General features: G+C 39.3%; 13 protein-coding genes and 3 long non-coding RNA genes across 27 annotated transcripts; 6 read left to right on the top strand and 10 right to left on the bottom strand.

Moving 5' to 3' along the window:
• Positions 1-5,710: 5,710 nt before the first annotated feature.
• LOC121902298 lies at positions 5,711-6,372 on the bottom strand. The gene is made up of 3 exons (XR_006097511.1): positions 6,242-6,372; positions 6,006-6,069; positions 5,711-5,914 (listed from the first exon to the last, which is right to left on the bottom strand). It is a non-coding gene; the product is annotated as an uncharacterized LOC121902298 (long non-coding RNA).
• A 32,733-nt stretch (positions 6,373-39,105) lies between these two features.
• LOC121900269 lies at positions 39,106-40,861 on the bottom strand. Its single transcript, XR_006096946.1, has 3 exons — positions 40,628-40,861; positions 40,082-40,132; positions 39,106-39,178 (listed from the first exon to the last, which is right to left on the bottom strand). It is a non-coding gene; the product is annotated as an uncharacterized LOC121900269 (long non-coding RNA).
• A 51,670-nt stretch (positions 40,862-92,531) lies between these two features.
• LOC121898655 (macrophage mannose receptor 1-like) lies at positions 92,532-109,017 on the bottom strand. Of its 5 annotated transcripts, none has more exons than XM_042413966.1 (5): positions 108,980-109,017; positions 108,238-108,374; positions 97,336-97,442; positions 96,383-96,505; positions 92,532-93,735 (listed from the first exon to the last, which is right to left on the bottom strand). In XM_042413966.1, the coding sequence occupies exon 5, from the start codon at positions 93,680-93,682 to the stop codon at positions 92,876-92,878; it is 807 nt and encodes a 268-aa protein (XP_042269900.1). In that variant the 5' UTR covers positions 93,683-93,735; positions 96,383-96,505; positions 97,336-97,442; positions 108,238-108,374; positions 108,980-109,017; the 3' UTR covers positions 92,532-92,875. The 5 variants fall into 5 exon arrangements, with proteins under 5 accessions (XP_042269900.1, XP_042269881.1, XP_042269890.1 ...); XM_042413947.1 differs by having other exon boundaries at positions 96,383-96,500; XM_042413956.1 differs by lacking the exon at positions 108,980-109,017 and adding an exon at positions 108,584-108,615 and having other exon boundaries at positions 96,383-96,500.
• A 6,658-nt stretch (positions 109,018-115,675) lies between these two features.
• On the bottom strand, positions 115,676-118,960 carry phospho2 (phosphatase, orphan 2). 2 transcript variants are annotated; one of them, XM_042413388.1, is made up of 4 exons: positions 118,865-118,960; positions 118,360-118,431; positions 118,089-118,183; positions 115,676-116,437 (listed from the first exon to the last, which is right to left on the bottom strand). In XM_042413388.1, exons 2-4 carry the CDS (start codon positions 118,428-118,430, stop codon positions 115,845-115,847), a joined length of 759 nt encoding a protein of 252 aa, XP_042269322.1. In that variant the 5' UTR covers position 118,431; positions 118,865-118,960; the 3' UTR covers positions 115,676-115,844. The 2 variants fall into 2 exon arrangements, with proteins under 2 accessions (XP_042269322.1, XP_042269314.1); XM_042413380.1 differs by having other exon boundaries at positions 118,667-118,917.
• Positions 118,961-119,856: 896 nt separating this feature from the next.
• Positions 119,857-126,781, top strand: LOC121896471 (synapse-associated protein 1-like). Its single transcript, XM_042410400.1, has 9 exons — positions 119,857-120,198; positions 121,170-121,288; positions 121,446-121,512; positions 123,640-123,713; positions 123,841-123,980; positions 124,146-124,297; positions 125,512-125,561; positions 125,698-125,854; positions 125,968-126,781. Exons 1-9 carry the CDS (start codon positions 119,997-119,999, stop codon positions 126,096-126,098), a joined length of 1,092 nt encoding a protein of 363 aa, XP_042266334.1. The 5' UTR covers positions 119,857-119,996; the 3' UTR covers positions 126,099-126,781.
• An 8,679-nt stretch (positions 126,782-135,460) lies between these two features.
• Positions 135,461-155,876, top strand: adgrg1 (adhesion G protein-coupled receptor G1). Of its 2 annotated transcripts, none has more exons than XM_042417174.1 (15): positions 135,461-135,888; positions 144,487-144,559; positions 148,440-148,699; positions 149,118-149,304; positions 149,563-149,599; positions 149,896-149,974; positions 151,480-151,602; positions 151,722-151,838; positions 152,573-152,615; positions 152,731-152,837; positions 152,989-153,104; positions 153,230-153,489; positions 153,581-153,680; positions 153,903-154,177; positions 155,203-155,876. In XM_042417174.1, exons 2-15 carry the CDS (start codon positions 144,496-144,498, stop codon positions 155,322-155,324), a joined length of 1,890 nt encoding a protein of 629 aa, XP_042273108.1. In that variant the 5' UTR covers positions 135,461-135,888; positions 144,487-144,495; the 3' UTR covers positions 155,325-155,876. The 2 variants fall into 2 exon arrangements, with proteins under 2 accessions (XP_042273108.1, XP_042273100.1); XM_042417166.1 differs by having other exon boundaries at positions 153,227-153,489.
• Positions 155,877-158,184: 2,308 nt separating this feature from the next.
• On the top strand, positions 158,185-167,311 carry slc7a6 (solute carrier family 7 member 6). Of its 3 annotated transcripts, none has more exons than XM_042409842.1 (10): positions 158,185-158,310; positions 161,214-161,796; positions 161,904-162,029; positions 162,672-162,816; positions 162,899-163,022; positions 163,128-163,231; positions 163,399-163,495; positions 163,773-163,922; positions 165,264-165,447; positions 165,539-167,311. In XM_042409842.1, exons 2-10 carry the CDS (start codon positions 161,307-161,309, stop codon positions 165,604-165,606), a joined length of 1,488 nt encoding a protein of 495 aa, XP_042265776.1. In that variant the 5' UTR covers positions 158,185-158,310; positions 161,214-161,306; the 3' UTR covers positions 165,607-167,311. The 3 variants fall into 3 exon arrangements, with proteins under 3 accessions (XP_042265776.1, XP_042265793.1, XP_042265784.1); XM_042409859.1 differs by lacking the exon at positions 158,185-158,310 and adding an exon at positions 160,018-160,311; XM_042409850.1 differs by lacking the exon at positions 158,185-158,310 and adding an exon at positions 160,339-160,663.
• slc7a6os (solute carrier family 7 member 6 opposite strand) lies at positions 167,308-174,877 on the bottom strand. The gene is made up of 5 exons (XM_042409869.1): positions 174,625-174,877; positions 173,479-173,808; positions 169,551-169,757; positions 169,037-169,169; positions 167,308-168,197 (listed from the first exon to the last, which is right to left on the bottom strand). Exons 1-5 carry the CDS (start codon positions 174,811-174,813, stop codon positions 168,067-168,069), a joined length of 990 nt encoding a protein of 329 aa, XP_042265803.1. The 5' UTR covers positions 174,814-174,877; the 3' UTR covers positions 167,308-168,066.
• Positions 174,878-175,099: 222 nt separating this feature from the next.
• LOC121898849 (nuclear factor 7, ovary-like) lies at positions 175,100-178,979 on the top strand. Its single transcript, XM_042414314.1, has 2 exons — positions 175,100-176,726; positions 176,937-178,979. The coding sequence occupies exon 2, from the start codon at positions 176,947-176,949 to the stop codon at positions 178,576-178,578; it is 1,632 nt and encodes a 543-aa protein (XP_042270248.1). The 5' UTR covers positions 175,100-176,726; positions 176,937-176,946; the 3' UTR covers positions 178,579-178,979.
• Positions 178,980-181,465: 2,486 nt separating this feature from the next.
• LOC121896399 (adhesion G protein-coupled receptor G3-like) lies at positions 181,466-187,495 on the bottom strand (the record flags this gene model as incomplete). The annotated part of the gene is made up of 4 exons (XM_042410266.1): positions 181,466-181,742; positions 181,828-182,135; positions 182,303-182,405; positions 187,375-187,495. Coding segments are annotated over 4 exons (642 nt in total), but the record flags the coding sequence as incomplete, so codon positions are not given.
• A 954-nt stretch (positions 187,496-188,449) lies between these two features.
• LOC121901813 (adhesion G-protein coupled receptor G1-like) lies at positions 188,450-197,993 on the bottom strand. The gene is given in 12 exon segments (XM_042418818.1): positions 188,450-188,886; positions 188,972-189,279; positions 189,447-189,549; positions 190,951-191,225; positions 193,162-193,280; positions 195,108-195,196; positions 195,296-195,350; positions 195,435-195,602; positions 195,988-196,116; positions 197,010-197,097; positions 197,531-197,579; positions 197,834-197,993. Coding segments are annotated over 12 exon segments (1,563 nt in total). The 5' UTR covers positions 197,892-197,993; the 3' UTR covers positions 188,450-188,764.
• Positions 197,994-202,095: 4,102 nt separating this feature from the next.
• On the bottom strand, positions 202,096-210,691 carry LOC121901822 (adhesion G-protein coupled receptor G1-like). Its single transcript, XM_042418831.1, has 12 exons — positions 210,531-210,691; positions 209,807-209,861; positions 209,286-209,373; positions 208,810-208,938; positions 207,458-207,625; positions 207,319-207,373; positions 207,128-207,219; positions 206,495-206,613; positions 203,961-204,235; positions 203,727-203,826; positions 203,256-203,557; positions 202,096-203,167 (listed from the first exon to the last, which is right to left on the bottom strand). Exons 1-12 carry the CDS (start codon positions 210,601-210,603, stop codon positions 203,115-203,117), a joined length of 1,509 nt encoding a protein of 502 aa, XP_042274765.1. The 5' UTR covers positions 210,604-210,691; the 3' UTR covers positions 202,096-203,114.
• Positions 210,692-212,754: 2,063 nt separating this feature from the next.
• LOC121899286 (adhesion G-protein coupled receptor G1-like) lies at positions 212,755-221,526 on the bottom strand. Its single transcript, XM_042415003.1, has 12 exons — positions 221,352-221,526; positions 220,343-220,397; positions 219,822-219,909; positions 219,345-219,473; positions 217,993-218,160; positions 217,854-217,908; positions 217,663-217,754; positions 217,030-217,148; positions 214,491-214,765; positions 214,257-214,356; positions 213,786-214,087; positions 212,755-213,697 (listed from the first exon to the last, which is right to left on the bottom strand). The coding sequence occupies exons 1-12, from the start codon at positions 221,410-221,412 to the stop codon at positions 213,645-213,647; spliced, it is 1,497 nt and encodes a 498-aa protein (XP_042270937.1). The 5' UTR covers positions 221,413-221,526; the 3' UTR covers positions 212,755-213,644.
• A 14,113-nt stretch (positions 221,527-235,639) lies between these two features.
• LOC121897390 (adhesion G-protein coupled receptor G5-like) lies at positions 235,640-248,921 on the bottom strand. 4 transcript variants are annotated; one of them, XM_042411821.1, is made up of 16 exons: positions 248,834-248,921; positions 248,266-248,412; positions 245,599-247,537; positions 243,219-243,331; positions 243,058-243,133; positions 242,749-242,890; positions 241,863-241,982; positions 240,603-240,719; positions 240,387-240,432; positions 240,146-240,240; positions 239,067-239,182; positions 238,459-238,727; positions 237,971-238,067; positions 237,685-237,814; positions 237,165-237,321; positions 235,640-236,379 (listed from the first exon to the last, which is right to left on the bottom strand). In XM_042411821.1, the coding sequence occupies exons 4-16, from the start codon at positions 243,328-243,330 to the stop codon at positions 236,285-236,287; spliced, it is 1,572 nt and encodes a 523-aa protein (XP_042267755.1). In that variant the 5' UTR covers position 243,331; positions 245,599-247,537; positions 248,266-248,412; positions 248,834-248,921; the 3' UTR covers positions 235,640-236,284. The 4 variants fall into 4 exon arrangements, with proteins under 4 accessions (XP_042267755.1, XP_042267766.1, XP_042267782.1 ...); XM_042411832.1 differs by having other exon boundaries at positions 242,749-242,810; positions 243,065-243,133; XM_042411848.1 differs by lacking the exons at positions 245,599-247,537; positions 248,266-248,412; positions 248,834-248,921 and having other exon boundaries at positions 242,749-242,810; positions 243,219-243,309.
• An 835-nt stretch (positions 248,922-249,756) lies between these two features.
• Positions 249,757-279,578, top strand: mmp15b (matrix metallopeptidase 15b). Its single transcript, XM_042411807.1, has 10 exons — positions 249,757-249,882; positions 259,771-259,919; positions 260,217-260,339; positions 260,612-260,919; positions 264,787-264,948; positions 265,220-265,416; positions 268,724-268,862; positions 273,268-273,418; positions 274,662-274,780; positions 277,033-279,578. Exons 1-10 carry the CDS (start codon positions 249,760-249,762, stop codon positions 277,539-277,541), a joined length of 1,980 nt encoding a protein of 659 aa, XP_042267741.1. The 5' UTR covers positions 249,757-249,759; the 3' UTR covers positions 277,542-279,578.
• A 2,613-nt stretch (positions 279,579-282,191) lies between these two features.
• Positions 282,192-283,631, top strand: LOC121899234. The gene is made up of 2 exons (XR_006096657.1): positions 282,192-282,451; positions 282,648-283,631. It is a non-coding gene; the product is annotated as an uncharacterized LOC121899234 (long non-coding RNA).
• The last annotated feature ends 4,727 nt before the right edge of the window (positions 283,632-288,358 follow it).

Here is a 288,358-nt window from a genome sequence, read left to right as displayed (position 1 = left end):
ACACTGAGAATGGACTTTTCATTGGTGTAGGAGAAATCTCTGAATTTCTGAAATATAAATGTATTTAAATATTCATATATTATGGAATTTTTAATGAGGGAGAAGGAGTAGATGCCATTTTAAGGATTTTTATGTGGTAATTATACTTTTTAGTTAAAAACTATATCAGACACACATTATTCCAAGCAGAGTATTTTTATATGTCTTAATACGTGTCTGGAGGGGATCTTTAAGCTTAAGTTTTGTACTTTTACACCACAAGCTTTTACATTGATTTGTCTGAATTTTCGTACTTTAGACACTGTGTAGTCTCACCTTCTTCACTGTATATAACACATTAAGGTCAACATTTTATTATTAATCCCAGCTTTTCTTTATTTTCAGTATGTTGAATTTTTCAAAATGACAAAACGAATGCTGTCAATTTGAATGTAAATAAAATGAAATATATTTTCAATTTTAACCTCCTCTTGGTTGTCAGAGAAGCCCTGTTTGAGAGGTCTTCGTAAGAAATAAGGCTCGTAAAACAAAATTATGTAGGATTATAATTGAATTTCCTTAAATGTGCTGTATTTTTACTGTATCTCTCTTTTCAGATTTAGAAATCGTATTGCTTTCTGTCTTAAGAGAGAGACTTAAGACCAGTTGACGGCCTGTGCAATTGGGGACAAAAGCTGTGTCCCCAATTGGTAAAAAGTTGACTTTTGGGTCAGTGGTTAAGGTTAGGGTAAGTCTCCAGGAAATGAATGTAAGTCTATGTAAATACCCCAAAAGTAACCGTGTGTGTGTGTGTGTGTGTGTGCGTGAATACATGCATGCTTTCAAAAGTGTGACTCCTGCAGAAGACCATGCATTTGTTGTAACTGTTGTCTTTATTCACAAGCTCATTACATTAATCTGAGCTGTTGACCCACAATTCCACGTTGCCTCGGTGCCGCCGCTGCTGCTGCCTCCTTGTCCTTGTTATGCCAGATGCCTCATGCACTACAGATGTTTACCGAGCACGTGCGTCAGCCTCCCCACGGCGATTGAGTCGGTATGAGGATAGATGGAAGATGGGAAAAGAAAGCCTGCCTCCCCCTCCTGCGCAAGGTTAATCTCGTCCTCAGCCGCAACTAGCATGTCAGCCTAATGAAGCCCCAACAGACGAACACTTAATAAGAGTTAAGAGTAAATTAACCTTGAAGACTTTGCACACATCTAGCCTCTTTTCATACACTTTATGCATCCATTTCCCACGATCAAGGACAAGCGTTCATTTAGCTAGAGGAGGTCAGAACAAAAACATTCCCTTGACGGTTGCAAATTTCTCTCTGACATCTATGTTCCAGACAGAGCAGTGGGGAGAGGATGAGCTTCTGTTTCCCTCTTTAATGTTGTCTGAGGCAGATAAAAAGCTACAAGCTGCTCCCCCACCCACTCACTGTTTTTTCTCCTCGCTGCTGATCAATGCTCTTAATGATGGTAATCAATCAAGAAAATGAAAGATTTACTCTCCAATATTAATTTTGCTCAGCATCGATTGAGGAGCAAAGAGTATTACTGCCATTAATGCCTTTCGAGGTGCTGTATTGAGTTGCTTGCCTCTAAAAACAAGTCGTTCATCTTTCATTTCAACAGTTTTATTACACCTTTAAACATAATTAGAAACAGATAGCAGTCACCTGAGGTGATATTTAGTAAACTCTTTGATAATCCTGTGTTTGTGTCTTAAGATAATTGCGTTAAAATCAGATGTCAGATCCCAAGAGTAAATGTTCTGCTACATTGAATTTCTTCATCTAGCTAAAATCTCTTTCTATTGCACTGTGCACAAATAGACTTCACTGCTGTCATGTAAAAACCTTTTATCTGCAACATGTCAGCTTTTCACAAACTAGGAAAAAGTGCATTTTTTTTTAACTTGATGGCCATGCATGTGTTAATCGTTATTGAAGAGGTTAATCAGGCCAAATATCGTGGAATTTAGTCATTCTGCTAAGTTACAAGGTTTTCACCTGACAGTGATAATTTTCTGTCTTCACCATGCCATAATGCACATGTAGAAACATAACAATCTCAGGCTGCTGTGCTGACTCGGGGTATAGTGATGACAGCCGGCGCTAATGATACGCCACTCAATGAACTACCAGGGGCAGACAACATGCCAAACCGACAAAGGGATTTATGCCACGGGCCGATTCTGCCTGCGATATGGTGTCATGTTATCGTATCAGCTGATCAAAGGCTGATAGGAAACTTGAAAGCTCTGTGCTGCTTTTACTGGCACTTGCAAAAATCTTTTTTAACCTGTCTTGCAGTTTGAGCGCTGTGAAGTGACAACGCCACTTTGTTGCAGTCGTCTTATGTGCGGCCACGTGGCACGAAAAACCTGCATCAAGCAGGGGAAAAGCTTTGTTATGGTATTATATATGTGGTAAGTAGTTTACTTTAGATCACCTTTGACATTTAAAAGAATATTTTTGTTGTTGTTGTTGTTTTTGTTGTGGTTGTGCATGTCAATAATGTTAGATAATGATGCTGGTTATGGTCACTGACTTGTTATCTTGACATGGATATAGTGCCTTTTTGCTCTGTTATTCGCTGGTATAACACAGCATAATACTTTTAAGCCAGGTTGCCTGAGCGTCGTCTTTATCCCCGTCTTTCCTTTCTTTTGTCAGTAGTATACATGCTCCTCAGCCAGAGTGAGAAAAGTGGAGCAGGTTTTGTTGATGACTTAAGGGATGGAAAGCACACCGGGGCTTCTAATGCACCTAGTATTTAAATAATCCCCGGGTCTCCTCCATCCTTTTGATGCCTTTGTTCACTTTGAAAAGTTATCACCATACAGCCTGTACTGTTGGCTTGGGGATGAAGAGAGAGAGAGGGAGAGGGAGATGTCGAATCGCACTGCCATACCTTTTCTTCTGCATCCAGTTCCCAAAGCGTGAAAGAACATCTGAATACACATTCGAAATCTTATCTCGCTCCAGCTGTACTGCCGAATTCTTCCTTTTCCAGGCACTCTAGAAAGCAAGGCAAAAGGGAACCCAGGAATAATCAGCCATGCTTATCTTTCTGCAGTACTGAGGGGAGCTATAATGAGACTCACTCATCCATAGTGGAGAGCTTAATAATTCATTGTGGTAGCTTTGCAGGTGAACCCTATCACATTACAATTTAAAAGCTCTAAAGCTAGTATTGCTGAAGGGAGAGCTGAATGCTAGGCTGAAAAGTCCTCATGCATACAGGTACACAGACGCCAATGCACACACACACACACACACATACATACATACACGCTTAATGAGTTCCAATTTTCTCTAAATAGACATGTATTGCGGTGTGCAGGCTCCCATACAAGACTATCAACACCATGAGCAACAACCAAGTGCTACTTTTAAGTGGTAAACACAAACAGCCTTTTTTGTGAGGTGGCCCTCCTTTTCTTAATTTGAAAAGCACTCATCATATTAGCAAGCATAAATCACTCCTCCCCCGGGAACAAAAGTTTACATTTTGAAGCTACAGGAGCTCAGAGACTGAAAAAGTAATAAAACAAAGCTTTTTACTTGTTTTTGTCTCAAGGGCAAAAGAGTTACTGTCCGGTCTTTTTATAATGCCGCCCTCCACACCCCCCAGCTGGCGAGGTGCCATAAAAACTCTTGCAAGGAGGGGGAACATTAGTATTTCTGCGCTTCGACACCCTTGTTTTCACGTGGACCTTTGCTCTGATTAAGGATCTAGAACAGTCTGGTGGCATTTTTTATTCCCTCCTAAAACTCATTTTCTCGCAGGGAACCTTCAGACATTCTACAAAGATGGGGTCGGCTTTGTCAGTGACCTCTGGCACCGGCTGTCTGTGGAGCGCATCCCAGATGGGTTGGACTGTGGCCCACACTTCTTCTAGCTCTCTTTGTCTGTGTCTCTCTCTATCTGTTGCTCTCTCTTTCTATCCCCCCTCCTTCCCTTCTCCCTCCTCATAGGACAGACCAAAGAGCCTGGGTCGCTTGGCACAAGGACTGCATACTGGAGTGACCTTGCAGGGCTCCCTAATGGAGAACTTGGCATTGTTCCACAGTTTCTCAGCCAGTCTCCCCTCGCAGACATGCACACCCTCCTCTTCCACCACCGCCAATGCCATCTCTTGGTCTATAGATCCAGGCTATATTCACCTCTAACCCACCCCGCCCCCCCACTTCCCCACCCGAGAGCTGGGACACATCACATCACTGACATTAATTGTCACCGGCAACGGCGGTTGATAAAAGCTCCCTGCCCCGTTTCACTGCAGGGATACTGTTGAGTCACGCGGGAATTCAGTTTGCTCCATGGAAGCTATACAATAGGATGACAGAATAAGCTCTTTGCATGTGTGTGTGCTCAATATGACAGTGTGTTTGCACATGCAATGATGAGAAATGTCAAAACACGTTGGAATCACGTTAGCCCACTGTAACCCTCAGGAAATAAGTGTGATGGGATTAACCGATAAGTAGATAATTCGCATCTAAGAGTATTATCTTGGGATAAAACAGTGCTTAAGTCATCTTAGATGATATGCCGCTACAACGCACCCCTTACAGTGAAGCAACAATAATATTATGATGTCATTTTTGTGCAGATGAATGTTCAAAGCCAGTATTCAATGTGGCTGATGAATTTCAAGCAAGTGTGGGGAATTAATATGAATATTTAATGACCTAATTAACAGAAATGTACCTCATTTCACAGTCATACTATAACATGCTATATTGGTTAAACACGAGCATATAAAGCCCCATCAGAATCTAACTGAGGAATTCCAGGAATTAAAATCTTAACTGAGCTAATCACAGTAAATATATCTATATTCAAATGGTTTTATTTACATTCACATATCATTTCAAAAACCCAAATTGCCATATTAGATCCACCCCATGCTCTAGAGGACTGGCCACCATTAAAACACACACTCACAAGCACAAAAAATAGAGGTATTATATCATTGTCTTGACATTCAAGTATGAATAAAGTACAAGAAAAGAGAGGAGTTTATAATGGTCTTCAAATATGTGGTAAATTACAGGTGTTAAGCTAGATTTCTGGTGTTATAGATAATTTCATAGTAGTCCAGGAACGATTTCCATACTTTTTTTATTCAATGAGCCCTGAGTAGTGTATCTAAGCTTTTCCAATTTAAGATTAGCCATCACCTCATTCCACCCAGCAGTTAAGTAATGTGTAGAATGAGATGTCTTTGCTAAAAGCGAGGAGAGGGCTACAACATCAGCCTGGACTCAAAAGAGATTCTAGGGTGTAATATCAAAAACTGCCAAACTGGGTTCTGAGTCTGTGACCTTGTTACACATGTGGAAAAAAGGTTTCAAAAACCTTAGCCCAGGATTGAATCAAACTGGGACCAAAGACCAAACTGAGTAAGCAGAGGTTGCTAGGGCTTGGTTACACCAATGACAGGTTGGAACAAAGTCTTGATGAAGTTGGGCAGCCCTATTTTGAGAAAGATATATAGCCTGTGAAATATTTCTAATTGGATTAAAATGTGGCTGGAACATACAGAGGTTGTATGGATCATTTCAGTGAATGATTCCCAGATCTCATCTAAGGTCCTCTCACCAAAGCCATCCTCCCAATTTGCTTTAAGATGGTTGTAGCAAGTCTAGCTGCTACCGTGAGTTCCCTCGGCATATAACACCAACACGACAGATGAGTTCCAGAGACCTCCTTTTATTCTCTGCTGCATGCACACACTTCAATATAAACATTAAACATAAAGCCAAGAATGCGCCTGCTGTTGCCCGGCTTCTTCTAGCTTATGTGGTTGTGTCTCTGGAGTCCCTCCGTCTCACCAAATAATAGTTTCAGCCCTTGCCAAACAGCCAGCCTGTCTGTCTTTGTGGTGTGCAGCAGTCATCTGAGGCCCAGCATGCTACTGCATTTGAAAGGGAGAGTACAATTAGTTAACAAGCACCAGTTGTGCAAATCAACTCACCTGGCACTGCTCTCCTGAGCCATCTCCACACCTTTCTCTTCTGCAGCTGAACACCGACCACGCCCACCTCCACAATGGTCCAAGGTGGTAACAGGCTGGAAAACAACACAAATATGATATATTTAGTTGTGCTCAGTAGGATCTAAATGAATTTGTTCCTGCAACAAATGTGTAAGAGTTTAAGCAGGGAATGCAGGAAAGTGTTTTTTTAACAAGCTTTCTCAAGGACCTGAAAAAATAAAATTGCAGAATGTCAACTTCCTTAACTGTGAAGAAGTGCTTTGCTTTGTTCAGATGTTTTCTGGACCATAGCCGAAATGCTGTTTGTAACACTGAAGGTGTTACACACAACCAGGGAGGCTATGGCTCTGGAGGTAGAGTAGAAGATCGGCAGTTCAGTTCCCATCTCCTCCAGTCCACATGTCATGCCTTGCCTTGGACAAGATACTGAACCCCAAACGGCTCCAATGGCTGTGTCATCAGTGTGTGAATGTGTGTGTGAATGTGCATCAGATTAGATCCTCCTGATGAGCAGGTTGGCACCTTGTATGGCAGCCCCTGCCATCAGCATATGAATGTGGGAGTCAATGGGTGAATGTGGCATGTAGTATAAAAACGCTTTGAGTGGTCGGAAGACTAGAAATGTGCTACATAAGTGCAGTCCATTTACAAAAATAATGGATTATTTTTGAATAGCATACTCTAGAAGTTTGTTCTAGTCCAAAAAAGTGCTCATATTTTGTAAGAAGGAGCCTTCAATAACAATATTCCTGAAGCCTGCAAGTCAATAAATAGAGGAGTACAGACTAAGGATCCTGAGTTTGCAGGGTCATTCAGACTTTAGAGGTAAATATTAAATATTTCTGTTTGCAAATATAATGCTGCCTAACTGGTTCCCATACTGGTTCCAATGGATCAGTGCACAAAGCCAAACACTAACACCAGACAACCTTTTTTTTTACACTTCTCACATATGTAGTTTATAGAAAATCAAAATTTATTCTTTTCAATCAAGACCTTGGAACAACCAAAATGGCCCCGCCTGAGGATCTCAAACTGCGCTCCGGCTTGCACAGGACTTCAAGGATTGTGATATAGCCACGGGACATAGCCAGCTGAGCCATGAAAGTAGAATCTTAAAAAATCAATTCTGAAACTCACAGGTAGCTGCAGCAGAGATCATTTCTCCTTCAAGCATTGCTGCAGTATTTTGGAGGAGTTGTAAGAAACACTTTTCAGTAACTGCAGAGAGGAACAGAGTGAGTTACAGTAATCCAAATGAGAAAAAAAAAAAATATGGAGGACTTTCTCCAGGTGTCGCTGGGATAAAAAGGCCTCAGTTTAGATACATTTCTACTGTCGGCAGGTGGTTTGCTTGGATGTGCAATCGGTCAGCCAGGTAGATAAGATACAGCTTTAGCCTACTGTCACCGTGGACTGGTTGGGAAATCACTAAGGTTATATAAGAAAGAAAAGGTAAATGAGCCAAATATGTGGCCCTCACACTTTTGATGTAGCAGCACTTTTCTTGTGATTTCAAGGTGGCTTGTTGGCTTGATGCAGTTTCCACTTTCCTTAGAGAATCTGTACAATCTTAGACCTGTTTTACAGTTATGAAAAAAAAGCAAAAGGCAATGAGAAATGGTGTATCCTCCAAGAGAGGAGCTCACATATTATCGTTACTCTTTTTGCTGAAAGCAAAAGAAAAATGTGATAATGTCCAGTGTCCCCACATCAACTGCCAGTTGAATGTTGTTCAGTGACAAGCTAAAGTTGAAATGGCATGAGCTGTTCTCAGTTATTTTTCAGAACACTTAGAATGCCTCACATAGCTGAGACCTTTCAAATGTACCTCAGACTCTGCACCCAGTCATGGCAGGTTAATGATAATGGTTAATCTCAATGATAATGAAGACACTTACATGAAGCTGCACTTAGTGGTTAAAATCTGCACTAAAATTTTGAGAAACACCCAAAAATATAACATTTTTACAACCTTACAACCTTAACTGTGAACAGTTACATTTAAAAAACACATGGTAACATTAGTTTTGGTCAAACGGCACAGCATTGGTTTGATATTTTAGGAATTCCCTTACTGTATGCTGTGCATTCTATTGAAAGCACATGATGAATGGGAGCTGTGTGACTAAAATACATGATATTGTTGGTGTTTAAGCTACAGTTGCCTCAGTGATAAAAGGTTCATGTGTCTACACATATACAGCGGATGCTAAATTGCAGATGTACAGTGGGTGGCAGAGGTTACACAGTGACGTGGCTGATATAACCTCTTCTTAAGTATGTGCACTAAGTGGCATTAATGGCCCTGCCAGTAATTACTAATTTGAGTAATTCCAGAGACATGTTTTTGAACTGCAGACATTTTTCAAACAGAACTTTTAAGGACATAACAACATAGAGATAAAAGTGAAAAGGATGTTGCATTAACTAAATCTTGTAGGTTGTAAAGATAAATAACATTAAGTACAGAGTATCAGCAGCTGTGTGTGTGACCATCATTATCACTATCAGATAATTGGCTAGAATGTCTAAGCATCTCAGGACAGGTCTCTTAGTCACTATATAGCCAAGGACCAACTCAAATAACACTATCTTAAATGAGACTTACATGTAAAAGAGTAATGAATTAGGTCATCCTGTCTCTCACTCCAGATCTAGATCACTGAATCATGATCAATCTTATTTGTTTGTTTGTTGGTTTTGTAGATGACATTTTTTACAACTGTAAGGCAGTAAATCATAAATTCGCTATAGATTTGGTTTAGAGTTTATTGTGGCAGCCTACACAGTAGATGCTGTTTGACAGTTGGTGGTAAAACATGGCAAAAACTCTTTTTTTTTCAGTCTTAGTCACCTGAGTCAGCAGGATGTTATACTTCATAGCTTAACCAGAAGAAAATTGGAGAAAATTTTTATTGTGAATTCTAATAAAGATCTTAGGGAAAAAAAGAATAGAAAAAAAGAAAGACATGTTGTTGGAAAGACATGACTGACCTAACTTAGACACATGGGATTTTGTACTCCAGAAACTTGTTTTGTATACTTTCCAAAAAAGCTCTGAGCTCAGCTTTGCTCAAACAGAACCACAGACATCATGAAACATGTCCAGCAACATGTATTTATCTGTGAACTTGATCATTGCATCAGATGTCACTTATAAAGAAGCTTGATGTAATTGCACAATTACCATTGTTCTGCACAGCTGTTTATGATGTAATTTCAATAGAAATCAAAATTCACACTTGTATTTCTGATCAGGTAATCTAGCCACATCTAGCCAGGTGGCACCAACATTCTGATGCTAGCTGGGGCAAAACAACAGTCAAATTTAAACACAGTGTCTGCTGATAAAGTAAAATTAAATGGATAGTCAAAAAAAAACTCCATTTGACTACAGCTATGGAGCTCTTAAAAAAGCTCACTAAGATTCTTTAAAGCTGCATTAATGACTATTTTTATTTTAACAATTGATCAAATGACTATGTGTAAATGGGTGAGAGAATTATCACCATCTCTGCAGTTCCCCTCAGCTCTACACAGTGTTTTAACATCTTTCAGCTCATTGTTTTGGTTTTACAGCTCGCAGCTTTAATGTCACTGCTCTCAATCAAACCCATTTCCAGCTCCATGTGGCAGCTGTTTTCAACAAAAAAGCTCAAATAAACCAAACTGTATGCTACCTGCCCAGAACCAAACAGCAGACAGACAAAGTAAGAGACTAACTAGTCAATATAGTGGAGCACTTAGTGGAGGAGAGTGAATATTGGTGGCCAGACACATGATAAAGTAAAGGTTAATACTGTTAGCTGTTTGCTAATAACAAGGGTTGGCAGCTTGGTTCTGTCCATTGCCGGCTGCTCCATCCGCCATTTGATTCTACCCTTTCATTTGAACCACACTTAAAATCCATCACCAAGTCTGCCTTCTTCCATCTGAGAAACATCTCCAGGCTCTGGCCATCACATCCTGACTCCGTTGCAGAGACCGTCATCCACACATTTGTTACATATTGTCTGGATTAATGTAATGGAATCTTAATAAGACTGCCAAATAAAACCCTGGAAAGACTCCAGTATGTCCAGAATTGGGTTACATGAAAAACGCTTAAAATTGCATTAATTATTATTATTGTTGTTGTTATTATTATTATTATTATTATTATTATTATTATTATTATTATTATTATTATTATTATTATTATGATGTTCACCACATCAACTTAAAACATGATAATATGTCAATTTTGCATTTACAGTTTGTTGTGCTGCCCCCAAGTGGCCAAAAAACATCAAGTAATGCAGGAGAAAATGTGTAGTTAGAATATGGGCTATGATCAGTTGATTGACAGACTCTGGGATGTAGTCTACCAGAATCATTACTGTGACTGATTCCTTTCCCTGTCGCACACAGCCAACCATGACAAGCCATTTGCCTGCAGGACTGCCAATTCCAATCAGTGCTGGTCAATGAGAACCAAATGCAACACAGACAACTATGTCCACAAAAATAAAAACACGTATCCCAAAAATACAAACATATAGATGTGTCCGTTGTGTATTCCTCATGGAGATGACTTTGCCATGAGGGGGATTTGTGGTTGAAAGTGAAACTTTATAAGATCAATAATGTCAGGGACTGTCAATAATGCCTTGCTTACATGTATCGATATGCTGACAACCCAAAGAATGGCTTGTTTGTCCAAAGGCTTACTACAAATCGATAAACTTGTCTAAGTTCAGTGACATTATGTTCACTGGACTTAATGATGTGTTGCTGCATAGCTGTATATCCAAATGTATTCCCCCTCTGGTATTAACTGTTAGGGATGTGACTATGGATAGAGCTTCATTCATATTTGCAGCACCTGTATATCCAAGACAGATTCATTCACAGCCGGCAAATTAAATCAATCAATCCGCTGACTAATCTGACATAAATCTGCTCTGGGATCTTGGGATAATCTTTGATGGAAGCACAAAACCCCTAACCTAGAAGTGGTTACAGAATCTATGTGTACCTGATGTCCCTGATGTTGTCTGAAATCGCTGGGTTAATTTCACTATGCAGCAATGTTGTTTCACATTTTCCTGACAAACAATTTAAATCAGGAATCAGGAAATACTGATCAGGGCCCTCTGAAGACAATTGATCTAAGTAAACTCACAAGCACCCCATTTTATTCTATTTATTGTTTATTTAACAGGGACATTCCAGACATTGTTATGTAGGTTGAAGCAATACAACAGATGTACTGTACAGTGGTTGTGTATAGATGGACGTAATTTGCAGGCTTCGTCCTTGGTCAGGCTCTTAAATTCAGGTTACAACAACCTAATAATCAGACTACTACCACAGATTCAGGATCAAAATAAAAGAACTGCTCAAACAGATGGTATGTGTGTGTATATGTGTCTATAGGGGTATGTATTGTACATGAAGACGTGCTTTGCAGCCATCACTGTGGTCATTGCTGCCTTACATGTCGGCCTTACATGAAGAGAGGACGACAGAAATTGGCTGAAAGTTTAGTTTTATTTTCTCAATTTTGACTCTCATTTTACATCAAATGTCACTTAACAGAGAGCATCAGTGGTCATGATAAAAATATAGACTTAAAGCTGCTATAATCAATCATTTTTATACTAACAATGGAGTATGTGCATATGAAAGAGGTCACTCATAGCAACAAACCTACAGAGAAATATCATTGTACTCTTTACTGTTTTGGTTTACTCTTAAGTGCTCTCAGTAGCATCAGCTGTGGCAGGCAGCTGTTTTCACTCTACATTACCTGCTCAGCACCAAACGACTAGCAAAGGTAACAAGGAGCAATCGTAGTGGAGTATTTTCCTGCTAAAGAGCAGATATTTTCTCTGAGGATAGTGGAGTCAAAAAAAAGGACTACAAGGAGAGTGGATGCTGAACTTGTGTTCGTCAGGTGGCCAGAAACAAGACACCAAATGAATGCTAATGTTGCACCGTGACTGCTGGATGTGTAAATAAGCAACATGCCAACTTTATAAGGTTATACTGTATGTCAGTGTTGTGTTTACAACTTGTTTTTGCTACCCTGAAGCAGCCAATAAATCAGTTAATGCAGGTTTAAGTACGCAATAAAATTCACAAAAACAATAAAAACTTAAACTTGGTTGGCACTTTTACCCTTCTGTTAGGAGTTGGAGCAACTTATATCTAAACACATCTTAAGTTACAATGCTTATCAATAGATGATCAGTGATTAACCATATGAATAGATGAGAAGAGCCCTCTGAACCTACTTGCAGGTGTAGCAGGCCCTTTCTAACCCACATCTATGAGGCCGATGTCTACTGATAATGTTCATTCAATCGAGTGATAACATTTGACACTGGTGATAGTATAGGGGATCAAAAATTTCAGTCAGTCCATCCTGGGGGGAATAATGTAGATTATAGAAAATAAATACTGCTCACCTATTGGACAAGAGACGCAGGTATGTGTTCCCTGTGAATTTATTCTGACAGAACTATTAATAAAACTCTCCAAGTAACTGATGTGTAAGACAGCATCTTCCTTTGTGTTGAAATATGAAAAATACTGCATGTAATGTGATTTCCCTTTCCCGACACTTGACTTGTTTAAAATGATGTAAACATTGCAAGAGGAAGTTATGTGGCCAGCAATCTCATTTCTGCGAGAGAAAAATCAATGCAATTTCAGCATGGACAGCAGAGATGCATTTAAATGTCAGGTGTGAATGAAATCAGACTAAATCATATCTGGAAAAGAGTCTGGTGAGTGTAACTGTCCACTGTAAAAGATAACATTGATTTTGATTTCATAATAATATTCAGCGGGTTGTAATATCAGTGCAAGCTTTATTTAATGTGTGACCAAATTCCATCAGTCACTATACTAATGCATCTCATTCTTTTCAGATATCCCAGGTAGTTTTTTTATCTTGATCTAAACACATGCTACGATTATCTGCAAGTGTCATGGACAGATATTATTCCCTGATTGTTCCCCGGAGTTCGTAGTGAGCTTTGCCAGACTTAATTATAAAACTGTGAACTTCCATGGGAGAATGCCCGACACTGTGTCACTTTAAAACTCATTTATCATGATGGTAAAAAAGAAGGCTTGAAAAGGAGCAGAGTAAAATGAAGGAAAGGAAACAGAGAGGATGAAAGGAAAGAAGAAAAGAAGGAGAGAATGAAAAGGAAGTGGCTCTCCACGGATGGCTTGTCATCTGAGGTGAGACTGAACAGAACAGAGGTAAACAATGGATGTTTGGTAAAAGGCAGAAGCAGTCAGTCAGGCAGTAATAAAAAAAAAAGAAAGAAGGGAAAAAAATAAAAAACAGCCGCAAGTCTTTCTGAGGGGAAGCTGCCAGACTCCATTTGTCTGAGCGTGCAGCACACTCTGTCACCTGCCATAACTACCCATCAACCCCCTGGATTTTTCAGCCTCAACAATCCTTTGTACTTGTGTGGTGAGTTTTGTGTGTACGTGTGTTTGTGTGTGTGTGTGTGTGTATGTGTGTGTGTGTGTGTGTGTGTGTGTGAATGACTTGTCACATGGTCCAGACTGGTGTGAGGGCTTGTTTTGAAGTGCAAGAGAGAGATGCAGGTACTGATATAACATATGACAGTCTTGACTGTTGTAGCGCCTTGAGTGTTGACCTGCTAAGATGGCTGTGCCAACGCAAGGCTTCTGTCTGGGCTTATCTAGACCTTCACTTCCTCTTGCTCAGAGACAGGCAGTGTTTGCATTTCCCTCCTGTGAAGATCAAGGTATAACATGAATGACTGAGGCAATACAAAAATAAAGTAAAGTCATTGTTTGAATAAGCAGCACAGTATGCTGATCCACTGATTGTGTGTTATGGAAAATAATATAATGATTGAGTTTGGTTCAGGGTTTGGTCTGCTAAAAATAATTTGTAGAAAACATGTCAGTCAGATTATCTTTTTTTTAAATCCATTTACAGAGAAAATTATTATGTTTAACATATTTTTAAACTGTTGACCGTCTAATGAAATGAAAAATGTACACACTGAACGTTATTTGCAAAACATTTACTGTTAACATATTTAATTTGTTTTCCCTCCAAAATGTGCTCCTGGCAACTAAGGCCTGATTAACATGTTCATGATTATGCTGATGCATTTCAGAGTATCTGGTTAAAGTCAGGGGAAGCTTGTGGTCTTGATTAAATATTGAAAAAGTCAACACTGACTTGACGCACAACCTGGAACTTTTTAATATTTAGATCTGCTTTCATTTTTTTTTTTTTTTTTTTTTTTTTTGGCTACTTGGGGGCAGCAGAACATGCTGTAAACACCCCTTACATATTATCACCTTAGACCTTAAAGTCTGTCTTAAAACAATATTAAGGTTCCTAAATGAACATTGAAATTTCTTGCCATAATCATCCCTCCTGTTCATATTGGCCATTAGAAGTTGCCTTCATCATGCACTTACAACGTAAGTGAAGGGGGACAAAATCCACAAGCCTCCTTCTGTGCAAAAATGTATTTAAAGGCTGAAGCTTCATATTAGCATCAGATAAACAAAGCAAATAAATGAAGCAAATCAAGTAGATATCTTTTAACGTTACAGTCTTTTTAGTACCAAAGTCCCTCTTTTTGTTACTATACTTGCAGCTCAACAGGGAAACACTGTCTGAGGAAATGCAAAGAGGGAATGTGATGCTAAAAAGACTGTAAATGTGTCAGATATCCATTTGATATGACTAACTCAGACTGATGAAGCCTTATATAAGCTTCACATCAACTTTTAAATGCATTTTTCAACAAAATGACTGTATGGACACTGGATTTTGGCCTCCATCACTTCCATTAAAAGCACATTTGAAGGGGATCTTTTAATAGCCAGTATGAACAGCAGAAATGATTACAGTGATGAAAACCTATTTCAGTGTTCATATGAGCACCAGACTGTTGTCTTAAGACACACTTGAAAAATTCATCAAAACATCCCATAAATATGGCTTTTATTTAGAGTTGTGTTCAGGCAACCTGATAAATATTCACTCTCCTTTTACCTCTGGTTTGGTCTCTACCAAACTCCTGAGGAAAAAGTCTGGCTCTTAAATGCTGCTAAATGCTTCAACACAGTATGTTCATCAGCTAGTTGCTCACTGTGTCTTGTTGTTTGGTTCTTGGCACGTAGTATTTTTTGGAGCTGTTTTTGTTGAAGACAAGTGCTGCTGAAACCAACTCTAATGAGAGCAGTAAGAATGAAAAATAGTGAAGTTGCAGGCCGTATAAATCCAACACAGTGAGCTGACAGATGCTGAAACACTTCAGAGTGTTGTGGGAATCTGCAGAGTCGGGTGATAATTCACTGTGAATAAGTCACTATGAATGACTCCTTTCTTATATATGTCTTCATGTGATCAATTGTTATCATAAAATATTGATGAGAGCAGCTTTAAAGCCAGAACGTGGTGGTGAAAATACTGTGACTTAAGTATACACAGATTTGATGCATATGATGGAACATTGTTATTTTTTTCAATATTTAACCAAAACCCCAATCTTACATTAACCTAGTGTTTTAGTAGACTAAACCTAACATTATATAGGACACGGGATGCACACTCTGGTCTCGAGTCTATCCATTCATCCCAACCTCAAAAGAACTTACTGGATTAGAAATAATGTTGCCAATGACTGTAATCCAAGCAGCAGTAATGTTCCCTCTGAAAAAAAATCTTGTCAGCAGTTTGAAATTGAAGTTAGATTGGAAGGTAAATTAATCTGTCCATTCATATGACTTGCACTCACTATATTTCAGCATCAGACTGCTGCCTGTGTCTAGACGTTCCTCCTCCACTTGATTCTTCAAGGATAAAGAGGAGATTTCTGAAGACCAGATTTCAACATGTCTTTTAGTGTTTTCTTTCTTGTGTATTAGCTTATTATTCTTGCCACCAGGTAGTGTTCACCCACCTGATTTGTTCCTGTGAAGGACAGCAATTCCAGGTGCAGTGAGGACCAATGCAAATCAATCATTTTATTCTGAGAGAGATAATTTATGATGTGCTCAGATGGTTACGGATTCAATCTCCACCATGTTCCCACTGTCATGTCCCATGTTTAGGGCTGTCATCAGTCTTCATCAGGCGCCCCGCTCCAGTCCTGCCACCCCTATCTCCAGAGTCACGATTTATCCCACAAATAATTGATTATGACAGGTTGCATGCAAACAGAGAGGGAGCTAAATGTGATTAATCACTTTGTTCGATTAATTACAGCTGATTATGCATTTTAAGCGCCAATCCCACAGCAGATGATCACTGGAGAGGCACCCATATATTTATCAGACCATCCTATATGTGGAAAAATCACAGTGTGGGTCATGTGGCAAAGGGGGAAAAAAAATCCCCATTTTGGTATATTGAGTTTGAAAAAAAGGTAACATATTAACGTCCTTTTGTGAAAAGAACAATTTAACTCATCTTTTTTGAAAATTATAATCCTTGAATCCTTTAAACTGTGTTTTATGCCATTAGAAATCATAGAGCAAATTGTGGAAAGCTTGTTGCCCTGTCTGACTTTCCTGGATATTTAAAGTAATACAATACCATTCCCACTGAAAATTGCAAATCAGATCACATAAGCAGGTTCACAAAAAAGCAATTAAGATTCAGTGAAACATGTAATTTAATCAGACAAAAAATGAAATATATTAAGGTTAAGAGTGGGGTATTCAGACCTTTTTCTTCTTGCCTATTATTCAAATGAAGTCACCATGCAAATGGTACGTTTGACAAGCACACACCTGTCTAGAGTGACAGACAGTGCCAACTGATTGAGAAGACAAGAAAATAACTGAGGCCAAGCACGAGTTGTGCCTCTGTAGTCGGTATGTCTCCACTAACATAATTGTGAAGAAGAGGAGCAGTTCTACCGAGGTAGGTTGTCCAGCATTCACTTGTTTCATTGCATTTTCATTGAGAATTCTGCTGCAACATTCAGCATCAATTAAGCTTGCCTTACAACAATCCATATCAGTAAAATGTGTTCTTGTCGGACAAGGCATTAAGTCGATTCCCTCCAAATTACAACGAATTAAAGGAAAATAGACAACAGCTGCCGATATGTAAGGAATAGCTTCACTAACTTCTAATTGTAACAACTACAGACTACTGAGGAGGGTTAATGTGATGAGCGCCAATTCTTCAGGGGGAATCTATATGTTGTCCGCCTCTTCACAAAGCTGTTTCTGATTTCTCTTAAGAGAAAAAACAACATGGATGCTGCATACAGTATTACATTGGATTTACACTCCATGAGTGCTTTGGGTTATATGTTGTGTACATTGTTTATACACTCACACAGAAGTCTCCTGCTGTCAATTTGGATTTGTATATTGAGACATACTGTTCTGTAACTTCTCTCTGCCAGAGAAATTTTAGTGCTGCTGTATAGATCCGTACAGTTTCCGGTAATTCTTAAACACTTCCTCATTATGTCATCAGTATCAAGCCAGAGAGGGCATTGGGAGTTCATGGCATGGCTGGACAGCAAGAAAACGGCAGCAAGAAAACTCTGAGAAAAGGAAGCCCTGGACTATAAATTAAGAGGTTGTTGAGAGGATAAGGAAAAAGCTGAGCGCCTGTCGTCTCTTGTGAATGCTCCAGACTGCTGATCTAGTGAGTCTGTGAAGTCTGTCTTGAAGTCGAGTCTTATTCCTCAGAGTCTGTCACAAGGAGCCAATACTTAGTCCCATCACAATGATAGATGGAGGTATAATCACACGCTGACACTCTTGACTGAGAATCGCACTCGTAAAAACACTTGAGTCAGCTCGATTGATCATGCGTTTTTGGAGGCTGGATACTTGAGAGAACTTAGTTTGTGACAGTTTTCCTTTGTAAGGTCAGACCGCACGAGCTAATGGCCGCTTCATCACGGCTGTGACCCACCTCGTAGGCGGCTGGCTGTATGATAAGACCAAGTTAAGGTTAAAAGGATTTTGTTAGATTGACCTTCTGTCCTGCAGTTGCATACATCTGCCAGTTCTAGACAGAGTTATAGATTCAGCAGAGATTGAAAGACCGAATGGTGTAATGACAACTTGACTGGAGCCTTCCAGTATGAAATATTACAGCTTCTAAAGCAATGATTAAAAGGAACTGAACTATTCAAAAGATTATAGTGAGCGAGATGGCTGTGGTGAATCATTCTAGTTTGACATCACTGTATCGATCCATCAGTCAGGCTTTAGCTATGAAGCACCTTTTGTGCAGCAATGGTGCTTAAAAAATCACAATAAACACAATCTATAAGAGATCCCTATCTATGTAAGCCAGTTCCTGCCAGGAAAAGAAAAGATGAAAGGTTAGCTGTGAAACATTTGAAATAATCACAATAGGTTAAAATTATTAGATAGTAGATCAAAAACAGAGATACCAAACAAAGATATGGACTCCTAAATTAAAATGGAGAGATTTTTTTTCTTACATTTCTTACAGGAAATCAAAATTGACTTTTTACTCATTTTGAACTTAATATATTTTTCTTACTTGAAGCTGCTATAGTCAATATTTTTATGCTAAAAATGGATGACATGACTATGTCTATTTGAAAGAGATCGCTCAAAGTAAGGAACCTTCAAATAATAATCACCAGACCTGTTTTCAATTAAAAGCTCTGATAAATCCACTGTACGCCACCTGCCCAGCATCAAACAGCAGATTGCTAAAGTAGCAAATAAATAGTGAACATAGTGGAGCATTTAGTAGCTAAAGAATTAGATATTTCCCTCAGGAGTTGGTGGAGACCAAAACAGAGCTATTTGGGCTCATGTTTGCCAGGTGTCTACAGAAATTACTCCAAATGAATGCTAATCTTGCTCTATGTCTGCTGGATGTATAAAGAAGCTGTTTGCTAACATATTTGCCATATATTAACTCAAAAGGTGAATATGTCAGTGTTGTGTTTACAGGTTGTTTCCACCTTTGTTGCCCCCAGGTGGCCAAAAAATCAGTTCTAGCTAAATTTGTGGAATACTCACAAGTACATTTTTACAACAGAAATGGGTTTCAATAAATGTTATAAACACAATACATGAAATGCAATGATTACGATGTTTTCACCTGCAAAAGCTCTGTTAATGTGGGAAGATTATGTTTGCACATTGTAAAACCCTCCGGACCTTAGGAAATGCAAAGGAATCTCTCTTTTTGCAAGGACCATTAAATCACACTGATCTAAAACTCGCCAGACTGGAAATCTTGTAATCTACTGTCTGTGGTTTCCGGGTGAATCTCCAGTCGCTCACTGTAAATAAAAGGCTTGTATACATGATGTGAGATCTTATCTCAGCACTGTAATGGGTGTTGTTCAGTTGTAAACAGCCTTGTGTGGATTTGCATGTTTATTCAGTGTCCTACACATGTGCTTTGTTCAATCCAGTCTCACACCAAAATGGCTATGTTGGTCTACAGTGCAAAACGTATTAGTTTTACAACATTGGCTCTAAAATTGTGAGATGCCTGCGTTTTTTTGGCCTTTTCGTTTCTATCGGCCCACATCCACATCATGTGACTGTCAAGTTTTTTTGTCAGTGTAAAATGCAAAATTTTTAGATAATTTCGGCATTAAAATGTGTTTTGATAACATTTCTAGCAAGAAATGTGCATTTTATTTTCATAATCTTCGTTCAGTGAATGTATATGATGTTAAGTTTGTTACTTATTACAAAGATTTTTTCAGGCTTTCTATTGTTGCTATGGTGGTTACTACGGACACTGCTATTGCGGAATGCCATGTAGTAGCATGTTGTTTGAATCATTGTCTTTGCATTCTGTAGTTATCTGAGCTGTTATGTTATTTGTGTTATTTTATGTAACTGTTTGATGATGTTCTTTCAATAAAATAAAATGATTTTAGAGTGTTGCCCTAGGGATGAATTGAATTTGAAATCCAGAATTTGAAGCTTTGTGATTGGCTGACCGGAGGACCCACCTGAAAGTATTTTCCTCACTGTCACCGTGTTAAGGTTTTCTTTTAATGATATCTTTAACATTTCTCAACACAAAAACACAAACGTGTCCTTGATAACTAAACAATACGATAGATTAATGTTAAGGCCATCAGTCTTAATTATTTCTCCTTCCATTCTGAGAAATTTTAGAGCCGTTATTGTGAAACTAATGTTTTGTGCTGTGGACACAACACATTTTGATGTGAGACTGGGTTGGCTTTGTTGCAGACTACAGCAAGTGACAACTATTTCTTTACTTTAAATAATTATGATATGGATTATAGTAAAAAAATACCTGTATGTAAAACACTAAGAAGTCCACACTTTTTACTCTGTTATTCTGTTCCTCTCATAGGCATCTACATGCAGCTATAAAATGTCAGTGTGGTGACCCTTTACTTCTGATTTAAGGCGTCTCATAATGGTGGTGGCTGCTAATGATGAAGGAAAAAGTCTTGCAGTTGCAGAGGACCATTTTTATCCTCAATTAGAAATCAGAGTGCATTTGCAAAATGAAAGCGGGCATTTATTCAAGAGCATAAGAAGTCGGATCAAAGGCAAGTAAGAAAGCAGCACAACATGATAAACACAACAACTAGTCAACCTCATGATCCCTGAGGGATCTTTGAAAATACAATTAAACACCAGGAACAAACCAACATGTCAATCAAACTGTGTGTCTTTGAAATCCAGAGGAAAATAAGAATCCTTGCTGTGGTGAAAGTGTGCTTTGTAATAACAGGCAGAACAGAACCAGCTTATTTATAAATCTACTTTGGTTTTACTGGATAACCCCTGTCCTTTTTTTAGCAAGTGCTACCATTTCAATGTTTTCTTTGTAACACAGCTTCTTTTCATTTCTGTACCAAGCTTGGAGCATCATTTATTATTTTGCTGTTTGTTCACTATTTCTAATATCTACCCAATCCTAGTCAAGGGCGAAATAAGTTGGTGAAAACAGCCACTTAAGACAAATGACATATCACCAGGACTCACGACACAAGCATTTGACTCATCGGATTAATAAAATCATTAAACTGCATAAAAGCCCTTGCCATTCAACTCGGGTCCCCACGGTGTTTCACCTTGTCTGCTTGGCAGCGAGGGCCCTCTGTCTTGTTGAGAAATGAGAGGAGGTTGGTCTCGGCTCTTGCAGCTCTCGTCGAGCCTCTCCGCCGGCCGGCACGTCTGCCTCGCTCAACGCCATTGATTACCTGATGCAAGCAAAAGCCAAGTTTGCCGCTTTGATCATTAATCCTGCCACAGCCTCCCTCTTAAACAACACTTCCCCCCCCCCACCCCCCCACCACCACCACCACCACCATTTCGTTCCCCTTCTCCCCCATATCTGGCATTTATTGAAGTCATGAGAGCATTGGCTAAATGAAGGCTGAGTGATGGAGGCTTTGTTGAGCCGAATTTTTCGACATGCAGTGGGTGGAGCTTACCATCAACTGACAGGAGCTTGAAATCTACACGATATTTTATGGCAGGGAAAGAAATTTCCACTAGAGTCAGTATTTTATGGCAGGGGGAGAAGCCCTACTCCAACAGCTTTGTAAAGTGTTTTGAACAGATGTCGGAAAAATGTTTAAAGCTTCATTTTACAAAATTATGGAGATACTGAAACAGACAAGACCAGAATTACACTTAAGGATGCTGTAAAGAGCCAATTGAGGACTAAAAAACTAAGAAACTTAGGACTAAGAGTGACATATTTATCAAGCTACTTACTCCAACTTACAGCTAAGTGTTTGTGTAACCTTTAAGAGCAACTGTCACATCAATTATCTCATGTATCACCTATAAAAAGCTTTGGCAACAGGTCAATATGGAAGATCTCTTCCCTCGCCTTTATTTCACTACTGAATGTCTGTTTCCTCCTGTTCTACTTCACTCCATCACATCCACTTGCCCACGCTGTCGAAAACCCCTTCTTCACAATTCCAACATCACCGTACTTGATCAATGACATTTCTGCCCATGTTCCTCAAGCCAATCAGTCTCTAGATGTCGTTCTTTAAATGTCGTTGTAATTCTGCTTTCTGTCTTTTAGACCTACTATTGTGCCTCCTCCTCATCGCTACCATGACCTCTATGTTATCCAGGGATACTTGTCCAAAGGTTTCCATCAACCACCTGCTGACTCTGCTCCACCACCACCAGCATCTAGTATCCAGGGGAATCCTGTCCTATCTCCTGTTTTCATATGGGCCTATGCTTTATGAAGATGTTTCATATCATTGAAGTATAAAGTACAAAAACCTTTCTGACATCAATAAGTGATTCTAACATCAATAAAAATTGTTATACTCTTCCAATTGATCTCTTTTCTCTCTTTTGAAATAAATAGTGATAGAAAATCTGGAAATTAGGCTGACAAACAAAAAAAAAAAGGAAATAAAACTGCTGGTAGATGATGTAAATCATGTAAAACAGAGAATTTAGTACACCATTGACAAGAGCAGACAATGAAGATAAATGAAAAGTAATAGCAAACAAAATCAGCGCTTTTGTGTAGTTTTCACAAAAAAAAGAAAAAACATTGTAACATCCTTCCAAATCTAAATCAAATGTAAACAGCATGCTAAAACTAACCCATTTAGAATTATAGATATTGCTTCAGCTAACATTTTTTGTCGTAATTAATGATATTTTGTATAATTACTTTAAAACATGTCTCAGGAGCTGTGTGCTCAGTTCTGTTTCTGTGCTGCAGTCATCGATGATCTACTCTTAAGCAACTTAGGAGGCTTCTGCTTCTCTTAAATTTAAGAGCATTTTTAAGTTGTAAGAATTTTGGTTAACTGATTTCATCCTTAAATTTGTGAGTAGGAGTAAAAGTGGAGGAATTCTACTTTTATCTTCTATTTTATTGACTTAAGTCCAAAATTTCACAGCTGTAACAGTTTGATATATATGGGCCCTGACAGCATCACAACTTTCACTTCTGATGCTGGGGATTTTCAAAAGTGAAGGTTTCAACATCTATTCAAAGTCAAAGCATTTTCTGAGCTCTTACTTGTTATCTTTTTAAGGAAAGTGGAAAAAAGAAAGCCATTATTTTTAGAATTGTTCCTTTACTCCAGGGAGAGCACCTCCAACACAAGCATCAACACAAAAGCCTTGTTGCATGTCCTCAAAACCAGTCAAATATGAGTTCTGTGACACCCACACTTCATGTGGCAGAGACACTGACTGCGAGGAAATTTCACACCAGGTAATTATCTACTGTTTTTCTTTACCTTTGGGGGTAAGGTGGGCGAGGCTGGCTTGAGGGGGTTGGTGGTGGTTGAGGGGGGGGGTCTCCCTTACACCCTCAGATGTGAGGGTGAAAATTACACAGCTTCCTCGGTGGGCTTGGAGAGCCACCAGACCTCATCAAGCAGCGGGTGAGTGCTTTTTTGCATCTCTCCCTCAATGTCGTCCCATCCAGTATAAATAGAACAGTATGGCGGCACAAGTCACATCTCATTTGATGTGTTGTGTTTCAGAGCACCTCCGCTGAGACGTCGGGCACTGAGGGCAGCCGGGAGAAAGCAGAGCTTCGCTAATGGACAGGAGCCGACCCTGAAATTTACAGTCCCCGCTGAGAAACCATTCTTTGGGCCCCTCAGTCGTACCCTGGTGTGTACAAACACACACTGAGCGATATTCAGTGTGCTTCTTTTTCTCTTTGTGTTGGTGGAGTGTAGGCAGTATCTCTGTCAATGATTTTTTTCAGTGTGTTCTTGCAGATGTATACTGCATGTTCTTGTTAGGTTAATATATAAAGCCAACATTTGCCTTTTGTTGAAAATCTGACACCAGCAACTGAAGTGGTTTTCACTCCGCAAAGTCAAACTTCATACTCTTAGATTGGCCTCTGTGGTGTAGAGAAATCAACCAAGTTTGATCCCATGTGAATCTTAATCATCAAATGAAGTACAATGTGATCAAAATGTTAATGATCTCTCATTAATGCACACAATGTAGGGGCAAATCTAACAGTGTGCTGGCTCCCTATACTTTGATTTTTTCCATCTCTACCAGAGGGGATGTGTGTGCTCTGCTTTTTGAAGGTATTTCTGCAGAACCTTGCTCTGCTTTAACCTAAGTGTGATCAGCTAGTGTCAGATCTGTTGCCTGTAAATCCCTGACTTTGTTTCTAGCCTCTGCATTAATTTAGGCCATAGGTGATCATATGACTTTCGGGGTCATTCTGTGACCTCAGCTAATGTCAGCTGATTCAAGAAATCAAAATCAAAATCAAGTCCTGCTCCAGTTAAAAATGGTCTTTTTCATCTTGTTCCTACAGTTGGATGTTTGAGCTTCACTGTGCAGGATGATGTATGTGCACAGTTTGACACTAGAAGGCTGTTTTCACATTCATTAGCTGAAGAGAGTCTGAGGAGGTGTTAAATTAAAATCTGATTTTAAAGCGTGTACCTATGAGCATGATTTGTGACATCACAACTAGTTTGGAGCAAGTGTGATGTGGAAACGCACACACACTGAGAAGGGACTTTCCAATGAAGTAAGAGACATCTTGTGTCTTGTGTTGTGAAATAGTTTCATATTCATAGATTATGGATTTTTCAATGAGGAGAGGGAGTAATTTGTAATTTTAGGAGTTTTTATAAGGTAATTGACTTTTTTTGTGGAAAAACAATATCAGACACATTTTTTTTTTATATGTCTTAAACATGTCTGGATCTTTAATATCAATCTGTGGGACTAAGATTATTATTATGTCTGGAGGAAAAGCTGCTTGAATTCTACTAAAAATATGCTGAGAACTTCCTTTTCATTTTTTCATATTTGACCCTGACTGGTTATTTGATTGACTGGACATCAACTTAGACTGTATCATTCTTCTTTTTTTACTGTATTGAACAGCACATGATGAATGATAAATATACAGTAGGGTTCAAAAGTCTGAGATCACTTTCCCATTCAATGTGTGTCCAATATTCGCTCCTCCTCTCAACTGTTTTGGTCTCCTCCAACTCCTTAAGGAAATATCTGGCTCTTTACCTGCTAAATGATCTACTATGTTTACAAATTGTCACTTGTTTGGTGTTGGTCAGTTAGCATACAGCGAGTTTGTAGAGCTTTTTTTGCTAAAAACAGCTGCCTGCTGCTACGTGAAAATAATGCTGGTGCCAAAGGTTAAGTAAAGGTGCATGCCGTAAAACCAAAACGTGTAAGAGTTAAAAGCTCTACAAAGCTAAAATGCTTTGTAAAGCTTCCCTGCAGAGTTGAATGATGATTATCTATGGGTTTATCACTATAAATGGTACCTTTACATTACACATAGTTCCACATTAATGGATCCCACAGATTTTGATATAATTATTATACAAAACTATTGAAATAGCAGCTTTAAAGACATAAAATAAAATAAAATCTGAATCTGAAATTAGAGTATTCAGAACATCTGCAATCACAGTAGATGTACTGTTTTTGGCGCTTCACCAATCTTCACCAAATTTGTTATATTATAACAACATACAGTATAGATGCTAGCTCTGAGCTGCTGCTAACCCACTAAAAAGAGAATTTTTTACATTTCAGAGGATAAAATCTTTGGAATAAATATACTATATTCAGCAAAATATTGTCTTATTATGATTCTAGTTTCTTTTCAACCTCTTGGTATATCCTCATGTTGGTTTTGTTTTGATGAACCAGTTGGTCCACTTTTCACTTGCTGTTTCATCTCTGTGCTTGGTATTTGGTTGCAACAAAGCTCAAGAGATGATGCAAAATGCAAAACCTTTACTCTCCACTAAACACACAAAGCACACACACACACACAAAGTAAAAGCAAGAACAACTTCTACAGATCTTTTGATCAAACCGCAGTGAGTCAATCAAGAGCTCTATTTACCCAAAAGCTATTGCATTCCTTCAGTCTTCATCAAATAAACTGCACTGTACCTGCATTTTTGTATGTGTATCTGTAAGCCAATGAGGGGTTAAAAACATTCAGTCTCTTTCATTAGATATACAGTAGGTGCAAGAGAGAACAGGAGAACAATAGAAGACTCACCAGCATCTCAAGAGGCTCCCAGCAAAACATGGATTAGGTGGAGATTATTAAATGTCAGCTCTTAAGACGAATACTTTTTACAGCCTCAAAGTAAATCAATACTACTTATCTTTGATAAAAGTGGCAGAGTAGATGTGCCAGCATAGCAGTCTGACAGCTCTTTCTTTCTCTCTTTCTCTCCCCTCAAAACAAAACCTTTACTAATCGAATTGAAAAATCCCACAGGAATGATTTCAAAACGCATTATGGTACATTTGTATATTTTACATATGGGTGTGTTTGTTTCTTTGTTATATTAGTGCAAAACCTCTCTTTTCATTTCTGTCTTCCTCTGCTGCCTGGCTGTCTCACTCTTTGTTTTTCTTTTTTTTTTTTTAAAAAAAAGGCTTCACAAATCAAATTTGAAAATCCTACTGGCATGCTTCCAACGTGCAACACAAAGCACTCAGACTCTGTCATTTTCAGGAGAACCAACTCTTTCAGGATATTATTGGGCAGTTCATGATCTCTCCCTGTCTCTCTGACTTTCTTGCCTGTCTGTCTGCCTGTCTGTAGATATCAGTGATATTTTCAGGTGCATATCTGCACCTCCTGGTGTCCCACATCTGTCTCTCTCTCTCTCTCTCTCTCTCTCTCTATACATCTCTGTCTCCTCTTGCTCTCTGGCATCGCTAATACCAATGATTTCTCTGAACATTCTGCTTCATGCTGAAAAATCCATTTTCTCAAAGGCGCCCAGATTGACATCTGCAAATATTGATGGCAAACAAACCAATCAGAACAGCTCTGTCGATATCTGTATGAAGCCTGCTCGTGTACCTCATCTCCCTGCTTTCAAAACAAGCGCAAGATGCACCACGCTGCGCCTGATCCCACATTACACCTGCGATGAGGCGGGCATGGGCAGTTTGAAGTTTCAAGTGCCTCCACCCAAGGAGTGTATGCCATTACCACACCTTTTCTGTGTGTGTGTGTGTGTGTGTGTGTGTGTGAGTGCATACATTTTTGTGCATTTGTAGTGTGCCCTCAGTGCTTTCTCAGTGCCTGCATCCAAATCATAATTACAATGTAATATCACGCGTAAGGCAGTGCCCCCGCTGTTGTTTCACTTTCTCCTCCTCTTCCCTTCTATGAATATCAAATGCTCTCATGCTGAGCTCTGAAAGCTACACAGCTCTTTCCCAGACACACAGACGGTGTGTGTGTGTGTGTTTGGAGGGAGGGGTGGGTTGGGGAGAGTGTTTAGTTGGATAGTACTTTCCTCCTCCGGCTTTGACAGAAAAAGCCAGCGGCGGGACCTCGTTTTTTAAAATACGCCTAGTATCCCTCTGGTCTGTTGTTACCCCTGTCCAAGCAAGACAACCCGACATCCTATTCAGCTGTCCTCTCTGTAGGGTGTACATGATATTTCTTATTCATGTCACATAAAGTGCAGAAATCACAAAGGCTATCTCAGATGCAGTGTGAGACTTGGCATGGCTGTGGTATGGAATAGATGAAGCCTGCGAGGCTGTAGCTATGCCACTGGCTTAGAAAAGAGGACATCTGTCAAATGCTCACTCAAAAGCGCCATTCTTTGTGGGGAAAACAGCTGAAATAATAGTAGTTTTGTTTATGTGATGCTTGTTGTTTGCTACTCAGTTGTCTGCCATGTACTGTACTGTGCATTTCATTATTTTTTCCAGTGTTTTTTCTGCACTAGATGCAAGGGATCATTTGACAGATGTTGTCTTTTCAACCTACTAACACACTCAAGAAGAAAGTCACACTCTTTCCCTCTCTGCAGTGTTTATTGAGTAAAACACTAATTCAAAAGAAACTGCCTCAAGCTGTAATATAAACAGATTATCCATTCAACTCAGGACTGGGGGTCTCTTTTATCTATGAATCAGAATCGACAAACACGTAGTACACATTCTGATGTTTGCTCTGCAGACAACAGATGCAAACACAAATTCAATAACGTTTGAGGGCTAAACAATATCAATTTGCGGAGCGGTGGATGACTGACAGCAAAGACCATTTTTATAAGAGAAGCTCAATAAACGTGCTTAAAATAATCAGTGTTCATTTGAATCCGGGTTGTGGTAAAACCGGGAAGAAAACATTTTATTTGAGGTTATGATGAGATGGGAAGAGTAGCAGAGGGAAGTTGAGTAAACCCTGTTTCTTCATTATTATAATGAACCTATGTTGAGTATACACATGATCTACATGCCACAACAAGATTCTACTTTTAATAATCTTGACTTTAGCGGCTGTTTGCTGTATTCTGTGACTGCAGGACATTAACTCAACCTTACAGGATTCAGCCATATGACCGAGATGCTGTGGTGCGAGTTAAAATCCATTTGGCTATGATTCAGTGAAAAATGCCAGCATATCGAATCAGATTAATCTAATGAGGAACATTATGAGGGAAAACATTCACACTGTACTTGGCTGCAAACATATAAACATTTCGGCCATAATTCGTCACTCAACCTCCTTTATTATGTGCTTGATCAGAGTCAACAAGTTCATAATTATGTGTGAGCCCCCACCTCCCCCCCCGAAAGCTCACTAAAAATATTACAGCAGCACAGATTTCACACAGGTACATGCTTATTCTACTGTCACGGCTCACATTAGCATTCTTCATTAGATATGGAAGATATGGAGAAATAAATCAATTCAGCAGCGTTCTCCACATTAGTTAGGTGCTTCTGCTGCCTGTTGTCTCATGGGAACAAGTGAGATGATGGCTGCAAATTAATTTGTGACACTCGGAATTGATTTTCTAATCCCGCATGGTATTTGATAAATAACCCTTCAGAAAATGAACACCTCAGACGATAAATACAGTTATTATCTCTTAGAGGGATAATTAGTGCTTCCTGCAAAGACAGAGCACCCTTGGTCCTCTGCTGCACTGCTGCAACCTCAAAAGTAACACAACTCACAAAAGTTACATTATTCGATGATCCACATACAAAAGGAACATTATATCATTTTGGCTTTGGGTGATGCCAGGCTGCTGGTCACAGGTGGTGCGAGAGAGACAAACATATAAACAGCAGCAGCTTACCCAGAAGGTAGAGAAGTATCTGCAGTAATATTTAGCCAATTATGCACTGCAGTCTAAGTGAGGTTATTAATCTCACCTGAGGGCAATACTGACAATTAAATAAGTTTTGGATGCTGTTGTCAGAGCAGCTTTCTATGCCTCTGAACTCATTAATGGACTAATTTATGATGGGATATCCTCCCTGTTTTCATTGAGACATTGTTCATTTGTTGGCACTGAAGGTATGAAGTCAAATGATATTTAATGGTGCCATTAATGTTTTTGGTTTTGTGAGTCCTGTGAAGCAGGGTCTAGGGACCACCGAGGGGTATTTTATGAGGCTTAGAGGGGCATCAGCAGGAACAAGAGTCTATAGCCATGCTAGCAGCTCTGTGAGTAAGTACATGTACTTTGGCACAGTGTTGCTTTAAAGTTAAATGCTAACATCAGCATGCTAACATGCACACAGTGACAATGTTAACGTGCTGGTGTTATGCAGACAACGTCCATAGAGAGCTGAAGTCAAACCAGAACTTCTGGATTCCACTTCAGAAGTAGTAAAAACTCATTAAAAATCCTGTTTACATTTGTAACTATGCTAATAACAAAAAATCTCCAGCCTTGGAACCAAACCACTGTTGAGAACCACACCTCAACAGTATGTTGTGTGGCTCATTTCATGTGTTTCGATAATGATGGGAGTTTTCTGAAAAAAATGAGCTAATATCACTGTTTATTCAATACTTAGGTTTTTTTAGTGACCTTTAAACTAACGTTTCCCATAAATCCTAGATGTTTGTGGGCAAAACGTCACAGATTAACAGAGGAGACGAGTCCATGAGCAAGTGGAGGGGTCTCTGTAATAAAAGTAGGACAGAAAGGAGTGAATGCTGTACAAGTCTTTACACAGCACATATTACAACTAGGAAGTTAAAAAATGAGAGAAGAACCTACAGTCCCAGTGAAATGAAATATACATTTTTCGGTTTTAATTTTGTGTTCCTGTATTAATTGTTCACTCATCTCGTTATATGTCAAATGTATGTCAGAAAATCAGTATCAGAGTATTTTTACATCAAAATCCCTGTCTTTTCTCTTCCTGTTAAATGGTTTCAAATATTTGATGACTCATGCACTCAGGGACGTTCATCCAAAAGTTCATCCAATCAAATCTCACTTTGGGTAAATAGCTGGCCACACTGCACTTCGCCGTTTGTAGGTTGTAGTAGCTAACAGAGCAATATGGAGAGAGATGTGTGTTTGAATATCACAGTGGGCTAAAACTTTGTTTTCATTTCCAGAACAATGTGGCTGAGGTCTATTTCATTCATCTCTCCCTTCTCTTCCTCCTGATCTAACAGCAAGTGAGGGAGGTGTTGTGCTTAACTCGAAGCCCCACCCACTTTTTAGTGGTCCAATTAAATGCAAAGGATTTGATTTTAAATCCCTCTTGTAACTGTACACTGCTCAAATATTCCGTTTCATTAGGAAATACATCACTGTGGAAGCCCATTTCCGCCACTGTGATGAAAAAAAAAGATCCTGTAAGTCATTATAATGAGGAACTATCTCAAAATAATGACTTAATATCTCATAATAATAAAAAATAAAATGCTACAGTTAAAATAATCAAAATTTAGGATTGTAAATCAATTAAAGACCATTTCATTCCATGATTCATTCTCATTTCATCTTCCCCTATTTATGTTTTTCAGTTCATGAATTAGCTTGAAAATGACTGAACAACACCATCTACAGGCATTATGCCACTAATTCATTATTATGAGATAGTAAGTCATTATTATGAGATAGTAAGTCATTATTATGAGATAATAAGTCATTATTATGAGATAGTAAGTCATTATTATGAGATAGTAAGTCATTATTATGAGATAATAAGTCATTATTATGAGATACTAAGTCATTACTATGAGATACCAAGTCATTATTATGAGATACTAAGTCATTATTACGAGATACTACGTCATTATTATGAGATACCAAGTCATTATTATGAGATACTAAGTCATTATTACGAGATACTACGTCATTATTATGAGATACCAAGTCATTATTATGAGATACCAAGTCATTATTATGAGATACTAAGTCATTATTATGAGATACCAAGTCATTATTATGAGATACCAAGTCATTATTATGAGATACTAAGTCATTATTATGAGATAGTAAGTCATTATTACGAGATACTACGTCATTATTATGAGATACTACGTCATTATTATGAGATACTAAGTCATTATTATGAGATACTAAGTCATTATTATGAGATACTACGTCATTATTATGAGATACCAAGTCATTATTATGAGATACCAAGTCATTATTATGAGATACTACGTCATTATTATGAGATACCAAGTCATTATTATGAGATACTAAGTCATTATTATGAGATACCAAGTCATTATTATGAGATACTAAGTCATTATTATGAGATACCAAGTCATTATTATGAGATACCAAGTCATTATTATGAGATACTAAGTCATTATTATGAGATAGTAAGTCATTATTACGAGATACTACGTCATTATTATGAGATACTACGTCATTATTATGAAATACTAAGTCATTATTATGAGATACTAAGTCATTATTATGAGATAGTAAGTCATTATTACGAGATACTATGTCATAATTATGAGATACCAAGTCATTATTATGAGATACCAAGTCATTATTATGAGATACTACGTCATTATTATGAGATAGTAAGTCATTATTACGAGATACTACGTCATTATTATGAGATACTACGTCATTATTATGAGATACTAAGTCATTATTATGAGATACTAAGTCATTATTATGAGATAGTAAGTCATTATTACGAGATACTACGTCATTATTATGAGATACCAAGTCATTATTATGAGATACCAAGTCATTATTATGAGATACTACGTCATTATTATGAGATACCAAGTCATTATTATGAGATACTAAGTCATTATTATGAGATAGTAAGTCATTATTACGAGATACTAAGTCATTATTATGAGATAGTAAGTCATTATTATGAGATAATAAGTCATTATTATGAGATAGTAAGTCATTATTATGAGATACCAAGTCATTATTATGAGATACCAAGACATTATTATGAGATACTAAGTCATTATTACGAGATACTACGTCATAATTATGAGATACCAAGTCATTATTATGAGATACTAAGTCATTATTACGAGATACTACGTCATTATTATGAGATACCAAGTCATTATTATGAGATACTAAGTCATTACTATGAGATATTAAGTCCTTATTATGAGATAGTAAGTCATTATTTTTGAGATACTAAGTCATTATTATGAGATACCAAGTCATTATTATGAGATACTAAGTCATTACGAGATACTACATCATTATTATGAGATACTAAGTCATTATTATGAGATAGTAAGTCATTATTATGAGATAGTAAGTCATTATTTTTGAGATACTAAGTCATTATTATGAGATACTTAGTCATTATTATGAGATACTAAGTCATTATTATGAGATACTTAGTCATTATTATGAGATACTAAGTCATTATTATGAGATACTTAGTCATTATTATGAGATACTAAGTCATTATTATGAGATACTGAGTCATTATTATGAGATACTAAGTCATTATTATGAGATACTAAGTCATTATTATGAGATACTAAGTCATTATTATGAGATACTAAGTCATTATTTTTGAGATACTAAGTCATAATAATGACTTACAGGATTTTTATTTTTTCATCACAGTGGCGGAAATGGGCTGCCATACATCACAGTACAGAAGCTAAAGACGTTTTAACTTCTGTTTCACTGTGACTTAAGTAACTGCGCTGCTGCACTTGTAGTTCTTTTAATAGGGGCTGTTTTTTCTGTGCACACAATGAATGCCTTTAATTTTGTGAAAATAACAAAGGTTTAAATTTCTAATAGCAGCTGCTGTAGTGTAAACTCCAGAAACACACTTCATTTTCTCAAAAAGACAGATATGAAACACTAAATGAGAGATTGCATTGAGTTACAGAAGCTAGTAGAACGTAGGCTAACAGGACGTGATGTCATGACTCCAGCTCTCTATAGGTTAGCATCTTAGATTAGCATGCTAACAGTGCTAACTAATTAGCACTGAACACAAAGTACAGCCGAGGCTGATGGGGATGTCATTATTTTTGGAGGTACTTGGTCATAAACTAGGTATTTGTTAAGTTCATGATTACAATTCATCCTAAAGGGAACATGACTGTGTTTGTGACCGTCCATCCATTTTTGAGATATTTCAGTATGGACCGAAGTGGCTGATTGACTGAAGGGCAGACAGAGAGAGCTATCCCTTGAGTCGCAGTTTAATTTGACTCATCTTAACTACAAGATTGAAACTGTATGAGTGATTTTTCTTCTTATTATCTCCCTCCAGTGTTATCTCTCCACCTGCAGTAGAAGCAGTGACCAGGCTCATCAAACTCTGCACAGCAAAATGTCCTCAAATAGCCTGTGTGGTCTAATGTGGCTTTATTTGGGGGTTCTTGATATGAAAAGGTTTGAGTACCCCTAGAGTATATGGACTCTTCTAGCTCCTTCTTAAAATTCATAGAAAGATTTTGCCAGTTTCGACACGCTGAGATTTAGTCTTCTCGATCGACCCTGCAAAATAATACTTATCATTCTGGTAAGGACTTTTGCCATGACGCCAAATTAGTGTGTCTGATGCCTCCCCATCACGACCGACTATTGTTTTACTCTCTGTGCACTGCCAAGTAGGAGGCAGAGAGGCTGTGAGGGGCTTTGTCCGAGTGGAATGGAGCCTCACTGACAGTATGGCATTCACTCTAAATGTAAATGAGAGGGTTTTAGAGTGTGGTGGTCAGGTAACATACGCCTACAGTAGAACGTGCTCCTTTAGTCTGGCCTCAAAGATGACAAATGCTAGTTGCAAGCAGGAGGCCTGCCGATTGCCATCAAACTGCAATGTCATACATAAAACATATGTTTTGTGGAAGGGAGGCAAACTAGACTGCAAGGGAGTGGAGACCGATAGGCAAAGATGCACATGCACAAAACCATATTGACACTTGAGTACACAGAGGTAAACAATAAGGTATTCATCAGCACACCTAAACACACCCACACATTCACACACTTGGAAATACACATAGCACATACACAGATGCAGCCATCTCACACTGTCTTCAGATTAGAACACAGCCAAACTCTTAGTATCTTCAGATAAAAGCAGGCAGGTAGAAGAAAACAGATTAAAACCACAAACGCTATCTATACATATGCACATCACAACACCCTTTTATGGGTTATATATTTCATTTTGCCTGCTTGGTCAGTTGGTCAGCTTTTAGAGTATTTTATTGTCCAGTTTGCATTCTTAATTATTCACAAAACCAAATTTGAATGACCCAGTGAATCCATTAGAAAACTACTCCCCCATAAAATAAATCCACTTCAGCCGGGATGCTCCTTATATTCTGTGCACTCAAAACACTCTTAAGAAGAAACCTTGCATGACATGGACTTTAATTAAAGGAATCTTGAATCATATTACATTTAAAATAACTTAGAAAAATGATAAAGCATGGTGTACATTACATTTGTATTCATCTATTATATATGGAGAAAGATTTTCTAAAGAATACGTAAGATATTCAACTATCCTCTCTATTTCCCAGAACATAATGTGGTTTTCTGTAAAGCAGTGCATCTGTTCTTCAAGACGCTTTTTGCTATTGATTTGTGGAAAATGAAGCTTACATAACATTGCAGTAGACTTTCTTCCACTTCCGTATGCACTGTTTCACTTGCGACCAGGGTTCATGTGCTGCTGCATTTTAATCGTTTTATTTGGGTGTTTTAATAGTTGTTTGTTCAATTTTGTGAAAGCAACATTAGGTTAAAGACATTATGGCGACTTTTGCACAAGTTCTCCTCCTGATGCTGATTGTTTGAGAATTCCTTAAAACATGCCAAACAATTACGGTGTGCATGGTGACTCAGCTACCTATCTCCTACACCAGAGAGACACTGCTGTCACTCTGCTCTGCTGGATTTACTCCCATCACTGACCAGCCTGAAGCTGTGAAAGTGCAGCCTGGGTGCAACGTGAGGTCACTCAGAAACAAAATGGAGGAACTCCATATCAATGCCAGGGCATGTTTTGAGTATTGTGAATGAAGTGTCATGGTGCTCAACTTCAACCAGCTCCCTTGATGAAGTTGAGGGTTTCTCTCTCATCAGTGTGAACATAAATGAATCGCTGGGGAAGAACAGGGGTGGAAACATCCGTGTTTGTGAGTAACAACTGGTGCAAACAATACACAGTTACAGAAACTGTCTGAAACTCTGATGATGAACTTCTTTGTCTAAGTCGAGGGAGTGTGGGAACATTATCATCTGTGCAGTCTATATCCCATCCAGCAGGTTTGCGGCGAGAGCTGCGGCCCACATAGAAGACTGTGTTCACCATCAGCTGCAGCGTAAACCCGGGGCCTCTACTTTCATTCAGGATGACCTTAACCACTACAAACTTGAGCTATCAAGTCTTGGTTTTGATCAGTATGTTACATGAAAAACACAAGACAAAAAGATTTTAGACAAACATTATAGTAATGTTAAAAACGCTTACACAGCTAAACCCAAAGTCTGACCACAACACATTACATCTAATATCAACATACAAGCTTTCGTTTAAACACAGCAAACCACAGGTTAAAACAGTGACTGTGTGGTCAGAAGATAGCATAGAGTCACTGAAAGGATGCTTCATGTGCACTAACTGGAATATTTTTCACAACACACATGTAGATGAGGTTGTTGCCTCTTTATTAAAGTGGCATTGAGCTGTCGCTCTCTTTATTTTCTTATATTTTTTCATCCAGACATTCTGAACAAAGCTGTTGGATGTCTTTAGCCCACACATATGCTGTGATAACAGAACTGTAATACAGAAATTTCTGAAGTATCTTAAGAGATCCTATATTATGTTTTTCAAAATCTGATTAACAAGTTATATGATATTTCATGAAGGGTATAATGTACCCTTCACCATCCCTGGTCGGCTTTATTTAGATTGTTTCTCTCATAATCTTTCAACTATAAAATTTTGACACTCAAATCACAGGGATAAGGTACTGTTTTGTCAAAACTAATTAGAGATGAAAGAACAAAGAAACTCAGCAGGTTAATTAAGCTTTACAGTGTTTTTCCCTTTGCTGTAGACATTCATTTTTCAAGGACATATGCCCTCCTTCACTGATTGCCTCCCAGCAGTAACAGTAGACCAGTCCTTTTCTCTTTGCTAGCTATATAGCTGCTTTATTCAATGTTAAAATATACCACAAATTAGGTTGTATGTCAAATTGCTCATGATAAGATTGATTACTTGAGTTTGAAAGTCAAGAAATCAAGTGTTAAAGGGGGTTCATGTGCTTTGGCAGTGCTCACTCTGTAACATGACACAGCCTGCAACACCTACATTCACTGTGGGGAACAAGATGATTGTGGTTGCACCAATGGTACCCTGCCCGTGACTTAAGCCTGAAATTTGAAAGGTGAGAAACATATGTAAGTGAGGGCTGAGACAAAAGTATCAGGGGGACGGTTGCAACATGGACCTTTTCTCTTGTAACACAGAAGTCAGGAAGATGCCGTGAAGGCCACATGAGGTACACCCCGCCACTGAGTCCGCAGCCAAAAATCAGCCCAATCCGATCAGTTTTGCCTTGGTAAGTAAAAATACAAAACAGAAGTCTTTTCTGTTTTAAGGTAATGTTTATTTATTGAAGATTGTAAATGTAGTAAAATTGCGTTATTTTTGCCCTGCTATTATTAAAGATGTATTTCTTTGCTCTTTATGTTTGCAGGAGATGCCCAGGGTAAGGTTGTGGAAGACCAAACGAGGTCTCACCAGTCCAGTTGTGTATGCCAGAGCATGGCAGGTTGTTTTATCTGAGAGACAGTCTGTAAGAGGTGCTGCTAAGGCTCATGGAGTATGGACTACCACCTTATACAGATACGTAAAGAGGAAAAATGAGGACAGCACAGCACATGCTCCAGGTTACAGGACTCACAATAGGGTGTTCTCTGAGGAGCAAGAAGGTAGGCTCAGAGATTATCTGCTAAAGGCTGCAGATATTTACTACAGGCTGTGTCCTTGTGAAGTAAGCTTAGATAATTATGACAGTTCATGTTAGAGCATTTCAGATTTTATTGCTAAGGCTCATGGTGTGTGAGAAAAAAAAAACAGGGTCAGCATTGCACATGTTACAAAATGTTACCAAATATGAAATCAATGTCATGTCTTCAGAATCAATGACAAAGTTCCTAATCATTCATAAATTAGTTCATGCAAATTCATAAATAATTGATAAGTTACAAGTTAATTAAGTTCAAAACAATAAATAGATATTACAGTTCAGAGGTAAAAAAAAATGTTGACAAATGCATGAATAATTAATAAGTTAAGATAATTACGTTAAAAATACATAGATACTACAATTCATGGGTTAAAAATGTTGGCAAATTCATATATGATAAATTAAAAGCATAATTAAGTAAAATTTTGGTTAAATATGTTCAGAATTCATTGAGGCCCTTTAATGTCCTCAGGTTCGTATGCTTGCCAACAGCGGGCCAATAAGCATGAATGTGTCAGTTATCTGAAGACCTGGGATGCCCGCCAGATGACCGAGAAGGACAGGTTTACTGGCTTCCTAGAAGGGAATCCACATCTTTCCCTTCATCGTCCTCAGGCCGCCAGCCTTGAAAGGTATGACAAGCTTCAATCCCACTAATGTGGCAAACTTCTTCTCAAACCTGTCCAAAGTCCTGGACCACCACTGCTTTCAAGCGAAAGATGTATGGAATGATGACGAGACAAGTACAGTCACTGTCCAAGTGCCTGACAAAATAATTGCCAGCCGACAATGGAAGCAGGTTGGAGCAATGACATCTGCAGTAAGAGGGAAATTAGTCACCATGGCATTAGAAGTCAACGCTCAGGTTAACAGCATACCACCTCACTTTGTGTTTCCCCGCAAGATTTACCACAACCACTTTGTCCGTGATGGGCTCACAGGCTGTATCAGTTCATGCAGTGGGTCAGGGTGGATGCAGGAGAATGACTTCCTGACATTCCTGAAGCACTTTGTGAATTATACCAGAGCATCCCCTGAGTCGAAAGTGCTTTTGCTTCTTGACAACCATATCTCTCACCTCTCACTGGAAGTTATCAAGTATTGCAGAGCCAACGGTGTGGTGCTTCCCCCACCCCATTAACGTAGCTATGGATCGCTGGATGATGGGAAATCCCGGAAAAAACATGACCATTTATGACTTACTAGGTATCCATCTCCCATCTGCTGCAGCACCATCCAACATCACGGCCGGCTTCATGTGCACGGGAATTTGGCCCTTTAAACCCAACACCTTCAGTGAGAGGGATTTCTCACCTGCTTATGTGATGGATAGACCTCAGTGTTTCCCCTATAATAGTACAGGCCAACAAGAACCCGCCAGGCCAAAAATATATTTATTAAATGTCAAAAATAACGCCAAATATTAATTCATTCAGAAATCAATAGCATTTGGGAGCCTCTGTGCAGCGCTGTTTTGAAACGTGAGTCAACGTCTGTGTGGTTGCCTGGGAAACTCGGGTAGCGTAACTCCTTTTAAGGAATAGGGCAGTGCTAAGCGGGTGAGTGGTCAAGCAAGAGAGTGAGTGTCAGAAAAGTGACAGTGAATGTGAGCAGAGCAGAGGACCACCACGCCTGTTGTTTCCCCAACTGCGGTAAAAGTGAAGGGGGTTAGCTCCAAAGTTAGCAACAATGGGTTAGCCTAACCTGATGATGCTAAACAGAGAAATAGAGAAAGGGAGAAATGTGTGGCTGCTAATCCCCCACCCCCCCATCCCACCAGGCTAAACCACTCGACCTAGGGGAGACACTGGACCTGCTCCATCAACCACTGTGGAGCCAGCACCACCTGCCCCAGACAGGCCAGTCCTTTCACTCCACTGCTGAGGCTCAAGATGAGGACTTCAGCCCAGAGATGCTCCAGCATTTCCCCAAGGCTGGACCTAGAAAGGAGCAGAGAAGGGGGAGAAAAAAGATCAATCCTCACTCACCCATCCTCACTGGCACCCCTGTGAAGCAAGCCTTGGAGGAGGAAAAGGCCAAGCGGATGCCGAAAGCAAAAAGAATCAGAATGTCTTGTCTGAGGTGAGGATTTCATCTCCTCCAGGCCAATTGAAGTTTGGTTGCAGTGCGTGTTCTGTGAAGAGTGGGCACATGAAGCATGCACAGAGGGAGAGATCATCTTTATCTGCCACAACTGTGAGAGTTAATAAAAACATTCCTTAGAATTTTCCTGTTAAGAAACCAAAAAAACCTATATAAGCTGTTTATTTAGTTATATTTCATACTGAAGTTATATTTCATATTATATATATTTCATACTGGTCATTGCAATGACCAGTTTATGCTTACACCTTTTATTTAAAAATCTATTTACTTAACTGGCTAGTTGGCACCAAAGCCTTTGCTTGAATTTTTTGTGGTTGAGTGTTAACAGAATGTTGGCACTGGAGCCTTTAAGCAACTTGAACTTTTTTTGATGTTGGATACAAAATGTTTTCAGAATCAAAATCAGATACTTAACTAGTTAGTTGGCACTGAAGCCTTTACTGTAAATATTGTTGGATACAAAATGTTTTCAGAATCAAAATCAGATACTTAACTAGTTAGTTGGCACTGAAGCCTTTACTTGATTTTTTTGTGGTTGAGTGTTAACAGAATGTTGGCACTGGAGCCTTTAAGCAACTTGAACTTTTTTTGATGTTGGATGTTTACAAAATGTTTTCAGAATCAAAATCAGATACTTAACTGGTTAGTTGGCACTGAAGCATTTACTGTGATTTTTTGTGGTTGAATGTATTACAAAATGTTCTCTGGGTAGCCTATGGAACAGAGGAGAAGTTTACCTTCTGCTTGCACTGCTTTTTGAATGTCTGAATCTTATTTTCCATGGTGACCTGAAAACAAACAAACAGACATACAAAAAACAACAAATAAGTGTTTGTGCACCATCCATTGTTCAAGACTACTTTGTATTATTTTTAATGTAGGCTGATGTTCTAAACAAGTGACTGAATGAAAATGCCCTTGATCAGTTTTACTTGAGTGATTACCTTTGTGTCTATACAACTGACATTAATTGATCGATGTTGAAAAAAAGTTATATGGAATAACTTGCCTTGAGTGAAGCTTTACTGGTCCATTTATTTAATTGATTATCTTTGTGTCTGAGCCTATATCCAAGGCTATAACTGACATTGATAGGATAATGGGCCCTTATCGCTACAGACATTTTCACTCATCATAAATGGGTAAACACAGGTGTAACTATTGAAGAATACTTAACTATTCATTATTCTATATGGTTATATCTGTTTACCTCTATGACAAATCAAAATGTCTCATGGAAAGGGCCCATGCTGAAAGAAAAAATGTTATCAAGAACGACTTACCTTGAGTGAAGCTGCTGTTCAGTTTGTTTCGACTGTCCTTGCTGTTAATAAAAAAGAGAGGGACATGCATGATTTGGAGATGGAGTTAGGGATGCCACCCATCCCGTAAAATATGAAATCCTCTTGTCATTGGAAACTAAAGGACATGAGCTGATGCGGGACACGATTTGTTCCATATTTTTGAGAACCAATTCAGTGCAAGTCTATGGGAGAGAAATATTACAGGTTAGACTATTAACAGGGTGATTTATATATATGAGATAGAAGGAAACTCTCCTGCTATGTTATCCTTCAGCCTGTCTGTCATGTTATGTTCCACTACCCAAACAGAGAATGTGCTTCACAATCGGTCATGAGTGACAGCGTTGCTACGGTACGACGCTCACCCAATTGGTGCCGTTTGTGTCAAACCAAAATGGTGTTCGGTTTCTGTGACAACAGCAAGCAACAGCAATTGAACTGCTCTGCAAAGTTGAGTATGCTATGTTAAACTTAAAATCTAAACCACCAGAAAACCAACAAAGTGGTGAAAATGACATTAAACATGCTGATGTTAGGGTTGCACTTCAAGTAGAGTAACCAGTTGCAGGTTAATTGCTGGAGTGCCTAAGACAGAACCGCCACAGACTAACGGACTAAAACGCGAAAAAGGGAGGATAAAAATTATCTGAATATTTTTGCATAGTTGATTGCAAAACAGAAATTATTTGGAGTACGGACCTATGAGTCCCATAGTTAAATATGTGGGCAACTGGGCGTGTTGTGTTGAGTATCAAAAAATTGTTTGATGTGCAGGGCTGTAAACCTCACAGCCATATGAGCACTTAAAAACCAGTGCGGTCCAGCTGAGTGTGCACATTTAGGCCAAAATCGAGCTGCATGGCTGGGACACACTTTATTGCTGCCATTTCATTTGCTTATTACTCGTTGACGTGACCACTCATTGTAGAGCCAGAATTGGTCTGGTAAATGGTTGAAGCCATTGCAGTTTCCTTGATGTGGTTATGCATGGTATGGATAGGACTCCTCACAACCAAGGATGTGGGCATTTTAATGTTATATCTTTAGATAAGTCTACCAATGAAGGGTAATGCAGGTGTAGGACCCGTCATTTTGGACAAAATGAGCATTATGCAATATTTACATATTTGTTATAGGTCCACAGTAGTCGGAGCTCCCCAGTTTAAGGTCATTTATAGTCCCCACCCCAATGTTATTCATAAAAGTAGCAATGTGCAACATCATTTTCCAGTCTGATTGTGTCTGACTTATTTATCCAAAATTTTAAAAAACAGTTGGTATCGGTAGAGGACGTGTATGTTGTTCACAATAAAAATATGGTTTCTCAAATAAGTGCATCTCTGTGTAAAGAGGAAAATACAAAAAAGTTATACTTTCATCCCGGCCCTCCCCTACCTTTTGCAGGCAGTCGCTGTTGGTGGATCAGAGCAATGCAATGTCCCCTGAGGGCAGGATGGATGATACACTCAAAGCAAGAGAATCTGTACATTCTATGAAAATGCATTTTGTGATGCAAAAAAAAATGATCAAAAAAAAGAGCAGAGTGTTGGTATCCCAGCAACAGAGTGAAGCTTTAATGCAACAGAGGAGGCTGGCTGCCAGGGCCACAACCTTAACTGCAGGTGTTTTCCTGCTGAGGGGAGGGCGGAACTCGGGGTGGGCAGTAATGGAGGGGCTGAGCCAGGTAGGAGGCAGGCATATGCCAGCAGATTGACATACTTGTGTTTACTGTGTGTATTTGTGTGTCTGTGTGTGTGTGTCTGTGTGTGTGTTTGTTCTGAAAGGGAAGAATGGGCACCAAAACATACATGGACCCTCCCCGGAGGAGACCAGATAGTAGGGGGTTGAGTGGCAGTAAACCACCTTCCAGTTTGCCATCAGAGCACCTGCAGGAGAGAAACTTTGACAACACACACATACACAAAGTATCCATGGGCACACACACCCTCAACTACGTACACACACATACTAAGGCCTCCTTCGGGCACCTTTCTTCAGACTGTCAATCTATGGCCCCCTCCCTTCTCCGGCCCTTTGGACTGTACAAGAATTTTAACTTGCAAGAGGCACCTGGCGAGAACATACATAGCATTACATAGAAGTATGAAGAAAACACATTTCCCAACATAAACAGCCTGTGGCTAATCTTTGAAGGCTCGTATCAAACTCCTTTGAGTATCCAATTCAAACACAAGCCTGTTGTGCCATGCTGTCAAATGAATAATCTGTATTAAGGTTGTGCTCAGAGACAAAAATGCAAGGGAGAGAGGAAATTAAGCTTGAATATAAAGTACAGGTTAAATTCTGAATAGATTTAATAATCTCAGAGCTTCATAGATCTATAACTCTATTATATATTTGATGTTGGCAGGAAATTGACAGGTTTTATTACAGAAGGGAACAAAAGATTTCATATTTTCTCAAGGAGGATAAATTTAAGGAAGAAAAAAAGCATGACTTGCATTACCTTATACTCCCGATTAGAACTGAGCTGTTTGTGTCCGTGTGCATGTGCAGGGTTATTGTTGTGATGGAAAACAAAAGAGTCGAGTCCTCTGGGTACCTTTGATGGGGAGGACGTTTAATCCAAATTTATGCAGCTCAGGTAGAGCTTCAGGTCAAGGACAGTGTGGGCTTGGATCCGACGGCCATGTTGTAAACAGAGCAGCCACTTACCTGCCAATCACCAGCCCATCGCTGGAGGACCGGACACGGATCTGCAATATCCACAGTCAGCAGGCAAACAAGGTGTGTATGTGTGTGTGTAAGTGCGTGTGTGTGTGTGCTCAGGGAGCTTTGCATCCAGAGTGCTTTTGACCTCCAGGGTGAGACAATTTGGAGTTCCTTCAAGCAGTATGAGAGGAGACGGCATGGCAGACCTCGCTGGCCCCGTCCTCCTCTATCACACCGCCGGTTAGTCCTAATCAGAACCGACATATTGTCTGTCTGTCAGTTCATTCAGCGGCCATGTTGGCCTCAAAGTTTGTGCTATTGCCAGAAATTGTTTTCTGAGCTATGGGATGAAGGACAAAATAAGAGTTACAGAATGTGAAAGTACAGCTGTAAAGTGCCTTCCTGTGTGTGAATGCTTTGTGAAGAGTCATAACAATCAGAATGCTAAAAGTACAGATGCAAAGAACACGCTGCACACCACCACACTGTCATTAAATTCAGCAGAGCTCCCATGTTCAATTAAAATCAGATGGAACTCTCTTTCTGTCCTTCACCTCGCTACCCATCTCTCTTTTCTGGCCATGATTGGTTGATGGGATCCATTAAAATGTCCAAATGAGATTTGTTTTGCATTACTTTTCAGAGAGACAAGTGAAAATGACTGAGAGTACAAGAAAAGCAACCCAAATGTACATGCAATAAAGCCTTGAGCTAAGCAGGAGCTTTTAAATTATTAGGTGAGTGCTGGGCACCACGCTTGATGAAATTTGCATTTTTATTTTTGATTTAAATCCTCCCAAACCTAATCATTTCATTTCTGCAAATGTGGGCCATTTGTAAGACTCCTACATGATGAAGCTTTCCAGTCTCCCATAGGCAGAGAATGGCAGACTAATGAGACAAGGTACTCCGCATGGTACATAGCGCCTACTCTTTCCTTTTTTTTATGCAGATGCTTGCTGCAGTGCAGAGAATGGCAAAATCTGGATGTGCAAAATGTTATTTTATCCAGTTGTCTCCACAGTACCAATGAGCAAAGCACTGGAGTTGTTGGAGTACAAAAATGCATGCACATGCATACACATGCATACACAGATGAATGACAAATACTTTAAGTTCACTGCCAGCTACTAAATAAAAACTTTTAAACAAGTTCATTAAAATGTAGACACATTCTTTGGCAATTCCGTTGAGGGGATTAGTTGAAAAATTGTAATGGAATTTATTATGACTAGAAATAAAATGTTCCTCACAATGAAGATATTGCAGCAAAGTTCTAAAGTTTTGAACGCCCTTCTTCATCAGAACTAAAACAATATGCAGTCATTTCTGTGATTTACTGGGTCTAAAAATCAAATTGAGATTTCATATCCATATAATAGATCTAGTCATTATTACCATGGAGAGATATAAGGACGAGTTCCATTCCCCTACAGCTGCAGTACAGCTTTCATCTCAATGTGATTGCTCAATTGCATGTTTATCATCCATGACATTGGCGAAATGTTTCTTTCTCAGAGTCACCTCATAAAACCCTCATTTACAAAAGTTTAGCTGAGATTAGTCCATTAGCCAAATTACCTAGCCAAGCAGTTGATTTCCAAACGCAGTGTCTTCAATCTGCGGCACAGCATGGGACCTCGCTCCAAGATGAAATGAAAGGGAGAGTGAGAGACAAGGAGGAGAAAGAAGCTCGGAGTACGCAGGGAAGCACTCGGGCCGGGGGGAACAATCTCTGAGCTCTGCAGCAGCGCATGAGTCACCCAACCTTTACCTTTTTCTTGAGTTCAGCCTTAAGGAGTAAAACACGCGTTGCTTATAATGTCAGCTACCTTCATAACAGCCAGACCAACCCTACACTGACATCGTGTCCTGCTCACACTTAATTGAAGGATCAGTGATGAGGTAAAAGTTCATTCTGAGTGTCCTTCACAGCCAGGAGTAAATATCAGATTGACGCTGGCCATGCGCAGTGTGGAATCACAACATTTTTCTGATTAGGAGTCTGATTCCTAACTGCTCAGCCAAAGTGGGAAGGAACACTTGAAGAGGGTTTCTTAAGGGCTCTCTTAAGGAACATGCCTCAGTGTCATTGCCCGCATATTAGGTCAGTAAGTCAGTCTTTTTGCAAAGGCACATTCACTGCCTTGCAAACTCTCAACACTGTCTGCCCTTTTCTCACTTTTTCATTATCACTCAATGGCTGAGGGAGATTAAAAGGCATTAATTCAGAAGTACAATTACTCAATTTTCTTTCCCCAACTCTTTCTGACTCTATTACCTCTTCCTGCTCTGCCTTTGGGACAGGTCTGGTGTCTAAACTAAGGCTTGACCCCCTATTTGAATAAGTTAATGCAGTGGCCTGTTTGTGGGGAGAGAAATGTGGGGGGAAGCCTGTATCAGTTCCATACAGTTGGCTCCGGGGAGAATTTGATTCCTTTTCATCTGTCACTCTCAAGGTGTCATTCTCCACCCCAGGTTGTTATCGCTGCGCAGGCCCTGACAGCTTCAAGCCGCTTCCTCAAGGAAAAAAAAAGAAAAGAAAAAAAAACATTGCAAAGCTCAACGATGAATGCATTTCGAAGGAGATGAAAATGACATATCGTTTGTGCCCAGACGTGGATTGATGCTGCATTACATGCCGTTTTAATAAACAGAGAGAACCAAAACACAATGTTCATTTTGTGTTATTCAAGGGTAATTCTTGGATTAGTTTGTAAAGTCTTGTTAATACCCATTGTAATACCTTTAGTAGCATTTTGTTATGCATTGGAAGTCCAATGTAAACAAAGCCATGCATAGTGCGAGTTTTCCAGTATGCTGTTACAAGATACAGTATTTAGCCGCCAAATGCACAGGAAGCTGCGGTATGGCAACACTGAACTAAGCAGACTTTTCAAGCCAAGGGTGGACCACTGTTTGATGAAATCATAACAATTTATAACGTAACATATAAAAAGTGCATGCTTATTTTATAACCCCACAATAGAAATCTGAAAATCCCTAAACCTAAAATAATGCCAAAAGGAAATGGAAATGGAAATGGAAAATGGAAACAAGCTCCAAACACAACACTGACATATTACCTTTTAAGTTCATATGGATACTTTGTTAGCAAACAGTTCCTTGTTTACACATCAAGCAAATACAAAGCAAACTCTTTTTAAACTCTTTTTAATGCCATTGAAGGAACTGGCAGGATTCCATTTCATTGTGATTGTACCTTATATGATTACATTTGACAAATAAAAAACTGGATTGATTGAACATCAGCATTAATTTGGAGTCATGTTTCTGCCTGGTAAATGTAACATTTACTGTCATTTTAGCTATTTTGGTATCAAATCAACTCTTCACTGCTCTTTAGCTGCTAAATACTCCACTATGTTCACCAGCCAGTCGCTAACTTTGCCTTTCTGCAATTTGGTGCTGAGTAGATAGAATACAGTCGTTTTTTGGAGCTTTTTTGCTGAAAACAGCAACCTGCTGTGGCCAAAAATAACACTATGAGAGCTGTGAGGCTGAACCAAAATTTGTGGGCCAGAAAACCCAAACAAGACAATGAAAATCTCCAAAAAGGCTGGGGGTAACTACACAGTTGGGTAATTATCTGGGGGTTCATCTCAACCCCTTTTATTATTATTATAAAAAATAGTGAGTATAGCTATTTTATATGCCACTGTGCAAGTTGGGGAATGAATATGTAAAGTCATCCTATAGGTAAAGAATAACTGTAGGAGGCCACGTCTAAACTCTAAATATATAGGCTTATTAAATTTCCAGAATTAAGACACACTGGAGACACTTTTCATTGATACAATGATGTGTCATCTCATTGAGAATGTGGAAACATTTTTTATTCACAAAGTCCACCTCATCTGCCGTGAGGGATGTGCTGATCAGAGTGAAATATATTGCATCAATCACTCTCGGGATTTCCTGTGAATTAATTCCAGCACACTAAATATGCAACACATTGCATTCATTATTGATAACTACAGTCAACTAATGTAAGCTACCTGCAATGTACCAGAAGTCTGCTTTTATCGGCAGACTGTGCAAGTGGTCTCTACTACAAACATACATTATACGTGTGATCATCTGGGAAAGCAAGTGTTATGACACCCATGTGCTGCTGAGTCCCTCATGCTATCTGATAATAATTAAAGAGTATGCTCCTGAACAGTTCTGTTAATTAATCATTCATTTGCTGGCAATGTTTTTTGTTATAAAAAAGCATTTTATGCATCTGGATTTCACAGCCTCATCATAACCCTCTGCAGAGCCATATAGCCTCAGATACCATAGAAATGTATCAGGTGTAAAAGTGAGTCACTGTGAGAGATAAAACCAGGGTTAAGCCCACAATTTGTTAATCTACTAATGTTAGACAGGGCCCAGGTAGCATCAATTGTCTTTATTTTAGGGCAGTCAAATGGCTCAGCATGGAGATTACAATGTCTTTGCAGTTTCACAGCTTTGAATTCAAGCAGTGGTGTTGCATTTCATCTTCCTTTCAGGATATAAAGAAAAATTCCTCTCCTCTTAATGTGATTCTGTCACATATCATCAGTGTGTGCTGGTCAGCATACTGCACATTATTCTAGGACTTCATGATGACACATTTTGATTAATTTAACCTCCCACATCTCCTTGTAATTTCCCAAAATGCCCTTTGACAAAAAACAAGATATTTTTGTGAACAAGTCGCTCCCTTCTAGGTGAAAAGGAAAATACATTTTGCTAGATAACTATGGTGGTTTGCCAATGTTGTGGTGTGTCTGTGATTAAGACAAATGTCACAAATTGTGAAAAGTTTTTTGGCTACAAGGCACTACTGAAGTCATGTCGGAGTAGAAATTGCTGTTTCACTCTCCTAAAAATGTTAGCAGCATGGCTCATGGGATGGCAGTTTCGGTCAGTCAATTGTTCAATCCACCACTTTGGTCCAAACTGACTAAATCTAAACTATTGGATGGATTACCATTAAATTTTGTACAAACACTGATGGTTCCTTGAGAAGCTTACTGACTTTGGTGATCCCCTGACTTTTCCTCAGCACCATGAAAGGTTAATATTTATATTTTTTAGTGAAATGTCTTGACATCGATTGAATCAATTGCCATTTAATCTGGTTAATATAAACATGGTGCCTAGAGGATGAATTCTAATGGGGTTTTTTTTAAATTGGTTACCCTCTTATCGTAAATCTAGCCAACAGGTTAACACTTATGGTTCATATTGAAATGGCTTGACAACTTACAATGCAATTTGATGCAGACATTCATGGTGTTTGCAAACTTTGGTGATCTCCTGACATTTCATGTAGCACCATCATCAGGTCAAAAATTCAATTTTTCTAATACTTTGGTTTACCTGTTAATAGTTTGGTTTTCTATTTAATAAGCACCCTTGTATTGGTGCAAAATGGCACATCTAGAAAAATCTGAAAAAAAGAAAAAATCTAACTTTTGACGATATGACCTCAGTGTAATCGCACTTGAAGTATTTGAATCTGTGGGAATATTTGCCACCAGCAAATGAATCCAAAACTACTGGATTCAATCCCAAGAACTACTTTGTAGTGTTTTAGAATTTAATTTAAAATGTACTGAACCTGATTAGAAATGATATTAAGACACTATTGGATCGGTTAGTCAGCACCAGATCATGAGATTAAATTTCTCTTGATTTGGCACATCTTTGGCTGATCTCACATTTTACACCATTCAGATGAGAGAGTGCCATCTTCAGCAGAGAATCCCTCCTCTGCCCTCCCTGACACTTCCATTCCTTCCTCACATCTCTCTAGGAGAAGAAAAATAGAAACGCACAGTGACGCGAGAAATCCCCTGACACCCAGAGATTGTAATAATCTCTTCTCTTCTTTACATTCTTCAATTCCTAATACATTCCTACAAAAACAAATTTATGGTAATCCCCCCGTTGCACATCCATTGCTGTTGTCAAATCCACATGAGGGCAGCCAAACATGCTTTTTCTCCCTGTTCTGTATCCGTAAGTACGGAAGCACAACAGCATTGTGTTCTGTAATAATTACTTCAAGCACACCACTTTCATTCATGTACTTTTGCAGCCCTATTAAGATTTTGGATTACCATATCACTGCAGTGATTTTGAAGTTCACATAATTCAGAACTCCCTGGATCGAATGCCTGTACTCTTTATAGTCAAAGATGAACACATGCTAATCTGCTTTGATGTTCTGGGGATGTATGCATATATGTATAGTTCTTACACAGTGGACTATGGTCTTAGTCACAGTCAGAAGCTAGCAGACTGAGGAAATCAACATCTGTGAGGAAGCTTGTCTGTTATTAATGGAGCGACGCTGCTGTTGGTTTGGCAGATTATGATTACAAGCTCAATGTGTTATTCTCAGCAAACCACTGGCAGTGCTTGTACTGTCTGTGTATGTATGACTATGTCAGTGAATGTGCATAAATATCAAACCTGCTGTCTGTGACTGTTCTTGATTGTGTGTATTTATAGTTGAAGACATATTCATATGCATGATGTACATATTCATGTGTATTTTTCATGTGTGTACATCTAAGTATATGTGTTTACTGGTCAGTGAGTGCATAAACAACAAAAGTGTAAAGATTAAAAGACTTGCCTCAATGCACGATTGTCTGATTGTCTGAGCACAATCTGGTTAATGTGTGTGTTCTTGTGCATGCATGTCATCCTCCCCCACAGTACAGTAAGTGCACGCCGCAAATAATGGCACGATGGTGGCTTTCATATGCGGCTGAGCTGTGTGCGGTTTGGCTGCAGACGCCTCTGCTAATAGGTTTCATGTGAGTGGCGCTGCTGCTGCTCTCTAAAGGTAATATGTCACAGTCCAAGTCCCCCCGGCCGTGTGGTCTGTCTCCCCACCGTCCTGCCCCACTCCATCAAGTCGTCCCTCTGCACAGACTAGCCTCTGGGGAGATGCCTGCCCAGGAGTGTCTAAAAGTCTTTAGGTAATGCTGGATAGAGATACAGGACTGCAGTGCTCTGTGTGTGTGTGAGAGGCTGTGAGGCTTTGATAATGTGTGTACAGCAAGCGTGTGTGTGGTTAAAGAAACCACTTCCCGCAAACTGCTCTCTCTTGAAGAAAAGCATATTGCCTTGACTGTCAAGTAAAAGAAGGAGACAAGAGACAAATCAAATGGGTGATTGATGAAAGGTCTCGGACTGAGACCATATGCTGCTTCTGGATTTGTTTTGTTTTTCCTCTTGTTTTTCAGTAGCCTCTGCATATCTGAATGTCATAATTAATCAGGCTGAATCAGGATCACTGACATTTGAAATATTACCACTAAGCCTATATGTTCCGATGTGGATTCAGTGTCAATTTCTGATGCCTAAATGCATGTGTCTTGTCTGCATTATATGATAATATGATCTGTGAAATGAACATATAATTGTAGCTAAGTCTAGTATTGATACATGTCGTAGCATGATACTGGCTACTGAAGAGAAATTCTGATACTTCTCAACCAGGGTTTTACTCTCATATCTTAGTCCATGATGACTATTGGTCATTCTCGTTGTAGAGATTTTGAAAATGTGACTCCAGCAAGAATAATGATGATCTTAAAGCTGTGAGTTGTTAACCTTTGTTTTTGTTTTTTTTTCATAGCTCCGGTCATTGGTACAATAGGTTATTATAACATACTCATTGTACTGCCCTATTGGACCTATTTTTAACAATTATCTCCATGTTTCAAGATCTCAGCATTTACTTTGGTGAGTACAACGTTGTCATAATTGATAGGAAAGATGACGAGCTACAAAATAAAACCCAAGTTGTAACAAGTGTTCCTATGAAAGAAACACAGACGGTAATCCCCTGGAAATCCCTGTTGCTTATTGTAAATTACATAGCATTTGTAGAGCAGTTAGCCACAACTTGAGTCTCCCTTTATCATTTAGTGACAGTCAATGAAACCTGTCTGGTGTATACTTTGTTGGAAAGTTTCAGAGACAAAAAACCATCTTGTGTTTGCTACTACTTCTCTAATATGTGCACAAGTTAAAGAGAAAGCGAGCCACAACCACAAGCTAATGTTATTAAACCAGTGTGCATGCATGAATGCAACAAACAGTTGATCATATTGTTGACTAGAGAATTTATCCATTAGGTTGTGCAGATTGTTATGATTGCTACAGGAATTTCCAGGTGTTTTGGACATGATTTTTGCAAAGCTTTAGCAGGCTTACCCTCCTTGGCCCAATTAGTGTTGGTCTTGCTGGAGTCTGTGTTACCCAAACCTCCCAAACGGGTGTAGCAAGTAAATTGCTATCATGACAAATAGTCACAATAGACAAAATTTGAGAATAAGACTCAATACCTTTAAAATGTCTGAGGCCTACTGCCTCCTCTCTTTAAACAAACACTCCACTTATTTCTTTTTTCTCTCCATTATCAGTCTTTTTGAATGCCAAAGTAGGAAAATTTCAACATCAGTTGCAATTTGTGACAACAAACATTTTCAGCAGCAAAATGCTCAATGATTTTCGCTGTAACATTATGTACTCTTTAAACTCTGCCTGTGCTTTGTGAGCCCTGGCTGGCATTTATCATTCCAGAAATCAGTATGTCATGGCTGATGCGCTGGTAACAAAAGCAGATGCAGGGAGGTGGTGTTGTACCCAACACCTTCATCTGTCAGCAATAGTATTAGCCAACACACCCTCACACTCACTCTCTCTTTTCTTTCAGTAGAAGCCTTGGATTGGATTGATTCTCTCTCTCTTTCTTTCTGTTTCAGTTGAGGTATTGGAGGGCGTTGATTCCATTGCAGTTCAGGCGAGACCAGCCGCTGTGTTGCTCAGCGAGAGGCAGAGACGTAGTCGAGCAAGAGAGAGGTCACCGATATGATTATCCCCGAGTGTCAATACAAAAGGGAGACGCAAGAAATGTCCCCGCTGAGCTGGAAAATGAATGGCTTTGACCTCATCAAACCTGCGGAAGCATCTCCACTTGCTAATTAAGATTGAGTGGAAGAAAGTCATCAGTGTACAGGGCCGGCCATCTTAGCTGAAGCTAATCAAGCGCACTTCACTTCACTGCTCTTTGTATTCATCAAATGAGTATACCCAGGACAGGAAAGGAAAAGGGTGATGCAGTTGGCAGCACTTTATAATCACGATAACAGTGTTTTCTCAATAACACCAGTCCCATCCCATCCTCTAGTCCTCAGCATGAGACCTGCTGTATCCCGGCTTGTAGCCTGTGCTCATTTCATCCACATGTTAAGGGAATGATGTCCCAATAACAGGCTCGTTATTCCCAATTAAACTTTCCAACATCCATCATAAACTGCCACTGTAGACCAAGCATAGGGCCATTATTGGCTCCCATTAACACTGTATATACAGGCAGATGGCGATGGAGTGGGGACTGTGCATGTGTTTCTGTGTATGAGAAAAGGAGAGTGGGGGGGGTAAAACAGCATAATCCACCGCCATATCTGTTTAAATATTCCACTGTTTGCAAAGCCAAGAATCTTGATTTATGACACAGATGCACATAAAGCACATGCAAACACAAGCACACAGACATGCACAGGCACATTATAATATGCACCAAGCAATTAGTTCAACAAATAGCCTGTCATCATGCCTCTGCCAGCAGCCACAGAGCGTGAGGTCTCTCCCCTTGGTTAGGAAGGTAAAAATCCCCGGCTGAAACCTCATACAACACCGTCACCCTGCCTCTGACACCTTTTAGAAGCTCTCAGCGGGTGTCTTGCTTTCACCTCTGCAGATGTGTAGTAATCACACTTCCAGCGTCACAGAGTGCACCGTGGCAGACAAGAGCCACTGCCCAGCCTTATCAGAGGGAGAAACATGGATGACCCCGATCACATGAGGAACCCAGTGATCCTCGAGGAAGGTGTCCTCCCTACAAAGTGCTCCGTATGAGTAATGGGGATATTGGAGGTTGGATCTGATTATCCTACCCATCCACAACCTCCCCCCCAACAGGAAAAAAAAGTAAAATAACAGCTCTGGTGTCAAAGCTGCAGTCAGATGACAGCTAGCACAGCGAGGTGCCCAAGGCAGCCACCCGTCTGTTTCTTTCGTTTGCTTTTCTGAAGGTCAATCTTCAGCTGCCCTCCACGTGGCTGCAGTCCTGTTTACCTCTCTCCGAAAGCCAATTACATCGCTGCGGTGCTGTGCCAGTCAAAGCTGTTATATTTCACACACAGACACACGTAAGCATGTACTTACACAGACGTGCCGTGCGCACCCACACACACACACAGACAAACACCTGCAGCTGCAAGTCTTCTTGGCTGCAGTAGAAGGCAGGGATAATGCCTTTTGACCTGTCTGTGGTGAAATATATCGACGTGCGTACACGGAACAATTATTTACAGCTCCGGAGCATCATGAGGCAAGTTAGTGAGTGCATGAAAAACGATGGTTTATTTACCATGGGGTTTTATATTGGGTTGAATGTGAGATGATTATAAACCTGTCTTCATTATCTGAGAAATGGAGAGGCCTTGCTAATGTTTGCTGATTTATTCTATAACCTCAAGGGGTTAGTTCGTGATTTATGCTATTCAATGACAGCTTGTGTAATCATACAAGTGTGGGTAAAATAGTGATGGATGGCAGGTTGTTGTCCTCTGCAGTTCTTTGGCTTTTACCTATTACACTGAATGATGGCAGCCTTAAATATGATCACGTAAGAGTGGAAAATCTTCTCAGGGTCTATCTTTCTAAGATAGCACCTGTTTAGATTGAAGGGGTTTTTTTTGTCATGTTATAATAATTCCAGGCATTTTAAATGAGATTGAATCAGCCGTGTTCTGCTATCACCTATATGTGGTAATGGCCAAAAGTCAGATATGTGAGAAAAATGTGCAGAGTCCCCCTGTGCAGTCCTCGTTCTTCTCTGCCATCTACAGACAGTAGAGGGGAGTGCCAGACTGCCAGATGAGCACCTGCAAAGACTCAGATTTCTCAGTGCATGCCTCTTTTTCTGTAAGTCTCTGCAGTGCACTACCTTCCTCTGTGTCCTGCCTTCCTGCTTGCTCATGTCTTATGATATCCAGGTAAATGAATATTTATTTTTTGCTAAATTCTATGACATCTTAGTGTTTAATACAAAACCAGTGTGTGAAGAAATGTGTACATCCACTGGTATCCTGTACTAGCATCAGTGGAGCCAGCAGAAGTAGGGCAGCAGATGAGTATTACTATCCACACCAGATGACCGCCATCTGCTATTTGTGGTGTTGCTGTTGCTGTGTGGACCAGCTATGTTGCGGGCGTACAAAGCAAATGCACAGGTTTTTGTCAAAGTGAATGAACAAAAAGCCTTGTTTTGTCTGTCTGTTTTTCTGTCATCAAGCCTCAGGTAACCTTGGATAGAAGTTTCTGAGGCAGAATGATGAACACGAACAATAGAGAGTAGTTTGCATGCAAACTGAGTCTGATAACATCACTGTAGTGAGAATGTGGCTTTTTATTATTAAGCAGCTATGCTAATTTAACCATGATTTCAGGACATTTAGGACAGTTCAAGTGAGTGTGTGAATGTGATAAAAAGAGAGAGTCCTTGTGTGTTTGTGTGTGTGTTCGTGTATGTGTGATAAAAACGGGTATGTGTGCGCGTGTGTGTGTGTGTTTGTTGGCTGCGGCGGTGTAAACAGGTCTTGCTCTACCTACTCAAAAGTGAGAGAAAGAGCCCCGGGGTGGAGCAGAGACGACGGGCTCCATCTGGCGCCTGGGCAGCCAATGAAAAGAATAGAGAACTGTGGGAGCCAGGAAGAAGGGGAACATCATGAAAAGCTCCAATTGGATTTGTCGTCCAGTTCATTGGCACCGGCTGCAAGGTGGCTAACGAGGCAGGTGGCGAAACAGGAAGGAAAGGTATCATCAACGGCTTCAATTCTGCACGCAAATGTTGCTTTTTTGATGCTGAAAAAAAATTGCAAGGCAACTGGGTATCTGGTAAACAATTAGAGCTCCTGTGCAGTGCTTGGGCTTGTTCGCTCTTTCAAAATGAGTACCCTGTAGCTACTTCTTCCCATGGGGAGACAGAGTGTAGTATGTGCTCCGTGCACTACGCTCCTGAAGCATTATGGGAGAGGAAATGATGGTGAGCAGAGAGCCATCTGCTTTGCCACTTGCCACGTCTGCCTGTGCCAATATCACCTCCTTCCCTCTATTTCTCAGGTGGGGAGTGGAGTGGATCCACACACACACACACAAATACACACACACACACACAAACTGCTCAACACACCAAAAGATCCTCGAACTTGCCAGATGTGTAGACCCAGCATGTAACTGTAGCAGAATTGCACATTTTTCTACACCTTAAACTTCCCTCATGGTTCACACGTCTGGCGCATTCTCTCATGCATTATTCCTGCCCATGATAATCGACAACTGGAGGTGATGTGGGTGCTTGGTGAAGTCGGCCACAGATGGATAGCTTCTCATTGATAAGGGAGCAAACAGACAGAAAGGAGTGACAGCTTTTTTTTCTTTTTTTTTTTGTGTGACTACCAGCCTGTTTTCATTTTATCAGAGCAGGAGTGCAGCAGAGATAGGCCCCAGTGTCCTTGACAGTGGTGACACTGAAGAGATGGATGTACAGCCGGTCAAAGGAAAGTCATTTATTTCCGTTGACCCACTCGGTCAAGTGGATTGAAGCTGAGCCTTTTGATTTGGCTTTTACTTTGCCTTTTTCCCCCCCGCAGAGTCCTCACTGCTCCTGCAATTACTGCAAACAGAGAAGGTGATGGGTCTAAGATTTTGTCCAGATAAAGGAGTCAGGACCCTATCTCTCCTGTTGACACCATTAAGCCATCACTGAGACTGAGAAGGTGTGTGGGGGGGGGGCTCTGAGGGGCTGTCAGTCAAAGCTTACCACCCAGCTCTTGTTTAAAACCATCTGCCACTGAACTCCCACTGGCCTCTTTGTATCTGATCCTAAAACTAGCAGCAGAGAGGAGATGGACTTAGTCGTTGGGAGGCATATTCACCACTTACTGTCTTATCAAATGCAAGCAAGGAACTGCAGAAGCACACGTATTCTTGGATCAGGGTAGTAGGTGGAAAGCGCTTAAGGGTTATTTGTCAAGCCAGGCGGCACTGACTGCCAGCACCGGAATAAAAAGCCATTCCAAATAGCGATCATTTGACTGAGAGAGCTGAAACAACTGCAATCCAGCTGTCTAACTCTGAAAATACAATGCTCCTACGGATGGAGGCATGTCATGTAAAAGGGTGCGGTTAATTTCGAGGCTACAGCTGAGGAGCATGAAAGAGTTTCTTTTTTTTTCCCCCAACTGTTGCAGGCTAGAAAGTGTTGTGCAATTTAGTCACTTTGGAGCCAGTTCAACTCTAATCCAGCATCAGTGTCAGACAGCACACCTAAATCTCTTCATGGTAGGAATTATCAAACAATAACAGACGTTTTGCAGATCCATTTTTAGCTGTAAGAGATGAATATTGTGTTGTGACTTCAGGGAGGTTGCGGCACACGTGTCAACTTGTTGTAATACCCTAATATTTGATCTATTGCATAAATGTATGAGGAGTTGTCACTAGCATTTTATTTTCACATTTTGTTCAAATGGTTGTGAGGAGATTATGTTGGAAATTGAATCACCGATTACGCTTGAATTCATCTAATTCCACCTCAGGTGACAATTTAGGTCTGAAAAACAGAACTAAAACAATCTCGCACAATGTTCTAGGACAGCTGTCTCAAATCAAAGCAAAACGCCCACCTCTGCTTTTCGCATGGAATCATCTCATAAAATAGTGCTTTTCTGTTTGAAGTTGTATAACAAGTATGTTCTGTATACAGAGTTGTCAGATTTATACAAATGGGAGGGAAACAGAACACTCAGGCCTTGTTTACACCTGGTATTAACATGCATTTTGGGTGATCTGATCACAAGTGGACAGGTTTAAGTATGTCACTTCATACCTGGCATTGGAATGCATCTCCACATGCGTCTTGAGTGACCACTTGTGATCGGATCTCACTTCCCCGCTCTATATGCAGATAAACACAGACATCATTTCCGTTTGCAGCGCAGTAGAGACTGAGCACACACTGAGATGAAATGAAACAAGTGCACATAAATTAGGTAAATAACATATTAAACATAATCTCTACTGCGTTTTGCTGTCATTTCGATGGTCGTGCAAGGTTTCTCTCCTCTCCTCTGCTCTCTGTGTTTGGGCGGCTTTTAAATCACGATGTTACGATGGTAGTGGGTTCCGTAATTGATTACTGTTAGCCATCGGCAATGCAAACCTATTTTGCACTTTAATATGACTCCGTTGGCACCGTTGGAATATTCAATTAATGAAATTAATAGGAAAGATGAAGTGAACTACTGAAACAAAAGTTTGCTTTCAGAATTACAAACGACCTTGCGATGCTACATCGGTGCTGTTAGCCAGCAGCTTAGCTGACGATAGCCCAGAGCCCACGCCCACTCTGTTCCCTACCGCAGTTGGAGAGGATGCCAACAGTGCCAACGATGCTGCCTCTTTGACTACAACTTCGAATGAAGACGTCAACCATGGTGAGCACATTTTAGTAGCAGGGACTTGAAATTATATTAATAACATATGTTAGGGCTTGACATTACCATTTGCTTGTTACTGTATGTCATGGGAGAAACACTCAGTCACACATTGACCAATTTGGCAGCAGGGTGTTTGGGGTGCGGTGTCTGGCTCTGAAATAGGCTACGGACAGTCCAGGCAGACAGCCATGGATATAGAGCCACATCGTGTGTAACCGGCTGGTTGGGGAGTAAAACTGAAAATCAAATGAAACAAATTATTGGGGTGACAAATTTCCTCTTTTGAATGTTAGGGGGAGGACATGTCCCCCCCTGGGAATTAGACAAAGGCCACTGCTGTATGTAAATTGTATTGTCACTTGTTCCCTGTGTGTGGAAGGGGGCATTTTCATTAAGAGAGAGAGATGAAGTTGAACATTTAGAGTGTTTTTTTTTTTTTTTTTTTTATGTGTACTTGGCCCAAGAAAATCCATCCCACACCACAAGAGAGCCTGCTTTCAATATAATATGCATCCCATAATTACTTGAATGCTTCCATTATTTTGGCAGCTACCTGTAGGTTCCACTTAAATTCTTGAACTAAATTCAGTAATGTTCAGGTTATGGTAATTGTTTCCATCATTACATTTATAATTATATTTATTGTTACATTTATCCTATAATTCAATCACTCATGTTGTTTGCCAAACAAAAAGAAGATTTTAAATCCAAGAACCCCTGGTTAGGATACAAAAACAAACAACTGGGTAAGTTTAGGTAGATTGTTAGTTTTGGCAGCTTCTAAAACAGTGGACACAGAAAATACAGTATGTGTGTCTGTATGCTTGTGTGTATGTGGGAGAAATGGACACTACATACATACAGATGTGAATACAGTAGTTACATTGTTTGTTTATGCTTCACAGGGTGTCTGGTCTGTAGCTGTGTGAACACTAGGACAACAAGGAGCACAGTGTATCTCGAGAGAGAGAGAGAGAGAGAGAGAATGGATGAACTTTGAAATTCAAGCGTCTGGCCAGGAAAGTAAAGAGACAAGTCAGTCAGCCTTGAGAAATAAGGTGAGGAGACATGCTTTGTCCGAGGCGTATGCTTAAACTGTGAAGATGGCAGAGCAACAGAAAGAAGCAGTCATTGAGAATAAGATTGGAGGCTATGACTGAGTCCTACATGAAGGAAACCAAAGCCGTGTTTCAAACAGCCGAACATTTGGCCAAAAAGAACAAACTCTTTTCTGACCATGAGAGCCTCATTGAGCTGCAGGAATTGAATGATATAAAGATGGGCTTAATACTTCATTCAACACAAACATGTTGCCAATGAGAGGGCTGCATTGTTGTCTAAAAACTATTTTAAACACATCAATGAATCACGCTGTTGCACTGGGTGATGTGTTTCTTACCTTACCAAGAACACAGACTGAGTATTTATTTTGAGTCAATCTCACAGTCAGCGTCCTGCTGCTGTAAATACTCTCTAGTACATCCAATATGTATAAATCCATGGCTGAAAATAGTCCCTAACAAATTAACTATTTACAAGTGTAATTTTTGCTAAAAACAACAGTGCCCAGCTGGTTTAGAAAATTACTGAACCCTTTTAAAAATAAAATTATCAACTGTATTTGTTACCTGTTTGGGTGCCACAGGCAGGTAAGGTCAATCAAAGAGTATTGTGATATGGACTAAAACATGGTTGATTTGGGGGAAATTCATGGGGTTTTATGACAGTGAGAGAAATATAGAATAACAATGGCCTTGTACTTTAAATAAACATGTTGCCATGGTTAATCCCTGTGCAACCACACACACAGAGTAGCAACATTCAGGTTCCTGTCCTTTGTTTTTCTTTTGATTAATACCAAAAGAAAATAAAAAGTGCTTAGAGGAGTGCTCTAAACTGAAACACCTCTTCATGATGAATGCCAGAGAGAAAAAGAGAGATCAGACCATCCGGTGCTGGTAAAGGAGTCAGAGCAATATGGGATAGGAAGAGCCTCTCCATCTCTTGTGTAATGAAGAATGACTGAGAGGGATTGCATGGGCTAACAGCATCTGAAGACAGGGCCATTGCTATGCAACGAGGGTTGCATTTCAGACTGAGCAAGTTGAGACCTACAGCGTGTGAGGTTAGATTGCAAAAAGACGAGAGGAGCGCGAGGTTAAATGTCTCTCCTCTCGTTCTTTATCCCTTAAATGACATGCAGCTCGTATTCAATGACACTAGCAGGTCTAGTGAAAGAATAAAAACAGACTTGGATGGCAGTCTTTTGAAGACACCGGAAAGAATAAATAAAAAGAGAAAAAAAAAGCTGGCAGTGGGAAAATGACATTTAATTAAAGACTAAATCTTCATCGCTGTCCAAAAAAAAACAGAACAAGGCAGCAGTAGGAAACCATTTTTTTCCTTATATATTAAATGATAGGGGTTAAAAGAAGACCGTTCTTGCTGAGATTTCCCTCATGTATAGAGCAAGGGGGATTTGGAAAGCAATAAATATAAGTCTTTTTAGTTCTCACTCTGTAATTCTTCAAAGCAGTTGGCAAACACATAAGACTTAGTTTGCGCATGTGGCAGATTAGGAATTTCTCCTTTCTCCTGGCCCTCTAAATTGTCACCGGGCTGGATTCAATGAATCAGCTGTGCACTGATTATGAGGCCATTCAGTGCTATATCTAGGCAGGTGACCGCTCCTCCAATGGACGTTTTTGCCTCTTCCTGGAGCTTGGTTTCTGTGCTGTCTGGCGTGTGCACAGTTTGGCGTACTGGCATGTCTGCCGCATTTCTTCGCAACATAATCTCCCAGCAATTGTAAGGCGTGAATTTTTACAGACTTCCTGTGCTGCACGTACATAGCGTGCGTCATTGGCATTATATTTGCCTCTGCTCTCTTGCTTTGTAGTGTTAGTCTGCTTGTCTCCTGACGGCAGACCCAGAGTAATATTGCCTCGCTTCGAGCCCTTGTTCAATGCAGCATCATTTGTGTGTCAAGGTAGGCTGGCTTCATTTTATTTTGCTAACTTACGGCTGCTTTTATCCAGCCCCCAGCTAAATGTTACTTTTTCTTTTTGGTCTCTGATCTGCTGTGATAGTGACTGAGTTGCAGCTTTGCGGCTGTCATCCTCCCATTGCTGGGAAGCTGTACCTTCGCTCTTTTTGGTATGCATACGTGAGTTTGCATTACTTTTAATTCAGGTGTAGTTCTCAGTTGGTAATTTTGGTAATTCGCGCACTTTACAGGTATTTTTGAAGCCAGGTGCGGGCCACCACAGTGGGTGGCCCTTTCCAAATCCTGGGCCCCCCACTGCCTGAACAACTGCTTCTCTGTTTCTACATCAACTGTTTTATCCCTACTGCATATGGACTGATTTTACTTCTGTTGTTTGGTTGTTGTTTTTTTGTTTGTTTGTTTTGTTCTGGTTCAGCTCTGTAGATTTGCCCACTCAGTTCAGTCAGGAATGAACTGAAGCAGCCCATATGAGACACTAAGCAGTGCATGTTTTTCAGTTTTTTGTTATTTTTTTTTACATTTATTTGAAGTTGGTGGACCAGTTCATTTGGTCCTGTTTATTGTTTAGATATATTAGGTTTTCTTTCAGTTTATGATAGTTTAGTTGAGGTTTATCTATTTTTGTACTTTTTGTGTTTCATTGTGTTTGTATAATTATTATCATCATTGTTTTTTTCTTTCTTTTCTTTGTGTTTGAAGTTGTAGATGTTTCCTTTTTTTGCCTTCCATTTCGTCAGCTGGGTGTGTGTGTGGTTTGCGATGTTTTTAGCACAGTTGACCGATGGGGGCATTTTTGCATGTAGTGTAGGTTTCAGTGTTTTGTATTTTAAAGTTGGTGGATTGCCTGTCATTTTAAATAGATATATTATTAATAACATTAATATATTTGGGGAATCACGTCTCAATCAAGTGTTTTTGGGCATGTGTGACCTCTCTTCTTCTTTTTTTTTTAGTCCCAAGGTGGTTGTATTCAAGAATTTCCTTGGGATGAAACTCCCCGAGGTGGTGTAGTCAACACTATTAAAAACACCCCTGCTCTTGCCACACACAGTTGGTAACATAACACTGAGCTGTTTGGGTCCTTTTGCTTTTCACTCTAAATAAGTGCTGATAAGCTAAACAAGACCATAGAAAAATGGAATACAAAAGAAGAACACAGTGAGTGTGGATAAGAGAAAATGTGCATAATCTATGGATCAGGCTTATGGCTTTATGTACACCTGTGTGACTACGCATACCTGTGTGTATATTTGATACGGTGCAGTCCCTGAGGAGCAACAGTAAGTCACTGGCTTGTTACAGAGAAGGATAACTAAATGAATGCTTGCTGCAGGCCTTTCTCTTCTCCAGATTTCAATCCTGGGAACCAGAATCATTTATTCACATCAAGAGGCTGCTTTGTAAACTACCCAAAGGGATTGCATTTGACAGTGAGTTTATTTATTCATAATACATTCCCACAGATGCATGCACAACAAGTGGATTTGTTTTTTGTTTTTTGTTTTTTTTTACAGCTACCTATAGCAAGGTGCATTTACTGTAAGCACATCTGTACTTGGAAACTCTTCAACAGCCAAGAATAGCTATAATATAACTTTTTTTTTCCTTGATTAGAAGTCCTTTACGGTAAAATGATTCCATTCATTGTGAGAGGTAGAGAAATAATTAAGGCGAAACTCACTAAGGATTTCTCTTCTAATTGGCCATATGGACTGGAAAGAAAAGTTTTATTGTTTTCTTTTGTCTTTCAAAGCAGATGTGCGGGGTCTTAGACTTTTGGCTTTAGGGACACTGTCATTTCTCCCTTGGTGATTCCAACCATAATTACTATACCTTGTCTAATGCTATTTTAGTCCATGCTAAGGTTATAAAGTTAAATACAGTCACAGTTTTTCTTCCATGGCTTCCTCTAGGTGTATTCAGTTGTCAACAGGCTGCTCTGAAAAGGCATGTTTACACTCTAATATCCTTGATGCCCTCTCAGAAGGCAATACTCCTCAGCTGTATTCTAACCCATCAAAAGTTAACAATAAATGTACTATTATACATGCTGTTGTTTGTTATTTTTACAATGGAAAATGTTTTTATATCTGCAGATTGAACAGTAGCATTGTCAAATGTTACAACATGGACTCCAAAGCAGACACATTGGATTACAACCTCCCCATTGTCACATTTTGCCCTTGGGATCCATATGGCTCTTTTTGTTATTTCTTCTGTTCATGATTGACTATTGAATTGTTAGGGTTGTGTAACTTCAGTATGTGACAATTCAATATGTATCACAGTCTACAATCTTAAAATAAAACAATTGTTATGGTACTCAAATACAAATTAAAAGCTTATTTTTACTTTTTTAATAATAAAGTGGGGCTAAAATTATGAAATGATCAATTATTTCCTCAATTTTTATTTCAAATACTAAATCAGAAAACTACGCCTTCTGCCACAAAAAATGCACCAAGCAACTTTGTGGCCAGCCCTAAACGAGGATGAATTTTTCACTAAATTGCTCTTGACAAGATGTTTTTACCTGGGTCAGTGTTATCCTTCTGAATTTAGTATTTTCAGTAACACTGTAAGGACATAAATAAAACAGGACATTGCCTTAGTAACCGGGAAGAGTTAGCTTTAGGGGGAAAGGGAAGTTGGTGCCAATTTACAGATTGTGTACACATGGTGAAATACCTTCTGAGTTTTCACTTATTAATTCTCAAATTACCACCACTGAAGTGTGCACTCTGTGTATTCTATAATCCTATGTTTAGTAATATTATAAAGTGGGTTTTATTTTCCATCTTATGTGCATTTACATGTTTTTATGTCCACTTTATGTCTTTGATGTGAAGCACTTGGTGCATGTAATTTATTTTGTTTAAAGCACTTTGAGCTGCATTTTATGAAAGGTGCTATACAAATAAGGTCATTATTATTGTTATTATTATTATTATTATTATTATTATTATTATTATTATTAAAAATAGAATTGATCGATCATTTGATTGATTTCTGATTATGATTAAATTCGACTGTTAGATGTGATGAAGTACAACTGTTCCCAGTTTGCTCTCTGTGGCTCATTGAAGAACTTTGCCACAAACTCTTGAGGCACCCTGGATCCCAGAAGAACACAAGCACTCCTTTATAGGATTTGTACTTATCAAGGTGTGTGGGATTTATATAGCAAGACACTCCAACACAGTCCCATGTTAAATGAATCACATTTATTGTTTTTTTTTTTTCAAGTATTTGAATGTGTTAAGCTACAATTTTGGCTTGCGATACAGAATGAGGGAGTGTTCCAGGGCCCACGTGATCCCTCTGTAATTTCACAGAGAACGCCACAAGCAAGACCTGAATAGAGATTAGTCCCATTTCTTCATCTTTGATGTAGGGATCCAGAGCCAAGCAAACACTTTTAAATGACTGTCACCTGCTGTGCTGCTGTATATACCCCAGGGATGCTGTGATCATTGGCAGGTTGCTGCAAATCAGACAGACACTTGACTACCTCTCAATGACAGAACCATAGCACACTTTTTATTTATCTGTCTTTTTGTATGGATATGAATGAGACCAGTGACCAAACATGAATACATGAATATATAAAGGTGGCTTTATTATGAGCTGATGTCATGGCACTGGCCAAAGTGTTTGGCCTGCAGAGTATTCAGACATCAGCATCGATCCCTTTCAGTGCTATAAACAGATATTCACAAGGACAATTTGTGCATGTATTGGCACCTCAGTTGCAGCATTTTTGCGGATTTCCCTAACAGAATTATGTAAATCAAGTTGTGGTGAAAACAAGCCTCTGAAAAGTGCAAGCAAATAGCTCCTTCATTACCAATTACAAGTGCAAATTGCCTCAGCTTTAAAATTAATCCACCAAGGCTGGCACCTTTGCACCCTAAAGCCTCTGTATAAACGAAGCATTCTCTGATCTTATCTGAGTTTCCAGGATGGAAAAACCTCTTTCTTGCTTACCTGACTTGCTGGTGACAATACAGTGTCTCAGCAGCATAGCTAGGCCTCATTCTGAATGAGGAAAAAAAAACATGGTGTCATTATACAGCCTTTTCTAAGAATCTTCTAGAGAAGGTGGGTGGTGATTGTTAGTGGATTAGACACAATCTCAAGTCGCCTAACCTCAACTACACTTCACTATTAAGCAGGCAAAAAGGGAGATTTACATGTACTTTACATATTTATGGCTATAACAGACACAACCAGACTTTATTTGTTTGATCAGTAATATTAGGCAACTCACTGCTTGCTCTGCACAGTTTTACTTTTGGTCATTCAGGTGAGAGTGTGCATGCTCTCCCTGCATCACTCACTGGTAACTCAGGGCCTGTAGTGGAGGAAGTATTCAGATCCTTTGTTTAAGTTATAATTCAATAAAATCCAACCAACCAATTGATACTATTACTAATTGAGTCCACCATTCCTGTGCTGCATTCAAATTGCCTTCACATGCATGAGGAATTCACAGGAAATAATGCATGTACTGTGTTAGTCTTTCAATTTGATCTCATTCATACCAGGCTCACTGTTTACTTCTCTCTCTCCTAACACTATATCAAAGCTGTCGTAAGTCACTGCTAAAAAAAAAAAAACATTTCCTATGGCTGCTGCTTCACATTAAAGTATTCAACCTCCAAAACAGGGGGTGGCTTTATTGTGAAGCAGTCACAAGAAATGCAATGTATTTGTCACAGACGTTAGTGCTTACCGCAAAAATGTGTCCACAATTCAAGACATGGTCGTTTACTTGAAGTTAAAATCCTTAACATTTCCTGTGTTAAGGATTTTAACTTCAAGTTGTCACCAATTCAACCTTGTCCTGGTTGAATTGGTGACATCTGTGGTTTCTAGTGGTTAAAAGTTGCAATGCTGCCGTATAAAAATACTAAATTACAAGTAAAAGTCTTGCTTTGAAAATGTAATTTAGCCAAATGTACTTAAATGATCAAAAGTAGTAGTAGTAAAAAAGTACTATACTGCAGAGAAATGGCCCATATGAGTGTAATACTATTGTATATCATATTTTTGGATTAATATAACTGATGTTTCAATATGTAAGTAGCATTTAGCTGGTCAATGAGGAGCAAATCTTATTATAATGTTGGTTAGTTTAATGTACACAAGTGCATCATATTTTATAAACTCAGCATATGTTTTGTCTGAAACAATCTTAATTTGTAAAATAACTATAGTGGTAATTACAGTTGACTAAATGTTGTGCAGTAAGAAGAATCATATTTCCATCTGAAATGTAGGGGAGTAGAAGTATAAAGTAGCATGAAGTGGAAATCCTCAAGTAAAGTACAAGTACCTCAAATTTAAGTGCAAGCACAGGACTTAAGTACACTACTTTAGTAAATGTACACTACTTTAGTTATATTCATCAGAGTGGTTTGTATTGTGGAAAAGGACAACATGACACCAGCTCTGCCTCTATTATGCACCTAGTCATTGATCAGAATGTAGTTTTTATCATCTCACTGAGCCAGGATGTAAAGATAAGGAAAGTGTTTTACAGTATGTCTTTAGCCATTATTCACAGAGTGTACAAAGACAAGTATATTGTTTTACATCCTCACCGAGTGCGAAGAAGTCCAGCAACAGCCGATCCAGTTTGCAGTGACTGTGGGTTTTCCACTCCTGACTGTGCATTTGCATAATGGAATTATGGGCTCAGCCATGCTATGTCTTTAGTGGACCATTAGGCAGGCCTTTACTGGATTGTAATTAGTGGCTTCTGCCCTTCACCTTCATTAGCATGCAAATGAAAATTCTGAACACCAAGAAATATTTGGCACATTGGGAGAAAAATGCCAAAGTGATTAACAGGCAATCCGTAGTGGAATTGTCTATTTCTATCTATCACAGTTTAGAGCACTTGAAATGAGACTCTGCAAAGTGGTGGAGTCCTAACAGGTTGATCTCAACAAGCATTTGTTGAAATGCATTTTGATGACATGACTGGAGACTGAGAGTTCTTTTTGACCAAAGGGTCTTTGGCTTTAATCTGTGAAAATTCACCCTGATGTTCTGGCTAGATACAATTTAGCCTTTAAGCTTCAGGTTTATTCTGTTTTTAAAAAAAGGCCATTTCTGATATGCTATACCCCTTAAAATACACTTTTTTAAAGATTACTCCCAATCTTTCCTTCCTTCACATTTACACACATACAGTCTTACCTTGATATTTTTTAACCCTACCTAATTAGACATTGTACTTGAACTTCTAAACCATCTAGTCGCATTTGCAATTCTAATTCGCTCATTTGAATTAAATGTAGCTTACCATGAATACAATTGAACTTTCAAGACATGTCAGACAAGACCCTGCCAAAAGTAGCCCTCAACACGTACACATTAATCACAGGAGGTAGCCACTGGGCTGGCGAGTGAAAACATCCTTCCAGCGACGGCACATGTCAGAGAGGGGTGAAGCTTAAAGGGTTGCTCTCCTTTTGTTAACCCTGTCTAATTAAGAGTCTAAAGTCAGTGCAAGGTGACAGCTTGAAGGCAGCACCGGTTGCATTACTCTAACAAATTATCGACTATATATACATGTAATTGATTTAAATATGTACAGGCCATCTGTGAGGACAGATAAGTAATGGCAACTTTTGCAGCTCAGCATTCACTTTATAACATAACAACACTTATATTCATTCATAACTCTTACATCACTGAAGTGCAAGCACTTTGTTTTGGTGTTTTCACCATACAGAAAAACAACATACACAATAATTCACATGATTCATAATTAAACAAATTAAACAATGGAGCACTAAAAGCTATGCTGTCAGTAACTCAAAGCCAGAAGACAAATAATAAACAAACAGGAACCTTTTAAAAAAAGAATAAATTATGAGGATTTGACAGCTCCGTGTATTAAAAATGTTTGCGTTCAGCAGCCAATTGTTGCTCATTGTTAGTTCATTATTATAATAGGTGCTTGTAGAAAAATGACTTTAATGCATTACTATGACTCAATGACTAAATAAATAAATGAATGATAAATAAACTAATGAAAATAAGGATGAAATTTAAATACAAAAAATGATGTTGTTGCATTTGGCAAAATAAACTCAAACTCTTCAAACAACCCAGCCCAATATCTGGATTACTTTCATATCGGATGATTCTGCAGGTCACAAGCTTTGTCCAGTGCCCACACTCAGTACCAGTGCCGAAGATAGTGCGTCCTTTGTGTCCCAGGGTCAAAGGTAAAGCTTTTGAGGTCAGCGTGGATGCGTGTGTGACATTTAAGTGTGATGCCAGTGACCTTCTTCACCAACAATTATGCTACCTTTTGTAAAAAAAAAAAAACAAAAAAAAAAACCTTTACTTAGCCTCAAAGCAATCAATATTTTTATGTTAACAATGCATTAAAAAAACTACCGTAGGCTGTGTGTCATGTGACGAGTTGCTTGCAGTGACAATGACCTCAAACTCTGCTCGCAGTTTCCCTCAGCTGTATGAAGCTTTTAGCATGTTTAAACTAATTGTTTTGATTTTATGGCATGCAACTTTAGTGTTTTGGTTCACTCTCACTGCTCTCAGGCAGCTATTTTCAGCCATACAGCTCTAAAAACCCAATGCCCAGCACTAAACTGCAAACACAGTTAGCAACTAGCTCATGAACATAGTAGTGCGTGTAACTGCTAAAGATATTTCCCACAGGAGTTAGTAAAGACCAAAAACAGAGTTAAAAAGAGCTCAAGTACTGGACTTATATTTATTAGGTGGACAGAAATATCAAAATGAATGCTATGTTACTAACATTTTCATCATATCAACTTAGAAGGTCTGTGTCAGTATTAGCTATTAGCTGTGAGTTAGCTTGTTTCCACTGCCCCAGAGTGGCTAAATCAGTTATTGCGTTACTGTACCTTAACCATACTGTAGTTTCCATGATCAGACATTTTATTATTATATATATATTATTATTACATATTAATTATTATTTAGGCAGCAAATATTCAAAAATGTTACCACTGAAAGTAATTTTGCTAACTCTGACTCTCCGAGGAAGGATATAATCAGCTAATGCATTTGAAATTTTACAGACAAGGCTCCAATAAAAAACACCACTGGTTAGCTCTTATAATATAGAATAGAATTATTAGTATTGATGACTGTAAGATTTTATTCTTTGTCTCTCCCAGCTATTATACAGTGTCTATACTGCAAGTTCAAAAATCAAACCAAAACAAGCTGTACACAAACTCAGAGTAGAAGCTGCTTGGCGGTTTATCGGATGTTTCTAAGAATTGAGGCTGCTGATGGTATCACATAAGATATAGATCAGCGTTGGTTTTGCTCCAGGAATACAGTCATCCAATTGTTTAAGTATTCATTTATTCCACTCCTATCCAGGTTCATGCAGAGGTGCTAACTCAACATGCATAAAGAGACAGTCAGAGAACATCAGTAGTCCATCACAAGGCAGAGGGCAGGGCTCTGATGCCTGACCCCCTTTAAAACTCTGCAATTATCCAAATATATTATTGAATAAAAGTACAAAATCTGATCATTTATGTTTTATTTTATTTTTTTCCTGCTGGAATTATGATAAACAAAGATCTGCTGTATAACCAAGCAGAGCAGATGTCAAGTGAGTGATTCAAGTGTGGAAAAGTGGTTAACGGCCTATATGTTAGAGAAAGAACTGTAAATCGTTGCTCTGACCCTGCTGCCCTTGCTCGCATGTGTTGTATTCAAACTCCTCTTAAGAATATTGAGAGCTATGCATGTCTTATTTTTCACCTTGCACACTGCAGCTTTCCATCTGAGTAGCAGCAGCAGCACATTACTGACATTCAAGTTGTGTGTTTCACACATTTTTTGCAGATTGGTTTTCACAGTCAGCCACTAAGTAGGAAATAGATTGCAGTACATAAATTGGATTAAAACAACTTAAGTATTTAAGCTTTATAAAAAGGCTTTATGACTCCCCATCACACAGGAAATAGTCCAAAGTTGTCAGTAACAGATTTCTGTCAACTCACAATCATCAGTCATGAATAAGGGATTAATTTTCATAGATTTTCACAGATGAGTAATCAGCCTTAATTATATGTCTTTTTGATTATAAATATGAAACCATTAATTGGATTGGTATGTATGACAAATAATCTATATTAAATTGCAACAGCAGTAAACACTCCTGATTTTCCTCTCTCTGCCTAGATGAATGGGCATCTGCGGCTCTCATTTTGTTGCTCCTGTATCGCCTCATACATCTGTCTCATCTTTATGCTTGTTTATTGTTTGTGTTTATGGACTTTATACTACAGTGTTCAACAGTCCAGAGACATACAAAAAAAAACCCAAATGAACATAATGATTTCACAGAGTGATTCAAGTAAGATCTTGACATCAATCAGTCCTTCTTTTAATTTAAAGATCTTTATTGGATTTCACAATTTAAAAAAATTACAAGATTAGGAAATATATTTGGAATACACAGAAATAAGCAATAAAGTGCAAAACAGTGATAAAGTAAAACGTTGATAAAGTGCATAGAGTTCAGTGATCATGTATAAAGTGCGGTCAGATCATGAGTCCAGTATGTTCCAGGAAAGGCTTGTCCAGACGTCTCCTCCTCTGGATGGCCTCTCATTATGGCATTAAGCAGTCATTAAGAGATCTTCATTCACCCACCACAGTTCTCATACAGTTAATCAAGTTAAAGAAAATTTAAGGTCCAGTGGGTACATTGCATTTACTTTTTTATTTTTCCTCCAAAAACCCAATTGCATCATTGCTCAGAATGGACAGCTTGCTCAATAATTCATACAATTAGTTTTTCTCCTTAAGCAAGCTCTCTTGTTTCAGTAACCTGCCTCAACCTTCGCACTGGCCCCTGTCTTATTAATCAGCCCCTATCGATTTAGTGTTGAAACTAATTAAAGCCCTGACAAGTGCAGTTGATTCCAGACATTTGTATGTGTCACAAATGCAAAAGCACGCCCCCCTGCCACTCTCTAACTCACTGTCACTGACACCCGCAGAGTAACTTGTTCCAGCAAAGCCAAAGAGAAGCGATGCTCTGTGTTTTTCAACAGATTCATTGCCACCGTTAGACTGTGTACGAATACTAACAAGCATCTCGAAACTTGAGTTTCTTTTGTGTTGGTGTAAAACTGGGTTTCACATTGTTCTCACTAATAATCATTTGTTGCTAATAATTATTGCAAGAAAACCATGAGTGCACACAACTAAGGTAAGTACAGGGGGTCAAAGTTGAACCAGTAAGCAATAATTTTACCGTTTGTCTTCGATTTTCCTCTAAACAAGTTTGGCTAACCTGGGGGTGTATTTAAAACCTGTCGAAGGCCAGAGATACCATTGACATCTCTGATGTCCTCATGGAATTTGTGGGTTTTAGCAACGTGGGGGAGTTACGTTCTACAGTTTAATTTTTTATCAGATGATTTGAGTATTTTCTGACTAAATGTACCTAACTTAGACAAGTTTTAGACTGAAAAATAATAATTATTATAAAGGATATTGTATTTCCCCACCAGAATTTTCTTCAGTGGCATTTAGACATTCATGTTGGGAAATTAAAATATCGCAAAATGTAATTGAACAGTTCACTGAAATAATGAAATTTATAGCATAAAAATAAATAAATAATTCAGGTCAAAATGTTCTGGTGGTGATGGGACTTTTAAAAAGTATTGTCATGTAATTCCATGCACCAATCAGCATTTAGCAAGAATTGAATCAGAATCTGATGATGGTTGTTTGGTTACTTTCTGTCAAATCTGAGTAAGACATTCCCAAACAACCCTGTAAATGAATCAGATTAGCTGAGTATTGGAGAGTTAACCTCTGAAAGGGGACATATTATGCTTTTTGTGATTTTCTGTTATTTATATACTGTTATGATATCAGATATTTATGTTAAACTTTGTCAAAGTTCCAAAACTTGAGGTTAATGTTTGTCAACTCCCTGCAAGTCAAAATCCAGGGCTTCTGCCTGCCCTCAATGCTGCATTTGCAACATTTTTTTCCTATCATGCCAACAAGCTGACATCAGCTTGTTGCACATGTCCATAAATTGCCATCCTTTCCATAGCCTTGGTTGCTAAGCATGTTGCTATGGTTTTTCCATGTATTGTTCACTTTGTCCACTCAGTTAGTTGACGTAGCCTCTGTAGCAAGCGGATATCTGCCAAAAGGCAGCTTCCAAGAGCTGGTGATTCAGAAAAGTGGGCAGAACAGGGGGGCCTTAAATATATATATACATATACATACATACATATACACACACACACACACACACACACACACACACACACACACACACACATATACATATATATATATACACACACACACACACACATATATATATAGTTGAACCCCAGATTAAAACATAGACCTGGAAATGTAAATTATATGTCCACTTTAATAGATAACACCTAAAGATGTTTTTTTACTTTGAATGTTGCTTCTTAAGTCACAAATATTTAATATTAGAGAATATTAGAATATTAGACAGAATTACTTAAGATTTTATGTTTTCAGGGGCTTTACATCGAGCTACAGAAGATAATCTCATTCTTATAAATATGCTTTTATATCATCAAAAAATACATTAATGTGCTGACAACTGTGTGGTGCTACAGGATCTGAAATAGCATTCACCAAAACAGACCTATTTTATGATTGACTTCAACTCAAATTGCATTCCATCTAGAAGTCGTTAAATCCCACACTGTTTAAATTCAATTAATTGATTAAATTCAAAACACTCAAATAATATTTCTATAGCTTTCAACTTCAGATGCATTTAAATATTGTGCTGGTTGTGAAACTGCTGACTCACCTCAACTGTGAAAGGCCACAGACAGCAATAAGCAGTAATGCAATGCACTAATTATCTCACATGCAGCACAGAAGAAATGAAGTCAAGGCTAAATAGTTGAGCCTTTGCTCCTGGCTGTTTTACAGTGGCTCTGTGTCTTTTAAAACGTATAGTTAGTGTAGTAAATGTTCCTTGCCATGAGAAACACTCAACACCATTCATTTAATAGTATAAACACTCATAACTAGACTTCATGCCCCTAAAATGAATATGTGCTACTTAAAGTAGCAGTGGTGGGTAAACAATTAGCGTGTTCAGCCCTTCAATGATGTAGCTTCCCACTACCCCTATTAAGACATGGCATCTTTATACAGTTTATCCCTGCTGTTTTATGAATTCACAATTACACCTCATTAATGTGTCATTTGCATAATTACAAGGAATGGGGACACCATTCACAGTGGGAATACACACTACCTTGAAGAATAAAAAAACGCAACACAACGTTGTGAGCTGTAGCAGCAGAGATATTTTGTTATTGTGCATGTTTTTAGGTGGACTGATTATTCATTAATTTGCAGCTTTAAAAATTGGGGCAAAATTCACTTAAAGTGTGTCCTTTAAGGATTTTTATTTCTGTGATGCTTAATTGATAGCTGGAATTCACAAACCTGAAGACACCTTTGTTCATATTTTATTTTCCCTAATATTCTCAGCTGCATTAATTTCCAGAATTTAATTCTGTCCCATCATGGGCATGAAATAGGGTGTGAAAAAGCGATATCTGCAATAAAGGCTATGTGAGAAATTCAGTGTAGGAGCTTATTTGGACTGCACAGGTACTTTAACCCACCCTCTTTAGGTTATTTGTAAGATAAATGAAACCACAGAAACAGATGACAGGTCTTTAGCTCAACTATAAAATGCAATTAACCAGCAAATGAGGCCAGGCAAGCCACTCTGACCATTCGGCATGAGCAACAGCTAGAGGGGAAGGAGGAGAATGGTAATTCATACCCAATCTGGAAACTGCTCCACTACCTTTACTGGATTGATAAATAGCATTTGACATTTTAACTGCTACTGATGTGGGTATTCAAAGGTATTTAATTGAGATTTCTATGAATTTTTGTCATTGCTTGCTAGCAGGAATGATCAGAGATTACCTCTTTTGTCATGGTCTGCCTTCTTATTTATTTGCTTGTAATATATCCAATTGAAAATGCTCTGAAATGCTTCACTTCACCTTAACTTTTGCACCACAGAAGTGGACTCTTTAAAGAGTTCAAACCAAGAATTGCCAATACTGTGCACTGAGTCGTAAGAAATCCGAAGTCATTCCTTTGTTCACTCCTTTACTAATTCCTGTATAATACACATTCACTCTCTGGTGAGCTCTATATTGAGACTTCTGACACTCATCAATCATCATTTAGCATCATCACTGACAGGTGTAGAATCACACAAGTGTAAGATGAAGTGTTGCAATGTGGCATTGTTAGCAAAAAGTACATGCCATGAACACTACTTTTTTGTTCTATTGTTGGAATTCTTGAGTGCATATATTATAAAATGTATATATCTCACATTCAGAATTTGGACAGTCAGATAAAAAGGACAGTAAGTATAGTGCACAATTAATATAGTGCACTTTTTATAGTAAATAGGGAGCGAAGAGTCTACAGCCTTGCTAGCAACTTTGCGAGGCTGTACTTACAGGCAATGTGGTATTGTGAGCTAAATGCTAAAGTCAGCATGCTACTATGCTCAGTTTAAAAGATGTTATGTTTACTGTCATCTTAGTTTAGTATATTAGCGTGCTAACATTTGCCAATAGCACAAAGTGCCCAAGGTTGATAACAATGCCATTAGGTTCACAGGTATTTGGTCATGAACCAAAGTATATTAAACAAATTCAAATTTCGACCAAATCACCAGAGTCATCAGCATTCATCCTCTAGGCACCATGAACATCTGTTCAAAATTTCATGGCAGTCTATCAAAATATTGAAATATTTGACTAAAACCCAAAAATTTCAATCTCATGGTGACAACCTCAAGTCAGAGGATCACTTAAGTCAGCAGGCCTCATCCTCTGGGATACATGCCTTTATACATGTCTGTGTAAAAGCTTTCAGTCAGGACCAAACTGGTGGACCAACAGACATTGCCATCCATTGAGCCGTGTTGCTAGCATGGCTAAAAAGATCACTGTTGATTTAGAGGAACTCAGGGCATTACTAATGAATTGCCTTTCCATCACTCAGTGTATTCAGGATTCAGGATATAATCTGCAATATCAGTGCAGAGCATGCTACATTTCATCAGGGGAAAATGTAAAGCTCAGTGTGTACCACCCACCTTACATATCCACAAGCAGCCCACAAGCCCCAGTGGTCGGATACCTTGCCAAGGCCTTTTGTTCTCAGCCATAATACATCTTTATTAGTATAATCCCGTTGCTCCTGTACGTTACTCACACTCCATTAGTCTTTATCCAAATCATGTAGTTACAAACAGACTGTCATTGTAGGCACTAGAAATACTCTCCGGACAGCAAGGATGGATAATTGCTTTAACTTTTCCACTAACTGTTTAGTGCATCAAGTCTGAAAAGCCCTTGGCAAAGAGACAACAAGCAGCCCACATTTGGAGCTAAGCGCTGAAATGAAAAGCCTCATTCTGACAGTTACACTGTCTCCATGCGGAAGAAACCTGGCTCTGCTTAGTCCCTGCTTCTCTCCCCCAGTCTGGATACAACAGCGTGCACAGGGGTCCTGAGATTTATGGCAGCAGCTCACCGTAGCTGGTGGGGGAAAGTCTTTGGGGGTTTTCACATCCCTCCATTTGTTTTGCACATTACTGATGTTTCCCTTAATATGCTCCGAGCATCCCCTTGAGAAGCTTAGATGGGGCTGTTCTCAAGTTCAGGCTTCATTTAGTTTTCCCCCTGTTCTTGTCTGGAGATAAAACCTGACATACAGACCTCTCTGGCTCTCCTGAGGAGCTATTAATACGGGAAAAGGAACAGAGGAGAGGAGGTGGTGAGCCCCAGATCCACCTGGCAGACCAAGCACTGCCATGTTTATTTGGATTGTACATGGGAAATGGATGAATAGGCAAGCAACAGCTTTTAGTAATGGTGGCAAACTGATGCTTTCAAGGTCCCTGATGAGCAGTGGATCTTTTTGCCAGCCAGAATTCTCCTTCACTAATCATCGTACCTCTAAACATCATTAATATAACAGAACTGTTTAAATCGCATATCACCCTGAAAGGTTTTCTAAAATTGTTCATCATCTTTGATGAATGATCCCGAGTATTGAAGAAATTGTACAATTCAGTAACAATGTGTCAGTGCATGAAATATTTTTTAGCATTCATGGAATACCAAAAAAAGTAAAAGAAACACAAGAAGTATTATGTCTGCATAAGCATATACAGTATCTTTTGTAGTAAATGTGCCTGGCCTCATTCTCTAATTTCTTCTCCTAACACTTAAATATATACCATGAATATTCTGTTTACATTTAAAGCTGCATTGGTTACTCCAGTCTTGGGATTCCCATGTGGTAGCAGGGATATCTTTACATTTTTTAAGCTTTGAAGTACTTCATTATGCAGAAATCATGTAATGTGAGAGGGTTGTTGGTGGACACGGTTAAAGGTTTCTGCCATCACATGAGTGCAACTTTTGCTGAAAGTAGCGCACTAGTCTCTTGCGGTAGTATTTTTTACTAGTACAACAGTCAAAAAGTGTTTAACTCTGTATGTTGTTTTGTTTTGCTGTTGTTGTTGCAAGGTTCAAATTTCCTATCTATCCATTTCCCGCCGCTCATTCGGGTCTGGGTGGCGGAGGTAGTAGACTGAATAAGGAAACCCATACATCCTTCTCCCCAGCAACATCCTTCAGCTCCTACTGGGGGACCCCGAGGTGTTCCCAAGCCAGAAGAGATATGATGTCCCTCCAGCGTGTTCTGGGTGTGCCGCGGGGTCTTCTACCAGTTGGATGTGTTCAGAACTCCTCCAAAGGGAGGTGTCCAGGTAGCATCATAACCAGATGCCCAAACCATCTCATCTGGGTCCTTTCAGGTTATAATTTTCTCGCAAATTAATTGGAAACACCAAAAAGTGAGCCAGATCAATTCATGAAATTCAAGGTAATTAGCTAGTTAGTTGTTATTTAATCCAGCAAAATTGTAGGTCACTGGCTAAAAACAAAAAGCCTGGTTTTGTCTACTTCTATCAGAAATCAAAGAGCCATTACTACAAACAAATTTCAAATCAGCCAACATTACCATTAGGGCTGGGATGATATGTTTATCTCCTTATTCAATACTGTCATGACACCTGGATGCCGATTCGATATGTATTGCGATTCTTAAGTATTGCAATATGATATTACAATTTATTGTGATTTTTGTCTGCTTTTTTAACACTAGTCCATGGGAAAAAGTTGAATCATATACTTCTAGAGTCTGTTTATTATGAGTCATATTTCCAAAAGCAATGCACATCACATGTTAGTCAGTCTTTCTGAGATTTATTTCAGCAGTATCATTGCTATACTGCATATAAAAGTGGTACATAAAATGTACAATAAAATGAGAAAAAATATACATGATTTTTAACTGCGATAACATTTAGCTGCTCCTGTTCATCAAGCCAGTGCCATAAGAAAATAATAAATAAAATAAGATGTTGTAGATGCTAAAATGAATAGAACCCCTGAAGTGAAGACTGCACACAGCAGAAATGTCAGCCTTTAAATTAACATCCTTCACATATGAAATTGCAATTAATCTGTCCTTCAAAACCATGGACTGCATATAAAAGTGGTAAATAAAATGCACAATATATTTGTCCCTGTACAAATTAATATACATAACCAAAAAGCCTTCAATGAATAAAGGTTATGAAATATATACATGAGATAATGAGACCAGCAGATGGAGCTGCAGGACCTGAAGCTGTCACCATCTGGTTTCATTTACATCTGGGAGAGGAACTTGAGTTTCTGCATCTCACAGTTAAACAGCAAAGGATCTGAAACTTTTCTAAGATAATAGAATCAATAAAAATATATATACGTTTTGAAGTAAACTGCTACATTTAGCTGTTCCTGCTCATCAAGCTAGTGCATGTGTGTCAAGATTCTTGTGCAAAAACAAGAGCTGGTCAACATGCTCTGTGGTCAGGCTGCTCCTCTGAGCTGTCACAATGTCCCCAGCTGTAGAGAACAAACATTCAGCAGAGACACTTGTCCTTGGTACACACAAGTACCGCTTGGCTAGCTTGGCCAGGAGAGGGTACTCACAATGATGTTCTTTCCACCAGTCTAACAGGCTTTCAGACAGTGGCAAAGGAGCAGCTGTGTTGTAATTTTTCACCTTCTCCTCTGCACAGTCAAAGGCTGACTTCTCTGGTGGGGCTGGTGCCTGCCTGGCATCCCCAAAACTGTTCCCAAGTAATTCAGCCAGTGCACAGGAGGACACTCTTCTTTTAGTAGATGGGGGGACCTAAGGTTCTCTGTCTTCTTCTTTATTCTGCTCCGCTTCAACAAATAAATCACAGTGGTACAACAAATAAGCACACTACTTATATTTATTTATGTTCTATCTTTAACACAATTCTACTTATTTGATAGTTTACATTGCAACACATCATGACATAATATTACTGTAACAAATCAAAGTGTTCTGGACTGCTACAATCAGCAAGACCAAAGTTATATAAACATTTAATTTCAGCTAGGCACATGACTGGCAGTGCCAATGCATGCGCACGCACACACACACACACACCTTTTAGCATCTCTCTAATGCATATATTTGTTTACCTGAGGATGCTCCATTGTGGCTGCAGCTCCAGCAACCATTCTTGCAAATGTTTCTCATCATTGGGCAGGAACGGCATTGATTTAAATCTTGGATCAAGCACTGAAGCTAGGTTAAGTGTGGCCTTCTCCAGCTCGAACGTATACCTTCTTATTAGGTCTTGGTGAACGGCTACTCTCAGTTCTCTGACAAATGGAGGATCTCCACAGGTTTCCTGAGGCTTGCAGGAGTTGTGTGTGTAGTGGGGCTATGACAGAGAGTGTCGAATTACTCTCATCTGACATAACACATGTAGCCTTGACTGACTTCCTGGCCTGGATGAACAACCCCCCCATTGGATATATCCGACTCAGTCAAGGTGCTGAACTTTCTCTCTCTTTCTCACCTTGGAAGAAAGCAGTGCAGCTGTGACTGCTGGCTGTCGCTCGAGGAAATGTTTGACCATGTCATACGCACTGTTCCACTTTGTTGATATGTCTGTTGCCATTCTGTGCTCCAGGAGCTCCAGCAACTTTTGTTTTTGCTCCAAAGCATGGAGTCCTGTGGCACTTCTGTGGAAAAACCCAGTCACGCATCGCACTCACATGAGTATTCTTGCAACAGCAGGCAGCTTTAGTGCACACTGTGAGGCCAGGTTGACTTAACATGACCAGATAGCACTTGACATGGAGAAAGCCTGCTAACTGGGTGGCAACAACCATATTAGATGCATTGTCTGTGACTCAAGCAGGGTCTTTCTCAGCGATGTTCCATTCAATCGCAACATTATGAAGTAGAACTGAAACATCTGCCCCTGTGTGATTCTTGAGCATGGCTCTGGTCTAGGGGACGTGAGAGGACAAAGACCAGTCTTCTGCAATGTGATGAGATGTTAGGTTGATGTAAGACTTGGTGGCTGGTGAGGTCCATGCGTTGGAGGTAAGAGCGACTCGTTCAGCTCTGCTCCACGATTCTTTTACTTCTGACTTAACCTCATTGTAGATTTTAGTCACAACTGTGTCTGAGAAAAATCTCCCTGATGGTATAACGTACCATGGCTCCAAGGTGTAAACCATGTTTTTAAAACTTGTATTTTCCACCTATATGGACGAAGGTCTTTGCAGATAAAATGAGCAACTGACTTTGTGATTCGATTTGTTTTCTCTGAACCACTGCATAGTTTATTCAGTGTTCCATCCAGGGTCCATTGGCTTGCCGCCGAAGGTCGTTTGACTAGCACCACGTTTAGTTCTGGATGGTGTTGAGCAAGATGGGCACTCATGTTGGTCATATTACCACAATACAATACCTATTCATGATAGAGTTTGCTTACAGCTTTAGTCATGTCTAGCTATACTTTTCCTGCTAATGTGTGAAATCCAAAGTGTATCCGTACTTTGGATTTCAAATCTGAGGGTGTAGGTCGTATCACCGCGGATCTCGGGCAGTCTGCCATTTTCTGCTTGCGTGCTTTGGCTGTTTTTCTTGAAGCGGATATGACGTCACGTTACTTATAGATTACAACAAATACATTTTGCCATCTGCCAGATAAAAGTGGTATCCTCTTTCCACCTTGTCTAATAAGCACAGACTAAAATGAAGCAATTGAATTTGAAGTACATCAACTCAGGAATAAAAAAAAAATTGTTAAAAAAAAACATTAAAAAATTGCAATACTGAAAAGAATCAATTTCTTGGTCTATGTTAATGGATTATATGATCTCGTACATCCATCTATATATACACAAACATTTCCCAGTGTAATGTTTACTGGTCCATGCCCATAATATGCAGTCGTGTTAGTCTTCGTTCATTTTCAGAGCAAGTCTGCATTTGCTGGATTGTCACTTAGTCTTTTATATAACTCCCATCAGTAAATATTACAAAAACGAGTGTCCTTGAGACTGACCTTTCTGCTCATTTGCCTTTTTCTTTTTGATTTCCCTAACCAACCCCAGGCAAGACACACAATAATTCCATGCAATCTACTTTTGACATATAGGCATGGATAGTGCATGTGTACACAGCCAGAGCTGACTACACTATATTCAGCAGCGTACCCTGTCCTCACCGCTCTGCCAGATAACTTTGCCAGTCTCCTCTGGCTAGCCTCGCAGTGCCTTAACATAAGGACAATGAATAGAAGGCGATAAATCTTTATTGAAGCAATTATAGAGCAAATGTTATTTACACCACCTAATTGGGCCTGGGTATCTCTCTGCTCATAGAAATTAAGGCTCGAGGGGAGTTAAAATGGACACCAATTAATTTTTGCTGACAGAATCAGCAAAACAGCAAATGGCAACAAAGGGAGTTTCCCCAGGAGGTAGTGACTTTAGAGGGAGGTGAGAATAACTCAACTAATGTAGTCACAACATCACACCATTTCCATATAAATAACTTCCAAAGAAATAAGAAACTCATTTACACAACTGAAAAGAAATCAATTATGGCAACAAACAGGCTAGCTCCGTTCCCCTAGACCTTGTAAAGTACGAATGACATGGTTATAGTCCATTCTAATGCTTCGCTCAGGTTCTAGTAGAATATGCATAATGTGCACTGACGGACAGGGAGGGGTAACGTCAGCTAGTAAATGTCAAGTACACATACAGGACCACACACAGCTTATTAAAAAGCTGTCACTAGGAGAGAAGAAGCTAACAGGATGTACCAGACTTGATGAGGATTTATTACCCACTGCCATCTTTACTAAATGGCATTCTTAGACTCTCGGAGTCTTAAAATAAATCACCCTGCCCATGTAAGTGTGTTTCTGTGTGTGTGTGTGTGTGTGTGTGTGTGTGTGTGTGTGTGTGTGTCAGTGTGTGTGTGTGTGTGTGTGTGTGTGTGTGTGTGTGTGTGTGTGTGTGTGTGTGTGTGTATGGGTATGTGTGTTATTGGGTCACTTTTGAAAAGTTGTTTTGTTTAGTATAGTTTTTGATAAGGTAAGGAATTACAGGGGGCACAAAGAGTAGACTCAGTGTGTCATTGAACAGTAAATCAAATAATCAAAAGTAAATATGGACCCTGCAGGTTATCTTACCTAATTCAGCTCCATTTAATAGATGATATAAATCAAATAGCATATTGTCACCACTTTAATATACAATGCACACAGTCAACAATCAGGGAGCGGGAGGTACCGTGAATAATTTAGGGACCCAGAGCTGAGCAGGGACCCCGTGGTTTAGATATTTATTGTTTGAGAGTTGTTGTCAGGGGCCCCACATTTCTAGCACCCTGCAGGCAATTAAAACAAGCTCTTTCTTTGACACACACATCAGTCCAGTCTTAAAATAGGCATGTCTCAAAATGTGAATAACATGAAAACAATGGGGTCTCACCATATTTCTCACTATGAAAGGGTTGAATGAAGCCGACTACTAGAAGGAGTTAAACACTTAAGTATGGTGCAAAGCAAAGGTGGAAATTAGCCCACTTGTGTAAAAGTGCTGCTACATTGCTTGAATTTCACTTAACAGTCCCTGATTTGTGTTTCCTCTCTACTGCCACAACACATTTCCCACCTGTCTGCTCCAAGATTTGGTTCAGGTTGTTGATGACTTGTCCCTCTGGGTTTGCCGTATATTCTCACCTATATGGCAAGTCACTTGGGACAATGTTAGCAAACGCAGCATAACAAGGACCTGACAGAGCTATCACAGTTAAGATAACTGCAACTGTTACATCAGGACTTCAACTGCTACACTAGAACCATTCCCAACTCCTCTCTTGACAAATGTGCGCTTTTCCTTCACACTCACTCACTCACACCTAACATACTGGTGCTTCTCAACTGAGTCTCTCACTGCATGATTTGTCCAGTGCCAATCATTTTCAAGCTGTATGATAAATTTTGCAGTCCAAATAAAGTACGTTGTGTAGTAGAAGTATCTTTTCCTTACTGAAGGTTGTCTTTTTTATCATTATTTGCATGTTTATTTTTTTAATCACTTGTTACAGAAAATATATTTTCCTCTTCCAACTGTTACTGAAAGCCAAACCTAAAAAATTCTAATAATGAAGAAAGAAGAACAAGCTTCCATCAAAGTACATTCAAGTTATTTCAGTTGATTCCATCATTTTATCACCACCCCTCTGCCAATCTCAGTTTTCCATAACAGCATGTCCTATACTTGTTAATATTTCCCACTATCCAATGATGTTTTATGTAAAATCGATACAATCATTCCATTTGTCAGTTGTCTATTGAAAATAACTGTTTTTCCAAGGAGGAGTATCATGTTCACCACCATTGGGTTTAGACATTATAAATCACCCATAAGCACAGTCTGCATGTCCAGTTTGGCCTTTATATTACATTCATTTAGCCATAGTTGAACTTTGGTCCAGAACACCGCCTGGAGGCTAGTACCAAAATAAGTGTGCCAAAGATGATGATGTTTCACATATTTTTGTTTCTACAAAACACTGTAGTATGTGATCAGTTAAATAAGATATTAAATACTGATCAAATAAAATGTCGTAGTCCATTCAAATTGTGGATAATATTTATATTCGTCATGTGACTGCATGAAGTGACATGTCTAAAGTCAACTATGCATGCTGGTTGGTGTCTTGGTTAGCTTCTTGTGGAACATTATCATAAGAAAAGGGGGTAAAGGAATAATGAGCTTGTGTTAATTAGTCTGATTTGTGTGCTTTTACATTCTGTACACTGAATAAATGTAGCCTATAGAAGCTGTCACTCACTTTACTCGCTATTAAACATAGTTATCAAAGAAGTCAGACAGTTTATTACTGAACTTTTTGCTATTAAGAAAGTGGCAACATTAAGAAAAGAAGATTTCAGTGGTTTCATAAAGTTGACAAGTGTAAATCATCATTCCTCTGTGGCAGAGGTGATGGAGCCGGACAGCTCATGCAGTTGGACAGCATTTTAATGCACTGTGTAACATCACGGTTTCTGTATTTGGCTGTACTGTTGTCTCTATTAAGGCTACAGTTAGGATTTTATGAGTTTTGATAAAACTGTTTAAGAGTTCTTTTTACAGTCGCTACACACTATTTAGAGTGGATGCTGAGTCAGTCAGCAATGCACACCATCAATCTATGAACATAAGTTGGTTTGTACTTTATCTTCTGTCTAACACATACAGCTAAATTAAAGATATCATTCACACAAATACAAACACATTTTCTGTAGTAATTGTTAAAATGACAACTTTTTCATCTGTTTTTATTGGATGCTGGAAAGGATTTTGCACATTCAATAACTTTAAATTGAAGTAGCCTCTGTGTCAGTTGTTTAAAGGATGAAGTGATGGAATTCAATCTGCTGAACAAACTGGGAGCACTCTTCATTTGGAGTAGAAATGAGTGGGCCACCAGTGGGAAAAAGCAATATTGTCTGCTCTTCCCTCACTGGACAAGGTCAATTAGAGAAGGACATGGATTGGCAATCAAACCTGACACCAAAGATTGACTATGGTGATTATAACCATGCAGATGGGGGGCTTTAAAGGTTATTAATAATGATTTATGGAATTAATTAAAGAAGTAAGATAGGATTCCGTGCTTTAAATACATTATATAAGTCCAGCTGAGGGAACATTTACCACTTGCGGGAACTCCAGTTATAAATGCAATATGTTCTATGACTGGATGGTTTGTCATTTGGGCTGTGGTGGAGTTATGATTATGATTACAGAGAGTGAAGATGGATACGCTGAAGCAACACAACATAAATATCAAATGTGAGATTTCATGGATTGATTCTGAACATATTTGTCGCAGCATTATGCATGTATTTCATGTGACACATGCTCTGTCTATTAATAAAGACATGATTTATTATTGATCTGCTGTAGACGTTAAAATGTATTTTGTCTCCATTTTTGAACAAGGTGCTTCTGCTCTTCACCTCATGGAGATTGTTTGTCACAGTACAACAGTATTTTCATTTGATGATGAGTTTCTGTGGGTGATATTGTTTGCTTGTCTGTTTAACTATGGTTGCTTTCATGTGAACTACCTTCAACTACCTTTTCAAACAAAACACTAAATCCATAGGCTACATTAGAGGTACCCAAAGCAGGTGGTGTGGCACCATGAGTTGCCTTAAGGGCGGGCCAAGGGTGCCATAAAATGTGTTCATTTCCATTGTGTAATGTATTTTTTTTTTTTTTACAACTGATGCCACTTGGGGGCAAATGATCTTTTCAGTTGATATGGCTGGTGTGTTAGACAACATTTGCCGATTGACACATGCAGCAGACACGGAGCATCATTGGAATTTCTTTAGACTTAAAGTAAATGCAAGGCCAATGTTCTCTCTTAGCTTTTAGTTCTTTTTGCTCTCCACCAACTCCTGAAGGAAATATTTGGTTCTTTAGGCACCAGATGTTCCACTGTGGTCATTTGCTATTTGCTATCTCTTCATGCTAGAAGGTTTATCAGAGCCTTTTTTGCTGAAAATAGCTGCCAGCTGCCATTACAATACAATAAAGTTTCAGGCCAGACAACCAAAACAATCAGCTGAAATATGCTAAAATGCTCCATAGAGCTGAATGCACCTGCAGTGTCATCTGTTGCTAATATAAAAATATTGATTACAGCTGCTTTAAACTACATTTTTGATATATTAAGAAATAAGCAGTAAACATCAGAATCACAATATCAACCACCTTGTTAAATATCCAGTTGTATTGCCATGATATGGACAGCTCAGAGTTTCTGCCTTGTGAGTTTTCCAGGTACACAGAAATCAGACATTTTTGTCACTGTAAATAGAGCTCAAAGACATGCTGTACTTCTCAGCCCTCAACATGTCTGAGATAACCAAACCTGAAGAAAGGGGGCTGCCATGAATAAAAAATCACTGCAGAGTCATTGTGGCTTAAAAATGTTTGAGAACACTGGAGGTTTTGAGCAAACACTACATTTTTTTCATCCGACCCTGTCCGTGGTTCATTGCATCATCAGGAACCTTCTACAGCCCACAGAGTGGAACATTTTCTAAGGAAATGAGTCGTTATCTATGCTGTCTATGTTACAAATGCTGTCGGCTGTCCCTGGACAACAGCCTGGGAACTACAGGCACTATATCTGTGTGCATGTCTCAGCATTAAAATGCCAAATGAGGTGGTGAACCCTCTAACCCTGTGGCTGGTCATTTCCTCAGTGGACATCATCTGTTAGCATTGTTTTTATTTTAGTTTGAAAAACTTGGACCTTTAGATGTAGCCCTAAAGGTGACAAATATATAAACATTGCATAAGGGAAAGGTTTTCGATACACAGGTTGGATATATTTTACAACAAAAAAAGCTGTGTACCATATATATATATATATATATATATATATATATATATATATATATATATATATTTTTTTATTTTTTTATTTTCAGCTAATGAAGAAAGATATACTTTCGGTGTATTGAGAAATTGTTGCACCTTTCTCTCTGGTAACAAACAGCAACAGCAACACATACATTTATTTACTCGGAAATGTTGTATGTTTTTACCTTAAAGCAAAGTACAACCCTGAAACGTGAAGTCCTTTTTTTGCCCAGTGGCCATTTCAGACTGCGAGACAGCTCTTCTAGCTTGTTAATCATTCCCCGCGCACAGTCAAAACTGACATGATCATTTGATGCATTGCTGTGTAATGCTCCAGTAATTATTCTTTCCTTTAACAAGGCTGGCAAGCAAAGCCAGGCTGCCCTCCTTCCCGCCCATGTCTCAGTCATTTATTTCTTCATTTTCTCTCGACTTAGGAACAATCTCAGTCGTACTGGAGCATGGAGGAAATGTGACTGAGGGAGTGGTGCTCTTTAGCTAATCTAGGATGGCTAATCGTTGTTATAACCCACTGAGAAACACCTCTGTAATACATGATTGTTGTTTTTAACATATATGTAGCTCGACGAGCACAAATATTCTTCTGTGCTGAACTGTTCTATATTCAATCATACACCCACATGTGCAAGCTGCATAGTCAAAAAATATTGTTGAGCCACTGGCAAAGTTGGGGGTTAAAGGCCCTTGCTCAAAGGCACCTGACTGGCAGTGACTCATTCACTTCCTACGCAGAGTTTTTTTTTCCCTGCCAATCTGGGCATGTGAACCAGACAACCTTCAGGTTTCTTGCTTGCTTTCACCTCTGTGCTAAATTGTGTTTCTTACTGCTGCTCTCAGGTGATTGTTAGAGGTGTCAAAGATACACCAGGTGTAATTACAGGTCAAAGCATTATATTTACAGGAGACATTTAAGTGTAATATGTTCTGAACTTGATTGCTACATTTCAGTGAGATCTTACTGCCTTCCTATACCTACATTCACATGCAAACTTGCAGAGTTGCAGTGTGGGAGGATTTGTTTTGGCTTTCCAAGGTTCTGGAGGAAAAATCCACTTCATTTTCTGCAAAGACATGTTACATGACTGGCAGAGTGCTTCCAAGGCCTGGATGGACATAAAACTCTCCTGGTTGAATCGTCAGTATAAATGGTGAGCAACTGCTTCAGAAAAAATCTAAAAGTCACAGGTATAAGCCTGTGTACCTTAAAATCTAAGGTGAGCCTTAATTATATGTGTTAATTATATATAAACATTTACCATATTTATTTATTTTTTGTTTGTTTGTTAGATTTAGATCCAACATGGTCAAATCTCGAATCCTTTATTTATTTATGAAGTGGTTGTCCAATAGTCAGAATCAAAAATATTGCGTCTAAAATACTGGAGTCAGCCTATTGCCACCATGTGTTAGTTTTCCCCTAGATTAATATAAATAAAACTAATTCCCACAAAACATACCAAGGACATGACCTCAGTGTCCTGAGTGGTAGCTGATTCTGGCAATTTGCCCATGAATTTGGCAACTGTGATGCTGTGTTTTATTCCCGAGACACATTCTCATGACGAAGTGTTCTGAATTCTGCTTCGTACCACTGGCTGTCTTCTTCTCCATAGCAACAGCGGATGAGGCCAAGGGCCAAGTACTCGAAGGCATCCACCATACCAAACTAACCTGATTTCTCAGAAACTACGTTGAAATTATTAAAACTGATGCCCATAGCATAGTATCCATCAGTTACCCAGGAGGCTCTGGTGTGTCTCTGTTGAGGCACATTGAGGATATCATTACACATCATCTAAAGAAACCTTCAGAACCCACTTTGCAGCTCTACTGTTAAGTTCCAAATCACATGCAGGGAGGAAACCATCCAGAGGAAACCCACACAAATACTGCACTTAAGAAGTTGCTCAAAAAGGGAGTATATGGCTTTCTATCTATTACTATTTTCATTATCATATGAAAGTCAACAGCAACAAAGGCAATGAAACCAGCACTGAACATCCAGGAGGTTATGTTTCGATTTTGTCAATGACATGTGTTGTACATGTGTGTATGTATGTATGTGTATGTGTGTGTGTGTGTGTGTGTGTGTGGTCTTGAGAGAGTAAAAGAAGGGGAGAGAGAAAGAGAGAGAGGGAGAGAGAGAGGAACAGGTATAAATGAAAGTAGAGGAGGTGAGCCATCTAGAAACACATCCTACATGGTTCAGGAGACTAATTATACAAGAAGGCCAAGCTAAGTCGACCACTTCAGAGAGTCTGCAGGCTACACAGGGACCAAGCGACATGGATACCCCATTCAGAGGAGGGAAACAGCTTCTCATGCATGCCTTATTACCCCAAAGACCTACGTCTGTGGCAGATAAGTCACCTACTCCTTCTAGCCTTGCTCCTCTGCGGACATAGATCCTGTAATGATACATTTCACTTCTGGCGATTTCCAGTTTGATGGGTAGAAAATGTGAAAACAAAAAAAGGAAAAAGTCTGCAATATGGGACATCATCTCTGACCCCCATCAAAGAGTTCTCTCTTCACATCGTGTGGTAAGGCGACACAGTGCCAACCCCTCATTTTCCTCCGGTCCATCTCTAATGGGATTTGGGTTTTATATTAAGTCCACCTTCCTCTCCCCACCCTCCCCTTGTCCTGACACTGTGGTGTGAGTGATTTGAATTTAAAAAGTGGCTAAATCCACAGAGCAGGCTTCAAATGGGATTGTGTGCGCCTTTCACTGTTAAACAGGGCCTTCCAGGTAAGCCTGTCCTGTAAAATGACAGAAAAGGTGACGGGTGGGGTTATGTAGGGCATCACTTACAGACTCGCTCACTCACAAGAGAAAGCTCTCTTAGATCGTCTTGTTCAACTCAGTAGGGCAGATTTTCTGTTTGAGAGTTACTGTTTGCCAGTCTTCGTGCGAAGGCGCCAGCTGAATGTCACCGGAGGTATTCCATGAACATGAGCAGTCAACGCATTGTTTTTGCACTTTGCTTTCATTAAGTGCAATAATGTAGGGGGATGAGATTCTGTTAAATAAATGATTCAAGGTCAGGTAACATCAGTTTCATGAAGCATTAAACTGCTTTCAGCTCAGCCTGTCCTCACAAGGAAAATGACAGTTCTAACATTCAGGCTGGCAAAAGCGACCTATAGTTACGTTTACGCCATCTAGCAGCCATAGTAATTATGACCCGGGGAAGTGACACAGTTCAGATAACGTCAATATAAGGTGACTTGATAGGATGATTTTGCCTTATTAGGAAGAGGAAATAGAGCTATTCTGTTGTTTCGGTATGAGGACGTGTTGTTCAGCTTTACAAATATCAACCTCATAGTTTCACTACAGGAAAAGTTAGGGGATCACCAAAGTCATTAGGCTTCATGCTCTGGAGAACATGAATGTTTGTACAGACTTTCATGGAAATCAATCTCATAGTTATTGATATATTTCAGTCTGGACCAAAGTGGTGGAGACACCACTGTTTGCTAAGCTGTTTTGGTATTTTTCTAACCAAGTGTAATATCACATTCAATTCTTACTAAGATAAATTGTCTGTCCCTAATTTATTGGCATGCATCTGTCAGTGTGTGGTCTTTGTCATGCATTCAATCTTAATCTGGCTGACATGTTCAGTGTCATTGCTAATTACAGAAGTAATACATTGGTCCATTAGTAAGTGCCTCGACAGCCCTAGACTCATTTCTACCATAACTAGTTGGGACATTTGGATTGGTCTGGTAGCATGCACAAAGCTGTGCTTTAAGCCAAGAATGTGTTCCAGTTTTCCAAATAAATTGCACTTTGTAATACATGATATGTTATATCATGTATTAACTTTTCCATCTGTCTACAGAGGTTCCTATGCTTCCCTCTTCCCATCGACCACAGAAGCGGGGGGGCCACGGGGCCCGCGGCCTGGGTAACTTTTGCAGTCTGATATAATATTTTTATTATTTATTTTTAATAAAAGCCTGACTTGTAAATGTGTTGTTTTTTTCAAAACTTGTATTTTAAACAAGCCAAACGATATTGGTCACTGTCCCACTCCTGACTGCTGCAATGTGATTTGACATTTACCTATCACATGCATTGTTTATCAACAATGTCATGACATGTGTGCATTGTGCATTTGTTCAAGTGAACGGCAGCACTCCTGATCAAGAAATCCCCTAAATGAAACCATGCATTCCAGTCACTAAAGAACAAAATGAAACCTGAAACACAAAACCTTCTGTCCAACACAATGGACAGTGAGAACTGGCGCTTTAAAGTCAGTCAATGACAACTACTCTGTGCTTGCCACTGTGATGGAAGAGTTTTTGGAAGAATCCCATGATGCACACAGTTGGAAAGCTGGGGGCATTCTAGCCATGCTTGAAAAATTCAACACCTATTTTATTCTGCGCCTCATCTATCTGATTTTCTCTCCAACTGAACAGTTTTTCAAGACATTACAAACCACTGACACAATGCTACAAGACCCCCAGAGTGCAGTCGCTGTAATGCAAGCTTTTATTCAGCAGCAGAGGTCAGATGATGCAATTGACAACTTTTTCAAGTCAGTGATTGAGGCCTCCAAGGATTTGACAGAGAGCCCCCAGTTGCCCTGGCAACAGAGACTCCCCAAAAGGCTTGTGGGCAGGGAAACCGAGCACACATTTCAGAGTCCATCAGAGTATTACAGAAAACTTGCTGAATAGTGAACTGAGTCATCGTTTTGATCAGCGTGACTTCAGGGTAGTGGTGGACATGGAAAGCTGCTGGTCACAGCTACCTCTGGGAAAGAGGTGACTCTCCCGTCTTCTATAACGTCCTTATACTCAAAGGATTTTGACTTTGACAATCTGTGTGCACAGTTGAGCATGTTGCCAGACACCATTAAGACATCAGCAATTCAAGCCAAGCCTGAAAAACCATCGGTAAGGTTCATAACTGAAGCAATGAATGCTGTCCCTGTGGACAAAGAACTACAGTCAGAAGTGCACAAACTGTTGAAACTGTTTTTTCACATTCCCAGTCACTACAGCATAAGCTGAAAGATCTTTCTCAACACTTGGCTGTATTAAAACATACCTATCTACAACTATGACACAGAGAAGGCTTACTGACCTGATGTGCAGCCATATACACCTGGCAAAGAATTTGTCCAGCAAAATGAGCAAAGCAGACTGGTCTTCAGGAAGTTCAAGGAACACTTAAGTAAATAGTTTTTTTGTTGTTGTTTTTTTTTAACATAACCTACATATTACTGTCATAGTCATTTTCTATGGTATGGCTGGACTATTGCGTTGGTTACTTTTAATTTCACTGCACTTGTCTCAAGTGTGTGGGTGTGTGCACGGCTCTGCACGCTCCACCTGTTTCTGTGTTTAGATAGATATCTATCTCCTGAGATATTTATCTCCTGAGTGCTGACTTGTGATAATAATGAATATGATGTTGATTTAGACTTGCAGCAGGATGTGTTTTGGTTGTGGACTGGATGTTTGTTGTTCACTATTGTTTCATCTGTACGTTTATGTGTAAATAGACTTGGCCTGTATTTTTGTGTTGAATCAGAGGGGTTAATCTGAGCATGTGTATTTCATGTGCATGTTCATCATGCATGTAGATGTGGCGCCGTGTGGTGTCGGACTAAAAAAGTGTTCTGCAATGTTACTCAATACTCATTCATCAGTAATATAGATCTTTGTGTGTTTCAATGCATATGCCCCCACCCTCTAAAAAGTGGTGCTCTTTTCTGCATTTTGATTTATACCCTTGTCACTCCAAACCACAAATGTCAGGAAAAGTACAACACGTCATCATAATTTCTAATTTGCAGCAGTGTTGTAAAACAGTGACATCACACTCTCTCCTTGGAGTGGTCACGCTCCTTGCTGAAAGTCAGTGTAGGACACGTCATAAATAACTTAAGTCCTACTAAGAAGTGTTTTTAGTCTTAGCTCAAATCTAAGTCTGATTCCAAAGAGCAATTCTGAGATGCCTGATCAATATGGGCCCTGAGCAAACTCCATCTGTTGACCAAGACCTGGAAAAAACAAGTTAAAAGTTGGGTTTTTTAATCAAATACCATAACTTATGTTTTTCTTGCCTGTTAATAAAATATTATAAGATATGGCATTTGCAGAAAGGCTAAGTTTCTAAACATACTGAGTTTAAACAGGAGTGTGAGCACACAAAGCTAAAAAAAAAGAGAGACACAAGGAGCGAGGAGCTCCAGTAAGAACCAAAACTTTCTCTAATAGAGTATCCAGAGAGTACTGCCTGAGAAGTTATTTCAACCATCTATCAGCTGCATTTGTGTCAGGCTGCACTACTGCTTTATTATTGTGATCATTATTTATTATTTTTATTAGCAGCTTGAAATGTCAGCCAACTTTTAACTGTAGAATTTTTTGCACAAATTACAAAAGAATCACTCTTTCAGGAAAGAGCTTTCAAAGTTTGAAGTTTTCAATTAAGACTTTTGACATTATTATCAGTATTAACGATACCTGCTTTGATTTTACTGTGTGTAAGATTTAAATACCACCTCTCAGGAGTTTGTTAAACAAGTAATTCATCACAAGACACAAATGCTTACTCAAAAAAAAAAAAAAATCAAAAACAAGGTTTATTTAAATTAGACCAAAGATATAATGAAAAGAATTTTTGTTTGGATGGAGAGGGTCAGCATCATAATGAACAAATTTGCATTCAGTTTAGTGTGAAAATTATAACCCATGTTCTGTAATTTCAAATATTCAATAATTCTACAACTGTAAATATGTATTTCAGTTTTATATGTCTATATCTATATAGCACTATAGAAATTACCACCAAAATATTATTGTCTGATTTGACATGACTATCTTTGACATTCTTGGATCCAGAAAAGTCACATTTCTCTAATTCATAAATGCTCTATCTACACTTCTTCCAAAACAATCAGAAATACAGAGTAAAAGTAAAAATGTTAAGTGTAGTGATAAAACACATCTACATATGCAGGCCTTCAAGTACATACAGTCTAGTTTGTGGGTGAGCAAAAAAAATTCCTTCTCTCCAAACATCCAAAAGATCCCCCATCTTTGACATTGTCCCACAGTACATCCCTGTTGCAGGGCAGGCAGGCCATTGTCCCCGTAGAGGTTTCCTGTTCACCCACAGCCAGCATCCTGCCAGGTAACGGAGACCAATCCACACCTCTTCTGTTTGAGCATCTTGAATAATTTTTCCGGCATCCCAGTTTGAGCCACTGAAGTGCATATGTGGGAGGTCATAGTTCATGTTGTTTGAACTGGGATCAGTGTCAAGAGTCCTGCAGTGTTCCAGAGCCTCCTCCCATGTCTTGTTCTCTTTTACTAAGACCAGATCATCTTTATAACACAGAAATGCATGTGGACGATCACATTGCCAATTATACAAAAATCCATCTGCTGTAACAACACAATTCTCATTTCGGTTATAGTTAAGTAGATTGAAGTTGTCACTCCAAGATGTAAATCTGGTTTTCTCTCCGTTAGACCAATTCCAGACATCATTTTTGGCTCTATGGAGACCAATCCAACATTTTGATGTGAAATTGCAAGTCCCAGATGTTATGTTTAATTCCACCTGGTTTCTAAAGGTGGCCAGGTCAATATGGTTCTCCCGACAGTACCTTTGGGCTTCAGACCAGGTCTTTTTTTGTGTCTGATGAACATACATTCTTCGTTGATGACTGCCCCGTACAAACAGAAGGAGGATGAAGATGAAGCTGAGAATGGTGATGAAGAAACTGTTGAGCCTGCTCTTCAACAACATGATTCTCCGGAGGTGACTTGACTTTCAACATCAAGACATCCCTGGTTAAATACCTAGGAAAAAAAAACTCAGTATTTGCAATCACCACCACCAGTTTACCAATAAAATTGACTTGGACAGGCCTACCATCACTCCCCAGACTGCCCCTAAAGCAAACTGACCAACTGCAGTATGTCACCCACATTATTATGGGATGGCATAAGCACACACACAACACACAGGCTCCATGCAAGCAGAATGGCCTTTTTCATATAGGCAACATTTCATATATTAGATTATTATTACTGATGCATAAACAAGTAAGCAGCATTTTAATGTTGTAGCTGGTCAAGAAGCTAATTTAAAAATGTATATAAGTATATATTTTATATATGAATAACTATACAATTTGCCTCTGTGATGCAGTAGAAGTGGCATAAGATGCAATGTACACGTACTTACTTGCTATTACTTGTTATATGTTCCACAGTGTTCACACCTTTCTTTGTTCTATTTGTTCTATTTGTTAGGTAAATCAGAAAAACCACACAAATCAGTGCTTCCTCATAATCAAATATGTCTTATGCTGGTCAAGGTCAAACAGCGCAGTGAATAGAACAATGTGGTGTCAGCAAACCTACTCTTGCTTGGATTGCTCACCATGTTTGCAGCAAAGGTCCTAAACTTGTTTTTTAAATCAAAATCTGCCAGTAAGTCTAATCACATTCCTCTAACCTCACGACCTTCACAGTTTACAGCCTGAAACGCCAGCACTCAAAAGTATACTCAATGGTGAGAGGGATATATCATTAACTTTGAACATAGAGTTGACAGTTATCAAAGAGCAAGAACAAACAATTCAATATTCCCGAAAAGGTCAATTTTAATAGATAGTCTGTTAACACTGGACACTTGTTTTCAGAATAAAGGCTGTGTGTAAAAGCATAAACATGGTATAAAAAGCGTGTAATTAAGAACAAAATAATGAATCAAAATAGACAGTGTCCCCTGAAGAAGGACACTTCTTTTACCACAGGCATCTGTTTGGATAGAGAGTGGCAGATGAAAGTTGCTCAGAATCAGAGATTCATTGCAAGGGGCCTCTTGGAGAGTGCCCTGCTCTTCACCCCGGGCCAGCTTGGTTTTATTGGTAGAGGTGAGACTAAAGGGCAGAAAATTAAAAAAAAAAAAAAAAAAAAAGTAATACCAGCTCAGCAGGGCCAAAAACATCCTTAACTGTCAACTGGTTTTATGTCCCTCCTGCTGGTTGCCTCCATTTTATCTTGTTGTGGTCTAAGAGCTCCCCCCTCACGCCCCCCCACAACTCTCCCCAGGATTCAGATGCAACTTTCAACTCCCAGAGAGAAGTTTCCTGACAATTTGATCTTTTGTAAGATGTCCTCCATGTGAATGAGTGCTCTTGCAATGAGTTTCTGAAAATGACAGTGTCACCCAGGTAAGCTGCTGAGATTGACTCTGTGCAAGAGAGAACTTTGTCCATCAAGGCTGGAGAAACCTGGTTTCTCCTGGGACAGGTGTGGTGATATGACAGCCTGCAAAGTAACTGTGGGGTTTCAGAAGAGTGTTCTGCAGAGATAAACTCTCATCCACACCCTGAACAAAACAACAAGCCTAATCACAGGGTTTCTTCTCTTCAGTTTGAATGTGGAGGTTTGAAGAAGAACTTCCTGACTTGTCTTTATAAGACCAGGATCTGGTTGCACAAGCTCTTCATAAATTCAAACTTAAAGGTGCCCTGTGGAGTTTTCTTGTAAACAAAAAGTTATGTTTACATTCACTGTTATTCACCAAAACTCACTGTGTGTATGCTTGTGATCTACAAATGTGCTACAAATCCATTTCTTTCATTTCCAAATTAGTTCTTACTTGTTGAGTTGTAACTAAATATTTACACAAAAACCAACAAAACCAACATTTGCCAACTAACATATGCTACGCAAACAGCTTTTTAATTCCCATTCATTATAAACTGCATGAATACTACTAACCCTGAAACACATATAGACTACCTCCATGTATGCAGACATAAATAAAGTCAGTAATTTAAAAAAGATTAACAGTTAAGTTAGATATGTCATTGTCATGTCATTTTTGTAAGTTATGCTACAGCTTGCGATGCAAAATTGACTGTTTAGATAGTTGATTGCTTTTGCATGTAAGGCACTACAGTTTCCTGGCAATTGATGTACACATTTATGAAGTCTTTACCAGCTATAAAATGTCTTTATTAATGTCTTTATTTTAATTGTGCCACTAGTTTTAATAAATCACTAGTATGAAACAGTTGTTATGCTGAACCAGATGCAAGTACTTAGATCTGCCTTTTGCTGGTCCACCTAACACTACCTCCTGGTTTATCAAAATGCACAGATAGGCAGCCTTAGCTTCTCTACTGGGACTTCACGCATTTTGGCTCAAGGTACAGTACAGAAACAAAATATTGACATGAATGACATTTAACTACTGGCAGCATTCTCTCCCTTAATTCTCTCTCTTAATTATAGCTGAAAAAGCTTCTGACGTAGGACACCACAGACTCGCTGGCTCCAGTGGGGTTCAGCTGGGCCTCACAGAAAAAGTCTTGTCCTACTTCCTGTTTGTAACTTTGTGAGCCATTTCCTGATCATGTTCCTTGACCCATACTCTGACCTCTGGTGACAGCAACCAACAGAACTGCTCAAAGATAAGAATCTCACCAACCTGTTCCTTGGTTCCGCTTGGTCACTTCCACTTGTGAAAGAGTTCCCTTGGTAGTGGAGCTCCCAGGGGGTCTCGTCCTGCATGATGTCAAGTTCTGTGGACTTCTGTCTGAAGACATCTACACTGATTTCATATTTGGTTAATAAGGCTTTGCAATATATAGCATATATTATGTTAGAATAAAGAATATGTCTCTTTTTTAAATGATAGTATTTGTCTGTTTCAGTTACAATTTCTGATGTGATGGCCTTTTAAAGTCTTTCCTTGGAATAAAACTAAAGACATATGAGAAAAATTACCATCAGTACAACTCATGTTACAGTCAGAACTGTCAGTTAAGATGGCTTAACAACAACCAAAAGTGTCTTCTAAAGCCATACAACACAACAGTGAATGGGTTTCAGGCTTTTTTAAATCACTGGGGAGGAAATTGAAAATGGGGACTATCTAGGGTTTTTGCATTTCAAATATGGTAAGTGTATCATAAGACTCAAATGTGTCAGTATGTTTGCTCGTGTCTGTGTGAGGGTGTCTTGAGTGACAATGATTATGAGTTCACAGAGGCACCGGTGAGCAGAGAGTAAATGACAGCATGCTGAGAAGGAAATGAACAGAAAATGAAGATTGTACAGTACCTTAATGATAGGGGGCATGAGATGAACATTGCTTAATTCTAATCACAAAATAACTTGGTTGGTGTTTCCTTTCAGAACTGCCCTATATAGCTCCAGTTGCTGCTCAGCCAAACAAAAGAAGGCAAATATCTATTTTGCATCAGTAATCTAATGGTACATTTCAGTTCCCACATATCCACGAACACACCCTGTAGACACAAATCTTTTTCCCCATTGACAACCTTAACACAGACTAAATGTGTTCCTGTGAACATCTAGTACAGATGTTGTGAAGATATATGACACTCATGATAATGCTGGGTAGAAAAAGTCCCTCACCTCACCGCCATTCTCTTGCTCCTCAAATGAGACTGTGTGGACCAATTGTGATTTGTGATCTTTCAGGACAGCAACAGCACGTAAAAATCACCTTTGACTGAGGAGACCTGTTTCACAAAGGAATTCTGTTGACATATGATCTGGCTTCGCTTTACATTTCAGAACTCTTAACCCTTTATTCTGCACAGATCAGATAACAAAATGTTGCTAAAGTTCCAAGGTCCAGGCTTAAATCAAAGGGGGATCATGTCTTTACTGTTTTAGCTCCAACGCCGTGGAACAAACTCCCCCTCAGCATCAGATCAGCTGAGTCAGTGCCTCAGTTTAAAAAGCTTTTTAAAGCCTAACTGTACAGACGGGCATTTGCATAACATTTTTATAATGTCTACTGAAATGTTTTTATGTCCTTTGTATATTTTGTTTTATCTCTCTATGTTTGACCACTTCTTGAAATCCCTGTTTTTATTGCCTTCTCTGTGTATGTTGTTCTTTTGAATTTTTTTTTTTATTTCTCTGTTTGCTATCTTTGCATTTATATTTTATAGTATTGTATTTTTTGAAGCACCTTGTAACTCTGGTTTTGAAAGGCGCTATAGAAATAAAGTTTATTATTATTACTACTATTACTATTATTATTATTATTATTATTATTATCATTATTATTACATCTGTGATAGGTCATAATGCATGTTGTCTCTGTACAACACAAGATTTCCTATTACAAAGACCTGAGAGTCCTGCAATATTTTAATAGTACAATATAGACATTTGAAGAGGCTCATGAACACTTGTCATGTCACTTCACACACATGCTTCAACCTTCTGTTACTGGCTGTCCTCATTTGCTTTCAACTTTTAAAAAAATAATAATAATAATAATCTCATAATCTTCTATTGTTCGACACATCTTGCAGGAATTTGAGAACCTTTTTTTAAACAGTAGCCAAAAATTCTGTGACGCTCATAAGCTCACACAGAAAGAGTAAAATAACACTTGGAGGTAATTCTCAAACCAAAGACTTACAAGTCAAGCTTAAATCTGTGAACACTGGACATCTCATTAAGCAACCAATTTACAAGAGTCAAGTTCAGCCGTAAGTATGTGCATCAGGTCCCACTCAATGGACCGAATGCTTAAAGACTGCCTGCATGCCTCCTGGTTTAGAATCATTGCCATTTCAACTAATCAACTAGGCAATGGCATCTGCTCTTGCCAGTTTGGAAAGCATGGATGTGTGTGATGAGCAGGGTGGAGTGAATGACATCTAGAGAGGAAACTGCAATTAATCTTAAAGCATAATGCCAGCAACATTATGAGAATATTTAGTGTAATATTAACAGACTAATTTTAATTTTAATGGCTTAGCCCTCAGGAAGATGAATTGTTGTAAACAAAAACATTTTAGAAGAATGGAAATTATATCTTACATATAATAAACTTATCAGGATATTATAGGGATATTATACAAGATAAAGTATGTATGTATATGTATATATTAAGGACAAAATAATGTGACTATTTTGTACCTTAGCCTAGAAATGATTGTAATAAAATTATAGGAATATTACATATGTGGCAGAAAATATCATAATATATATTGAGTATTATGAACAAACTATAATTTAAAATATTGTAGGAGGATTATTATGATGTTTCTTTAAAGGGAAAACTGCTATATTGCGCTACTAAATTGTCATCCCAGATTTTTCAGGCCAGCAAACAAGACAACAGCCCACCAGCAGCAGCTTTTCGTTGGCTGAGATGAGACATGATCGCTTCTGAAGTGTGAGGACATTTCAGCACGGGCTAATTAATTGTAATAAGGCTGGCTGGCACATACGTTGGCAATGACAGCCATGGGGTGAGAGGCGAAGGCTCAGCTTCCCTACTAAACCCAGTGTGGAGTTTGAGCCGTCAGGCCGCTGCGCTCCAGAGACTTGCTCTGGCACTCACCTAGATACACATCTGCTCTGATTAATCGCCTGCTTCGCCCAGTGCATACATTTCATTATCAGCTTTAAGTGGGCGAAAACAACAAGGATCAGGGCATTGAGCAAAGCTGTGACGAGAGGAAAGATGAAAGGAGGAAATATGAGTGTAATATATTGGGTGTGTAAAAGAAGTAGATGGCTAATGGCCCTCCTCATTTTCCCCTTAGTGACATTAAATAATGTTTTATCTTTATCAACCTCTATTGACAACCAATTGCAACTGCAAAATCACTTAACTCCTCATACACAGTTCATTAAACCCTGTTATCCCCTTAAGCTATGGTGGCTTGCCATTGGCGCCATATTCAATAAATCCAACAAAAATATCTAATGAATAGGTGAAATACAGAAATAATAATACAGCTTTGTCAGGACACATTTTAACTTTTGAGGGTGAAATGTTTTATGACACAGGTTGCTCTCTTGTTGCAGAGTGAGTGTGCTGCACAGGAGGAGGCTTGCTTAGCACCAAGCCAAACAATGGTTGAGTCACCAGTATTGATCAAAGTCCTATAACACACCCACAAAATGTATTCACTGTAACAGCTGAGGGTTAAGAGCCTTGCTCAAGGGCAACTTAACAAAAGATTTTGAGAAGGTGGTGTGTGATACACGCTTCTCAGCCTTCAAAAGGTGGGAAACGAAAGCGGTTTGGATGAGGGGGCTTTACCCTCCACCACATACCCGGTGAAGGATGAACCCTTACTCAGGCTACAGCCAAAGGTAATTCACCAAGATTCTCTCGTCCATCAGCTCTTCCATTGATTTTATGATTGTTCTTGTCCTTGCTTATCAAGAGCAAAGCCCTTCTGAGTTTGGTTTCAAAATGTAAGAAAAACTCAAAAGAGCAAGATACAAACCATTCTTATTCTCACAGACGTTTCATCTCTTGCCAAGTCCACTCACAGATTCAGCATAGAGCAACACTGCCATCCCCTGGCAGTTTCAGTTTAGTGCTTTGGCTTTTATCCATACAGACTGTGCTGCAGAGGGCACCAAACTTGTAAGAAATAGCATAGTTATGCAGGTCTGGATTCAGCCTTTGGAGCACAACAGTGGAACTTGAAATGAAATGGGTCAAGGAGATTTAGATCTGGGCCATTATTGTCAAAGAGAACAATGAGCATAGACTTGGGAGTAATTGGTAGAAAAGGGTAAGCATTTGTCATGTTAGTTCAGACTGGGCTCTGTGCATACCTAATAGGGTTTCACACAAATTACAAAGGCATATTGGCTTTATTACAACCAACACTATATTTGCGATCCCCAAGCATAATGAATATGTGTCGCCTTTCAGCTGTCTGATTAAAGGAGACCTATTATGCTAAGGGAGATTTCCTTTTCTTTTTTGATTATAAAGCAGGTCTAGGTGCTATATAAATACTGTGAAAGTATCAAAATGCTCAGTAAAATGAGAAATGCACACAGCCCGTATTCAGAAACTGTGCCTTTAAATGAGCCATTTGGACTTCCGTAAATTTGTGATGTCACAAATATGCGCTCAGCGTTTCCCCTACCATTGCCTTGGAGGGGTGCCCTGCCAACAACAAGACATAAAAACAACACTGCGCTGTTGTTGGATGTCAGGAAGCAAATTTGTCATTGCACAGCCTTCCAAAGGCTGGATAACCTTATCCTCAGTGGTGGCCATCACAATTTACCAGTAAGTTTTACCCAGAGCCCTTGTTTTACCTAGCTACAGTAGGTTACAATCCATTACCTGTGGTTGGCCTGGACATGCGTCACTCAGAAAACAGTCAGCCAATCAGATGTTCCAAATGTTTGTAAATACACCATGACAAAGACAATATTAAACTGGGAAAGGGGTATAATATGACCTCTCTCTTTCTCCAGTCTCCATTTGCCCACTCCACAAACTGAATATTTAGTAGAACAATTGTTTGACATTTTAGGAAATATTCATATTTTCTTTCTACCAGTGTTAGATGAGAAGATTGATACCACCTCTTGTCTGTGTGTTAAATATAAGGCTACAGCCAGCAGCCACTTGGCTTTAGCCTAACATTGGAAAAATTGGAAACAGAGAAAAAAACTTGCCTGGCTCTGTGAAAGGCAACAAAATCCTCTAAATCAAAGGCACCTCTAAATCTCACTCATTTGTTTAAAGAGGACCTATTATGTAAATTTCAGCTCTAAATTTTTATTTTTGGACTCCACTAGAGTAGCTTGGCATGATTCACAGTTCAAAAAACTCCTTATTTATCTTATACTGGCCCCTTATGCAGCCCCTCAATATACACAGTTTCTCTTACACTCCGTTTTAGCTCCTGTCTCTTTAAGGCCCCCCTCCCGATGAGTCCACTCTGTTCTGATTGGCCAGCTTTATGTATCAGAGTTGTGTAACTTTACTGTCAATGCAAACCAAACATTTCCTGCTTTACTGCTTCATTGGGAGACTTTCATTGTGAACAATTTACAGGAAGTAACAATGTGTTCATTACTGAATTAGTGGAGCTTCCCTAGCAGCGCTAAAAACCAGTCAAAACAACAACATGTGGAGCTATTTGTTCAGCGGATCAGTTATAAATAATGCAGAGAGGAATAGTACAAGCAGAAACAGCCACAGTGAGATGTTAATTGAAGAGCTGCAGACAACCAGCACACCTCCGACAGGTAAACTACTTATTTTACTTTGCTGTGCTGTGTAATGGAGTCGTGGCTACTCCCTGCGAGGAGCTGTGAACTCACGCGCTGTGCACGTAGCAGATGTCCATATGAAGAAATCCGTCACAAACTGACATCAGCTCGGGCTGAAAGTCGAAAAAAACGTTGAAAACTTGTGCTTTTTGCTCACAGGGATTACTGCTACATACGTTTATCTCATTATTTGACACGTCGGCCACTTTTAACATGATCATCCGATATTGTGACATTATATATATGTCTGAAAATAAGGGAAAGCGTAATACGTCCCCTTTAATCTCTACAAAAACCGAACTGTAAAAATAACAAGTGTTTTTTATGGGGGTGTGTGCAGGACTATTTCTTGTCTGAAAGCAGTGACTTCCAGCAAGAAATAGCCTAATGCTACCCTAACAACAAATACCAAAACAACTTGTCATTTTTATACTTTGATTTTTGTAACAATAGGCAGACTGTGTTACTTCTGGACAGGCTAGCTTTCCCCCCGCTTTCCAGTCTTTGTGCTATGCTAAGCTAAGCTAAGCGGCTCCTGCCTGAAGTTTTGTATTTAGCATACAGATATGAGAGACATTTCCAAAATGTTGCACTATTCCATTATAGCATTGATTGATATTACAGCATATAATGTCATTTTTACGTGCCCAACAGTGGTGATTTACGCTGGCTGATAAGGGCTAACATGCTGCAACTGAAGAAAACACATGCAAATAGACAAAATACAAGCAAATTAAGAAACTAACTTCATCAATTTGACAACACATGCGCACCATTTAGAAAACCACAACACAACACATTACAGAAACAACAACAGAAGAGTTTCCAGAGGACACTTAAGAGTGATGAACACGTCAATAACTCATAAGCGAAACATTAGCCGGAATAGTGATTTCATATTTAATCATTCTGTTTCAAAACTATTATTCATTATATTCATCATTCATCATTATCATTAATCTTCATCTTTTAAATGAAATTAGTGCATGCTGTCATTCAAACATTAAATTATATTCCAAAGACATGCAAAGTAAGATTTTTACCATTTTTTTAAAATGTAAAACAACAAACATAAATACATTAAAATTGTAATACTAGATAGCAGCGTTGTTGATTTGCTCACACAATGTCGCATCACTGAACAATCAAGTTCAAATAAGTAACAAAAATAAAAGCCCTATAACTCATATGAACCATATAAAAGGCAGCTCCAGTAATATGAAGAGTTTTACATGTTTTTTTTAGTAATACTGGGATGGTATCATGCCTCTGTGATGATCAGTGTAGGACAGAAAAGAGAGAAACTTCCTGTGATTCAGGAGTACAGATTAGGATGAGATAGAAAGACACAGATGACCGCAGACTGTTCCTCTTTGTCTGTCTCTGTCTGCCTCACTATCCGCTGGACTGCCTTTCGATCTGTCTTCATCTTCCTCTATTCGCTTCTCTTTTACATTGTTGACTTTAACACACACACACACACACACACACACACACGCGCACACACACACACACTAAATTGATTGGGAATCACAGGATAAACTTGTTAAAGGTTACCCAGTAACCAGACACTGGCAAACAGATTTGACTTATTGGAAAAGTTTCTTCTGGAGGCAGAAACAATCTCACTGGTAAAGTTAGACCTCACTGAGCAAAGCCCGAGAACCTCAGTTTTGTCTGTCTGAAGCCCTTTGGAAAAGGTAAGAGGTGGAAGGAGCTAAAATAAATCAAATAAGGGATTCATTCATGATACTGACAGTTTCATGAAAGATTGAATCAGTCAACCAAAATAACAGGGTTTGAAACCTTTATCACTACCACTTTAATTTTGCTTTCAGGCCCTCCATCGACCTGTGCCTGTTTGTGACAGGCCAATTTCTCAATGCCTAGAGAGAACAGTGCCTGTCCCCTGAACGCCTCTCAGATCGGTAGACATGACAATTTACCAATGCTCCCTAAACGTATCACACCAGAATATCTGGAGACTACAATTTTGAGTTGAGCTGAAGTTAATTGGATGAACTGTAGTACCCGTTCAAAACGTGCCTGAGACATCCTGCACTACGTCTTGAACATATATACAAAGTTCCTGTGCGTGAGAAACGGGAATAGAGCTTAACTCGCTAAACTTTTTCAATTCATTCTCTATGGTAGTTCTTATCACTACAAGTGTAATCCCATCTCCAACCACAATGTGGATTGCAATGGCAGGGTGGTGCTGTCCGTATTTCTGCTTGTTGAATGCACATGCAAAAGAAGAAGCAGAAGCAACGCAGTGTATGAGGTATTTTTATATATTTCTGAATATACCTTGAACGTACATGCCAAGTTTCATTCAAGTTTTGCTTAAGTCTCTTAAATGTTTTCAAGTCATTAACACTACAGATGTAGTCCCACCTTTGACCACAATGTGGGTTGCAATGGCAGAGTGGCACTGTCTGTATTACTGTTGGTTGACTCCACAGGCTGAAGAAGAAGCAAATCAACGTTATATATGAGGTCATTTTTTATATATTTCTCAAGAACCGCTCATCCAAACAACATCAACAATGCACTTCCTCATTTCCCAGCAAACAGGAAAAAAAATTCCAATCATACTTGTTATAAGCACAAATTATTTATTGCAATTAACTGAAAAAACATAGCATACTTTTGATAAACTGATCTCAAGTTGAGGTCCCCTTAGTAGCTTGTTCTGGAGCTTTCACACATATCACAGGTTTCCTTTGCAGCTGGAACTTGTTTAAACTTTCCATTATTATGAGTGTTTTTAGGACTTCTTGACAAAACACATTTCTGCTGTTGTAGGTTTGCTAGTTAGACCTGATGAATGACACAATTATTTATAAAAGAAAGAAGTCACCTACTATATTTGTATTTCATATTTCTATTTTAACTTCCATCTTCAATTGTAGCGTTCTTACAGGGGTTCTTTGGCTCCACCTTTATGGTTAAATTCTAAACTTTTTCCCTCAGGAAACATGTACAACTTTAACATTAGCCATTGGTGTCTGTCAAATTCAGGTGCTCTCTGAATGTGTCTGAAATCTGGTGGCAGAAGCAAAACAAGCCTAAAGGTTAGAAAAGCAGGTTTGTGCCTGATGGTGACAGGTTCAAACCAGTCCCAAAACATCAGATGGTGGCTGCACTGGGAAGTTTCCAGGTGTGAGTTTGTGTGTGATCAGAGCTTGGGTCCTAGTGAGACTCCCCTGAATAAATAAAGGTTTACAAAATGCCCTCAAAGTGGCACATTGAGTTGCATACAGCAGCTTTGCTTACACACATTAAACTGTTATTGCCTTTGGTACACAGCATGGAGGAGAGAAATGGGAAGGAGGCAAAAGTCTATCTAAAAGTAGGGGAAATAAAGATTTGAACCAGTGTTGATGTCACATTCTATGAATTCTAAGACTTGAATGCAGAGAGAAAGAAATGTAGACATTGAACATTCCTTAACCTTTTTGTTGTCCCATTTTGCCAGTTTGGAGTAAGCATTTCAGTAGACACAGAGCCACATTAAAACTCAGACTCTGTCTTTTTTCACTACATGCCATTATAAACACAGATACAGGCATGCAAACATGCTGCTGATCTCGGGCAGATCTACGACCATTTCCCATGTGTCTGTGTGAGTGTCGTGTTTCTCCATACTCTGCAGGTAAGTCCCTTTAGAGAAGGAGTAGCCCCCAGTGACGTACACACAGCCCAGCATGGACACCGCCCTGCACTCTATCCTCCTCTCCTTCATGCTGGCAAGCGGGATCTACTCATCTGTCTTTGGGTCGAATCGTTCAGCAAAGGTGGTCTGGTCCCCTACCAGGTACACATTGCTGTTCAAAGACACCAGACACATCCCTTACTCTGCAGGCAGCAACGACATGACAATAACTGGGTTTCCATCCAAGCATTTTGATGTAAATGTGGATATACTGACTTAAAACGGCTAAATTGGAAACAGCAAATTTTGAACTCACGTCTTTCTGCACGTACAATTAAGAGCAGATGTGATTATTTAGTGCTCATGAAGCAGTATTCTTGTTATCGGAATTACCTGGATGGGGACAAGGGGTTAGGATACTCCACTGGTCAACGTCCACCTTGTAACTTTGGATCTTGTTGTAGCTATAGCTGCCCTTGAAGCCATATTACCACCTGCTACATAGATATTGTTTCCCAACACAATCACTGAAGCATCCCCTAAACCTGTAACCATCAGTTGAAAGGAATAGTTCCAAGAAGTCACTGCTTCTGGACAAGAAATAATTACAACACATAAACCCCCATAAAAGCCATAACTTGTTGTTTTTACACTTTGATTTTTGTGCATATTAAACAAACAAAATATATGTGCATTGACCGGAGGTCTAACATCAGCACTTTACAATATTCTCAATAATAATTGTCTTGAATATGAAAGACCTCTTACAAAACACAAATGAAGCTTAGCGAAAGTTCAGTCAGGAAGACATCTTTTGCATGCTCAGGTAGTTAGTATTATTTCTCAAACCATCTGTCATTCCCATCCCTAACACATGCTCAATTATAATTTCCTTGCTGTCATTCCACTGGGTGTCAATTAAGACTGTTCACATCAGCTGATCACATCTAACCAATAGCGAGGTGACACACCTTCATTTGTCAGCCTATCATAATGTAGCTGTCTCTTTAAATATGTTTTCTCCTTCTCTTCCTTAGTGCTTTCATGCTGCTGTTTTGCACGCCCCACCACCTCCCCATCACCGTCCAGTCTTCGCAGATTCATCAGTGCATCGTCTCATCAACCTCATCAACCTCATCAGCCTCGGCAGAAGTCGTCAGCCACCACCACCACCAGTGTCTGGGCTCCGTGGGGGGATTGATCTTGCTGCTGCTCAGGACTGATGTCCTTCAATTCAAAATCTCCCTGTAGAGTCTAAGCATTATCAAAGCAAAGCATAATCTTCATATCATCTGTATAATAAACAATTCTTTTTGCTTCATTCACTTGTCTCTCTTGATTGAAATGGGAGTTGAATCTAAATTGCTCATATGATGATGCTGTCTGGCACACACTTTTGGAGCAAGCTCAAACATTTTTAATCTCCACTAATCACAGACTAATTCAATTCAATATCTTGCACAGAACACACTATACACCCATTAAGATGCACAAACTTAACAATAATATCTCACCTATGTGCCAGAAATGTACGTATGTAATGAGTTTTGGAAATATATTAGTACAACCACCTCAGAAATTATGGAAAGGAATATTCCACAGGATCCTAAAGTGTCGACCCTAGGAGACTTGAACCGATTGAAAACAAATGCGTCTGTTAAGCATTTTGTTTTATTTGCCAGTACAGCTGGGAAAAAAATGCATTTTAGAAAACTGAAAATCTGACCTCCCTCCCTCATATTGAAGATCCTCTACAATATAAGGAAAAGACCCACACTGTTTAGGAAGATCTGGGGAGCCTTCATAGATGCCTTACCTCTCCTCAAATGTGATGACTGATACTCAGACCTAATTTTGTGGTTTAATAATAAGTGCAGAGAACCAAACCAAATACAGGGGTTTGGTGGGAGTGGGCAGCTGCTTGTCTTTTTGTGCTGTCATTGTTATTTTAAAGGAGTGTGTATTGTACGATTTTTTGAGCATTACTGTTTTTTTTGTTGTTGTTGTTTTTTTGTTTTGTCCTATTTTGTTGTTTGTTAAATTATTACCAAAAAAACCTACACACAAGTTATAACATGTTAATTACTGAGCTTTAGAGGTGCAGGCAGGCAGATTTTGTTATCTTTGAACAGGGGCAGGCTAGCTGTTTCGCCCTATTTCCACTCTTTACGCTAAGCTAGGCTAACCATCTCCTGGCTGTAACTTTGTGTTTAGCAGGCAGACATGAAAGTGGTATTGATCATCTCATCTAACTCTTGACAAAAAATGACCATAACCTCCAAAATGTCAAACTGTTTCATTACATACTTAGCTTGTTTGCGCCACATCTATAGTAGCACTCACGTGCAATATAATACCCATCATTAGAGGAAAGTTGAGTCTGCTTCAAAGTCTTCAGTTGTGGTATTAAACCAATTTGTACATACCTCTTTCGTGAAATCCGCCTACAGTCAATTAACCAGTTTCAACATTTTGATCATCTTGGTTGGGTAATTTTTTTTTTTTTTACAAAATTCCAAATTCACATGTGCATCAAATCTACTTTCAGGTGTAGAGGTAAAAAGATATTGTGTGCCATACTTATGGAAACGCACCTTGCACCATTTTAGCTACAGCCATCCACTTCCTCTTCAATGGATCATACAGTTCGGTCAGTGCCATGGCTGAACCTCCTCTGTAGCCTCCCATAACATACACACAGCCACCAAAGGCCACTGGACAGTGTTAGTATCTGCAGGAGGGTTGATAAATTAGTATTGTAGACCAAATTTTACACCAAGTTCATATTCCCAAAATAGAAATAAGATGAATCGTTTGTGTTCAGAGAAAAGACCAACCAACTCATGGAGCTACAGTTAGCTTAATTAGCTAGCAACAGTAATTAAAGGGGCGTGGCTTAGCAAAAGGCTAATGTGTAAAGGTTAAGATATTGAGAGGGACCTGGCTGCAGCAACATGACAGATGAAAATCACCATGGTCATCCATAGACAGGAAGTCATTTTGCCCTTTCAGAACAGAAGTACAATCATGGATGTATTCTAAGAACTGGATACAGTTGGATAGATGGCACCTATTCGATTTATAGAGGAATGCTCTCATGGTGCATTAGCCAAGAAAAGTTTCTAGCCTCCGGGTTTACTTCTGGGAGTATGCAGCCCACTGAATATGTGTAGAAGTGTTTCTCTCACTGGCCCCGCCTGTGAGTCCCTGCTCAACCCATGGACTTTACATTGTGGTGACGTCACAGATTTTAATATTGATTTTCTTGGCCCTGAGCAAGTTTTACAATTATAAAACCACAATGGATCAAAAATTCAGAATAGAATCATAATTGACCTTGTTTGTAGTTTGAGATGTCCTGTCAACAGTTTTACAGATATCCCTTTTATAATGACGGTCTATGGGGAAAATGCTTTTTGGGCCACTGGGGATTTTATCGCTGCAATACCGTGAATGGCCACTGGGCAAAATTGAAAGAAAGGCTGAGAGGCAGCACTATATCCAGATCTTATTATACATCCATGAGTATAATTTTTCCCCACAACTTAATTTAAATAAATTACTCACGTTACAACTACACAAAGTCGGTTCTCTTGGTGAAGTACCCTTTTCAATACAAGAAGCAGATTTTTACCCCAGAAACTTTATTCAAATAAGTAAACAAATGAAGCCAAGAATACTTTTCCTGCATCCCTGTCATTTCTCATTTATTTTTAATCTTAAAACAAAATATTTTTTAGGATTTACTTTAAAAATCATTAAACATTATTTTCTTCTTCTCAAGAACTCAAGGCCTACTGTATAACTCCTAAAAATATGTAACAAATATGAACTTTGATTAATTTTTATCGTAGATTAATGACACTATACTAATAAACTATATTCAATTAATTGGTAATACTGTCTCATTGTTTCGTCTTCCTCTCCTTAGTTAATACCGGAAAAAAGAACCACTTCCGCCACATCTCGTCATATGACTTCCTGTGCGTGGATGACCACTTGCAGGACCTGCAACCAGGTTCTCTTGAAGATATTGGCACATAAAAATTTTGTAGCACTTTAGCTTTTGACACCCCTGCCCATGCTAGAAGAAAAACATACAATACGATTGCAGTCCTTGTCTTCATGACCAACTCCCTGCCTGTGGCTCCCCTGTTAACCATTAACAGCTGATCACACAGAACACAATAACTTTGGTCACACCATGTTTGTTTCAAAGGTTTTTGTGATAACTTTTTGATCTCTGGGAGATTTTTCTCTCTTTTTTCCTCCCCCCGTCTTGCAGGGAGGTCACAGGTTGTGGTGTGGTGGAGAACAGCAGCCCTGGAGCTGGTAGGGATTCATTCTAGCTCTAAAAGGTTAGTACAGTTCAGCAGATGTTTGCTAATATGGGCAACACAGGGACAAGGTTTTCCACTTGAATGACTGCCTTTTAAATCAATAGACCATTAAATCTGCAGTATGCCCTCCACTGGAGAACTAAATGCCAACAAGGTGTGATGATGTTGTATGCACCAAACTTTACCCTTGTCTGTGCTGTTATTTGTCATGATTTCATCTTTCTTTTTTACATATTTAACATTACCCCAAGTGTAAGGCAGTGTCTCTTCCATGCAAATTAGCATATCAGTGTGCATACCATCAATATTTAGCATTTCTCATATAGTGAGACAAAGTAGACACTTGACTGGTCCTTTATTATGTTGATACAGATGTACAAGGTGGGTCAATGCTGATTGCCAGACAGGGCTATTCGTCCTCTCCTTCATGTAAGCAGTGAACATAACCCTGAAGAAGGAGCTGCATGCGTAGAGCATGACCTTGTGGCAGTGCAGGACCTGGCCAGAGGAGCACCACAGGTCAGTATCTGTAAAAAGCCCATCAGAGTAGAAACCTCTCCAGGCATCCAGCATCACATCAGGATGGCTCGCATCGTGGAAATTGTACATGTAGAGATCCTGCTGTCTTCTGGGTGACATGGTTGTAGTCTGTCTGTGGAATAAAGTTTGACTCAGTGCCAAGCTTTCAGTGATCATAAACTGAACAGACAGCCATGTCACAACACAGTCAAAATAAGCTTGGATATTTGTTGTGCATTTAAATAGAGATGACGACATCTGTGGGGGGTTTGTGCAAAGCTGTGTCCTGGCAAAAGCATACTGTCTCAGAAAAGAAGGGTGTAAAAAATTTTGTGTTGCCCTAAGGTCTAATACACCATTCTTCAGTTTGTTGTGCAAATGAGGCAGTTGCCTGCTGAAATCAAGGATTGCCCCTTTAAATATTTATCAACACTTCATGCATAATTAATGGTGTTATGGTGATATAATAAATGTACAGTACATGCATCATTAGTGGTGTTAAATGATGCGTTTCTCCTATAGATCTCGTTTCCCTCAAATAGCCCTTTCTAAAAACATAAGAAAATTATTAATTATATTATAGGTAAGCTGAAGGACAACGTCATGCAGCTAAACTCACTCATACAACACTGTTGGTTGAAATTACAATTCTCGGGGATTACTTCTTTGCAACTCATGAACTTAAGATATTTCACCTTGTTAATGAACTGTGTATGTTGTTAAATACAATCAGGAGTAAATAAATATCAGAAAAAGTTGGGATTTCTTAAACAGAATCATACTTTGAGCATGATACATGATATAGGCTATCAATGGACAATGACCATAACATACACATACCTGATCAACATGGTCCACATGCTTTGATGTCAATTTCAAAATAATTTGCAGAGATAACTATTTAATTGTTCTTGAATAGAAAAAAGAACTGTGACCGGTTGTGAGCATTATTCTTCATGACATGGCCTTTTATTTGACGATGTGACTCTGTCTAAGTATAAAAACACTGCACCCAAGAGACCTTTAGGCCTGGACATAATCAGTAGGCCTGTAGTTAAAAAGAAGACAGGATAAGGTTAATAGGTTTTGGAGTTATAGATCAAGCTAGTTCCCAAACTCACTATGGACTTTATTCAATGAGAGGAAAAGCCCATCTAAAAAGTTTCATATCATACCTGTAACATAATTTTTCTTTGCATCAGATATCATATTTTATTATTCTGTAATCATTGTTTTACCATTAACACAATATATTTAGATTGATTTGTATGCTTTAGACACACAAAAAAGTTTACAATCGAGCTATCCAGTAATATTAACACTTATAGCATGAAGATATTTCAGTAAAAAGAGTACATTCTCATATAAGCACATGAATTACAGATGAAGTTTTCAGGCACTGTACAGTAACTGAGGGCATCAAGAGGGTCCACACCCAGGAGAATCTACAGTAAACCCCTGCAGCTGATAGCTAGAATGGACCTTAATAGATGATTGGCCTCCAAAAAACGAGGCAAACTGCCATACTCACTGTTAATCTCATCAAGCATAGCCTGTTGCCCAAATGGCAATAAAATAGCTTTGAAATGTTATGAAAAAAATGGTTAAATGTTGAAGAGAAAATTCCATCTAAGCGTCCGCTTACTCAATTAGAAACTCTATTTTGTCTGCCTCTCAACAACCTTGAGAGAATAAGAAGAGAGGTGTGAATTTCTTGAACTCAGCTTGTGGAAGAAAAATGTGCCCTGCTCCTTAACAAAAAGTCAACACACCATGTGCATGGCTGCATTGCATGGTGGTCTATTTAGGCTTCTGTCAGTAGACAGACTGGTACTGTCCCCTATATAAATGACTCCAGTACAAAAAAAACCAAAAAACAAATAAAACAGCAATTCAAGAACATTTTTGGAGTTTTGGTTACTTAACATGGGATTTCCCCTTTACACTGCATAGTTAATGTAATGTAAACACTAACAGCGGGTTTATCTAAAGGCAATATACAGTATATGACTGTAAAAACTGAAGTTACACCATCACAACATTAATGCAACATTTCATAACATGATGGAGTAAAAGCTCTGCAGATGCCAGTTGTTTCTGAGCCACCTTTCCAGCCTGAAGACCAAACTTTCTGATTAAACTACCCCAAACTTCCAAGACTTGTATCCCAGTTTAACAGTCCTCTGTTCAACCTGCCAGTTACTTATGCGACTAAGCATCTTCCTTTAATACAGCAAGCCTCATCTAAAGCTTCTTCCCACTGAAAAGTGAATTCAGAAAGTAAACAAAGCCTGCTGAGTCTTGGACCATAATACCATGTTAGATCTTAGGCAAGAGCTGTCTCTGTGAGTTATTGGCCTGCATTCCTCTCCAAATCCTTCAAATCCCTATCCATTTGTGCCAATCTAGTGATATTTCTTTGCTGTCAGTGTTGGGAAGGAATAACTTTGCATCTTCATTGGGCCTGTCTGAAAGGAGAGGATACATCAGTTCTCATTGACTGTGCTGCTCATATTTTATCCACTCTGTTTACCTTTAAAAAACAAAATATTAGACAAGCCTTACAATATAAAGCACTTGAATACAACACTGCCACAGATCCACAAAGGAATAAAAAAAAAAGTACTGGACAGAATAGTTCATAGAGGAAAAAATGGATGAGGTTTCTGGTTTTAATTGCATCATTAGAATTACAAGATTACGAATCAACAAATAACATTTCAACATGCTAGTACACCAAAAAAATCACTTATTGACTGTGTGCATATGAACACCAAAGTTACATTAATATCTGATGTATTTCTTGCTTAAGTAGAAAATGGAAACTCAGTACTGTTTATCCAAATAAGCTTGTGTACTGGCTATGAGAAAGGTCCCAGTGCTATTTCAGTACAACCAGACAGTTTTCCATTATCTGGATAACATCACTAGAATCTTCTCACACCATTGAGGTTTGTTTGACTGATGTAAAAAAAAATAATAATAATAAAAACAAAAGAAAAAAACAGCTGTAGTTGTAATTTCAATACATAACTCAGTTTATCTGTGGGAGGCAGAAGACTATTTGTTCTTTTAACTTAAATAGTTAATTGAGGTTTAATCCACAATCCATAGAGCCATCTCAGAGTTAACATGATCAGGCTAACTCAAACCTGGTTTAATCAATCAAGATAGCACAACGGCAATAACAGATCACAATGGCAGGTGTCACTGATAGAGGGCATATATATGTGTGTGTGTGTGTGTGTGTGTATATATATATATATATATATATATATATATATATATATATATACAAATTAAAGGAAAAACCTGAATAAATTAATGGAGAAACATAACAAATTCAGATGCTTCCATACAGATGCACTGCATGGTACAATTAAGTAATTAACATCCAATCATACTCTGTGGCATGTTGAGCAGGCCAAGTTTTGGCCAGCTGAACACTTATGGGAGATTTTGGACTAACATGAAAAATCCCCTATAGTGTTCAATTAGGTTGAGATCTGGTGACTGCGAAGGCCATAACACATGATTCACATCATTTTCATACTCATTAAACCATTCAGTGACCCCTCGTGCCCTGGGAATCGGGGCATTGTCATCCTGGAAGAGACCACTCCCATCAGGAGAGAAATGTTTCATCATAGGATAAAGATGATGACTCAGAACAACTTTGTATTGATTTGCAGTGACGCTTCCCTTTAAAGGGAGAAGTGGACCCAAACCATGCCTGCAAAATGCCCCCCAAAGCATAACAGAGCTACCAGATCCCCTCACTGTGGGGATCAAGCATTCAGACCTGGACCAGTTTTTCCTTTAATTTGTCACCCGTCTGTACATATATATATATATATATGTGTGTGTGTGTGTGTGTGTGTGTGTTTGATATATGTTCACTAACTATGGAGCTACTATGGACGCAGCCAAGATATTTATGTATGCTATGATTCTTTCCCATATGTCTTATTGCATCAAATATTGGGGGCAGGCTCGAGGCCATAAAACCTCTTGAGTCCTTATACAAACAAACTCTAAACTCTGGACAAAAAGCCAATGCATTTCCATCACTGTAGGGAACTGGAGAAATACAATTTACTGAGCTTTGACAATTTTAGATTATTCTCAAATTTGTGCCTAGTTTATAAAATTTTAGATGGTTTGGCCCCTCTTCTACTATGTGACTTTGTGTACATTTGCTCAGTAAGTTCTATTAGATCCTCCAGAATATCCTCTATAGATTGTACCATACCATTTTGTTGCACTGCATTTGGGAAGTCAGCTTTCTATGTGAAAGCCACAACTCAGTGCAATGCCCCACCTGATGATATGAAGAACTGTAGTTCAATCAATACATTCAAGGCCAAACTAAAAAATCAACTAAAGACGAATCAGCTGTGTGACCACTGAGTCTAGTTTACATTATTAATTTCTAATTGACATTGTGGGTGTATGTGATGTGCTGTTGTGTGTAGCTTTGTATTTTGTATGGTGTGTTCTGTGTGTTTTGTTTTTTTTGTTGTTTTTTTTGCTTTGTACTGTTTGTTGTTGTGCTGTTGTATGTTTTGATTGTGGGGGACTACGGATGCAAATTAGTTTCGAGCTAACTCCGGTGCAGTGCATCTTTCATGTTTAAAACTGCACACTGTCCCAATCAATAAATCAAAAATACTGTAAGAGTTGATTAGCTTAGCTTAGCATAAAGACTGGAATCAGGGGGAAATGGGGAAATAACTAGCCTAGCTCTATCCAGCATTTTAAAAATCCATGTTCCATTTTTTAGCTCAAGAATTAACTGATGTCTTCTTTGTATTGTTTGTTTAATTCAAACAAACAAGATATATCATGTTAAGCAGCAGATCTTCCCCAAAATGTTGCACTATTCTTTGAATGGCCTGCAAGCCTGCTATACTGTTAAAGTTTACTTCCCTAAAAGTAATTGAATACTGTAAAAAATAAAACTTTAGTTCAATTATGATCCAGTGTCAAACACAATCTGCACATGTTAATATTGTTTTTGTGATTTATTTGTATTCTAATTGGGCTCAGAGGTCTCCATTCCTTTTCTCCACCTCTAAATCAAGACAAATCCTTAATTATATAATAATTCAAACCTTGTTTGAGAGGATTGTTACTGTTTACAAAGGTAAAGATAAAATCTCCTGGAGACAAATTGTCCATTTTCAAGGATTTGTAATCAAAATTGTGGTTAAAAATGATAAATACCTTCTTAATAATACACACATTTTTAAAACAATCTAAGGGGGCAGTATGTGCCCGCTACAGCGCAGGATTAATATTTGGAATGAGAGCAATATTTAAGTTACAACTGCGACATCCATTCAGTGTTGACCTCCATTAGGGCCGGGGTGCGACTGCATACTCGTTTTCAACTCCTCCATGATTTCAGTGCCGCTGCTCCAGGCAATGACTCTCGCTCTCAAAGAAACGCTATCTTCTTGACTCTTGACTTGGGCCAGCAGTTTCTCCAGGGTGTACCCCTTCCTGGGCATCACAACATCATGCCCTCTCAGACAGGAAGTCGGGCAGAGATCATTCCCACCGTCCCCCACGTAGAATACCCGGTCATACTCCACACCTCGATCAGTCTGCTCCAACAGGTACAGCTCCAGGACTTTTCTCTTGCAGAGGTTGACGGGGCATCGCTCGCAGTCGTGAGAGTGGTAGCACTGTACCTCCATGTACCCGAGTTCGTTGAACTTAGCCGGGTTGGTGAACACCTGGTCGACGGCCGCCTGGAGTCCCGCTGCGTGGAGGATCCAGTCAATGAACATGGTGTTGGCATCAGAGACGACTATGCAGTCAATGGTGCTTTTATTTTCTGATATGAATGTCAGCAGGTCTATCATTCCATGTGTGAAGGGGATGGTCTCCATCACACTGCGGACCCTGTCAGGACTGACCTCCTGGTTTCCTGGAGGGACAGATGGAAAAAAGGTCAGAGGACTGAAGTAGACGTTAATGTAGAAATTGCTTTATAATAATGATAATAATAATAATAATAATAATAATAATAATAATAATAATAATAATAATAATAATAATAATAATAATAAGTTTATTTGGTATAGCACCTTTCACAGAAATGAAATTCACAAAGTGCTTCACAGGAACAAGAGTTGAAAATAAGACCATAAAAAAATACATAGTGTAAAAACATGTGCCACAAGTTAGAATTAGTTTAAAAAAAATAAAAATAAAAATAAAAATAAAAATAAAAAACACAATCAAACAAACAACTCATGAAGACACAAAAGCCAATTTAAAAAGATGGGTCTTCAATAGTTTTTTAAAAGCTTCTACAGAGACTGCTGACCGTATTTGTACAGGGAGAGAGTTCCATAGGGTTGGAGCCACAAATGCAAAGGCACGATCACCTTTGGTTTTCAGCCATGAGTGAGGGACAGCCAGTAGGTCCTGGTTGGAAGACCTGAGTGACCTACTGGCGACGTAGGGATGGATAAGTTCCATGATGTACTCTGGAGCCTGTGCATGCAGGGCTCTATATGTAATAATAAGAACCTTAAAATGAATCCTAAAACGAATGGGCAACCAGTGCATAGATCTTAAAACAGGAATGATGTGAGTCATCCTGTTGGACCTGGTTAGCAGTCTTGCAGCCGCATTATGGACCGTTTGTAGCCGGTTCACATATGCTTTGCTGAGACAAGTGAAAATGGAATTACAATAGTCCAAACGGGATGATATGAACGCATGGATGACCATTTCTAGTCCCGGTTGTGAGACAATGGACTTGAGATTAGCAATATTTTGTAGATGGAAAAAACATGTACGGGTCTCTCATGTATGGAAATTCTGAAGAGAGCAGTTTCGGTGGAATGCTTCTGTCGGAAACCTGATTGAAACTTATCAAAAATGTTGTGTGCAGTCAAGACAGCAGTGAGCTGTTTGGCGACAACCTCTTCTAAAATTTTAGAAATAAAAGGCAGCTTGGATATAGGCCTATAATTATGGAGACTGTATGGATCAAAGTTCGTTTTTTTCAGGAGGGGCTGAACAACTGCATGTTTGAAGTATGCTGGGACACAACCAGATTGCAGGGAGCTGTTTATAATGGAAACCAGGCATTGCCCAACACAGTCAAGTGCATTTTTGAGCACGGAGGTGGGTAAAATGTCAAAGGAGGAGGAGGATCTCATACTGCTCACCAGATCTGTGAGTTCTTGGCCAAAAGGCATGAGTAGAGAGGGGAGGAGATGAGGGGATAATGCTAGCTCTGACATCTCTAATTTTATCAACAAAGAAGGAAAGATAGTTGCTGCAGTCCTTATTTGACCAGACAGGCACATCCGGAGGTGCCGGAGTGACAATGTTGTTAATTGTATCAAACAGGACTTTTGGGTAGCACTTACTGGTGGAGATAAGGTTGGAAAAATAAGAAGTCCTCGCATCTTTAATCAAGCTGTTTAGCTCAGTTAATAGATCTTTGAAGTGGAGACAGTGAACATTGAGCTTAGTGGATTTCCAAATGTGTCTCTTATATTTTGTCCAACCTTTTTTTATGCATGCATGAATGGCCAACAAACAGCATACTGAACTCTCACCTATGTGGTTCATGACTCTTCCCATGAACTCAGTCCAGTGGCCTTTTCTGTAGGAATTCTTCACTTCATCAGGAAGAGTCTGACCTGGAAGGCATCTGGAAAGAGAGAAAACAAAAAGATCCACTGTGGATAAAGTTGTAATAAACAAATTCACCCTAATGACAAATCATGTTCATATAGATTTATACATTATGCAACAATAAAATTTTATCACTTAAGTATTTTTATATCTTTGATACTTTAATTGATTCAAACAATAAACATTACTTACCTAATCACCCAAGTGTCACTGTTGGCATCCACCACAGTGTGGTCGAAATCAAACACCATCAGAGTCTTCATTCTTCAGTTAGAAAAAGAAAGACACAGGAGTTTCAAATGAAGCAAACATCTGAAGATCTGATCAAAAAGGGAAAGTGAAAGAACATCCTCGTCTGCTTGGTCAGTCGGGCAACGAGTTGGTTTAGTAAAGAAAATGATCTATTTGTACAGTCTGCTTGCTACATTCAACCAGCCACTTCTATCAAAACAACCCGATTTTACAAGACCTCAGTACATCCTACGATGTTTCAACTTACTTTCCTTCCACTTGACAGACAGAAAACTCTCTCCATACAAGTAAACGACCCACAGTAGCAGCCCCAGCTAATCCATTGAGATTCTGCTTCAACAGTACCGACCAGGCTCAGGAGGAATGACAAGGATTATAGTGATTCCTGCACAACACTGTACCCCAGCTTCATGAAATACACAAGAGTGATAAACGACAAACTGACCTCAGCCTGTTTAAAGTGTCTAGAGTACGCCGGTTCAGCCGTCTTCCTCCTCGTCTTGTTTTTCAAGATGTGCAACAGTTCAGAGCTCATTACCTCCACCTGCTGGTTAAAAGCCGCATTTCACAATAATTACTATACATCGCAACAGATGTTCCTGTATTAATACTAACATGTAAATTGAGGAATAACTACCTTTAATATTTTTATTTTTGATATCTTATAAAAAGCAGTGTGTAGTCGGGGTGACATTTCAGATGTCTATGAGCTGTTAACAGCTCTACCATATAATAAATGTTTAAATGATCCAATATTTCACCAAAAATCAAACTTTAGAGAAACATTTTCAAAAACTGAAAACAGATTTGTGTATCAGAACTTTGTTTTTTCTCCCATTAATCATCTCACGACCCCTCAGATTTATCTGCTGACCCTTTGGAGGGGCCCAACCCCTAGGTTGGGAACCACTGGACTGTACTGGCTAACTGTATATAAAGTAGTTGAAACTAGCTCCACCTCCAGCAGCTACAACAATAACATGCTGCTTACACATTGATACTTCAGCATTAAACATCTAATGATGTCATATATAATAATATTATAATAATAATAATAAGTCAGAGGGACCAAACCACTACTTTTACTGCAATACTTTAACTACATCAAGCTGATAATACTTATGTACTTTTACCTAAGTAGGATTTTTCATGAAGGACTTTTACTTGTAATGGAGTATTTTTACATTATTGTATTGGTACTTTTACTGAAGTAAAGGATCTCAGTACTTCTTCCACCACTGGTCACATCTCTATTTTGAAATCGGTCCCGTTTTCCCCAAATGGACCTGGCGCACACCTGAAGGCATCATCACAGCCTTTTGACCACCAGATGTCAGTAACACACATCTACACAAGAGGAAACCGAGAAGAAGACAACCTGTCCTCGGTAACTGTAACAATCCAGCAGAGGGCGGTAATGCAACATTTATGGATGCCAACTGCTATAAACCTCAACAGAAGAAGAAGAAGAAACCCGTCTGTGTAGTTCCTGTTAGCATACAGCCAAGAAGCACACACTGTCCACACTGTCGTTTTCCTCATAATTGAAGCTGAACGGTAATTTAATTTCAACTAAAATGTTCAAAGGTCTCGGGACGTGGTTGGGTTTGGAGAACCCGACGTACACGAAGACGTCTGATGACCCGGAGCAGCTGAGTGTGGAGCAGGAAGAGAAGGTGGTGGAGGCGCAGAACGAGGTAAACAAACAGCAACCAGCTGACCAGGCTGCGGAACCAGAGGCGAAGCAGGACAACTCCGAGCTGGGAAAGGGACTGGGTGGTGAGAAAGAGCTATTTTACCATTAACTGTCTCTTATTTCGAAAGCTATTTGTGGCGGAATGTCTTTATTTAATCGTTAGCTGGGTGACCCAAGCTCGCTTCTCAGTGTCTCGAGGGTGACGTCAATCATGCTGTCTGACAACTCATAAATTCATTAAAGTCCTCCTCAATTCAAAAATATCGTTTTCTTCTTGTGCTTACAGTTGGATGTTTGAGCTTCACTGTGTAGAATGATGTATGTGCAGAGTTTGACACTAGAAGGCTGTTTTCACATTCAGCTGCTGAAAGTGCAAAGTTTCTCTGTGATTATTAAACATCTGATTTTAAGGGGCGGGCCTAATGAACAACATTTGTGATATAACAGCCAGTCCTGTTATAATATTTAACTTATACAAGTGTGATGTGGGCATTTAAAGTCTCCAGTGCAAGTACACTGATATTTAACTTTTCAGTGAAGTAGGAGACGTCTTCTGTCCAGCAGTTAAACTTTTGAAATGAAATATATTTGCATTCATACAATCTGAAATTTTTAATGAGGGAGAAGGAGTAGATCCTATTTTGAGGATGTTATCAAGATCATTTAACTTTGTTCGCCTACACCTCAAAACATGTCTGTAGGGGATCTTTAAAATTCCTCTCAAACTTTCTTCAATGCTACTGGCCTGGTGTTTAATTTACAAGCATAACTTCACAGCATAAAGTGCTGTTAACTCATTGCATACTTGTCTCAATGAAAGGTTTATATATATATAAAAAATGAAAAAATCAGTTGGATTTCTATCCTGTTGATAGGTTTTCCTTCTTCATTCACTTGAATTTAAATTTAGGTTTCATCCTCAGCTTTGTCTCCAGTGCCAGCAGCTGTGTTAAGATATATTACATGTTTGTCCCAGGTTGTTGTCGTCGCAGTGTTTTTACTTCCCACACCATGATAATTATGCGATCTGTTCCTCTTCTTCCTCCTTCTTAAGACTACATCTTCAGTTTTGCCACCAGTGCCACCAAGAAGATCTCCGAGTCAGTGGTAGAGACCGCTCAGACCATCAAGAAGAGTGTGGAAGAGGGGAAAATCGACGGCATAATAGACAAGGCATGTTGCTCTTTTGGCTTGTTTGACAAGTTTGGCAGCAAGCGAAAGTTCATATTTGGAATTACAGAGGTGTTATGTGTTGTTGTCAAAGGCAGCCATTTGCTCAACTTCTTCCTTTTAATGTGTATCTGTTTGTATGTGTTGTGTGTTTTTGCAGACCTTTCTAGGAGACTTCCAGAAAGAGCAAGAGAAGTTTGTCCAAGAAAAAAAGTCAAAAAAATCAGGTAGGGAAAACAAGACTCTTCTTTATAATAAATGATTTACTTATTTTTGTTCTGTTTAAGAACCCTCGCTGTACAGGACAACCCCGCCTCCAGTAAAATCACAAGCTTTGCATATTATGATTTATAGTGGGAAAACACTAATGAGGATTTCTAAGAATTCTTGTTGAGGAAAATAGCAAAACAGTAGATAAAGTTGTAAACATGTTAGTAATGTATTAAGCAACAGTGAAATGATCCAATGATGTCACTTCTAGAGAAGACAAGTCCAACAGAAACATACTTTATAGTAATCAGAGTATTATTACAGCTTCATTGATTTGATAAGGATTTTCATGACTACCCCAAAAATCTGTCTGTAAATGATGGAATCCATTGTAATCACTGTAAATCCAAGCTGACATCAGCCTCCAATCTCTGTGATGGAGCAATTTTTTTACATCCACGTTCCTACAGAGTTGACACTAACAAGATATATTTTGGGTGTATTTTTGTGTTTTGGCTGTAAATACATGTAATGCAAAATAAATGTCAGCCATGAATCAATAACGATAAAATCAGTATTTGGGGTTGATAGGATGGAAATTTTAAAGATGATAACTTTACTGGCTTTCTTTTATTTGCTCATAGAAGATACAGTAGCTATAAATCACTAATGGACATTAGGATTCAAATATTAACACATGCAGCAACCACACTGCTTTCTAAGCAAACATTGAAGCCGGTCCTTAGTAACAGAAATACAGGGATTGTCATGGCACCAGTGTATCAGTGTCAAAGGTCCATTGCACCTGAAAAAAGACAATATGATTCAGTGTGATTTTAGTCAAATAGCATAATGTGTAATGATTATACATGCATGTGTGTGTAAACATGGGAAAACCTTGATTAACAAACTAAAAACTGTTGGGCTTATCATTAGATAAATGAACATAACAAAATAATGTCCCATCAAGATTCTCATTAAGAGCTTTAGAAAAGTTATTGGCCTGACTGAAAATCTGGCAGGCCCGCTAATGGCACCATCCTCCGTTGTTAAATAGTAGAAAATGCAAATTGAAAAAAATTCACATTCTTTGTGTGACCAAGCAATCATACATTCCCTATGAGCATAAAATAGACATGTTTTGCTTCATAATAAATGTAACATATCTGTCATTCAGACACTCACTTTGACATGGATAGCAACTCAAACAATTCACTAATACTGTTCAAACTCTGTTGAAGAGTTCAGTGTTGTGGCTGTTGAGCTGAGATGACATCTCCTGTTTTTGCACCACATCTGGTAGTCGTTATACTGTAAGATACTGGCAATGACCATTGTTTCATTGACTGACGTCTCAAATAAATAACTTTTTTAAAGTGGCCTCCCAATGGAACGTCTTTTAAACTTGGCCACCGCAACAGAGCTGCTCTTCTTGACTCACATGTGACTGAGCACAGTGCAAATCATAACACCACAGTTGGAGGTACTGTTGTGTCCATGTTGGCAGAATGTTTTTCACTTTTAACAAAAAAAAAACCACATGCAATATTGCAGAGACTACCGTGAGGTCAGATTCCCTCCCTGTTCTGCCCTCACCTCCCACATACTTGTTCAAGTAAACTCCCACCATTTCCCTCTACAGCAGATCATCACCATCTAATCAACCATAATAGATCTCACACAACAAAGTTATTCATCAATAAAACTAAAGGAAAATGTACTTTCTTTCAGCAATGTTGCATATCATGAAAATATACTTTGCAACTAGCAATATAGTGGTGTACAATGTATTAACTTGTCACGACACCGCAATGTGTCAAATAAAACTATGAATTTCCCCTTTTTAAAATATCAAAATGAAAGCAGATTGCAATCTCACAAGACCACAGTGACAGAAAATGTGGTAATCTTCACTTTTTAAGAAGCAGTGGCCTTGTATCAGAAACAATGACATCATGATATCATCAGCTCATATTACTTTCAGACCAAGCAGCTTCTATTTCCACAGATCCAGGTGTGTGCATCTGAGAGATAAGACTAGTGATTCTTTGGAGTCCAATTTTGACTTGTGGTCATGTGTACTTGTCAAATATTTTTTTACAGCACATGACTTAAAGTGTGTGTGTACTGATGTTTGTGTCTAGAAGCAGCAGTGCCTCCCTGGGTTGGCTACAATGAGGAGGAGACGATCCAGCAGCAGATCCTTGCCCTGTCAGCTGTGAGCGAAAAGATTATATATTAATGTGTCAACATGCTTGGAACAGCATCGCTTTGTAGAATACAATCTTCTGATTAGCAATGTTTGTAGAAACATAGCTCACTGGTAGTACTTTGTTCAATTCTAGGACAAGAGGAACTTCTTGCGAGACCCCCCTGCTGGTGTTCAGTTCCACTTCGACATGGAGCAGATGTATCCTCTGGCTGCAGTGATGCTGGAGGAAGACCAACTCCTCAACCGCATGCGCTTCGACCTGGTCCCCAAACAGTCAGTAACCTGCCACCAGCCTTGTCTGTGTGTCTGTCTGTCTGTCTGTGTGTGTGTGTGTGTGTGTGTGTGAGGGGGGTATTCACATGTGTTTTTTGCTTTATTTAATAGGACACATTTAGTATGGAATTGACATTAGTATGGTGATGTGTTTGTGTATGACAGTGTGAAGGAGGAGGCTTTCTGGAGGAATTATTTCTACCGGGTGTCTCTGATCAAGCAGTCTGCTCAGCTCACAGCGCTGGCAGCACAGCAGCAGCAGAAGGACGGCGAGGACAGAGGGGCCGGCGTTTCACCTGAGGACGTAGTGTTAACAGGTCCTGATGTTAATCAATGCTTCAACAACAGCGGACATGCTGTACAGGATCATCTCACCTGTTACTCACAACAAAAGGGACCACTGCCAGTGCTGCACTTCCTGCACACTGATCATTTTATTACTATACATATATTGGACATTTATTTACATTACATTATGTTTAAATACAGTATCCAAACTCTATCTATTGATGCACCAGTGCCTACCCTTGCCCTCGAATGAGATTTAATTAATACAGTGCAGTATTATAAATACCTGAGAACAAAGAACTCATGTTCAACACTTTCCTCAAAAACTCTAGTTGGATTCTTCCCAGAACAGATCTTTTTTAGATTATAGAGATATGCTTTACACTTATGCTACTGCCGCTACCATTCAACAATTAAACAATTTACCACAGCGCCGTTCTATTCATTACTCAAGACAGCTACCACATTCAACACTGTGAGCTATATTTAAAGGTTGGATGGTCATCACTGACATCTCAAAGGCATCAGCATACTTGTATTTTCATCTCTAAGGACATGCTATGTAAGTCTGAGATACTTAACGTCCCTATTTGACGTCAAAGCTAATAACCACGACACCAGATCACAGGGTGGTAAACATATTCCCTCATTTAACAAATGTAGAATCTATGACGATGGAAATATTTGTATTTTCGAGTTTAACTGCTGGACACAAAGCATCTCCTACTTCACTGTAAAGGCTGTGCTCAGAGGAGGTGCACTGGGGGCTTCAGGCAAAAGAGATCTTGGTCTCAATGAGAATTCCTGACTAAACAAAGCTTGACTAATCAACTAACATATATCTCACAAGGGAGAGAGAGAACTCACATGCTTCCATCTTGTGCTTCTGTGTGGAAGGCTTTTTTCTTCTTGGTTGAGAAATTAAAGATTTGATTTGAGGGCCAGAAGCAGGAAAACCTAGAACTAAACCTAGAACTAAAGTTATTGTATGACTGAGCTCTGTAGGTGGAGCTCATGTATTGTCAGAGGCCATCTATGGTGAAGGAGAATTTAGGTAATGAGAAGTAAATCTTCAATTCTTCCCTTCCATCTCTTTATTGTTCAACCCACCATTGCTTCTAATGTCAGATGTTACTACCAGAGAACATTACCTCTGATCCAAACCATGGGTCACTGAGTTAAACAAACACCACATAGTCATCTACATACGGAAAACTAATAAAACTGTTTTATATCTTTGCAGACAATGTCAGACCAAAAACCCCACCCGTTTCCATCAGCGATATACAGAAGGTAAGAGTGCTAAAATGAAGATGTGATTAGATATGTCTGCATAGTTTAATATATTCCAACAATCTGAGCAGAACTTATGAAAGAGTAGTACAATGAGTATGAGTTGCCTTTTCTGTGCTGTGTGTGTGACTCCCAGCCACCTCAGGAAGAAGAGGAGGAGATGTCAACAAGTCCCGGAGTGTCCGAGTTCGTGAGCGACGCTTTCGACTCGACAGCCATCAACCAGGAGGACCTGAGGAAAGAGATGGAGCAGCTGGTGCTGGATAAGAAGGAGAGCACCCCCTCTCCTGATGGTTGGCTTTATTAGAGTCTCTGTTGACTTTTGCTGTAAAGGATTTGCAATACTACTTTGCCACCATGGGTTTACACACATCATAACTCCATCTTTTCCTCCCTACCACTCTAGAGGAGTCAGCTGACTGGGAGAAGGAGCTGCAGCAGGAGCTTCAGGAGTACGAGGTGGTGACTGAGTCAGACAACAAAGACGACCAGTGGGATCAAGAGATCGAGAAGATGCTCCAGGCTGACGACAGCTAGACAACTACAGTCTGTCTGTCCGCTTCACAGACAGTGATCTGGCCCAGAGTGGATGACTAGTGAACAGTGATGCACAAGAGGATTAACTTACACATCCTCGACTCCACCCCCAACTCCCAGCCCAGTGTGTTTACTGTTATGTAAACATTCTCCTGTACCTGATGAAAGTGTAGAATTGGTGATGAAGGTTTAGATATGGTAATAGCAAGAGTGTATCCCCTCTGCTGGGAACAGCAGTTACACTCGGGTGTATTAATGAAGTGCTACTTCATTACTTCTCCATCAGTTAGTTTTACCTACCTGCTTTCCCTTACCAGTTCTCTTTTGACTGGGAAAAGCCGCTAGAGGGCGCTCCAGTACAAGTACCATGAATTTAATGATGGACGGGGCCTGTCTGAAATCACAGATCTGCATTTCCACTGCTGCTTATTGGTGGGTTGTACAGTAAAGGCTTAGTATAGTTATAGCACATTAAAGTCAAATGTAAAGTTCCATTTATGTAAATAAAGAGGATTCTAACACTATACTTAACTTCAAGTTGCATCTCCCTTACATTACATCCTCCTGTCATTTTACATTTTGTATCACACTTTGACAAACTTGTATGTACATGTGCATTCCAACTGAAATACTGTACATGTTCTGTTTTTTTCTGTTTTCCTTTAATAAATATTTATCTGTTATTATGGCCAGTACATGTCATGTTTAAGGTGGACACAAAGAAACATTTTAAGAGAGTGTCATTATGATTTTTGAACAATGCTACACAGCCTTTTTATATGTAAGTGCTGTACATCATGGGCTTGACATTTTTTGAGTCTATTTCTTAGCTGTCGATTCATTGAGTTAAAATGAAGACAATAGTTTGTACCTTAACAAAACATACAGTCAACATTTGCTTTTATTTACTGCCAATATTATATTTACCACTCAGAGAGTCGTGGTAAATACAGATTTTATGCAATAATTACTTCAGTAATGAGACAGCTGAGTCTAATGAGGTCTACAGACTTGCATGAATGCAAATAATTATCAGTTGTATTTGAGTATAAGAGGACGGAAGAGATTACTCCTGTGTTGGCCACTTTTTCTTACATATTATGTGTTTTCACAGGTGTATTTGTCTTGCCTATCGCATATTGTAATCCATGGAAAAGAGATAAGTAACACAAGCAAATGACCAGAATGACATTGTAGTATATTTACTTACTTGATCTGATCTTGCAGCTATTTATCTCCTTCAAATACCCAATAGTTAAAATGAATTTCTCAAGTACATCTGCATTTGATTAATCTTTTGTTATATGAGGATATTGCACTTTATATCACTACTGACCTTTTTGAAAAGAAAGGCTATTATTTTTCAGTATTGTAAAATGAAAAATACACCTTCAGAGGACTGAAATGAATCTATATCAAGCAAGATGTTGAGACATGGTGTTCAGGATCAGATACAGAGCAGTGGTCATGGAGCTTCAGTGTGGATTCAGTGTGTTATTCATCAGCACCTCAGGCCATGACAGTCTCTTTAACTAAAGTACTGCTGAATAGCATAAGGCCGGCCATATTGTCAAAAAATCTAATGAAAAGACCCAAACCACCAATGTGTTAGTCTCTCAATACTTTGACTCCAATGTCCCCTGCTCGCTTGTAGCTCGCAGCCAATGTTTAAAAAGGCTTACAAATATATACTTTAATTTTATATTATTTTTGTATTTTATAGTTTTTTTTTTTCAAATACTTTCCTAAAACACCTGGGCACTGTAGTTTTAAGTAAATGTTACTCGAAACAGGAGTAAATTGTGTATTTATTGGGGACTATTTTCAACTGCGGATTAATACACAGTGTTTTAATGAGTATAGTACTTGTGGTGTATAGTGTTGCCAGGCTGACCAGTTTTCCAGTGGTATTTTTCCTGTTTTTCAATAAGAAAAATACTATATATCCTTCAACTTTAGCCTGTAAAGTGTCACTGTGTACAGCCCTTTCAACTGAATGATCATTTTAGGAAAAGTCCTTTTCTGTATAACTTCCAAACTGAGGTGAGTTACTATATAGCTTACATGCACAGAACATTCAAATCTAGCTAAATGTGAAGTTGGAAGGAAAGTTAATCAAGAGAGTGAGTAAGTAAGTATGGAATGATGGAAAGAAAGTGCGGATGTTTTGCGAGTAGAAAGTCTGTAATCATGTTAAATGAGACAAACACATAGCTCTGCTTGTGCCAACCAGACAGCCAGACGTGTCCCTGCATGTATGTTTCTGCATGGGGGCGGCAGAAACAGATGGTAAGCTCTCTGGTGTGTCAACACCGTTCCCACTACAATAAAGATACAAAAATGAATGGGAGAATAAACTCTCATTTGCAACTGGCAATCAATACAGCCATCAATATGCTAATGTGTGCTGCGCTGTCTTTCTTCTTGATATTCAGGTGTGTTTCCAAGCCTACAAGGCCTAGAAAACAGACAGCATAATCAATACACTGATTCTCAACACTTAATGGCATGTCTTTGTTGGGTTTCTCTCTCTCTCTCTCTCTCTCTCACACACACACACACACGTAACTCCTATCACAGCCAGAGTCCACCAGCTGGTCTCTAGCAGGACACACAGTTGTCACCATGGTGACAAAGCCCCGGAAGATGAGGACCCATGTGTGTGTTTTATTGCTTGTGTGTGATGTTGGTGTAACAATCTTTTAATAATGCATAAAGGCTGGCGTCTGCCTGTGTGTGTGTGTGTGTGTGTGTGTGTGTGGAGGGGGGGGGGGGAGGTGTGTCTTGCCCACATAGCCTACAGATAGATTTCCTTGTCTGTATGCCAGACAAAGAGAAAAAATAAACAGAGATGAGAGATAATCCTGTCGAAAGATTGTCAGACACGAACAAAGACATCACAGAGTCACACAGTGAGTGTGTGTGCATCATGTGAAATGTAGCATGCTACAAGGCAACTAACAAACCAACAGTCTTCACATTTTCAGTATTTTATAGCATCAGTCATCAAAATGATCTGTAGAACCCACCAGGATACAAAATGAAAGGAGCATTCTGTGGAAAAAGGAGGGAGGAAGGTGGGACAGAAAAAGAGGGAAAGGATAAAAGGTGGACGGGGAGGGATGAGGGATGATATAGGGAAGAGAAGGTAGGAAAAGGTAAAATATGAGGTGCTTTACTTCCCAGGTGGCTTTGCTGTAAACAATGAGGTTATTGTTCACAGGAATGTTTGTATGTCTGCTAGACGTTGAACAGACAGACACACCTTGGACAAACAAAATAACTGTGGAAGGAGGAACAGGCCATAATAATTAATTAGTTTATAAGTAACTTAATACTTAATAGTGCAATAGTAATTTGTGGCACTGAAAACAACTGATCTGAATCTCAAATTTACACAGGGTCATTTCTAGTTAGCAAATTCAAAGTGGTAATAATCAATATTTTACATTTAAAAGTGTTCAACATTTCCAGTCACTCATCTGAACTTGGATCTTATGTTCAGGTTTGATTTCTTTATGTTGAATTCTGGTATCTGAATTTTACTGTTCCAGTTTGAGCAGTTTTGGCACAAAAAATAAACGGTACACAAAACCACAAAGCACCATCCTGCAGTGCTTATGATGTACAAAGATTCAATATGAGAAAGACACTTTCATGTGCATCACTGTTGGTAAAGGTTTGTGTGATAAATGCTCCACTATGTTCACCAGCTAGTCACTAACTTTATCTGCATGCTGTTTGGTGCTGTGCAGGTAGCATACAGTCATTTTTAAAGCTTTTTCTCTAAAAGTAGCTGCGGTTAATGAGAGCATCAAGAGTGAACCACAACAGTAAAGTTTCAGGCTTGAAAACCAGAACAATGATCTGAAAGACAGTAAAAAGCATAATGGAGCTAAGGGGATCTGCAGAGTCAGGAGCTAATTCTCTGTGTGTTTGTCACTACAAGCTACACCTTTCACATGAAAGTAATAATATTATTAATATAAAAAAAATTGAATGTAGCCACTTTATATCATGTTTTTGAAATCGCACAAAGAGAGTGACCACATAAATTCAGATGGATGGTTTTGAGTTAAATATTTCACTGCTATAAATTCAGCAGGGATTACATTTTACAAAAATTCAAATCCATATGGTATTTTCTCCCATAATAACTGAGTTTAGAATTTAGCTTAAAAACTACACAAGATGTTTTTAACATCCTGAAGCCCCTCTCATGCACTGATCACGGTAAACTGCACTTTAACATGAGTTTGCTCCTCTAAAAGAAAGCTATTTTAGGACTCATTGGCACCTGAGGGGCCTCACTGGGGAATCTAGTAAATTGTAGTTCCTCTTTTGTAGACTGAAGGGGTTCTTTTCTTTCATCAGCCCCTGAATGAGTTACTTTCACTCTTCAGAATATGCAGGACTCCTCTCTTGCAGCTTGTCCTGTTAATTGATGTTTGTTACAAATACTCCATTAAGCCTCAAAATGCTATATGTATGCATATATTGTGTCTGATCTGCAGTTTTACATATTGTAACATATTGTAATGAGATCATTTTCTAACAGCTTTTCATGTGATTACTCATGTCTATATAATACCTGTATGAGCTCTGATTAGGAGCACTCAGCTTGGGATGTCAACATTTTTATTGTTTTTAGCAGCATGGCTCTATGGATGGCAATATTGGTCCATTGGTTGGTAGGTCCATCACTTTGATCCAGACTGAAATATCTGTAATACTATTAGATGGGTTGCCATAAATTTTGGACATACACTTGTGAAATCCAGACGATGAATCCCAAAAGGTTTAAGTAATCCCTTGACTTTTCCTCTAGCGCCACCATGAGGTTGACATTGTGATTTTAAGTGAAATGTCTCAACAACTATTGGATTGACTGCCATGAACGTTGGTACACATAGTCATGTCCCCTCAGGATGAATTATGCTCCCTGTGGTGATCTTCTGACTCTTCATCTAGCACCATCCTCGTGTCAGAATTTGTGTTTGACCAATACTTTGGTTCATGACATTAATGGTCAATGGCATTTCCATCAGCTACAGCTGTACTTGGAGTACAGGAGTTGAGCAGCATACTCAGTCAGATAAGGCCTGATCTTTCTGATGTTATGTAGTGAGAAGCAACATGACTGAGTGACAGATGCAACATGCTCGAGTGCTAAGATGGTGAACATAGTCAACTAGTGTGTCAGCTAAACTTCAGCATGTTAGCATTGTCATTGTGAGCATGTTAGCTCAAAGCTCACCCTTGCTTTAGTACAGTTGTTGTTAATGTTGGAGTATTTTTTACTGGTGTCAGTGGTAGCATCAAAATCTTGGTGAAATGTACTTCAGCGTAAAACTCCATGGATGGATAGCTGAACTTGTGGCAGGTGTAGAGTTGATTTAAACCCCTGTAAAGCTGTTGTTTTCATAGGGAATGCTGGCTTTCCGGTTTTATGACCATGCTGTAAAGTCATTTAAACCATAGAGGATGTAACCCTGAGACCCCAAAAGGCTCATTGTTAGTGAATTTAACAAGAAGGGGGCTCCTGTGAGTGTGTTCCACTATGAAAACACAGACACATGTGTTTGAAAATGCCCTCAGTAACACTGAAATTGAGATATTTTGAGTTACATTACATTTAGAGAGGAGAATGTGGGTTAAGGTCAAAGTGTAGATTTGAAAATAAGGTAAGAATACACATCATGATCTTGCACATCATGAAATGAATCATGTTTTTCAGGTTCTTACGAGTGCAGTAAGATCGCTGTGTTTTTCAGTACACAATGTATCATTGTTAATGCTTTGGGTAGTGTCTCGTTCTGAGGAGGTATGTGTTTTCCCTCACATTGCGGTTTATTTGCACAGTCACACTTCAAACACACATGCTGCATTAACAATGTGATATTTGTCCCAAAATAACGCAAGGGGGCTTGATGGATTTAAGAACATTTGCTTTTGGATATTATCCTTTAGTTGCTGGTGGGAAACCATAATTGCTGGATGTTAAATCAACTACTCGGTGACTGAATCAGAAAGCGCTATGTTTTATTTCCTGTCAGTCCTGCAACTTGACCGCTGCGTCATGCCATAGACCACAAAAGCTTCAGGTTCTTTTGACCATATTTGGAGCGTTTGGCAGGAGATATGATTACATGCTTACTGGCCAAGATGTAGGATATTGTTCGTCACTGACAAGCACGCACAAACATTTTCTGCTCTGTTGCACCTTTCCCTGTTAATGCCAGATCTACTGTAATATCTCATCTATTAAGGAAGAGTCTCAGTCACCCGCAGAATCTTTATGGCTTTTACATGGAGATGGATGATAAGATAACTAACTTGTGTAGACTTGAGACTGTCTGCTGACTCCCACTCTCTCAGTGTCTCATTCTGCTGATTTTTGCGTGTTTTTTTTTTCTTCTTTCTCTCGGTTTCTCAGCCTTTCAGAAACCCGCCTTTCACTTTCACACTCTCTGTCTGCACAAACAGACCTTTTGGGCCACACGTGGTCAGTGTTGTGGTCAGTTATGTGTGCTCATTGTTTTTTTTCTCTGTGTGTGTGTGTGTGTGCGTGTGCGTGTGTGTGTGTGTGTTTGATTCCAAGCACACCTGTCATTACCGACACAGTGGGCCCTTTATTACCCACGCCCAGACAATTCAACAGAAAAATCCTGCTCCAGACAAACACACACACACACACACACACACACACACACACACACACACACAAAACCATTCACGTAGACAGTTGAACAGAAGAGAAGAGCCAGGTGCTGAATTTCCTTCTTTCTCTCAACTCACCCAACCCCCACCTTTGCCCACAAACTGTTTTTTCCTTCTCTATTTTTCTCTTTAGTAAAGCAAGTGGATGCTAGTCTAAATTTAAGAGTTTATGGTTGCATTTTTAGTTTAGAATGTGCATTAAATCGTCAGGTGAGCACGAACAATGACATCAGATAATGCTGTTGGTTTAAACATTAGCCTGTTTAACACCTGCGGGTGCAGGTGCGCCAGGGATACTTTTGTGCAAAGCAGGTTACAAATACATATAAAAGTTAATTCAAACTTTATTTCTAGGACAAATTTCATCAGTAAGGAAACACCACATGCTTTATAGAGAACAATAACAGCACCACACATGCTATATTAAAATGCAAACAACACATATGTCTCTTACATGTGCTCAACATACTGTACTTCAGCCTTTGTTTCCATCCAAGAGGCCAATACCAGAAAACCCAATAGACCTTGTCGGCTCATATTTTGCAACACAGTCTTTCTCACTTGTCTTTCTAGACAAGCAGCAGAGCCATAAAGTCAATTGTAATGTTTACCAAATGTCTGTGCATTTCTAGTCTTAGTGCAGTTCCATTCAGAAAAGGCTGCAGCTCCTCAATAGAAGACAGATGATATGGCTTTGCAGTCATTTAATCTACTTGTAATAAAAGAAATCACGTGTTCTCATTCTATAGTGACAGGAAACATCTTGCGGTGTTAGTGATTTTTTTTTTTCATGAGAGAAAGCAATAATGCAAGATAAAGCTGGTGCGATATTTAAATTGTTGTAGCTGTTCACTACAGTTTAAGTATCACATGTAGGCTTCATTTATGCTTAGCTTTTACAATTTCCTCAAAACTGTTTTACTGATTTTTATGGATGCTTCCAACACAGTGCATCTTTTTCGGAAGCTGTTATCGATACTGTTGGGTTTTTTTTCAACGTTCAAAGGCAGCTCGAGATGAAGCTGTGGTCTGTGGTAACATCTGAAACCTGTATGAGTGCCAGGTGTCTGTGGCATTGAAGCAGTACAGTTCTAACACTATCTGGCTCTCTGGTATCAATGTTACTGAACAAAATGAAACTGAAATACATCATGCACAGACATTACTGTTACAGCTTTTGGAGATAACCAGCTTAAACAATGTTTCTCTTTGGATAGACCCAGAGACATGCTGACAGGGCTCCCAAAGTGTCTATAGGCAAATAAAGCCTCTTAGTTAGAGGAGCAGTCATTATGAATGACAAAGTCATCAGAAACTATAAATTAAGCTCTGAGGAAAAAAACTTTGAGAACTTATACAACTGAGCTCTACAGTTACTCAATCCAAAACTTAAACAGAATAATAATACAACAAAATAATATCAATCCAATTATTATTGTATTTTATTTTTATATATGATAATGTATATTTATAATGCAGATACTATGGGTCAATAACGATTATATTAAATTGTGGTCATCATAGTTATGCAAAGTTATGCAGAGGTTTTGCACTTCCTCGAGAATTTTAATCTCACTTATCCCATGCAGCCCTTCCTCTGTTTCCAGGTTTGTCCTCCACACCTTGCTGTTCTGACAGCTGTCAAGTGAAACAGAGACGCAGAAAGTAGGAGGAAACCGGTAAACGGCATTGCTTTCAAACTAAAAGCACACACACACGCATACACTCCATTTGAATAAGAGCTGCAACCATTAGTCAATCAGAAAGACAGAAAATTAATTGACAACCATTTTGATCATTGATTAATCATTCAAATCATTTTTAAAGCACAAATACTGAACATTTAAAGGTTCCAGATTCTCAAATGGGAGAATTGGCCAGGACAGAACAAGACATTTGAAGACATTTTTTTGGATGTCTTATAGACCAAGCAATGAATCAGTTAGTTGAGAAACTAATCAGCAGATTAATTGATTAAATGAAAATAATGAAAATAATAGTTACGTGCAGCCCTAAATTTAATTTTATTGAACAGTAGCTCATCTGATAATCATTTATGGCATTTTGTCTGGGGCTCTATACGAAACTACGGTTTTGGCAAACCAATAATATCTAATACTGGAAGGTTTAGAGAACTGCATATAGTACAAGTCAGTGCTTCTCAAACTTTTTCATGTCAAGGACCCCTAAACTGACACAAATTAGACCACAAACCCCCATTTGATAAGATTTTGTCAAAGGGTCCCCCATCTGATAAGATTTTTGCTTTTAGATGTTTTATTACAGAAAGTGTATGAAGCCCATGACCATAACAGTCTCATTCTGTCATTGTATTAATTATGGATGGAATTATAGTGAAAATAAATGATTCCCCTTTTTGTTGGGGACCCCTGGAACCCGTTCAAGGACGCCTGGGGGTCCCTGGACCCCACTTTGAGAACCACCGCTATAAATTATATTTGTCTGCTATATTAGCTGTAAATAAGCATATTGAAAACTTCACCGAAATGTTTACAGGGTCATCTGTACAAAGATAAACACGGGGAATAAATAAGTCACAGATGTATTGTGAAAGTCCTGACCGGAAACAATGCCTCTATTGTCGTTGGTGCTTCAGATCCATACACTGTGTTCAGATCACATCTCGCGCACCCGCCGAAGTCCGTACCCGAGCAGAGGCGTCATCGGTCAGCGCTGCGAGTTGGCAGGGGTCTTGTTCTCAGGACTTTCCATTTTTAAAATATCCTCCAACAGTCTCAAGTGTTTTTAAAACGCCAGAAACGACCTGAAAAACAACAAGTGAATAAGTCTTAAGTTTTTTTTATTTTTTATCCTCCTTGTAGTCAACCTGAATCGGTTTATGTGATTTACTGAATTTGAGCGTCCATCCCTGGTTGTCACCGCGGTGTGTATTTAACGCTGCCTGGGCTACTTTTTCATTTCTTGCGGGGTCCAGTTTGTGTGCGACAGTGGGAGACGGTTTGTTTGGAGGCTTTAAGCATCAGAAAGGCTGGTAGTCTACAGCAGGAGACAAAAAAAACCTCGACTACTCACAGGAAAACTACTTAAGGTAAGCCAAGACACCCAAGAAGAAAAAGACTTTATCGCTAACGTTAGCTTTGAGACACAAGCTAGGCTATATAGTACCCCAAATTAATTTGAGCTCGTTTGATAGTCATTAGCACCTCCGCTGGTGACCTTTTTGCACTTTAAAAAATTCTCATAGTATTCATACTAAACTATAATGTCGTTCATATCGTGTCTTTTGAAAATATTCTTACGACAGATTTTATTTGTAACGTATCCTTAATGTATGTGAACCTGAGGCTGCCTTTGTGTGTGATTAAAATTAGCATTTTTTTCCCAGGTATGGATTTAATAAAATTAAAATTGCAAGGTTCACTCCCTCATTTTTTGCAGTGAAATCCCCCTTTAGTCATATATTCAGATATATATCAGATATATCAGATATTTTTTTAGGCAATAATGTTTTTAAAAATGTTTGTGTATGTGTGTGTTTGTGTTTGGGGGTGGGGTCATGAAGGCATCCTTATTATTATCCTTATTATTGTTTACAGTAACAGGGTTGTGCCAAGGCTTGATGTTTGCGTTCATGTTGGTGTTGAAAGGCGGGTTTCAAAGGGTGCAAACGGTGCTCTACTTTGTTTGTCATACATATACATCTGTGTGGTTTCCTGGCATTGCCTTGATGCACAATCAAAAGACTGCACTCAATGAAAAAAAAAAGTGTGAAAAACCCAAAACCTTTGGGCATTGTCTCATTTCAAATATTTCATAAACCACCACTTGCAGATCAGCGAAGCACTTGGTGAAAGTGAAGAAATGACAACATGAAGAAAGATTTTTTTTTTTTTTTTTAAACCCCTCTCCTGTGAAATGCAAATATTGCAGTGGATGTGTGACTCATTGCAGAAACACCCTCTCTTTTGTGCTGACTTCATTTTTCATAATGAGGAAAAGAAAGCCCCTGATGGCAAGCTGAACCTTGTGACCCGCACCTAAGGCCACGCTGTGGGTGATTTAAGCGTAATAATATGCTGGCTTTTGTCTGTGCATATGTCTGTTCACGTGTGTGTGTGTGTGTTGTTTTATTGATTTATTCATAGCCCCGAAGGAAATATCTGCAGCATTCCACCTGCTCCTCCAATTTCCTCACTGAGAACATCAAGATACAGATAAAGGAACACATAAACACTCAAGCAAATGCGCGCACTGCATCACTACGCTGCTATCGCAAAGAATGCAAGGTCCACACACAAATGTAGCCTAGGGAGCATTCCACATCAGCCATATTCTGTCTAGCCTTTGACTTCAACTTGAAACATTCCCATGCAGAGACTTTAATGCTCATTCCTGCTTGGACACAGTTCTGTCGGGTTTTATTTTAGTGTTTGTTGCATGCTGGTGAAAGGAAGAAAGTCCACATTATTGTAAATACTTTCAATTAGAAGCTTCCTCTGTAGCCGCTCAGTATATGACTGTAACCTGCAGTTTTCCAACACAAGTCCTGAACTGCTATACTTCATGCTGTAAATCAACATGTTGACCACAGCATGCCAGCTGCTTATTGTATTGTGACTCAAGAAAACAAACACAAATCTTATCTTGTAACCATGTTGGCAGCAGTTCAGAACATTGGAGCACAGTGTAACCTTCTCTCAGAGGCTCCTTTTGCAAGAAGATTCAAGAGGTTTTATTTGTCACATATGCATACAAGTACATATAGTGAAATGTTGTTGTGTCAAACTCCCAGACAGTGTAAAATGCAAGTGCAAAAAATTATAAAAGCTAAGCTAATATTCACAAAATCTATACCTATATCTATGAATGGAGCCAACAATAAAAAATACTATTGATAAAGAGACAAAACATACAAAGTTAGCAAAATATACAAAATATTAAATATGGTTATATAGTAAACAGTGCAGATAAGGTGGAACCAGCATTTGAATGACAGTAGTGCAGAGTATAGTATAATATACATAGGTGAAAGTGCTGGGGAGTTGATTGTTCATTGTTCCTGGCTCTGATAGTCAGTCTTATTCAGTCCCTCACCTTGTGATTTGTTGCTGTGCAGGCGTTTGTCTGATCGCAGCCACACAAACAGTCCACTGCTGGGGTAGTGAGGGTCCTCTACTGTCCTCCTAGCTCTGCTTACGCACCTCCTGTTGTGTAGGCTCAGCAGGGAGGGCAGTGCGGTTACTGTGGTCCGCTCAGCTAATCGCACAGTCCTGACAAATGAAAAAGACAAATATGGTCAAAGTGTTATTTCAGAAAAAAAAGTGAGAAGAGACTGTTTCCTGAAAGTGGTCGTGAAACACGTGTGTCGTTTTACTACCTTACATGGTGAATTTGTTTTACTCCTACTCCAAAGACACAGACGATAAACCCGGTTTATCAAATTGTGGGCATTATGAATCTTCTGCTGCAATAAATTTACTCATATGACAATTTAGAAATATAATTTTTCAAAGTGGCCTGTAACCTCTGTGCCTCGCCTGTCATTTTGTCCCAGTGTTGCACAGAGAGTGAGAGCTGTTTGTATGTGTGCATGTCTTTTAACCATTGGCTTAAACAGCCTCCGAACCGGCCAGTGATCTTTGACCCTCATTTACGCTAGCTGTCACTTCAGCTCTAAGCCATGACAACAAAGAGCAGCTTTTGTTCCCTGAATTACTCTTCCATGCACATTCTCTGCGCCTTCACTCTGCTGCTTGCAGGAGGGCGAAGGAAGACTAAAAGGACAAAACATCCACATTACACATTTGATCTAAATGTGTGTGTAAGGCAATGATGAAAACTTTTCTTTTTCTTTATTGTTAGCTGTACCTGAAATGTGCTTTGCAAGCCACGACTTATTGCAGGAGAAAACTGAGACCCAAAAAAGAACTGAAAAAATCACAATATATCATTCAGGTGAGCAGTCAGCAGACATTAAATAAGCAATTGCAACCATCCAAGAAGAATTGACATTCAAGTGCTATAATCACTGAGAAGTGCAGGAAGTGGTATATTTAAGGGGCTTTACAGTACTGACAGCTTTTCCTGTATGATGATATCAAGATCTGAGGTGCAGCTGTTACATAAAAGCCAAATCACCTTTTTGATAGAAATCACTTCCCATCTGACCTTTATCTTTTCTGACCCACAATCCTCTGCACAGCGAAAGATAGGCTACATCATACTGACTGAGCCGCTGAGAGAGCACAGACAGATGATGCATTCAAGCACAAACCATTTTGTCAACAATATTCAAATTTTGCACTACAGCCCACGATGGATGTATGAGCAAATGGGTCAAAGTTCAAGGCACAATGTTATGACAAAGTAGTATGTCCCAATTGTATGCATACTGTATGCATACTGAATGTTAGTACGTACTAAAAGCAGCATACGAGTCTACAGTACACCTCTTATAGCGGTTTTGTCAGACTGTTCTTACAGTGGTGCTTTGAGCTAAATGCTAACATCAGCTAACATCCTCACAGTGACATTGCTAACGAGTTATGTTTGGCAGGTATAATGTTTACCATGTTCACCATCTTATTAGCATGCTAATATTTGCACTAAACTATCCCTAAACACGAAGTACAGCTTAGTTTTGCAGGTATGTGGTCATAAACCAAACAAACTATTGGACAAATTAAAAATGTAACCCATTAATGGCACAAGATGAAAACTCTAGTGATTACAATTCATCCTGTTGGGAATTTGAACCAAATTTCATGACAATCCATCCAATATTTGTCGAGATATTTCCCTCTGAAGCGCAATTGTAAAGCAGATGAAAAGTCACCAAAGTCAGTTGGATACATCATCTGGGTACCATGGTTATCTGTACCAAATTGCATGACAATTTATCCATTAGTGAAATATTTCACTAAAACACAAAATGTCAACCTCATGGTGGGGCTATAGGAAAATTCAGTGGGTCACCAATGTCAATAGGCTTCATTCTAGGAAGTTTGTGAATGTCTGTACCAAATGACAATCCATCCAGTAGTTATTGGGATCTTTCTGTCTGGACCAAAGTGGTGGACTTGATGGACTGACATTGCCATCCCTAGACCCGTACCGCTTGTGAGCCACCATAAATCTTTAATTGTCTCAGACATAACTGAGTTGATTCACTGCTCTACTTTCAGTCTGATACCCACTCTCTCTGTCACTACTTTCTGCTGTCTGTATCACACCTTGTTTAGACTGCCATGTCACTGTACGTGTGGTCAAACAAGACTTGTGAAGATGATTAATAGAGGCAAGCTTGTCTGAGTGTGACGGTGTGAGTCATACCCCTATGTAATGCAGAGATGGGAAGATACATGGGAATTTTTTATTTGAAAACACTAAGTGACAGACTAAGAGGTCAGGAGGTTACGGGGCCTTATCTCGTTCACACATGTGTGGGTAACTGGAGGATTTGCATGCCTTCACACATAAACACATGTCGGGGCCCAATATCATCCCTTATTAGTGTGTAGGAGTGACAGGTGCACTGAAGCAACAAGTTTCAGAATGAGTAGGTCGGGCTCTGAAAAATGAGAAATGCTATGCGAGCAGCATTCCAGTGTGCGTCTTGCACATGACACACACACACACATACACACACACACACACACAGCAATTTATGCCAGTCTTTGGTCCGTGCTTCTCATGCGCATGCACACACACGTAAGAGCTGGGAAGTGAAAGAAAAGAGGAAATTCTTTGGCTGAATTGATGCCTGGGCGCCGTGCTGGGACAATAGAGAGGGTGTGGGGGTAGAGAGAGGGTTAGCTTACATGTCATGCCAATTCAGCGAGTTGAAATCTAGTGTGAGAGAGGGAAAACGTAGTGTTTGAGCTGAGAAACAGCAAATAATGGTTCTGTCATCAAGCCACACACAAAAGTAATGTATTTTTCCTGCAGTAAATACACTTCTTTGAAAGAGTAAGATTACAGACGTTCATATTGGGGACACACTTGTACACACACAGAAGGGTTTTGTGTTGAGGAAGATAGTAGGGGACATTTTTGCCTTCTCTTGAGAACTGAGAGCTCCACTGTGTGTTCACACTTTTCACACTTCTGTGGGTGGGGTGACACTGGTTTACTGTTTCCTTCAGTGAAACTGGAAGCCCTCTTCATCAATACACTATCTATAGTCAGATAGACGTATTGAGGCAAAACTGGTTGAGGCTGACGTGAGTCACACATTAATGCTGTGTTCACCACCAGTGTGATGCTGAATGACTGTTGTAGAGTCATATGTCATTATTCCTCCCCAAAAAATGACCGTGCTATCCTGGTTTGGTCTAAATTTCGCCAAAGATGGACATTGTTTCAATTATGTGTAGCTATCAAACCAAACCAGAACAGTTTTACATCATTTCTGACTATTTTGTGAAAACATTTTACATTTATTGTCTTTATCATAACATCCTCTCAGTAATCTGTTGAAAAAAACTAATGACAAGAAGATAAGGTAAGAATCTTACCAAGGTAATGTTTTATGAAGAGTGGCTTTTATTGCATTACAGATAATGTTGAAATGTTACGAATTTGTAACATTTCAAATTCACATTTCCTTGTCCTGGTATTTATATCATTGGAGTAGCCAAAAACAGATATTCCCACCTGGTCATTTGATCTATTTGTCTATTTTATCAATAGACAAAGAAATGGTTTGCTCAGTTGTCATGGAGATGACATCTCCATGACAACAGAGCCAACTCCCATCTGCTGATGAATACCATGAGGTACGTTTGAAGGTCTCTGAAAAGCTAGTAAGTGGACCTTCAGTTTTTGTAACTCAGGGTTAAAGAACGACCTTTTCACTCTCACATTTCTCAATTGAATTTCCAAAACCTTCCTCTGCCTGATAAGTAGGTTTGTGCTTTTGAAACCACACCAGGTTTCTGCATAACATGATGTAGTAGACCACCACCGCATTTGTATCCACAGTTATCACCACAGGACCACTTGACTGTGTGCTCTTCAAGCCAGTCGGGTCTGACCCCATTCTGGGCTGCAACCTCTGTTGTAATAAAATAAGCTTATTTAGCTTTTGTTTATGTTTACAATGGATTCCTTTAAATAGTCTCAGGAGCTCCACAGTAAAAGTGCTGTAGCTGTAAATACTTAATGCCTACCATACACTAGAAGACTTTGAAAAGACTAAAGTTTGACACCCTCTCACTGAGTTTTTAGTCACAGATTAACAAAGGAGCAGAAACTGAAGCCGCTTTTGCCCACAGCTGCCTTTTTTAAGGTAAGGGTTAAGGTTAGGCATGTTTTGGATATTGTTAAGGTTAATCTCCAGGAAATGAATGTAAGTCAATGTAATATCCTCTGCAGTGTTGGAAACATGACTGTGTGTACGTGCATGCGGGTGTGTTTAACATTAGTTCCTCTTCATAAACCACTGTGAAGTCACACCTTAGCTTTCCCTAATCTTCTAATGCCGCTCTAGTCATCTAAAGGAGAAGTACCAAAACCACAACGCAACCAAATGATGTTATGTCACAGAGTTACAGAGGCTGCATATCCTCATGTGCATCCTCAAGTCAAAGTTATTAGTATTTATATATTGTCCTTTTTTCAGTAGAATAGTATATTATGTACAGCAAGTCATTCTGACATACAGATTACTCACCTTCCCCAGAATATATCTTTTATTTCTGAGCTGTTTGTCCATCTTTAACACAGTCTCACACTGTATGTTATGCTGGTTGATTTTACCCCAAATAAGTTGTAAATAGGTATGGAAATGATAAAACTAAGAATATGCAATATTGCATTTGAAGAACTGAAATGCACAAGTGGTTAGAAAAGTGAAACAGCTCCAAAGTTAGTCACAACTGGTTAACCTAACCTGACAACACCAAATAGAGAGCGGAGAATTGTGTGGCTGCTGAGCACTCTTAATATAATATTCATAACATGCTTTCATTAGTGTATAATCAGCTGATACTAAGAGTCGTCGTGTTTTCGTTGCCTTAGAATGAGCCCTTTATATCTACATAGGGAGCGGGTCCTCTTCCATGGAGCCTGCCATGTTGCACCGCCATGTTTCTACAGTAGTCCAGAACAGACAAACTGAGCGCTGGCTCTAGAGAGCTACGCTGCCACTGTAGGGTTTCCTGCATGCTTGGAAGGGGATGGTGAGGGGAGGTGTATTCATTTGGTTGCAATCTGTAACCTCACCGCTAGATGCCACTAAATCTTACACACTTTTAATTAAACACTCCGGTGAAAACCAGTGAAAATGGCATTGTTGCAATGTTAAATCAGTAAATGATGCACAAGCTGTTAAAGTGGTGAAGTGTTATAAAGCACAAAATTCATTGTAGTTTGTGTGTGTGTGTGTGTGTGTTTGTTTAATTGTCTGTGTATGTGTGTGGCTTCTTGGTTGTTCAAGGCTTAGGTCTGTCTCGAGTATTAGGTGTGTATCTCTTACTTATATATAGGCTACTGACCCCACAGACTGTGCAGTTTTTGCTATGTCTGTGGTTCAGCCGGTTCCTGTCTGTCTTGTGACGACAACCACGACTGTTCCATTTCCCCTCCAAAACCTAGGCTACATCTCTTTACACAACTTTTCGTTGTCACACATACTGTACATCAGGGCTGCTCGATCATGGCAAAAATCTTTATCACAATTATTTCGGTCAACACTGGGATTATGTAACACGATTACTCATTGACTTTGGAAACATCATGCATTTATTGAACTTTTTAACATTTCCTCGAACTTTCAATATAATTCAGCTGAAAAACAAATAAAAACTAAATGAAAAAAATGAGAAATAAATTATATATATATGTATATAAAAGTAAATAATATAAAATAACAAATTAGACCAAAATAATTGAGATCATGTTATTGTAGTAAATGATCATTCATCATAGAACTTTGAGAAGCAATCATTTTGACAGGAATCATTGACTTGTGTTATCATGTAGTGTATAACCAGGTTACAGTGGGTTCTCTCACACAGAAATTGATAGAAATTGAAAATGACGTGTGTGGTTAATTGACAAATGTCTGTCTGATAACGTTCACTTGGTTCTCAGTCTAATATGTTGCAAGTGGAAGTTTTTTAGGGGAACTTAGTTACTTAATGTCTGCGGTTAATATAGAAACAGTCAATATCAACTATGTTACTCTTTTCTTTGAAACTTGGCATGATGAAAAAAATGAACTGTTGCTGTGTGTGTGCAAGTTAAAGGGTAAGACTTGATAACAGCACAGAAAGGTCACTGTGTATATTGAGCCTGAACCCATTTGTATTCATGGATATGAGTATAGATAACAGTGCAGGAAAATATTATTTATAAAACTTTTTATGATGTCAAACCTGTGTTGCCTTTAGATAGGGACTTTTTGTTTCATACAGGATGTATGTCTGCACATAGAAAGAATGTAAGGGATATGCCTGTGTTTTATTGGAATTTGCCTTTGGATACATAATTATAACTTATTTGTACAGGCAGCACATGCACACCATGCTTTTTCATTTAATCCTCCACTTTATCACCAGCCGGTTTCAACGGTGGAGTTTCTCATGTGCTTACTGACTGCTCTCCCTGCCTATATGCAGAAATTAACCATGTATTTGTTCCTTTTTTACAGCTGCATTTCATTCCCTGTGCTTACCTCTTGCAGTTGTCACCAATGGAGCTCCGACTGACCAATACTCTGAGGGCTGGCTTCATCTTAATCATCCTCCACTCCACATGTAAGATGAAAAAGTGACTTTATCATCTTAAGCAGCTGTTTGATCCTCATATTCAGCGTCAAAACTGTGCTACTACACACTGCAGCTCCAGCCTGATGCATACGTCTGTATGTATATGTCTTTTGGTTGGACCACAGAGGACATTTGAGCATGTGACAGTGGAACATGGAAACTTTCAGTTTTGCTTACATTGTTCAGATGAGAAAATAAACAACAGTGTCAACCAGAGTAAGATTAGTTTTCCTGTAGTACACTCAGTCAACAGGAAACCAAAGCGGCCCTGAGACAAAGAGTAAAATGAATACTTAATACAAAAATAAAAATGATTGCAAAGATTGCAAACTAAGTGTAAAGCTTCAAATAATAACTTAAATTCATACTTCAAATAACAAAATCAAACAAACAAAAGCCACCTGCTATATTTAGCTGCAAAGGTAACCAGCTGGCAGGCTGACAGGTTGTGTGTTGTGCACTTAGGCTGCAGGGTTGGGGGCCACAGAGAGAAAGTTGAACCACAGTCAACTTTTGGAGAAACGCAACCTGTAATGCTGCACAACGCCGCCGTATGACAAAAACTTTACTAGGAAGAGGGGAGGACATTTCTCTTTGTTTGATAACGTTAAAAGTAAAGCTTTGCTGACGGCTTCCCGACTCATTTCAAAAAGACAAGAGAGAGAGAGAGAGAAGCAGTGGTCGAGCAAGCCAGAGAGTGCACAAGGAAAACGAGCTGTGGTGGAGAGAAAGCCGGTGAACGAGAGGAATAAAACATTATTTTCTGAATGGATTCTGAATCGACAGAGATAGAAACTGCGATTCTTATGTGAATCGTTTTTTTTTTAGCGCACCCCTAGTATCTCCCTTCATAAACTTGTAAAAAAAACCACATGAAGTTACTTGTTCACACATGTACATGCACACATCTTTAAGTCACAAGTGCAAATTTTGTGGGTTTTTAGTCACTCATGTTGCACTGCAGTCTTGGTGCTAAGGATGACCGCGTCTGTCATGCTGTCTGCAACTATGCGGTTTCCAGAAAGGTTTACGAAATCTCGCCTACACAAACCTCTCTAAAATCACCCTTTTATTTAAGTTTTGCTCGTCTGTTTCACCTTTATTCTATATTCTTCCAGCTGATGCGATGACACTGAAAAATACTATTTTATTCTGATAACGTTAAGATGAATCAGTGATTCTTACCAGCATCTCTTATTAAGACCAGTTAGTAGACTATACTGAAGGCATTTCCTTTATTCTGGTGACTCTCTTTTGATGGCAGGTATCTGTTTCTTCTCCATCTAATAGACCTTTTCCATTTTGACTTGTCAAAGCAGTAAAAGCACAGTTGGAATTAATAACATTAATGAGGGCTGCATTCCATGTAGATGAGCCAGTCCCAGCGCTCACCCACTGACATGGCTTACTGGGACACTTATTAGAATGGAGCCATTGTTAGTGTTATTATTTACACCTGTGCACTTTTTGCTTCAACAAATCTGTTGTGAAAAGGGTCTGTTGGAGCGATGATGCGTACTGTCAAGCCACAGTTACACACAGGACATCCACCACTTAAGTTTTTTTGCAACTAGCAGACTGTTACAAAATAACCACAGAAACTTCTGTGCTTATCAAACATATCTGTTATGGTTGATTATCCTATTTCAGTTTCTAGCACAAATCCACAGCTGTGTTGAATACTGACACATTGAAAACAGTTCACACAGTCCCATGGAACATTTCATTCTACTTAAGAGTCATTAGCCGCTCTTATCGATCTATGTGAGCTGCTGTAGTCATATATGAAAGTCTTCATGCCCCAGAAAACACTAAGTTTCTGAAGAGCTCTCACCATGATTTCCAAACTGCCAGTGCATAACAGGAAATGCCCTTTGTCTAAAAGGGATGAAAGTAGCGAATGTTATTGGCCTTGATTGTCACGGCCTCTAACACGGCCACCCGTAATGTATGATAATGTATTCTTACTGATCCCGCCCCGTATTCAAGTACGCCACAGACAAGCCCAGCCATAAAAATACCAGAAGTCTTTTACTTTTATCCTATGCTTTCATTAGATAGACAGACAAAGTACTTTATTAGTCCCAAAGGGAAATTAAAATGTTACAGCAGCCACTTGACATTAATCAAAATACAAAAACAGTAAGGTAGATAAAGAAACAAATACAATTTAAAGAATAAATAGAATAGAGACTAGAGATATAACCATAACTATAATATACTATTTGCTGAGTATACACTGTTCAGTGATGTTATGCTATAATACACTGTACATTAGTGCAAGTCAGGTGGAATTGCTTCGGTAGTAATGTGCATGATTGTCCATGGATGTTAGAATTAAGTGTACACTATTGCAGTGCCTGTTCTAAACATGTGTGTTCGGAACAGGACGATTTTTCAATACCTAGAGAGAGTTGTGCCCGTCCCCTAAATGCCTCTCAGGCAGACTATTGGTAGATGCTACAATTTACCTAAACACCTCAGATGAAGGCTATCAGTAGATGATACAATTTACCAATGTTCCCTAAATGCCTCATACACAGGCTATCAGTAGACGCTATAATTTACCAATGTTCCCTAAACACTTCACATGAAGAATATCTGGAGTCGACAATTTTGTGTTGAGTTGAAGTTGATTGGATGAACTGTAGTGTCCGTTCAAAACGTGCCCGAGACATGCACTATGCCTCCAACACACATACAAAGTTCTCAAGTGTGAGGACCGAGAATAGAGCTTAATCTCTTAACTTGTTGTTTACGCCTGGGACACACTGGATGTGTGAACCTCATTAGTGGGTGTGCGTTGCTGAACCGCTGCATCTCTCATGCTTGCAGCGTCCACACAGGAAGCGCATCTGCTGTGGCGCTTCTGCCACTGGCAGTCTTATCTTTCTCTTTCCCCGGTCTATTTCTGCTGAGAACCGCGCGCGTCACATGGAGAAAATAGTCGAGACCTCGAATCTCAAGATGAAGCGACGCAGCAGGCTGTGTGGCTGCTCTTACCTGTTAACACGGGCGCTGAAATGAAAAGCAAGAGGTTCCGCGACGCACGCGCGCTGCTCACACATCCAGTGTGTCCCAGGCGTTAGAGAGTTAAACCGGTAGTTGGTAGTTCTTATCACTACGGATGTAATCTCTGACCACAGTGTGGGTTCAAATGGCAGTGTGATGGATAATGTCTTCACTGTCAGAGTGGTCCCCTCTCTGGACACTGAGGGTGTCACTGTACAGCTGGAAGGAATAACATCCTGTAGCGTTCTTTGTTACCTCCTGATCCTCATAATTATATCTGTGATTTTATTTGATAGTAATTCTCATCTCACTGTAAATGACTTTGGTCAACATTTGTTGTTTTAAAATGTGTTCTATAATTAAATGGACTTAACCTCTATTTGCACCGTACATACATGGTACGTACCAGTGACTCATGGAAATAGTTCACAGTAAGTTCACTCTCAGTTTCACACATAGTAGGTTTTTTTTCTGAGTCTTTGTGTAAACTCACTGTTGATATGTGCGGACTTTCTCATGCAGATCTTTTTCACAGGTTTACAAAGGATGATCAACCACAGGCTTGTTTCTTTCTTAACATTATTTCACAAGCCCAAAATCTTCTTGACCATTATTTGCGTCAATAAGAATGTTTCTACACATGAAAAATGTGTGTCAGGATGGTGTTACTTTTTTTTATTTTTTAGAGTGTGAGCTCATCTGTGTGTCTGTGGGTTTATGTGTAAAACACCATTGTGTCAAAATTGAATTCACATATCTTATTAAGACTGAATATGTATTTTCAGTCATTTTTCAAACACAAAACCAAACATCAAGCTACTGTTTGTCAACCTCTTTTTGTCTCTCCATCCACCAGTTTCAAGTGAAAATGACTGGGACTTTTGTGGCACCTGGCGACATGGCAGTGGTTCCCTGAGCCTGAACATCAACCTGTCTACAGGCTGTAATCAGATCTTAATATCAGCCAATGAGAGCTCTCTGTCCATCAGTGGACAGATCACGGCTCAGTGTGCACGGTCTGAGGTGATTCTCCTCAACCAGTATGGACTTGATTCAAGGGGGGAAAGTCACTTCTGTCTGTACTGGGAGCCATTGCGGGACCAGATGAAATTGCAGGTAACACAAGGCGGAAGAAGGCAAGATGAGGATTTGTTGTGGAGTATGTTTGCATGCAGCAACTTCTCACCTTCAGAAGCTAATGTAAGCCAGATTTATCACCCGTGAGTGATCAGGCACACTGTATCTCTTCATGATCATCTGGCTCCATAACATCAAAGACAAATACATTTTTCTAAACCTGCTCAATGTGGGAGGATAGCAAGAAGTCATCCTCCTACAATATAGATATTGTGAAAACAAAAGTAACTGCTGTTGGCAGATGCATTATCAAGATAATACCAAGTGAAAAGCAGCAAATGATAAAACAAACAGTGAATGTGTACAGTTTGCACTGTATATTCTACAGTAGCTTAATTCCTTGTTGAAGAGCATAATGCAGCTTGTTGTTGTTTGTCTTTTCTTATTTGTTGTACAGGTTGGAGGAGAGAACTTTATTCTATGCGAGCCCATTGGCCTGCCAGACTCCTGTTGCTCTGAGCTGTCTAATGACCAAAACTTCCCAGAAGCAACCTACGGCATTGTCAATGGAATGATCAAAAGTGATTTAGTCACCGATAAAACACTGACAGCCTACGTGTTCAATGGAACCCACAAAAGCTGCAGTAAGGAAGGATTAATGTTATCTATCTCACCTGTATATGGAATAAGTTTTATTCTTTATAAGTAAAGTGAAGATTTTCTGTGTTATTGATGACTACAAAAAGTCAGTTTCTCCACATTAATTGTTAAAATTCCCCTTTGTCCAGTCAAATGTATGCAAGGATGGATGGATTTGTTCAACTCAAAATCCAAAGATGATCCAAATGATTTTGATTGTGTTTGACATGTCAAAACTATGCTTTCTTTCTTGTTTTTTGCAGAAACATTGTGTCCTAATACGAGCCAGGAAGACAACATGTAATTTCCTCTCTCTTTAATCTCAAATATGCCATGACGTTAACTGTCGTAGTAGCATGACAGGGTGTTTTAGTCAACATCCTTCCTCATATGACTTTGTCTTAATTACTGAGGCCAATGTCTAGAGGCTTTGTGTAATCAAGCGTCAGTGAAAAAAACGAACTTTGACTACAAACAGGATACTAAACTTGATACTGTGTTAGGGTTAAAAAATCAATTGTTGTTTTATAATAGCCATCTCAAACTGCAGTTTATCATGTCAAATTATGGTGGTGTGTGTTAATGTGTGTGTCTAGGTTGAAGAATACCCCCTGTGCTCGCAGCTCTGAGGTGGAGATGAAGGAGGATTTCAGAGGCTACAACATCACTTCGCCTGTAAGACAAACACACAAAAAGAGGAGTTGACTCATTATCACATTCAGAAGGATACCAGGACTTAATGAAAAGACCAAAACCAGCTGTACATTAGTCCATCTCTCAATACTTTTCATCTTCCCTGAGCTGTAAGATGTGGTCAGCCTCCAGCTCACTGGTTTCTACTGAAGATGTAAATCTTTAAAAACAGATGACAAATACATACTTTCACTTTTTAAATGACTAAACAATTTCCTAAAACAGCTTTTAGCAAACATTACTACCAAAGTAAATAGCGTATTTGTTGGGAACTATTTTTGATGCACTACTTTGGATACACAGTTAGTAGGATGAATTCATTTTTGGTATTTGTCTAGAGTAAGAAAAATACAGAAGCCTTACCAGTAAATATGATGTGGTTTACACAGACTACATCAGCATGACTGTGACCCCACTGGTTCCTTCTTGTGTTTTAGCAGCATATTCAAAAAATAAAGCACATTTCCTCTTATACGTAAACTGAAAGTGAAATGAATCACTGTAGCAAAATAATCTTAACTCAAATAGCCACTTATAAGCTTTTTGTAGGTTTCAACTGCATCACATGGTCCTCTTCAAAAATATTTAAGCTGCACAGCAGTCCTACTGGTACCATGAAGAGTCTGTCATCATGCATCTGACACAGCAGTTCTCTCAGAGTGCATTATTAGTAGCTGTAGTAGTAGCGTTGCTTATTTCTTAGTAGTGACTTTATAATTTAGTGATATTTCTAGAGCTGGTTCTGTATATGAAAAGTATAAAATAATTCCTCTTCAGTGGCAGCAATGGGTAGAATGAGAGTTTTCCTGTTTAAAGATGAACAATTAAAAATATAGCTTAATATATTCTCTTAATTCACATGCAAAGTGCTTAATAAATCCAGAAAATAACTCACAGCCTGTGTATCTGTCCTCTAGTTGCGCTTAGGAAGCATTACAATGGCTACAGAGGACTTACACTCACCTCCCCTCTATAACATTGCTCTACTTGGTAGACTGCCACACATCTGTGACTGTGTGCGTCCATTTTTTAATCATTGGCTTACTTTATAGGAGGTTTTTAACCCAGTGAATGAGTAACTCTCAACAGCTTCATTCAAGTCTAGCACGGTGATTTACTGAAGATGAGGAAATAGATGAGAGGCTAGCCACATGAAAGAGACAGATAACAGCATTTCACTGGCAAGTAGAGGATGGATGTGGAAAGCTGACATTTTTTCTTCCAAATGATCTTAAAATAGATCCGTTTGTGTAAGTACCCGGCCATAGGTAGCAATCTACAGGCAGATCTACTCATTACAAATGTGTACACCATGAGGTTGTGATGCACACTCTCACAAGCAGAGCAGCAGGGTGGAACAAGTCGTGTCATTGATTTCTCTCACAATTTTAATGTGAAAACATTTGAATTTACTGGCAATGTTACTACATCTATTAAACTGAATACTTTTCATGTATTCTCTTCACTCTATATATTCTGTTTTCCAGGTCATGAAAGATGCTCCTCCAGAGTCCGTTACCTCTGTCCATCTGCCCCCTGCTCTAAAACAAGCTGCAAAGAACAATAAGAAAGTAGTCTGCACCTTCTTCAAAAACAACTCCCTGTTCCAGGTGAGCCTCTGTTTGCTCTCTATCAACACACACAACACAGAAGAGACACTTCTCTTCCTATATGTGAATATGTAGACTTGTACGAGTGGGAAGGTAAAGATGTGAGTTGTGTGTTTCAGGAGGGTCACAAAGAGGGCATCATTCTCAATGACGTGGTAGGAATCACCGTGGAGAACGAGGTCATCAGAGATCTGCCTGAGCCAATCAAGATCAGTTTCCACCATGATGTCATTCCTGTAAGTCCGCTTGCTTTTGCGAATGAGAGTTTATATCATCTAAATCTATACTTTCAGATTTTACTGTTTTAAAATGTGGTGCAAAAAGTCTCCCATTCAAAATTCAAGCGTTTGATGCTACAAACAGTGAATGTAATTGTCTTTGTTAACTAATTAAGGGAAAATTGGTGGTTTTGCTCACTGTTTAATGGTGGCCACAGGTGCTTTTATGAATTGATCACACAGACAGCATGGAAAGCCCTTTACTGTGAGTGGAGTTGGATATTTTTTCCTGAAATGCTGCCAAACCCTTGCTGTAACAAACACAACTCTAACAAATGTCTGCGCTGTACATGTCCGTTAACACCGCTCAAATGTTGGTTTGCTGCAAACACAGTTGAAAAAAAAAAGGAAAATAGATGCTCCTTTCCTGTTCCATGACGTCTGTTTCAAGCTGCCTAAACAACACAGAGAGCACACAAAAACCACTTGAGGTTTTTTCTTTTCTTACTTCACATCTTGTGAAAACAGATGGTGTTGTTTATACGCTTAAGACAATCAAGACGCTTTCGCACATAAACCCACCGTTTAATATGCTACCTGACATGTCGGGGTTTTTTTGACCGTGACTTGAGCTGTGCGGTGTTTACTACCAAGTACCTGACCTTTTCTTGATATGACTGTAAATGTTGTAGCATCTGTCTTCATGTGAAATAATAATAATAGCTTACATCTCTTTTTTTGTGTCATTTCAGAAAACACATTCAAGGAAATGTGTCTCATGGGACACCAGGAAAGGTTGGAACCCCCTTATTAACTAAAAAAAACCCCACAAAATTTCTCACATAACATATATTGGTTTCTCTCTCGATCCCATACATGATAACGAAGTATGTTTCAATTCTTTGTGTAGATCCGATGAAGGTGAATTGGTTGGTTGACGGGTGTGAGACACAGGGGAAAGGACCAAAACACACCGAGTGCCACTGTGACCACATGACTTACTTCTCTGTCCTAGTGGTGAGATATACAGCCAATACACTGATACTTTTTTATACAAGAAGAAGAAGAAGAAACACACCAAAAAATACATATGAAGAGAAGCATGAACAGCGTATTTAGATGTTCAAAGGCCCTGTTTCTCTTCTCATTGTTCTGTGTACCATGACAGCAACTGGAGGCTCGACCAGTGCGCCACCTCCTGGCACTGACCACCATTACATCTCTGGGTTGCGCCGTGTCAGTGATCAGCTGTATCGCTCTCATCATCTTCCTCTTCAGGAGGAGGTAACACTACTTTTTCAGAGCTTATGCAGCGTATCAGAAAATCAAACGATCTTTAAGAATGATGCGACAAACCCATTTCCACTCCCCCCTTCTTTCACTCTCTGTCTCTCTCTCGCCTCTAGCAGGCGATCTAATGAGCAGTCCATACCCATCCACTTGGGCTTAGCTGTTTCCCTCACCCTCCTCAATCTGCTCTTCTTCTTCACCGGGATCCTGGCCAACGTGGGAGGGCAAGGTGTGTGCGTCTGGGTGGGGGCCGCCCTTCACTACGCCCTGCTCAGCTCCTTCGTCTGGATGGGCATAGAGGTTTTCCACACCTTCTGGTTGGTCTGCATGGTTTTCAACCCCTCCCCGAAGCCGTACATCTGGAACCTGGTCGGCTACAGTGAGTGTGTTAAGTAACATTTCTTAATTCAAGGTACATTAAGATAAACATGATAGTAATGTGTGTATAACCTTTAAAATGTATTTTCCAGTTCTCCCTGCTGTTCCTATCATCATCCTGGCTGCAGTGGGTGACGTCTATGGCGTGAGAGAGGTGGTGCCAAGCGATGACGTATCCAATCCTTATCTGATGTAAGCAAGATTATTATTACAATGATACTCGAAATAGAGAAACATACGCAGTAATGCCTGGATAATGTACAAATAAAAGCCAGTATCATAAATCACAGTCCACATACTTTATTTTGACAGTAGAGGAGTGATGTCATGTCAGTTTCAGAAAAAAATAAGTAATTTGGAAACTATTCTGGGATTGTTTGCTTTTCTTTCTCTAAGGGTATCTTGTGTTTCCAGGTGCTGGATGAAAAACAACAAAAAGGCCTGGCTGGCGCATTATTTCACCAATATGACGGTCCTGGCCATCCTGGTGATCTCGGGCATTGTGATGCTGGTCCTGGTCTACAGGGAGATTCACACCAGGAACGAATGGAAGCAGAACCGTGTCGCATTTCTCAGTATCTGGGGCCTCAGCTGCCTCTTCGGGACAACTTGGGGTCTCACCTTCCTGGACTTCACACCTCTCTCTGATTGCATTCTCTTCCTCTCCTGCATCCTCAATTCATTTCAAGGTAGAAGAATTGCATTTCTTGGCATCATATGCCGCCACCAGACTTGGCATTGTTGTCACACAGGCAAATATAGTGATCCAAAGGAAGACAGAGTTAGAATGAACAATGACAAGCTGCATAGTTTTACAGTATTTTTTTACCACTGTCACAGAAGGCTTAACTATATATAGTCAGGTTTTGGGCAGAGTTATTTTCATTGTTTTCCAAGAGATTGCTGACTGTATTCGGAGCCAGTGGTCCATTGTATCAGTGTGAGAATGAGACAATGGCCATGGTTAATCAAGGCTTTCTATTACTGGTGCCTATCAGAAGAAAAGCTGTTTCCTCTGACATGCAGCACACTTATTGTTGATTCACGTCCAAAAACTCAACTTATTAACCCTGTTTTTGCTGCACGTTGGTAGTTCAGAAATAGTATTCTCTATACCAACTTGCTAACATGTGACAGTTAATAACACAAGTGCTTAGACCCACATCTGGAGTATGCATGGCCCTATATTCACACGTGCTCCATGAGACATTATGTTATGAGTTAGCTTCATGCAAACAGTACACACAATTTTAATTTAATTTTACCAGATACTACTCTAAGTTCTCTCCTATTGATAACCAATTAAATTACATGATATCACTGAAAAGATTAAAAGATTTAAATACATTTCATAGGAAAAGAAAGAATCCTTTTCCCCCCTGAAATACACACTTTGTAACTAAGTGAAAAAAACAAAAAAAAAACAAAGCCTATTGAAAAACTACATAACTTAAGCAAGTCCAAGTTCATAAATGTAATACAAGACAGAGAATATCAGACGTCTGCAAGGCAGCATTCACAAACAACAGAAGCAAAATCACCCTCCAAACACTGTGTACATGCTCTAGTGAGTATGTGCATTTCCTTTATTGATTGAGTTAAGCTAAAATCAGTGTAGCTGAAAGACTCACAGTCACTGTGCTGTAGATTGATTCTGAAAAGCTGAACTAGGAAGAGAAAATAAATGAATCTTGGTTCTGATCTGTCCCCCCAGGCTTCCTCCTGATGCTGCGCTTCTACATGCTGGACTGGATGCGGAAACAGGCTGGCGGCTCTGGCCTTGGCAGTACCAGCACCGGATCCACCAGACATCATATGCTACAGGAGAAGAGCTAGATGGATTAAAAGGATGTGGCACGTGTCACACAGGTAGACTCAAAGCTTCAGCAGTTAAGGTTTGTCATGCACCAGCATTAACATCAACCATCAGTTAGTTACCTCTTGGTGCCATTTGACAAGCGACTTGATTACTTGATTCCACTCTGGGTCAGTGGAGAGGAAATAACACAAACCATCACTCAGGACTCATAATACAAGCCTGGAGCTTGTATATGTGTATATGTAAAATACCTAGACTGGGTCTAGTTAAAGAAGGGAAAGAGATTAGGGATTAAAGATTTTAAAAATGTAAAATGAAGACAATATAAGTCTTCATTTCCAGACAAAAAAACATGGGGAAATTTAATAATTGCAGCTTATTGCACTGTGATTGCTTTTGTATCAGCTGTAAAGAAAAAAATATATATTATTATCGAATTGCTGTCATTTTTTGAACCGTAGATAAGCTTTTTAATTTTGTACTTTGTTTTGTAGCTATTTTTAAAGGACCAGTCTGTAAGATTTAGTGGCATCTAGCAGAACTGACTTGGCAGAAATGGAATATAATATTCATAAGTATGTTTTAATTAGTATATATTTCCATGAAAATAAGAATTGTTGTATTTTTGTTACCTTAGAATGAGCTCTTTATATCTATATAGAGTGCAGGTCCTCTTCCACAGAGGCCGCTATGTTGCACTGTCATGTTTCTACAGTAGCCCAGAACAGACAAACCAAACACTGGCTCTAGAGAGGGACTTTCACATTTTTCCAAGCCACCGTAGGTTCTCCTACACGCTTGGGGGGGGGGGGGGGGGGGGGGGGGGGGGGGGTGTTGCAATCTGCAGCCTCACCGCTAGCTGCCACTAAATCCTACACACTGGTCCTTTAAATCTTTTAAAGTAGCACTTTTGATTTTCAGTCTTTTAAAAATGTACTTATAGAACCTCAGTGAATGGGAAACTATATTGCTTATTGTTTATACAAGCCGCCTCATATAGAAGTCATCTTTTCTATTGTTGTAATATGCATTATAAGACATTTCATATACAGTATGTTTGTATTGTAAAATAATAGCTGAATGTTTTATAAAGGATGAACATTGAGATTGTTCCAGAACTTCAGTCAATGTAATACAAATAAAACAATAATTCAAAATGGACCAAAAGGCACTTAAATGAAACCACAGTTTAAACTATATTAGGTTAGCAGAATGTGGTCTGATTAAAGTATAAATTTCAAATTCCTGCCTACGTAATGTAATTAATAAAGCATTACTATCATCTCCAGCTGAACCCTCAAGTGAACTTTTAGATACTGTGATGTTTGCACTTTTTTGTTTTCTATTGTGAACTTTTGTAATTTGTCTGGAATTATTTGAGTTTTTTGTGGATATATATAGAGAGAATTAATAAAAAAAATCTTTTTGTTTAGAAGGAACAAGTGGTTGTTTGTCTAAATGTGTGTGTGTGTGTGTGTGTATGACAGTGCAAAGTAAGCACATTCGAGGCTTGCTGTTTTCCTGTTCAGTCGTCCCTCCTTCTTATCTGTGCCTGTGTTTCCTCCCTCAGGGTTTGACATTTGTTGTTCTCTTCTCTAACATGCTGCTTGTTTGCCGTCGAAATTGTCAATGTCTCTGCTACAGCTCACGGTTTCTTTTCCCTCGACATCATGATAATCAGTACTATCTTGGAAGAAGCTGACTTAACGGTCACAAGAAAAACTTAAAAGCGGCCTATTTTTACTCTCTTACAAGACTTTTATCTACACTGCCACCCAAAGCAGAAGCATGTCAGGTCACAGTGTGATAAAAGATGGCCCCAAACCAGGAGTGTTCTCAAGGCATCACCTCCCCCAATGTGGCCTGAAAAGCAATTGTAGATTTATAAAGCATTACAGTACAATTACTGTTATTCATGATTGGTGTTGATACTGTAGGTTCTTACTGCTGTGGTGTCAGCGTGTCTGCAGGCGGCACTCTTCTCTGTGTGTGTCTGTCACTGGGCAGCTTCTCTAAGATGGTAATTGTAATATTTGTTGTTATTGGTAACATGTCAGCTAACCTGGAATCCTGAATCTCTTTCATGCTCTGAAACTAAAATAAAATTGAAATAAAAATAAAAAGAGTAATAGTAAAATTACGTTTTATATTAAAATAATATATTTAACACTTAATATAACTAATAGTTGCTGTGTTTTTTCCTCTTCCAGCATTTCTTTACCCATTATCTAGTAAAATGTATTCTATGAACGGCTCCTGTAATTCACGCCAGCACAGTATTGAGTTTGTGTTTCCCTCCGCAAAACCATAGTTTGCCTGCATCTGTGTGTGTGTGTGTTGCACCATCTCTGACACTTCACTAACATGCTAATGGCACATACTGTTCAAAGGCCCATCCCCTCTGCCCCATGCTCCTAGCAGGACAGCTCTAATTACACGCCTGTTCTTCACACACTAGCAGCGCTAGTCTTAATGGCAATCTCACAGGACTGTTTATGGTACTATAATATAAGAGAAATGATGAGGAAAGTGGCAAATCAGCTAGTAACAACAATATGATAAAAAAGAAAAAAAATCATAATTAAATGTTGGCTTCCAGAGTGCTTACAAATAGTTGTTTACATATATATTTTCAGGATTGTGACACTTTTTCTATAAAAATCTTAGCCCTGTATACATTCCATAATGAAGCTGTGTTGGAAATCTAATACACAAACACAATGTTTCAGGGCCCCGCATATAAATCATGACAACCAAAATGGGTTTTTCAGTAAGTGAAGAAATGTTCTGATCTGAAAATAATCCCAACACATGCAGCATGTATGTGTCTAGTGTAGTGAAGTCATACGATGCTCCTGCAGCGCAGCAGCGTCACATGACGTACCCGCGGAGCAGCAGCAGCGGCAGCAGCACTCAGTTGTTTACGGGTGCTGATGCGTTTGCCAACGGACACCGTGTTGGCTGGCTGTCAAAAAACACTTGGCAGGAGGAAAACCAGCACAGGTAAGACTGGAAAACCCACTCTGAAACCGTTGCCGCTCAGCAATAACGTTTTGTGCTACAGCAAGAACGACATTCGTGTATTCGTCGAGGACAGAGCTACCTGCGGGACAAAAGGGAAGTCCCGTTTTTATTTGTTTTTTGGGGAGCCGCGACAAGCTAACCGCAGATAGCCGCGATAATACCGGAGGTGAGCAGTTTCGCGTTCAAAATGAAAGCCAGAATGAGCAGTTTTTCGCTTTGTGTATTCTGTCACAAACATTAAAAGTGAGGTGAATGCAGATATTTTCTCTGGGTTGCATATGTAGGAATCAAAGCTGCGGAAACATTAGCTACGAGTCAGAACAAAGAATCAGCTTACCTGACGTTACTGACGTTAAGCGAACTGGTCCTTTACATAGAGTAAGATAGTTTGTAATGCTAGCACTGTCATTATTATGAAGTTATTATCCCTGCCTGATGTTTATTGTATTATTATGTGTATTATAACTGTCTGTTAACAGAAAAACGACGCTACGTGCTTTATTCTCATTTTTTGCCATATTTACCCGTTTTACTATTTTAACGGGGCTCCGCTATATCTCCGGTTGCCTCGTGCCCTGCATGGGTTATATGTGATACAACGTTATGTGGTTTTGGTTTATACAGGTGAAATTATCTTTACATATTCAGTAAGACACGAAACATTTTCCTCAGAAACTACGACAACATATGATTGTGGCTTTATTTTGAAAGTCTTATACGGAAGTCAGGTTTTGTAATTCAGTATAACTTGACACTGTTTCCTTCACTACGGAGACGCCGGTCGGGCTTTGTTAAAGATGTTTATCTCTTATAATCATGTTCATTCTAATGTGACAGACACGACTCACTTAACATAAATCTTATATCATATCAGTAAATAGACCGATCCCTGCTGGTCCAGCCTTAAAAACTGAAATGAGCTCATCCTGGTTGGTTTAGGTCATCAGATCGATGGTAGCAGCAGAGATAACTCATCACCACCCTCCCTTTACTCGCTGAAAGGATTTATCCACATTTTTATCACAATCTTGTTCCATAAACTTCAGCCTATGACATTTGTAAGCAGAGCATTCCACATCCATTGATGTCTATTCATATATGATAGATGCCTATTAGAATATAATGTGTATAGCGTGAACAGTTAAGGCTTGTAGAAGCTGACACAGTTACACATTTCAAGTTGAATGCTGAAATGTAAACTTGCTTGTGGAGCACGTTGGATACAATCCATCCAATTCTGAAACAGTTATCAGTGGTTGTTGTGATTCATGTAAATGACATTTGTGTTTGAAAACAGAGTTGGTTTCTAGTTGTTTCTAGTTGGGGCGGGGGGGGCGGGGGGGAGGGGGGGTTGTGTCAGTGTCACAGATTTGAAAAAGAAGAGCAGAGGAGTAGATGATTAGTTGTCATTATGTGGAGCTCTCTGTCATGTTTACCTGGCTGTGGCTCCTCCTATACTGGGCCTGTCTCTGGTTACTGTGTGAGTGTGTAAACAGCTCTCATATAGCACGCAGCCACAGATGCTAAATAACTCACTTTCTAGGACATAAGAGACTAATAAAGCTACAAAACGATCTATGTAGTTTGTAGCTGAAACCAGTTCATCTTCTGTCAGTCAAATAATAAATAAATTGCTTCCGCTCTGATTTCCTGATTACAAAGTTTACTGTACATCACACTCACAGCGTGCTACGTCTTCCTCACGACCGTTAACAAAGAGTTGAACGGTCGCCACATTTCACAGCCTCACACACTTGAGTTCACACATACATAGATAAACCCTCACACCACCATCACCTGCGCACCGAGCACGTAACACGAGCTGTTGCTTTCATCTAGGCTTCACACAAACTCTGTTACTGCTGTGTTACTGATGTGTATGGTAGGGTGTCTGCTGAGTAATTCTCGTTAACAGCGGTGTTGTTGTTGTCTGAGTCATTGATCGGTGTGTTTACCAGCAGATAAACAGGTGGTGCTGCGGTGAGTTTGCGCATGTGGAACAGATGCCTAATGATTGAACTGAAGCATGCAGCTCACATGCACACAGACAACAAGCGAGCACCGGAGCACTCTGTGATAGCAGAGCCTTCAGTCTGATTTATATGTGTCTTATTTAACTGTAGATTGTACATTCCACACCTACAGTACGTTACATACAGCACTGCACTTCTAACCTGCTCATCTACATGTCACTTCATCTCTCTACAAGTCTCAACTGATAGTTCAGCTTGTTATCAGAGTACATCTGCAGCCCAATATCACAAATACATGTTCCTTAATAACTTCAACTGATAGCATGTGATCACCTGGCAAACATGAGATTGTAAAGGAGGTATGTCTTGTTTTTTTGTGTGAGCTATGAGACATGACAGTCTTTTAAATATGGTCATCAGTAATGTTTTAACTCTAATAATTGAAATGAAAAGACATTTTGAGGTGTTTTCCTCATGTCTGTTCAGCTAACCATGACTGCCAGTTTGTGACCCACTGGGCTGTCTTGCCATATAAAAGCAGAGAGGAGGTGGGGGGAGGGTTGTTGTGGCAGAAATCTGGTGATGGAAGTAGATTTTTAGCTTGTTATCAGTTCATTCTTTGTCAAACAGGCAAAACAAATCATAGACAATGTCATTTATTTAAAAAAAAGGAGATCTAATTTAGTTTATGTGTTCCTGAAAATAATACAGATGTTTTTCACTGATGTTTTGTTGATGACTTGCCGTATTTACATTTTGCCACATGTCCTTTCATAACGACATTATCAGCCCCAATATTCACATTTTGAGTTGGTTTGTTTGTAGTCATTTGTTTCAGGTACATTTTAAACGCCCTCCTCTTCTCATTCTGACTCAAACTAACTTGTTTCTCCTGAATGTGTTGGACAGGTTGTTCCAGAGGTTGCCAGAAAGGGAGCAGGGCCTGTAGCGTCCACAGCTGGTCCTCACTTCCCGCTGGTTCAGCCCCGACACAACGGCACTATGACCGACCGTGAAGACTCCAGGAAGATGAACGGCAGTGCCGACCACTCTTCCCAGCTGCTGGAGCCGCCCAAGGAGAGCATGCAGCTTAAAAAAGAGATATCGCTGCTCAACGGAGTCAGCCTGATCGTAGGTAATATGATCGGCTCTGGCATCTTCGTCTCCCCCAAGGGCGTGCTAATCTATAGTGCCTCTTACGGGCTGTCGCTAGTCATCTGGGTCATTGGGGGCCTGTTCTCTGTGGTGGGGGCCCTCTGCTACGCTGAACTGGGCACCACCATCACCAAATCAGGGGCCTCCTATGCATACATCCTGGAGTCATTCGGTGGCTTCATTGCCTTTATCCGCTTGTGGACATCTTTGTTGATTATTGAGCCCACCAGCCAGGCGGTCATAGCCATTACGTTCGCAAACTACCTGGTACAGCCGCTCTTCCCAACATGTGAACCACCCTATTCAGCAGCCAGACTCATCGCTGCAGCATGTATATGTAAGTCCCACTGCCGTCTGCACACGTCACTCTAGCTTGTTCTTACAAGACAAGACACAATATCTTTAACATCTGTGCAACCTTCCTCTCTCTCTCTCTCACCCCAGGCCTACTGACATTCATCAACTCCGCCTATGTTAAGTGGGGCACCCGCGTGCAGGACATTTTCACCTACGCCAAGGTGGCGGCCCTCATCGTCATCATCGTCACCGGAATCGTCAAGCTGTGTCAGGGTGAGCGGTGTCATGACAGTGCTCATAACTGTCAGGAGTGCTGCAGTGCTGTTGTTTGCTTCAACACGGTTAAAAGGAAAGATCTAGGGCATGGATAAGCTCAACCACACCAGCCAACATGTCTTCTCCTCCACAATCTCACCTACTCTCACTCACCCACCTGCACTGTGATCATCTGTGGCCCACACAGCTTTTTGTTTGTGGCAACAAAAAAAAAAAAAAAAAAGGATTTGTGATGTGAGAGGAGAATTGATGGGTTTTGGATCACTTGGACATATTTTAAATGATGTTGCACTGTCATACAAAAAAGGAATAAGACTTTATCAGTCTGTATTGAAATATTTGGTGACATGAACCATATTCAGTCTTAATAGGCAAACCCTCTGTGAGCTAATTGTTGCATACATGCACGAGCATGTGGACAGCTTGTGCGTGCATGTGTGTTTGTCTGTGTGAGAGGGAGAGCGCCATTTTTTTGGCATATTGTCATGGCTGAAAACCAGTTGCTGAAACAGTACAGACCAAACTGCCTATATAAGGAGTTTGAGATCTCTATGACTTAAGAAAATAAACCCACAGTCATTTTGTTGATGTTATAAAATGTCCCAGATTGCTCATTTAAATGTTGTGTCTCTGTCTCAGGTTACACAACCAACTTTGAATCCGCCTTTCACGGATCGTCTACAGATCCCGGCGACATCGCGCTGGCGCTCTACTCTGCCCTCTTCTCCTACTCCGGCTGGGACACCCTCAACTTTGTCACAGAGGAGATCAAAAACCCTGAGAGGTAACATTTCTTTTTTTTTTGACTCCTGGAGCCACCAAATAACTCCAGAGGTTGATTATAATCCAACAACCTTGTGCTACAGGAACCTGCCGCTGGCCATCGCCATCTCTATGCCCATCGTCACCATCATCTACATCCTGACTAATGTGGCCTACTATGCTATTTTGGACATCAGTGCTATACTGGCTAGTGACGCAGTGGCAGTGGTGAGTGTGACAGCAGCACAGAAGGACTGAGATGGATGACAAGATGCATGTGTGTGTTAGTAGCTGAAAACGCACTCGCTAAAGCACTTTGTGTGTCTGAATCAGACGTTTGCAGATCATACGCTTGGTGTGATGAGCTGGACCATCCCCATCGCTGTGGCTCTGTCCTGCTATGGAGGCCTCAACGCCTCCATTATAGCTGCATCCAGGTAGAACACTAAAGCATCAGTTAGAGTTGCAAAAAATCTGCAGTGGTTGTTTTATAATGATTATTAATCCAGTCTTGCTGCTTTGTTGTGATTCATTTGCAGCATAAAAGTCCAGCTCTTAGAATGGCGTCATGGTATGCATCTTAATGCATGTTTGTTGTGTTCAGGTTGTTCTTTGTGGGCTCTCGTGAGGGTCACCTTCCAGACGCTCTGTCCATGATCCACATACAGAGATTCACTCCGATCCCTGCTCTCATCTTCAATGTATGAATACGGATCAATTACATGTAAAGTATAGTGGAGGAAGTACAGGAATCTTCCATTTTTGTAGTGGTTGTTAACAGTAGAGTAGAGTCTCCTCCTCATAAATGGGCTGATTGTGTGAAACTGCACTAATTTTAAATTACAAAAAGTTTTAAATCTTTGCTCTCCATGCTGGAAACAAACACATTTTTCATTAAGGTGAAAGAGTAAAATTAAATTTGATCAAACACCTCAGTTATGTAATTTCTCATTGTTTCTCCATCCATCCACCGTTTAGTGCATCATGTCACTGATCTACCTGACGGTGGAAGATGTCTTTCAACTGATCAACTACTACAGCTTCAGCTACTGGTTTTTCATGGGACTGTCCATCGCCGGACAGATCTACCTCCGCTGGAAGGAGCCTGACCGACCCAGACCTCTCAAGGTAAGACCAGCCAATCACAACTAGGCTATGTTCTGAAATCGAGGTTTAACTGGTGCAGTGCCTCTTGAAAATGTGTGGATTGCTTGGCGTCTGTTATTGTTACTTTAACGGATAAAAATTATTATTATAAATAATAAAGTACTCTTAGAGTAAAAATTTCAAGTTCCCGTGTGTGTGTGTCTCAGTCACAGTGCTTATGGGAATGCACAGATTTGATTGGCTGAGTAGCATCATGTTTATGATTTACAACACATGCAGTTGGTCTGTGAATTTCCTGGGCTGTTAAACCAAAGGCTAGAAAAGCTGCGCCAGGTAAAAGAGAAACGCTCTGTCAAAATGTGATAATTCTTAATAATGATTCAGTTATACAGAGCTCGCACTCGACACTGCACTTCCTTGGGTCCCCAGCAATACACCTGTTCAGAGTCAGAATGATTCAAACCCTACATATACTGTATGAGTTTCAGTTATTTTCATTGTCTAGAATATTGTAAAAACTGAGATTACAGAAGGATTCAGCAATGAAATAGCTGAAAACAGCAGATTATCACTTAAACATTAAAACTCTTCAGTAAGCTGCTGCATACTGTAAACAGAAAGAAAAGCAACATTTGGATGTTAATAAAAAGAGAGACTCATTGTTATTGATATTAATCTACAGCCATACAAGCTGTAATGAATCAAATTAATTGATTACTGTATTACATTGGCCTTCATGGCACAGCAGCCATCATGATTAATACAGATATCACTAATGATTGTCTGTGGAGTACATGAAAGTTTCTACACTGAAGAAATGTGACATCGGTTTGTAGCTTCTACTGGCATGTTGTACTGTATATTAAATACACCTGATCTGTCAGTATGAACTGCTGCTAAGAATCACAGATGAATAAAATGAAAATAGTGACATTCTGCATCGCTATGTGCACTTTACTTCTACACGTTCATTTTTTTATGTACAAAACAGAGCTCAGTGGTAAAGGTGCATATCAGGAGGAGAACCTAATGTACTCACACACACTCACACATCCATAGCACAGCCATCAGGAGCAATTTGGGGTTCAGTATCTTGCCCAAGGACACTTCAGCATGCAGACTGCAGGAGCCGGGGATCAAACCACCGACCTTCTGATTGGTGGACGACCCGCTCTAACTCTGAGCCACAGCCGCCCCTTAAAAGTTTTTATGGAATGTGACACCAACTAAACTATAAAAAGAAATAGTAAAACAAATAACTAAAATACAGCAGAATCTTTCCACGTAGTACAAATAAATCAACAGAAAGTTTTTTGCTGTTTCTGTGGCTCACGGTTTCCCTCCTCATTTCTCTCTCTGCAGCTGACGTTATTGTATCCGGTGGTCTTCTGTATGTGTGCGGTGTTCCTGGTGGCCGTGCCTCTCTACAGCGACACCCTCAACTCTTTAATTGGCATTGCCATCGCCCTGTCAGGTGTACCTGTCTACTTCCTAGGCGTCTATCTCCCCGAGTCCAAACGACCGCCTATCATCACTAAGCTACTGCGTGAGTCTACCCCACATCCTGTATCTCAAGACACTTGTGTCATATTGGTTATTTCTTACCCTCAACAACATGTTATTGTCTGTCACTGCAGGTTCTCTGACTCATTTCACCCAGTACAGCTGCTACTGTGTACTGACAGAGATGGACAAAAGTGAATAGCACTCCGAACACTTTACCCAGAAGCCTCTGCAGCCTCACAGCCACCAGGGGGACCAGACAAGGGATGCTGCTGTGAGGGGGGAAAATAAAGGATCTATGACTTTTTTTTTTATTGTACTGTACACTACGTCAAAGCTTTCAGACTTAACTGACTTGTTTACAACACTGACAACGCTGCCATTGACGCACATGTTCACTCGCAGATTCACACTGAAATTCAAGGACAGTCAAGGAATTTTTACCTAAGGCACAGATGCTGTTATAGTGTTATACTCCATATAGTGGATATTGTTACATACAGTTTAAATTCACACTATTTAATGACCTCCATTATAAATGATTTGCCTTGTTAGTTCAACAGTTAATTGTAAATATGCTTTTTGAGCAGTATGCGCCTGTGAGATTTTACAGGGACCTGATAATGATGCAACTATATGCTGTCAAATGGATGTTTTATCAGAGGGATGGGATTGTGTGCAGTATATGTGAGCAGGAGAAAGTACTTAATCTAACCAGAGGATTTATTGTAAGAAATATGTTCATGTTCACTTCCTGAATGAAAAAAAGGGAAGAAAATATTTGTCTGCTGCTACGTTGCCCATATTATTATTCTTGATGCTACATGTTTGAAACAGAGCATTTGGTTCTTTTCCATTATGTTTAATGACTGGTGAATGTTTCAAGCATTTTGGCGGGGTGAGTTAAATGTCTGCAAGATCCAGTCCAACACTATAGGCAACTGTAGCTTTGCTTTAAACTGCGTAGCACTAAATCAATTTATTCTAATTCTTTACAGTTTTCAATTTGCCCAACTATTGGAGATATCAACAGATGTTCAGACTTTGGACAAAATAGCATTAACGTAGTTTTGTTTTGTATTTATAAATCACGTCCAGTTGTGCAGCATTTACAAATCCTGTCCCACATTTTCAAGTATCGTCAACTATCTCTGAATCACTGCTTGGTTTGGCTTCAGTCAGAGGACTTGAGATACTTGTGGAGCCTCCTACACTCACTCCTGTGAGTTGTCATTTGAGAGTGAATGAAATCACCATTTACAACCTTTTTTTTTCTACACTTGCAGTTTACATCCAATTCTTGTCATTTCATTCATGAATCTGGATACAATTTGATGAGGAGAAAAACTAAAATTAATATATAAATATTAAATTAATTAGCATTTGTATGACGAGGTTCATGCCAACAGATCAAGACTGAAAACATTTTGAATTATTCAAAAGACAGAAATCAAACTTAAAAGCTCTTGATTTGAACCTAGTGCGTCGTTTTGCACCATTCATAAACTTTAAAACATTAATGGAACTGAAAGCTTTGATGACCAGGTTAGGACAGTTCTGCTCAAACAACTTATGCATCTCTGACAATTTTGGACCAACTGGTACTGATTTCCTATTGTGACCTCTGGGACGTTGACTGTCAATCATAAAAAGAAGACTATTCCAGCCTTGGGAAAATGAGCAGGCAACATCAGGCCAGCACTTCCAACGAGTCTCTCATCTGTGAAACATATAGACCTCTAAAGTTGTGGATCATAGCACTGTTTACTTTTGTTGGATATTGAATTACATCCTGTGTTCATTCTGTAAACTGATCTATCCAGCAGGTTTGTGCAACTAATATGTAAATTAACCAGTCTGTATGTTTATTATGCAGGAATAAATGACATCCAGATGTTTTCCATTTATTTTGAAAGCTTTCTTTTTATACACATCTACATATTTACAAAAAAAAAGTTGTATTTTTTTTAATTCAACAAGCATTCAAGAGAAACAATCGGAATTTCAAAAAGGGAGAATTTCTGAACCAAACTCACACACCCACAACAAAAAAAAAAATTATGCACCACGCTTTCACATTATGCAAAATCTAACACACAATTGTACGTACACGCACTACCATGCACAAAATGCAAACACCCTAAATTGCAACCACACGCGGCCCGAGACGTCTCACTAACAGAAGTGTTAACAGCACAAAGCATACGAGGCAAATCACACTGATGTGCAACATTTCTAACACACACACATCCACTTTGAACAAACACCCACACACACACACACACACACACAAATTCACTCCACCACAGATTTAAAAAAAAAAAAAAAAAAAAAAAGACACTGGGTCCTGCTGGAAATAACACCTGCTCCTTCAACATCTGTGTAGCAAAGAGAGGGATGGACCTGATGTAGGGTACGTGTGCAATTCTCTGAACAGTGAGAGGACTAAATGCTCTGTGGTTCAGTCACAATTTTTAACATTGGCACATAGAATGTATTGTTTTGATGCATAGGGGATTGTTATTGGACCTCATTATTAAACAGTGATGAGTGCTACACATAAGTGCCTTTCTGATGTTTTGTTTTCCCTACACAGAGGTCTATGGAGTACGGTGTTATTCATGAAAAGGGGATCCACAGACAGATGGGTTAAAGGGGTAGATCAATCGGAATCATATTTGTTCCCATCATCATCATCATCGTCGTCGTCATCTTCACCACGCTCATGCAGCACTTCCCTCTGGTAGCGCTCCCAGCTCCTCCGGCTGTACGAGTGCTCCTCCTCCCAGTAACCTGCACACACACACACACAAGGCAGAGCGACATCAGCCAATGAGTGACTGGAGGGACGGTTAAATGGCATTTGGAAGCATGTTGTAACTGAAGTGATTATTGGGAACAGTCATCGCTGTCTCTCCAGGCACACTCACACTTCTGTGATGATCTGTCGGTTATTAATGGTTCATATCTCGGTCTTATAAGTGGCTGAGATGTGTCGGGACTTGCCTGACACGTCTCATAATGTGAACAAAAAGGAACAAAACGGAGACAAGGTGTTCACGGAGCACTCCTGTCTACTTTTGTCCTTTTTAGATTTAGTGTTAATGGAGATATGGGGATCTTGTGAAATCAGAATGGCAGTATGGGAAGCTTGTGGAACAGGCTGCTGGGTTTACCAACCAATAGGGTTGCTAGTTAGATATTTTATTGGAAAATTCACCTTAAGTGACGAGCATTAATGTGACGGTGGAACGTAGGGGTGGGCGATTGGTAAAAATATCATCAGAATTTTTCCAGGCAGGATCATGAGCCACAATCTTATCAATTATTTTTCATGTTGGTTTTTAAGACTATTTTGCAAGTAACTGAAACACTCTATCTGGCCTTGTTTAAAATGGACATTGCAGTGTGAAACCAAACTAATGTCATAGCTGCAAAGCAAACAGCACCAACACAGTACACCTGAGCTGACATCACACTAGCTTTCAGTATGACAGAAGCGTAGTGTAACGTACTGCCACATAATACGAGCGTAGCATTACTCAGTCTACGTTCACAGTCTGTGGTGATACTGGGTTCAAACCTACAGTCTTATATAACTGACAAACAAGTGAAGCAGCATGAGGACGTACCACCGTAGCGCTCCTCTCTGTCGCTGTCTGAGTCACTCTCCTCATCAGGGTAGTCATTCCTCCAGTTGCCTTCTTCGTTCTCGTCGTCATCATCTTCATACACCTCCTCTTCATGAACCACAAGGTCGGGCACCTGAGATAAACAAAGACCCATTTATGTGATAGCCTTGTTTTTGTTGATTCATTATTGGTTTTAGTGTCTTCTGAGGCACTGTTAATAATAAAGATACAGTCACATGGTTTATACATAACCCTGAATGACCACTAGAGGGCGATCATTTTGTTCCATTGTCCAAACCTGTGAGTCACCTGTTGAGCATGAGACTGTAATAAAGTGAAGAGCAGCTGCATGCCAGCTGACTCTTGCTCATTTATCCAAATACACATTTCACAGGAATCTAGTAGTGACAGGTGTGAACCTCCCCCATGTCTACCCTCTACTTCACCCATTTATTCATTCACTCACTCCGATTTCAGCACTCATTCATCTGTCCGCCCATCCATCCACACACACCAGTTCTCCCTCATCAGCGTAGGCCCTGACAGACAGGATGTCCTGGATCCATCCGGGTGTGACTGTTTCCTGGTAGTAAAGATCGTAGACGTAGTCATCTTCCTGCTCCCGGTGCTCTTCCCCGGCTCTCTCCCCAGATATGCTCAGACGCTCCCGCAGCAGCTTTGTGTTGTTGCACAGGATCACTTCTGGGTCTGGGGTCTGCGTCTTTGGAAAAATGGAGTGAGAGGATAAATTAATCACTAGTGAGGTCGTCCATATTAGCAATGTTGACCGATAACCTCTGACACATTAACAAAGGCAGTTAATACAACACAACAAACAGGATTTTTTGCACCTTCTGTCACAACCCCGCAGATCTATTCTTTGGATTAAACCGTTATTCAACAATTATTTCATAAGCTATTAAACATCCACTATGATTCTGTTGAAAGTCTAACATTATTCCAACCTTTCTTTTCACAGTGCAGGGCTCTCCACAGGATGAATGACTGATAAGGGATGTAAGCATGGCGCTATGCCAAACAGGTTAAAACACTGGAGTTCAGGTTAAGATGTGTTTGAAGGTGTGTTTCGTTGTCTGTGGCGGCACCATATGGTGATAAACTGTAATTGCAGGTGTGTTTTTGGACCTCTTCCAAGGGAACCAACTGTGTTGCTGTGTGACGTCATGCTAGCAGAGACCAGGAAAAAAGTAAAGAGCACACACACAAGCGAATTGAAGAGTGAGTCTGTTGCATTAGCTTCCCTCTCTGGTGGATCAAACACTGGATGATGGAAAATGCATCAACTGCGCTGCTTGTGATTTGAATGCATCTTGGGAAAGTTGCCACTGACACCTGGTTTATAATAATCATAATACTGAAAATGCAAGAGCGTTCATCAGCAGTCCATGGGCTCAGCCACCATAGTGTTACATCATTCAGTGATAGTGACTTAACAGACATTTATTTAAATGAAAATCTTTGGGGATCTCCCAGATTGCCACTGGTACATGTAATGGGAAATGGTAAAACCAGCAACCTAAAGGGACATTGTGACAAATATGTGCAGTGTTTTGGACGGAGTGTGAAGAAATCTGCTGCTGGATCAGTATAGCCCATCCTCCACCCTGACCAGCGTGATGTCACCATTGTTCACACATCATCAATACTGCCAATATAGATAGTTGCTTTCCTGCTACACATCATTTTTACACAATAAAAATTGCATTTTTCACCCTTTGTCAAGATGGGAGTTTTACTATATAAAATTACCACTCAGTTCCATTTAATTACTGTGACAGACAAAGCAGACTTCAACATTTCTGTTAACTCTGTTCTGCTCAGCAGGTACTCCTGGAACAGGAGGAGGGCTGGTTAGTCTCAGCCTCAAAGTCTTCAGGAATTAGAGGGAGGATTCTTTGGGAATCTCATGATTTGATTGCACATCGATTCTTGGTTGAATGAATAGAAAAGAAGACACTATTTTAGTCTCTTAGTTCAGTAGTTCAGTGTCTGTAGTGGCCTGTAGGTCACTATCACCGGATAAAAGTGTGAGAGAAAGCAGCTCTTTAACTTAAAAAAAAGTTAACTGCATTATTTTGGAAGCATCTTACAGTCTTCTGCCTGAATGAGAATAATGAAATGAAAGTGTCATTTATTAACTAATATCACTGGTTCAGATGAATTTCTTGAGTACTACTGCAGTGACCTGAATGCGTCAGATGCAAATAACTGCTATGCGCGCAATGAATTATTGTACATCGTTTGCATACAGACGCATCACAGCACATCATTTGCATACACGCAGCAGTCAAAACAGACAAAAAAAGTGAGAGATACACTCATGAAAATTCTTGATACCAATAACAGATTGTTTACAAAAATATCTGCAGACGCCAAAACTGTCAGTTGGTCATTTATGCCCGTTTGTCTTTCACCTGTAACCTGCCCCAGACCATTTTGTGGCTACGATGAAATAAATATTTTAGAGCTGGTTAATACAACTGTTCTCACTATAGGCAGCCTATTACTGAATGATGACCTAATGACAGGCTGAATATGAACATGGCTGTTGAAACTGTAGAAGTCATCACATCCCTCCTTACATATTAGACTTAATTTGCAATAAACGTGTTTCCTTGAAATTTTCCAACAGTAGGCAAAGTTATAGACTACAATGCCAACACACACACACACACACACACACACACACACACACACACACACACACACCTCCCTCCTGGTAACGTTATTTCTGCAGCACATGCACTCGCTTTTTTCCCCTTCCCCGTCGTGCCATCATCTGCTCCTCTCATTATAGTTATGGCTTTGGCTGCAATAATAATAATTATGAATACAGTACTATGAAAAGTCACGTTTCACAATCAGCGAGAGACAGAGGATATTACTTAACGTTACTTTGCCGACTTAAATGCCTTGTGAACAAGCAAGCTAGCAAATTACATAATGTTAGGCTAATGTTATTAATGTTAAATATTTTCCCCAAGGTTGGCAGATCTGTGTTAACTTAATTTGCAATTTCAACTTTCCACATCCACCTCAGTCCGTTACGCTTTGCAAAGGAGTTAAAAGAACCGTTCTGACTTGAGAGAGCAGCCAGCAGGAGTGAGGAGGGGGAACATGAGGGATAAAATCAATGTCGTGTTGCTGTTGATTCGCAGTCTCTTGAAATGACATCATGCATTTGTCAATCATGATCATCCCCCACTTGACATCCGGGTGAAGGCAGGGGAATGAATCCGATGCCATGATTGGTCGGACTCTTCTTCTTTTGCTTTTTGGCAGGCTAACCGCTGCTGCCTCTTGCAATTAGACTTGACGTGCACAATCGAACTCACAGGTGTCACCAGCTTTTTGTGCAGTTTAATCGTTAAAATCGTATCAGCAAACTGCGTCACCTGCTACACAAAATGTGTACAGATTGGTGGGTTTGCTGCTTACATGTTTTTTTGTAAAAAAACAAATTTGGTGTGTATGCTGTGAAGTAAGCCGAGGGGGAGGAGTGCTCCGCTGTGTTGTTTATAACATCACGTCTCCAGCAGTGGAGATCAGCCTCTCTGCTGCACTGTTAGCTCTGGGGAAAGCCATTACTGTCCAACACACTGAATGGGTTCATGGTTTTTTTGAGGTGGAACAGACTGAGCACACTGTTATTTTCATCACCGCCTGGGAGCTGCACTAATCGACTTCGGCCTTTTTCCTTTCCATCAATATAGCATTAACATCATCATCATCATCATCATCATTTTAATAATTGATTTTTGGCATTTGTGAATCTGTTTTCTTTTCATGTGTCTATGTTTGGGTCTAAAGCACTGCCACTGACCTACACACAATACGGTGCCTGAATGCACCGTATTGTGTGTATACAGAGACAGAGGACTGAAAGCTCTGCTGCTGCTCTGCTAACGTGCCGCTATCACTATGCAGCCTGTGTATTGTCTAAGTATCCTTAGTATACATCCATTTTTGAATTGTACCCTGAGGGTACAGGATTTTGATACAGAGCCCTGCTCAATTAATTATTATTTCCTTCACAAAGCAACACCATCAGCATCACTTTTTCCACCATTTTCCGGGCCTACTTTCTGTAGGTGTTTTGGGTTATGCCATGATTGAACAGTTGATAGTTGAGACAGAAAGATGGTTATCACATACAACAAAGGTTCCTGGATGGAACTGAAGTCCACATGCTTGTTTTTCTAATAATGCAGGAGTGACACCACATACTTCCTGTTCTTTCCATTTTTGTTACTTTGTGGGAAGTGAAGCAGCAACAAAACTTCAAGACACAAACTTCTGCCTGACCGTCAATTAGACTATTCAGATGGATCAATTTAAATGAGCAGTAGAAACAAAAGATACAGACAAAATCTTAACAATACCCATCCCTTATCGTCCAGCTACAATAACACTCAACTCACCTTGCCAGATGATTTGTCCTCGCCTTGTCCATCCTCATGTATGAGATCAACCACCTGGATTTCACCAAGACCCAAACATTTATCCTGGTGTTTCCCGGGTTCCTCTACACTCTCAGAGTCATCTGTCTGGGGATCCTGCTGCTCAGCTGGGCTCGGCAGCCCTGTGCGGTGGCTGGAGAGTATTCTGTAGCGTTCCTCCCTCCGGGTGCTCCACTTTGTGCTCCGTAGGTCCCCGGTGATCCGTTGTGAACTGCCAGCAGATGGGCGCAGCGCATGGGCCATGCGAGGCCGGGCCAAGGCCTGTCGAACCTGCGTCTGAACGGGGGCATCCTGGGGAGGAGATGACAGGAGGTCATAATCTATAGTGCTCTTACACGGAAATTAACAGATATCTAGCTTTAGTTTAGAGCACCTTGAGGTTGGAATAAACACAAACATGTGTCAGGTGATAAACCTTCAAGAACAACACACCACCCATGATTTACTTTCATACCCAATCTTCACTGCATCACTAAAAAAAACAAAAAACAAAAAAAAAAAAACACTTGCTGCATCAGATGGGGACAGTCAGCAGAAACACAATGAAGAAGTAGAACATGACTATTTAACTCACGGCAGAAATGAAAATCAAACTCGTGAGTGATATCATAAACCCAAAGTGAAGGCCTTGTGATGTTTACAAACTGAAATAATTCGCTTAAGTGATGGATGTGACTTGCGTGAAAATGTTGACATGTACATTTAAATACATTATCATGTCAATCATACGACTGGCTTTGATTTTGGATTGAGTAAAACCATTTTACAGGCCAGCAAACACGTCACAACGACGTTCAACATCAACAAAATGAGCTAACGACAGCAGCTAGCAGAGGCCACTGTTTGACGACAGCATTGATTCAAGTTAGCTTGAGCGCTATGCTAACAACAGCTAACACAGAGGGCGCATTATTTTTCCAACGACAAACATCATTTTAAGTTATCAAAATCAGCTTCCTATCGGTCAGTCAACTTAACTAAACCAGCTGCGTTTGTACCGATACGTTAACTAACTTGAATTTACCCACAGGCACTCCTAACCCTTTCCCCCGCCAGCTGCGTTGACGTTAGCCCGGTTAGCTGCGGATGCACCAGCGGGCCTCTTACCTGCGTCGCTACGGTCGCCACGAGTTTGAAGACGGAGTTTTCCACCTCGGCTTCATTGGGCTCCGGTACCGTCTCGACGGTGCTCTGGGACGTCTCCGGTCGGATACGTTTGCATGCCAGCAACAAAGCATCCGCGGGGTCGGTGCCCCTTTTTCTCTTGACTCTCAGAATCGTCGTGTTTGGATCCATGTTGTCCTCAGTCTGCCTGGCACTCAGAGAAGAGGAGAAGGCGAGAGCTCTCACTCCGCCTTTATTTCTGGATACCGCAGACGTCATGAAACTTCTACTTAATCGAATTACTTGATTTGTTCACTCGATTTAAAATGTGCTCTAAGCTCATTATTTGAAGTCGACTGTGCCACCACAGAAACGTTTATATTACAATTAAATGATGGTATCCAAAAGCCAAATGGTTGTTAAATGTGCCAATTTATAATTCTATTTCATTATTATTATTATTGTCTTTAAATGGAGACTAGATAAATAAAATGTTGAAATAGATTTGGAAAAAAATCTCCTAAAAGGCTTTTAAACTTGGAGGTTTGTTATTCAGTTGGGTTTTCCTATCATGTTAACATCATTTGTCTTTGGCAGTTTATGTTTTAAATGATGATGAATTCATTGGCCAGCTGACTGAGGATAATGGCTGGCCAACCAGTTCCCTGAGTTTAATTAGTGGGACACACTGGCAGCATGTCTTCAAATTAAACAGGGAAAGTGGTCAGGCTAATACAAAGAAACCTTATAAGTGGAGACTAAAAAAAAGGAAAAAATATACACCCTTTTAGAAAGTATTTAACTTGTCCATATTTTAAAAAGTCATTTTTTTCCAGTTATAAATGAATACAGAAAAGTTATCATTTGAACACAATACTGTATATACAAGCGGAACTGTTACTTTGCGCAATTAATAATCTTTAATAAATGCTATTTTAGTGCATAATTTAGATTTAGAATTTTTAAAATGTGTTTAACTGATCGACTATAAGAAATCATAATTATTTAGCTGGCACACTCTTGACACTAAACTGGCTGTAATGTAGTTACTGGCTGGTTTTCTCTCTCAAACCCACCCGACAGCCAAGAGAATGAATTAAGTAATTTCAGGTCATGCTTTAATAATTTTAGGAAACAGATTATAGATCAATTATTAATGAATTAATTTGATTTGGTACAAATTACTAAGATAAATACTTTTATAAAGACTAAAATAATTCTCTTCTGATACCTGTAGACATATTATATTTGCAGCGCTTGAAAAAAGTTCATCTTGTTGAATTTGTTGAAATTGGAAGATCTGTGACATATGGCCCTTTGCTGAAGGCTTAGTTACATCTGATATATTTAGGGAGGAAGTGATACTACAAATTTTGAACCAGATGTCTGTGCATGGGGCTGCGGAGAGAGCACACAGTGTTCAGATGTACCAAAAACTGAAACTGAAGTTAAGAAAACTGAACTATTTACTTACCTAACAGCTGATGTTAAATGATTCAAATCATCATCATTCGGGATGTTCTTTGTCTCACAATTAATTCAACAAAAACTCAGTGAATACCAAGGAAAAATGTTGAGAATTGCATTAACAATCGGACACCAATGTACGTTTTAAGCTCAAATTCTGATTGATTTTAAAATCAAGTGTGTGAACTTTTGTTGTGTTAACATGTGTCTTCTAAATCATGTGTTGAAACTCATACTGCCCTCCCAGCTCATCTTTCCTTCCTTTCACATTCCTGTAGTGTAAAATGTGATTTGCGGTCACATTACATCAACAATCTGGTCAGTCTTGCTGAGCAACATTGGCAGTAGTCTGTGCACGTTTTGTGTATGCCAGGAGGGCTCTAGGGCTGGTCACTTAGGACAGAAGAAAAGATATTAGGCTGTTTGTCCTCAGGGGGTAGTCACATGACAAGTTTAAGCCTATGAGGAGGTGAAGCAACATTGAAAAGAAGAGTAACACATCCCCCAGTGTACTTACTGGTTTCTTAAAGAGTGACAGCTGGGCTGCAGTCACCACAGGTCTTTGCTTCTAAAGACAATTCAAAGCTTGGTTTAGTCTGCCTTTTTTAAGAACAGAGAAGTTACATAAATACATACAGGTAAGTGCAATTTTTACTCTTTGCAATTTTAACACATACATGCTGTATTCTGAAAGACACTGCTCTTGATAAATGAACATTTCTAGAAGACAATAATTCAAATGTACTTCGACTAATATCCTAACAATCGAACATTATTCTTTTTAAAACAAGTATTTTTTAAATTCAGTACTGAAAATTGTTTTTTCATATCTTTACTCTCGGTCTCAGTGTGTTCAACATGTCAGCTGCCACCTGTCTGTTGTCTGAGGAGAACTTTTTGTGCTCCATCTGCCTGGATGTGTTCACCACTCCTGTCACCATACCGTGTGGACACAACTTCTGTAAAAACTGCATCACTGAAAACTGGAGAATCAACAGAAAATGTCACTGTCCTGTGTGCAAAAAGCTTTATGACAAAAGACCTGAGCTGCATGTCAATATATTCATATCAGAGATGGCTGCTCAGTTCAGAGAGTCAGTTGTAAAGAAAGGCTCAGAGCAACACCGTGCTAAACCAGGAGATGTTCCCTGTGACGTCTGCACCGGGATCAAACTGAAGGCCCTCAAATCCTGCCTGGTGTGTCTGGCCTCATATTGTGAGACTCACCTGGAGCGCCATCAGACAGTATCAGGGCTGAAGAGACATACGCTTATTGATCCTCTGGAGAACCTTGAGGACAGGATGTGTACAAAGCACAATGAAATAATGGAGCTGTTCTGCAAGACCGACCGCATGTGTGTTTGCCAGTTTTGCACTGAGTCGGACCACGAGTCACACGATGTTGTTCCTCTGAAAGAAGAATGGCAGGGGAAGAAGGCCGAGCTTGGGAAGACAGAGGCCGAATTTCGGCAGATGATTCGGGAGAGACAGCTGAAGATGCATGAGCTCAAACAGTCCGCAAAGCTCAGCAGTGAGGCTGCAGACAAAGAGATAGCAGATGGCGTGCAGGTCTTCACTTCTCTGGTGCAGTCTGTCGAGACAGGCCTGGCTGAGCTCATTGAAACGATCAAAAAGAAGCAGAAAACCACAGCGAAGCAGGCCGAGAGCTTCATCAAAGAGCTGGATCGGGAGATCTCAGAGCTGATGAAGAGAAATGCTGAGGCGGAGCTGCTCTCGCTCTCCAAAGACCACCTCCAACTCCTCCGACGGTTCCCTTCACTGAACGCCTCTCTACCCACAAAGGACTGGACAAAAGTCAGCCTCGGTCAGCCATCTTTTGGGGGAACTGTGGTGAGAGCTGTGTCTCAGCTCAAAGAAACGCTCAGCAAAGGGATGGAGAAGCTGCTTGAAGCTGAGCTGAGGAGGGTGCAGCAGTACGCAGCGGACATAACTCTCGATCCCGATACAGCACATCGCAAACTCATCCTGTCTGACGATGGGAAACAAGTCAATCACAACAATGTAGAGAAGAATCTCCCAGACAACCCAGAGAGATTTTCATATTGTGTCATCGTCTTGGGAAAGCAGAGTTTCTCTTCTGGCAGATTCTACTATGAGGTGGAAGTTAAAGGGAAAACGAAATGGGATTTAGGAGTGGCCAGCGGGTCGGCCAACAGGAAGGGAGAAATCACATCGAGCCCAGAGGCCGGCTACTGGACTCTGCAGCTGAGGAATGGAAATGAGTACATGGCTCTGGCCGACCCCGATGTCCTCCTCTCTCTGAAATCACGGCCTCTGAAGGTGGGAGTGTTTGTGGATTACGAGGAGGGTCTGGTCACCTTTTATGATATCGATGCTGCAGATATTATCTACTCTTTCACCAGTTGCTCCTTCAGTGACGAACTCTACCCATTCTTCAGTCCTTGTTTTAATGATGATGGTGACAACTCTGCCCCTCTCAGGATCTCTGCTGTCCTTAAAACTGACTGAATGTGTCGCTTGTTTTCCAGAAAATGATTTCTTATCATTTAAGGTAAAGTCACAGAAGTGCTAATAATGAAACAATCCAACAAGGCTTGAAACTTTATCAAAGGCTCATGTAGCAATTATGTCAGAATATTATGTTCCAGTAATAGCAGCGTAATTATAACTGGATTTTATCATTTAAGAAATATTGTGATGGTAAGGAGCTTTTTATCCCAGGAGGATGCTGACAGACTACTGCTAGACTACTGTAATGAATACGAAAAAAGCATCTTGATCAGCAGCAGCTACTCCAGAAGGCAGCTGCTCTTTTCATTACTCTAGGTTGGTCTTAATTATTATTTTATTTTATTTTATTCCTACTTTTTAAATGGTTTTTAACTCACATGTCTTATTATTTTTTACTGGTTGGCAGCTGCTCTTAATTATTACTTTATTTTATTTTATTTTATTCTTACTTTCTTAATGGTTTTTTGTAACTCACATGTGTTATTTATGTGTTTGTTTTAACTGTGTTTACTTATGTCTGATGTTTTATCTTGTACATTACCTACATAGTTTTTCTGGCTGCAGCTTCCGTGGTAGCTCACGCTCTGTGAAACACATTGTGCTTCCATCTGGAATGAAATGTGCTATATAAATCAAGTTTTGCTTTGAAATAATGTTGTTTACTCCCAGTTTTCCACTTCATGTCTATGCACTGTGAACACATTTATTAGCTGGTTCTCTGGTTTCTTTAGTAAATTTAAGACTTCACAGATCTGTCAGACCATAGTTCAGTACTACAGGAGTAATATGTTATTCATGTATTATTTAAACCCAATTTTATTGCACAATCACTAGAAATGGTTATCAAAATAATTTCAATAGGAAGAAATCCTGTGATAATTACAAACCTTACCAGAGCCTGAGAATTACCAAACAGACTGACTCTAAATTACTGGCAGAAGAAACTAAAACTATGATGACAGCACTAACAGGAAGCTCCAGTGGCTGTTTTAAGCATTTATTAAGAAAGGAGAAATGAGAGAAAGAGAAACATTATTCACCCCATTGATCCATGGAGAAACAGGAAACAGATCATCAAAAGAAATGTATTATTATATTTGATATAGTTTCGGTTTATATCTTTCCATGGCAATAAATGTATCTATAGTGGTGTCCTTTTGAGAACAAAACTTTACATTAAAGAAAAAGAAAATTAGGTGATGCAAATAACATACACTTCACTGTGTTACTTAAATCTAATCTAATGTAGTTTATGGTTGTTAGTCTGTGTAATGATAAAATAACGGAGCAGAAAAACACAGGATTGAGTTCATTTTACATTAGATACTTTTTGTTATTTGAAAGTTTGGTTGATTGACTTAGTGAATACTGGTATATACTGGAACCTAAAAACCCAACAGATGGCGCCCAACTGCCACCACACAGCAGCACATGCAACCTGAATGGAAACCTTAAACACTGCATTTGTTTCAGCTGACTTGCATAAGGTTTGTCTCTACATCATATGTGAGAGAGGATGTTTGCATTGTATGTCTTTTGTGTGCAGTTTTTTTGTACATAATTAAAAGTCTGTGATTATTTAATCATCTGGGTCTAATAAATACTTTAGTTTCTAAGGTATCTCTTGAGTGTGATAGTTTCTTGAGTATTTAGTTGAACCTGTGTAACAGTCAGCCTGAGGTACAGAGCAACAGATCACAATTCATATAACAAAAACCAAAATCTCTCCGAAAAGGATAGAGGCATTATTACAGTTCCAAGGTTTTGGTGTTACTTTAAACCATCATTAGGAGAAGCTGGAGGTGTCAGGAAGTTACAACTAGTAATACTAAATGGTGATTACATAGTTGCATCAGTTAGGCTGATGATGTCATCACAGGCCTAAACTGCTTGCAAGACTGGACATCAATAAATATCAAAACCAAAAGCTCTAAATATCACGTCAACAACTTCAGTTCCTTAGAAGCTTTGAAACCACAGTTCGAGGAAAGTTTATTTTCTGCTAATGACCAATGTTTTTTAGAAGTAGGATGACTAAGTATTTACTCTGGTAAATTATATCTGGGTTGTTGCATATTGTCCATAGATTAACGTCTTTTTCATGAGTTGTCTTCAGCCTTGTTCCAGGTGTCAAGCCTGATTCAACAGGATGTTTCGTTATAGCAGTTAGATGTTTGAATTCATTTCATTATGTTCTTACATGTTCACTTGTCTTATCTGGAAATCAAGCAGCATTTTGTGTTGGAGATTTGACGTGATTTATAACAGAACTTTAAAATACTTTAAAGTTTAAAGTCCCACATTCTGAACTTGACCTCTATAGTTAGATTCCTCTTGGTTTTTGTGATCTTTTAAGATTTGTTTCCAGTAAATTGTGGAATAGATGAATCCATATCTCAGGACAACAGTCTGTCTTGAGGTTACTTGAATGGTTTTTCCTACCACAATTTTGTCATGATCTTGTATATAATATTTCTTCTAGACTTAATTGATTAGGACTACAGAGTTTTTGACTCAAGACACTAAAGTTCTAATCAGTGAGATTCAGTCTTGCTAAGAAATAAAGCTGGTGAAATGAATATATTGTCCTGTGTGTCATAATTTAGAATATGAAGATCTCATTATTAGATCTGAAGTTTAGGTCTAGGAAATGAATAGTGTCAGTATTAGAAAATTAATCAGTGAACACAAAATGTGGATGAAAAGCATTTTAACAGTCCAGAATCCTGGGACAGACCGATGTCTGGCCAAAACAAGAATATCATTGACAAAACAGGCATATCATTTTATGGCAGAAATGTAAATATAGTCTTTTCCAATTTAGTCACAATTATATCGGCAAAAACCAGCCCAGGTGGTGATGCCATAGATAAATAACCTGATGCATGGTTTTCAATTCTATCTTTATTAAAAGAAGCAGGAAGACATCAACAAATAAAATTATTGTAAGTTATCATTTAGCTGCATAAAACTGGAATCCAAAGGCCAGCAAAGACCTAATATAGGTAATGGATAAATAATACAGTTGTTTTAGCTGTTTCAGTTATTATACTATAAACTAGTAGTCATCATTTTCTGAGAGGAAGAGTCTTTGACTGAGGAGTTATTATTGGATCGGGATGCACAGGTCAAAGCTATGGACCACAGGACCACAAATACACCTGAGAGGAGAAAAGAAAAGCTGTCAATTCCAGCAAACATATAAACACAGAACACTTTATATGTGAGCATCCTGCACGTACTGACCCTGCAAGGAGTTGAGTATAGTGAAGATGTATATCCCAGCAAGGGACATGAAGGTGGTGCTGGCTAACCCCCAAGGTAACCCCAGCACACAGCTGAGGCCCAGCACTGTGGCACAATCCTTCCACAGTCTGCTCCATTTCTTTCTGTTCATCTTGTTCCAGCCACCGTCACCTATCTTACGCCCCCACAGCTTGAACACCACCAGTCCCAACATGCAGGAATTATATAGTATCACCAGGCATGGAAAGGCCACAGTAGTGATGTAGCTGACCAAAAGCCTCTGTGGGAACTCGCTGCTCATCCAGCACCTGCAGCGTATTTTAAAAAAGAAGAATCAGAGAGACAATTAAAAAATAACCTGCTTGAGGACAGTGAATAAATAGCAAAGTTGAAATCACAATGTGCACTTGCTAAGAATTCAAATCCATTATGTGATGCATATTGAAAATTGTCACAATGAATCTTGATTTCTTACATCTGCACTGTTGAATTGGAGTTGTTAGCAACAGTCAGTTTCAGACTGTATTTCCCATAAACACCTGAAATCCCACAAGCCACTGCAATCAGTGTAGGAAGACCTGCATAAAGACATGAAAGACAGAGTTCACTCCAACAAGCCCTGACTGTATGGTTATCTGCGGTGGTGCAAATGAATTCCTTTACATTAAGATTTTGAATTAAAGTCATTGTCTAAATAACATAGAGAAGAATCTTTTCCAGTTCAAGGTACTCAAAGGACCTTTGGTTACATTTTACTATACAGTGACTGAGACCAACAAAAAGTCAACTGTTAATATTCAAACATTTCCTTCCTTGTTTTGAAACTTGCATTCATTACATCTGCTGCAGACTTCTTTTACTCTTATTGCATTGCTATTTCTTTTGGTGCAGCTGCCTGCAGCAGCCAACAGAAATGTATATCACAGTCATTAACCTGCAGACTTACTATTTGTTAAAAGGGATGTGTGCTGTGTAAAGTTTGACACAGTGCTCCACTAGACCGTTAATAATGTAGGAGCCACCTTAAAGCAGTTATTATCAATAGTTTTATATTAATAATGGATCTACCAGTATGTGGATGAGTACTAGTATGGAATGAGTACTAGTATCTGAAAGGTGTTGCTTGAGGAGGATTTTCACCTGACTCTGCAATTTAGCATCTTTCAGCTCTTTGTTTTGGTTTTACAGCTTGCAACTTACTATTTTGGTTCATTACATTCATTAGTGTCATTTTCAGCTGCAATAAGCTGTTTTCAGTGAAAAAAGCTCTAATAAACCCATTGTACGCTACCTGCTCAGACAAAGTTGAGGATTAGCTGGTGAGCATTTAGTAGCCAAAGAGACAGATTTTTTTTCCCCCAGGAGTTTGCAACAAACAACAACAGAGTTAAAAGGAGAGAGAATATTGGATTTACATTTATCAGGTGGACAGAAATATCTCTCTTAATGAATGCTAATGTTGCTTAGTATCTGCTGAATGTGTAAATAAGCAACAGTTTGCTAACAAGATTGTTATATCAACTTGTCAGGGGAAAACGTTATGTTAGTTTACACAGCTTGTTTCCACTGTGGCCAAAAAAAAAAATTGCAGGTTTAAGCCCCCCAACATTTCAGCTGATATTGTATATAGAACCAACTGACACAAAAGGAATATAGGGGCCTTCAGGGCCTGGGGTAGTTCAGTTGGTAATCCTGCCCTCATCGTGATACTACTTGTGTGCATGCTACAAGACAGCTTATGAAACTTTGCCCTACAGTACCTGCAGTGGTGGTTGTTTTTCACCAATGTTGTCACAGTATTATAATATATAATTCTAATTAATAATTATAACTGAAAAAACAAACATTCATACATCAGTCTTATTCAGGCAATATTAATTTGGCTATTTGTTTGACTTATCAACAGTACATCAGAAGACAACACCTTCATACACCTTAAAAAATTGACTTGTTGGAATGAAGTACTGTCCAACCCAAACTCCACTCACCCCATCCCACCAAGCTGAGTTTGAGCAGGTATCTCCTGACGTAGATGTTAAAGACTTGGACAAGGAGAAGTTAGAGGTGGAATCCCTCTAGGGCCGTCCAGCTGATGGTGGCCAGCAGGGACCAGTGTAAAAAGAAACCAAGAGCTCCGCAAACCCAGTCGTCCTCATTCTCAATCAATAAATGTGGTGATTACTTAGTTGCATCAGTTAGGCTGATGATGTCATCAAAGGCCTAAACTGCTTGCAAGACTGGACATCAATAAATGTCAAAACCAAAAGCTCTAAATGTCACGTCAACAACTTCAGTTCCTTAGAAGCTTTGAAACCACAGTTCGAGGAAAGTTTATTTTCTGCTAATGACCAATGTTTCTTTAGAAGTAGGATGACTAAGTATTTACTCTGGTAAATTATATCTGGGTTGTTGCATATTGTCCATAGATTAACGTCTTTTTCATGAGTTGTCTTCAGCCTTGTTCCAGGTGTCAAGCCTGATTCAACAGGATGTTTCGTTATAGCAGTTAGATGTTTGAATTCATTTCATTATGTTCTTACATGTTCACTTGTCTTATCTGGAAATCAAGCAGCATTTTGTGTTGGAGATTTGACGTGATTTATAACAGAACTTTAAAATACTTTAAAGTTTAAAGTCCCACATTCTGAACTTGACCTCTATAGTTAGATTCCTCTTGGATTTTGTGATCTTTTAAGATTTGTTCTACAAGTTTTCCAGTAAATTGTGGAATAGATGAATCCATATCTCAGGACAGTCTGTCTTGAGGTTTTAAGGTGGTAACCTCAAGACAGACTGATGTCTGTCTTGAGGTTACTTGAATGGTTTTTCCTACCACAATTTTGTCATGATCTTGTATATAATATTTCTTCTAGACTTAATTGATTAGGACTACAGAGTTTTTGACTCAAGACACTAAAGTTCTAATCAGTGAGATTCAGTCTTGCTAAGAAATAAAGCTGGTGAAATGAATATATTGTCCTGTGTGTCATAATTTAGAATATGAAGATCTCATTATTAGATCTGAAGTTTAGGTCTAGGAAATGAATAGTGTCAGTATTAGAAAATGAATGAGTGAACACAAAATGTGGATGAAAAGCATTTTAACAGTCCAGAATCCTGGGACAGACCGATGTCTGGCCAAAACAAGAATATCATTGACAAAACAGGCATATCATTTTATGGCAGAAATGTAAATATAGTCTTTTCCAATTTAGTCACAATTATATCGGCAAAAACCAGCCCAGGTGGTGATGCCATAGATAAATAACCTGATGCATGGTTTTCAATTCTATCATTATTAAAAGAAGCAGGAAGACATCAACAAATAAAATTATTGTAAGTTATCATTTAGCTGCATAAAACTGGAATCCAAAGGCCAGCAAAGACCTAATATAGGTAATGGATAAATAATACAGTTGTTTTAACTGTTTCAGTTATTATGCTATAAACTAGTAGTCATTATTTTCTGAGAGGAAGAGTCTTTGACTGAGGAGTTATTATCGGATCGGGATGCACAGGTCAAAGCTATGGACCACAGGACCACAAATACACCTGAGAGGAGAAAAGAAAAGCTGTCAATTCCAGCAAACATGTAAACACAGAACACTTTATATGTGAGCATCCTGCACATACTGACCCTGCAAGGAGTTGAGTATAGTGAAGATGTATATCCCAGCAAGGGACATGAAGGTGGTGCTGGCTAATCCCCAAGGTAACCCCAGCACACAGCTGAGGCCCAGCACTGTGGCACAATCCTTCCACAGTCTGCTCCATTTCTTTCTGTTCATCTTGTTCCAGCCACCATCACCTATCTTACGCCCCCACAGCTTGAACACCACCAGTCCCAACATGCAGGAATTATATAGTATCACCAGGCATGGAAAGGCCACAGTAGTGATGTAGCTGACCAAAAGACTCGCTGCTCATCCAGCACCTGCAGCGTATTTTAAAAAAGAAGAATCAGAGAGACAATTAAAAAATAACCTGCATGAGGACAGTGAATAAATAGCAAAGTTGAAATCACAATGTGCACTTGCTAAGAATTCAAATCCATTATGTGGTGCATATTGAAAATTGTCACAATGAATCTTGGTTTCTTACATCTGCACTGTTGAACTGGAATTGTTAGCATCAGTCAGTTTCAGACTGTATTTCCCATAAACACCTGAAATCCTACAAGCCACTGCAATCAGTGTGGGAAGACCTGCATAAAGACATGAAAGACAGAGTTCACTCCAACAAGCCCTGACTGTATGGTTATCTGCGGTGGTGCAAATGAATTCCTTTACATTAAGATTTTGAATTAAAGTCATTGTCTAAATAACATAGAGAAGAATCTTTTCCAGTTCAAGGTACTCAAAGGACCTTTGGTTACATTTTACTGTACAGTGACTGAGACCAACAAAAAGTCAACCGTTAATATTCAAACATTTCCTTCCTTGTTTTGAAACTTGCATTCATTACATCTGCTGCAGACTTCTTTTACTCTTATTGCATTGCTATTTCTTTTGGTGCAGCTGCCTGCAGCAGCCAACAGAAATATATATCACAGTCATTAACCTGTAGACTTACTATTTGTTAAAAGGGATGTGTGCTGTGTAAAGTTTGACACAGTGCTCCACTAGACCGTTAATAATGTAGGAGCCACCTTAAAGCAGTTATTATCAATAGTTTTATATTAATAATGGATCTACCAGTATGTGGATGAGTACCAGTATGGAATGAGTACTAGTATGTGAAAGGTGTTGCTTGAGGAGGATTTTCACCTGACTCTGCAATTTAGTATCTTTCAGCTCATTGTTTTGGTTTTACAGCTTGCAACTTACTATTTTGGTTCATTGCATTCATTAGTGTCATTTTCAGCTGCAATAAGCTGTTTTCAGTGAAAAAAGCTCTAATAAACCCATTGTACGCTACCTGCTCAGACAAAGTTGAGGACTAGCGGGTGAGCATTTAGTAGCCAAAGAGACAGATTTTTTTTCCCCCAGGAGTTTGCAACAAACAACAACAGAGTTAAAAGGAGAGAGAATATTGGATTTACATTTATCAGGTGGACAGAAATATCTCTCTTAATGAATGCTAATGTTGCTTAGTATCTGCTGAATGTGTAAATAAGCAACAGTTTGCTAACAAGATTGTTATATCAACTTGTCAGTGGAAAATATGTTAGTTTACACAGCTTGTTTCCACTGTGGCCAAAAAAAAATTATTGCAGGTTTAAGCCCCCCAATATTTCAGCTGATATTGTATATAAAACCAACTGATACAAAAGGAATATAGGGGCCTTCAGGGCCTGGGGTAGTTCAGTTGGTAATCCTGCCCTCATCGTGATACTACTGTCCTTGTGTCGTGACAATATTATAATATATAATTCTAATTAATAATTATAACTGAAAAAACAAACATTCATACATCAGTCTTATTCAGGCAATATTAATTTGGCTATTTGTCTGACTTATCAACAGTACATCAGAAGACAACACCTTCATACACCTTAAAAAACTGACTTGTTGGAACGAAGTACTGTCCAACCCAAGCTCCACTCACCCCATCCCACCAAGCTGAGTTTGAGCAGGTATCTCCTGACGTAGATGTTAAAGACTCGGACGAGGAGAAGGTAGAGGTGGAATCCCTCCAGAGCCGTCCAGCTGATGGTGGCCAGCAGGGATCAGTGTAAAAAGAAACCAAGAGCTCCGCAAACCCAGTCTTCCTCATTCTCAATCAATAAATGTGGTGATTACTTAGTTGCATCAGTTAGGCTGATGATGTCATCACAGGCCTAAACTGCTTGCGAGACTGGACATCAATAAATGTCAAAACCAAAAGCTCTAAATGTCACGTCAACAACTTCAGTTCCTTAGAAGCTTTGAAACCACAGTTCAAGGGAAGTTTATTTTCTGCTAATGACCAATGTTTTTTTAGAAGTAGGATGACTAAGTATTTACTCTGGTAGATTATATCTGGGTTGTTGCATATTGTCCATAGATTAACGTCTTTTTCATGAGTTGTCTTCAGCCTTGTTCCAGGTGTCAAGCCTGATTCAACAGGATGTTTCGTTATAGCAGTTAGATGTTTGAATTCATTTCATTATGTTCTTACATGTTCACTTATCTTATCTGGAAATCAAGCAGCATTTTGTGTTGGAGATTTGACGTGATTTATAACAGAACTTTAAAATACTTTAAAGTTTAAAGTCCCACATTCTGAACTTGACCTCTATAGTTAGATTCCTCTTGGATTTTGTGATCTTTTAAGATTTGTTCTACAAGTTTTCCAGTAAATTGTGGAATAGATGAATCCATATCTCAGGACAACAGTCTGTCTTGAGGTTACTTGAATGGTTTTTCCTACCACAATTTTGTCATGATCTTGTATATAATATTTCTTCTAGACTTAATTGATTAGGACTACAGAGTTTTTGTTAAGTTTTAATCAGTGAGATTCAGTCTTGCTAAGAAATAAAGCTGGTGAAATGAATGTATTGTCTTGTGTGTCATAATTTAGAATATGAAGATCTCATTATTAGATCTGAAGTTTAGGTCTAGGAAATGAATAGTGTCAGTATTAGAAAATGAATCAGTGAACACAAAATGTGGATGAAAAGCATTTTAACAGTCCAGAATCCTGGGACAGACCGATGTCTGGCCAAAACAAGAATATCATTGACAAAACAGGCATATCATTTTATGGCAGAAATGTAAATATAGTCTTTTCCAATTTAGTCACAATTATATCGGCAAAAGCCAGCCCAGGTGGTGATGCCATAGATAAATAACCTGATGCGTGGTTTTCAATTCTATCTTTATTAAAAGAAGCAGGAAGACATCAACAAATAAAATTATTGTAAGTTATCATTTAGCTGCATAAAACTGGAATCCAAAGGCCAGCAAAGACCTAATATAGGTAATGGATAAATAATACAGTTGTTTTAGCTGTTTCAGTTATTATACTATAAACTAGTAGTCATCATTTTCTGAGAGGAAGAGTCTTTGACTGAGGAGTTATTATTGGATCGGGATGCACAGGTCAAAGCTATGGACCACAGGACCACAAATACACCTGAGAGGAGAAAAGAAAAGCTGTCAATTCCAGCAAACATATAAACACAGAACACTTTATATGTGAGCATCCTGCACATACTGACCCTGCAAGGAGTTGAGTATAGTGAAGATGTATATCCCAGCAAGGGACATGAAGGTGGTGCTGGCTAACCCCCAAGGTAACCCCAGCACACAGCTGAGGCCCAGCACTGTGGCACAATCCTTCCACAGTCTGCTCCATTTCTTTCTGTTCATCTTGTTCCAGCCACCGTCACCTATCTTACGCCCCCACAGCTTGAACACCACCAGTCCCAACATGCAGGAATTATATAGTATCACCAGGCATGGAAAGGCCACAGTAGTGATGTAGCTGACCAAAAGCCTCTGTGGGAACTCGCTGCTCATCCAGCACCTGCAGGGTATTTTAAAAAAGAAGAATCAGAGAGACAATTAAAAAATAACCTGCATGAGGACAGTGAATAAATAGCAAAGTTGAAATCACAATGTGCACTTGCTAAGAATTCAAATCCATTATGTGATGCATATTGAAAATTGTCACAATGAATCTTGATTTCTTACATCTGCACTGTTGAATTGGAATTGTTAGCATCAGTCAGTTTCAGACTGTATTTCCCATAAACACCTGAAATCCCACAAGCCACTGCAATCAGTGTAGGAAGACCTGCATAAAGACATGAAAGACAGAGTTCACTCCAACAAGCCCTGACTGTATGGTTATCTGCGGTGGTGCAAATGAATTCCTTTACATTAAGATTTTGAATTAAAGTCATTGTCTAAATAACATAGAGAAGAATCTTTTCCAGTTCAAGGTACTCAAAGGACCTTTGGTTACATTTTACTATACAGTGACTGAGACCAACAAAAAGTCAACCGTTAATATTCAAACATTTCCTTCCTTGTTTTGAAACTTGCATTCATTACATCTGCTGCAGACTTCTTTTACTCTTATTGCATTGCTATTTCTTTTGGTGCAGCTGCCTGCAGCAGCCAACGGAAATGTATATCACAGTCATTAACCTGCAGACTTACTATTTGTTAAAAGGGATGTGTGCTGTGTAAAGTTTGACACAGTGCTCCACTAGACCGTTAATAATGTAGGAGCCACCTTAAAGCAGTTATTATCAATAGTTTTATATTAATAATGGATCTACCAGTATGTGGATGAGTACTAGTATGGAATGAGTACTAGTATGTGAAAGGTGTTGCTTGAGGAGGATTTTCACCTGACTCTGCAATTTAGCATCTTTCAGCTCTTTGTTTTGGTTTTACAGCTTGCAACTTACTATTTTGGTTCATTACATTCATTAGTGTCATTTTCAGCTGCAATAAGCTGTTTTCAGTGAAAAAAGCTCTAATAAACCCACTGTACGCTACCTGCTCAGACAAAGTTGAGGATTAGCTGGTGAGCATTTAGTAGCCAAAGAGACAGATTTTTTTTTCCCCAGGAGTTTGCAACAAACAACAACAGAGTTAAAAGGAGAGAGAATATTGGATTTACATTTATCAGGTGGACAGAAATATCTCTCTTAATGAATGCTAATGTTGCTTAGTATCTGCTGAATGTGTAAATAAGCAACAGTTTGCTAACAAGATTGTTATATCAACTTGTCAGGGGAAAACATGTTAGTTTACACAGCTTGTTTCCACTGTGGCCAAAAAAAAAAATTATTGCAGGTTTAAGCCCCCCAATATTTCAGCTGATATTGTATATAGAACCAACTGACACAAAAGGAATATAGGGGCATTCAGGGCCTGGGGTAGTTCAGTTGGTAATCCTGCCCTCATCGTGATACTACTTGTGTGCATGCTACAAGACACCATATGTTTCATATTTCTGCAGTGGTGGTTGTTTTTCACCAATGTCGTCACAGTATTATAATATATAATTCTAATAAATAATTAGAACTGAAAAAACAAACATTCATACATCAGTCTTATTCAGGCAATATTAATTTGGCTATTTGTCTGACTTATCAACAGTACATCAGAAGACAACACCTTCATACACCTTAAAAAACTGACTTGTTGGAACGAAGTACTGTCCAACCCAAGCTCCACTCACCCCATCCCACCAAGCTGAGTTTGAGCAGGTATCTCCTGACGTAGATGTTAAAGACTTGGACGAGGAGAAGGTAGAGGTGGAATCCCTCCAGAGCCGTCCAGCTGATGGTGGCCAGCAGGGACCAGTGTAAAAAGAAACCGAGAGCTTCGCAAACCCAGTCTTCGTCATCAAGCAGCCGCACCCAAAAGCTGCACAGCAGGAAGCTGAGGTGCAGGCAGAGCAGCGCACCTGTTAGCTGCATATGCAAACCAATGGCCTTCTCTGGACGCTGCCGTCTGTAAGGAAACAGAATACACCATATAATGAGTACATTTTTGTATTGCCTGCTCAGCACATACTACATCTGGCTATTTCTGACCTGAATTCTATCTTTTACCGATTTCATCATCACACTGTAAATAACAATTCCACTTAAATCACATCCTCTTGAGTCCTGAATGCCATCCTTTATGTCCAGCTGAAACACAATTTAATTTCATATATTGATCACTTTACCACGCTAAACTGGTAAAGACATCAATCAATCAAACACCTTAGCCACTGATGTAGTACTTTTTTGTTTACTCTGTGCAGGCTGGGTGGCTACCACACTAATTTGAGACTGAGTAGAGAGTCTGCTGTATTTGATCTTGATGGCTTACTTCATTACTGTATGACAATGAGGGGCTGCACCCCACAGCAGCGTCACTGCATTGATTATTAAAATCTCTGACACACTGACAGGATCAGTCAGGATCTAATGTTAAATAATGTTCTGTGTTCTTCTACACATCCTCAAGGTCAGCTGTTACACACAAAGTCCAGGTTTATACTGTTTGGATTTAAGCAGCCATCCTCCTGATAAATCCTGAGCTCCATTATGTCGAGCAGCGCAGCAAAACTAAAAAACTGTAGTTATCATCTTGACAGGACTATCCAGAAAAAAAAGGATTAAACGTTTAGCTTCTAAAATACTTTTTTAGTCAGACAAGTGAAAAACAAGTTATTTTCTGGTTTTGGTTTAATTTGTATTACAACTGCTGATTTAAAGAGGGAAACAGATTAGGGGAACTTGAAAAATGGGAAGTAGATTTTTTTTTTTTTAATTCTCACTAAAACGGAAATATAAAATAATCAATTTCTTTATCCTCTTATCAAACAAGTTTAACACAGCATTGGACGGAGGGTACATGGACCTGGAGGCAGCAATGCAATTCTCCTGCCAAGTCTGCTGGGAAATAGACGACGTCAGTTGAGTAAGGGGTCTTTCAACATGGCCCAGGATGCATTGCGACCTGGCATAAACATGCATCATCTCAGAAACCACTGGTGAGGGGATATTTCACTTTGAATCATGACAAAGTGTCAAAACTCCTGCACAGTGGTTGAAAAGAAAACCACACACTAGCAAAGCAAATGAGTTTGTATTTCTCCACAGTTGATAACAGATGAGGCATGCAAGATAAAGCATCCTGTCTATGTGTCACTGGGTAAAGAGGGCTGGAACAGGATGCTTCTTTGGGCTGTCTGTAAATAAACATGCTCGGGTATCATTAAGATCTATAGTAACGCAAACATATCACACATTTTTTTTTTGTTTTGAACCTGCATCTTGAGTTCAATCACTGACCTTGTTTGACCTACATGACCTTATGACAAACTTCTGTGACCTCGGAGTGCAAAGATGCATGCCTTCCTTTGCAGAACTGAAGTCTTAGAAAAATGCATACTACCAACACTTTCTTCAATGCCCCATTACTAATTTTTCACATATTAGTAGATGCACATGTAATCACGTCTGCAGGTGAAGCAGGATATGTCTGTGTATTTGTTGCACATGCTCTCTCTTTTTGGTTTGTTCTTGTTTACTGAGGTGAGTCACTCTCACCCACCTTGCACGAAAAGGCATGTGAAAACTGTACACGCAGAGAACAACACTATAAAAGAATCAACCTGTTTTGTGCATAAAAGAGCCTTTGACCCACATAACTTTTGGGCACAACACTCAAGCAGCCGAGAGTGACTAAATTAGTCATGAGTCAAAATATAAGAACAGAATCTCATCTAAAAAATTCTGCCATGTGTCTAGAAGAAAACACTGTTGTTCTGTGAAGAAAATCCAAGAACACACATTTACCATGCATATATTGCTTCAGTCCCTTGACAAAAAGGACTTAAGAAAGATTATTATCATTATCAAAATGTTCAGTTAAAGTCAAACAAAAAACTCACTGTAGACATATATAGATGATCAAGCTGATGGCTGTGAAGAAGACGGAGAGGGTTGATCCAATGTAGGTGATATAGTTAAGGTTCTCAGCATTTCTTTTATCCACTGATACTTTGGGGTTCTGGAAGAGGACAAGATACAATAAAAAATATTCAAACTGTATTTAAAGCTCAGAAGGCAGACAGAGCTTTCTTTAGTATAATGTACTAGTTGATTCAGGTTTACTAGTACTTAAAGTATAGCTTTGCTCTGTGCCTCTGTGACAATGTCGTTCCCCAGTTACGTACCCAAGTGACAATAAAGTACCTTCAAACAGTGATAGCCTGTAGTCTTTCAGCTAGAATGAGAAAATCTGTGTGGCTGAATTAGCTATTTTCTAAGTTCCGCTCCCCTCAGTTACTGTTACTACGCTTGTTGAGCTTTACTTCTCACACAGTACATAATGCACTTTACCATGATAACAGTAGCTGATTTACTACTCAAATTTTTTTTGTAATTTTTTGACTCATTGATTTCAGACAGAGGTTGACAAAAGCAGGCTTCTCATTTCTAGCCAGCAACCGTTCATTTGGTCGTCTGTAATGTCAACTTTCTCTGCCAGATTTGATCAGCTGTAGCTAGATAATTAGGCTAACATTAACTAGCTCCATGAGTTAGTCAAGAAAAATGTTTAATATTTCCAGCTGCCTCATTTTAAAATTATAATCTCATAGGCTACTTGATACCTACATGATAATGTGCTAAAAAAAAAAAAGCTAACACGTCTCAGGCAAAATGTCTGTTCCCTCCAGCTGAGTAGTTAGCTAACCCTTTGGAAAGTCTAAAGAAGACTCCACCCTCCCTATTTAAAAGCAGAGTGCTGCTCTTGCTACAGCTCCATTCACATCATTCCCACTTGTTGAGAAAATACAAAGCTTGACAGGCCTGCTGTGCCTTCATGGTTGCCAGGCTATGACTGAACAATTGCTGTTTGGGGGAAGGGTTTAGCCAACGGTCAATTGGTACAAACTTCTACCCCAAACTACCAGAAAAAACTTTGTGGAGCTGCGAATCCACTCTCATGTGGACCCATAGTCCTTTATTATAGCAGACATTTATAGCGGGAAAAACACAGGTGTTATTAATAACATTAATGATGGCTCTGTTCAATTCAAGTGTCCCAGTTAGCCAAGACAGTGTGGCAGTGAGCCAGAATGCACAATACCAAGACCCTGAAACTGAAGCAGCCACGTGGAATTCAGCCATTATAATATTAGATTATTCACACCTGTACTTTTCCTCCTGTGACATACTGCATGATGTGAACATGTTAAGTTCACAGTTTTTTAAGTCTGTGTTCAGTCAAGTGTCCATATGGACACTGACAGTTTTTCCTTGCTATAATCATTCCTCCTGTTCATACTGGCTATGAGAAGATCCCCTTCAAATGTGCTTTCAATGTAAGTGATGGAGGCCAAAATCCACACAGTCATTTTGTGCAAAAATGCATTTAAAAGTTTATCTGGCTTATATGAGGCTTCATCAGTCTGAGTTAGTCATATCAAGTGGATATCTGCCTGTCTTTTTAGCATCAGATTCCCTCTTTGTGTTTCCTTGGACAGTGTTTCACTGTTAAACAGCAGAAGTATAGTAACAAACAGAGGAAAGTCAGCACTAAAAAGACTGTAACATTGACATATCTACTTGATTTGACTCATTTGGGTGGCAGAAGCTTCATATTAGCTTTAGATAAACCTTTAAATACATTTATGCACAGGATAAGGCTTGTGGATTTTGCCCCCCATCACTTACATTGTAAGTGCATTATAAAGGGATCTTCTACTGGCCAGTATTAACAGGAGGAATGATTATGGCAAGAAAAATGTATTAAAATGTGTGAATGTGTGAGAAAATGACTGAAAAAAGAACAAATACTTAGAGGAAATAGTCTGTACAAAGATGCTTTTACCACAAGCACAGCAAAGAAGCTCAGGTGGTAACAGCTACAAATGAAATGAGTTCCATTGTCTTTGGTATCACTGACTTTACTCCAGTGACCTGAAAACACACAGACACATATAAAAGAGTTAATTTTTTTATTTGAGAGAAAAATTGAGGTGAAACTCACTGTAGACTGATCTGCTGTATGTAACCCACCTGTTCCATCACCCAGCTCTGACTCCTCCCAAAACACACAAGTCCCATTTTCCACCTGAAACATATATTACAAAAACATAAGAGGAAAGCAGATTGTGACACTTTTGTAATGCTAGCACAACTGGTTTAGTCATTTTACCTCTTTGTTGTGTTTGAAGATTAATTTGATGGGTTGTGGGAGGTTTCTGACTGGGGAGTTCCCTGCCTTCACTACCAGCACTGACTCCCCCATAACAGTGTCTTGCCTGTGGACAGGAGGGCTGGGTCTGAGTACTCTCCCCCGTCCTTTTGGCAGCGGGGAACTCAGCTGCAACAATGGACAAAAGTTCCAGTAGCGATACATGACATGAGGGCTTGGATGAAGTTAATTTGAAATGTAGAAGAATTGCAACAACATGAGCTACAGTATCAACCTTTCCTCAGTTTTATTTGTACACAACAGCTGACTTTGGTTATACAGAGTTTTTGGAAATCAGTGCAAATCAGCATGAAAAGAAAATGCAACCAACTTAAAGTGGAAGCTAACATTAGGCTCCACTTCCTTATCTATTCTCCTGAAAAAAAAAACTTCCTAATTCACCTGCCTCTCTGTATCTACATGTCCATTGTGATTAGTATTGAATAATACAGGCAACCGAGGAGTAACTAAAGAAGTCTCCTGTTGCTCAAAGTTTGCATGTTCAGCTACTGACCTTGAAATAAGTGCTGCTGAGCACAGTGATCACCAGCTGTACCTCCTCCTCAGGATCATCTCCTCTGCATGTCTGTAGAGCTGAGGATGGGATGTGAACCCTGTGTTCAGTAGTAGGACTCTCCTCAGCCTAAAAAAACACAAGTACACACAAAAACATCACAAACACCAAGGAAAACATATATGTAAAAGTTCTATTTGTAAGAATCAGAAATTCCAATCAGAAATTGGTGACACCAGTAGCTGTTGAGTGAGCTGCAGTCTACATCCTGCTACTCTCGCTTGCGTGCTCGCTTCTCATAATAACATAAAAGATCTCTAATGTTGTGTTTTGCACTGTGTTTCAGCAAAGCATCTCTCACTCCCAGTCAATCAGTTTTGTTGTGAAATGTGTGCTTATTATCACCTTCGGACTATCAACAGAAAAAACTAAAGAGGTAGCTCCGGAGTGGGCGACTTGTCATTGCAGGGATGTTTAGTTGTGAAATGTATAGTGGTTGACGGAGGCAGTTATCCGTGTCATTAGCTGGAGAGCTAATATCTGCAAGGTGTTTCTACTCAGTTTGTTGTGTTGTATTGTTGTGTCGTTATGCTGGTTGTTTGTTGACGTCAGCGAGAGAGAGACAAGGCTTTTTGTGGTCACATAGAAACCAGTCCACAGGCTGTGACATGCATCCGAGAAAGACAGGGAAGGTCTCATTTTTTATGTAACATTACAGCCTGTTCACTCATTGGCAATAAAAATGATGAATACATGTACTTGTAACTTGTTGAGGATGATTTTAATTGTTCTGGTTTTTTGTACGTTCCAAGAAAGACATCCTGAACTCGTATGTATGATGTGGAATATGTAAAATTATTATTATTCTCTGTCTTTAATCACTCTTGATGAACAACACAAAAACATTTTTTTCTCCTGTTTTGCTCATTTGTTGGTGAATTCCATATAAAACTTCATATAGTTTTACCTCTAAGAACCAAGACAGAAGCTGCAGGGTCTGTTACCCCAAATTTTGACCTCACCTCTTGAGACGAGTTCACCCTCTGTTGAATGAAGTTTAGCATACCACGGCCTCTTATCGTACATTTTCGAATTTTGTGGTCATAACACCTACCAACACAGACACATTTCAGCATTTCAGCAAACCAAGCAAAGTTATACAGAAAGATAACTACATGAATCAATTATTTCTATGAGAAAACTTTTAGATTAACAACTACTGGTCCTGCTGAGTAAAAACATTGCAGATTTGTGACATTAATTTAAGGATTATCATACGCAGTCATTTATGGGTTGAGAAAAAGCTCAAAACCTTGATATTCACAGAGTCATGTATATGATATACGGTATGTTATAATTCATTTGCTCAGTCGCTTTTTTATGTCCTTTTTTACTTTCAGGTTGTCTTTCACAATCATATCAAAGCTACTCCAGCATTCATTAGACATCAGGGAACATTGGTGTAGTAGATAGATGTATATTGCCCTTAAAAGGAGGAGTGTAAGATCTACAGCATGAGCTTAGTATCCACTGAATGAGTTACCTGGTCCAGGAGACAGTTTGGCCACACTCATGGAAGACATTTTCACAGCCTGTCAAAGTGACAGAGAAAGAAAGTCAAATAGTTAAAGATAGTACAGTGTATGGATGGATACACACTGGATACAAGATTGACAGTATAAGATAAAACATGCTAATGACAGATCTCACTCCAGAATAAGAACATGAGAGAAACTGTCCACCACTTACTCGGGGAACCTTGATATATATATATTAACAGTTCAAGTGGTGCTCACCTCACAAGCACACAACCATTAACACAAAATAAACATGTGGAAAAACTCACCACCAGCTTGAGTCGTAGAAACCCAGACGAGCGAGACGAGACAAAGAGTCATCCACATCCTCTCTCACTGTTCCTCAAACACACGTATGGTCTATCAGTTCAACACACTGCACTGTTCTGCTTGTTTGAGGTTGTTTGAGTCACATCGGCATACATCACATGTTGGTGGCAGAGTGAGGGTTGACAGGAAGTGATCCATATCAGATATGTTTTCAAACGAAGTACAATGACATAAGGATTTTTACAGAGAGCTAGTGAAGTTGAGTTTTAAAAGAAATCTAATGAACATATTTATCTGCTCATGAGAGAATGACTTATATTTATATGAATCACTGAGCCAAGCTAAAATGTTATTTATTAGTTATATCATTTACAATAGACAATATCACATACATGTTTGTAGTTGTTCATAGAAACAAATGATGGGAATATTTTATAATGATTTTTCACTCTAGGCACTGCCTAGAATGAAGGGGAAGTTTCTCAAATGTGACACTTTTCCAATACGCAAGCAGAAAGAAGTCAAGTCATAGTGGTCAACAATACAGACACTTACTGTTAGCGGGGGAAGTGAAAGAGACAGACCTGCATCACTTAATGTGTTCCAAAGGTGGCAGCTCACATGAAAAAATGAAATTGGCTTTGGCAAAACTAGACACTCTCCTATAATGCTTTATTTTATTCATAAACACATGCAATATTCAAGGTTTGTGAGGGAAAAAACTTTAATGAAAATTGATTTAAAGGCCAGGCTCACAACTTTTCAAATTTCTCTTAAAACCACAGTCAGGAGCCCAAATGAACATTGAAATAGGTTTTTCTAGTCATAATCATTCCTCCTGTTCATACTGACCATCAGAAGATCTCTTCATAATGCACTTACAATGTAAATGACGAAGGCTAAAATCCACAGTCCTCCTTCTGTTCAACAATGTATTTAAAAGTTTATCTGATGCTAATATGAAGCTTCAGTCATCCAAATGAGTCAAATCAATTAGATATTGTTAAGTGTCAGTCTTTTTAGTGCCAAAGCCCCTCTTTTTGTTACTTAGCAGGGAAACACTGTCCGAAGAATCACAAAGAGGGAATTTGATGCTAAAAAGACTGTAAATGTGGCAGATATTCACTTGATATGACTAACTCAGACTGCTGAAGCCTCATATAAACTTCAGATGAACTTTTGCACAAAATGACTGTGTGGACACACTGTGGATTTTGGCTCCCATCACCTATATTGAAAGCACACACACTGTTCATATGGACACATAACTGTTGTTTTAAGACACATTTGAGAAATTAGGAACCTGTCTAAACAAAGATTTATGTTTCTGTAAAGAAAATTGCTTTGTAACTTAATTTACAGTAAGGCTACTATGAGCAGGGTTATTAGGAGACTTACATGTTGCTATAGTTACATGATGGGGGATTATCAGGGGAAGTTTGATTACATCTGGGCTTTATCATATGGACTAATGTCAGGAAAGGGTTGGGGTTCTAATCAGATTTGATTCCTGAAGTCATCCTGTCCTTCATATCTCTCTTCCCTTGCTTGAAGAAGATGAAGAAACCTTGACGAAGAAACACATGTTACAACATCTTGGGTGGAGTTACAAGCTGGTGAAAGAGAACCTGAACAGACACACGTGACAAAAAACTGCCAACAGAGAGACACACAATATGGGGTAGTTCATATATCCTGAGCCCAGCAAGGCCAGGCCTCAGGTGGTCCCCATGAGGCAGGTAAGACCCAGCACAGTGAGGCCACTAAATGTAATCATATTCATAATTTCATACGTGTTTAGCAAAATCAACACAGTTCTTTAATCAGCACGAGTATTTTCTTTGTGTGTGTTGCCAAAAAATAAAAACAATTAGCACAATGTTACCAGATAAGATTTTGGTAGCACTTCACGTAAAGCCCCCCCGTTTAGCATTTATCATGTGTATTATCACTCACTATCTGTTTAAACACCGCCTCCACTTATGTGAGCCCACAGGAGATGTTTACAGCCATTGCGTCAATTCTCATGCAAAAACATCCTGCTGAAGGCTTCCAGGAACCAGCTTTCAAATGAAAAAAAAATCAAAAAGCATTTTGAGCAGCAAATTATCTCTCATCTCATTACTTTCAATTGGATGTTTTGTATTATTTATTGGTTGTATCTGTTTTAAATGTTTAGAGGCCTCAGTGTCAATATGATGCTACATTCAGTAATATTTTGATGATATGAATTATTTTAAAATCAGTTTCTTGTGAATTCCCCTAACTTTACTCTTTGAAGAAAATTCATTCATTTACCAAGAAAAGAATCCATAAGCACCACTGGAGCATTATAAAGTCTTTATATAAACCTTTATTCATAAAGCAATTTTCAAAATTAAAATCCACAAATATAACATCAAATCAAAGTGAGAACTTAAAGGTAACAAGAGACGTCGACTGGACCAGAATAAAATTACTAAAACAGATTCCAGTAATATAAGATTAAAGAAAAACCAGGATGAGATCTCAGAAAAAAAAGATTGTTTTAATAAGAGATGCAAAGGTTCTGTGGTTTTATGCTATTTAATACATCTGGAGTTCTGTACACATCTGCAGCATGATAATAAGCTAAGAGGCTGTTGCAATAATCAGAGCATGAGTAAATAAACACATGTAAGAAGGTACTGTCTCTCTACACATGTCATATACATCTTGAAATGCCCATGTGGCTTAATGTATGTAGGCCAAACAAAGCGCCATCTCAAACTAAGAGTTGCTGAACATAAGAAATGGTAATATGGATTATGCCATTGCTAGACACCACAAGGAGAAAAACCATGGGTCAGCTACGTCCCTCAAATTTATCGGCATTGAAAGAGTGCGACGCAATCCAAGAGGTGGTGACTTGATTAACCAGCTCTTAAGAAGTGAGGCATTTTGGATTTATGAATTGAATACTATTGAACCTTATGGACTTAATGAAACACAGGATTCGAGTTCTTTTCTGTGATATGAGTATGTTAACTTTATGAAACACAGGATTTGAGTTTTCATCTGAGATATGTAAATATTAACTTTTATTTCTCTCCACAGGCTATTTGGACTCTTAGGGAGAGATGAGCCACTGGCACTCACCCTTCCCATTTAGTGATGTAGAGGGACAGCTGTAGGACCTGTAGTCCATTCTGCTTAGGGAATTCTACCCATCCTATTCAGTCAGTTGTTTACGGGATGTAATGAAGTTTAATTATATAAAATGGTGTAATTCTTGTAACTTTGTGCAACATTAATCACGTCATGTTTTTTGTAATATGTATATTTTCATTTTCGTGCCCTTTGTAAAATGTTCACTTTGAGAAAATGAAGACTGTGATAATTAGTCATGTGACTCAAATGTATTTATCACACCTGTGAGTACTCAGCAGTTGTACTGAGCGAAAATGAAGTAGCTACAGGCGAAACGCGTTGTTCGCTCTTAATAAAGTCACAGTAAAGTCATTACAGTGTGCGGTGGTTAATTTTGATTTTCACATGTAAGAAGGTCTCTGCATCTTTAAAAGTTAAAAGCAATTTCAAATTGTGAATACTGAAAAAATTGAAATATTTCAAAGCTTCATGGCATGATGTTCAAAACCCAAAGTACCATCAAACAGAACACCAGGGTTTATTTCAATAGATGTGATCTGATCGAACAGGGAACCTGTGGATGGCAGAGTTTGTCTATATAACTGGAACCCAATGACAGTGATTATTGTTTTTACTTCTTTAAGACATTGCGTAGGCAATATAATAGAGAAATAAACCACTTATAATCATCTCTCTCATGTAGTCAGGGATTGTCCAGGGATGCTGCGGTGCAGCTGATTCATATCATAACATATCAAAGTGATGCTTTATTTTTTATTTTATTTTATTTATTTATTTGCAATATTTCTTAATATTTCTTCTTATTTCTCTTCATCCTTAACCTTTTGTCTTTCTTGTTGCTCTTTTTGTTTTTGTTCTTCCTCCTCTCCACCTCCATCCTCCTTCTTCTCCACTAGGTGTGACTAAACATCACCAATCCACCAGGCGGTGCTATAACAAGCCATGGAGCACAATGGTAGTTGAGTCTGCGCCAAATCATCTCTCAATAAATCATTTTGCATTTAATTTTAGTGGTTACATCTCTTGTAGTTATACTTTTGCTAATTGAGCTTGTTTCTAATTCTTATTAATAATAGATTAATATGTAATGTAAATAAAAAATGTTTTCTATTTACTAAATTTGTATGGCAACTTCTGTTCAATAAAAGGTGTTATTCTATCATATTGTTAACATATCATTAGCCATATTGTTAAACATGATTAAATAATCAACAATCAAAAATAAATTCATATAATATAACATAATATATTACAAAACATTAAACACAGTATGTGTTATTAGAGAGATTAGATGATGTAAAAATAATGTTCATGTTACTGTAAGACAAACAGGGACCTGATGATTACTCTGATGAGCCCTTGAAAGAGTCTTGAAAATAATCTGCAATGTAAAGAAAGAAAGAAAGAAAGAAAGAAAGAAAGAAAGAAAGAAACACTGCAGCAAAGAATGTTTTTCTTGGGTCAGTCAGAGTGTCCTTCAACTCTTTACAAGTCGGTGTCACAGAGTTACTTAACTTTTGGCTTGATTTATATGTTTGTCAATGTGTGTGTTAAGAATCGTAAATATAAAGAAAGCGACTAAGATATTTGAAATCAAAGAGTACATTTGAACAGTAGCACAACTTTACAATGACCAGATTTTAAATATGTCTGGCATCCTAAAATACTGTACACATCACCTACACCAGAGGTTTGAGTGAGCAACAGAGGCAGGACATTGCAAAGTAAGATCAAAACTATAAGATTTAAGCTGTCCTTTGTTCCTTCTGCTGCAGCCATCTGTACCTTATCTTTCACCATTGTTACAGGCACTTCTGAACTGTTTTATTGTCATATGTGTCAAATTTTTAAATTGATTTTCAGGGTCATACAGGTCATACAGGATTTTTATAGATGATCTCCTCTGATTTAGTTGTCTTTACTTTGTGTTTTATTTTTTTGGCATCTCCAACCAAATAAATTACCATTTAACCATTAAATTAGATAATAATATTAAATGCGATTTCATTTGACCATCAGCAAATCAAGTTATTGTTCAGATTTGATTATATTTGGACTGTCCATTATACATGGACACCAAAACACCTAATAAAGGTTATACATGAAACATTTGTTTTAGCATTGTATATTAGTTATTGAGACCGGTATCCATTATCTTTGAGGCTCGTCAATCAAAGACCATGACCACAGGAACACAAATACACCTGAGGGGAGAAAAGAAAAGCTGTAAATTTGTCTTCCAGTCTTACATATAAGCAATATTTACTCTATGAGGATCCAGAACATACTGACCTGACAGGGAGTTGAGTACAGTGAACAGGTACAGCTGGGGGAGGGAGATTAAGGTGGCGCTGCCTAACACCCATGGTAACCCCAGAACACAGCTGAGACCCAGCACTGTGGCACAGTCCTTCCACAACCTGCTTCCTTTCTCTCTGTTCATCACATCCCCGCCACCTCCTCTCAGCCCCTGCAGCTTGCACACCACCAGTCCCAGCATACAGGAATTACACAGTATCAACAGTAACAGAAGGGCCATAGTAATGACATAGCTGACCAAAAGCCTCTGTGGGAACTTGCTGCTCATCCAGCACCTGCAGGTTGGGAAAAATGTTTAAGCAGAAAGCTTTGAATTCCAAATAACCTGCTTGTTGGTGGAGAATAAGGAAGAGCAGAGCAAATCACAGTGTATACTTGCTGAAAATTCAAACACCCAAGGTGGTTACATATTTAAAATCCTAACAATGAATCTTGGTTTCTTACATCTGCACTGTTGTGTGGTTGTTGGCATCCCTCAGTTCCAGACTGTATTTCCCATAAACACCTGAAACCCCACAAACCACTGCAATCAGTGTAGGAAGACCTGCATAAAGACATGAAAGACAGAGTTTATGTCCACAAGCCCTGACTGTATGGTTGCATGTATTGATTTAAGGAAATTAAATGAAATGCAACAACTATTCGACAGTTTCACTGTCCAACTCAGAATCTACTCACCCCATCCCACCAAGCTGAGTTTGAGCAGGTATCTCTTCACGTTTAAGACTTGGACTAGGAGAAGGTAGAGATGGAATCCCTCCAGAGCTGTCCAGCTGATGGTGGCCAGCAGGGACCAGTGTAAAATGAGACCCATAACTTGGCAAACCCAGCCCTCCTCGTTCTCATTCTGCTGCAACACTAACATACTGCACACCAGAAAGCTGAGGTGGAGGCAGAGCAGTGCCCCTGCTAGTTGCATATGCACACCGATCACCTTCTCTGGACGCCAATTTCTGGAAGGAAAATAGTATATTAAGTCAATTTTATAGTGCAACACTCATATCGTGTCATGTGTAGTATGTGCTAATAACAGTGCTTGAAGTGGAAAAAAATAAGTGCCGGTACTCCCATTATTCACATGTTGGCGTGTGTATCGGTCTGTATCAGCAAATCATTAAGTATTACATTTTTACAGTATTTCTACAGTAAATAAAAGATACTAGGCAGGGGCGGAGCTAGACTCTCAGCGCAGAGGGGTCGGCGCATTTTCAAGGGGCCCTTCTGATAAAGTCATTTTAAAAATTCAAACCTGTCAAAACGCTGATGGATCCTATCCTATCCATAAACACAAATTGTCACTTATTGAGCCAAGCAAGCCCATGTCTAAGAAAACATAGTGAAGGCACTTTGTCAAGCAAGCTTATTCTGAAGGAAAAAAAAAGACAGGTTGCCAGGTTCAAGTGTTCAAGTGTTTCAGCACCGAGGACAGCATGCGGAGCACTACATGCATTGATTGACAAACGGTTCAGCACCACCACCGATAGACAGCAACAGGCTAGGTGCACTGTCTCCATGTCTACCATGTCTTTCTTACACAGGAATAACATGAACATAAAATGGACAGCAGTCTACAACACTACACAAGGCCTACTCAAACATAAAAGAGACACATACTACAACCACACTAATACATTTTTGTTTTAAAACGCACAACATTTGCTACATTAATGCCTAGCATCCACACTACTCCAGTGTTTGCGAACCCCTAAAACAGAGAATTTTGAAAATGCTGCTGACCCTATTTTAGTTTGAAAACTCTTGGATTGCGACTTTTTTAAAACCAATGATGCAGGCACCCATGTTCACTTCCTGATTGGGTCTTACCAGTCATGACTTATACTCATATTGCTGTTTTTGCTGTAGTGCAACAGGGATTTCTCATAATTATCTTGTTTTTGTAAAAAAATATATGACATACAAGCATTTAGATGTTTCAAATATACAGAACTAAACTTCAAAGATTTTAATTTCTGACAAACAATTCACAAGGTTCCATATACATAATTTATACATTTATAATATCTATGCATTCATAGACTGAACTAGATTTGCCAATATTTTATTTCTGTTTTTGGCTTTGGCCTCTTTCCGATGTGGATTCTGGGATAGTGTACATTATTTTAGTACATAAAACACCTAAAATGCACATAAAAGAACAATTGTGTGTGGTTTGCATTTGAATGGTAACCCTATGCTTGACAACACATGGGGCATGATTTAAATGAAGATCATGCAAGCCATGAGGAGATGGCTGGAATGGAAAAGGTGCTCTTTATGAAATTCTGGACATAATGGACCTGAAAGCATATGTTAAGTTATTACATTTTTAACAAAAAAGTTGCCACTAAACTCAAAATGTAATAACTTATTACATTATGTGCAAAAAGTTATTATGTTACGCACTCACCATTTTTATCACATTATTATTACATTTTGAGTTTTTATTACATATTTTTAATTATATTATGTGCAGTTATTACATTATGAGTTTCTACAGACTCTCTAGAGCCATGTTTAAATAAACAAGTAAAGAGAAGCAATGTGATCAAATAGGTCAAAAAATATCAGTATGATGGAAACAGGAAAACAAGCTCTTGATCAAGAAGACTAAACCACATCTGAAGATATCTGATATATTTGATCTTACAGGAAGGAAACACAGTTACTTTGTGAAACCAGTCCGATAGTAACTCAAACACTCAAATGCACACACTTAACTCACACATATTGCTTTTGTTGTCATATTTTTGTCATATATTGTAAAGCTTGAAAAAAAAGAAAAGACGCATTTTTTAAAAACATAAAATAATCGCTTTTTAACAATTTTACGGTATTTCATTTGTTTTGTTTTTTCACCTTTGTTTATTCAGGGGGGAGTTTCACTGAGAGCTCTCTCTCTCAGGAATGCCCTGATCACATTCACACAGTTACACATTCACACCTGGAAGCTGCCCAGTACAACCACAGTCTGATCTGCTGCCACTGAGCAGCTCCACTGGAGCAGTTGGGGTTAAGGGTCTTGCTCAAGGGCACCTCAGTGATGGTAATGAGGGAGGGGCAAGTACTGCTTTTCACTCTCCCCACCGTGATTTATGCTGCTGGTCCAGGGGATTGAACCGATAACCTTCTAGTGACAAGCTTACTTTCGCTAACCTTTAGGCACCACTGCCCTCTCTACACTCTTGAGTAATAGGGATGTAGAAAAAACTCACTGTAGACATATATAGATGATCAAGCTGTTGGCTGTGAAGAAGACGGAGAGTGCAGGTCCAATGTAGGTGATATAGCCAAGGTTCACAACATTTCTTACATCCACTGATGCTAGGGCCCTCTGGAACAGGAAGAGATGCAATAAACATGAAATATTTGTATTAAGTTGTATTAAGCCCGATGGGTCTTCAATATAAAATATTGATAATTTTTTTAGGTTCATTCACTCCACAGCAGAACTGTACAGCTCTACTCTATGTCTCTATGACAAGCTCAGACTCTAAACAGTAGAAAGCTTATCACTAGGGCGGTTCCCTATATAAGTACAACATGGTTCCCTTTTTGCAAGTGAATTTTTCTACTCCTATATTACCATCAAAAGTAAAATTACACAACAATTGCTACGGAAATTTGATAGAAATTTCTAGCTCAAACTATCAGAAACAACTATGAATAAACAAATTACATTTTCCATTGGAGAGGGAGGCTGCTATTTTATAGACTCAGTTATTTAAAACTCAGCAAGCTTCTGAAAGCTTCCTTTAATGGGAGGGACATTATTCAGCACATGAGGTAGCGATGTGGCTGGTAAGAGAGCTGATAGTGAGAGGAAATGTTCTGTTGAAAGGTTTTACCACAAGCACAGCAAAGAAACTCAGATGGTTGCAGCTACAAATACACTCAGTTTGAGTGAAGGTGGTATGACAACCGTCTGGGCTCCAGTGACCTGAAAACACACAGACACATATAAAAGAGTTAATCTTTTTATTTGAGAGAAAAATTGAGGTGAATCTCACTGTAGACTGATCTGCTGTATGTAACCCACCTGTTCCATCACCCAGCTCTGACTCCTCCCAAAACACACAAGTCCCATTTTCCACCTGAAACATATATTACAAAAACATAAGAGGAAAGCAGATTGTGACACTTTTGTAATGCTAGCACAACTGGTTTTGTCATTTTACCTCTTTGTTGTGTTTGAAGATTAATTTGATGGGTTGTGGGAGGTTTCTGACTGGAAAGTTCCCTGCCTTCACTACCAGCACTGACTCCCCCATAACAGTGTCTTGCCTGTGGACAGGAGGGCTGGGTCTGAGTACTCTCCCCCGTCCTTTTGGCAGCGGGGAACTCAGCTGCAACAATGGACAAAAGTGCCAGAAGTGATGCATGACATGAATGCTGGGATGAATTAATTTGAAGTAAAGTGTAGAAGAATTGCAACAGTATGAACTACAGTATCAACCTTTCCTTGATTTTAATAGTACACAACAGCTGACTTTGGTCATACAGAGTTTATGGAAACCAGTGCAAATCAGCATGAAAAGAAAATGCAACCAACTTAAAGTGGAAACCAACATTATGGCTTGATTCCATTGTGTGTCGTGTTCCAGCTGCGCGGCCACTCCAGTCAATGCTTGTGATCCCACTAGACACACCGCAGCACATTTCAGAAGCGTCCCAGAAGCAACTCACCACTTATTATTAATGAAACAACACTTATAAAATCACCAAGTGGCAGCAGAGTGACTTTGCTCCAGAAACAGATGTGGTCCTGAGATGTCTAAGACCCATTTTTCACAAAAACACCAACAATCCGCTTTGTGCTGCCTATTTGCACATCACCTCCCATCAGTTTACCATGCAGCATTGGGCACAACAATTCTACACACGGACGCAGCAGATTTCAACATCAGGAAAATACCAAACTGTCCATGTGCTGCTTGCGCTGGTCATTGCACGAAAAATGGATCCAGTGTTGTATTTGGTGGTCAAATTATTTAACTATTCTGAACTGGCAGCCATAATGGGCTACTCTGTGTTCTGATTATAACTGAATTTTAAGGTCCAGCATGTTAGAGTAGGCTTAGACATTATTGCTATGACTGTAATACCTGGCTTAGACGTCAACACTTCATTACCATAACACCTGAAAGTGGGGGCACAAAAAGTCTTGTTGTCCCCCCTATTCTAGCACCACTGCTGCCATGACTGCCCTGGCTTCTTATCCAGGTAGAGGGGTGGCTGTCTTCTCTCTGGCGCTGATGGAGCAAAATGCTCTGCTTCTGAAACGCTCCCAGTGGGATATGACACCATGCAAAGGATGGCACAAAACCACGCCAAAGCTGGAACATGACACAGCCGTGCCCAGTGGAATCAAGGTGTTAATCTATTATCCTGAAAAAACTCCCTAATTCACCTACTTCTCTGTATTTACATGTCCATTGTGATTAGTATTGAATTAATACAGGCAACCAAGGAGGGATTAAGATAAAGAAGTCTCCTGTAGCTCAAATTTTGCATGTTCAGAGGTACTGACCTTAAAGTAAGTGCTGTTGAGCACAGTGATCACCAGCTGTACCTCCTCCTCAGGATCAGCTCCTCTGATTCTCTGTAGAGCTGAGGGTGGGATGTGAACCCCGTGTTCAGGAGTAGGACTCTCCACAGCCTAAAAAACACAAGTACACACAAAGACATCGCAAACACCAAGGAAAACATGTATTTAATACAACAATGAAAAAAAATTATAGAAATGAACTTGTTGAGGATGACTTTAATTGTTCTGGTCTTTAGACGTGTTCCAAGAAAGACATCCTGAACTCGTATTTATGATGTGGAATATATAAAATAATTATTATTCTCTGTCTTTAATCACTCTTGATGAACAACACAAAAACATTTTTTTCTCCTGTTTTGCTCATTTGTTGGTGAATTTCATATAAAACTTCATATAGTTTTACCTCTAAGAACCAAGACAGAAGCTGCAGGGTCTGTTACCCCAAATTTTGACCTCACCTCTTGAGACGAGTTCACCCTCCGTTGAATGAAGTACGGCATACCATGGCTTCTTATCGTACATTTTCGAATTTTGTGGTCATAACACCTACCAACACAGACACATTTCAGCATTTCAGCAAACCAAGCAAAGTTATACAGAAAGATAACTACATGAATCAATTATTTCTATGAGAAAACTTTTAGATTAACAACTACTGGTCCTGCTGAGTAAAAACATTGCAGATTTGTGACATTAATTTAAGGATTATCGTACACAGTCATTTATGGGTTGAGAAAAAGCTCAAAACCTTGATATTCACAGAGTCATGTATATGATATACAGTATGTTATAATTCATTTGCTCAGTCGCCTTTTTATGTCCTTTTTTACTTTCAGGTTGTCTTTCACAATCATATCAAAGCTACTCCAGCATTCATTTGACATCAGGGAACATTGGTGTAGTAGATAGATGTATATTGCCCTTAAAAGGAGGAGTGTAAGATCTACAGCATGAGCTTAGTATCCACTGAATGAGTTACCTGGTCCAGGAGACATTACGTTGGTGACACTCAGAGAAGACATTTTCACAGGAGCCTGTCAGAGTGACAGAGAAAGAAAGTCAAATAGTTTAAGATAGTACAGTGTATGGATGGATACACACTGGATACAAGATTGACAGTACAAGATAAAACATGCTAATGACAGATCTCACTCCAGAATAAGAACATGAGAGGAAACTGTTCACCACTTACTCGGGGGAACTTTGGTGTTTTGTGTTTCACCCCAGGCTGGTTTAGAGTCACTAACGTCGGGCAGCAGAGGACCATGAGCGACATTGTTTTTGTCTAGGTCTGATGATCTATGACCTTGATATTTATACATATTTGATAAATTAAAGGAAAAACCGGTCTAGGTCTGAATGCTTGACCCCTACAGTGAGCGGATCTGGCAGCTCTGTTATGCTGTGGGGGGCATTTTGCTGGCATGGTTTTGGTCCACTTGACCCCTTATTAAAACACAAGTACACAATTAAAGTGCAATTTACTTCAATTAAAGTGCAATTTACTTTAAAAAATCCCTGTGCCCTCTGTACAAAACTTTGGTGTTTTGTGTTTCACCCCAGGCTGGTGTAGAGTCACTAGTGCCTTTGGGTTTTAGGTTTGGTGATTCACGACCTTGATATATATATATTAACAGTTCAAGTGGTGCTCACCTCACAAGCACACAACCATTAACACAAAATAAACATGTGGAAAAACTCACCATCAGCTTGAGTTGTAGAAACCCAGACGAGTGAGACGAGACAAAGAGTCAGGGTTGACAGGAAGTGATCCATATCAGATATGTTTTCAAACGAAGTACAATGACATAAGGATTTTTACAGAGAGCTAGTGAAGTTGAGTTTTAAAAGAAATCTAATTGACATATTTATCTGCTCATGAGAGAATGACTTATGAAGTTTATAGATTTATAAACAAGGTTCGGGAACAGAGACCACACCGAGTACACATCCCACTTCCGCACTACAAAGTATTTAGGCACACCCCATCCGTTCTTCTCCCCTGGTCTCAGTTGCAAGTCCCTCCCACCCTAACCCCTCTTTTCATCAACCATCCTTTCTCCTCTGTTTTAACACAGGAACAGGGGGCTCTATCCAGGCGATGGACCGGAGAGACAGTTCCCCCACTCAGAGTCTCAACCTCTCCCCCCTGTTCCCTCCTACCTCCCTACTGTCGGCAGTCGTCGTCCAGTCGACATACCATACATCCATCATCGTCCCTTAACCCTCCATTCTATGTTCCTCAACTCTCACACCTCACCCCTTTCCTCTCCCCATCACTTCATCCCTCCATCCCTAATCCTTCATCATGTTCTCCAACCCATCCATCAACATATCAGCTCTCGTTCATTATCTCAATTAAACTATTGAAATATAATGTTCTCGGTGTGGTCTCAGTTAGGGAAATATTTATATAAATCACTGAGCCAAGCTAAAATGTTATTTATTAGTTATATCATTTACAATAGACAATATCACATACATGTTTGTAGTTGTTCATAGAAACAAATGATGGAAATATTTTATAATGATTTTTCATTCTAGGCACTGCCTAGAATGAAGGGGAAGCTTCTCAAATGTGACGCTTTTCCAATACGCAAGCAGAAAGAAGTCAAGTCATAGTGGTCAACAATTCAGACACTTACTGTTAGCGGGGGAAGTGAAAGTCAGACCTGCATCACTTAATGTGTTCCAAAGGTGGCAGCTCACATGAAAAAAATGAAATTGGCTTTAGCAAAACTCGACATTCTCCTATAATGCTTTATTTTATTCATAAACACATGCAATATTCAAGGTTTGTGAGGGAAAAAACTTTAATGAAAACTGATATAAAGGCCAGGCTCACAACTTTTCAAATTTCTCTTAAAACCACAGTCAGGTGCCCAAATGAACATTGAAATAGGTTTTTCTAGTCATAATCATTCCTCCTGTTCATACTGACCATCAGAAGATCTCTTCATAATGCACTTACAATGTAAGTGACGAAGGCTAAAATCCACAGTCCTCCTTCTGTTCAACAATGTATTTAAAAGTTTATCTGATGCTAATATGAAGCTTCAGTCATCCAAATGAGTCAAATCAATTAGATATCGTTAAATGAGTCTTTTTAGTGCCAAAGTCCCTCTTTTTGTTACTTAGCAGGGAAACACTGTCCGAAGAATCACAAAGAGGGAATTTGATGCTAAAAAGACTGTAAATGTGGCAGATATCCACTTGATATGACTAACTCAGACTGCTGAAGCCTCATATAAACTTCAGATTAACTTTTGCACAAAATGACTGTGTGGACACACTGTGGATTTTGGCAGGGTTATTAGGAGACTTACATGTTGCTATAGTTACATGATGGGGGATTATCAGGGGAAGTTTGATTACATCTGGGCTTTATCATATGGACTAATGTCAGGAAAGGGTTGGGGTTCTAATCAGATTTGATTCCTGAAGTCTTCACTGGAGTTGAAGTTGTCTTTCTTGTTGCTCTTTTGTTCTTGTTCTTCCTCCTCTCCACCTCCATCCTCCTTCTTCTCCACTAGGTGTGACTAAACATCACCAATCCACCAGGCGGTGCTATAACAAGCCATGGAGCACAATGGTAGTTGAGTCTGCGCCAAATCATCTCTCAATAAATCATTTTGCATTTAATTTTAGTGGTTACATCTCTTGTAATTATACTTTTGCTAATTGAGCTTGTTTCTAATTTCTTATTAATAATAGATTAATATGTAATGTAAATAAAAATTGTTTTGTATTTACTAAATTTGTATGGCAACTTCTGTTCAATAAAAGGTGTTATTCTATCATATTGTTAACATATCATTAGCCATATTGTTAAACATGATTAAATAATCAACAATCAAAAATCAATTTATATAATATAACATAATATATTACAAAACATTAAACACAGTATGTGTTATTAGAGAGATTAGATGATGTAAAAATAATGTTCATGCTACTGTAAGACAAACAGGGACCTGATGATTACTCTGATGAGCCCTTGAAAGAGTCTTGAAAATAATCTGCAATGTAAAGAAAGAAAGAAAGAAAGAAAGAAAGAAAGAAAGAAAGAAAGAAAGAAAGAAAGAAAGAAAGAAAGAAACACTGCAGCAAAGAATGTTTTTCTTGGGTCAGTCAGAGTGTCCTTCAACTCTTTACAAGTTGGTGTCACAGAGTTACTTAACTTTTGGCTTGATTTATATGTTTGTCAATGTGTGTGTTAAGAATCATAAATATAAAGAAAGCGACTAAGATATTTGAAATCAAAGAGTACATTTGAACAGTAGCACAACTTTGCAATGACCAGATTTTAAATATGTATGGGATCCTAAAATACTGTACACATCACCTACACCAGAGGTTTGAGTGAGCAACAGAGGCAGGACATTGCAAAGTAAGATCAAAACTATAAGATTTAAGCTGTCCTTTGTTCCCTCTGCTGCAGCCATCTGTGCCTTATCTTTCACCATTGTTACAGGCACTTCTGAACTGTTTTATTGTCATATGTGTCAAATTTTTAAATTGATTTTCAGGGTCATACAGGTCATACAGGATTTTTATAGATGATCTCCTCTGATTTAGTTGTCTTTACTTTGTGTTTTATTTTTTTGGCATCTCCAACCAATTAAATTACCATTAAACCATTAAATTAGATAATAATATTAAATGCGATTTCATTTGACCATCAGCAAATCAAGTTATTGTTCAGATTTGATTATATTTGGACTGTCCATTATACATGGACACCAAAACACCTAATAAAGGTTACACATGAAACATTTGTTTTAGCATTGTATATTAGTTATTGAGACCGGTATCCATTATCTTTGAGGCTCGTCAATCAAAGACCATGACCACAGGAACACAAATACACCTGAGGGGAGAAAAGAAAAGCTGTAAATTTGTCTTCCAGTCTTACATATAAGCAATATTTACTCTACGAGGATCCAGAACATACTGACCTGACAGGGAGTTGAGTACAGTGAACAGGTACAGCTGGGGGAGGGAGATTAAGGTGATGCTGCCTAACACCCATGGTAACCCCAGAACACAGCTGAGACCCAGCACTGTGGCACAGTCCTTCCACAACCTGCTTCCTTTCTCTCTGTTCATCACATCCCCGCCACCTCCTCTCAGCCCCTGCAGCTTGCACACCACCAGTCCCAGCATACAGGAATTACACAGTATCAACAGTAACAGAAGGGCCATAGTAATGACATAGCTGATCAAAAGCCTCTGTGGGAACTTGCTGCTCATCCAGCACCTGCAGGTTGGGAAAAATGTTTAAGCAGAAAGCTTTGAATTCCAAATAACCTGCTTGTTGGTGGAGAATAAGGAAGAGCAGAGCAAATCACAGTGTATACTTGCTGAAAATTCAAACACCCAAGGTGGTTACATATTTAAAATCCTAACAATGAATCTTGGTTTCTTACATCTGCACTGTTGTGTGGTTGTTGGCATCCCTCAGTTCCAGACTGTATTTTCCATAAACACCTGAAACCCCACAAACCACTGCAATCAGTGTAGGAAGACCTGCATAAAGACATGAAAGACAGAGTTTATGTCCACAAGCCCCGACTGTATGGTTGCATGTATTGATTTAAGGAAATTAAATGAAATGCAACAACTATTCGACAGTTTCACTGTCCAACTCAGAATCTACTCACCCCATCCCACCAAGCTGAGTTTGAGCAGGTATCTCTTCACGTTTAAGACTTGGACTAGGAGAAGGTAGAGATGGAATCCCTCCAGAGCTGTCCAGCTGATGGTGGCCAGCAGGGACCAGTGTAAAATGAGACCCATAACTTGGCAAACCCAGCCCTCCTCGTTCTCATTCTGCTGCAACACTAACATACTGCACACCAGAAAGCTGAGGTGGAGGCAGAGCAGTGCCCCTGCTAGTTGCATATGCACACCGATCACCTTCTCTGGACGCCAATTTCTGGAAGGAAAATAGTATATTAAGTCAATTTTGTAGTGCAACACTCATATCATGTGTCATGTGTAGTATGTGCTAATAACAGTGCTTGAAGTGGAAAAAAATAAGTGCCGGTACTCCCCTTATTCACATGTTGGCGTGTGTATCGGTCTGTATCAGCAAATCATTAAGTATTACATTTTTACAGTATTTCTACAGTAAATAAAAGATACTAGGCAGGGGCGGAGCTAGACTCTCAGCGCAGAGGGGTCGGTGCATTTTCGAGGGGCCCTTCTGATAAAGTCATTTTAAAAATTCAAACCTGTCAAAACGCTGATGGATCCTATCCTATCCATAAACACAAATTGTCACTTATTGAGCCAAGCAAGCCCATGTCTAAGAAAACATATAGTGAAGGCACTTTGTCAAGCAAGCTTATTCTGAAGGAAAAAAAAACAGGTTGCCAGGTTCAAGTGTTCAAGTGTTTCAGCACCGAGGATAGCATGCGGAGCACTACGTGCATTGATTGACAAACGGTTCAGCACCACCACCGATAGACAGCAACAGGCTAGGTCCACTGTCTCCATGTCTACCATGTCTTTCTTACACAGGAATAACATGAACGTAAAATGGACACAGCAGTCTACAACACTACACAAGGCCTACTCAAACATAAAAGAGACACATACTACAACCACACTAATACATTTTTGTTTTAAAACGCACAACATTTGCTACATTAATGCCTAGCATCCACACTACTCCAGTGTTTGCGAACCCCTAAAACAGAGAATTTTGAAAATGCTGCTGACCCTATTTTAGTTTGAAAACTCTTGGATTGCGACTTTTTTAAAACCAATGATGCAGGCACCCATGTTCACTTCCTGATTGGGTCTTACCAGTCATGACTTATACTCATATTGCTGTTTTTGCTGTAGTGCAACAGGGATTTCTCATAATTATCTTGTTTTTGTAAAAAATAAGTTGACATACAAGCATTTAGATGTTTCAAATATACAGAACTAAACTTCAAAGATTTTAATTTCTGACAAACAATTCACAAGGTTCCATATACATAATTTATACATTTATAATATCTATGCATTCATAGACTGAACTAGATTTGCCAATATTTTATTTCTGTTTTTGGCTTTGGCCTCTTTCCGATGTGGATTCTGGGATAGTGTACATTATTTTAGTACATAAAACACCTAAAATGCACATAAAAGAACAATTGTGTGTGGTTTGCATTTGAATGGTAACCCTATGCTTGACAACACATGGGGCATGATTTAAATGAAGATCATGCAAGCCATGAGGAGATGGCTGGAATGGAAAAGGTGCTCTTTATGAAATTCTGAACATAATGGACCTGAAAGCATATGTTAAGTTATTACATTTTTAACAAAAAAGTTGCCACTAAACTCAAAATGTAATAACTTATTACATTATGTGCAAAAAGTTATTATGTTACGCACTCACCATTTTTATCACATTATTATTACATTTTGAGTTTTTATTACATATTTTTTAATTACATTATGTGCAGTTATTACATTATGAGTTTCTACAGACTCTCTAGAGCCATGTTTAAATAAACAAGTAAAGAGAAGCAATGTGATCAAATAGGTCAAAAAATATCAGTATGATAGAAACAGGAAAACAAGCTCTTGATCAAGAAGACTAAACCACATCTGAAGATATCTGATATATTTGATCTTATAGGAAGGAAACAGTTACTTTGTGAAACCAGTCCGATAGTAACTCAAACACTCAAATGCACACACTTAACTCACACATATTGCTTTTGTTGTCATATTTTTGTCATATATTGTAAAGCTTGAAAAAAAAAGAAAAGATGCATTTTTTTAAAAACATAAAATAATCGCTTTTTAACAATTTTACAGTATTTCATTTGTTTTTTTTTTTCACCTTTGTTTATTCAGGGGGGAGTTTCACTGAGAGCTCTCTCTCTCAGGAATGCCCTGATCACATTCACACAGTTACACATTCACACCTGGAAGCTGCCCAGTACAACCACAGTCTGATCTGCTGCCACTGAGCAGCTCCATTGGAGCAGTTGGGGTTAAGGGTCTTGCTCAAGGGCACCTCAGTGATGGTAATGAGGGAGGGGCAAGTGCTGCTTTTCACTCTCCCCACCGTGATTTATGCTGCTGGTCCAGGGGATTGAACCGATAACCTTCTAGTGACAAGCTTACTTTCGCTAACCTTTAGGCACCACTGCCCTCTCTACACTCTTGAGTAATAGGGATGTAGAAAAAACTCACTGTAGACATATATAGATGATCAAGCTGTTGGCTGTGAAGAAGACGGAGAGTGCAGGTCCAATGTAGGTGATATAGCCAAGGTTCACAACATTTCTTACATCCACTGATGCTAGGGCCCTCTGGAACAGGAAGAGATGCAATAAACATGAAATATTTGTATTAAGTTGTATTAAGCCCGATGGGTCTTCAATATAAAATATTGATAATTTTTTTAGGTTCATTCACTCCACAGCAGAACTGTACAGCTCTACTCTATGTCTCTATGACAAGCTCAGACTCTAAACAGTAGAAAGCTTATCACTAGGGCAGTTCCCTATATAAGTACAACATGGTTCCCTTTTTGCAAGTGAATTTTTCTACTCCTATATTACCATCAAAAGTAAAATTACACAACAATTGCTATGGAAATTTGATAGAAATTTCTAGCTCAAACTATCAGAAACAACTATGAATAAACAAATTACATTTTCCATTGGAGACGGAGGCTGCTATTTTATAGACTCAGTTATTTAAAACTCAGCAAGCTTCTGAAAGCTTCCTTTAATGGGAGGGACATTATTCAGCACATGAGGTAGCAATGTGGCTGGTAAGAGAGCTGATAGTGAGAGGAAATGTTCTGTTGAAAGGTTTTACCACAAGCACAGCAAAGAAACTCAGATGGTTGCAGCTACAAATACACTCAGTTTGAGTGAAGGTGGTATGACAACCGTCTGGGCTCCAGTGGCCTGAAAACACAGAGACACATATAAAAGAGTTAATCTTTTTATTTGAGAGAAAAATTGAGGTGAATCTCACTGTAGACTGATCTGCTGTATGTAACCCACCTGTTCCATCACCCAGCTCTGACTCCTCCCAAAACACACAAGTCCCATTTTCCACCTGAAACATATATTACAAAAACATAAGAGGAAAGCAGATTGTGACACTTTTGTAATGCTAGCACAACTGGTTTTGTCATTTTACCTCTTTGTTGTGTTTGAAGATTAATTTGATGGGTTGTGGGAGGTTTCTGACCGGAAAGTTCCCTGCCTTGACTACCAGCACTGACTCCCCCATAACAGTGTCTTGCCTGTGGACAGGAGGGCTGGGTCTGAGTACTCTCCCCCGTCCTTTTGGCAGCGGGGAACTCAGCTGCAACAATGGACAAAAGTGCCAGAAGTGAAGCATGACATGAATGCTGGGATGAATTAATTTGAAGTAAAGTGTAGAGGAATTGCAACAGTATGAACTACAGTATCAACCTTTCCTTGATTTTAATAGTACACAACAGCTGACTTTGGTCATACAGAGTTTATGGAAACCAGTGCAAATCAGCATGAAAAGAAAATGCAACCAACTTAAAGTGGAAACCAACATTATGGCTTGATTCCATTGTGTGTCGTGTTCCAGCTGCGCGGCCACTCCAGTCAATGCTTGTGATCCCACTAGACACACTGCAGCACATTTCAGAAGTGTCCAAGAAGCAACTCACCACTTATTATTAATGAAACAACACTTATAAAATCACCAAGTGGCAGCAGAGTGACTTTGCTCCAGAAACAGATGTGGTCCTGAGATGTCTAAGACCCATTTTTCACAAAAACACCAACAATCCGCTTTGTGCTGCCTATTTGCACATCACCTCCCATCAGTTCACCATGCAGCATTGGGCACAACAATTCTACACACGGACGCAGCAGATTTCAACATCAGGAAAATACCAAACTGTCCATGTGCTGCTTGCGCTGGTCATTGCACGAAAAATGGATCCAGTGTTGTATTTGGTGGTCAAATTATTTAACTATTCTGAACTGGCAGCCATAATGGGCTACTCTGTGTTCTGATTATAACTGAATTTTAAGGTCCAGCATGTTAGAGTAGGCTTAGACATTATTGCTATGACTGTAATACCTGGCTTAGACGTCAACACTTCATTACCATAACACCTGAAAGTGGGGGCACAAAAAGTCTTGTTGTCCCCCCTATTCTAGCACCACTGCTGCCATGACTGCCCTGGCTTCTTATCCAGGTAGAGGGGTGGCTGTCTTCTCTCTGGCGCTGATGGAGCAAAATGCTCTGCTTCTGAAACGCTCCCAGTGGGATATGACACCATGCAAAGGATGGCACAAAACCACGCCAAAGCTGGAACATGACACAGCCGTGCCCAGTGGAATCAAGGTGTTAATCTATTATCCTGAAAAAACTCCCTAATTCACCTACTTCTCTGTATTTACATGTCCATTGTGATTAGTATTGAATTAATACAGGCAACCAAGGAGGGATTAAGATAAAGAAGTCTCCTGTAGCTCAAATTTTGCATGTTCAGAGGTACTGACCTTAAAGTAAGTGCTGTTGAGCACAGTGATCACCAGCTGTACCTCCTCCTCAGGATCAGCTCCTCTGATTCTCTGTAGAGCTGAGGGTGGGATGTGAACCCCGTGTTCAGGAGTAGGACTCTCCACAGCCTAAAAAACACAAGTACACACAAAGACATCGCAAACACCAAGGAAAACATGTATTTAATACAACAATGAAAAAAAATTATAGAAATGAACTTGTTGAGGATGACTTTAATTGTTCTGGTCTTTAGACGTGTTCCAAGAAAGACATCCTGAACTCGTATGTATGATGTGGAATATGTAAAATAATTATTATTCTCTGTCTTTAATCACTCTTGATGAACAACACAAAAACATTTTTTTCTCCTGTTTTGCTCATTTGTTGGTGAATTTCATATAAAACTTTCATATAGTTTTACCTCTAAGAACCAAGACAGAAGCTGCAGGGTCTGTTACCCCAAATTTTGACCTCACCTCTTGAGACGAGTTCACCCTCCGTTTAATGAAGTTTGGCATAATATGACGTCCTTGTCTACATTTTCGAATTTTGTAGTCATAACACCTACCAACACAGACACATTTCAGCATTTCAGCAAACCAAGCAAAGTTATACAGAAAGATAACTACATGAATCAATTATTTCTATGAGAAAACTTTTAGATTAACAACTACTGGTCCTGCTGAGTGAAAACATTGCAGATTTGTGACATTAATTTAAGGATTATCGTACACAGTCATTTATGGGTTGAGAAAAAGCTCAAAACCTTGATATTCACAGAGTCATGTATATGATATACGGTATGTTATAATTCATTTGCTCAGTCGCTTTTTTATGTCCTTTTTTACTTTCAGGTTGTCTTTCACAATCATATCAAAGCTACTCCAGCATTCATTAGACATCAGGGAACATTGGTGTAGTAGATAGATGTATATTGCCCTTAAAAGGAGGAGTGTAAGATCTACAGCATGAGCTTAGTATCCACTGAATGAGTTACCTGGTCCAGGAGACATTACTTTTCTGACACTCATGGAAGACATTTGCACAGGAGCCTGTCAGAGTGACAGAGAAAGAAAGTCAAATAGTTTAAGATAGTACAGTGTATGGATGGATACACACTGGATACAAGATTGACAGTACAAGATAAAACATGCTAATGACAGATCTCACTCCAGAATAAGAACATGAGAGGAAACTGTTCACCACTCACGCGGGGGAACTTTGGTGTTTTGTGTTTCACCCCAGGCTGGTTTAGAGTCACTAACGTTGGGCAGCAGAGGACCATGAGCGACATTGTTTTTGTCTAGGTCTGATGATCTATGACCTTGATATTTATACATAGTTGATAAATTAAAGGAAAAACCGGTCTAGGTATGAATGCTTGACCCCTACAGTGAGCAGATCTGGCAGCTCTGTTATGCTGTGGGGGGCATTTTGCTGGCATGGTTTTGGTCCACTTGACCCCTTATTAAAACACAAGTACACAATTAAAGTGCAATTTACTTCAATTAAAGTGCAATTTACTTTAAAAAATCCCTAGCCCTCTGTGCCGCTGCCACAGCAGGAAGCCAGGGCACTCGGTGAGCTAGCTCCATCTCTTCTTCTTGCTCTGTAATGTTAACTTCAGCCTAAGTTAGTTAGTATGCCCACTGAGATAGTCTGTGTGAATACTAACTTCCACACCAGGTGCTCAAGCTGTTAAGACTGACCGACTAATTATTACTAATTACACCTTGAGGTGGGCGGGCATTCCACGCCTTTACTTGAAGAGTTTACCAACTTTTATGTAAACAGTGTCACGGCTCTTGTCAATCAGACATATTTGTCTTTTTAATAACGTCAAGTATAACAGAGCCACCAGATCCCCTCACTGTAAGGGTCAAGCATTCAGACCTGGACCAGTTTTTCCTTTAATTTTTCACCTGTCTGTATATATTAACAGTTCAAATGGTGCTCACCTCATGAGCACACAACCATTAACACAAAATAAACACAAAAACACTCACCAACAGCTTGACTCGTAGATACCCAGACCAGTGAGACGAGACAAAGAGTCATCAACATCATGTCTCAATGTTCCTCAAGCACACATATGGTGTATCAGTTCAATGCACTGCACTGTCTTGCTTGTTGGTGGCAGAGTGAGGGCTGACAGGAAGTGATTCATATCAGATGTGTTTTCAAAAGAGTTACAATGACAAAATGACCTGTCCTGCCTGTTCATGTGATGAAAGTACTGGAGAGGCTGGCCTTGGCCCACCTTAGACCATAGATGACATCATCACTGGTTTCCAGCCAGCCAGTCAGTTGTCCAACCAACCTCATTTGGGAGTGGACAATGCCACCATCTACCTGCTGCAGCATGCTCACTTGTATCTGGATATAACTGGTTGCACTGTGAGAATCACATTCTTAATTTTCTCCAGTGTATTCAACAGTATCCCCATCCAGCCACTTCTACTGAGAGAGAAGCTGCAAGCGATGTGGGTAGACATGTCGACCATCCTGGATTACCAATTACCTGACAGGCAGACTGCAGTTTGTCAGACTGGGCAGTGCTCTGTCTGAAATGGTGGAGAGCAGTACAGTATATCTAACTGATATGTGCTGGGTACAGGCTGCAAGGCTAATGGCACTCACGACTCTTCCCAGGACAAACTGTGGCCCAGTGTGCCGATAGCTTCCTCAATTCCTGTCTTGATAGGTAATAGAAAAGGAATGCTGAAACTGCTAACAAACAGGAAGCACTCAACCAATTCTGCAAATGTATCAATTTTAGCATCCATTCTTCATCAGCCACTGTCCCAAAAAATTTGGCTTATAATGCTTTTGACACACTAAATGTAGTGTTATTAAATGTCAGGTCTTTGACAGGAAAAACATTTTTAATCGTTTTTAATTGAAACTTGTTTAGACCGAGATAACAGTGCGGCTGTTCTTATCGAGTCAACCCCTCCTAACTTGAGTTTTCTGAGTGAAGCTAGCGTGCATAAAAAAGGAGGTGGAGTTGTGGTTTATTTTAGGCCATATAGGCAGTCACTTAGGGTGCCACCTTGTCTTGTGGGCGCTGTTTACCCTCAAAGGAAAAAAAGAAATAAATAAAACAAAATTGCCATTGGTTGCCCTTCCTCATTTCCTTTCCTGAGTTAACAAATGAACAAAGAAAGAAAGAAAGAAATACACTTTGCACCCCTGTTCCTCACAATTTTTCATCTGACCTGCAGATGTACTATGTGCACTGGAAGTGGGGGGTGGGATACTGTTTGATGCGCATCACAGCCCAAGTCTATGAAGAGATGTCAAGAGGCATATCCACATTTTATTTCACAATGAAAAGGTCCATACTAGGGGTGTGCCTGAATACAAATACATTATTCAGCAAAGCACAAACAGTGGGTTTTATACGAATATTTGTTTCATACAAATATTTAAAAAATTATTTGTTGGGAGTGTTCCTCAGAGATAAAGCTGAGCTACTGACACAAGCAAAGTGCTCCCAAGGGACTCTCCAAACCTGTTGTTCCCCTACTCCTTTCCACAAAGTTAGGTTATAAAAAATAGGCAATGATGAAAAGTGCAAAGCAATAATTGCCTTTGAAGTTCCTCCCTACACATTACACAGTGTGCCATCTCTGTGTTATGGGTGTATGAATAGGTGAAGGTCTGTCTGCATGAGACAATGAGCAAAGCTTTAGCTCAGTTATCAGCGCAATTGTCTATGATCTGGGAGACTCCAGTTCAAGACCCAATGTGGGAACCTCCTTTGTAAGTTAGTTTATTCATGAACACTTACTGTAACACTTTAATTTTCTAAAATTAAAAGCGTCATAAAAACAAAAACAGGATTTTTAAGCCTCTTTCCACTTTTATTGGAATACAAATATAGATACAAATAATTTTGCTGCCTCAACAAATACAAACTCTGGGATCTCTGCACACCCCTAGTCCATACCTTCAGGTTTGAAAGGAAGAAAACAGAGAAAAGAGGAGGAGGAAAAGAAAGCCCAATGGTTATGTATTAAAATGGGGGAGCAAACTTGGAAAGTTATTGGAGGGGGATCTGGGGTCCTCCCCCAGAAAAAATTGTAATTTAAAACAAATTTCCTGCATTTCTGCACTACATAACCTCTTGGATTAAGTCAAGAAACAGCAACCTGCACTAGTCTAAATTAGTTAGATTGAAGGTGCTATGAAAACCAGGAATGGATCAAGAACAGTTTATAATTGAGTGGATCAGGACAGGAAATGATTATCAGAAGAATTGCTATTTCATATTTGAAATTATATTCATAAAAACATTATGTAGCCTAAAATGTTAGTAGGTTACAGGCTACTAGGCCATCCTCAAGGTCAAACATGGACAAACAATTTATATATATGAAATAGTCTTACAACACATCACGATATTATTTGTATAATTAAACCTGATTGAACAATGTTAAACCTGAGGGTTACAATTCTCAATACTCACAAGGCATCTTCACTGTCTAACAACAGCAACAAAATACAAACAGTTTGGATGAATGAAATGGCCTCACAACCACTATCTAATTCCAATCCCACACACAGGTTCTAGTGGTAGCTGATGTAGTTGTAATGTTATACAGGAATGAACAATCATAACTTTAGAAGCAGATTATTTTAACCTACATTATCTCAAATCAAGGACTATTTTAATGCACAACTCAGAAGGTGACTTTTGCTCCTCAGGACTAAAAAGGCCCATTTCATTCAAGGACTAGACCTTACTGTAAACTTGCAGCTCTCATTTACCTTGTATGAGAAAATGAGAGAATAATCATAATAATGAAAGCGCAGAGCAGCGCAGCCAGATTAGAAATCATTAAATGAAGTGATGCCTCATCATATTTAAGAATAATTCCATCTAAAGTCAGACTAAAACTGAAACTGAAGCAGAGTGTGGGGAAGATCTAGTTTCCCTGCTGTGACTATGTGCTGGATCTGTTCACACAGAACCAGCTGCAGGTGATCAATCAGAATCACGCAGATGTCTTGAATTTTTATGGATTTATTGTCAACATCACAACCACAATCCTTGTACAACAGTCTGATGACTCAGTGGTCCTGTGTAAATGAACATTATACGTCAGAATAAACATGTCAGATATCATAACAGGCTAATGTAGAAATTGTAAACTATATTATTTTCTCAAATGTATAAATTTCCACTGTACAAGATAACATGGCGCAAACAGCTGATAATGTGGCCATGGATTAAACAGGCATATCTGAGGCTGAAACAGCCTATTCCCTTCAACGGTGGATTTATGTCCATCAGCAGTGCAACACCGACCTCTATTGGCCAGTAGTAGACATGCATGGCATCTATACAGGAGGCTGAACCAGCTGCTAAACTGCACGTGTTGTGCATGCCCAGTTAATTAACGAGCTGACCTACAAGTGGCAATTCAGTCCTCTATTCTATCAGTTATATAGTAAACCAACACAACCCAAACATACAGTCCTAACAGTATGCTTATGGCATGATGCCTATTAACATCTGGTAACTGTGAGTAACAGTAGCTGCTAATATGAGGCTACACAGTCAGTAGAACACATGAACATGAGCCTCTTTAGATCAGCTGACACAGAAACAATTCACTAACCAACAGCAACTATAACAAGCATTCTCAAGCACCTCACTCGCTTGCGTTAGACGCACTTGACACTAGATGACAGTTAGTACAAAGCAAAGTCCTTAATCCAGAAAAGCTTCTGATGCCTTGCAGATTTGGGGGGGGCAGAGAGGGAACGTTATGGTGAGAGTGTCGCTGCTGAAGTCTACACACAAATACATAAGACAATTTGGACTGTACCAACTCAAAGGGTGGTCCGAAAATGTCCAAGGCACCAAATCTTGCCTAGGGCACCAAAATGTCTAGAGCTGGCCCTGTCTGCAGGCCACCTACGTACTGTGCAACCTTTTCTGATGACATTGCTGAACTGCTGTCTATATACTGTATATCTGCATCACTTGTGTTTCAAAGTTGGCAGCTCACATGGAAAAATGAAAATTCTTTTAAGTATCATCTGAATAATTCAAAGTAATTTCTTTTTATAAAAAAACAAACATTTGCTATTAGCAAAACTTGACCATTGTCGTATAATGCTTTATTAAAACTTTATTCATAAACACGTTCAATATTCAAGGTTTGTGAAGGAAACAACTTTAATGAAAATTAAAGGGTCTTCAGAAAAGACTGACTCTCTCTTCGTCATGTCAGCTAACCTTTAACATACTGATAGGTTATGTCAGAAAGAGCCGTAAGTGTCATAGGCTAGCAACAGCCTTGACACACATACAGACAAATAAATGTTGAATTCAGATGCCTGGTGCATTGTTTATGTTTTTATATTGGGTTAGGTAACAATGAGTAAGGCAAAACATGATAAACATCTATGTAAGGACTGAAAACAAGTATAACATTATAATCATTATTTTAATTGTGATGGACAATTTGGTAGTGAATGTTGAAAACAAAGACGTTTTAGTGTTTTACAGATATTTGTCGGGACTCAGGACACCCAGCTTGAAACCGGTACAATTCTGGACAAAACTGGATGTCTGGTCACTGTAATTTGACTGACCTGCTGGGCTATAGCAGTTCACCAACTACCCCTATGAGTAGCCTCTACATCACAAAGCTTCCCTCTCCACCTATTTCATGTCGATGAGCAAATGTCAGGTTGTGGTGTGACCACCACATTACTTTGCTGATATAAATATTGTGCAGGATGAGACTAGTAATTCTAGTGGACTCTGTAGAAACTCATAATGCAATAACTGTGCATAATGTAATAAAAATATGTAAAAAAAAAAAAAAAAAAAAAACAATTCATAATGTAATAATCTGCTAATAATGTAATAAAAATGGTGAGTGCATAATGTAATAATTTTATGCACATAATGTAATGAGTTATTATATTTTACAGGAAGGAAATGCAGTTACTTTGTGAAACCAGTCCTGTAGTAACTCAAACACTCAAATGCACACACTTAACTCACACATATTGCTTTTGTTGTCATATTTTTGTCATATATTGTAAAACTTGACAAAAAGGAAGAAACACATTTTTTAAAAACATAAAATAATCGCTTTTTAACATGGCAATTTTATGATATTTCATTTGATTTTTTTTCACCTTTGTTTATTCAGGAGAGCAGTGCTCTTTTTTTCAGGAATGCCCTGATCACATTCACACAGTTACACATTCACACCTGGAAGCTGCCCAGTACAACCACAGTCTGATCTGCTGCCACTGAGCAGCTCCACTGGAGCAGTTGGGGTTAAGGGTCTTGCTCAAGGGCACCTCAGTGATGGTAATGAGGGAGGGGCAAGTACTGCTTTTCACTTTCCCCACCGTGATTTATGCTGCCGGTCCAGGGGATTGAACCGATAACCTTCTAGTGACAAGCTTACTTTCGCTAACCTTTAGGCACCACTGCCCTCTCTACACTCTTGAGTAAAAGGGATGTAGAAAAAACTCACTGTAGACATATATAGATGATCAAGCTGTTGGCTGTGAAGAAGACGGAGAGTGCAGGTCCAATGTAGGTGATATAGCCAAGGTTCACAACATTTCTTACATCCACTGATGCTAGGGCCCTCTGGAACAGGAAGAGATGCAATAAACATGAAATATTTGTATTAAGTTGTATTAAGCCCGATGGGTCTTCAATATAAAATATTGATAATTTTTTTAGGTTCATTCACTCCACAGCAGAACTGTACAGCTCTACTCTATGTCTCTATGACAAGCTCAGACTCTAAACAGTAGAAAGCTTATCACTAGGGCGGTTCCCTATATAAGTACAACATGGTTCCCTTTTTGCAAGTGAATTTTTCTACTCCTATATTACCATCAAAAGTAAAATTACACAACAATTGCTATGGAAATTTGATAGAAATTTCTAGCTCAAACTATCAGAAACAACTATGAATAAACAAATTACATTTTCCATTGGAGACGGAGGCTGCTATTTTATAGACTCAGTTATTTAAAACTCAGCAAGCTTCTGAAAGCTTCTTTTAATGGGAGGGACATTATTCAGCACATGAGGTAGCGATGTGGCTGGTAAGAGAGCTGATAGTGAGAGGAAATGTTCTGTTGAAAGATTTTACCACAAGCACAGCAAAGAAACTCAGATGGTTGCAGCTACAAATACACTCAGTTTCAGTGAAGGTGGCATGACAACCGTCTGGGCTCCAGTGACCTGAAAACACACAGACACATATAAAAGAGTTAATATTTTTATTTGAGAGAAAAATTGAGGTTAATCTCACTGTAGACTTATCTGCTGTATGTAACCCACCTGTTCCATCACCCAGCTCTGACTCCTCCCAAAACACACAAGTCCCATTTTCCACCTGAAACATATATTACAAAAACATAAGAGGAAAGCAGATTGTGACACTTTTGTAATGCTAGCACAACTGGTTTAGTCATTTTCCCTCTTTGTTGTGTTTGGAGGTTAATTTGATGGGTTGTGAGAGGTTTCTGACTGGAAAGTTCCCTGCCTTGACTACCAGCACTGACTCCCCCATAACAGTGTCTTGCCTGAAGGTAGGCTGGCTGGGTGTGAATGCTCTCCCTTGTCCTTTTGCCCGCGGGAGACTCAGCTGAAAAGAGAGACAGAGAGGACATGTGACATGAGTACTAGGAAAAGGTTAATTTGAGGTAAATCAGGTTTCAAAATATGTGTACAAGGATTGCCAGAACTTGGAGGGAGCTGCATGGAGGAAGCCAACATGAAGGAGTCGCATGAAGGAGTCGCAAACATCAGGGTCTTCCTGAATTTGTTTTCTCAAAGCTAGAGAATACTTCCCTACTTCCCTAATTCACCTCATTCAATTTATCCATATTTAATCGTGATTAGTATTAATTCTGTGGCTTCAAATAATGTCCTTGAGACTGTCCACACAGGAAAAGCAACAGCAAGGACAGCTAAAATTATCCATGTTCACATTTACCTGACAAGTACTCCTTGTGGTTGTGCAACATTTGACTTTTGGTTTTTAATAGCAAAAGACAAAGTATCGTGACATTGTTGTAGCCTCTGAGGAAAACCTCTGAGGGACGTCAGAGTTGGTGGTCGGGTGACACTGACCTATATTCCACTGACAGTCAGTGATGCTTTCTTTTAACCATGACCACAATTGTTCCGTAAACTTAACCAAGGTGTGTTTCTGCCTAAAAAACGAAACTTAACCAACTTAACTGAACCTAACCGTAACCAGGTGGCAGATCAGGAAACAGTCATATGAATTATTTCTGTAATGGTCATTTGATAGTTCTGGAACATACTGACAAACAAGCTTTTTTGTTGTTGAGTTTGAAGGAAACTTTGATTCTCGCAAGCCACTGACCTTGAAGTAAGTGCTGTTGAGCACAGTGATCACCAGCAGTACCTCTGCTCCTCTGTAGAGCTGAGGATGGGATGTAAACAGTGTGTTCATGAGTAGGACTCCCCTAAGCCTAAAAAAACACAAGTACACATAAAAAATATTCACACAAAACATAATTTGTTCTGAAGATCACTTTAACGTGGTAGGATTATAATTTAGCATGATATGTGGGAATGTTATAGCCAAAAGCTGAAATGATTCCATGACCTGTGAGATGACTGCATGTGGACACTGTAATATCCCAGACTCTATATGTATGTGAAATAGGTGAAAGAACTCTTTACTGTAATTATTCTTCAAAAACCTGTAATTTCCCACTGCAGTTTATATAAATCTGGCTTAGTCCAGGTGATATGTGCCAAAGTTGAGGTGATATGTTCACTTTTTCATAAAAGCATGAAACTCGTACAGATTGGGGCCCTGAACATTTTCAGAAACGGAGCCATCGCATGGAGCCATGGCGACCAGTTTACTTTCCTCCATAACCTAATTATGTATATTGCATCATATCACCTGAACCAAACGTGATAACACAGAAAAAGTGATGTCTACCCCTATGTTTTGATGGCCAAGGATTACAATGATACCATATACAACATCATAAACTGTTCAGCTGAATAGTTAATGATAGTTAAATAGTGAATTCATTGATGCTGTGAGAAGGAAATCACAGTATCAGAATACCTAGGCTAGACTTTATAGTATCATGTCTGTTGCATGCATGTTGTGTAAAGTTTTAAAAGCTTTAATGTCCAATTTATGACAATTTGAACATTACTATAGCAGTAAACAAGTATTTTGTTTTACCAATAAGGACTGATTGTCACCTCACCTCTTGAATTCACCATCCAATGATTGAAGTTTGACACATCATGGCCTTTTATTCAGCATATTACAATTCTGTCCTCAAAACACTACCAACATATTGATATTTCAGCAAAGCATGAGGTTATATGGCATTACAACTATATGATTCATGTATTCTTTGTAATAAAACTCTTTTGATATGAGGCTGTTAGGCTTCTTGATGAATTAAAAACACAATGTTGATATAGGTGATACATAAAAGTACTTCTGGGAAACAATTAATTTGCTCAATCATGAAATCAAAAAGATGCATATTACCCTTCACACAGAAGAGTTTTCTGAGTATCGGCTAAGTATCTACTGTATGACTTGCCTGGTCCAGGGGATATCACTTTGGAGACAGTCATGGAAGACTTTTATTGTTTATTGTTGTTATTCTCATTTTCACACTTTTTCCTTTTCAATTTTCTTTATATTTTATTTTACTGTTTTTGTTTCCTGCACTAATTAAATGGGTCAACAGTTTTGTCAGTTGTGAATAAAATTCACCAAAATAACAAAAGAAATGAGGTGATTCTTTTCCTTTTTCTACCACTGGAGTGTCACCTTTGTCCTGAACTTGTTTTGCAGTATTATATTTCAGTATGGAAACTTCATCTCAATCATGGTGGACTGAGCTAAGCAATCACTATTTAATTATTTTAAAGAATTATCATTGACAGCAAAAAACTTATCTTCAGCAAGGAACACTGTAACGCCAGGTAATTCACAGTCAGCACTCAAGTTGTTCATAGAAACAAGACTACAGCTATGCTAGAAGCTTTCTGAGGTGCTATAGGCACAATGGTGCTAACATGCTCACAATGACAAAGCTAACATGCGGATGGTAAGCTGGCATAGTCAATATTCTCAGTCATCTCAGTTTAGTATGTTAGCATGCTTTGATGTCATTTGCTAATTAGCACTAAACACAAAGTACAACTGAGGCTGATGGGAATGGTTATTTTGCAGTATTTGGTCATAAACCAAAGTACTGGACATATTGAAATATTTTCAATGTTACTATTTTCCCATAGATGCAAGTTCAAACAAAAAGTCATTTGATGTATAATGTCTAACATGTTGTGACGCTTACCTCTTGCTGCAGAAGCAGAACTCAAACATGTATTTCATAATGTTTTCCAGTTGGCAACATACATAAGAAAATGAAATTCACACTTGGTTATTTACACACTCTTTAATGTATCATCTGAATTCTCATTTACATATATGATTTCACAGGTTGTTACAAAAACTATTTGCAAACACTAACACTTGATCATTCTTCTATATGGATTTATTAGAATGTAATCAAAAGCACATGTATGCTACAATATTCAATAGTGCTCATAGGTCGGTGAAGGAAACTTATGCTGCGGGATGGTGCGCAGGGCGTCCACAGGCAGCCAAATCTCGGGGACAAATGACTGGTTCTGAGGCAGCAGCTAACAGTGGATGTTACAAGTTGATGTCAAGCAAGGACACACAGTCACACACACACACACACACACACACACACACACACACACACACACACACACACACACACACAATGTAATCAGTATTATGGCTCACTATGTCATAATCAAACCTGTCAGTATTTATGAGCACAGCAGACACTGACTAAAAGCAGGTGTGATAAGGCACTGTTATATTTCTCAACATGTTGTCTATCATCTGTCATCACTGTTACATCTGCCTTTATCACAGTTTGTGCACCTGTGGAGCTTCTATCTGGATCCTGAAGTTGTTTCCTGTAGAGTTGAGGTGAGTCTCACTGATGTTGACTACATTCAGAGACAAGGCCTTCAGGCTGGAGTTCACAGAGCTGCCATTCTCCAGTTTGAACATTGGCATGATGTTATAGATAATCTCTCTTTCTGTACTGCAGAAGAATGTGAAAGCAACAATGTCAAACAGGAAACTTGCACAATATTAACTACTGCTAATTTTAACATCATGACTATGACCATCAACTCTGTTAGAGTAGATGTTATCTAGAGTGGATGCATTTGATAATGATGATGATGATTTGTATTTCTTTCATACCATGCTGTTATATTTTGTTGCCTATACAATATAACTGAGAAGATATTGGCCTAAATGTTAACTTGCTTATAATAGCACTATCCTCTGGCTGATTGGTTCCTGTGCAGCTGGTGAACTAAAGGGTGGAGGTAGAAATGAAAACAAGTAGAAACATGGAGAAATATATATTAATAATGCTATATATATATATCACTCAACTGCTATGACTATGTTTTGTTCTTTGACATAATTTCATTGTAATTCTAGCATTATGTAATAATTCATTACCTCCTTTCACTGCTATGTTTACCATTACTTCCACTACTACAACCACTAGTATATATTGTACATCTACCAGTGGTGGAAAGTACATTAATTGAGTACTGTACTGTAATTAACTGATGAATCATTAATATCCCTAATAACGCAGAATAGAGGACTATATAGTAGATAATGATGAGTTACTAGAGAACAGACTGGAAGATACTATATCAATGAATCATTTGGTAATTATCAGTTCATAAATATCTGTAATTTCTGAGCTATTAGGGAAGTACTTATTAATAATTGATCTATTATATAATTCTAAATCCTTAGTAACTTCAGACAATCTTGTGTACCATATTGTAAACTGTTACCAGCACAGTTTTGAGATACTTTATACTTGTACTCCACCACATCTCAGAGTGGAATGCTGTATTTTTTTACTCCACTACATCTTTTTGTCAGCTATAGTTACTCTATGTAATTTTAGAGTGAGATTTTACATATAAAACACATAAGTTTATAAAACATGGTGCATTGTTATTGATTAAACTACTCAGCTGTAGATATAGCATTTAAATGAACTCCACCTTGACCAACTACAACATTAAAGCACTTGTTACACCTGAATGCAAGCAGACATATAGCTGCCCTGTTTGAGGAGACAGGGTGGGCATACTGTGGTGCTGCCCAGTTTTAGAGGCCTGTATGTACAGATTCAGCTGTATGCTCCAGAGAGAGTGTACTTACTTTGTTGTGAGCTATACACAACACCTTGGGATCTTTTGTCTTAGTTTCAAGGCAAACAGATGATCCATTGAACCATGTCTTGCTTGCTGACTGTGCAGTCAAAGGAACAGGGATATATACCCATCATGCATTTCACGTAACCGGACCTGTCCTCAGTGATATTCTTCCAGTGATAGTTTTCCAATTGACATGCAGTACTTTGAAATACTTTGGAGCACTAGAAGCTCTGTGCTATTTGGTTTCTGAAAGAGTCAACCAAAATCTATGATGTTATTTTTTGTTATTTCTCAATAAAAAGTAACTTAAAGGATGGGCTCAATTTCTTAAGTCTGTCTTAAAACCACAGTCAGGAGCCTAAATGAACATTGAAATAGGTTTTTCTTGCCATAATCATTCCTCCTGTTCATACTTACCATTAGAAGATTCCTTCATAATGCACTTACAATGTAAGTGATGTGGGACAAAATCCACAGTCCTCCTTCTGTGCAACAGTGTATTTAAAAGTTTATCTGAAGCTAATATGAAGCTTCAGCCATCCAAATAAGTCAAATCCAGTAGATATCTTTAAATATTACAGTCTTTTTAGTGCCAAAGTGTATTTATACATATATATATATATAAACTCAAGTTTAATATATATGTACATATGTTTTTGTTCTATGTGTTTTTTTTATTTGCAGTTATTTATAATTATTAAATTCCCAGCAAAGTTTACTGCTTCAGTGCACTGATGTCATTTTAAACAATAAAGTTTATTGTTAAACTGTAAAATATCCTTCCTCCATTACATATCTTTGTCACAAGTGTTTGATAACCACATTTGAGGGATCATTGCAAAAAATGTGTGTCTATGTATATATAAAAATTTTTTACTCTCTAATATCAGCGTTGGCATCGGCCCCAAAAATCCAGTATCGGTGTGGGGCCCTTTTTGTTACTATACTTGCACCACAGCTCAACAGTGAAACACTGTCCCAGGAAACACGAAGAGGGAATTTGATGCTAAAAAGACTGTAAATGTGGCAGATGTCCACTTGATATGACTAACTCAGACTGCTGAAGCCTCATATAAGCTTTAGATCAACTTTTTGAATGCATCTTTATACATAATGACTGTTATGGCATGAGGTCATGACTGTTGATTTTGGCCCCCTGACAATGAAAGCACATTTGAAGGGGATCTTTTAACAGCTAGTATGAACAGGAGGAATGATTATAGTGATGAAAACCTCTTTCACTGTTCATATGGACACCTGACTGTTGTTTAAAGACACACTTGAAAAGTTGTGAACCCATCCTTTAATACCTGAGGCTGTTGTCTTTCAGTTTCAGGGGAGCTTATGAAGGACACAAAAGCAAAATAACACAACTATTATCATCTTATCTGTATGATTGGGGAAAACCTGAAAGATGCTGAGTTATATTGGAGATCAAAAACTACAATGATTTGGCCGTGATCTATTGTATGTAGATGATGCAGCACAAGTTACAAGCTCTTATTTTTTGTCTTTTTTGAACTCCACAGAACCAGCTCTCAGCCTGATCTGTTGTGTTACAGAGGACTACCTCACTGCTGTGCTAGATGACCCACTGGGTGATGTTTCACTGCTGTTTTCAACTGCATAGGCTAGGCAGATAGCAAAAATAGGTAGAAATACATAAAATATATCTATTTTGAATAGATGCATTGCTGTTTTTTTGGTGAACAAAATACCATCCAGTTCAATTCATACCATGGTTGACCATCGCATTAGGCAGCAGAAGTAACAGAAGTACGGGAACCATTGTACATCCTCTGAATGTGTGACTGATGGAATAAATAAAAAGCAAGAATAAAGTGACATTTTAGTTCTCATGCATTCAGTGTACTTCTGTTGCAAATCAATTTACATCCAAAGAGGATACCTTTTAAATGTGAGACTGGATAAACAAGACTAGAGAACAAAGCTACTTATATGACTGCCTCTGTTGATTACAATAATACACATTTTTTTTCTGAACATGAAGTGTTTTGTAAAAATGAGTCTCCCTAATTCCCAAATATTGATGTAATAGCAAGTTTTCCTGTCCTGTATATAGAAAAAAGTAACATTCAATACTACAATAAGTTACTTGTTAAGAAGTTTTTTTTCTTCCTTTCTTGTTATAATCTCTCTTTTCTTAGCCTCCCCATGGCCATAGCAGCATAGTCCATTCCCAAGATATATTGACAAATATGGGGTCAGTTTTCCTCATGCTAATACTACAGCAACAATCTAACATTCAAAATTCAGTAAAAATCTTGAAATTCTTTCCATGGCTTTTTAAGTTTCACCAAATTGTAGGCCAAATAGACAAAATAATGTAATACAGTTCCACCAAAAGGGGAATTTGATGCTTTCTTCTAAATCTGTAAAACTAATTAAAATGTTCAACTTTGATCTTAATTGATCAAAAATACTCCATACTTTAGACCTGGACAAGTAATTCTAAAAAAAATGTTTGCAAAATGTAAGCCTTTTCAGTACTTTGTAGCACTCTTTATGCTTAGTGCTTTCACTTAGGAAAATACATTTAAATACTTACAATAGTGCTCCATAGATATGAATAATTTCTCTTCTTACCTCTGAAGTGAACAGGATGAACCAGACAAACCTGAGCTGTGCTGGTTGAGTAACCTCACAATTGGGAACTTAAAAGTAAAATACAATCGTTCCTGTGTTCCATCAGCTGGAAGTATTTGTTTTATGCAAAAATTTTTTTATCATGTCAACATAGTTAATCTAGGTGAGTTTGTTTCTTGTTTAAAAGGTGAGAACTGACGTCACAGTCTAAACTCCACTGCCACAGTAAACCAGAAATGTCAACAGAAATGTGATATCATATGCAATAGCGTCATGGTTTGAAAAACCACTAAAAGATGCAAAAGATACTCCCTTTGTTACTGTTTATGTAAAGTGACATGTAAGAGAGGGTGCACTGAAAAAATATCAAATATATACATGGTAGAAATTTTATTTGAGATATTACAAAATAGATCACTTAGGGAAAAAAGTTTCACAAATCAGTATTTATAAAAATTTTAAATTTTAAAGTAACTTTTTTCAAATCTTGCAAATATTGAGACACTTTAAGTTTGATCACTATCTTGTTAGTCTCACACACTTGAGTTTGCATATATACTTTCATCCACCTCATGCTGAGATAGGCTTCAACCTTCTCCCTAGAAGAGTTAGATAACCTATTTCACACTCCATCCCTGAGGGTCTGAGAGTATATGCTTGTATATCCCTCATAGAGAGCTCCTCACATACTCCAACAACTAGGGTTACAATCATGCATATTGTATTTGTCCATAATGACTGTTGCTCAGTTCTTGCTTTGCTGTCAGGAGTTTGCATGCTGGTTGAAGTAAAAGAATTTCCCATAGATGTGATGTGTGATATGATAGTAATGACAAAACTTTAACAAAATAACTAAAAATGTTAACTTTTAATGTTAGAGTGACATTACATTACTACCTGCTGCGTGTTTTACATCGCTATCGTAATTGTGAATAATAACACCAAACGTGACATAATTCCAGTATGAATCCCTCCGACACACACACACATGTGCACACCAAATATCTTAGTGTGTTAGGCTTAGCTGTTGGTGTTACGTGTTTCACTGCTTGTTTTAGAAGCTGGGTATTCAGTCTTTCTCAAAGACATCACGAACCACAGGAAGATGAAGAAACCTGCGAGAGTCAAAGGAAAGAAAACGAGATGGAGAGTGTTAAGAGAGGAGAAGGGGGGAGATGGTCATGCAAATCATGCAAATGCCTCTGATGAATAACAAAACAGACAGGACAACGCTACATTCTAACTGTCTCAGCTTACTGTTTATCAGTGTACAAATAGTCAGGTAAAAATCCTGTGTAAACAAGCATGTGTTTTACTCTTTTGCACTATTTGTAGTGTGAAATGGCCAGTGGTGGAGGAAGTATTCAGATTCTTTACTTAGGAAAAGTACCAATACAGGAATGTAAAAATACTCCATTACAAATAAAAGCCCTGTATGAAAAATCCCACTTAAGTAGAAGTAAGTAATAAGTATTAGCAGCAAAATGTACACAATGTATTAAGGTAAAAGTACTTGTTTCATCCACCACTGAGAATGGCTTAAATGTAGTTTTTCCTGACAGCAGTGTAACCTTATTGTGCAACAGAGATTGGTATCATCAACTGTTAATGTTATGCTTAAAAGTCCAGAGACTTTGGCCATTTATTATCTTAGCCAAGTTAAATTGTGCAAACACATGTGTAGTAATGCAAAGACTTGTTATGTGTGTCTATCAGTAGTGATGGAAGTAACACAAGCATGTACCACATCCTGAATCTTCTTGAATGTAACATGAATATACTCCCCTCATTTTTAAACATAATGTATTCTACAGATTTGCCTCATATAACCCTTTCTGTCATGTTCACAGTAACATCACCACAGAATAGAGTTGAAGATGAGGAAGCGGGCTGTGCGGACCTTGCAGTGAGTTCAGGATGGAGAAGGCGTAGAGGCCAGGAGTGGTAAGGTCGCCGAATGAGAAAAAGATCAGACCCCAGGTGATGCCAAGCAGAACGGAGACTCCCAGCAGGGTGCAGATGTCTCGCTTGGCTCTGTCACGTTGAATCTGCCCAAACTTGCAAAATATAGTGCAGTACGACACATTAGCAGGTCATAGACAATCAGAAACACCAAAACTGCTTTTCATCACAGATCATTGCCCAGTGAACTTCACCAACGAGTCTAGAAAACTCCAGCTGTGTGGAAGCACATTTATCTTTTCCAGTTTATTTAAAATGATAAATATAAATATTATGGCATCACTTTTTAGGGGGCTTTCCATGAGAGACAGTAGTTCACATATGCAGACTGTATGCACAACCATGATTTAAATGAGCACATATTAAACAAATTTAAAAGACATGAATGACATCCAGTGACCATGAAGGTGCATCAAAACAAGAACAGCAAAGTGCAAAGAGTGAGGATTGGCCCGTACCTCTTTGTGATGGCGAAGACTGACAACACGTCTGACTGTCACCACTAACATTATCAGGTTAAAGACAAACACCAAGCTGTACACCCCCACTGTAGTTACCATCTTCACTGTGGTATTGCCTATATAGCATCTACAAACAGAGGGAGTGGGGGAAGTCAAATATAAATTAAAAAGTTATATTTATAGTTATATTTATACAGCACATGCAAGACACTTATTGAAACACTCAGTTAATTATTAGCCTTATTTGCATGTGCTTGCAATTTTTGTTCCTTCTCTCTCTTACATTTTGGTGCTGTTGGGGTCAGAGAAGTCGAGAGGAACACGGCCATAAGCGTCTCTGTCTATGATGACCACCAGGGCCACAATGACTGCAGGAATACCTACAACACAACGATGAGGTAAGAATTGATCCTTTCATGTAAGGGTTCAGTCACAACTTCAGCAACTGAGGCTTACACTCACTTGCCAGTTTATAAAGCTAATGCAGCCTAATAAACTAGACCTGCAATAAATCCTACCTTCATGAAGGTTATGATGTTCAGTTTTTATTGAATCTGGTTCAGAAAGGTGATCATTTATTTTATGGTCATTTTTGGAGGCTGTAGTTTGTGTTTTTAGATTATACTGAGATGCGTCTAATATTCTGTATATCCCATCCCTATAAATTAGGGAGACTAAATATTTGACCACAGTGCTGCAGAAGTTACTACATACAAAGTAAAAAACCTTCTCTACATATTTGCTTTATTCAAATGATGTGACTTTACTCACCCCAGCCCACCAAGCTGAGTTTGAGCAGATATTTCCGTACGTAGATGTTGAAGACTCTGACTAAGAGAAGGTAGAGGTGGAAGCCCTCCACAGCCATCCAGCTGAAGGTGGCCAACAAGGAGTAGTGAAGGCAAAGTGCCATGTAAAGACAAAACCCACTGGAAGACAGTGCTGCCACTGTTTTACTGGGGAGGAAGTGCAGGTTGAGGAGGATCAGGGCAATGGCGAGGTTGATGTGGACCTTCATAGAGACATCTGAACGGGCCTTTCTGTCAGACAGAGGACAATTGGCCTGTGTTATTTGCTAAAAATGAGCAGATTTCATGGGTATGTCAAGGAAGTAAAGAAGGAAGGACAGAAGTATTCTATTGAAAATAAGGTCATACAGACTGGAGGTAGGATGGAGGGATGGATGAAAGAGAAAAAAAGGAGGGATAATATTCAAGAAGAAGAAATTGCATGAAATAATATTGTGATAAAAGTCATAAAGAAAGAAAGAAATTAAGCAATACCTGGATATAGAAGAAAATAGTGGAAAAGAGTCAAACAAGGGAGGGATAAAGGACAAAGCTGAGATGGGTGCCATCCACCAGGGATGAATAAACAACCTTTTTGAGAAGAAGAGCACAACGGTGATGACGAGGGCAACGAGCGAAATGCTGCAACCAATTAGAGTGATGTAGCCCAGGGCCTTCTTGTCTGCAGGTGAGGTGGAAGCTGAAACCTGTGAAGGAAATACACAAGATTCTTCTCTTGATAAACACATTTCTATAATCACATTTAGTGACTTATACTACTTATATTATACACTTCTTCTACTCAACTATATTTCAGGAAATACGGTACTCCAATACTGACAACTAAATGTAAAGGAATGTATGTATTGACAACTACTGATTAGGATTTACAAGAGACTTTTAAAATACAATTTTATTCATGCTCCCTAAAAGTACATGCCGAAGCTAAAATTGGCTCCACTTCCACTGGCTTTAACATTCAATTGCTTCTTACATATTAAGGATTGGTAATAATAATCCCATAATAGAATAAATAGAATAACAAAACACCTTTGTGCATCTGATTACTTCTACTTTTGATACTTTTACTTCAGTATTCCAGAATATTTTGCTGATAATATGTTTGTAATTTTATGTAAGTTTTTTTTTTTAAATTTTGGATATTGGTACATTTACTTGAAATCAGTATGGCTTGTATTTATTTATTTTACATTTGTGTCATGTTTGGCAAGTCATGGCAGTCATAGGCTGTATACTGTAGTTATTTAGGAAAATAACCTGGAAACTATTTTCATAATTGCTTAGGCAGCAAAACTGCCCGGAATTCCCTAATTTCCAATTTGAGGATTTGGGGATGTTCTCTGTTGTATTTCGCTGTAAACTGAATATATTTGGGTTTTAAATTGTTGGTCAGAAAAAATGTCATGGGTATTTTGTAACTATTTTCTGGCATTTTTATTTTTTGACATTTATCAGTTAATTAAAAAAGTAATCGACAGATTAATTGATAATGAAATGAATTCTTAGTTGCAGCCCTACATGGATGGAAACATATAAAACAGTTTCAGATGCTTTCCTACTGTATGTGCAGTCTCACTAAGCTTCCAACTACTCTGCTGTGATTATCTCTCTATAGTTAAACGTCATATGATGAAAAAGGCCATTCCTACCAGGAGCACGGCAAAGTATGTGAGGTGGTTACAGGAGCAGGTGATGTGACTCTGACCACGTTCCCACAGTGTTCGGCAGCCAGAGTCGCTGTAGTCTGATAAGTCAGACAAAAAAACAGATGTACATGTTGATCCATTACACAAATGTTACTATCATATTTGAATTAACTTGCTTTGCAGAGACCACAAAACCACAAAAAATACAGCATTATTTCCATAGATGTGATATTTAGTTACTCACCCTTTGTTGAAAAATTAAGGAACATACAAATGGGTTTTTCAGTCTCCTGTGATGCAGCAATATACCAAGTTTACATCAAGTTTATAGACATATTTTCATGATTTTAACTAACATGAACTGTGCGAAAGACACAAATTTATGTATGAGTTGATGATAACACAAGGTTACAGAAGGTAAGGTTATAGCAAATGATAAGTATAATGAAGTTTTAGTTACGTTTACACCCGCAGTAAGATTCATGGTGATGTTGACACGCTCGTGTAGTCCCGAAATATTCTTCTCCCGCACACTCAGGCCAACCAGTCTCCCCTCATACAGCTTACCCTTTTTGCCCTACAGTATAACACACATTCAATCCATTAGTTTGACAATTTATCCAAGACAATTATTAGGTAAAATGTTGTCATTACTTGAAGTATCTTGACTGTGATTAAGGAAAAAGCCATCCAGTGCTTCTCTTAGACTGCCAGATAGCACCAATCTTACAGGAGCTGTCCAATGCATGTTTTGGCATTTTATTAAATTGTTGTTGTAGTTTATCGACGTACCCATACTACAAATTAATTTGTCTCAGTAATCGACCATTTTGGTTTAAAATGGTCCCTGCTTGTAACTGTAATAATATGATACACCTAAAATGGTTCTTTGACAAAAATAAATAACACAATGTGCACAATGGTATTCACATTATACTAAAATGAATGGAAACCAATGGGTGCCTGTAAGTATGATTTGAAAATAGGCAGCAGTAATGTAAACATATACATTTTGGCCATTACTCCTGTTTGTTATGATAATATTTTACTCACTAGCTTGATTGTGTGTGCAGTTTAACTCAAGAGATCAGGCAGCTTTCAAATAAATTGCTGTTTAACCCAATTATCAAAAACTTTTATATGAGCGTGAAAAAAAGTGGATGTCTATGAAATGAGGAATTTAAAATGTGTGAATTTAAAAAAATCTAAAGATTTTTTATGAATCCTAATTGGACCTAAATCATGCAGATGGGATACAGTACAAAATGAATATATATAAACAGTCACTGGCCACTTAATTAGGAACACCTGTGCAATCTAATGCAATCCAATACAACAGCTCTGCTATAAATTCTACATTTAAGAAGCTTATACATCTTCAGATGTTGTTGACATTGTCAGGAAGGTGATAATTCTACTTTGTTTAGTGGTGGTGGTGAACTAGAGTGCATTATATTGAATTGTGTTCCTAATATTTTGCCTCCCTCATGTATGTTAATCGAGTGGACAAAATATTAGGAACACAATTCAATATAACGCACTCCAGTACACCACCACCACCCACCACCACTAAACAAAGTAGAATTATCACCTCTCTGACAATGTCAACAAAATCTCAAAATGTATAAACTTCGTAAATGTAGAATTTATATATATAGACTGTAGCCCTCAGATTATTTTTTCTACTCTATTTTACATTTAAAAAAGTGTAGTCACTGACCCCCATTTTTTCATGGCAGGTAATCATGCAGAACACAACCGTGTTGCGTGATTTAATGTCCAACTCACTCGGCAGCTGAACACTCACTGTGCTGTTGGTGACAGCCGTCTCTGTCAGTGCCTATATATCAGAGACACAGAGCCAAAAACAGGAAGTGAACGATTGCATGTAAATATTCGTCATAGAATGACGCAACTCTCACAGCTACATTTGCATCGCACATCAACATTGGGTAAAGAATTTGAATTTGCAAACAAGGTTGCAGTCAGAAGGTCTGGGTTCAAAGATTCAGCTTGCAGAAGTATAAGCAGAAGTCACTGTTCTACAGCTGACACTTACCTCTGACAACCTCCCTGTGGAAGGGTCGCACATACAACTATTTAGTATGAAAAGTAATATGATGTAATTGTGTAGTAGTTGTGTAGTCCTGGTAATGATTAGTTATTGGTGTAAAAATAATGTTGGTGATTCTACATGAGAGCATTCAATACTTCAGATATACTCAACCACTCCAAAAAAATGTATATTTGAGGAAGATATCTTGTTCATATAGCATTGTCCTGCCAGCCTGCATTTCACAGTTTTCAGAGTATGTACACTGGAGGCTTCAAGTTTCCACATCACACTTGTGTTAGTTGAATACCCGACCATGATTCTAATCTAGTTGTGATGTCACCAAATCCTGCTTGTAGGTGCACATCTTAAAGTCAGATTTAAGGTCGGTACAAATTAACTTTTGCTCTTTAGTAGATGAATATGAAAACAGTATTTTACTGTCAAACTCTGCACATACATCATTCTGCACAGTGAAGCTCAAACATCTAAGTAAAGTAACAATGAGCAAAACAATTTTTTTAAAGGATGGAGGCTTTAAATATAGCCTTACCTTAGTCTCATTGGCATAAATGTTGAGACCGTTGAACCTGTCTGTGGGTTTGTAGAGGACAGCTGTAAAAAGATTGACGGATATGGATGTAGTCTCATGCAACTCTGTTTTCTCTATAACCTTTTCGAACGATTCCATGGCTCTTGTGGGAAAAGACAAGAAAGTATTAACATACATCTGTGTGCTGTCGTTTTCCTGATCATAAATCCTGTGCCACACAATGCCTTAACTTAAAATTTCATCAGATCATAAATATCGCAACAGATATAAAAGGTGTTTTATTGTATATAGCATCTTTAAAATGTTTACTCGATACTTTTGTTGACGTCCCCTTGTTCCAAAATGTCCGTTGCATCTCTCATGCAAGACTCAGTATCTTGAACACCTGTATAATAAATTAAAGATTTACTGATTTTTAAGATAGACACAAATAGCATAATTCCAAAAAAATGCACATTAATGTCCCTCACTTGGGCGTTCACAATTGCAGTTCTCAAATATCGTAGAACAAAGCTCTTGATTATTTTCAAGGGTCTGAGACACCAAAGACAGGATCAGCCAGCAGAGGAACCACCACTTCATCCTGTTTAATGTCACCACACATACAGAGAATTCATTTAGAGCAAAAAAACATTTTTTTATTGAATGGCAGAGAAATAGACATTTAATCTGATTAGACACTGGATCTTAAGTGATGAAGGTCAAACAGACTAAATCGTTGTAAGCTAATAAAATATTCCAGCAGTAAGCGAGTCAGAGTGAGGGAGTTCTTTCTTTCCTTAATCATAAAGCACTGACATTTGGTAGTTTCTCCTCTATTGATATCATGCTGTTTCAGTGAGAAGTAATCCTAGTGTTGCTATTATAGTCTACATACATGTCCCTCGAGCACAGCCCTGTATTCTTTGTATTCAGAGCTTTTATCAACCATTCACTGCAGTGTTATGACAGAATTCTAAAACTGGGTGATTTTGTTCATGTTGATGTTGATGGTGCGACAGATTCTGTGACTCTGGGACTGCTTTAGCTTTCATATTCTACAGACTTCAATCAGCTTCTCAATGTTTCTATTAGTAGACTGAGCACATAGGCGATCCACAACTCTTGCGCTGATGCTGTTCTTTTTTGCATATTCTTCTGTGTGTCATTACTTTCTGATAGTAACCAGGAAAGGAAACAGACACCATTTTCTTAACTCTAACGCGGCAGATTACTTTATATCTATATTTCACAGGAATCCTGCGTTAATTTAAAAAAAAAAAAAAGTATTTGTTGTAATGTAGTTGATGTTGATTTGCTAAACAGAGTAGCATATTCTCTTAAGTCTACTACATGTGCCCTTGACCTCATGCCATAGCAGCTTTCTCAAAAGATATAGGTTCACAATTTTTCAAGTCTGTCTTAAAACAACAGTCAGATGCTCATATGAAGACTGAAAGAGGTTTTCATCACTGTAATCATTCCTCCTGTTCATACTGGCTATTAAAAGATCCCCTTCAAATGCACTTTCAATGTTAGTGATGGGGGCCAAAATCCACAGGCCATGACCTCATGCCATAGTAGTCATTATGTAAAAAGATGCATTTAAAAAGTTGATCTGAAGCTTATATGAGGCTCCAGCAGTCTGAGTTAGTCATATCAAGTGGATATCTGCCACATTTACAGTCTTTTTAGCATCAAATTACCTCTTTGTGTTTCCTCATTCAGTGTTTCCGTGTTGAGCTGTGATGGAAGTATAGTAACAAAAGGAGGGACTTTGGCACTAAAAAGACTGTAATGTCGAAAGATATCTACTAGATTTGACTCATTTGGATGGCTGGCACTTCATATTTGCTTCAGATAAACCTTTAAATACATTTTTGTACAGAGGGAGGCTTGTGGATTTTGGCCCCCATCACTTACATTGTTGAGTGCATAAAGGGATCTTCTAATGGCCAGTATGAAGAGGAGGAATAATTATGGCAAGAAAAACCTATTGCAATGTTTATTTGGGCACTTTATTTTAAGAAACCCGTCTGTTATGGCAGTCTTTGAGTGCTTGTCAGCAGAACTACAGTAGTGTACATTATCATCCTCTCTCTACAGTCTGCTTTGCTATGGCCTCTTTTGAAGAAAAGCACTCCAAATGCCAGAAACATTAATGACTTTAATTTTTCCAGCTCCGTGGTTTTGAGCAAAATGCTTAAGAAACTGGTTCATCTTCAGCTGTCTGACTTTAGGGGCTCCAACACTACAGTATATCTCTATGTGAAAATAATTCAATCTGGACTACATTGTTTCCTTTGGGGAGTTATGTTCAGAAAGAGTAAATGTTCCGTGTGGTGTGAGGTTCAGTCCTGGGGCCCCATTCTTTTCTGCCTGTACATGCTGCCATTAGGTTCTAATATCCACAAATAATGAAATATGTTTCCACTACTGTGCAGACAGCACGTAGCTCTATTCTGCTTCAACTGGTGACATCAGCCCTGTCAACAGTTTTGTAAATTTAATTTCAGAAATTGGTGATTGAATAGCTTAAAGATTATCTCTGTGTTGTTTTTAATGTTCCTATTTTTGCATCTATCTTTGTATGTGTATTTTTGTCTTCTGTGAAGTACATTGTTTTGCATCTTTTTGTATAAAAGTTTTATTTATTACTGTTACTCGTATTAAAATGTGTGTAAAACATTCAAGCCTTACACACTCACACAGAGAAACATTTATGAATCTCAAGACAACAGCAAGTATATTTACACAAGTCACGTCTGTAGACTTATTTAAATAAGCAATAGATACTTCACAGGTCTTATATCAGCATCAATATAGATAGCGAAACAAAGTGGCTCTGACCAGAAGCAAAACGTAGCCTACCTCTGTATGTTTCTGAGTCCGTGTAGAAAGTCTGAATAGAGAGCACAGCTAATGTGACAGCAGTGAGGAAAGCTGTTGAAATTATAACGCTTTGCGGGAAGTTGAAAAAAAAAAAACAGACAAACATGTAAATTACATTGTGAGGTAAAAAGAGGAAGCAGAAACAGACAGAAAGCTAAAAATACCTTCTGTAACTCCTCTGTGCCACTGAACCTAAAGTAAACATGGACTCACATTAAATCATTGATAAAGACTGGCTGGATACTGCATATACATTCTTTATACATTAAGTCCTAAATTGTGGTTTTGTTTAGAAGTCAGGTTAACCTAAATTTCATGAGAGGTCATTGGTCCGTATATTATCTTTTAGCTGTATGTCACTTCTCCTACCTACAGAGGGCAGTAGCACATAAAAAATCAAGTAAAACAAGGCACATATGATCCCCCCTCCCCCTCCCCCCCACTCTGTTATTACATGAATGAAAGTCAAAACCAAATCAGAGAAGAATCAGTAACTGTTAAATCATATTAATGGGCAAAAACTTGGATGGCATCTCCTCGTAGCGTGGTCAACAAATCTGCATTCCACATGATTATCTGAATCTGTATTGCAAGTCATATACTTCTTACTCCCATACTTTGTATCTCTCTATTGTGAAATTCAATAAAACAAATTCCCCCCAACATATCTTAATCAATCTCACACACATGTGCCATTAACTTGTTTTTATTTTTTAAGATAATTAAGAATAAAAATGAAATGCCTGAGTCAGCAGCCATTTGACTTGAACTTCTGTTTAATTCTAATACTCATATGTGTTTATGGGCTCACCTGTAGCTTGTGACACTGTACAGGAATCCCATGGCTGTGTGTGTATGTGTGTGTGCTACACATTATGCTTTATCCATCAGGACGTTTACGAGCTAGGCGTGCAGGTGGCCTATGTGCCAGGTGGTCAGCACGGGATAAAGACAAGACAAAGACAAAGCTTGATCCTTACTTTCTCTCTTTTAAACTTTATCATCATTATTTATCTATAATCTATTATTTCTACTTTTTAGCATCTTTCTTGCTATTTCTGCCATTGTTTTTATATATTATCTATATTTTCTTTACATAATGTAGGATTTAAATTCTCTTGTGACTGGGATGGTGTGTGTGGATTTATGAATGTGAGCATTATTATTTCCTCAGTTTACCAACTAAAGAATAAAAATGAAATACATCTTTTTTTTTTTTAATCATTTGTCAGGATGGGGTCTGTTAGCGGGGGGATTTCCCTGTATTTGGTTGGTTGATGCCATGACAGTTGAGATGACAAGTGGTGATGGATGTTAGCCTCTGGGGTGATGAACTCTCATACACTGCTCACCTGGATACAAAGTGCCCACTGAAGCATAATGACTCACACACAGCAGGTGTTGTTACTCATTATGACAGAGTGGGAAAACCTGGCTCTGTTTTTTAAATGTAGCATTTTAAATTGTCAGCAAAGGTGGTTACTTACTAAACTATTGGGATGGGGATTTCCACGCTGTAAAAGTCCTACGTTTAGCAAAATGATCTGATCTACTGCCGCTTTTTGCCTTGATCACACATAGAATTGCTTTAAAATGTTAAACCTTCTTGTGTTTTTATTTGTAGATCTAAGACACAAGCTGCGAGACGTGAGAATTTACAACATGCACTGATGCACAAATATTTAGCAGAAGTGCTGTAGGGAGGTTTTACCAGCAACCTTTGTGGATGATCATTAGACAATAGCACCACTTCCCTTGTAGTGACCTCAGGCTACAAAGATCAGTGAGCTGATAGGGATCTATAGACATGTCTCTAGGCAGTCTTCATCACACAGAGACAGAGGAACTGAGAAGGATTATCTAAGGAAGTACGACCAATCTCTGCTGTCCGCGGTGACGACAGGTGCTTCCCCCTGACCTAGCCAAAAACAAACAAACACACAAAAAATTACCTAATATGCAAAAAAATATGATGCACTTAATACACTTATTGCTTATACACATTGCGAATAATGGAAGTGAACAGACGTACAATAGATGCAACTGGAAAGATAAGAGTGTAAGCAATGAATGAAACTTACAGTAATAAAAATCTTACACTGGGTTAATGAATAGTGAGTTTATGGTCACCTTATCTCACATAGTGTCTTATCAGTGCTTTCCAGTTATATTCAGATTATTTGCGCGCGCGCGTGTGTGTGTGTGTGCCTGCATGTGTGTGTGCGGTGTGTATGTGCATGTGTGTGTGGCGGAATGAAACTCACAGTAATTACAATCTCATTCTGGGTTAATGAATAGTGAGTTTATGGTCACCTTATCTCACATAGTGTCTTACCATTGCTTACCAGTTATATTCAGATTATTTGCGCGCGTGTGTGTGTGTGTGTGTGTGTGTGTGTGCATGTGTGTGTGGCTGAATGAAACTTACAGTAATAACAATCTCATTCTGGGTTAATGAATAGTGAGTTTATGGTCACCTTATCTCACATAGTGTCTTACCATTGCTTTCCAGTTATATTCAGATTATTAGCGTGCGTGAGTGTGTGTGCGCGCGTGTGTGTGTGTGTGTGTGTGTGAGAGAGAGAGAGAGAGAGAGAGAGAGAGAGAGAGAGAGAGAGAGAGAGAGAGAGAGATGTAGTCTGTCACCTCTTTGTGATGGAGCTATAAAACACAGGGGGGGAGGGTCATGTTTGCTCCTTCTCCTCCCCTCCCCACTTCCACCTCCTGGCTCCGTCCTCATTGTAGTGGTCAGCTCCTTATGTCAGAACACAGGGACGATGCCGGAAACTGTACCTTCAAAATAAAATGAAATTCATGTATATGTACTAGTAGCTTGCAGAGTTTTACTCTTTTAAGAGTTTTAGATGACTTTTTTAGAGACTTTGCCATTTTTAGGTTGATTGGATTGTCATTGCTGGTAGAACATATTACATACATTGTTTGGGCCTTTTATAAAGAGTACGGTCTTGACCTGCTCTATGTGAAAAGTGACTTGAGATGACTTTTGTTGTGATTTGGCGCTATATAAATAAAAATTGATTGAAGTGATTGATTGATTGATTTTATGTGCTGTTGATATTTGTGAGGGACACAGAGAAACTGTTGTGAGGGAGAACATGTCACAGGTTTTGATTGGAGAAGAAAAGCAACTGTGTGTATTGGTTGAGTCATTAGCCGTGTTTTGATTGCAGTCAGGACGTATCAGAAAACTCACCTTTTATTTTGAGTGTGGACCGGAACACATCTTTCACCGCATTGTGGTACTTGACGGTAGCATGTGTCCACGTTAGGCACCGAAACACCCGAACAGCCGATCACTGTCCGTCCTGCTCCGGTAGGGAGACAACGCACAGACACTGACTCAGGACAGGACCCATCGCAAGTAGCTAAGTGTCGGCTTCCGAGAAGATTTCCGCCGGGAAAAGGGAGAAACTGGATTTAAAGGGCTAAAAAAAAAAAAGAAAAACGTCAAATATAATTTTGACAAGAGAGGTCGCGATCTTTCAGCTACGACACTGCTTGAAGCGACTGCTGAAGGACTCGGTCAAGTGCGGTGAACTTTGTGCTTATGATTTGTTTGCAGTTTGTAACTTTCTCAGGGTAAATTTAACTGCACTTCATTGGGCATTATTATTCAGAGAGCCGATTATTAATCCACTGGATTTGAACATGTGAGCAGTAAATGCTTCACTAGTGGGTTTCTGCGGTAGATGCTTATAGTGGACACTGCTGAAAACGTTGTAAAGTGCAATTTCAAGGTGGCTAATTAAGGAGCGACTTTGAAGTTGATTAAATGAGACATTTTATCTCTGGTGGGTACAGACAACAGAGCACAGTACATAAAGATAGGTAGGTGAGACGGCCTGTCAACGGAGCAGAAAAACTACAAGGGGAAAGCTGTTTGGACCCACAGGCTCACATATGAGTGAGGACAACTCACCGACATTTATGGAGGGTCTGTTTGTAAAGGGGCTCTGGCTGTAAATCTGAAAATGGAGCTCTCTCTTCCAGGATGCAAGTTGTAGGCGCATTTAGCTAGTTTTATTACAGCTTTTCATTTGGTCTTTTACCTCGTAAAGCAGCAATAGCACGAGAGAAAACTCACAAAAAGACATATAACGTCGTATTACGCCGCGGACCATGATGGCCTCCTCCTCGCGGGACAGCTGCCTCTGGTTGCTCTGGAGACGGACCCTCCTCGCGCTGTGGCTGTGCGCGCTCGGGGCTCGTGGAGCGGAGGATGATAGCACTTTCAACGCAGAGGTAAAAACAAAAAAACCGACATACACAAGATTGCTCCTTACTTACTGACAGAAACCAACTCAGAAGCAGCAGAGGGTAGAAGTGACTCTTAAATATCGAAGTAAATTAAACTTTATCTCTGCACTCTTCAGAAATGACTGAAAGACGTGGAGTTAGTTAGTTCACTGTGGAAGCAAACAGTACCGCAGCCCTTGCTCGTGTCAGATAAACTCAAATAACCACATAACAGTGCTGTTCATATGCTATTCTTCTGGTGAGAAATATAATTCCTCATAGTTAAGTTTATAGCTGCTATGAGAATTTTTGTTGTGAATGGTAATTTTTGTGTTTGCCAATTTAATTAACCGACATGAAGGCATGACTGTACCTATGCAATAGCTTCAAACGTGACCCAGCCAATCAGAATTGAGGCAATCTGTCCGGTGTACAACACCTGCTTTATATTACTCATATCAATTACTTTATTTTGTATGTTTGTTATATTTGGTTAGCAAAGTATGTTAACAGGCAGGTGTACAGTCTATAAAAACAAGATCTTTTGCACTGCAGGTGTATCTAAACATACAATGGTTCCAAAAATCTTCTCGTGACAATTCACAATGTATCATCCCCCTGTCACACCACCTCTTTCAGTAGGACATGTTTTAGGTAAGATGTTTTGTTCTTCTGGCCACCATCCATCACACCATCTCAAAGACCCTTCGTGGTCTCTGGACCCTTTTTAAATAATACCTGTGCTATAATCTAGGAACCCAGTCCCCCAAACGTAGGTAAATGGACAGACACACACAAAAGTAAAGCATTACACTAATACTCATGGACACTGATTTTAACTTCAGGAGCCATTATTTAGATGAACTATTTGGAATCAAACTTGTTTATTTGAGTAATCATCACAATACAGACCAGAATCAACATGCCCAGTTGGGTGTTTCCTCTTGTCCAGTTATTCTTTGTCATGCTTAAAATGTTTTTTTTTTCTCTGACCCCTTAACCGCCAAGGACACTCATACACATTTATTCTGTGTTTACTTAAGTGTGGAGACGCCAAAGTGTGCCAAAATGTAAAGAACCAGCCCCCTTTTGTTCTTGTTACACCAGTCCAGCTTCTATCCAGCACATTTGTTTGTTTTGTGGGACAATTAACGAGATAAGAGCGAACCTTATACCAATAAGCAGGTGATTAGTGGTAGAGCTGTTGATGCTGTTTTTGTGTGTTGTTTGACAGAGAGAGACACAGACAGACACAGATCTCCCGGTCATTAGAGGTGAGCTTGCATTACCAAAGTCAGTGACCGGGGGGGGTCTGGTTGCCAGTCAGGTTACAACACATTCTGATGGGGTATTAACATAGTTGTAGTGTGTGTGTGTGTGTGTGTGTGTGAGTGTGTTTGCATGTGCCAATGTGTTTTACTGAGACAAGAGACAGAGGGTTTACACAATGCGTGGACTGATGAGCAATTCCTAAACACTTGTTGCCAAATGTGTGTCAGCTGAAAGAGTAACAATTGCATTTAGGCTCGGGCGGTATCTTTTTTTTCATACCTTCCTGACATTTCACCAGGGTATACAGTATATGACGGTATTTGTGTTGAAAAAAACAAACAAACAAAAAAAAAACAAACCAAAAACGTAAAAGCTGAGCTGCTCATGAAAGAAGTCGTCGTAGCATGTATGACATTGTCTAGTGGTGATGCGTGGGTCAGAGATTTTTAATACCTGCACTCACCCGACTCGTTATGAGAGCCTGACCTGCAAAAATATGCATCAATCAACCGCCCGAACCCGACCCTCAGACCGCCAACTGTGCAGAAAAGACGTTATGAACATGAGCGCTTAGGTAGAAGCACAAGATAAAACAATTAACACTGTCTCTTACTGTTCATCCGGTACCACAGCGGAGAAATGACTGAATAAATGTCAGGAACAAACTGACTGAAGGCCAGAAGATGAATATCAGCTCAAACAAAGAAAAGTCTTGCAAGTTTTATTCGGCACAAACATAACAAGACACAAATATCTCATATTTTGGCTAAAGTTTTCAGCAAAGTTATAAACTCTCAATCACTACTTCTGCAGTCTTCACTTCCTGCAGAGTCAACGAGCGGAAATACAGACAGCGTCACATTTAGTGTGTATACATGAATGCTCTACACAAGGATCTCTCCGAAAAATATAGTGCTTCTGTGCACCTTGGACACAATGCTGTCCTACTTTATTGATGGTTACTGTTCAAGCAGAAGTAAATTTGGGCTGCACAACTGACTGGAGAAGAAAGGCTTGACAGCTTCCCTAACAGGATGTTCTGGTGAAAATCTAAGATGTTGTTGCAAAGAAATGAATGTCCATGATTTTCAAGAAATATTTTTTGTCTCCCTCTGTGTTTATTTTACTGGAGAGCTATTTACTTAATAACATCAACATATTACAAAGCGTTTTGACAGGCGCAAGGGACTGTCCTCTTGAAAACCTGTCATTTTAAAGTGCATGAGTGTTTCATTATAACAAGTAGACGATCATTAAAAGTGAAATGATTGAAACAGTGTGATAGTTGTAGGACTGCTTTTATTTAGAAGCTGCATCAGTTTTCACTGAGGTGACCAGGTGAGAATGGGTAAAATTCAGGACAGGGGAGTTGGGATGGGTGGGTGTGGTCATGTGACCATAGTGGGTGTGGTCTACAGTACATTACAGTCAGGGGTGGATTCACAAAAGGATTGCGCAGCTATTGTGGCTGCTAAACCTGCACAAATTAGACAAAAATAAACCGTGTAATTCACAAAGCTCCCGCAAAGGGTGAAGTGCACCACAAACTACACTGCCAAGCAAATAGCATCTCGATGCTTCTTTGCTATTTGCAAAGGAGCATGCTATGTTTGGTGCGAATAGCAAATGAGCCTCATTGCAAAAACAGTCTAATTCACAGAGACCAGCGCTAATAGCCACACACAGTTAGAGTGAAATTATTAGCATCTTCAGAGGGTTGGTGGTAACTGAAGCAATCTCGCTCTCTATCTCTCTTTCTTCAAATCAACCTTGTGCGGCTTGAATGACATTGAATTGATATTGAATGATATCAAGGGGGGAATCTTCAGTCAGATATTGGGGGCGGGATCATGTAGGTATGGGATGGTAGGCTTAGCTTAGGCTACGTAAAAATAAAAATGTCCTGACAGCACTGATGGAGCTCAGGATTCATCCATAAAGGCTACTTTATTACAAACAATCCCACTGTATAAACCTGGAATCTGTGTGTAACAGCTGATCTGTGTGGATGTGTAGCACAACACAGAACATTAATGACCGTCAGATCCTGACAGATCCAGTGTTAATGAAGTTACCGCTGCTGTGCTGCTGTGCTGCTGTGCTGCGTGTGTAAATGCACACAGCCTCTTTCTCAGTTTGGAGACGCACTTATCGTTTCAGCTACTGTGTGATGCTGCAGCCAGCTGTGACACACAGCCAGCTGTGGGCAACTAACAGAACATCAGTACTGATGTTTCCTCGAAATCCTTGATACATTCACTGACACTGAAACAACGTTATTGTAAGATTATTGTAAGATTCAGACATTAATTTAACACTCTTCAGACCTGCCTGAGTCACATTCATCGCTGTATTTTGACATTTGCCTTTTCAGTAGATAATGTTAGAGATGTGAAATACTAGAGAACTAACAGAAGCAAAATACATGAAAGTTGGTTTGTGATTGTGGAGAGCTGTGTGTGTGTGTGCATATCTCTGTTAATTAAATACATGCAATTTGAGGTTTTGTGGAGATATATAGAGAAATATGGAGAAAAGTCTGAAACACTGTAAACTGCTCCACTCACTCAAACAGATGCAAAACAAGGGCAAATTGCACTCAGCTGCAAACTTTATGGGAATGTCGCTGCAAATGATGTGCAATTCATGGTGCTGCAGCGGCCACAATCCATTTGTGAATCGTGTTAATGAACAATAAAACTTATGAAAATCAAAACTCGACGCTAAAATGTATCATTTTTGTTCATGGAGTCAACTGTCTGTCATTAAGAAAAAGAAACACAGTGACTGTGTTGTCTGGAACAGTGTGTAAATAGTGACATAAAATCCATTTTGTTTTATCCATTTCATCAGTGCGGTGCCTATCACATCTGTCTGCATGACACACATCTCAGATCACTCCTCTGTGGCTGCCTGCTGCTACGCTAAGCAAAACTTTGGTTTAGTCTAATTTCGGTGAGAAACAGGACAGGGTTCGGGATTCGGGACAACTGTTCATGATTCGAGCTATCCCGAATTTTTCAGGCCGTCTGGTCACTTATTTTTCATTACATGCTTATGAGTATATGCACTTAGGCCTATAAATTTTAATGTCAGTGGTCAGGATGCTTGTTCCATGCTGATGTTGTTGTGTTGCCTTGGAGGAAATTATAACGAGCACCTGTCTGCCTGTAGCTCTCCATCTGACTAGTTCATATGATTTTAATGTGAACTGGCAGGACAGATAGGAAGTGTATGCATTGTTAGCTTATGTTAAAATATCTCATATCCGTTAGATTAAAATGAGACTCTAAGTGTTACTTGATGACTAGTCATGCTGCCTGATTGTCGATTGGCCCACTGATCTGTCTTAACTAACAACTAAACTTAATGACAGGGGAATGAAACGCTGCTTTTATGAAGTCACAGTCGGTCATATCTGTGTGGATGATGACGTTTTTCAAAAAGCACATTGCACAGTCTGAACAGGGATTGAAGAAACATTCATGTGTGAGCAGAAAATAGCACATAAAGTCTATTTCTTGAAGGTGGAGGACAGGCAGAGGAAGACAGAGTGAGTCTTGATCAACAAAATCAACATATCAAAGGACCATGCATCTGTTAAACAAATCCATAAAGTGTTGGAACTACATTAAATACATCTACTGTAGAGTTTGACTTGGCTGAGACAACTCTGAGACTTCAACTCCTACTCTGTCTGGACAAAAATGATGAAGTGGGAGGTTAGAAGAATGAGGGGAAAGAGAGGGATTATCTACGTGTGTGTGTGTGTGTGTGTGTGTGTGTGTGTGTGACAAGAATCTGAGAGATTTAGATTGAAAAAGAGAAATGTCACAGCAACCACCAGAAGAAAAAAATATGATGGAGTTATATATGAGAGATGGAAAGAAAAGACAAAGATGGCGAGAGAAAGTTGACGGGGACGGTAGCGGCCAGCCTCAGCTGTGCAGCATGTGATGGCTGAATGTGACAGCTGTTCTCTAACTGGGACACACACACACACACACTGTACACACAGGCATGCTGGGCCTGGGACTCGGAGGCATCTTAGGAAATACAATGGACCCTCTTGTCTAGAGAGAGGGAGCTGTGAGAGCTTGTGAGAAAAAAACTTGCGAATATGAGCAAAAGAGGATGAGAGAGCGCAGAAAGACACACGGACACGATAAGAGACAGGTTGTGCGGGGACAAAGCAAAGAGTCCGCAACAGCTACTTGTGGCTAAAGCGGAGTAAAAGTGGTGAGGGGTGGGATAATAAGTGGCTTATTGCAGCACATAACTAGACAACTTCCTCAATCCATATCCTCTTTGTATCCATGTAATCTGCAACGTGCCGTCTCTTCACATTCCAGCCGCTTCCCCCCTTGCTCCCCTGTGATTGGCTATCATGTGTGTGGATTATTGTCTCACATGCAAAAAAAAAAAAAAAAAAAAAGAGACACTTCTAATCTTTTTGACTCTAACCTCACCGTATACGTTATAAAATGTTCAAATTGAAGAAATTAAATTCTTCCCTTCCTCCTCTCTGTCCGTCTCTCTTGCTCTCTCGCTCCTCCATTTACTCATCCATCCTCTTGGTAGGACTTTAAGGGGGCGGGGGGGGGGGGGGTAAGAGATGGCAGCAGACCAAGCCTCGGAATAAAAGCTCTGTTAGTATCTTGGCTGACATTGTGGTGGAGTCACACACACACACACACACTCACACTCACACTCCTGGCAGGTTTTACAACTCCTTGTATATTGCTGGGTCTGGTTTTGGCAGGTAAGCTCAAGGACTCTCTGAAAGACCATTTAATAGAAGAGGTCTAGCGTACACTAACACACACACACACACACACACACACACACACACACAAACAAGCCTTCCCCTATTCCTCCTGTTGTCTAAGACTTATTTTGTATTCAGCCCAGCTGATGAGGGAAGGTGAGCGGCCAGACTGAAGCACTTTACCATTTTAGAGGATGGGGGGTGAGGGGTGGCAGGGGTTCATATGCCTCCATAGATCTTCCAAACAGCACTGCAGCTCTGTCCTTGTACCCAACTACAGCCTGCTGTAAATACTTGCTGGGATGGGACAGAGAAAGAGTTTTTAAGATACACACACCCATAGACCACACAAAGATACAAACATCAACAGACAGGAAGGCATTTCCCTTTTTCATAAAGTCCCATCACCGCAGCAACGACTAGTGAGGAAATGGCTGGAATGTGAGGAGATGTATGTTGGAGATTGCACATAATAATAGCTTTTTTTTTTATTATTATTGAAATTCAGATATGAATTGTAATTGTAGATACCCACAGTGTCAGTGTTGTGGTTAGATGACCATTAGTAGCATTTCTTTGTTTTTTTATCTCCAGACAGTATGAAATATGAGCAACATTAGCCGACATGAGAGGAAAATCAATACTGCCCATCACTAATCAGTTCTTGAAAGATTTGTTGTCTCTTGTGAACATGTTTTTTTGTCATTTAAGGAAATTGATTTTCTTCAACCCATCGAGTGGAAACTAACTTATTATGATTTGCATTTCAGTTTTTGACAGAACAGTTGAATGCAGAGGCGGTCGTTCTAAGGAAATCACATCGATGCTTTTAAAACTCCTCAGTAAAGCAGCAGTTACGGTATTGTGTAACAGTGAAGCCAATGTAAGCTGAAGTCACTTGAAAGAGATGAAAGGAGTGTTTTGTGAACACTGCCATCTGTTCCTCAACTGTGTTTTTGTGTGTGTGTGTGCGTGTGTGTGTGTGCGTGCAACAGAGGGAGAGAATAGGACAAAGTTAAGATAGTTTCAGGAAGTGCATATTTGTGCTTGAGTGTGTGTGTGTATTTGATTGTGTGTCAACGTGTTTGAAGCCTCCTTATCTAAAGGCAGAGGTGGGTCAGGGTCATGTCCAGTTCAGCCTTCACTCTGCCTCTTCCTGCTCCTACACACACACACACACACACACACACACACACACAGATACAGATACACACAAAACTGCTACAGCCAGTGCAACCACTGCCAGAAACAGAAGATAAGAAAGAGAAAGGAAATAATGAAAGAAAACAGCATTGAGTGGTATTCTTCTTTTTGCAGTTCTATACAAAATAAAATAAAAGGTGTAAATAACAATAGAAATGATAGAAAAAATAGAAAAAAAGTGCTGGAACAAAAGACCTAATAACCTCACCTCTTACTGAAGCAGCTTTTCTGTACAAATGTGTTTGGGGTAGTGACACAGAGGTGAAACAGGTTTTAAAGGTTTGAGCTCCTCAGGCCAAGTGCTCCACAGCCTGCAGGCTCCAAAACTTCTGCTCTTTATCCTTGACCTCCTGATGGCCAGTGGATAGACGATAAAGACACGAGGCCTCAGGTGTGACTCACTGCACTGCACCTTTGACGTGCACGTACTATCACTCTGAATCACTCTGCATAAATATCACTATATTTTAAAAAAAATATTTTTATGAATATGTAACATGTAACAAACATATTTTGGCTAATGAACATATAGAACAGCTTGATTTTTCCTGCAGCGTTTTACTGCTGTCAACGCATTTTTAGGATATAAACTTTTAACCTTCAGGGGAAAAGAGCAGAGGCACTAATTCACACAACAAAGGCCATACATTTAATGGGTGACAGTAGTCATCTACTAAATGATGAGGTGCCATCAGGATCTGTCAGACTCAGCTCAGCGATAGACAGTGATTGATCGATCAGGCATTGTGCGTTCGCTTCATAATTAATCACAGCAGCTCTGTCAGGATTGGCCTAATGGTGGAAGAAGGACACACAGGCAGAATATAGTTTTTTTTGTCAGTCAGGAAGTGTGGGGAAGCAAAGAGTTCACCGAGTTAAAGTTTACTTTAAAGTTTGATATGACCAACTGTTCTTTTATTTTAATGTCTGTTGCTCGGTGCTGATAATATTTTGATAATTGATTCATTGTTTTGAGTCATTTTTTAAGAAAAAAAAGTCAGAGAAGCTGGAATTCTCTGATCCCAGCCTCTTAAATGTGAATATTCTCTGGTTTCTTCTGTCCTCTATGACAGTAAACTGAATATCTTTGTGTTGTGGACTGTCGGTCAGAACATTTGAAGACATCATCATCTCAATTTTACAGACCAAACAACTAATAGATTAATTGAGAAAATAATCAACAGATTAAACGATGATGATCGCCAGTTGCCGTCCTTATAATAACTCCTCTCATCAGAGGAGGTCCACATATCTGACCTTTTTGTTACATGCAGTCATTTTACAGTTCTGTAGCAAGTGCAGGACGCCCAGGCAGGAGTGTCAACAGAGTAAATCACGGCTTTGCAATTTGTTTTCATTGGGCTGTGGGGACATTGTGGGGGCGGGTTACCGGCTACACTTAACCAATTTTGTGGGCAGCACATACAGATATGTGACTACAGCTCTTATAATATACAGTGTTTCATATTTATAGAATGTACGTTTGGGGGAGAGAAAAGACAGAGAGAGCTGGGTTTGTTTTCATGGTTTTAAAAGGAGTGGTTGAGTAAATACAGAGCTTTATCAGAAGTATTTTACATTGTGAAAGATGGGCGTAAACTGCTGCACACACAGACGCTGACACGCTTATATGCACACACACACACACACACACACACTTTTTACATTCCCTGCACCACCATAGGGAGTGTATCCATGTGTAGGCATATCCAGTATCTCAGACAACCCACTATGTAAGCGTGCCTGTGTGTGTGTGCGCGTGTGTGCATGTGATATTAGGTTTCTATATAACAGGTGGGATAGACTTTGCGTCATCTGTGATTGGGTCAAGTATCACGTTTTCTCCCTCAAGTCTGTCATTAACCTCCACCCCCACCAGCCCTCCCTGTTACACACTCCCACAGATACAGTCAGATACAGCTGGCCTGACAGTGTACTGATCTCCTCCCTTTCACTGTATGTACAAAACATTACATGCAACCCAAAGCAGCGGTAGTATACATTTCCTCTAATAGAAATTTAATGTGTCTGTATTTATAATAATTAATTTTAAGCATGAGAATTCATCCAGTGCAAAAACGTCATGTTTAACCCCTTTGAGAGACTGCCAACCTGTCTGGTGTGTGTCCTGTCCCAACTTTGATGAGCTGGTAGAGAAAATGGGTTGATGTCTGGACCTGTAACATGTGCCTGTATTCTGCAAAATAAAATAATACAAAAAACCCCCACAAAACAAATGATTATCTTATAATATAGTTTCTTTCTTTTCTTGAAAACAAAACATTTCTGTAAAACAGCAGATGTAACATTCCTCTTCTTCAAGATCAAATAATAAATATGAGTATCTCTGTCATGTCAGTTTATTGGCTTCAGTTCATTGTTATCTGATGTACACAGCACAATTTTGCCTGTATGCTCATAAAATATCTGTTTCTGTCATAATTTGCTTCTTGATTATATCAAAATGTTCTCGTTTGCCGGCTTTGATTAAAGGCTTTTATCGTAAATTTTCATTTCGTACTTCAATTAACCTAATGAGCTTTGTTTTCCTACTGTACACTTACTATACTCCTTCATTTCACATTGTGCAAACATATGCTACTTGTTCTTCATTCATCTTCCTTTATGTTTTTCCTCCTATGTGTGTCCAGTCATGGCTGAGGATGTACGGTTACCTGCCCCAGGCCAACAGACAGATGTCAACCATGCGATCAGCTCAGATCCTGTCCAATGCCGTCAGTGACATGCAGCGGTTCTACGGCCTGGAGGTCACTGGACAGATGGACTCACAAACCATCACGTGAGCAAGATTTAAGTTTGACATTTCTATACGTTTAGACTTACACCTCAGAGAAAGGATGAGGATTAGTTCAACTGTCATTGAGCAAGGCATGTTGCTCCTGTGAAGATGCTCAGTAGCCTGGCTGCACTAGGCGGCTCACGGGTATTCTTTAAGTTAAAGAACAAAAAAAAGTACACAACAACATCAAGAGGAGAAAGTAGGAGTTTTTATCGTCATGCTTTCCTTCATCTCTTCTCGTGGGTATTCCTTCCTTGCAACACGCACTCATCCCACTTCCTCTTTCAATTCCTGCAGAGCCATGAGGAGACCCCGCTGCGGTGTGCCTGACAAGTTTGGAGGCCAGATCAAAACCAACGTGCGGCGGAAACGCTACGCCCTAACCGGACATAAATGGAACAAAGGCCACCTCACGTACAGGTGATAAAAAAGAAATCGAGTGTGCCACCAATGGACTGAGTGTTATTTTGTTGTTTGTGGCTACTTTAAAACATCATGTTGTGACCTGAATTAATTCTAAATACTCATATTATGTACAAAACTTGATATACATGCTCGGCTCTGGTCTGATAAACGTGTCAATTTGGCTCAACCCAAAACAATTTTGGAACTAAGATATAACTGCTGTTATCTTCTTTAAGACTTTGAATTGCTTACACATTTTATAACTATTGTTCTTTTTGTTCCCATAGTATCCAGAACTACACGCCTAAGATTGGAGAGTATAATTCATACGAGGCCATCCGGCGGGCCTTTAAAGTCTGGGAGAGTGTCACCCCATTGACCTTTGACGAAATCCCCTACCAGGAGATCAAATATGGACGCCGCAAGGAGCCTGACATCATGATCTTCTTTGCCTCGGGTTTTCATGGAGACAGCTCTCCTTTTGATGGGGAGGGGGGGTTCCTAGCCCATGCCTACTTCCCTGGACCTGGAATGGGTGGGGACACACACTTTGACTCAGATGAACCGTGGACCATAGGAAACCAGAATTTACAAGGTAGGAAGGGGATTGTTGTTGCTGGTATAATTTGGAATGTGTACTTCATTGTGTGTTTTAGAGACAGACGTAATTTTTATGAGAGGCAACTAAATGCCATTTAGAAACATAACGGAAATCAACAGGGAACAGGGAAGAAAGCTATGTTGCGAGCACAATAATCTAAAGCTAACACCTTCCTAGGAGAGGGTTTTTTAGATCTTTTTAAACAAGTTCAGAGTCTATTGTGGCTTCAGATGGGTGGATGTTTTGCAGCACAAGTTGAGTTGGTGTGTCTGTGTTTACGTGTGTGCAGCCACACAGACGGCTCAGATGTCGAGAGGGAGTCCGTTGCTCGTTTTTCAGGTGGAAATGGAGCTTTGAGTCTATATAAAGTCCTTGATTGTTTCTGTGAATGTTCAGCTGATGAGCAGTTGGCAGCACTGAAGTTATGTCATGTTGTTGAGGTTTTAATTGATCTATATAACAGATTGCAAACAGCTGTCCCCATCGCTTTAGTACACACCTAACCAGAGTTGGCATGGCTCCACCACTCCACTTACCTCTGTAAAAGTTCAAAGTCGACACTTTGTGACATCACACAGTTTTTACCCCAACTGCTTCTCCTTATGGTTCTAAAATGTACTCACTATTACACAGCTAAGACCTTGTACTGACACACTAATCTATGGACTCTGTGATCAGTGTACTTACACCATGGTGCATACATGCTGCACTGGACACACACACAAGCATACACACATTTGAGGGCTTCCTTCTAATTAAAACCCTGAGCCCAATTACAGCTTTTAACCCCAATCTCTAGCACTAAACTAACAATGTGCAGAAGACAGGATTAAGAAGAGATCTTCTTTTTTAAGACTCCTCATAGTTCCTCTTCTCGCTGTGCACCAATCCACCCCACTGACCAGAGGGCTTTTTTATGACAATGGGCTTTCCTGCCCTGTTATCTACATACACACAGCAGACACAGACAGCTGAGCTTTGTGTGTGTGTGTGTGTCTGTATCTGTGTGATCAGCTGTGTGTGGGATGTGCTGCAGGACAGATCACAGGGACAGTGGAATGCCACAGTAAGTGGGAGTGTGTTCCACTCGGGGAGATCTGTAGACTGGTCCCTTTGTTGCACCACGCTACTTACACTGCTTAAAAGCAAAGTGCAACCAAATTACAATCTTGTCTGGCTTTAGTTTGACACATGTCTAACTAGTCTAACTTTTCACAGATGTAGCCTTCATTTAAGTCCTGCATTTTTGCTGCTCTTAGTTGTACAGTTGCTTAAATGCTCTGCGCTGTTGGGAAAAATTTGAAATTTGTCTTCTTTTAAGGCAAGTAAACCTATGGAGACTGATCCAGCAGCTGGTGGAGGGAAAGCACAGAATATGCTAAAGAATGCCTTTTTTAATTATATAAATGAAATAAGGAAAAGTCCATTATAGATTTTTAATGAAATGTTTACGGTCCTGTTTATTGCAGAATAGTTCTTACAGAACTACCATTGTTCATTTACTTGTAGCCTGAATGAACAGGCAGTAATTTTCATTATTGATACATTTGTCTATTATTTTTCCAATTAAAAGATTAATCATTTTTCCTATAAAATGCCAGAAAAAATTGTGAAAAATGTCAATTACAACCTCTCAGAGGCCAGGGTGATGAAAATTAGCACTTTTGCCTGATCACCTGCTTAAAGTATCAAAATTGTTGTTAATACATTTTCTGTCAATCAACTAATCAAATAATTGTTTTAGCCCTAAAAAAGTAAAGTATAGATTGTACCTTAATCTTACATTAAACAAAAGAATTGCATAAAGTAAGAAGAAAGGCCGTCCCTCAACTTGAAGAACCGTGTTCAAACCCCAGTAAGCTTCACTTCTGCCCTGCTGAAATATCCTTGACCATGAAAGAGAATCAGCACTGACCTCTGACCTCCATTCTCATGGAGGTCAGAGGTCAAACTGTCATGGCTTAAAGGTTAGAGAAGCAAGCTTGTGACCAGAAGGTGGTCGTATCAATCCCTGGACGGTTCATTACCACCAATCCCTCATTGATACTGAGGTGCCCTTGAGCAAGGCTCTTCACCTCAACTGCTCCAGTGGAGCTGCACAGTGGCAGCAGATCAGACTGTGGTTGTACTGGGCAGCTTCTAGGTGGGAATGTTTAACTGTGTAAATGTGATCAGGGCGTTCCTACTAAAGAGAGGCTTCCTCCTGCTCAAACTTCCCTGAATAAATAAGGTTCTAAAAAAAAACCAGACTCTAGCCCAGGAATCAATAGCTACACATAAAAAAAATTATATGACAGCGATAGACAGTAAAAGCACACACCCATTTCATTCTTTGCAGCTTTCCCTTTCTCTGACCTCAGTTAAATTTCTCAGTGAATAACAGTTGCATGGGGCTAAACTTTTTCATGTAAACCTTGTGACGCACAGTGTGATTAATCACACTGTGCACAGATGCTCTAACAAAAAAAAACGCTTTTACACTTCATCCACAAATCCCTCAAACACACCTGACATGGATGAAATGCTGCCGGCCAGTAGCTTTAAAAGGTCAGAAACCTTTGTGGTTCTTTGTGATCAGATGAGACTAATGTGAGTAAGTCACTGGAAAAAAGCAGAGCAAACTTGGAGAGTGCATTCTGGTTGTCAGGGTGCTGCTTTAGTGTGCATTTCCCTCACTGGGAGTCTCCTTCGTTGCTGATGAATGAGATGTGAATTGTGGTAAACAAGTGAACAAAGCTTCAGAGAGCAGAAATAGGATTTGAATGATTAAATGTGTGTGTAGGGGAGTCAGAATTAGCATTGGATGCATTGGTTGAACTTCTAACTTCGCTAAGACGTTTGAAGTTTACCGTTGCTTTTCTCTGTCAAACTGAATGGTTGTCACGGTTACCTCACAAAGGTCTCTTTATCTACTTGCAGTACACACACTCTCTCTTTCTTCCTCCTCAGCTATCTCTAGCGCTCTATCTTGCCCTCTGCTGTTTTCTCTCCTCGAGTGTTAGCTGCAGCTTAGCATGCCATGAGGACATTCATGTGACTCTGAAATTATAGACGGGGGTGGGGGAGATGAATTGTGTGTATCTGTGTGTGTGTTTGTTTGTGTGTGTGTGCTGCAAAGAGGAAATGAAGACATGCACAAGGACATGCATCCGGAGCATCTCTTTTTCCTCTGCATGCACAGCAGTGACATCACCAAGTCCCAGTCTCCCAACAGCATTATGTCATTGGCACCAATCTGACCAATCAGCATGTGCCATCAGGCCAGACAAAATGGCTAGCAAGTTCATAGTTCACCCAGAGCAGAGCAGTGCAACAAAGAGGTATTTACTGAGGGGAAGTACCCTACTGTGCTGGATCCACATCAGAGATGCCCCTATAGGAATATGTTGGTCAACTCTAAACCAGGTTTTCTTTGTTTGTACTTTTCTAAAAAAGAAAAATCTGTAAGAAGTCTTTTGTGCAGAGAGGAAGTTGATGCAGTGGTCAGTGTGTCACAGCTGTGTTGTTTCCTTGTCAATGTGTAATTGTCACAGTGGCAGTGGACAACAGCAGCCCTTGATTGGTCATGTATGCTGATTGATATCAGCGATCATTAGCGTGCCTATCTGTGATTTATGGGTCTGATCTTTGGAGATTTATTTTGACATCATAAGTGGGAGAGAACAATGATGAGGCATTCTTACCCATGCACTGCATAGATAAAAAAAGGACTTTCTGCTGCCTGCAGAGGGAAACGTGGATTCTTTCTTTCTCATTCTGTACAGATAACCCCTCTCAAAAAATAAAGTGTTCAAAAAAGAAGTATATTGTCCAAACTGTCTATCCCCTAACTTTTCTCTTTGCTCCATCATATCTTTACAGGTAATGACCTCTTCCTGGTAGCAGTCCACGAGCTTGGCCACGCCCTGGGTTTAGAGCACTCCAACAACCCCCTGGCCATCATGGCTCCCTTTTATCAATGGATGGAGACTGAGAACTTCCAGCTGCCTGAGGACGACCGGCGGGGCATTCAGCAGATCTATGGTAGCATGTTTTGGATATTTTTTGGATGCCCCTTTTGGTATCCAGCAAGTATAATCATTGCAGGGTGTTAAATGCCGACATGAATGTGTGATTTGTACACTTTTTTTGTAAAAGTAGGTTTTCTGCATTTTATTTCAATAAGAAAGTCACCACCAGTTTTGCTATTATCAACAAACCCCATGTAAAGATGAATTAATCTAATTCTATATCTTGTCACCATGCATATTGTGGTTAAATAAGTGTCATTCACTCTGTTTATGTCTCCCTGCAGGTCAACCAGACAGTGGCCCAACCCAGGCCTTGCCCACAGTGATACCCCGTCGCCCGGAGCCCAGGCCACCTCAGACTCCCCCTCGGCAACCCGACCGTCCCAGGACCACTGACAGACCGGATCACTATGGACCCAATATCTGTGAAGGCAACTTTGATACAGTTGCTGTGCTCCGAGGAGAGATGTTTGTTTTCAAGGTAAAGGGGCTGAGGATCTGGAAATAGGGATATTTTTAAGTGAAGCCACAGCCTGCTAGCTTGAGTTAAGTTATGAGCAGAGGACATTAGAGGAGATATGTTTATCTTCACAATCGTTAATTATGTGTCCCTGCTTGGAAATTCAGTTGGCCTTCAGCAGAGGAGCTGTCCTGACAAGTCAATAAATTACTTATTCTTTTCTGGAGAATCAGTTGGAGCCAAATGGCACGTGCATGGCCAACAGGGGATCTGTTTTCAATCAGGTCCTTGTGGACTGTAAACCAACAGGGCCGGTGTTTTTTATGAGATGGAACATTGTTCAAAGGGGTGTGGTGTGGTCAGGTGTTGGCCTTAAAGAGCCTCTGGACCCACACAAATATGGGCTGAAGCAAGCAGCAGTTTGTTATTAGCTGGGTTTGCTAGTCATTTGTACCATTTTACTGTTGGCTGTAGTTGCTATGTCAGCTGTTTTATTATGTATTTAATACTTAAGCCTTTTTGCTATTATGCAACCCAGCCCTGTGCCTTTAGCTATTGTATAAATCTGCAAAGTATTTTCACAGAACGTGTAGGTGCTGTTATTGTTCCTGATGCAAGAAATATATGTAGGCTAGTTTTAGCTTAAAAACTAGATTTTTTTTAGAGAACATTAAGTTAAGAAATTTAAAATTTTAGGGTTTGGTAACTTGTGATGAACATTTGTTATTATTTGTGACATTTTGTTGATGGAACAATTGATTGATTTGCTGAAAAAATAATTGTTCATATAGCCCTTATGTTATCTTATTTCTAGAACAAGACAGTAAACATAACCTGCACTGCAGTTAGTGGGCTGCAGTGTAGGAGACAGTAGTAAAATACGGCTTGGGTTGATATTAAAAATTCCCCTTTGTGAAGTAGCTTGAATTATAATTTCAGTAGCAAATAGGACTCCACTTCCTCCTGTGTTTCCTCTACTAGGTCTGGATCTGTTCAGTGACGGTCTATACATAGTGCAGCTCTACAAAGATAAGCAATGATGTGTTTCAGTGGGAGAGGTCAGAAGAGGTGTCCAGTGTTGGCAGCGTTGAACACCAAAGAGCTTTGCAGATATGAGAGCGAGCTGGACAGAGAACACCCAGGCTTTACTGTAATGGAGCTCTGCTTCCCTTCCAGAAATGTTGTTATGATATCTGAAGTTTTGACATTTGACAGTAGACTGCTACAGTAGGGAGTCACTGACATCCAACAGTGTCAGCCACATATTGAACTGGATCCCAGTAAACCTTTTTTGACACAACAGTATTTAGATCAAAATTACAATCTATATGAAAACCCTGCACAGATATTTACATAAAGCTTATTAGCTTATCTATTTTATTGTGGTACAATAGAATACAATAGACATTAAACTTAACTCTGGCATGGAAATGAAACAGCACTGTATCAAAGGTCTACTAGTCCTGTCCCTACAAAGACATAGAGTCAGTCTATGAATATCTCCTATCTTGGACTGGAAGTGTGTCTGACTCTGACCACTAGTTATAAGATTTGGCATCCAGCTGTCTGGACATGAGCTGCACATGGTCAAGCAGTTATATCTGTGCTCTTGGGTTTCATCTCAGCCAGTAATATCTGTATTCTTGGGTTTCATCCTCAGTCCTGATTTCAGTCTTGACAGCATTAGTGTCCAAAAATAACTTTTTGTCTTCCCCTACCAACAGCTATTACATAGGTCTGGGGAAAATATGCAATTGCGATCTCTCTGACCTGACCCATATGGTGATGGCAATTTAAATTGTGATTATCTTCTGTAAATGTAATTACAGGCAAGGCCAATCAGAAGCCTGGTCGACACAGAGCCATGTTTCTGTCTCGCTTATGTCTTAATGGTCTGAGTGTGGGAAGAAAAGCATTGAGATTGGGAAGTGATATATGCACTTCAGATATTATGTTGTCTCAAAATGTTATCAGCTAGAATTGACTCATTTAATTGTTTTTTTAAATTTATTTATTTTTATCACCTTTTAGCACTTTGCTCAGTATTAAATTCTGACTGTGCTGTTCATATTCTGATGTGCTCTTGTCAATTTGAAAATGATGCCTCCACTGATCAGATATTGTAGCCATAGTTCTTCTCTGTTATTACTCTGCATGGGCAAAAATCACTTACTTGTACTTTATGAGTGGGAGTAATCTGTAGCACATCATTAGTACGTTCCCTTCTCCACAGAGTCCTGTCCATTAGAAGAAGAAAGGGGCCTGTCATTCTGAAGGGAAATTGCTACTTTCTATTATTCACTTCTGCTATTTCTTCACAGCAGAGAGTTGGACATAAAGACAGCCAGCAGTGCACACTGAGCTGCTTTCAATATTGAAACTCCCACATCGAGATCTGGTCTGTTGTGCTGAGGACTAATATGGTCAATTCAGTCTTAATCTGGTCAATGCAATGAGCCATCAGACCACACAAATCGAGGAGCAAGTAGTCTGCCCAGGTCGGCCCTGTTCCGTTACTCCCAGCTCTCCGTTCTGTTCCATTCTGTGCTGTGCCGCGCCGTCCTGTCTGCCAGCGTGTCCTGCGTGAAGGACAAATCTAGGTGTGCTTGCCAGAAAGAAGCAGCTCTGAGCATTTTACCGTTACATTATCCAGGACAGGCAGGGCTACTGACTCACCACTTATGAATGAGTCTGAGGGCTTCTGGTGTAAATCTGTCCCCTGGCTTGTGTGCACAGCATATACACAGTTGTATGAATGTTCACTACAAGTTTCTGTCCGTGCTTAAAATGTGCTACCGGTGACATGTTTTGTGCTGCTGGCTCGACAGTTAAATCACCTGAACAGTTCTTTATAAAAGTTATCTTGCTATGATGAACAGAGAGAGTGCAATAATGAGACGTGATAAAGCCAGCAGAGTGGAGACTGACTATTATTAGACTGCTAGTGTTCAGCTATTGTTAGTTTATTGTACGTTCTGGTCTAGTTATCCTGCAGAGCTGAGTTTGCTTGGCATAATAACCACCGAGCTTTACAACAGTGCTATGTCGTGGAGTGATAAAAACTGCTAATATATAGGGCTAATATAATATTCATAGATCAGCTGTCTGTGTATCCCACCCATCAGCTGTTCTTCTGTTTGAGGTCCCTTAAATTTATCAGCTGATTTTTGAAATTGATTTTCTTTTGGATTTATTTCAGCCAGGAATTAAAAATGATCGAAAGAAAGAAAAACTTTTACTCTTGGGTTTTTTTTTTTAAGCTGTAGAGTTTAACTGAGGATAAGAAATGATGCACACACAAACACACTTCTTAATTTCTTCCCCTCAGGGCCGTTGGTTCTGGAGGGTCCGCAGGAACAGGGTTCTGGATAACTACCCAATGCCCATCGGTCACTTCTGGAGGGGGCTGCCTGGAGACATAGATGCTGCCTATGAGAGACACGACGGCAGGTTCGTCTTCTTTAAAGGTATGCAGCAAACACTCACATCTCACACACTGATGGAAGCATGCTCCTCAGCACACAACTCTCATGTGATGAGTCTGTCCATCCTCCAATCAGGTCGATAAAGAAGTACTGCTGCAAACAGTCTGGAATTATAAGCTGTCAACAGCCTTTGATAATATTCCCAATTTGGAAATTAAGGTACTAGCTGCCGTACAGCGTGCAAGAAAGTAACATACAAACTTTGTGTGACAACACTGCTGTGTTTTAGTAGTAACAATGACAAACAACACCAGTGTTTGGATTCAGTTTCCAGTGAAGCAGCGGTGTTTATTTTACCATGCCAATATACAATCATAGATGGATTCATTGGATGCTGTGGTGTAACACAACATCCAGGTTTTATCATAAGTCAGTCTGTCCCACATTTGTATGTAGCAGCACGTCAGCCTTTCAAGGTAAAAGTATTTGTATCTTTTCTTCTTTATAGATAAGATATTGTATTTTATCTGATGCAGTGCAGGGTTCATATCACAAGTATATGGATAATAAATATACCCTTCAGCATTCTACTGAGTAGAAAACCATGCACCAGCTGGTTTCTCCTTTACAACCTAAATACAGCTGTATCGCTCCACAGTCATTTTAAACTGTTATCTCTTAATGCTGTCATATTATAACAGTTAAACACACTCTAGGGCTTTTTCATCTTCTGCAGATGAAGAAGATATACTCTACATACCTGCACCTCCCTTAAAGCAGTGCTACATGATGTATTCTACACGCCGAGTGTGAATTTCTTCTAGCACATCTCATGAATTATACTATTGATTTACTGAAAGCAGCTTGTATTTCTCTTTTTCTTTTTATTGAGACTTTTTGGGACCTTGCATGTTTTTTTTTAAGTTTTTTTATTAACTAATAAAAACAAAAATCAGACAGCAGAGCAATAGTTTGTAACTTATACAGACAAGCAGGCAGACAAAGCCAAAGAGCCAGCAAACGAACTAGCAAGCAAACAACAGAGGTAACCACAAAAAACACCATAAAACAACAACAAAGAAAAAAATAAATAGATGAAATAAGTATCTAATTAATTTCTAATTTAGTCTAATTTAGGAAGAAAGAATAAATAGGGAGTTAGTCTCTGCAGGTCATAAACTTACTACCTTACTGTAGCAAATGGACAGACACACATGTTTTTTTAAAATGCAACTCTTTCATTTGGTAACTTTGCCATCTGTAGTCTTCAGGACATTCTGTTATACTTATCTAGACAGCCGTTATTCATGTAAATTACTTAAGTTTAGCTATTTGACCCTTTATTAGATAAACATTTCCAGAAAGTGCTATCTGGTCCTAACCTCACCCTCCACAACCTACCGGGAGTCCAGTGATACCTGTGAAAGGTTTTGAGTTGAGTTAGTTTCAGAGCTATTCTCCAGACCTCGTTCCATTCATCATTTGTTATCGCACATCTTAGTCCTTTCCAGAGCTGGAAAATCAGATGATGTTTTTTTTTATAACTTCATTATAGATATTTTTTGTTGAGGCTTTGGTTAATTATTTTGCCTGATTCCTAAAAGCACTAACTGCACTCCTCACCAAGTTTCAAGTTCAGGTTTCAAGTTTCAAATGTATTTGTCATTCCAACCATAACCATATAGAAATTAAAATACAGTAGAATGAAAATGAAAAATATACTAACATACCTAGAAACACATAAGGACAATTAAAAACTCAATAAAAAGCAGCAGTAAGAAGACCAGTGCTATGCTAAAAAAGTGCAATTAAGTAAATTAATTAAAAATACTTAAGGAAAAGCATGTTTTTATATAAAATAAATAAAGCCTAAATAGATAACATAAAATATGAGAGAATATAGCAGCCCAGTATGTCCTCTAATTAAAGACTCAATAAATAGGAAAGCAATAAAAACAACAGATTCAAATGGTAATATATTGTGCTGGATGTGTAGGGTAATGAGTGTTAGCAATGTTTTAACTGATGGCTGTTACAGATCGCTGTTCAATACTGACCCAAGATGGTTTAGGTTGACTAAATCTAACTGTCTTCAGAAATGCATGCAGAGTGACAGCCCAGTGATACAACTGGATACTTGACAGGATAAACCCTCCTTTGTTTGTGCTTTTCTCCTCTTCCATATACAATTGGTTATAAGTTATTTAACTTGATTGTATAGATTATCGGGCGTTGGAATTGGAAACTTAACACACAGAATCATTTTGGCATGGCCATCATTTTTATGGCAGATATTTTTCCCCAAAGAAAAATATCCATCTGAGGCTTTTCTATCTTTCAAACATATTTTTCAATTTCTCCAGAATTGGGGTAGTATTTACTTTTGTTATTTTATCCAAATAGGGAAGAAATAAAATGATAAGATGAGTCAGGCTACTTTGAGCAGTTCACTTTATAACCATTTATGAATAAGCTTGTCTTTTACACTGATGGATGAAGTTGTTGAATGAAAAAGAAAGAACTCAGCCTTTAAGGCGGCTTGAGTCGGAGCTACAGGCTTCAGGGCAGCTGTTGACGAGGAGGAGGAGGATGACGTCATCGGCAAGACTCTCAGTGTGACACTTGGCAGCAAGCCAATAGCATAGATTGAGAGAGAGAGAAAGAAGGAAAGAAGGATGAAAGGAAGAGGAGGCGGACCTGAGAACACAAGAAAAGGGGAGACAAACACAAGAGTAGGATATCCGTTTAAATGCGCCAATCAGATCTGTCAACGACATGACTTTGCGTCAGCGTGAAGACAGCAGTACTTTCTCAATCTCCGTTTGAGTCAAATTGAGTCCACTTCGACACAAACTCTTCTCACTGAAACATATATTATATCCAACACACCCTTTCAATAACAGCGTATACTTCACCAGAAAGCTATGCTGCAGCTGTTCGTATAGCATCTCATAACCCCCCCCCCCCCCTTCAGCATCCACCCGAAGGCTCTGAGTTTACACTTTCTTAAGGAGGAAGTCAGTAACGTCACTCCCCGCTCCCTCCGTGGTGTTTCCTTTTGTGGAGTGACCTTTACGCCAAATATTGACTCGGCAGCTCAAGATGACCAGCTGGTCAACGTCCATGGTCACGGTCAGTCTTACATCAGCAAGCTTCAATAAAAACTAATAATGATACTGTATGTGTTAAACCAAACAGAGGTATTAGATTTCACATTACAGTGAGATTAACAGGTGTACAGTTGTTTTTGAAACGGAGCTGTCAGCAAGAACACTGCTGGCTCAGTCGCAAACTGACTTCACTTCTGTTTTTCAATTCTTGCACGTTTGGACTACCGAGTTCAGCTTGTTTGGACTCTGCCTGCTATGTATCAAGAGAGGTCTTGTGTGAAACCTTAAAATTAGGTTTTAAAACTAATTTTTAGCAAACGCCATCAGGGAATAGAATCAGTGAGGATATAAACAGATAGAAGGATGAATGGAAGCACAGATGGAGGTTTGTGTTTGACATCAAATATCTGGAATGTCATTGATTTTGAAAGGAAATCATGACTTACAAAATATAACTCATCATTTTACAGTCTTATCCACTTCTTTTTTTTTTTTTTTTGTATTACACAAAGGTTGCACAGCTGTTTTTAACCAAAACAAGCCCAACAGTAATTTAAATCCCTTAAGAAAAACAACTGTTACACAGCAGGAAGGAATCAAATCTTTAGGTCACTGAAGCGCTTTGATGAAAGTCATGGAATAAGTCATGGGATTTTACATCAGGACTCCACACAGCAGGAACCCTGGGAAGCATTGCGTCAACTTCTTGCTCTCTCCAGATGCTGAGTGTAGAGCTTTCATTTTAAACGAGGAGCAAGGGGCCGGAGGTGGATGGGTGGGTGCATAGAGGGAGGGAAAGATGGATTGAAGCCAAGAGGAGCGATGTAATGATGCCAGGAGGAACGGAGTCCCCCTGTCTGACACAGTGAAAAACAATAAAACCTTCCCTTTAGCGAGAAATCTGCTTTAGCCCGACATAAGACAAGCCGCTCCTAATGGATAATTACAAGCCAAACCCAAACTCCTTAGTCAATGATGTCGTACTCGCTTCTGCTGTGCTTTTTGATTGCTTGCCAACAAATCATTATTGCATTCATATAATTTATAAGTGTGTGTAAATGCTGGTGTGGTTTCTATGATTGTTCTTATTGTTGTCTTATTATTCCTCATTCCATTTCAATTATTTTGCAAACTCTGCGCCAACAAATTAAATGCCTGTGCTCGAGCATGTCTACGCCTGTCAGAGTACATGTCAAATACAGTATGATTGTGTGTTTGTTAACATTTTCCAGAGTCCACAAGGGTTATGAGTGGGAGTGGAAAGGGAATGTCCCAGTGTATGCACCGTGAAGATCGTTAACAATTCTTTCCTCTCCTCTCTGCTCTTTTCTTTTTAGGACACAGATTCTGGGTTTTCCGGGAAGCTAACCTGGAACCAGGCTATCCGCTGGAGCTAGTCGATTATGGCCAAGAGATTCCCTACGACCGAATAGACACAGCCATCTGGTGGGAGCCATCCGGCTACACCTACCTCTTCCAAGGAGACAGGTAATGTAGCCTACAGGAAACCCCTGTAATTCACCTGCATTTCAAGGAGTATATTAATAATTTTATTAAACTGCTAAATATTTTGTCAATTGATGAATTGTTTAGTGAAATATGAAGAAACTGTGGAGAAAAAAATACCCATCATAGTTTCCCAGAGCCAATGGAGACATCCTTATTTGTCTCTTTTTGTCCAACTAACTAAGACTAAGTCTAAAAGATCTTTCCGTTAAAATGGTATACAAGCAGTGAAAGGCAGCAAATCCTCACATAAGAGAAGCTTGAGCCATCAAATGTTTGAAATTTTTGCTTGAAAAATGATGATTAATTGATTGAAGTGTGTGTGGTTAATCCACCTTCTGTTTCCCAGCAACATGGCTTAGAAGGTTTTCGTGATGCATTCAATCCTTTTCCACTCTTCTTAAGGGAAGACTCATTTATCATACACCAAATGCCTGTATTTAGTTTTATTCTCCATAGATCAGATAGAAAGAAGACTCCATGACATGAACTCATTACTGTGTGACATTGAAATTATATGTATGAAACGTATATTTGTTAATGACATGCATCATTTCACTGTTGATGTGTTTCTAATGTATATGATTTTATTGTCATGCTAGGAAGTAGAGGCAGCAGATAAGTTCATACAGTATGGTGTTTTTACATCTGTTCTCCAGGTTCACCAGTGTTTTGCTTTTATTTCCATATATAGACTCAAATGACTAAGATCACAGGAATCATTCATGTCAGAGATTCCTAGCATTGTCCTATGAGTGTTATGCTTTACAAGAGGGATAGCAGCAGCTATATTCGTGCAGATCTTTCGTTAGCAATGTTCAAAAATGCTGTGAACAAAGCAAACATTTAAAAGACGCTTTGCAGTGCTGTAAAATAGAAATAACACAAGTGTGTGCTAGGGTAACGTAATAAAAGAACTGAAAAATATTTTTATTGAAAAATAATTACACTATTGGTCAGGCTGAGAACAGTACAACTCTGGACTAATCAAAAAGTAAACTGAATAAAACTCAACAAAGTTTAAGATCATTTATCAAAATTTGAAATGTGACTGATTTGCTTCAGGTTTCACACTTATAGGTAAAACAGATATTATTGTCCAGTGGAAGCTGTACTGTTAAATACACACCATGCAGGATGATCATGTACTGTGTAAATAGCCTGCTCTGTCTTGTTTGGACAGTTGATCAACAGTAACAACCATCTCCTCCGCTGCTGCGTGCAGGTACTGGCGCTTCAACGAGCAGTCGCGTTCAGCTGACCGAGGCTACCCGAAACCAATCAACGTCTGGGGAACGTCAGTGCCTTCCACTCCCAAGGGGGCCTTCCTCAGCGATGATGGAGGTGAGCTGAGACAAGGAGAGTGGTTTCTGAGTGTATGTGCACATGTGTGATGAAGGGCAAGGAGGGGCTCAGGCAGACAGCGACACGCCTGAAACAAAGAATCAGGGAGTGGTCGGTCATTCATCGGGAGAGAGAGGGGATGGTCTGTGTTTGTGTTTGTGAGTCTGTTAGGAAGTGAATGTGAGCCTTCATGTAGAGAGTTTTCTGTGCTTAGTGAAAGTAGAGAGGATGATCCAATCTCCGAGCAATTTCTGTGTTCATTTTTTCCGTTCATATATCAAATCATTTTGTCATGGTGATGGTAAGAAATAATCCCACACATAAACCCAACAACTTGTTGATTTTACACTTCCATATTTGTATGGATTAAAGTTAGTGATCTTTTGTTGCCATAAGACAGAGCCAGGCCAGAGTCCTGCACGGGTCTGATTTTCAAGACCTACCCCCCGCGACGTGCAATACCAGGTCTGCCCGTCACCCGAACATATGGCCAATTAGTTCCACAACCCGATCCTACCAGTCGACATAAGATCCATGGCCTGACCCGAAACTGCATATCCTATAATAACCATGTGCAGTGGAAACATCTCATAGGGATCACATTACGGTGATCAACCGCATATTTGGCTTAAAAAGTGTGTGATGGAATCATTTCAAGCGCGTTAGGCAGCAGTATGTTTAAAGTGATCAATTTTGGGCCATTTCATATGTGAAATTAAGATAATATATTTTAAAACAAAAGTAATTCGGGAAATACAATTTAAATGAATATTTCTTGCTTATTCTCATGATACTGAGCAGCACATTTCCACAGTTAACGTGCCTGTTAGTAACGCACCTGATTGAAGCGGTTCTCATATTCCAGGTGGCCAGTCCCGGTGCCAGAGGAAAGTTACTGGCTGGGCATTTGGTTTTTATGGGCGGGCCATTTTTACATTTTTTCTGACATTTCTTTGAGTTAATGATTAATAATTAATCAAGATCAGAAGATTAATTGATAAAGAAAACAATAGTAGCAACCCTAAAATGAAGCCTCAAGTAGGTTGTATAATCTTTTTATATGTATTATGTAAATTGGTGACCTCATCCAGCAGTAAGCTTTCAGTGATAGCTATACTTGCCAATCACCAGAGTGTGATCAATAGGCATTACAGGAACTAACATAAACAAACTGAAAATCCATCTACAGACACACAGCAGCACAAGACCAGTTTTCAAGAATCTTTATTGTCATTGTATAAAACAACGAAACAGCAAAACAGTGAAGCATCTCTCTGAGCCACGTAGTAACCAGTAACTTGTCTTAAACCGCTGGATGTCCTGCGTATGTCAGCGAAAGTTGGTGCAAGCAGGTTGGTTTGGAGCTGAATTAGCAGCCATGTTTAGTAGTTCACTGGGGAAAATAGTGTGGGACATGGGAAATGCACTTGCAAAAGTCTGTTTCTTCCCTGAAATCATTCAAGCTGGAAACGTGTCCAGTTTTACCTGGTTGGACATACTAGCACCGAGGTCACCCGGGGCTACCGATTGCTGCAGGGCTGCTCTGGTCCAATCTGGTTAGCAGCAGGAGCAACAGCTCTGTTTTTAAAGCTGTTAACTGTTGGCTAATTCAACCGCCAACTTAATTCAAAACTTGAGTCAAGTGATGTGACGCTATAAGCATCACAGCCTGTGACAGGTCAAGAATTACATCAATCACAAGACAGCAGGCAAGGAGTTCAAATGAGTGGGTACAGCCCAGTCTGGCCCGCCCCCAACGCTGCAGGTGGCGCAGAAGACAGAGCCGACACACAAAGCAGATTTGGAAAGAATTGATGTAGGATTGATGTGGTGCAGAGGTCAGAGGATTAAAACACTTAATTGAATTATTACTATTTTAATTTTATTTAAATATATTTATTATCCAACACCCGCAATCCGACCCGCATGTTCTTTGTTTTACCCAGAACCGAACAGGGAGATAAAATAAAGACAAAATACCACCCACAAATCACTTTTTTTGTGGGTCACCCTATGCAGGACTCTCAGCCAGGCTAACTGTTTCCCCCTGTCTCTGGTCTTTATGCTAAGCTAAGCTAAAGGCTGCTGGCTCCAGTTTCATATTGAACAGACAAATATCAGATCGATCTTTTCATCTAACTCTCTGCAAACAGAATAAGCACATTTCCCAAAATGTAAAACTATTCCTTTAATTTGTCCATCTTCAGACTGTTATGTTGGCTTATATTTTCTGCTCTGCTTGTCTTCCGCAGCTTACACCTTCTTCTACAAGGGCTCCAAGTACTGGAAGTTTGACAACCACCGCATGAAGAGCGAACCAGGCTACCCCAAGTCCATCCTGCGAGACTTCATGGGCTGCAGCGTGGACCTGGACCCCGACAGAGACACCGACACCGACTCAGGACGCAAACAACCAGACGTGAACCGCCCGCCGTTCAACCCTGACGCCGGAGGTGACGGCGACAAGGGCAAAGATGGAACAGATCGTGGCAGGACTGACAAAGACGGAGGCAAAGGCACCGACAACGACATAGACGAAGACTACCGCGAGGGTCGTGAGGAAGACACCAACGAGGTGGACGTGGTGCTGAAGGTGGACGACAGCGAGGAGCGGACCATGAACATCCTGATGGTGACCATCCCACTCGTCCTGGTGCTGTGCATCCTGGGACTGATCTACGCCATCATCAACACGCTGCAGAGCAAAGGGGCGCCGCGGCTGCTGGTGCATTGCAAGCGCTCGCTGCAGGACTGGGTCTGACCCTTGACATTAGAGGACACTGAACTTTGAACTTAAAATGGACCTTAGACGCCCCCGTCCTCCTCTAATCCAACCCTCCTTCCAGTGATCATCTGTCTCAAGTCTCTGTGCTCAGTGGCTCCTGCAACTCATAGTACACGTGGTAGTAGATCCATGCAAATACTGTACTGATACACATACACACACACACAAACTAGAAGCAAGCATAATTTATGTCTTTTACACAGACACACACACACACACACACACACATACACAACAAACACACCACCACCCTAACCTCCTCCTGTCTCCCATGGTGCTCTACAATGCGTTGACTGTAGACTATTTATATGAGAGAAGTTTGCACATTGTTTTTTTTTTTTTTCTTGTTTTTGTTTTGGTTCATTTTGTGTGACTTTTTACTGTTATTATTATTATTTCTAAACCAGGAAGGCCGTTCTATTCTCTGCACCACCCTCCCCGTTCCCCTAATCTCAGTAGGGGCTTTTTCCTCACTGATAACTTGACATCTGCTTATGCTATCACAGTTGCCACAAATGCAAGACATGAACAGAGCTTGAAAAGAGAGAACTATCAGTCAACAGACCACCAAGCTTTCACAGCCCTCTCTTTCCTCCATCTCTTCCCTTTTCTCTGCAGTACAGTATGTTTTGGGGTGGGAGAGAGAAACGGGGTTTGGTCACAACAGACATTTCACTGGAGTTTACTTTTAAGAGGTATCATGAAGCCAAGTCTGAGACCAGATATTACCCTCCGTTTGAGGCCCTCTGAGCAAGTTTTGGTTGAAAGTCTGGAGGTTGGATTAGAGGTTAGTTTGTTGTTTGGTTTTAAAGGGTGATATATTACAACTTGGATCTTATTTTTGCAGTTATGCACATTTGTACTCAAGTTAATTTCTGAAATCTGGGAAAGCTGCGACATCTCTACGAAGAAGTCAGGCGGGTTGAGCGTTCAAACGATTAGACCAGTTTTTAACAAACTTCCAGGTTATTCAGACTTATTTGAGAGAAAACAAAACAAAGAGAAATGGTTAATTTATTCCCCCAGTAGTGGTTTATACTGGCTTACTTGTTTGTTTACAACCAGTTCTAATTCTTAACCTTGTCAGACCTCTTGTAGCAACATTTCCATGTTCTCAGTTCTGATAGAAATGATGGCTAAAACTCAAATCAGACCCAAGTTGTAATAAATCATAATTATCCTTTAAATTCAGACTAACTTCTTTATTTTCTTTCTTTATCTTGTGCTCGCACAGTTGGACAATAGTCGTACCTTGTCTTTCCCTTATTTGGAAACCATTTAAAGAGCTCTTAGGCTGATAGGGTAAACAGACTTTAAAAGGGACCTCTTCCCTTAACTTTCGTTTATGTGGCTAATTCTCTGAGTGCCTCTATCTGTCAGCAATAAGACCTTTTCCTTTGTGCTACAGAGGAAACAGACTAATGGTTAATTTACAAAGTCAGCTCACTGTGAAATAACACAGAAAACAGAGCATTCATTGCATCCATGTGTTTGACGTGAAACAAGCTCAGAACAGGATGTAACACAGCAAGTGCAACACAGCAGTCGCATGGCGCAGCTAATGTACCATGTCGTTTCTAATGCACTTTTTATTGCTGGTGTTTTTTAAAAGGACAAGTCAAGAAACCTCATTCATGACCTGCGGTCTTTCTGTTGTAAAGCTGGGAGCTCCAGGGTGGGCAGTAGATAGATCGCGGCTCATGTGAACACGGACTAATCCTCTTCATTAAAAAACAGCAGGTGTGTGCAAATGCTGTTAACCCCCTTGACCCTTAAACTAAACCTTGAACTCCCAGAACCAAAACATTCTCCACTTCCTTTTCATGTTGCAAGAACAGAAAGGTGTTTGCACAGAAAAACGTCCATCTTAACAACTCATTTAGTTTGCCAGTGTTAAAGGACCATACCAGTGTTTTTTAACTACAAATCATTGACAACTATGAGTTGAGTTTTACATTTTTGCAGTGGTGGAAGAAGTAATCCGATCCATTACTTAAGTAAAAATCCTACTTAAAAAACTCACTTAAGTAAAAGTACATAAGTATAAGCAGCGGAATGTACTTAAAGTATTAAAGTAAAAGTTCTCATTTCATCCCTCTGACTGATATATTATTATATATGACATCATTAGATTATTAATACTGAAGCACCAGTTTGTAAGCAGCATGTTACTGTTGTAGCTGCTGGAGGTGGAGCTAGTTTGAACTACTTTATATACAGCTAGCTAGTTTAGTCCAGTCCTTCCCAACCTAGGGGTAGGGCCCCTCCAAAGGGTCACCAGATAAATCTGAGGGGTCGTTAGATGATTAATGATAATCAAAGTTGTCAAATAAATATAGTGGAGTAGAAATTACAGTATTTCCCTCTGAAATGTAGTGGAGTTTAAGTATAAAGTAGCATCAAATGGAAATACTCAAGTAAAGTACAAGAACCTCAAAATGATACTTAAGTACAGTACTTGAATAAATGTACATAGTTACTTTCCACCACTGCATTTTTGTATATATATTTCCTAAAGTACCGGACAGCCATTGCTTTCCATTCATTCACATGCAGTATGAGAATCAACTAGCAGACTCTTGAAACACAAAGATAATGTAACTTTGACATAGCTTACTTGATTTTTGATCCATATGGAAATGCATGGAAACCAATGGCTGCCTTTGAAAACAGCATTCAGAATTCTAAAACATAACAGCAAGGTTTGCAGAACGGTTGGCTAAAGTGTCAAGTATACTTGAATTCTAGTAAAGAGGCCAAAACATATAAAACCACTAGTGTGGTCCTGTACAAGACAATACAGTTTGATTTGACTTTGTAAATAGATTTTCAGGAATATCATGGGTCAGGTAACATTACTCTTGTGGAAGGAACAGTCCTATTATAGTCACAAAGGTGTAGCAGCAATGAAAAAAAAATGAAATGACCTCATACAATCATCCATTTTCTTTAAGAGAAATAAGATTTGGAGAGTGTAGGAGTGGATGACTTCAAAAAAGAATGGGAGGAAGGCTTATCTGAGATAGCATTAAGAAGTAAGCTGCCACTCTGACCAGAGGGGGCTCAGCTCGCCCAGATCAGGTTACACAGATGTGGACGGGGAGGGTGAGGAGAGACCAAATTTCCTGCAGCTGAAACAAGGAAAGTGGGGAGGAAGGAGGGAGAGAGGACAGAGAGAGGCTGACCTCTTCTCCCTGAGCTTGCAAAGTTTAGATCTCAGGAATAAGGAGGGGTGGGAAGAGAGAGAGAGCGAGAGAGAGAGGGTTTTGATGGCTCTCATTCTATCCCTCTGGCAACAGCCCATGTGACCCAAATTCTCCTGCTAACTCAACAACAGCGCCGGCCAGAGAGGAAACTTTAGCTTACAGTAGGTGACAGGCCTTTTTTAGGAATGTTTGCTGTAAGTGCTTTGCTTGCAGCTGCGTATGTGCCCCGTTACATGTTTTAAAGCCTGTTTATTCACTCCAATCCTGCCTCACACGCAGGGGCAGTTTTATCTATCTTTCTTTGTGCCAGTCAGACTACAGCTTCTATGTTGACGGACTGAGCAGATACATGACACCGCCTCTCTGTAAAGCCCTCCAGTTAGGTGAAGACAGGCTGAAGTGGGTCAGGGGTTGCGACACCTTAGCAGACGGAGGTAAAGCCAACAGGACACTTGTAGTGAAAGGAAGAAAAGGAAGAGCATAATCAGCCATCACCAGAAGTCTGGGGATTGATCTGCGGCCAGTCGATAGCGGTTGCCAGGAAACGGTGTCCTGTGTCCATCGCTCACCTCCTCATCATCAGGGTTGAGGGGGTTGGCGGACACAGCTAATCAGCGTTAAAAGCACCCCCTCCCACCCTCTACCCTCCCACATGGTCTATCTATTCCGCCCTGCTCTTCCATTGGTCCTTCCGGCACATCAATGAACAAGAGTGCTTAGACAGCCCAGCGTCTGGACCGGCTCAGAAAATGCCGACTCATTGCGCTAGACACAAATCTGTGTACAACGTTCTTCTTTATCAAGCCTCCCTTTCTCCTCTGTAACCTCCACACACAGCACCCACTTAAAGTTAACCACTTCAAAGCGAAAGTAACCACTTCAAAGTTTAAAAAAAAAAAAAAATTGGATTGCACCTGAGTTTGCTTGACTTGAAATTTCAGTGATTCAGCAGTTTGAGAGATTCTCTGTAAGGTGACACACGGACAAGGATTTGATTTACTACAGTTCATTGTCTCAGGACACCCGGTAAAAATATGGATAGTTCATGAAAAAAAAAATGTGTCAAGGCTGATTGATGCCCGTTTGTTTGTGCGAGCAGGCACGAGTAGGCGTGCCCGAGGTGTTCAGCTAATCAGCTCTACTCTCCATAAGTGAGGTCTGTTTTCTCTGTGCTGACTGTAAATCTCCCACACTCTCTCTGTCCCCACCCCTCACAGCCCAGGCCTCTAAGCCCGAGGGGATCATAATAACAACAATGGCCTTCTCTCTCTCTCTCTCTCGCTCTCTCTCTCTCTCTGTCTCTCTGTCTCTCTCTTTCTTTCTCCTCCCCCTGTTTCTCTCACCCTAATACACACACATAAACACATTATTGTCCTCCCCAACCTCACCCCCCCCCCCCCCCCCCCCCCCCCCCCCCCCCCCCCCCCCAGAGGAAACGAGTCCAGGCCAAGGTCCAACCTCACGCAGCAAAGCCTGTTTTTAGATCCACCTCCTCGTGACAGTTCTTTTTCAGGTCCTGAAGCCTTGTTCAGCAATGTTGTTACACTGTGGAAAGACCTGCTTTAAAGCACTGTAGCTGTCAGGTTTTGATTACAGCAAAGGTTGTTGATGCCACAAAGGCCGCGACTTTAAATCTCGTCTGTTTTGACGTGAGGCGCCCCGATGCAAAGTTTAGCTAAGGTTAGGACATCGCTGAGCTTGTCTGAGCTTTCATCTCTCTCAGGATGTGTTTCTGTAAACACTGCATGTTAAGCATTCCTCGTCAGCCCCACTGTTTTCTTTTTTGTCAGTTATACTAACGAACAGTCTCCACAGTCATTCACAAGCCATGTTCGTCTTCTAGCTGTCCACTCTAGCTGTACTTCTTGTGTTTCAGATCCATGCTGTCACTGTGTATCCCCGCACTGCCTGATAACCACTAGCTTCAAAAAGTCATTGCATCAGCCCTGTGCAAAGTCTGAACTCTTCCAGGAAAAGCAGATCAATAAATAACGGACAGAAAAGATCAAAGAGAAAAAAAAATCTGTCTGTCCAACGTGACCTACAGCAAGACTGTGTTCTCCTTCAGTTTCGGGTCAACTTTGTGGCTCACGATGGCCTGAACTCAGAGGATTGCGGGTTGTCCGGATGCTTCTCGCTCTTCCCAGAGCGCATCTCACCTCGCTCGTCGAGCCTACTCATTCTGAAACCACTCATTTTAAAGCACCACTCAGCTAGCTCATCTGTTCGCCGCGGGGATGAAACAGAGAAGATGGCTGACAAATGACTCTGAGCGTCTGTGCTGAGCTGTGGCTCGTTGTGCCGCAGCTTCTCCAAGACTTCAGACAGACTTTGAGACTGTTGAGCAGCCCACTTATGAAAACTCTTTTCATCCACTAACTGTAGCTACAGTAGGGAGTAGATTTCTTTTTGGGCTCAGTCAATTTTGCACTGAGCATCAATAGTGGAACTTTGCATCTCACACTAGGCTCACTTGATTTTCTCTCTTCATTACTACTTAAGTAATGGTTTAGTGACTTTTGGAAAAACCTCGCTGTCATCCTGAACTGGGATGAAATTGGGGGGAAAAAAAGAAAAGAAAGCAACGATCAATCAAACCTGATGAGGTTACTGTTTGTCTTTGATAATTTGTGTCTTATTTTGATTTTATTTTGTGCATTTGTTTCTCTCTGTCAAGAATGATTTTTTTTTTTGTTAATAACATTCCAATTAGTTTTTTTTGATTGGTTGTTAGTGGGGTTTTTTCTGTAGAAAATGTAAGATTTTATACATTTGTGTTGTGTGTTCACCTCTAGTTGAGTGTGTTAACAAGCCATGCTGGACATGTACACATTAAAAATTGCTCTGAAAAATATTGAAAGTTGTGTTTTTTAAGCTTGACTGATGCAGTACAATGTTCTCTCAACTTTTTGAATTGAATGGAGAACTAGACACGGACATACTACACACCCTCCACTCTCTTCCTGCGGTGAGGTCACTGTCCATAGGGCCTTGCTTCCTGTCTCACACGGGACCAGCAGCAGAATGGCCTTATGGGCCATTGGAGGTTTGGCCGACTGCCATGAAGTCACATGAGCAGGGAGGAAACTAGCAGGCAGCGTGTGGAGCCAGTAAGAAATGAACCGGGCAATGGTGTCATCACACTGAGAGGAAATTCATTGTTCACAGCACCAGAAGGCTTTTTTTTGTGATGTATTTTATCCAAACACCAAAATTACAGAAGAGACTGACAGCAGACTTTAATTAGATGTTTTTGTGACTTAGAGCAAGTTACTCTAAGACAGAAAATGAAGTGACACCTACTCACATCCCGTTGCAGGCGTAATTGCCCAAAATTGACACCAAATGATAGTTATTTTGTCTTCCGCGTGATCAATTAATGGAGGAACCTAGCTGAGGGCTGCAAGCTTACACAAAGAAAAAGGTTTTTATCACAAGGATGAGAAAAAGAACACAAGACGTTTGAGACATTTCTTAAGGATTGACGGTGTGTTGGTCTGTCTCTCTTATGGGTCCAGAGTGAAATATCTCACTAACCATTAGATAGATTGTTGAAAATTGGTAGAGGATAAGTTCTAATGCCTTCAATAATCCTCAGACTTTCCAGCTGGTCACATGTTCCATTTGTCCAAAACTAATTAATAATTTAGAAATAGCAAAAAAAAAAAACTTTTCTGTCTCAGAAATACAAAAACCTCATTCAAAATTACAGATATTCCATTGTTTGCATGATGGATTAGTGCTTTGAAATGAGATTAGTATCATCGGAAATAAAATAGAAATCTAAAATAAAATCTTTGCAAATCATGGGCAAGTCATTAATGTAAATCAAAAATAGAACCATGATTAGAACCTTGGGATAATCCACAAAGTAATTTTAATCTATCTGAAATACAACCATTTATGGATGCAAATTGTTCTATATTGTTTAAATAAATGGCTGTTTGAGTGCAACATCCTGTAATCCATATTTGTTAATCTTAGAAATAAGAATATTGTGGTTAACTATCAAATGCTTTGGATGAATCTAAAAAGATGCTGAGTGCAGATAGTTTTCCATCCAAGGCAGTAGAGATCTTGTGAACAAGCTGTGACAGTGCCAATTCTGTTGTGTATATTTTTCGGAAACCATACTGATGTTTGTACAGGATGTTGTTATCAGGATGTTGTGCTTTGAGAGTCTTACAGAAGATTCTCCAGTACTTTTGAAAAACAAGGTAGTATAGAGATTGGACGTTGATTTGTAAAAGTATCATGGTCACCTGATTTGTAAAGGGATATAACTTGAACAACTTTAAGATCATGTAGCACAACACCTGTTTGTAAGGAGAAAATATTGGTGAGAGGATCAATGACTGAACTAACAATTTCTTTTATCAAGTTACTTCTGATTCCATCATGTCTCTCAGCAGAATCCTTTAGCTTCATAATAACACTATGTATTTCTTTAGCAGTGGATGGCTCAAAATTGCAAAGTGAGGAAAATTTACCTGTAATTAAATCAGTTGGAGTCTCACCAGAATCATTAAAATTCTTGGCTAAGGAAAATCCTACATTTATAAAAATGTATTAAAACCATCAGCTATCTCTCTGCAGTTAAGAGGGATTCCATCACTCCCCAACATCTCAGATGGCTAGACTACAGGAGCTTTTTTTCTCTTTAGTATTTGATTGATGAGGTTCCATGATGACTTAATATTTTAAGAGGCTTGGGGGAATTTTTCTGAAAAATATTTCTTTTTGGCTTTTCTTAATAATTCTTTATAATAGAAGATCTTTTTAATTCTTCAGTAACCCAAGATTTCCTATTTGTTTTTCTCTTATGAAGATGATCAGAAATATCAGTCAGCAATAATCCTGCACTAATAGTGTAATCTAAATAATTAATTAATATGTTGTCAGTAAGTGTAGCAGATGAGCCTGTTATTCTAGTAGGTGTATGAATCAAGGTATAAAAATAAGTTGAAGGACGTACATTGAGGAAATCAACAGTAGATGACAGTTCATCTTTGAGCAGGTTAATATTGAAATCACAAGGTAACACACACATTTTCCCTTCCTTACATCATTTCCAGGGTAAAGTAGAGGGCGTCCATGAAAGCTGATGTCAGAATCAGGTGGTCTATAAATATATCCAATTATAATACTTTTTTCCATCAAATAGTGAACAACAGGAACTGTGATGAACAATGACTCCACATCAGTCTTACCTACATTAAGACTAAGCTTCTGATAAAACAATCACTGAAAAGGTATGCTTTATACTGAGTCAGGTGATCATAGTTTTTAGGAAGACTACAGATATTCAAGTGAAAAGTCGAAAAAGCACGTACTTGATTTTTCTCAGATTGGTTTTGGGTTAAATGATTAAACTGATCCTCATGAAAGTATTGGCATGATAATTTAGATTTTTTAAAATGATCAAGATTATTGTCAGGATCAAAGTATTCATTTTAAATGCCAATATTGTCATCATTTATGTCAAAAGGGTTGAAAACTAAAACAGGACTCAGAGTCATCAGTTATATTGATATTAGTGCTGGAGGATTCAGTGGAGAATTAAAAAAACATCCATCAGTATGTATTGCGTTAGACCCTAGCTCAGTTAGCTAGTTACCTTAGTTGTACGCAGCTATGTTTGCTTATGTTGGGCGCAAACAACAAAGGCAAACATTTTTTCTCCACCAGTGGTAATGATTGAACTGAAACCTTTATTCATCCATCCAACAACTTTGGTGTTTAAAAAGTGTTATCGATCCTTTAGTGTTGCTACGGAATTTTAGCCATGTATATCTGACAAATACACATTTGTACTGTAACTACTACTACTAGTTTAATCAGTAACCAACATCTAGATTTAGAGCCTGTGTTTTGTTGGTCCTTGAACTATTAACTTGCTCATGAAAACAAGCAGAGTCAGGCCTGTTGTAACTCTGGAGGAGGATGTACGCTTTTAAGGAGAAAGTACCAAAACAATCTGTTCAATACTCATGGGTTTGACAAGTTTGTACTCTGACTGTGGGAAGTTAAATCCACCGAATGACCTACTTTAAGATGCACTGTGAGATATTACAAGATGCACTTTAAAAGTAGGACATACCTCCGTGCACTTTGTCAACAAACAACATTAGTGGTGCACATTGTGTGTGCACATAGGGTTTGAGTATGTTGGCCTGCTTTGCACTGTATTTGCATGCTTTTAATGCTTTCCTGCTGTGTGTGTGTGTGTGTGTGTGTGTGTGTGTGTGTGTGTGTGTGTGTCAGAGTCTGGTCAGGATCATTGCTTGTAAATCTATCTGCTGCAGTTATCACCAGGTATACCTGTGGAGTGCCTTAATTACTTGCAGTCATGTCTTTCCTTCGGGTAGAAAATTAACTCACTTTTAGCCTGATGACACACACATGTGCACACACACACACATATACACACACACAGCAAGGATGATAATCACTAGCAGCTACAGCTAATGAACACTCAGCCCCAAATGTCCGAATGTAGTGGAGTTGAACCATCTATAAAAGAAAACCTTTACAGTAATACACCTGTTGAGCATCATTAGGGCTGTGTACAAATTGAAGTTTGATTTAACTGTACGATTAGAGGTTTTTTCATGTAGATTTAAAATTACCTTTGTAATTTTGTTTTGTTTTTTTTCCAAATAAACAGTCCTTAAGGTAACTGTTGACAGCAAGGTTTGTGGTTTATCCAGAGTAACAGGGACATTGTTTCTGCTGAGACACATTGCTGTCACTTTGCGATGGAGTTGGTGGAGACCAAAAATAGAGCTAAAAGAGAGTAGATATTGGATTTATATTGATTAATGATAATGTTTCTCTACAACAGTTTGCTATCAAGTTCACTGCATCGACTTAAAAGCTGATGATATATATTGTTTAAAAAAATAATTTAATGCAGGTTTACGTCTTAATATCATAACATTTATGAAGAAATAATGTTGCGTAACAGCAAAAAGTCAAAATTGATCCAACAAGTTCTGTAAAACAATTTGGAGATATGTGAGAAATTCAGTTCAGTTCAAAATACTCCCTCAAGGGGCAATTTGAGGCATCTGACAATGTTAGAAAGAGTTTAAATACACAAGGATTAGTCTGTAGCTGGTCAACAATATCCAACACCACAAAGGCTCATATTATGTGAGTGTCAAAAGTGCAAGTGCATGTATCAGTCTATTCACAAGTTACACTGACCATTTCTTATACTGTGGCTGTTCACAAGTTGAATGACTTCTGGAATAAAACCAAACTTCCCTCTGTTTGTTTGTATACAGGTCATCTAAAACATACAAAGTTGAAGTAGTTGTAGAGGACATGTGTGGCCTCTTTGATAGTCTTATTTACTTCCTCAAGGACTTGTGCAGGATTTAGCAGTACTAGGGATCTCTGTGTTTTGCCAATAATTTTAAAGCTGAGTTTATCAAAATCTTGCAATAGGTTCTTGTCTTTTTGACAAAGTGATGTAAACCAACAGATAAATGAAAATGTTAAAATATTTTCAATAAAAGAGGAACAAAACATCAATATTCTATGATCTACTCCAAAGGAGTTTAGCAGTACAGATGCTGATGA

The sequence above is a fragment of the Thunnus maccoyii genome, chromosome 1, assembly GCF_910596095.1.
Source record: "Thunnus maccoyii chromosome 1, fThuMac1.1, whole genome shotgun sequence".
In the NCBI taxonomy this organism is placed as follows: Eukaryota; Metazoa; Chordata; class Actinopteri; order Scombriformes; family Scombridae; genus Thunnus; species Thunnus maccoyii.
Note: the sequence above shows the minus strand (reverse complement) of the source record. Positions and strands in the feature narration are given on the sequence as shown.

Bases quoted from the DNA above. Each gene is read 5' to 3' on its own strand.
- LOC121898655 (XM_042413966.1), bottom strand. From the start codon at position 93,682: ATGTTGTTGAAGAGCAGGCTCAACAGTTTCTTCATCACCATTCTCAGC.
- phospho2 (XM_042413388.1), bottom strand. From the start codon at position 118,430: ATGAAGACTCTGATGGTGTTTGATTTCGACCACACTGTGGTGGATGCC. The intron at 118,184-118,359 runs GTAAGTAATGTT...CTCTCTTTCCAG, and splicing joins AGTGACACTTGGGTGATTAG to ATGCCTTCCAGGTCAGACTC. The intron at 116,438-118,088 runs GTGAGAGTTCAG...CTGTCCCTCCAG, and splicing joins AAGAGTCATGAACCACATAG to GAAACCAGGAGGTCAGTCCT.
- LOC121896471 (XM_042410400.1), top strand. From the start codon at position 119,997: ATGTTCAAAGGTCTCGGGACGTGGTTGGGTTTGGAGAACCCGACGTAC. The intron at 120,199-121,169 runs GTGAGAAAGAGC...CTCCTTCTTAAG, and splicing joins GCTGGGAAAGGGACTGGGTG to ACTACATCTTCAGTTTTGCC. The intron at 121,289-121,445 runs GCATGTTGCTCT...GTGTTTTTGCAG, and splicing joins TCGACGGCATAATAGACAAG to ACCTTTCTAGGAGACTTCCA.
- adgrg1 (XM_042417166.1), top strand. From the start codon at position 144,496: ATGGAGCTCCGACTGACCAATACTCTGAGGGCTGGCTTCATCTTAATC. The intron at 149,600-149,895 runs GTAATTTCCTCT...GTGTGTGTCTAG, and splicing joins ACGAGCCAGGAAGACAACAT to GTTGAAGAATACCCCCTGTG. The intron at 151,603-151,721 runs GTGAGCCTCTGT...TGTGTGTTTCAG, and splicing joins AAAACAACTCCCTGTTCCAG to GAGGGTCACAAAGAGGGCAT.
- slc7a6 (XM_042409842.1), top strand. From the start codon at position 161,307: ATGACCGACCGTGAAGACTCCAGGAAGATGAACGGCAGTGCCGACCAC. The intron at 163,232-163,398 runs GTAGAACACTAA...TGTTGTGTTCAG, and splicing joins TCCATTATAGCTGCATCCAG to GTTGTTCTTTGTGGGCTCTC. The intron at 163,923-165,263 runs GTAAGACCAGCC...CTCTCTCTGCAG, and splicing joins ACCGACCCAGACCTCTCAAG to CTGACGTTATTGTATCCGGT.
- slc7a6os (XM_042409869.1), bottom strand. From the start codon at position 174,813: ATGGATCCAAACACGACGATTCTGAGAGTCAAGAGAAAAAGGGGCACC. The intron at 169,758-173,478 runs GTGAGTTGAGTG...ATTTTTCCAAAG, and splicing joins AGGACAAATCATCTGGCAAG to ACGCAGACCCCAGACCCAGA. The intron at 168,198-169,036 runs GTACGTCCTCAT...GTGTGTGTGCAG, and splicing joins CAGAGAGGAGCGCTACGGTG to GTTACTGGGAGGAGGAGCAC.
- LOC121898849 (XM_042414314.1), top strand. From the start codon at position 176,947: ATGTCAGCTGCCACCTGTCTGTTGTCTGAGGAGAACTTTTTGTGCTCC.
- LOC121901822 (XM_042418831.1), bottom strand. From the start codon at position 210,603: ATGGATCACTTCCTGTCAACCCTGACTCTTTGTCTCGTCTCACTCGTC. The intron at 207,220-207,318 runs GTGGGTTACATA...GTGTGTTTTCAG, and splicing joins AGAGCTGGGTGATGGAACAG to GTCACTGGAGCCCAGACGGT. The intron at 203,168-203,255 runs GTCAGTATGTTC...TTCTCCCCTCAG, and splicing joins TGTACTCAACTCCCTGTCAG to GTGTATTTGTGTTCCTGTGG.
- LOC121899286 (XM_042415003.1), bottom strand. From the start codon at position 221,412: ATGATGTTGATGACTCTTTGTCTCGTCTCACTGGTCTGGGTATCTACG. The intron at 217,909-217,992 runs GTAAAATGACAA...TATATGTTTCAG, and splicing joins TCTTCAAACACAACAAAGAG to GTGGAAAATGGGACTTGTGT. The intron at 217,149-217,662 runs GTAAAACCTTTC...TTCCTGTTCCAG, and splicing joins GTTTCTTTGCTGTGCTTGTG to AGGGCCCTAGCATCAGTGGA.
- LOC121897390 (XM_042411821.1), bottom strand. From the start codon at position 243,330: ATGAAGTGGTGGTTCCTCTGCTGGCTGATCCTGTCTTTGGTGTCTCAG. The intron at 243,134-243,218 runs GTGAGGGACATT...TTTATTATACAG, and splicing joins CTGCAATTGTGAACGCCCAA to GTGTTCAAGATACTGAGTCT. The intron at 237,815-237,970 runs GTAAGAGAGAGA...CTCTGTTTGTAG, and splicing joins GACCCCAACAGCACCAAAAT to ATGCTATATAGGCAATACCA.
- mmp15b (XM_042411807.1), top strand. From the start codon at position 249,760: ATGATGGCCTCCTCCTCGCGGGACAGCTGCCTCTGGTTGCTCTGGAGA. The intron at 260,340-260,611 runs GTGATAAAAAAG...TTGTTCCCATAG, and splicing joins AAAGGCCACCTCACGTACAG to TATCCAGAACTACACGCCTA. The intron at 273,419-274,661 runs GTAATGTAGCCT...TGCTGCGTGCAG, and splicing joins TACCTCTTCCAAGGAGACAG to GTACTGGCGCTTCAACGAGC.